The sequence below is a fragment of the Emydura macquarii genome, unplaced genomic scaffold (genome assembly GCF_026122565.2).
Source record: "Emydura macquarii macquarii isolate MOO-44397 ecotype Brisbane River unplaced genomic scaffold, CSIRO-AGI_Emac_v2 contig_3080, whole genome shotgun sequence".
NCBI lineage: Eukaryota > Metazoa > Chordata > Testudines > Chelidae > Emydura > Emydura macquarii.
Genome location: NW_027133217.1, coordinates 2,222 through 239,312, shown reverse-complemented (window position 1 = coordinate 239,312; position 237,091 = coordinate 2,222). Strand labels below are relative to the sequence as shown.

The 237,091-nt window shown below is 45.4% G+C and overlaps 3 protein-coding genes across 4 annotated transcripts; 2 read left to right on the top strand and 1 right to left on the bottom strand.

Annotated features, from left to right (window-relative positions):
• Positions 1–31,693: 31,693 nt before the first annotated feature.
• Positions 31,694–81,829, top strand: LOC137141509 (villin-1-like). The gene is made up of 20 exons (XM_067530396.1): positions 31,694–31,918; positions 43,952–44,033; positions 48,135–48,209; positions 52,491–52,687; positions 55,565–55,673; positions 57,262–57,372; positions 58,792–58,991; positions 59,149–59,227; positions 62,080–62,178; positions 63,301–63,454; positions 65,204–65,304; positions 65,874–66,011; positions 67,228–67,386; positions 69,057–69,236; positions 70,278–70,423; positions 71,186–71,330; positions 72,375–72,563; positions 73,865–73,933; positions 77,757–77,999; positions 79,676–81,829. The coding sequence occupies exons 2-20, from the start codon at positions 43,965–43,967 to the stop codon at positions 79,787–79,789; spliced, it is 2,577 nt and encodes an 858-aa protein (XP_067386497.1). The 5' UTR covers positions 31,694–31,918; positions 43,952–43,964; the 3' UTR covers positions 79,790–81,829.
• Positions 81,830–92,987: 11,158 nt separating this feature from the next.
• On the bottom strand, positions 92,988–177,443 carry PLCD1 (phospholipase C delta 1). 2 transcript variants are annotated; one of them, XM_067530505.1, is made up of 15 exons: positions 177,173–177,443; positions 160,131–160,295; positions 146,117–146,345; positions 137,637–137,766; positions 133,108–133,339; positions 128,061–128,262; positions 126,427–126,571; positions 124,456–124,605; positions 115,836–116,003; positions 114,163–114,310; positions 110,668–110,784; positions 108,129–108,307; positions 107,076–107,208; positions 101,532–101,681; positions 92,988–94,258 (listed from the first exon to the last, which is right to left on the bottom strand). In XM_067530505.1, exons 1-15 carry the CDS (start codon positions 177,204–177,206, stop codon positions 94,167–94,169), a joined length of 2,274 nt encoding a protein of 757 aa, XP_067386606.1. In that variant the 5' UTR covers positions 177,207–177,443; the 3' UTR covers positions 92,988–94,166. The 2 variants fall into 2 exon arrangements, with proteins under 2 accessions (XP_067386606.1, XP_067386605.1); XM_067530504.1 differs by lacking the exon at positions 177,173–177,443 and adding an exon at positions 166,748–166,968.
• A 15,766-nt stretch (positions 177,444–193,209) lies between these two features.
• On the top strand, positions 193,210–236,408 carry LOC137141510 (deleted in lung and esophageal cancer protein 1-like). Its single transcript, XM_067530397.1, has 34 exons — positions 193,210–193,322; positions 195,300–195,440; positions 197,425–197,581; positions 198,182–198,292; positions 199,873–200,069; positions 200,340–200,560; positions 200,814–200,895; positions 201,272–201,359; positions 201,920–202,093; positions 202,384–202,520; positions 202,894–202,986; positions 203,602–203,692; positions 204,708–204,870; positions 206,924–207,116; positions 210,323–210,381; positions 211,916–212,087; positions 212,537–212,630; positions 212,888–213,018; positions 216,097–216,255; positions 218,037–218,176; positions 218,416–218,569; positions 219,472–219,582; positions 223,124–223,254; positions 223,980–224,168; positions 224,745–224,812; positions 226,577–226,728; positions 227,299–227,414; positions 227,966–228,036; positions 229,379–229,599; positions 233,070–233,222; positions 234,268–234,390; positions 235,316–235,410; positions 235,514–235,598; positions 236,200–236,408. The coding sequence occupies exons 1-34, from the start codon at positions 193,242–193,244 to the stop codon at positions 236,401–236,403; spliced, it is 4,557 nt and encodes a 1,518-aa protein (XP_067386498.1). The 5' UTR covers positions 193,210–193,241; the 3' UTR covers positions 236,404–236,408.
• The last annotated feature ends 683 nt before the right edge of the window (positions 236,409–237,091 follow it).

Genomic DNA, 237,091 nt, shown 5'->3' with positions numbered 1-237,091 from the left:
CAAGAGCTTTGGCTCACATGTGCAGAATAAAGGTCCAGATGTTAACATTGTTTTGCTCAGGGTTTTAAATGTTTCTCACACATTTCTTAGGACTGATTCTTAAGTCAGAGATCAGCTCCTCTTCCAATCATTGAGCACAGAACTTAGCAAGATTCAGAATTGGATTAGATATTGATTCAGGTAACAAGAACATCCAAAGTTGTTACAGTAAATATGAAAAGAACAAAGAGTTTTGGAAGGAAGGTAAACTAGAGCTTTGCAGAGAAAGGGAATTCCATTTCATGGAGAAGTTCAGTATTTCATTCTGATTCAGAACAAACGCCAAACATTTTTAAAATTCTCCCCAAAAGTGCATGGAGCACCACCAGGCAGGCAGAGGTCTGTCAAAACCTTGCCTGGGTTCCACTGGAACTTCATCAAAATTGAGCAGTCTCTGCAACACATTATGATTTCAACAAATCTGCAAATTGACCCCCAAATTTTTGTCAGAATTTTTCCAACCAGCACTAATATAAACCCTCCTGCATTCAGGGCTTGCGACAACCTCTAATGGGAATTGAAAAGAAACTTTGGCAGGCAGGTAGTCCTAGAACTACCTACTGTAGAGTTTCTCACACCTTCCTGTGAAGAGTCTGTACCATCCCCTGGTAGTGACTGGATGGAGGACTAGGTAGAATGAGCACTGGTCTGATCTGTGTGGCAGTTCCTATGTTCCAGATCACATACCTTTCCTGCACATCTGCAGCATTTAGTTACATTGGAAAGGTAAGATTTGGGCAGTTCTAAGATAACATGCTGAATTTGCTTTATGGTGATGGCTATGTTTGCTTGGTCACATCCCTCACAGACACAGTGTTCCAGCCTGTGCTGCTTGTATCATCCACTGCTCTAATCTGCGTTGCTCTGTCCTCCACTGTCTTTGCCATCACTCTGATTTTGGTGGTGTACATAAATTTGATCAGGATTTAATTTACACAAATGCTGGACAAAGAGACATGGAATATGTATATAGAGTGCACAGGCTCCAAATAACATGAAGCTGTCCCTACTTGAAGACTGATGGATGATTCACCATTGTGCCAGAAGCATTTCCGCCATCTACGTGTCGAACCACTGTTCTTCTGGATAATTAGGCTTGATTATTTCATCTATCCAAAGAAGATTGTACAACAGCCAAGAATTCCCAGCACTGGAGTAAATGCTTTACACTGGGGAATCCCTGACTGCTCGTTTAAGAGTTATTTATTTCACAAAGGTTTGTTTTATTTGTGAAATCTGTGATTCAAACTCAACTTGTTTAAAGTGCAATTTGCTGTAATTTGTCCATCAATTTATGCCTCAGCACAGGATGTTCATAAAGTGATGGGTGTGTATTGAATGCAGGTAATATACTCTCTTTATCCTGTTCACACTTGATAATCCACAGAGTTTCCACTGTGCTTGTGACAAGTGGAAGCCAAGAATAGGACCGTTCTCTGTTAATGAGCATGAGCACAACTCCTGGTAATACCCACCCCATGACCTCTCTGTCTGCAAAGATCCTTGGGAGCAGAAGTGCAGAACTCCATTGAGGACCAGAATTTCTCATTCTTCTTTATTGTTTTATGTTCATTTTGGTGCACCTTTCTAGTCCTGACTGCTAGCTCAGGTAAATTAGGCAGCTTAAGGCACCAAGGGACACTCTCTCCCTTTTGGCACCTCTACAGCCAAGTTCAACCTCCACCTTTTTGCTGTAAGACTGTTATAGGCCATCAGAGAGCCGAGGGATGAGACCCACAGGAAGCAGAATGTGCTCCAATCTCCATCCAGCGAGTGGGCCGGTAGTCACTGTGGGAAGGTTTGCCACTCGCTCATTGGGTTCTTTGCCCATACCATTGCTAAGCACCGATGGACTGACTGTCGCATCTCCTTTCATCCATCAAGATGTGGGACAGCCAATACGGTGTTACTGAGGGGATTAAAACAATTCCTTCTGCTTCCAAAGCCGCCTGTGGCTTATGGGTGTGGGTGAATGATGACCATGGAGAAAGGGATTGGCTCTTTCCTTGTTAAGATGACACTGGCTTAAAATAGCCATTGTGCAAGCAGATACTGTTCTTGCTTTCCCATACAATTCAGTGCATCTTGCTTCCTGTCTTGCACTATTCTTCCTGTAGCAGTCCAGTGAGTCGACTGTAGATTGTATCAATTACATATTGGTGCACAGTGCAACTTCTCTCTACAGCCTCTAGCACAAATGAGCTTTGATCCTTGATTTGGAGTTACTAGTTGCTACCACAATGTATGTTCTTGTGATGTAGACGTGTCTCGACAATGAGCTAAGGTGTGACCCAGTCAGCACCAAGATCTTCTCCAGAGACGAAAGGCACAAACTCCCAGGATCACCTAGCTCCCAACTCTCCGATCTTGGGAAGATTGACTTGGTAAGACATAAAAACAAATTAGCATGTGTATGTATGTGAGAGTAATCATGTATTTGTGGTGTTGAAAAGGTTTTATCAGCATGAGGTTGGGATGATCATGTTCACAAGAAAGGCAGGTCACCCCAAATGAGTGCTGATGAAACCTTGATGTCACTGCAGTATCACCTATTCTGTATGTGCTTTGTTTGTCACAGGGAAACCGTTTTAGGAATGTTTTAGAGTCTGAATTCTTTTAAAACTATCTTTTGTATCCACCCAAAAAACCAGATGCCCTAGTTAGTCTCTACGACTGTGTCGGGCTCAGAGAGCCACAAGAACATTTAAAAATGACCAAAAATAGCTTTTTCTAGGCTTAAAAATGTCAAGATCTGTAGTCGGATGTTTCAAGTCCATTCATGTCTAGTGGAGAAAATGCTGTGTCTCTTCACAGAAGGGGAGAGAGTGAAATCATTTTTGCTGTGAGTTGAAAGCTTGTTTCTAGCCCAGCAAATCCACAAGATAGCAACTCAATTTGTCTCTGTGCCTCAGTTTTCCCTCCAGCCTTTTGTCTGTCTTAGACTGTAAGTTCTTCAGGAAAGGGGACTCTCTCTCACTGTGTGTCTACATACAGCACCGACCATAATGGGGCCCTGACCTTAGCTGGGACCTCTAGGTGCTACTTTAGATTGTAAGCTTCTTGAGTGCCTAGCTCGCTGGGGTCCTGGACCATGACTGGGCCGCATAGGCACTACAGTAATACAAATAATACAAATAATAGGTGCTAATACGATAGAACCAATTTTTAGATATTGAAAATCTATTATTTGCCTAACCTGGGGCTCAGAGAAGTGTGGGGTTTTTAATGGGAGCTTGAGGAATTAAATTTTACGGGGGAGAAAGGCAGGTTTGTTTGTTTTTTAGTAGGTTTGAAGCTTCCTATGGATGTTAGAGTAAGTCCTGGAAAGATGGATTGGGAGGCGGAGAGTAGGTGAAACGGTCGAAAGTGCGTGATAGTAATTTAGCACATGACTGCAATTTATAAAAAGGCCGTCACTGCCATGGGAGGGTGTGCGTATATACGTCCATGCGTACACACACACACACGAGTTCAGGACAACCACTTTTTTAAAATCATCGGAGACTTAAGCTGCTTATTCATGCAAGGTGGTTGTTAGCCCACTAGATGGTGCAGCTGTTTTCCCTTTATAGGTGAATTGAAGCGCTGTTTTAATATATATATATATATACACACACACAGTGTCACTCCATCTTAAAACCACTCAGGGCACCAGCTAGTGTAAATCAGTCTGCCAGCAGAGGATTTGGCTCAATACCTGAGACCATTCTTCTTTCGCTTACCAGGTAAGTCATTAAATCATGAATTCTGCATTTCCCCCTGCAAAAATTTGACCTCACCAGACAACTATTCCCACCTCTTTACAAATATCAAGTCTTTCAGGAGACATGAAGAATCGTCACACCAGCACTTGGAAATAGGAATCAATATCTGTTTAAAAGATTTTAGTTTTTTAATGTATTTTAAGTCGCATTCTATCATGAGCACTTTTTTCCCTCCGAAAGTTCTGTGCCTAACCTTTCTAAGCAAGGAACATGTAAATCATTTTGGACGTGGCTGAAATATGTTGAAAGAGCTAAGGATAAATGATAAATCTTAGCAAAAGTGCAACGTCAGTCTACAAAATGCACATGTTAGAGATCCCAGTGCCTTTCCTTCAGTTCTCCCCTTTTCTTCAGTTCTTTGCACATCACTGGTGGTTAAACTTTGCACTGTGAGTACTAGCAACATAGGAAAAAACCATGGCCAAAAGCTCACCATCTGCAGGAGCACATTTCAGGCCACATTTACCGGATCGCTTTCCTTTCAGGTGAAAAAATCGCCAGGTCCAATTAGCAAGGTAGAGGCTTTCAGCTGGGACATGAAAGGTGTGACCATGATTCCAGCTCACTCAGTCTACACCTCATCCACCCCAGGTAATCAAAACTGGGCCAAGAAGAAGTTGGGATTGCTAGGCTCTGCTCCCTCTGTCTACCAGGAGAACAACTAGCAGCTCTGCTCCGCATAGGAGCCACTAGATCATTTGTATTACAGCAGTGCCTCAGGGCTAGGTACAAACGCCTAGAGAAATTCCCTGCCCCAGAGGAAAGGTTATTCCCTGGAGAGGAAGCAGAGAAGGAGCTGGTGCATGTGTAAGTGTGGGGACAGCACTGGCAGGTAGCTGTAGCATTGTTGTGCACTCCTGGTGGCTCCGCAGACCCCAGCCGGGAGACTTCTATGCAGGCATCTCCACCCCCTTTCCTGTGTAGCCATCTCAGCTGAACAGCAGAGGCAGCTAGCACCCAGGGCCTGTGCTCCATGCAGCCCAGGGTGAAAGGTCAGTCGCAGTAGCGTGGGGAGAAGAATGGAGGAGAAAAAGGGGGGCAAAGAGGAGGAGCAAATTTTTTTTTTCAAGGGAATTTGCTCATCACTGGGTGGGGACACATTGTGCTCAAGTATTAGGTTACTTTTGTTGGCTTCCTCTCATCTTTCTAAAAAGGGCATACCCTGAAACTGACCTACGCTGACTTCTGGAGCCTGGGGCTTCACGCCCTTCGCTCATAAGACAAATGGCTCTTGGCAACATTTTTCATAGAAGTATATGGAGCGCTGGAGTGGGCGGCAGGAGATCGAGATCCCATTCCCCCACTCTGCTACTGCTCTGGAGTGTGATCCTGGGCAAGTTCCTCCAACCCTCTGCCTTTGTCTGTTCTCTTTGTTCAAGCTGTAAACTACAGGGCACGGACCCTCTCACTGTTTGTAAAGCAGCTGGTACAATCAGAGGGTTAGAAGAGACCGTCAGGGCCATCTAGTCTAACCCCCTGCCAAGATGCAGGATTTATTGTGTCTAAACAATCCAAGACAGATCCAACCAGGCTCCTTCTGAAAACCTCCAGTGAAGGGGCTCCCACAGCCTCTCTAGGCACTGTTCTTACAGTAAGACAGGTTTTTCCTGAGATTTAATCTGGTGCCATCCGTACATTAAAGAGTTTACAGCAGCACAGCTGGAACGATGCAGCTGCACCACTGTAAGATCACGTACATACCCCCTTCAGCCTTTGCTCCTATGGCTTGCGTTCCTTCCCTTTGATCATCTTCGTCACTCACCTCTGGATCCTCTCCAGATTCTCTACATCCTTTCTATGGACACCGTACTCCACCTAAGGCCTAGCCAGTGCTGAGTAGAGCTGTGCTATCACCTCCCCCGCCATGCATGCTTATGCCTCTGTTAATGCAACCTAACATTGCATTTGGGTTTTGGGGGATTTCTTTGCAACAGCGTCGCATTGCTGACTTGTGTTGTGGTTGTGATCCACCACAGCGCCCAGATCCTTCTCAATAGTACTGCTGCCAAGCCAGTTTTCCCCCATTCTGTATTTGTGCATTTGGTTTCTCTTCCTTAATTGTAGCACCTGCCATTTACAACGGGGCCTCGATCTCCATTTGTACCTCTAGATGCTACTCGAATACACACAATTAGTATTTCTTCCTCCCCTCCACCCCCACGTAGTGATCACTAACTCCTGGTCTACGCTACAGAATTCCTTCGGTATATCTGTCGCGCGGGGGTCCGAATAATCCCCAGCCTTGAGTAGCATCGTTACACCGACTGAAGTGCTGGGGTAGACAGCGCTGTCAGTGGCAGAGCTTCTCTCACCGACATAGCTGCTGCCTCTCGCAGAGGTGGAGTTAGGAAGCGAAGCGGAGAGCTCTCGCCCGGCGTCTGAGAGCCACAGCCTAAGTAGCTGCTGTTGCTTTTCTAATCTCTTCCTTCTGAACTAGATTCCTTCAGTTCCCTGAGCTCTGTGCTGCCCTTATTAGGAAGTATCGAGCTGTGACAAGTGTTCTCAGGACACAATCATCGTCCTCTTCCCAGAACACTCTGTCTCTCGCTCTTCCCCTCCCTGCATTCCCTTTACCCGTAAAGGTAAATATTAACAAAAGGAACACTTACAGAGGCTCAACCGGTATAACTTGGGTAGTTTTTGTTTAAAGTCATCTGATCTGGGTGTTCCCAAACAGATGCATCTAGGTAACTGGCGAAGGTGGGGTAGCAAACAAAGTATGCATGGGACTTTACCCTGTATTGACAGTAAATTCACGATTCCATGGCCCTTTGCTATGCTTGCGTGCACAAATCCCTGCTCCGTTTGCTGGCCGATTTTTCTAACCCTTACGAGTCTGTTCATTTTGAATCTTGCTGACTGAGGGAGGTTTGTGCATTCCAGAGTCAGTGGATAGAAATAACGTATTCTGCATACGCTGCCTTGCTGGTTTATAAGGACTCCTGGACTGTAGATGGAAATGAGGGTAACCTGTGTGGGTGGAAGAGAAGGACATGTTTACAGGTGTCTCAAGATATCAAGGCGAGAAAAGTGTGCCTGTCAGTGAATTGCACTACTCCTCTGGAGCAATATCCATGGGAAGACAAATCACTGGTAATCATCTAAGGGGCCATTTTTTCTCTTACTGAGGTCAGAGATTTGATGAGAGAAAGCATGTGGGTCTAAATGAATTTCCTTTTATAGAAACTGCCTTTGCAAAGAGAGAGGGCAATTTATGGAATTTTAATGCTTTGATTCTGTTACAATACGGTATAGCCTCAAATCTCCCCAAGGTTGCAGGGCAGGTGGTGACAACCCCTTCCTGGTCTGAAATGCACCCTGGAATGTGGTGATAGCTTCAATTCTCCAAGCCTTCCCATTGTGAGAAAGAGGATGGTCTTGTGGTTAAGGCATTGAAGTGGGACTTGATCTGGATTCAATTCCTGGCTTCCACAGACTTCCTATATATGACTTTAAAATGTGCCTGCATAGCACCTAGCTCAATGGACATTTGATCTTGGTTGGGGTCTAAATCTGTGTTTCTTAACCTTTTTTATTCCGGGAACCGGCTTGCTGCCTTCATAAATTGTCAGGGAGATCTCAGGGACCAGCATCCGTCCATGGATCGGTCATGGAGAAATACCACTTTAAGTACTGTAGAGGAAATAACATCCAAAGAGGCTCTGGTCCACATACCTATTAGCAATCTCAAAATTTCTCTTGATTATCCAAAACCATGATTCCTTGCAATGTAATATTCCTATGACACACTGATAGTCAAGACCATACTGAATTTACGTTATCCATCTGATGTATATAGACACTACATTAAAAGCAGCTAGCCCCTTAAAACCTGGGATCTGATGCTTTTTTTTTCCTTGGCGCACACGTCATCCACTGTGAAAATGGGAAAACATCCCAAACATCAAGACTTTAGGATATGGATCTAATTATTTACTCTGGAATACTGACATCCAAATGAACTGTTCCAATCACAGATATGACCTTGCTCCTTTAATATGGGGAATGCAATCGGATGAGTTGAGTAAAAATCAATACTTGACAAACCATTCTGTTTAGCTCCTGTATTTTCTATGGAGATTATAGCCTGGCCTGACTCTTTATATCCTTATTTTTGTATTAAATTGTGTCATCTTCTAAAAATACCTCAAGTAATAAGGGATAGGTGCCCAACAGCGGCCTAAAGTAGATCAGCTACACTGTCTGTACGGCTGGCGGCACAGTTGGTGCCGCAGGATCGATTGAGAGGCAGTGGAGACCCACTCAGTCAACCCAGTAGTCGACGCCACTAATCCACCCCCGCCAAGTAAAGTAACGCTGCGTCGACAGGCGGGCATTTCCCGTCGGCACAGCGAGGTGAAGACACCACGGTAAGTAGAAGTTAAGAAGTCCACAGGAGATACACAAGCTGCTCTATGTCGCTTGCGTATCTCCCAGCGACTGCCGCCGAATTTTGCGACACGTGTTGACATAGTCCTGGAGTCGGTAAGAACTAACGTCTTCTCTATCTCCGTGTGGCATTGTTAGACATGTTTTTGTATAGGATTTCTGATTTTCCATAACCTTTTCTGTTAGTGTCGAAGCTAATGCAACAGGCTTTGTTTTTCTGATGTTTAAAACCAGCCATTTGCCATGGCGTGTAACATCCAACTGGAACGCGTATCTGTCTTTTAATGTGCCATGGTGCCATCAGGTCTCAACTCAAGTCAGCTCTGGAAAGAGAATCCAAAGATACTGAGCCAGAATCTCATCTCTCAACCTTTCCTAGTGACGTAAGTGGAGAAAGTCCCAATTCTCTCAGAATAAGTCTCAAAACAGAAGCTGTGAAGTGTTGCTTCCAGCACATCATGAAGCTTATGTAGCAGCAAGAGGTTTCACTGAATAAATGTTTATGAATGGAAGGAGTCACTACTGGAAGTTACATCAGTCAGCCAAATAATGTACTTGGGACAGAAGACTTTGATGCTCACCTTTAATATATCGAGTTACTTTTTAAACTGCCTAAAAATTAAAACACGTGGTTTTGCATGAAGCTTTGGATGATTCTAAAACGACCCTCTGAAATCATGAGCTAGCTGAGCGTGCAAAGCTACGTAGGGAGACCATGGTGTGGATTGATGCCTTTTGATGTCCTAGGGTCTGGTCTTGTAAGATGTTTGTGAGGGGTGTACTGTTTAAATCCATAGCAACAGGTGCCTAGGAAGGGTTCTAGGCAGAAGCTCTGCAATGAAGCAGAGACTGAATAGCTTATGGAATAAATGTGTTCCTTATTCTAATAAAGTTCCTTGTTCAGTGTTGGATGAGAGGTGCGCTCTCTCTCTCTGTGATGATTAATTCACCATTGTTGTGTGATGGTGTCAGAAGTTGATTCATTATGAACAAGCATAAAGAACAGGAAAAGACCATGCCAAAATTCCCCCCCTCCACCAGACACCCACAAAAGGAGCACTTCCCCAGATTCTGAACCGCAGCGAAGCTTACCTCAGGGAGTGGTGAGAGACAGGTCAGCTCGCTACTTTACTCAATGGAGCATGAAATCAAAAATGTTTTGCATTTGAAAGAGGTAAGAAAAAGTTTTATAAAACGTGGTGCCTGAGCGGGAGTCACTTACCACAGGCGTGGGAGTAGAGAAATAATATTATATCCCAGTTTTATACCTGGGGAAACCAAGGCACAGAGGAATTGTCCCAGATCATACAGGAAGCCTGTTGCAGAACTGGGAGCTGAAACTGCATCTCTTGGTTCCCACTCCAGAGCTTCAACCATAACTATCCTTCCTCTAGAAGCCTGCTAATCTCCACTTCTGCCACCACACACTTTACAATCTAAACAAAAACTGGCCGCCTCTCCCATCTCAGAGCTGCAATGCTACTTTGTGTGTAATGAGCACACTGAGTAATATCAAGGTTTTGTTATTTTTACATTACATACTCTACTAGCAGACTCTACAGTCTAAATTAAAACTAAATTACAAAATAAATAAACCAAGTACCTTTTGTGATGAAATGCCCTTGTGTGCTTTAATTGCTTGCTGGTTCACTAATTGTCAGTGTTCAGCTACAGGTAATGGGTCTCTCAGGCATTGGGATGATTTAGCAAGGTGGTGCTGTATGCAAATCCACCTTCAGATGATGGGAAATCCACGAATAATGTAGATGGCTGCAATTTTCCAAAATTGGGGGGGAGGGGGTTGTTAAAATGTTTGGTCAAAATTTCAACAAAACTCAAAATCACTGAATATTTTAATTTTTGTTTGTATTTTTAACCAGCCCTAGTAGATGTAATGCAATAGAAACTGAACAAACTCCAGTGTTCACAGTATGATACTTGGTGTATCCAGAGAATTCTGTTGATAAGATCATAGGACACAATAGTGTTGGCAAGTTTTGGTTTGAGGGATTTAGGAAAATAAACTTGCAGTCTAAGTCTTAGCTGACTTTCTGTGCAGGAAGGGTCAACTAACTTTCCATTTCCCAGTTTTCAGGCAGGTGGGGAGATGGGGAAAAGATGATGCAGAATCAACTTGTGGAACTCATTGCCAGGGGATGTTGTGAAAGCCATAAGTACAACTGGGTTCAAAAAAGAATGAGAAGTTCATGGAGGATAGGTCCATCAATGATATTAGCCAAGATAATCAGGGATACAACCGCCATGCTCTCGGTGTCCATAAGCCAGAAGCTGGGTCTGGACAATGGGATGGATCACTTGATAAGTTGCCCTGTTTTGATCACTATCACTGAAGCCTCTGGCACCAGCCTCCTTCACAAGACAAGATGCTGGGCTAGATGGACCATTGGTCTGACCCAGTATGGCCGTTCTTATGAGATGAAGTAAGAGTCTATAGAGAAGGGGGGGGAAAAAAGCAAGACATGAAGGGTGAGGATTTTCTACTATGCTTGGTATTGTCCTAAATCGGAAGGAAGGATGGCCCTGTGCTTAGGGCACTAGCCCATGGATCAGGAGACTTGGGTTCAAGTCCATGTTCAGCCATAGATTGTGTGTGAGATCTTGGGCAAGTCACTTGGGCCCAGTTAGGTGCCTAACTCCCATTGATTTTAATAGGCGTTAGGTGCCTAAATACCTTTGAGGATCTGGGCTTTAGTCTCTGTGCCTCAGTTCCCCATCTGTAAAATGAGGATAATACTTGCCTAACCTCACAATAAATACACTAAAGATTGTGAGTGCTCAGCTGCTTTAGTCATGGGAGCCATAGAAGTACCTTGGATAGACAGAACTCTGCTGCCAGTGAAGTCCATCAGAATGGAACCCTGGATGTTGAAAAGAATTCATCTCGGCCACTCTCAAAAGAAAGATCTAAAGCCTGACCCTGCGAGTCGTCTCCAACAGAAATCAGTGAGATGAGAACTGATCTGGACTTAGATTTAGGACCAGGTCCACATTGGCTTCATAGGCGCTACATAGATGAAGACCGGCAGAGAATCTGGCCTATGCAATTGTCTCAACATGACATGGTGGTAGTAGCAAAACTCTCTCACCGCAGAAAAACACACCACCAGGTCACCATCAAAAGGGCAGGAGTGTTTACTTCTAGCAAGTTACTACAGCAAATTGCTTCCAGGGTGCCCAAAGCAAACCACCTGCATGCCGTTGTCACGAGGCCTGCCTGGCAACCTGAAAACGCTGTCACTGGACAGTGAACTGCAATGTAACAGTGAGGGATTCTGAAAATGTAACTGGGCATCCAAGCCCACTCCTGTCTTGTTGGGAAATCCCCAACTGGAGATGGTGTGGGGGAGGAGAATTTTTGTTTGGGTCACGCCAGCAGTGTGCTTGGCCTGCTAGACAGCAAAGCAGACCGAGGACCCACCCTGCAGATCTTCCAAATGGAGCTGGTTGAAATCTTTCAAATTTACAGTGGCAAAACGTTGAAATTTGAAAAACGAATGGCCAAGTATTGACAATCTTCTTGAATTTTCTGCACCCCTGATTTCCCCCTCTTCTTTTTCAATTAGCACTGTTTTAGGGCTTCTAGGTTTTGGGGCTTATTCAATTTCATGCTGGGGGGGTGGGATGTTGTTTTTATCAATTTTTGAATTTTATGTAGCCGTCCAAAAATTGGGAGGGGTGAGGGGGGTGTTGAGGCTTTCTCTTTGAATATACTGTAATGAGTAATGTATGTTCTGTGTTGTTATGATGTATATTAGAGCTGTCATACAGCATCAGGCCATGGTCCATCTTGCCCAGTATCCTGTCTCTGACAGTGGCCTGTACCAGAGCTTCAAGGGACCCACCCCTGTCTTTTCCTTCTGATAGTCAGAGGTTTAGGAGCAAGGGGTTGTATCAGTGACCATCTTGCTTAATAGCCATTTATGGACCTATCCTCCCTGAATTTACCTCATTCTTTTAAAACCCAGTTATACTTTTGACCTTCACAACATCCCGTGGCAAGGAGCTCCACAAGGTAATTGCGCATTGTGTGAAAAAGTCCTTCCTCTTTCTTATATTAAACCTGCTGCTTAGTAATTTCATTGGGTGACCCAGGGTTTCTGTATTGTGGGAAAAGGTAAATAACACTTCTCTAATCCTTTTTTCCACAGTAATCATGATTTTATAGATCTCTATCATATCCCTCCTCCCCCTTAACTGTCTCTTTTTTCTAAGCTGAAAAGCCCTAATCTTTTTTGTCTCTCCTCGTATCGAAGCCATTCCATACCCTCACTCATCTTTGTTGCCCTTCTCTGAACCATTTCCAGTTCCATTATATTCTTTTTGAGGTGGGGACACCAGAACAGGACACAGTATTCATGGTGTGCGTGCACAATGGCTTTATATAGTGGCATTATGATATTTTTTTCATCTTTTCTGTCCCTTTCCTGATAGTTCCTAACATACTTTCAGCCTTTTTGATCACTGCTGTGCATTGAGCAGAAGTTTTCAGATAACTATTTATGGTGACTCCTCGATCTTTCTTGGGTGGTGACATCTAATGTAGAATCTATCACTGTACGTGTGTAGTTGGGATTATTGTTTTCCAAAGTGCTGCACTCGGCAGCTGACATTTAACACTGATATTTTGTTGCCCAGTCACCTGATTTTGTGAGATTACTCTAATTCCTCACCGTCTGCTTTGGATTTAATTAATACTTTATATAGTTTGCAAACTGCTCCACTTCACCGTTCACCCCCTATTCTAGATCATTAATGAATATTTTGAACAGCACAGGTCACAGTACAGATCTTTAGGAGCCACGGCTGTCTACCTCTCTCTGTTGTGAAACCTGGTATTTACTCCTACCCTTTGTTTTCTACAGTTACTGATCCATGAGAGAACCTTCACTCTTATCCCATGGCTATTTAATTTCCTTAAGAGCCTTTGGTGAGGGACCTTATCAAACATGTTTGACCTTATCCACATGTTTATTCATTCCCCCAAAGAATTCTGTTAGATTGGGGAGGCATGATTTCCCTTTGCGAAAGCTGTGTTGACTTTTCCCCCAACAAATCGTGTTTATCTATATGTCTGATAATTCTGTTCTTTACTGTTGTTTCTGCCAATTTGCCTGGTACAGAAGTTCGGTTTACCGACCTGTTATTGCCAAGGTGTCCCCTGGAGCCCTCTCTAAAAATCAGGGTTACATTAGCTACCTCCCAGTCATCTGGGATGAGGCTGATTTTAGTAATAGGTTACAGTGTTAGTTCTGCCATTTCATATTTGCGTTCCTTCAGAACTCTTGGGTGAATATCATCTGATCCTGGTGCTTTATTACTGTTTAGTTTGTCAATTTGTTCTAAAACCTCTTCTATTGACACAGTAGTTTGGGACAGTACTTCAGATTTGTCACCCCAAAAGAATAGCTCTGATGTGGGAATCTCCCCCACAGCCTCTGCCATGAAGACAGATGCAAAGAATTCATTTAGCTTCTCTGCAATGGCCTTGTCTTTTTTGAGTGCTCCAAGAACACCTTGTCATCTAGAGGCCCCACTGCCTGTTTTGTAGGCTTCCTGCTTGATGTACTTACATAACTAACAGTATTTTTTTTCTCTTTAGCAAGTTGCCTCTCAAATTCTTTCTTGGCCTCCCTCGCACGTCTACATTTTACTTGCCAGAGTTTGTGCTTCTTCCTATTTTCCTCATTAGGATTTGACTTCCAAATTTTAAAGGACTTTAAACTGTATTTCGTAGGAATTTTCCTCCTGGAGAGGAAGTGTGGATTAATGTACAGGGCTCTGGGCTGGCTTTTGGGAGACCTGGGAGACCTATTCCCAGCTCTGCCATTGTGATCTGCTGCCATGGCCATCTTCCAGTCCTTTCCCTGTAAGCCAGGTCTGAGTGTCTCAGTGGCACTCTCCCTGCTCTGAAGCTGAAAGGGGGGCACTTAATTTGCATGGGCTTTGCATGAGTACAAGTAAGTATTTAGCATAATTCACCTAGGTGCTGAGCATAATGGGAAATGGTTAGCAGGGCTGGTTTTGAGCTACAAACCACTTTTGTGTTAACTGCTGGGGTAATGAAATGTTGTCCTTCAATTGTCTGAACAGATGTCAGCAGAACTGTGCTTAGCCTGGTATGATAGAATACTTCACCCTAAACTAAACAGAGCTCCACAAGGGTGGCAGACTGATGTTTCAGCCTGGAAAGAGGTGGGACGTGGAGCAGTCTTCTATGGATTGTACTGACCCTGGCAAAGGGCTGACCCCCAGGCAGGGAACACCCAGAACGCCTTGGAGCTGCTGCTGCAGACGGGGGGGACTCTGGAGCTCCCCGAACCATGGGCCTCACAGGGTGGTGAGAGCCCCCCACAGCACCAAGCTGCAGGTCCCACGGGTGGGGGGGGGTCCGCACACCCATAGCTCCCAGCACTGGCCCCCAACTCCCTGCCTCTGCAGGCAGGTGTGTGGGGGACACTGCCCCACTGCTCTCCTCCCCCCACCCGCCCCCCAGTCAGCCCCATTTTGTCAGTGATAGTTATTCTTAGTAAAAGTCAGGGAGAGGTCAAGGCTTCCGTTTGCCCATGACCTCTCCCTGACTCTTACTAAAATAACTGTGGCAAAATCTTAACCTTAACAATAGACAAGAGGGAATACCAGAGAGAAGGAGCACAAGGTGATGGTGAAAATTAAGACGAGTGTAATAGGCAGTGGCCAAAAAAAAAAAAATGAAAACGGAGTTATTTTGTCTGAACACTGAAATATTCTTTCAGAAATACTGCTGTGGTGCCAGGGGCAGTTTTAAGTTGGTTGCATCATAGCTCCCTGTTTTCTCTTTAGGATGGTCTTTCTGATTGTACTACACATCCCATGATGCACCATGGTTTCTCCTTGTGGTGAAGGGAGTCAGATGCGTCATGGGAGTGCCTGGCCATGGCACATCACTGAAGATATAATCTAGCCTGGAAGCCTGACCCATAAGGGGAAATTGGGACATGAGGGAACAATTACCATTTCCCTGGGACACCATGGCAGGATATCCAAATGGCAATATTTTGGGGGTTTTGCGGAAATAGTTAAATTTTGGGGCATATGGTTTTTTATGAAAAATCTAAATTTTCATTGGTAGCAGACACTTTTTATGAAAAATTTCCTTTGGTCGAAAAACAATTGGATGGCAAATTTTCAACCTGTCCTAATTTATACATGAAGTAGCCATCCTGGAGTGACAGCTTGTTCCTTGGTCTGCAATGAGTAACAAGTTGTCTGCATGTGCCAGTCTTAGACATAGTATATAGTATGATACTTGCATAGTATCAGCCTCCTATAGCGTCAGCATGCAAAATACCAGTTGGAAGTCTAGTTGATTTGATGGCAATCCGAATTGACATTGCATGAACCCAGATGTACCAGCTTCTCTGCTATATACACACTTACTGCTTACGGCCTGAAATGTGGAAATAAGTCTGTACTCTTTCAAAATCACTGCTTTTCACTTCGTGAATACCTAGAGAGATGGGGTTTTACCCGTGCGCTTGGAACATGAGTCACCTGTCAAACTAGAAATGCAAGTTCTAAAGGCATCTCTTGGGGTTGCAACCAAGAATGTAGATTGGAGTTTGACTCCCGTGTGTGTTCCTTTCCAGGACTGTGTGGAAAGAACTCTTGCCAGTACATGTCAAGGCAGAGAGGAGTAGAGCCCTGTTTACACAGATCCTCCCTGACACCAGTGGGATTTGGAAGCCTTCTCAGGCTGCAGGCCAGTATAATAATCTACCCTGAGAGGAATGGCTGGGTTTACCAGCTCCTGTGCCTAGACCATAGGGGCGTGTTGCAATGTGGATTTGGGGGGCGAGGGTATATTTGAGTTATTGTTTTTGTTGCTTCATTCTAGGGCCACTAAGTGTTTGCCTCTCTAATGAGTTACTCTGCATAGTTTCTCCCTCTGATCCATACAAAGTGCAGCTGTTAAGGTCACTTTCCTTCTCCTCACTCACTCTCTCAGAGCTGCAGGGCACGGAGGGCTGGCAGTATTGTGGGAAGACGTGGCTGATGAAACACGATTGCATTTTTCTCTGAAAGTGCCGAGTTTCATGGTCATCTGTTCTGTTGAGATTCTCCTACTGCCCATCCCTGGTCCCCTGATGGCTTCCAGTCCAGAGCGGTTCCGGGTTGGTGGGCCAGCTGGTAAGAAAGCTGCCTGCTTTCTGCATGCACGTGTGCGGAATGGAGCCAACGTAGCAGGACTTGCGTTCACCTGCGGAACTCAGCATGGCACACGTGGGCCGGAGGGCAGGCCCTGGAAGCAGATGATGATGATGGCCCTTAGAGAATAAGGAGACAGGGCTGGGAAATTTTTCTCTGAACCAAACTAACTCAATAAATAAATATAGTCGGTATCTGAAGAGGCATGTTACAAGCACAATAATATAGCGCAGGGTGGGATCCCAGCACGTAGGGTGGCTGCAGGCATCGTGTTCTGTCTGTACCCGGCATCGTAGTGCTCCCTGGGTGTCACTGTCAGCGGTAGTGCCACTCCTGTGTTTTCAGAGTGTTTAAGTGTTGGTGATTAAGAATTACAGGGCTGGGTACACTGGCCCCGACTGTAGGTGAGACTGACTCACCCTTCCCACATTCCTGCTTTGTACCCTTTTGTCTTCCTCCTGCTGCTTTTCTTCCTGCTAGGGTGTTATTTCAAAACAATCCTGGGCAGGATATAGATAAAGCCTGCGGGGCAATGGCCAGAAAGTGAATGTTTATACTGGAGTGGAGGCTGATAGTATCTTTCTCTCACATGCACTCACACATGCTCTCTCTTTCTCTTTCTAAATTGCACAGAGCCATTCAAAGAAAAAACCCTCCTACAAGAAATATCCGACTGTTTTACCAAGAGAATTTGCTTCCAGTGCCTGGTGTTAACATTGCAAACAGACGGCACTGAATAGCCTTCTAGCTAAAGTGACAACCCCTCCCACCCCTTGCAAGCTATAAAAATGTCAATATTTGCACGGAGGAATAACAAACGATTCCGATAAGGAATTGTGCGTATAAACCTGAAACTGAGTAGAAGATGCCTGGAGAAAACAGTGTGAGTTTTACGTGGGCCAAGGTCCGTTTCACAGCTTCAGAGCCCATTAGAGTCAATAAAAGGGCAAGTCTTTGAGTAAGAGGCACTGCCTGGCGGCTCCAGAACAGAGCCCAGCTTTCACCTCACTTGTCCGAGCATTTCATCTGAGAAGGATGATGGCCTAGTGGTTCGGGCACTGGACTGAGACCTGGGTTCAACTCCTAGATCGACCACAGACTTCCTGGGTGTGCTTGGGCAAGTGACTTCGTCTGGACCGTGCCTCAGCTCCCCTTCTGTAAAATGGGCTAATGCCTCCAGGAGTGCAGAGGGTAGCTTGCCTTGGTGATTTGTGAGCTGCTTAAGTAGCCCGTGGGGCAGTGTGTGTTGCCATGTCTCGCTCCGTGCCTCCTCCATGGAACGAGAGCCTGTGACTGGCCCAGCTACAGAGCCTGGCTCTTCAACCCAACTTCCAGAGACTCGGGCTTCCAGCTCTTGTGTGTCAGCCAAGATGGCCGCCACCACGCGCCGATGCTACAGTGCTGAGGCCATATTCATATCTAGATAGCGAGGTGAGAATGGGCAGAAATGAACAAAATGGCTGTCCTGGGAAAGGAACCAGCTTGACAGTCAGTTCTCCCAGGCAAACTGTCCTAGCCTGAGTTAGCTTCCTCTACCATTGGCTGAAAAGTCAAAGTAGAACTGTACTTTCTGCCATCTTGTAGCCGACACTTTAATTGCAACTGTAAGCTTGGAGATCAGGTCCATCCCAGCGTTGATCAAGATTGTGGCTCATACACTGAGTCCATGAAGTCCTTGTTGCCCTCCAGTCCATTCAAGGCAAAGGATTTTGCAAACTGATTTTTCATTCCTTTTTTTCCTCCCCGCAAAAGAATTTTTAAATCCTTGTGACACTTTCAAGTTCATCATGAAATGTGAAATGCCTTAAATTTCAGGTAACTTTGCATTACATTTGGAAAGATTTTGCCCAGGCTTCGTTGCTGCTTTCTATCAAGAACTGAGCATCGTTTAAAAAAAAAACGTTCTGGAAGACCATCATTAGCGCTAAAGTCAAAATGCAGCGGTTTGTAGCTAAAATCCCTACAGTACTTCAGGGATGCTGCTTGTAAAATTGTTACACTAATTCTCCAGTCACTGAAACATCAACAATCCCATAAAGCAAACGGGGGTTATTAGTGCGTGTTTCCCGTCAGTCATGGAAGCAGATCATCCGAATGTGAAGCTAGAGAAGATCAAGGCCTATTAGGACATCCAAGTCCATGTCCCTATCAACGTTGGGTATTCATGCTGGAAACACTGAACTGGCTCTCCAGTGCACCTGTAGGTGCAGGGCGCCAAACCAGCAGTGCTAAGAGACTTCTAGAGAGTGCAGGGAAATGTGCACGGAGTTTGACAGCAAGCTTACTCTAGGTACCTCCGCTGAACTGAGGAATGTCTGTTCTATTCTCTATAGGTTCTTGTATCACGCCCACCACCTCGTATCTGAGCGCCTTCCAGCAGTACGTGAAGCAGCATGGCTAACAGCTGTTACTTGTGGGTAACAGGGCAAGTGTTGGTGTGACGTATGGGATGTGAAGGGGTCCTGTACCTCTTGGGATCTGGACCTATGAAAAACAGGGCGGGGAAGGATTTTGTGACATGGCAATTTCCCAGCTTTTCTAACTATTGACTTTTCTCTTTCCGGGTTGGCGTGTTCACAGCTACGTTCTGGTGAACGATCGTTCCATGCCAAGTCAGCATCAGGGCTGGGTCTCCTTCTACAAACAAAGCAGCTGTAAATAGCACCGCGGCGCTGCAGCAGGAGGATGTGGGAGCTGCCTTTATGCCACCCACTCGTTGCCCCTGGGGCTGGATGGCTCAGGAGGCTGGTAACGGGGGGACCCTTTCACCTCAGAGGCTGCTGGTTCAAATTCAGCCCCCACGGGCAGCCACGAGAAGTTGCTGCAGTCTGATGGCTCTGGGGGGGCTTGAGTGAAATAAGTCCGATTGCCAGTGGCACTCAGAGCATTTTTACTGGTAGGCTCAGTGAGAGGCTAAGGAATGACTGGGCCATGGAGTTTGAAGCAGCCCCTCACCTCTAGACGCAATCCCTGCGGGACCGGGGTGGGATATTTAATGTACTTACATGGAGGGCTCCCATCATGGGAGTCTCTGAGCACCCCTGCACTCTTAAAATGTGTCTGCATCCTCACAGCCCTGGGAGGCAGGGAAGTGCTGTTTACCCCCCTCTGAGAGAGAGACTGAAAGGTTTGCAGGCCAGTGCAGGAAAGCGTGCGTTGCTGCAGCTGCGCGGGTGAACAGAGGGCCTAGCCTCCGGGGCTTTCACACCAGCATTACTACTGGTTTCAAATCGACACCATTCCACACTAGGGTTTTCAGTCCTGACCTCTGTTCCCATCAGCAAACGAAGCAGAAAATCTCAGCCTGGAGATACCGTCAGGGCAGCACGGCCACTGTCTGCGGGGCTTTGCCAAGCACAGAGCTACAAAATGTCTCAGCCCAAGAGCAAACTCTCCCATTGAAACTGCTGCAAGTTTAGTTAGCTGCCAGTGCGTTTCTGTGTCGCCTGAGAAGGGGCCTGGGTGGGGACACGTCCCCTTGCTTTGAAAAGGCATTGTACGTCCGTCACTCAGCCCACTACTGCAGCTGCCGTGCCTGCCTTCGTGCAGGCTCCCCCATGGGGCACCGGGCCACTGCTCTGAGAATTCAAATATCCTCTGTTATGGCTGCATCCTAATCAGCTCTCCCCAGGAGCTATAGATCCGTGTCTTTCTTGCATTCTGGTTTTATTCTATTGCTCTGTTTGAAGGGTTTCCATAGTGCCATCAGCACAGCTCCTCGGCAACGGATGGGTAATTTAGATCTGCGAGGAAGGCTGGTTAAAACACTAGGTGAGATGACACCGGGGAGACCAAGCGTAAATTCCTGACTCTGACACAGACTTTGACTCCTTGGTCAAGTCGCTTAATCTTTGTGCTTCAGTTTCCCATCTGCAACATGGAGATAATACTTTTTCTCCCACCCTTTGCCTGGCTTGTCTTTTTAAATTGCAAGTTCTTTGGGGCATGGATGGCCTCGCTATGTGTATGTACTGTGCCTAGCACAGTGGAGCCCTGATCTCAGATGATCTTGTGATAGCTGCTGTGGACATGTGGAATATCTTCAGTTCTATTGCATCAACTCTATCACTGTGATCCAGAAAGGAGTTACAGGAGTTTCCTTTAAGAACTAAAATCACTGAGAGTAATTTAATGCAAATCACTATGCAGGTAAACAAGTCTGGACATACCTTACCCCTGCAGGGAATTGCAGAGACTGGTTTCAACTGGTTTGAAGAAAAGTGGCAAACAAAACAAACGTGGGAGGATGTTACTGTCCCTTCATCTGGAAACTGACATGACCCTGTGACCAAGAGGCTGGAAGGGTTTGAAGTACTTTGGCCCAGCCAGGGTCTTCATGTGGTAGGTGTTGACACCAGTTAAGCTTGACATACGTATGTTCTGTTTGTTGTTTTTAAGGTGTGTTTTCTCAGTCATGCTTTTGTTTTGAATAAATAGTACTTTGCTTTGGGAAGGCTGGCGTGTCCCCTGGTTAACCCTGTCATTGCGCCTGAGAGAACAGGACTACGGGTGCTGAACAGAAGTCAGACCTGCCGAGGCAATCACAGTGAACTGCAGCCGAAGGGTATGTCTTCGAATTTGCCACCGTCAGATCGATTTATTCAGATCGAGTGAGCAAAAGTGAAGACCCACTCAATCGATCTGGAAGTCGATTCAATAAAACCCACCCCCAAAAAAAGCACAGCGCTGCGTCGACGGGTACCCATTTCCCATTGGTGCAGTGTAGTGGAGACAGCACGCAGAAGAGAATTTAGGAAGTTGACTTAAGATACACAAGTTACTCCATGTAACTTGTGTAACTCCTCTCAACTGCCGCTGAATTTCCCAGGAAGCCAGAATCTCTGGTCTAGAGGGAGAGAGTTGCCGGACTCCTACCCATGGTGATGGCTAGAGGCCTGAGACCTCAGTAGAGTGCCCTCAAGGAGGCCACGAAGGGGTCAGAGGTGCAGTGACCTCAGGAACTGTGACAGATGTCCAGGCACTACCACGGTAACTATAGTGACTTCAGGGGATATTCTGCTGTTGGCCTTTGCCAGGTTATGTTAGAACAATGACTACATAGTGACTTGTGCTAATCAGTCCCCCATGTCACTGGGCCATTGCTGTATAGAGTCATAGACGATTAGGGTTGGAAGGTACCTCAGGAGGTCATCTAGTCCAAGCCCCTGCTCAAAGCAGGACCAACCCCAACTAAATCATCCCAGCCAGGGCTTTGTCAAGCCGCACCTTAAGGACCGCTAAGGATGGAGATTCCACCACCTCCCTAGGTAACCCATTCCAGTGCTTCACCACCCTCCTAGTGAAAACGTTTTTCTTAATATCCAACCTACCCTTCCGCCCTGCAACTTGAGACCGTCGCTCCTTGTTCTGTCATCTGCCACCACTGAGAACAACCTAGCTCCATCCTCCCTGGAACCCCCTTTCAGGTAGTTAAAGGCTGCTATCTAATCCCCCTCATTCTTCTCTTCTGCAGATTAAACAAAACTAGTTCCCTCAGCCTCTCCTCATAAAGTCTTGTGCTCCAGCCCCCTAATCATTTTTGTTGCCCTCCGCTGGACTCTTTCCAATTTGTCCACATCCGTTCTGTAGTTTTGGGGGGGGGGGGGCCAAAACTGGACACAATACTCCAGATATGGCCTCACCAATGCCGAATAGAGGGGAATAATCACTTCCCTCGATCTCCTGGCAATGCTCCTACTAATGCAGCCCAATATGCTATTAGCCTTCTTGGCAACCAGGGCACACTGCTGACTCATATCCAGCTTCTTATCCACTGTAACCCCCAGGTCCTTTTCTGAAGAACTGCTGCCTAAGCAGTCGGTCCCCAGTCTGTAGCTGTGCATGGGATTCTTCCGTCCTAGGTGCAGGACTCTGCACTTGTCCTTGTTGAACCTCATCAGATTTCTTTTGGCCCAATTCTCCAGTTCATCTGTCACTCTGTATCCCATATCTACTCTCCAGCATATCTACCACTCCCACCAGCTTAGTGTCATCTGCAAGTTTGCTGAGGGTGCAATCTACCCCATCCTCCAGATCATTAATGAAGATGTTTAACAAAACCGGCCCCATCACCGACCCCTGGGGAACTCCGCTTGTTACCGGCTGTCAACTTGACATCAAGCCGTTGATCATTACCCGTTGAGCCAGCCAGCTTTCTATCCACCTTCTAGTCCATTCATACAACCCATACTTCTTTAACTTGCTGATAAGAATACTGTGGGAGACTGTATCAAAAGCTTTGCTAACATCAAGGTATATCACGTCCACTGCTTTCCCCACATCCACAGAGCCAGTCACCTCTTCATAGAAGGCAATCTGGTAGATCAGACATGACAAGGACAGTCATGACTTGATCAAACATGACTGTAAAATGTGTTCTTTCCAGAGTCAGCTGACCTTGTAACGTACCAGGTTATTATCTGATGACAATGTTGGCATGTGCTGGCACTCTGAGCATGTGTAGTTACTGGTTTTCAGGAGGTTTGCATTAGAGATGAGTGCAGCTTGGGGTTTTGCGAAACTCCAAAACATTTTGGGGGGTCTGCAAAAGTCGGTCAAGTTCATGAACGTGTTGTTACTGAACCTCAGACCTGTTTTTAACTCTTCAAGGGTGAAATATTTCTATAGCTACAGGGAAGCATCTGCATCTATTGTGTAGGAGAAAGCTATAAATAACCTTTAAACTGTCTCCCTTTCAGAAAGGAAGGTTGGTCTTGTGGTTAAGGCATTGGATTGGCACCTAAGGGTTTAATTCTTACCTTTGCTACAAATTTCCTATGTTAACTGGGGAAGGTTATTTAATCTCTTTGTGCCATCTATAAAATGGGAAAGATGATACTTCCTTTCTCTGACCTTTTGTCTTACCTGTTTAGACTGTAAACTCTTCAGGGTAGGGACCATCTCTGCCGTGTCGGGGTTTCTCAACAATGCCATATTATTACTAATAACACTAGCTCTGTGTAGTTGTTTACTAACCTGATCTGACTAAATTCTAGTCAGGTAACTACATGCTTCCCAACTCTGCCTTTTCAAGCAAAGTAGCCTTTGCATCCCATCCTGAACTGTTGTGTGTGGTGTTGCAGGGCCCGGTCTACAGACTGTGATGTCTCACCTTAGCAGTGGCTGCATTTCAGTTTCAGCGTGTAACGCACAAACAGTTTGTAAAGGCTGCACCAGGCTTTGGGATCTTTGGACCGAAAGGCCCTGCGTAATAACCAGTCAGTGATCTAGATCCTCAGGTGCTGTAACACGTTGCAGCTCCATTGACGTCAAGAAAGAAAACAGTCACTGTGATCAGAATGTTCCTCGTCGTCACCCAACGCATATAGTCTACTCTGGGCCGTTGTGCCAGCCAGCGTGACCTCGGTCGATGGCGCCAGGCGAAGTTCCTAGATCCGACTCAATCCCGCAACTCCACAAATCTCTGGGGTGGTCTTGCAGGCGGGGCCAGGGAGGGCACCCCTCTGAGCGCCGAGGGAGAGTGGGAGAACACAGGCTGCTGATCTGTTTTTGTCCATCCTCGCAATGTGGTGGACGAGCAGGCAACACTGCTTTAAAAAGTTAACGAGCAACGGAAGGAAGGCCCGATCTCTGCGAGACGACGACGATTCGCACAAAGCCCAACCGCTTTATGCTCAGAGTCTGATGCGGACGCCACGTACTAATGCCTCTTCATCCTCCCAAAATTCTAGACAGCGAGATCTGTTCTCTTCTGCCTCAAAGGTCACGTGGGCAGCGCCGCCCTCCCTTCTCAATCCTGCCAGGCTCTGAGTGCCCTGAACGCCCGCTGGCCTCAGTACCTCACAGGCGCTCCTCACAAGCATCAGGTCCATCAGCCAGCGCAGTGGAGAATTCTAGCTGTCTTATCGCCAACACACCCCTCCTCGTTTTCTACCTGCTTCGGCTTACGGGAGAGCTCCCTTCTGTAGTTAACGGCTGTTAAGAAGCAGAATGCCCAAAGCCCTGATTTCTGTGTGTGGAAAGGGTTCCAATGTCCTACTCCCAATGGAGTGCAGAAAAGACCGGGTGTCTGGCGGTGGCTGGCAGTGGCTTTCATGAAGTGACCAGGGGTAAAAGTCTCTTTGAATTTAGTGGGAGCAGACTCAGGGCTCTCAGGACCACAGTCTCGATTTGGCGATGTAGAAAATCAGGACTGGATTATTTGCAAACCCCCCATGGTTCTCCCTGCCTGCACCTCTGTTTGCTCCCTGTACCTGCGATTCCCGGGCTATAGTGCAAGTGAATAAACAATGATCAAGCGTAGAGCGGCACAGCAGCCTGGATCCACACCCACAGTGTACACGGCACGACCTACCTTCCTGAGGCATGCAGCTTACAAGGATTCGCTGTGTAAAAATAGCACCTGCATTTCTGCTAGTTGGGAAGAAACTCATAAAGGTTATGGCAACCATCATGCTTCAGGGCATAAACTGATGACCAACTGGGTCAGGAAGAAATTTCCCCTTCATGGGATAGTACTGAAAAATTGAGTGCATTACAGAATGAGAGTTATGCATGCTTCTAAAGAGTTCCGCATTGGCCACCATTGGATACAGTTTGTTAGACTAGAGGGTGAGCTCTTGTATGGCAGTTTCTATGGCCCTGTGTAGTTGTAGCCCATCAGTTCCTATGACATTTTAGTCATGAAAGTGTTTGCCCTTTTTTTTTGCCTAAAATCTAATCATGTGGCATGTATCTAGCTAAGGTCACTCCCTGTCTAGCTGTTTGCCTAAGGTTCTTATGTCGCCCAATCACCACAATATCACAGCACCTCCCAGTTTTTAATGTATTTATTCACAGCATCCTTATGAGGTAGGGCAATGTGATTTATCCCCCTTGTACTCATGGGGAACTGAAGCACAGAGAGGTGAAGTGACTTGCCCAGGGAATTCTGTGGTGGCGCTGGAATGTGACCCAGGTCCCAAGCTAGTCCCCTAAGCACAGGGCCATCCTTCCTCCCCTCTCTCCCAAGGTTTAGGTCTGTTTTTTTCCTTATAGGTCTTAAAATGGAAGTTTCCAGAGGAAATACGTTACACCTTCTAGTTTGGGCATTGGAGTAAAACCAGAATTCTTTCCATTTCTCCTTTGTCGCGTTGGTTCGGCACAGTTGCCATCTGTTTACGCTGTGCTATGACTTCCACCTTCTGCCTCTGGTTTAATGTCCCTCATTGTGTTTGGTAAGCATTGTCTACGACAAGCTGGAACTCAAAAAGCACAGGAGGAGGGATCCACGGAAATGCTTCAAAGACACCTTGAAGCGGAATCTCACTTCATGACGCATAAATACTGATAACTTGGAAGACACAGCCAAGGACGGGTCTGAATGGGGAGTAACTCTCCATAAAGGTTGTAAATACTTGGAGGAAGACGCACATGAAAAACAGATTGAAAAAAGGGCCAAGCATCATGCCGTGTCTTCGGTGGGAGCCGGCACATTCCTGCATGACATCTGTTTGCAGTCCTGCTCCTCACAGATCAGCTTATTACAACCACATGAGAACGCACGTGATGTTTTCATCGGACACTGTGGACTATCATCGTACCTCCGTGCATTTGATCTCCCCACAGTGACTCTCCTAGTGGTGCTTTAGGTGTCGGTCCAGTGTCTGGAGCATTCTTTAGCTCTGGAGGAGGTTGCTCAGTGATGATGAGACCTGGGAGTGATGCTAGAACTAAGATGAAATGGGAGTGGGAGAAGGGGTATCTTTGTATTTGGGTTGAGTTTTTTTGGGTTGAGTTTTTTCCATCCTCTGTCGCTTTGCGGGTGGAGGGACTGTTCGCTGCTTCGGCTGAAATTGCTCCAGAAATTCAGGGGGTTTGTCGATCAGGAAAGGAGAAGCAAACTAGGGTGACATGCCAGAGAGGAGAAAAGGAGAGAAAGGTACATTGACGGATGAAAGTAAAGCGGCTGGGGGTTTTGAATTCTAAATAGAAGCTGAAGGAGGTGTCCAGACAGAGGCCAGGCAAAACCTCCAGGAACTGGAGTTGCGGGTCAGTCTGAGCCACATTGAGCAGTTTGCACCGTGGAACCCTCCACAGCCTTTTCCTTCTACTTTCTCTACTGCCAAGGCTGACGGCAGCAGCCCAGGAGTGGGTGTTTGCAAAGAGTTCTCTGCTTCCTCCACAAAACTGTTCTTCCATCTCCTTCCCTCTCTCAGCTTAGCCTCCTGTGCCTGTGCCTGGGGAAAGCAGAGGAGTAACAGTCTGGAAGGCTGTCTGCACTCCTTTTTTGCTCTGACTTTCTCACCAGTGCCAGAGACGCTGGGAGAACTAGTCTAGACTAGCCACCAGTGACTTGCCTGCCCTACTGCTCCCACCACTTCTGCCGCCAGCAACGTTCAGCCGGCAGTAGCAATGATGGGGAGCTCTAAGGAAAAAAAGACCAGTGGTACAGGATGAGCTCAGGATGGGATCCTTCTGCTTTCAGTGGCTGCTTTGCACTGGTGCAGGGCACTTCACTCCCATAGCTGAGCCTTGACCATTGCACAATGCCAGTCCCCGTAGTAAATGGCCATTCTGTGCAATCCACTATCCTTTCTTTCTCCTCCCCGTTGACTGGCCATCAAGGGGAGTCTGATTTCAACAGCAATTGTGTGTGGTGGCCCCAGCTTTGATCTGAGCAGGTTTGCTGTCGCCTGGTTCGTGCAAGTAACTCCCAGTAACGTTTCAAGGTACAGATTCAGGCAGGACCAGTTCCATTTCCTCCACCTCCCAGGGCTCTGGAATGCAGTGTTCTGCATGGGAGACAGAAAGCCAACAAAGACGCTAATGCAGCTGAGCTTAAGAGCGTCTCATAGGGATGCCCCGCTGGCAACCTCCGATTCCTCTCAAGGATCTGAGGTCAGATGAGTCATTTCTGATGCAACAGCCATGTGACGAGTGAGCGCCTAGTGGTTACAGCAGGAGACTGAGTCAGGAATCCTGGGTTCTGTTCCTCTCTCTCTACCCCAACTCACTCTGTAACTTCAAGCAAGTCTCCGAGGGCTGAATTTTGAAAAGTTTGTTTGCCTCAATTTTTGGGGTACCCAACTTTAGACACTGAGGGGCTGATTTTAGAGGCGCTTGAGCACCCACTGCTCCCATTTACTTCAGCAGATCTGCAAATCAAGCCTTCAGTTTCCCAAGCGGGATGCCCCAAAACGAAAGCATTCCAAACCAGAGTCCGTTTCTGACAATTTGGCCTTAACCTTCTGCTTCAGCTTGGGTGGGACCTTTCCTTCCCGCCCCAGGTGCGAGGAGACGCAGATAATATTTGCAAACGAACTTTGAGATCTTTGCATGCAAGATGCCGCATTAAGTAAAGTATTAATGATTATCCACAGCTGGCATCAGCCGTGCACACGATACAGCTGCAAACAGCTGTGCTGCTGAGCAAAGTGAGGTAGCTTCTGTACGATAGTTTGACTGTTATTATTATGAGCTGCTCGAGCCATGAGATAACATCAAGCTAACGAGGAGGCTAGGCGGTGGAGCATTCATCCCATAGGCCTGTGAGCGCTTTATTCCTTTCAAGGCAGTTTCATTTTATGCAGTCATGTTAACCATTAACTGGAACACAATTGCCAGCCAGAGGTAGCTAGTCATCCATTCACACAAAAGAACTCCAATACGGCGCTGGTTCCAAAGGAGGTTTTCATCTGATAGGCTGTTCCATGTCTAAACATTGCCAGAGAGCAAAGTAGCTTTCACTGTATTCAGCGGACCAGTTCCATACTCCAGCGACTCACCTTGAAGGCAGCAGGGCTCATCCGTCAGATTAACGCTCACTCCTTGCCTACCTGGGCTAATTGACATGCACAGAAGTTAGAGGTTCATTCCTTACTTGATTGTCTTGGGTTTGTCTTCATGGGAGTTTTGACTCAGAAAGGACTGAGTATAAACTGACGAAGAATCTCAGGATTTGGCCCTAAAACGCTCCTCCTCCATCGATGCAGCTTTAGATCAGGGGCTGTCCCCTTGATATTGTACATCGGGCTGGTCAAAATTTGTCCATCAAAGGACAAATTGGAGGTCTGAGTGAATTAAAGCGTCTTTCTGTGGAAAACTTTGAATGGCCACCAAAAAAATAAATCCCAAACCTGCAATATCTTGGCCCAGAACTGAGATATTTTGTTTCAGCTATTCCACTGCGATACCTTATGGGAGCTGCCATTCAATTCCCTCATTCTTCTCTGTGGGCCAGTCTCCCCAGTCAGACTATATCTCCCATGATGCACCACAGTCAGAGACTTCTATGAATGCAACTGCCTGCTCTCACGATAAGGGCGACACCGTGATGCATCATGGGAGATGAAGTCCGCCTTGGGCGCCCAGCCTATTGTAGAGAAAGGAAGCACAAGGCGCTCCACCTCCCACCCCCAGAAGGCACCAATTTGATTTCAGAATCAAAATATTTCAGGTTTAGATTGTCCGCCAAAAAGGCAAATTTTTCCACAGAAAATTTAGAAGAAAATAGATTTTTGTTTTTGTCTAACTTGTCCGTAGGGGAAGGACATTATCTGACTCTATGGCTAAAGAGCAGGCTGGCCCAGGCACAGTGGGGAATGGTACTACCATCATTAGTACAAGTGACACAGGGACGGATCACCCATGTAAGATGGGCCTGGTTTTCAAAAGTGCTGAGCACCTGCCGTTACCATTTAGGGTCACTCTGTATCTGGTCCATTAGTCTCATCCAGAACTGAAGGACCATTACAAAGATTGGGAAGCAGTAATATATACAGTATGTATGCTACAAAGCCCTCCCGACCCTCCATAATCTACTGTGGTTAAAGGTAGTACTGGCCTATCCTTTTTATTACACAACTTGAATTTATCTGGATGGATGGAACCAAACTGTATTGTTAAACCATATCACAGCCAGGCTCTAGGCTTCTTCCCAGCTAGGTGGCCAAGAATAAACTATGTTATAACATGGTCAAGGTACTATGCGGCCATGACACAGTCCCTGGAAAGGTTATGTTTCCCTGTGTAGACAGGCTTATGCGCAGACCAATAGGCAGACCTTCTTCAGCTGGTGTATATCGCCACAGATCCAGTGCAGCCAACTGGCCCATCTATCCCTACTGTCCAGCCACTTCTGTTCCTTTAACAGAGCACCCAGAAAGGAGGAATTGTCCCGGACAGATCTGTACTGAAGTAGGTAGTAGTGCGTTTGAGGGTAAACGCAGGTAGTTGGAGTTTACCCACGTCTCGTGGGGAATATGGGGTTTACTCTCTCCTCCTCTCCCATGATGAGCAAATCAAGGTGACGTCTGGTCACTTGGTATGTGAAAGTGAATGCCAAAAATGTAGTTTAATGACACTTCTGGTTTTCACTCTGATGTCCTCTAGTCTAGTCTACACCTAATTCAAAATTAGGGCGCCTCTGTACATTGTTAGTGTCTTCCTGTCACCGCCTGACCTGGAACACCAAAAAAGTTAACTTAGCTATGTTTTTTAATTTATCATTACAGCCCTGGAAGTAGCCCTCTGGGACCCAAGAATCTCAGGTTATCCCATTACAAAAAAAAAAGTGTGTCCTATAGCACTTTAAAGACTAACAAATTTAATTCTGCAGGCATAAGCTTTCGTGGGCTGCAACCCACTTCATCAGATTTTGCTGTATACAGACTAACACGGCTACCCCTCTGGTACTCAGGATATCCCATGACAGCCTTGAAAAGGGAGGTGTAGGAGGGTGGTTCTAAGAAGGATTACCCTCTTCCTAGCTCAACTGCTGATCCTAAAGTTCTCAAGTATTGCATGGTGGATCAAACTCAACCCAGATCACGTGTGAACAACACATGCCTCTCACTGGCCAGTTGCTTCCAGGCGCTCTGTACTTCTGAAGCTGTGCCCCATGTGTGTCTATCAGGGCACTCAAAAACTGGGTCATCTAAAACCAGAGGCCACTTTTGAAGATTAGGGCCTAGCTGCCCAAGGTCACAGATCCCAGAAGTAGACCCCAAATCTACTGCCCTGTGCGCCAATAACACCATGCTTTTCTTCAGTATACCATAGAACGACCTGGTGCTACTTTGAGAAATGAAGATCCACTGCTCCAGTTAAAATAAAACCTGCGTTACTTTATGTGTAAGTCAACAGGAAGGTTATACTGTGGCCAAAAACTAGTGTACTGGTGCCTAAAATGCCATAGGCCTGTTCCACACCTCTGTAGGCCACCACCAGCATCATGTAACCATGTTATTAAAGCACAGCTTGGGGATTGCTACAGTTCTTGTTTTTAGGGGCTGGAGATAGAACCCAAAACCGAATTGGAGCCATCACTGGGTGGAGTGAGATGTAATTGTCAGAAACTCAGGAGCTTGGCATTAATTTGGGGGTCAGGTGTGCAAATTCATGCCTTTTTCTATGACACTATGCCCAATGATCTCTAAAATGTGTCAGTCTTTCAAATGACCTTTAAGACTAAACATCTATGAGCGAGACTCTCAGATGGTATGGATCGGCTCTGTTCTCTTGCTGCTATACCAATGTATACTGTCCGGCCCATAGCTAGGTATGGTAGGTGTGGGTTACTCTAAATAGCTAGGAATACTGCAGTGAACAAATCAGTGAAGGCATAACAGGTAGGACGGATTGAGGGCAGGTTTGTTATGGGTCTCTAAGAGTTGTAGGCCCTCCCTGTCTATCTTGGCTCTCGTATGGATCTCACCACACTTCTGTGAGGTAGGGTTGTCCTATTTCCATTTTACAGGTGAGGAAGTAAGATATAGAGGGGCTAAGTGGATGCTGCTGCCTCCCATCATATTAAATATTGACCTCCAATTTGACTTTGCATGGATAATCACGAGCACAATCCCTGGACATAGGTGTCTCCAATTTAAATTAATCAGTGAGACATTGACCCACCTGTGAGTTGCCAGCCACAGCTTCTGACCACCAGCTCCAGCAATTCTCTGCTCTTGTGTCCTGGGGTGCGGAGAGAAGTTACAGGCTGGCAGGATGTGGCTGGGCAATGGGGAAGTAGAGTGGGATAGGGCCTTGCAAGTTATTTTACAGAGGGCCAGCCTTGTCAGATGGCCTAACGCTCCATTGTGCGACCACGTCAGCTGAACATCACTGCACTCCACTACCTCCGTAAACCAACGAAGGGGTGAAAAGAATCCTTCGCACACTCTTTAAATGCAAACAAAACAGCTCTCTAGTAAAGCAGCTTTTAATCATTAATGCCCAGTGAATATGTAACACGTATATTACAAAATAGCCTTATTCTAGTGTCTGCTCAGCACTGACAGAGAGCTCTGAAAATCTTGGGTGGGAGCACATGGCTTCCTAGGTAGACCCACTCTGTCTCTTTGCAAGTCTCTTTGAAGGGAATGGGTGTGATCTCTTAGTAGGAGTTTCCATAGTAGTTAAATACAGTATTAAATTACCGATTTCTGCAGTTCCCCTGCTGACAGAGGTGGCGGAGCAGCAAACAAAAGTGGCTGAAACTAGCTTGCCGAAGGGGAGTGAACGCTGCTTGTGGATTTAGCTGGGAAGGCAGAGACCGAGGAGATCTTGCACTTCATAGGAAGGTAAGCTGCTTTTTTAATCCTCTTAATTTCATTTCTAAATGTCAAAACTGCTGCGTGAGCACTCTTATGGTGTGCAGAACAAAGCCCAGTAAATTTATCATCAGCTGCATTTAAAACAAAAATGGGGCCAGCTCCTCAGCTGATGTAAATCAGGATAGCTCCAATTAAACAACAGAAGGATCTGCACTGAGTTTTTCATGTAAACACAAACCTTTAGTCTCAGATTTCAGAGAAGCTGGTGAAGCTACATATCAGCAGCTCTGCTCTGAGGAAAAGTAAGATTTTTTGACACAGAATTGCGTTTACTTTCATGCAACAAGTAATTTTCTCTGTTTTGTTTGGCACCGCTCATTTGACTTTCTGCTGCCTGGGAATTGGTTTAAAGTCGAACTTTGTTACACTGGAGGGCAAAAAAAAGTATCTGCATGTCCTGATGAGCAGAACACCAATAATTAATAGAGCTGCTAAATGTCTGAATGCTGAATGTCTTCAAAGCAACCGATGGCTCTGTTGTACGTAATTTGGTTTACACTGGTTGCCTCCCAAGTTTGCCCCATTCATTTGAGAGGCAAATTGCACTAAGGAGAAATGGGCTTGTGATGCAATCTAGCTTCAGGCTTATTGCTGGTATTTTTCTTAAGCACATCTATGAGGGACATAAAATATCTCATGGGAAGGAGAAACCATATGAATTAGCATCTCTGGGAGATTTGCATTCATTAAAGAATATACTGGCGAAAGGTGCAAACCAACCCTACCCAAATCAAAGGAAACTTGCCCCACCGGGAGTTGATCTCTCGAGCGATGGATCTATATGCTCTCTTTATACAAAGCAGCTAGGTGCGGTTCAGACGTTGCAAAGGATGTGCTAGGAGCAGCCTCCTTCCTCGCATTCATTTGGGGTTTTACAAGGCGTTTCCATTTGGTGTCCACTGCAAGGTGGATGCTTCTTGCTTTCAAAGAGCATGAGCGGCAGCAGAGAGCCCAGTCCAGATCAAGAAACCATTGACTGTATTTCCATGACTTGCTGCTGGGCCTGTTTTGACTTGGCACAAACAAGCTGCCTTCCTTCTCCTTCCTTCCCCCTCCCGCCAGCAATGACGTCGGTCTCCTGACATTATTTGCTAAGAAGGACTTTGTGGCAACTGTTGCCAAGGCTTCCCCGATGGGAACGGAGGCCTCGGGCCATGCTTTGAGGCAGCGCCACCGTGTTTGCTTTAAGACAGGCACCTGCGGAGGGAAGGCAGCCGTGCCCCAGCGGGAGGGGAGCGGTGGTAAAAAAAAAAAAAAAAAAGAAAGTTGTGCGGCCATTGCCCACGCTGAATCTGTGCTGTGGAAAGAGGGCGTCCATCTCCCGACCTGCTAGTACCGCACTTTTCACTCCATGAATCCCCACCCACCCACCGGGGAAGTGGCCACCTGAACCTCCCTGTGTGCTACGGCATTAACCACGTTGGGTGACCTGGTTAAAATGCAGCTGTTTCCTGACATGGCTCAGTCTTCTGTGGTTGGGGCCTCGCCAGCGTTGCTGGGATTGTGTCCATATTACAGCCATACTTCTGAAGCGGACAGTCCTAAATTTTACCACGATTCAGGGACATGATTAAGGTCTCGCGTGCTGTGCTTTGACCAAGTCTGGGGAGCATTCAGGTCATAATCTGCCATATTGGGTGCTACGATAAATAGGTTCCCATAAGGGGGTGCTCTTGTGTAATTCTGTAAAGGAACTTCGAGTTTGTCTACATGGGGATACTCAGAGAAATGAATCCAAATTAACTAAAGGTGTAAATTTAAAGTGGATTGGTTAAACTGCATTAAACCACCATGTGGACATTCTTATTCACTATTAAAGTGGCCTTACTAAATTTAGTTTAATTCAGTCCCAAAGTGAAGTAAGATAAACCAAATTAAGCCCACTTTAGTTCTGAGTAAGAGTATTGACGCAGGGATTTAATGCGGTTTAATCAAAACACCTTAAATTCACATCTTGAGTGCATTTGGATTAATTTTTCTGTGTGTTCCTGTGTAGACAAGCCCTTAGAGAACTCCACTTTCAGTAAGTGCTTGATGAGACAGAACAGTATGTGTGGAGGAAAGAACAAAGCTGGAAGGTTGCAGTGTCTTGACTTTTTTTTTTTTTTTTTTTTTGTGCTGCATACACAAACACCGGGGGACGTGTAATTGTCATCTAGATTTGGCCCTACTGTTCCATTACATTTTGCAGCCCTCTAAAATCTTACTTCCCAATATCGGTTAACTTTCCCAGGAGAACCTGCTGTGTTCACCTCCTCACAGACATCATTTCCATCATTTGCATCATTTCTAGCTTCCTGATGGCTTCACTGCCATCTCTCCCCACAAACTCCTCCCTCTCAGGAAGGTAACACTCAGTCCCAGGTTAATGGGAGTTTGCGCATCAAGAGAAGAGCACAGTGTATACCTTCAGTGTTCGCAGTGTTAGGTCATTTATTATGACAACTGGGTTTTCATTAGAGATGAAGCCCAAACTGGAATGTTGATTCCAGCTTTCGGGTAAGTTCAGATCTACATTTGGATCCAAACTTGGTCCCATTTCTAGTAATACAGCACCTCTTATTCCAGTGTTTCACATCCCCTTTCTGACCTAACTATCCACTCAAGTACAACCACCCCCACATACATGCCCTTCCATCACCCTCAATCACGGGAAAAGACATACCTCACACTCACAAGAATACACTCTCTGAAATTCACACACAACCACATCTCCCCATACTCACATGAGCCCACATAACACATCCCAGGAGAGGGGGTTAACAGTATCTAGGAGAAATATACCAGTGATTTTCACGGCGCAGGCACAATGCATAGAACAATGTGATTGCTTCCTTTGCCTAGAAGTAACTATTCAGGCAAAATTCCTTTAAAACAATTTCCCTTCCTGGGATTTTTGTCCTTCTTTATCCTAAAGCCAGTCTCATTCTTCTTCTCCTGGCTCAGCATTTTGTAGTGTAATAGCAGGCTTCTCTGCTGTTCTCTACTCATCTCAAAGAGACTTGATGTGCGGGATGCTAAATTGTACGCTTGAGTTCCATCTGTCCTGCGTTTTTACTGTGGAATGTGGTGTTCAGAGCTCCAGACCTCCCCAACCTCAGAATGCTTGGGCATGTCATGGGAATAAAGCATAGGTTTCTGGCAGTTTGGGATTTAAAACAGCTCTTAGGAAAATAACCAGACAAGATAGAAAACGAGCCTCCCTAGAAGCTGGCTGCTTTTTGGGGAGCGATGTTTTCTAGATATTAGATAGCTATATCTACATCCCAATAGGGAATATGTGATGTAAAGGTTTCATCAACATTTAAATAAGATACATGCATAGATCTATAGCTGTGAGGGTGTGTATCCTATTTTAACCATGTGTGCACGCATGAGAATCCAGTCTTTGCACTGCAGTGGTATCGGAGATAAAACCCAGGTGTTTACCACTACGCGGCAACTGTTGGTGGAGGCTGACTTTTTCATCTTGTATCTTCATTTCCTGTCCTGCCATCTTCTGTTTTGCTGCAGTCTCCAGTGGAACAGCAGCCATGCTCAACCCCAGAGGTGGCTGCATTCCAGTGGGAGGTGAAGTGATACTTTCAGGTGTGTGACTGATTCCATACTCCTCCTCCAGCCAACACTCAGTGGAAGTTTTGGATGCATAAGGAATGCAGGATTTAGCCCCCCTGGCCTTCAAGTTTCTTTGACATTCTTCAGTAGGAAGGATCCTGTCAGATATTCTATTAATTATTGTCTGTTTCAATGAGCTGTGGAGCATCTTTTCTGCTCTGTGTGTTTTTCTTGTTAATGTTTCTTTCGATGGGATTGGCAAAGGGCTGAGAACCATTCCAAGTAGGAGAGGACCAGCCACTTCTTTTCTGTGTCGCTCAGGCGTTGCAGTCCTGCCTCTGCCCAGTCAGGAGCCTTTTTGGCGAAGTCGTGTGTTTGGACAGAAAACTGGTCTGCTTGGCCCTCGAGATATGGGGAGAAATTAAGTACCCCCTGCTGTTAATGGGCTAACCCAGTCGTTTCCTCTAACGCTGTGTTGGACGGAGATTGTTTCAGACCCCGGATCCTTTACTGTGTAGTCCTTTATGGGCTAGACTGACTCATTAGGCTGAGCCCCAAGGGAAGGGGCAATGTATAAACTGCTCCCCGCTGCCAAGGAGAAGGATGTGACTGGAGCTGGTAGGTGCTACTGCCTCAGGGAGGATCCATTCCTTCCCAGCTCCCTTCACTCAGGGTGGAGACTGACTTACTCCACCCCTTGATGAGGGTTAATTTATTCCACTGCCCTTGTGCCCAATCAACTCCACTGGCCAGTACCAGAGAGGCGAGAGCCAGGCTTCCGGCACCCGTTTTCTCGCCCCATTGAAACCGTACTATTCAGTCAGCAAGGTCTGTCGCTGCAACCCAACGCTCAGCGCCTACGACCGCAGCAATTCCGCTGCTGTAACGGGCGAGCGGCCGCGCTCTGTATGGCACCTGCATGGACAGAGCTGGCTCCAGGAGAGAAGAGAAGCAGGTGTAAGGACTGTCCCCACCTGTTGCATGCAGGAGTCCCGGGCTCTGCTTTGAGCTAAAGGATTAAATCCATTGGCTGAGAACTGTAAGGAGCTCATCTCCTCTGTGGATAAGGCACGGAAGGTGCAATATACGCTGCCGGTGGGTTACGGAAGCTCTACAGTCAGTAATAGAATATATGCATTGGTGAGGGGTGTCACACTGGTGCCAGCAACTCTCTGGATGTTCCCACTGCATGGTCAGACAGCATAGGATAAACATGTACCCCCGGCTGCCAGTGAACGCACAGGGTGCTGCTAACATTCTCCTAAGGGAAGATCACCTTGAAGTCTGGCTCTGTGCAGAGATCTGAGAGCTTAGATCCTCCCCACGCTGCATGAGAATGACTGGAAGAAGCGGACGCTTGGTTGGGTTGGTCGGCTGCTGCTTATCTCTCGCTGTTAGTGCTTTAACTTTCGCTTTGTGGGTGTGTGATGACGCCTACATCCAAGGGCATCGTAACCAGACAAAGGGCGACTTTCCCACTGCAGCTCGGGCAACGCAGCTGAGTCCTGGCTGAAACGGCCTCTCCTGGCTGGAGACGGACCCTTGTGTTGAACTGAGTGGAAATTTCAACACACTCATGCCACTCTACCAGGGGAGACACCCGAGCTCATTTCACCTGCGACCTCAACCGGGAGCCAGTTCTTCAGAGATCAAAGGTCAGCCCTATAACGCTGCCTGCCCTGGCCTCTGGAATGTCTGAGCAGCACATTCAGAGCAAAGTTCAAGAGTTGTAATAAGCATTAATCTCTCTGTTTTCCATTAGAAAGCTAACCGTACAGGCCCAGTCCTCTCAGCCCTCTGTGTGAAGTACCCACCACAGAAAGCAAGTGAACAGACGTAAGGATGAGGCTTATCCGCTTTCAGGGGTACAATAACTACCTGAATTGATATTTAGGCACCCAAATAAGCAGGAGGATTTTCAGAGGGACTGAGCAATCCGGCACTGGGGCTCTGGGTGCTCAGTGCCGCTAACAATCAGACCACACATTTAGGTGCTCACTTTCTAGACCCCCCAGCTAAAACCCGGATGCCTAAACTGGGCAGGCACCTTGCGGAGCCCCCAGATTAGAAGCCACTTTGGAAAATCTGGCCAGGAAAGGGTTAGAAAGGGGAACTCCAGAGACCTTTGTGGTGCAAAACGGCATTTATTTTAATGCAGAACCCTAATATCCTAAAGGAAACGAAGTTAAATCTTAGCCAGCCTGCAGTGTATGAACCAAGAGCTTAGCTGTTGCCTATTGATGTTGTCTGGATCATTTCCTTTGGAAGAAGCCTTGTAGAACGTTATGCTCGGGGAACTCGAAATCCTTCTCCCAGCCTCGCTTCTAGTGAGAATTCTAGTGGGAGTGTTTCACCCACGCTCTTTTAACCAGCCACAATGGGCCTGACTTTCAGAGGGGCCCTCGCACACAGCTCCAGGTGAAGTCAATGCGATGGGCAGGGGCTGAAAAATCAGGCCCTCTGTTTCAGCTGTGACACGACGCCTTGTTTTAGAGAGACTGGGCTCTGCTGTCCAGAGCCAAACGTCGCCTAGATTCTGTGTGCTTGAGCTTCTGAAAGAGGCTTGGTGTATTCACGGAAAGCAGGAAGCGCTTGCTCAGGCTCTCTCTCTTCCTCACCCACTGCTCCCTGCTGGCTCAGCCCTCAGTGGCAATAACCTTTGGCCGTTGGGACCAGTAACAATATCTTCAAGTAAATCTCACTCAGAGGCATACAAACTTTTCCTCTAGCAGGTGAGCACCGCGGCTCTGATAAGAAGCTGCTGGGAAGCCTTCTCACCAGAATGGCTTCCGAGGAAAGCAGGAAGTGGAGTTAAACAGGATCCATCCTTGCTGCTTAACCTGCGTGACTCTCCCGGCCTCTAACGTGCCGTGAAGTTCAGCATCCAGATTCAGCCAGGGTATTTAGGCAGAGATGATTCCCCGGCAGTAGAATAGGAAGGAATCTAGAGAAGGAAAATTTTGTTCATGATAAATTGGCAGCTTTATTCATCTCTGTGTTTGCTGCTCCCCTGAGCTGTATCCTCTTACTAAATCAATAATCTCTTCATTAGAAGCCCGGAAAGGGACAGCTACCCTTATCAGAGTTTATCTTCTTCTCTCTCTCTGCGTTTGCACATGACAAAAGGCCTGGAGAGGCCTCACCCCAGTGCAAACGTTAACACAGAGTTTGCACTAGGCAGATTCTAAATGCTTTCTCGCCAATGGCTCTCCATGCAGATCTCCCCCGTGGGTACGCAGAGCCCGAGGAGTTAATGCTAGGCCTGTGTGTCTGGCCTAGAGAAAAAGGTGTCCCTGTTCTGAGCACCGCCAGCCTCATCTGCTGCTTCTGTCTGCTTTGACGTCCGGTGCGCCCATGTCCCCCTGTGGAGATACTGGTCATCAAACTGTCAGGGCCTAGCACTCCCAGAGATGCCCTTTGAGGATGGGTGGCTAGGGAGAGGGGTGGCCATGCGGAGGAACCACCGACCAAGGAGAGCCTGGGCTCTCTGCCTCCTTCCCTGGAGTGCAGGGAGGAGAAAAGGACTCGTTGCTTCTCTCCGTGTCGCCGATGCTCTTGTGACACCTTTGCTCCACCGTGGGCTCTGCTGAGCTGGCTTCAGGACCTGCTGCTGCTTAACGCTATGGTGTCTCCACCCGATGCCACTGATGGCTGGAGCTGGGCAAACCAGTTATGGGACACATGTAGCCCCTTTGCCTGCTCACGGCCAGACGAGCTCAGACTGTTAATAGTTTGTTCATTCTTTGAAGTGACTGAACAGTTCGGACCGACACCTCTGAGAGCTGTGCACTGGTCGCTGGCTATCGCCCAGGACCATGGCTACAAGTGTTCACACTTCAGAACTGATGATTGGTGCAATGGGGTTGGTCGCCTAAGTCGCATGGTGTGGTTCCTGCCTTCTGACAGGAGGGGGCCCAGTCTCCCTCATGTCCAGTGTCCATTTGTAAGATCATTTCTGCCATTTACCTTTTTCCTCAAAGATCCTTATGTACAGAAACGCCCTCAGAGGAGTGTTTTCAGGAAGCCAGTAGAAGGGCTCATAAATACCATCATCCATAGCTTTCACTCAAACAAATACTGCAGTGCGCCCAAAGAAGTCTATTTGCCCAGCATTCATCATCACGTCACAATGTGCTTTGGGAGTGTGTTTCGGTTCAATGTGCTTTGGTGTAAGCATTTGCTTTACCTGTGGGAGAAACTGAGGCACCAAAAAGGTGCCGATTATGTATGCACTCTCTTTTTTCCCACCTCCTGCAGCCACCGTCCTTTCGGTGCATCTGCTTTCTTTCTGAGGGGGGTTAGGCCAAAAAAGTTGCCTCGAGGAAGAATGTTTCTTCAAGTCAGGAGTCGCTGTTAAACATAAAGATGTCAAATAACCCCCAACAGCAGGCAGACTGGTTGGATCTTTGTGCAGAATGTTTCCACTTGGCCTGCAGGCTGCTTTGTCTCCTTCTGGGATATGCAAAAAGCTAGACTAGGCACAAAGAGGGTGGTTTGGAGGGGGAGGGGAGCTGTACTTCTGGACCGCAGTGTGCTCTCAGGCTGGGTCTGGTTCACTAGACATCAGCACAGGTGTGTTCAGCAGACTCTGACTTCAGTGGCAGTGCCCAGGTGCAGAACATGTATGTGTGTGTTTGCAGGACCAGGGGTAAGTGACTAGCTACAATAGACAGGGCGTAAGTAGTTCAATAGCCTAGGTCTAGAATATCGAATACCAATTCATATCTTAGCGATAATCCTGGCTTTCAGACTGGCACAGCCTTTCAGAAAGCACAGCCATTAGTTAATCGGTTCCTAAGGCTTTACAGCTCATTGATAATTAAAGCTCCAAACGAAATGACCAGATTGCTGTTGAAATACAGAAAAGCCAAGCTGGCAGTCAGTTCAGACTGTTCTTTGGGAGTCTGACATGAATCCCGGATACCTTTCTGAGTTTTGCACTCTCCCAACATTCCAGGGACCCGGAGAGTCTGCAAAGATTTGACGCTGACTCTATATTTTTACCAAGTAATATGCGGTTCCAGAGTGAAAATGTGACTATTAGCATTTCCATGTAACTGTTATTTATTAACTGTTCTTGGGCCTCACCCTGACACCTGAGTCAGCTGCTCCTTCCTCCCCGTCCACCCACACACAATGGAGGCATCGCATTTGGCACCCAGACAAAGCGCTGAGTACCGCCCTGGTTCTGGTGTTGTGTAATGGGAGTGTGATCCACTGAGACGTGTGCGTTACAGGTCCTGCTCTGTGCTGAGCGGCAGAGGATACAAGTTTTTACAGCCTGGGGCTGAGGCGCTTTGGCTCTTTAGCTCAAGCTGTTTAGCTCCAGCTCATACTTTCCGTTCTGGAGGTCGCCCATTCTATCCCCCATGCGTTGGCCAACATGGCGGCAACCACAGGAGCAGTAAGGTTTCCACAATCTGTGGCCTCGCCCCCAGAAGTGTTCTGCAATTTTCTATTTAATTTACTTAGTCGCAACTACCAGCAGGAGTTATTGGTGCATGGGGGGCGAGTCCCACTCACTATTGCCAATGGCGGCGGTGAGCCAATGAGGATACAACAGAATTTTTGGCCAAGTGGCCGAAGCTTTCAGTGGGCGGAGCAGGAGGAGGCCTGCTCTCATCTGCTTCTGCCTTTTATGGATGGCCCCTCAGCGCTTGCACCATCCCTGGTGCCTCTTAGAAGAGCAGAGCTTGGCCAAGAAGAGCTGCTATTGGGCGGCGGGTGTCCTGGCGCTGCTTCGGGGGGGAGTAGCTCACCTTCCTCCCAGCCCCGCCCTGGCAGTCTGGAGCTGGCCGTGTGGCCGTTCCCTCTTCTCCACTGCAGTCCATGTCCTCAAACGGGATTGCCTATGTCCTGCCACTGCTCCCGTGACTGTAGCGTTTACAGGACAGGTCTCCGCTCTGTGTGTGCACAGACCACCCACTTGTGGGGACTCTGCGTGCGCATGAGGAAGCTCATACAGTTTCAAGGGAGCTGCACCTGGCTCCCTCCTCCATCATCTACTCTAGGGGTGCCCAGTCAGGTCAGAGCCTCCAGCCGTCATCTGTCTTTGGGCAAGAACCCAGGTCCCACTCCCCTCTGACGGGGGGTTTTAAGACCACACAGCTCCCTACCAAGCCAGTCTGCCTCAGAGCCAACCCCCGGGCATTGCTTTCTCTCCAAGAGCTAGGAACAATGTGTGCCGGCAGTTACAAGTTACCACACAGCTCTTTCTCAGCAAAGTATGTTCAGTCAGATTAAAAAAAAACCTATGAAAAAACATAAAAACAATACAAGGGTTTTGCAGGCTTACTAAACAGATCAGAAATTACCCATCCTCCACGGGGGGAGTCTGGTAGGCCAACTTCCCTTCCACAAGGGCTGCTCCAACTGGTGTTAGATCACTCGTGTAGACAAGTCCCATGAGCAAGGGTTGGATTCATGGTATTTCAAGCCCAGCCACAAGCAGAAATATACTTGAAATCTCATGAAAACAACTGAACTTGTGAGGTTGCCACCTCATCAGGGTTGCCAACCATGGGGCTGTGTCCGCTCTGACCTTCGTAGGAGCAGGAAGGGGGGAATAACAAAGGGGTTCGGTCTGGGAGAGAAGGTTCTTGGTGTGTTAAAGGTAAAGAACCACTATTTTAAACCCCAGAGATCTGGATGATGGTTTTTAGTTAGCAATCTGAGTTTTCCAATGCTTGTTCAAGCTGATTATCTGAGCTAGCTGATGCTTGGACTCTTTTGAGGTAACCCATTTACTAAAGAGAAGGGAATATTGTCTAATGGGAATGGGCAGCAAACTGGGAGTCCAAACACCTGAGTTCTGCTGCCGGGTCAGGGGCCTGTGACGGAAAACATCTGATGCTCTGCCAAATTCAGATTCAACAATAACATTCTGAGATGTGATATATAATTACACGCAGTTTAACAAAAGACCAGGAAACATATGAGGGGCAGGGCTGGCTGGCTGTAGTCAATGCAGACCTTTCATTTGGCAGGAATGTAGGCAGAGAATAAAATGCAATCACAAGAAAGGGTTGGGTATTTTTTTTAAGCTAGTCTAACAGTTGACTCTGTTGTAAGCAAACACAAATTGGGAGCCGGAGAATTACTGTCACAGTGGTTTGGTGTATGAATGAAAAGATAAAGTCAGCAAGCCAGCTTATACCCTGCATTACTCCTCTTCATCCCCAGTAACTTAACTGAGGGGAGAATTTGTCCCAAAGATTGTAAATAGCGTAATGAACTGGCTGGCACGTGTGTTCTACTGCCACCTACTGGATAGACTGAGAATTGGTTGCCTGCATGTCATAGAGCTTACACTGCTAACACGGGTTTTGCTTTGACTCAAGTGGTAGTGGCCTGTGCTCACGGGGCAGGAGGATCTGCATTCTCTGTCTCCAGGTGCCTGGAAGTTCTGAACAGGGATGGCGACGACAATAAAGGTCCCAGGTGTCTGGAATAGTTACACTGTTCTAGCTCAGGTGTTTCTTGAAATAAGGAGAGGGGTTAGCCCCAGTACCCTGGCTAAAGTGCATTCTGCCTGACTTCCCCCTGCAGTGTCCGCTGGGTCTGGTAGCCTGTTCACTTCCTGGCTGTTCTGTAGTGTTGTGAGTGGTTGATTAGCTGTTGTGTCAGACCCCAGAGGTGGCTGCATGTCATTGGTGGATTAAGTGAATCCTCTGTGTGTGCAGTGGGGATGCTCTGGAATGAAAGACGTTTGATAAATGGACATAATCGTACAAGTGCGAGTGAAACACTTGGAGCTATTTTTTCCTAGAGAGAACCATAGCCCCCGACAAAAATGCTATTTCCCCCCCTTTGGAGCTGTGCCTCACAGACCTACTGTCAAAGCTTTGGGCCAGATCCTCAGCTGATGATATCAATTGGTGTAACTCCATTGGCTTTGCTAGAGCCGTGCCGAGTTAGACCCATTGAAGGTCAGGTCAGATAGCTTTTGAAAGTTCCCCTGTCTGTCACCTGGTAATTTCCTGTTTGTTTGTTTGTTACTCACACAAAAGAAGGTTGAGTTAGTGCAGAATTAGCTGGGGAGGATCCCTGCCTTGCACACACAGCATAAACTTTTATCTGCCCTTCCCTACAATACATGCTGTAAGAAGCACAGCCACTTCTAGGCAGGCTCAGCATTCAGCTCCAAACCCCTCGCTGTGCATCTGTGGGTACGAAGCACTGCTTGTGTTGTGCCTGGCATCTTGTTTGACCCTTTTGCCCTGGCGTGTGGCTGTGGGTGGGATTTTATCCTCATTTTGCCCTGGTGGAAATGATGCCACAAGGTGCAAGGCCATGGGGAATCAGAGCCACAGTGTCTCGTTTGAATCACTGAAGCCAGCAAAGGTCTGCAGAGAATTTTGTTCGGACGGGTGAATCCCCTGCCATTTGGCGTGGCGTTTCACCAAATGCGATGGTTATTCTACTCTTGGTTTTTCTCCCCTGCAGTTCAACCAGCGGAATGATGGACCCTGAGACAGGTCTCCCCCCTATCGAGAGAAAGCCGGGGCTGCAGATATGGACCATAGAGGTACGGTGTGAGGAGTGCAATCTTCGCAGACTGTGTGTGTGTGTGTGGGGGGGGGGGTATGTTTTTTACAAGAAAGAGCTGCCATGAAAACTGCTTAGGTGAGAGAGGATGGTCTGGTAGTTAAAGACACAGGAAGACCAGGAATCAGGAGACCCGAATTCTATTCCCAGCTTTATCCCATGCTGTGTGTGACATTCAGCAACTCGCACAACAGCTCTGTGCTTCAGTTTTCCCAGCTCTAAAACAGGGATAATACTGACTTAGGAAGCAGGAATGTTGTGGGACTAAAATTGTTTTACAGTAGCATCCAGAGACTCCACTGCATGAGGTGCTGCACATATACGTAGTAATAAACAGTCCCTGCCTTTTACAGCTTTCAGTGTAAATAGACAAGCCCAAGGGTGGGAGAAAGGAAGCTGTATTCTTCCCACATTACAGCTGAGAAATAGAGGATTTTAAGTGACTTGCCCAAGGTCCTGTAGTGAGTCAGTGGCAGAGTCAGGAACTGAGCTCAGCTCCCCTGCGACCCAGTCTATTGCCTTAGCCACAAGACTATCTTTCTGCTCCAGATTGGTTACCATTTTTCTCAACAGCACGGATACGACTGTAGAAATGCCTGAGCCCTGTCTAAACTAGTGGCTTAGCACTGGTACCACTGGCCTGTTGCCAGCAGCAACTGTAAGACAGGTGCTAATTTTTCTAATATAGGCCCTTCCGTAGTGTGGGGGCGTTCCTTGCCCTTTGCACCCCTTCTTAATTGCTTCATTGTGAGTTACTCTCAGGAAGATGCTGCCCAAAGAGGCGGTCTTTGCCTTCAGTTCTGAGCGTGGCTAGTCCCTGGCCCAGGCTGTTTTCCCCAGGCAGGTTTTCCACAGCTGGCCTTTCGCTGCAGAGCCCAGCCCAAGTCGTAGGGAACAGAGCCCAAGGGCTGAGCAGAGACTCAGTCTCGTGACTCTCACTGGCAGGGACTGTGCAGTGAAACCTGCTCGGTGAAGATGTTGTCATTCTCAGTGATGGAAAGTCACTGCATTTCCCTGTTCGTTGATACGGCATTGAGCCACTTTCCAGGGGAGCTGTAATTAAAAGCAAGTTGGTTCCCCCGGGGAAATGCTGGTATGAGGGGAAACCAGTTGGGCCACCAGAAAAATGTGCAGCTCGAATTCCACGGAACCGCTGTGGCCCTGCAGGCTCATGCTGCACCTCAGCAAAGCCACAGAGCGCTGGGTGTGCGCCCATGCCTGACGGAGGTTGTGTAGGCAGGGTTTGTTAACCCTACGCGCACCGAACGGAGAGTGAAGTACAGTAAGCAGGCAGCAGCGGCGGCGGTCGTCTGTCGGACTGAAGTTTTTCTATTGTGCCCATCCCCATTGCATCTGGGCACCTAGCTGCCTAGCCAAGTGAGCAGCACTGAAATCTTGGCAGGGCTTCTTGAGCGTGTAGTGTCCCGTCCCACACCACCAAAACTAAACGCAGGGCAGGGCTGTCCACCAATTCCAACGTTCCCACGCAAATGCTGGACGCTAGCAACTCTCTTGTCGCCACCTCACCTTGTCACAGGGTCGTGAGATTCAAGAGGGAGCTGGGCACAGGAAATAAGTGCACGCACGGATCTCTCTGTTGCCCTCCCTCCCATCCTCACCCGCAGCACACTCGTAATTCCCATGCTACGTCCTGTGATCATAGTCATTAGAGATGGAAAAGCCTATTAAGTCATCCAGTCCATCACCTCCTCACTGATGCAGGATTGGCCCTACAGTGCATGCACTAGTTATTCGTTCATTTTGCTTTCAAAAGTCCCAAGCAATGGGGTCTCCACCATTTTCCCCTGGAATACATAGAGGATTTCTTTATCAGGCCCTTTCTATTGATATTCACCCCTTCCCCCCCAAATCCTTCTTTTCTGAACTTCATTCCATTACCTCTAGTTAAAATACGCTTGTATTTCCCTGAATATGTCCCCTCCATCCTTCGAATGCTTGTTCATTGCTTTGAGCCCTGTATGGTTCATAGATTCATAGACCTTAAGACCAGAAGCAACCATTATGTTATAACAACTTGTCCACAGGCCATAGAGTTTCACCCAGTTACCACTGCACTGGTCTCAGTGACTTGTGTTTGGCTAAAGTCTATCTTCCAGAAGGGTATCCAGTCTTGATGTGAAGTCTCCAAGAGATGGAGAAACCACGGCTGACCTTGGTAGTTTGTTCTCAGTGTGAATCACCCTCACGTTTGGAAAATGTGTGCCTTCTTTCTAACTTGACTTTGAGTCACCTCTCGGTTGTCGAGCAGGGTGTTCATAAAAGGGCTGATACAGAACAAACCAAACCGGAATGTTTGCCTGGGAAATTACAATAATGTGCCCTTGTGTACACAGTGTCCGGTAATTACCGTGTCCGCGGTCAATGCCTGCCGACACCCATGGCTCACAGAGCTCAGGCTAGCGCAGCCCAGTGCTCTATAAATAGCCAGTGAGTCATAAACCACACAGTATTGGTCTGAATTTCATCCCAGTGAGTTTGCTCAGTTTCATGTTCCTGTTAGAAGTGAACTGGAAAACTCAAGGCAAATCTGAGTGGAGCCCAGAAATCCCTGCTGACTCGCCTCCGTTTGTCTGATGAGGGGACAAAAGACCCGCAGCACGCAGCTTGCTGACCTTTCAAACACTAATTCCCCGTCTCTATGAAGCCCTCAGTCTCTTCAGTGTTAACTAGGGAGGTGCCAGGAATGGTCCACCGTGGGATGCCGCTGCCCAAGAGGTCTAGTGCAGCAGCTGGATACTCTGGCAATGCAGATGCGGCTCAGGCCAGCAGCAGGATTTGAGCTCAAGTCCTTCAGCCATAAAAGTATGAGCCTCTGTCACTTGATTTAAAGGACTAAGGGCCTGAGTCAAAGCCTGTTGAAGCACATGGGATTTGGATCAGGCTTGAAGTCCTTCATCTGGAAGCAGTAGGCGACCTTTACCTCTGTTGATAATCAGTAGGGTGGGAGATGAGACATATACTGACGAGCACCGGATTGCTTTATTATTTATTCATTCCCCAGATGCCTCCCCGTTCTGGGCATTGTACAAACAGATAATGAGACAGCCCTGGCCTTAAAAAACTTATCATTTAAATAGATGTGGGGTACGAAAGATGAGCCGTGAAGGGACATTCCCAACAGCAAGTCAGGGGCACAGTGGGGAGCAGACCCCACATCTCCCAAGTACTAGTTATCACCCTTCCCATTAGGCCACACTGCCCCCGAAGGGAAGCCGTCTACTTCCACAGAGGTCTATTAAATCAGAGAGAGAGAATTCAGCCTGTACTTCTGGGCTTCACCTAAAACTGAGTTAAGTTCACAGTCCAGCTTTATTAATCCTGGAAAAATTTAGGACTGAATGTTTGCAGCGAGGGGACCTAACATATACCCCGTGTCACCCCGTATACACTTAGCAACATTGGCGTAGCTATGGGTGGGCCTGGGTGGTCCATGACCCACCCACATTGAAAGCAGGCCCACCCAATCAGATTTTAAGCAAGTCATCCTGCGTTTTTATTGGCCTCTGTTTCACTGGTGACCAAATCTTGTGCCCACCCATGTCAACCACAGGTCCTGCCAAAAAATCAGTTCTGGCTACGTCCCTGCTTAGCCATTGGTTGGAAACTTCAGCAGTTGACCTCGGATAGCCTAGTGATGGGTGCCAGGTAAAAACTTAGAGGCGAAGATGTGAGCCGTGGAGACCTCTCCCCCTCCGGCTCAGAGCTGAAGTCCTCTTGCCCTGCTCTGTACATTATAGACATGCTGTGAATCCAGTCTCCAGTTCTGCACTGGCCGCCGGCCCTGTTCAGACTGACACAAAATCTTAGAGCCTAATATGTTTTAAAAGGTGTTTTATTTTCATGTGGTTTACCCGGCTTGTGTCTGCAGTACAGCAACTGCTTTGGAAGCCTCAAAGAATTGGGTTTGACCCCCGCTGGGCTTTGTGGGTATCTGTTTTGAGCCAGGCTTATGTCAATATGCAGAGGAGACGGGAATACCACATTTGTTACCACAGCAAAATCACTTCTGTATCTTGTCCAAGCATATTTTTTGATTGTTGCTTTCTCCGATTTCTTGCAGAAAATGAAAATGGTTCCTGTCCCTGAAAAGGCTTACGGGGGCTTTTTTGAAGGAGACTGTTACATCGTTTTATATGTAAGTAAGCTGAGCAAACGTCAGTAGCACAGAACATTTCCAAACCTATCTCCTTAATCTCACTTGAACTGGAGCTCAGATCACTACCTTGCCTGGGTCCAGGGGCATTCTGGTAAAACGTAATTTATTCACCTGCTTTCACCAGCAGCCTGATTTTAATGCCTGAAGTAACTTTGTTGCCTATTCAATATGAAAGAGGCCAGAGAAGCAACAATGGGGGGAAACGCATGAAAAAGACCATCAGCTCTGTTACGCCCGTTGAAATAACGCTCCTACTCTGTGCTCCTGCCGTGCATTACATGCAGGGATCGCTATGGTCGAAAGCCTATATTTTGAAAATTGACTACTGGATTTTGGGTGTGTCAAGGATGCCCAGTGGGCTACCATAAAAAGGACTTGATTTTAGGGGTGTTGGGTGATCAGCCCTTTTTTCCCCTAAGGTGTCTCAAGTTGGACTCCCAGAAATTCAGGTAGCCAAAATCACGAGTGGGTTTTGCAAATGTTGGCCTTAGTAACTTGCCCAGGGTCACACAGGCAGTCCGTAGCAGAGCTGGGAATAGAAGCTGGGTCACATGCGTCCTGTCCTGCGCTGTAACCATAGTGTTGTATAGCGGTAGGAGAATTGGTAGGGGAGCTTGGAAACCTCAGGGGATCACCCAGAACTTGGGCCAGGCTCACTTGAAACTTGACCCCGGCTAGCCCAAAGGCTGAGGAACTTCTGAGCACCTGGCTTGTTGCAGAAATGCCATGCGTTCCTAGGGTGATATTCCAGAATAATGTGCTGTACTGGGGCCTTCTTTATTTCCTCCCAAACTCCTCTTTATTTGCATAGGTCATGGCAGGTTGAGAGGCCTCTTGGGGGTCCACTTTTCCATCCAGTAGCTGTTCTGAGCCATGCTCCCGAGTGACCATTTCACAGGGACAAAAGCTTCTTCGATGGGCTTACCTCACTTCCTAAAGCCAGGGTGGAAATTCTCCCCTTCCTCCATAGCCCCTGCAGCTCAAGTCTTCCACCTGCCGCGCTGGGGAGCTCCGGCAGAGCTGTGTTTTGGAGCAAGCAGGGGTCTGCGCCCTCTGTATGCTCCCCGATATCCTGCCCTGCCTGCCTCATGGAGGGGAAGCAGAATTATATCCTTTGGCTTTACACAGGGCTGGCAGTGGACTCAAATGGGACTTTTCTTCCCACCCATCAGGCTGATGCAGCTGCACATTGACTAAGCCAGGGTTTATTCTGTGGAGGAGTGTTTTTCACTCCAGCATTAGAAGAATCAGCTTGTTCACGCTGGGACATGTTTCACTTTCCAGGCCAGGCACCGCCCGAAGACAGGCTCCCTGCTGCTCAGTGACTCACAGGGTGGCACCCGTGGGATCTTCTTAACAAAAGGGGAGGCCCGCGGTGCCCTGCAGCTAGTCATATTTCTCAGGCAGATGCTTTCTGAAAGGATTGGTGGGGTCTCAGGCACAGCTGTGTGCGCACTGAAATGAATGCACACCGCTCCCGTGGACTTCAGTGGAAATTCTGCAGGAGGGTTGATGGCAGAACTGAGCCCCTAGCTGTTCAGGGCCAGAGAGGAACAATGGGGTCGTGTTTAAGGATTTGTCTATACTGCAATGAGACACCTGGGGCTAGCCAGTGCCAGCTGACTCAGGCTTCTGGGCTGCAGGCTAAGGGGCTGTTTAATTGTACTGTAGACATTTGGGCTTGTTCTGCAAGCCTGAGCTCTGGGACCCTCCCACCTCGCAAGGTGCTGGAGCCCGAACCCAAACATCTACACTACAATTAAAGTCAGTTGGCACGGGCCCGCTGCAGGTTTTTAATTGCTGTGTAGACAGATCCTAGGGCACTAGACTGAGACTCCGGACTTGAGCTGGGCTGGTTTTCCACTCCCACAAAAATTTTCTTGTTCTTCCTGGTGACAAAGCTTTTAGGTGTGAGTGTGAGACCACTCTGCCCCAGAAAGCCCCCACTGACTCAGGCAGAGCAAGGACTTAAACCTCGGTCTCCCACATTGCTGGTGAATGGCTTACCCTCTGAGCTAGTCTGCGGTGGGTGATTGCCCTGGCCCTGGATTTTGACCAGAAGGTGCATCCAGATAAAAGTTTCATGGAAACTGCTACGTCCCCATGAAAAGTTTTGGTTTTGACAAGTCTGCATTCTCCAAAGAAAAAAAGCTATTTCCATGAAAAATTCCCAACCAGTTCTTCTTGGGACATCTGGGCTCAATTTCCGTGTCTGCAACCCTGGGCAGGTCACTTCATCTCTCTGTACCTCAAAGTGTAATCATACTCTTACTTCCCTTTGTCCTGGGTATGTAGGGGTAAACTGTTTGGGTATGATTTGTCTCTACACCAGCGGTTCCCAAACATTTTCCCTGCATGAACCCATTTTCAGATGTGTTGTTTCCCACTACCCCAGACAGCATGGAAGTTGCCGTTTAAAAATGGCGTTCTCCCTGCCATGTGACCTCACACGCACTGTACATGCAAGGTCATGACGCAAGGAGGCTGCCATTTCGCTTTACAAAATGGCGTCCTCTGGACTGCATGACCTCACACACACGGTGCATGTGATGTCATGCTGCATGGAGGGCGCCATTTTGTGGAGCAAAATAGCATCTCCCATGCGATGTGACAGTGCGTGTGAGGTCACGTTGTTGGGGGGGAGGCCATTTTGTAAAATGGGGTCCTCTGAATGTTCGGCATTGCTGTGACCTCATCCGCTGATGAAGCGACCCCACTTGGGGTCACGACCCACAGTTTGGGAACCGCTGTTCTAGGCCAATGAAGCTCTGTTTCTTGTAGGATTGCATGTTAAATGGAGTGATTTCACTGCAAATGAAGCAGCTGTAGCCAAAGAAATCCAGTTCCTCTCTATTTGGGCTTTTAACTGATGCTCACCAATGTGCTCTGAGCACTTTCCACAGAACAAAACAGATAAACATAACTGAGTGTCAAACCCATTTTATAAATGAGTCTCTTATTAGTTTTCCTCCACAGTGGATGATGGAGTTTATCATAACAGGTGATGAAAAATGCCTGGCACCATTCAAAGAACACCTGCTTGTCTTTTCTCTTTGGGCTATTTGTCTTTGTTACACAACAGAAATCACTAAGGGAGGTCTATGGACATCAAACACACATAGGTTTGATCTTGGCTGGAGCTAGACGTGTGTTTGTGAGTCAGCAGGGTTTCACACACCATTTGTATTCTCTCTCTATTTATTGTGTGTGTATAATATATATATATGTATATCTATATTGCACAGGAAAAAACGACATTAGATGAATGTTATTTAGGCTGCAAAATCAATGACTCAAAATTAGGAAATGGCAGATTTACAGGTGCCCATGCAACCATCATTCTGCCGCCTTGTACTCGATGAGTCAGGAAACTGTGGAAAAAACAGTGTGTGAATGTGTAATTTAAGACTGTATCATAATAACACACATGCGTAATAGCATTTTGTCCAGGGACCTGAAAGCACTTAGAAACATTCATTAAATAAACAATATAACACTCTCAAAACATGAGTGAGAGACAGGGAGCTGGCAAGATGCAGCACTCAGGCCCTGATTTAAGATAGGGAAGGAAACGATGGAGGTCTAGTGGTTAGTGTTAGCCTGTGACTTGGGAGACCTGAGTTCAAGGCCTTGTTCTGCGTCAGGCTCCTTGTGTGGGTTGGGCAAGTCACTCAGTCTGTGCCTCAGTGAACTGGGGATAATTGCACTTCCTAGCTGGCAGGAGTGTGGGGAGGACAAATACATTCAAGATTGTGAGGTGCTCGGTTACTACGGTAACGGGGGCATGTATGTACCTCAGACATAAGATGCTAAAAGTTTAGGCATGTGCGTAAGTCCCATTAAATGCTTCCCTGAATCAGGGTCTCCCAGAGTTCTTTAAGGCTCAAATCCTGCTTCCATTGAAATCACTGGCAAAATTCCCAGGAGTTTCCATGGTGCAGGGCTAGGCCTTAGAAGGACAGCTTGACCTCAGGCAGGTTTTCGCATGCCCCATGTTAAGGGCAAATCCTGTTTTCCTTGCTCAGGGGAAAGTTCACTGACTGCATGGGAGTTTTGCTTGAGTAAGGGCTCTGTGATCTGGCTCCCTAGTTTAGAGTTCTCCTAAGAGGTATGATTCACAAGAAGCCAACCATACTTTCAAGCTGTCTTCGTTCCTGGATTGCAGGTCTTAGCAGATGTGTGTGGCTCCACGGTCTGAACCCTCGCAGTGCAACGAATCTCACCCTGACCACCTCTTTTTACCGCTTTTATCTTTCCAAGAACAAGAAGACCTCAAACGGCTTCACGACTGACCTGCACTATTGGATTGGGAAGGACTCATCTCAAGATGAACAGGGGGCTGCAGCCTTCTATGTCACCCAGATGGATGACCTGCTAGGGGGGAGCCCAGTGCAACATCGAGAAGTGGAGGGACATGAGTCCGAGGCCTTCAAAAGCTACTTCAAAAATGGCATTATGTGAGTGATGCAAAACCTGCTGTAAATAAATGGAGACGGTCTAGCGGCCAGGCTGCTCCCAGCAGTCAGGCTAGGTCCCAGGGCTGGTCAAAAAGCTTTTTCAAAAGAGGTTGTCACCATTGTAAAATCTGAAAATTTTTGACTGGTTGGTCAAAATCAGGGGAAATTTTCATAAAATCTTCCTCAAATTTTTCTCCCCAATTTTGTTTGATTTTTGAAATGGGAAACATTTCACCCATCACTGCTAAATCCCTTGAATGTTTACTGTAAATGCAAGAGAAAACTGGATGGGCCAAAACCTCCTCCTAGTCTTCATTAAATCCCAGAAGGCCTGATTCTCATCTTAGGTAACCGGGACGCACATCGTGTGGCGCTTCATAAAACAAACTCAGCACAAGGGACGTGATTCTAATCTCACACTGGCATTAATCAGGAATAACTCCATTTGCGTCCATCTCTGTCTATTTTAGCTCTTATGTGACCTCCATAACCACAGTATCTGAGTGCCTTATAGTCTCTAATGTATTTAGACTACAGGGCCAGCCTTTCTCTCCTTCTACCGTTTGTAATTGCCCATACCTGTGCAAAGCAGGGCTAAAATGCTATGAAATCTGAATTCCCCACTCACATTGGTGATGGCATTTTCCACCCATTTTATTAACCATTATGAAAGTTGTGGACCAAGCTGAAATATGTTACTGGTGTGTTCCCAACTGGGCCAGAACTATTATAAAATCCCAGAGCTCCATCTTTTCTTTCCAGCGCAGGCATGCACATTGCTGAAATTTAATAGAAGGCCTGATACATGCATGAGAAGTGTTAGATTTTGCAAAATGCAGGTGATTCATGAGAAGGTATCATCCATCCCAGTCCTTGCTGGTGCGCCCCACAAGCCAGGAAAACAGCTCAGGAATTGTTTCTGATCTCTGTGTCATCTGGGACGTTTCTGTGTCTTCATCATAAAGTTCAATTGCAAGGAACAAATGACATGTATTGTGACAAAGGTGAGTGGCGAAGGCACCCAGTATCATGAAGCACCTCGCTACCACCTCTCCTTAGCAAGAAACAGCCAACAACAACATAAGAACGGCCATACTGGGTCAGACCAATGGTCCATCTAGCCCAGTATCCTGTCTTCCGACAGTGGCCAATGCCAGGTGCTTCCAAGGGAATGAACAGAACAGGGCGGTTATCAAGTGAACCATCCTCTGTTGTCCAGTCCCAGCATCTGGCAGTCAGAGGCTTAGGGACACCCAGACTATGGGGTTGTGTAAGTCTTGTCTGTGCCTGCTGTTTATCAGCAACCTGAATCCACCCATCTCTGGCAACACAAGCACTTCCCTCCAGGCCCCTCTCTCTCAGTACAGGTAAATGATAGGCACACACCTGACCCCAAGTCCTCCAAGCGTCCCTCTGGAGTGCAGAGCCCCTATTCCATGAAGCACTCATAGAAGTCTCAGATTCGCTGCTTCCAAAGGAATCATACACCCCACCTGCAAGATTCAACACAGCATCACCCCTTTACTTAACACACAGCTCTCTCTCGCTCTCATATAGTGAAAACAGTTTATCACCAAAGAACAGAGATTCGAGTGATAGACAGTAAGAATGTTAGAAACAAATGGTTACATAGAAAAAAAAACAGAACGCTTATCAGAGCCTAAACTTAACTCTCAAGACATTTCCCGTCTCCTACATGGTAACTTTCCCTTGTTCCTTTTCCCAGTGTCTTTAGCCAGTTTGGCAGAGGTGCCTTTTCTCATAAGATTAAATTCACTGATGGCTTTTCTTCACAGATTGGAACAACTGGGGGTTCATCTGCATCCCCAGATATAGTTTCAAAAGTTCATTGTCTTATTCCTAACCAGGATAACCCCAACTGTTTTTGTTTTTCCCTGCAACCTCCGTAATCTATTCATTGAAATTTTGCTCAGACTGTAAATGGATGTGAATCGTACAATATTTAATTCACATGTAAACAGACAGACAGACACAAACATTTCTTGCCTCAAAGAAAACCTACTTTTCACCAGTCTGGTGACCAGTAGCTTATCACAGACTTTAAGAACATAAGTGTCAGTCTATATACATCACTCCATGCACACCTCGCAATGGTTATGAAGTCCAGTATGACACAGGGTTTCATTAGAAACCTTATGTGACATTCTTCTGGTGAACCCAGGGGATCTCTGTAGCCTATACACCCTTGGCATTCAGAGGTCTTTTGGTCACAGAAGGTCCTGCCGTCAAAGCTTGCAATGCATGTGTCCCACAGAACACATACAAATAAATTGGTAGCTTATATCTGAGACCAGCATAGCATCCTGAGTCCCTGAAGAATGTTGTTTCATTTTAATTAAGGGAGGTCAAAATTTTCCCATCAAAACTTTTTTGATGGGAAATTAGATTTTCAACACAATGGTTTCTATTTGCAAAAAGCATCTGGGGAAAATGTTGCTTGTTCATCAAAAAAGTGAGCACCCGGAAACAGAAATATTTCAATTCTGAAATGCCTCTGCAGTACCTTTTGGGAGAGACAGTTCAGTTGGTCATGATCCCATTCTCCTCTATAGGCTGGGTTCCTCATATCGATTCCACCTCCCATGATGCACCACAGCCGTGTGACTCCTATGATACAAGAGGGAAGATCATGGTGCATCATGGGAGATGTAATCTGACAGAGTTCCTGGCCTATAGAGGAGAATGGGAGCACGAGATGCATAAACTACGACTCCCACGAGGCACCATGGCAGCATTTCCAAATCCAAATTTCTGGATATTTTGGATTTTGATTTTATGTCCAAAACTTGACATTTTCCTGGAAAAAAGCTCATTTTCTCACTAGCTCCAACTCTAACCCTCTATTCCCTGTTACAGCTACAAGAAGGGAGGAGTAGCTTCAGGATTCAGGCATGTGGAGACCAATATGTACAACATCAGACGCCTCCTTCATGTCAAGGGGAAGAAGCATGTGTCAGCCACAGAGGTAAGGACAGAAGCTATTTATTCTTATTGGTCAATCAAGGTGAACTTCATACGAGAATTGCTGTCAGTTAATGGTCTGGCATACCATCTGGATTTACAATGGGAGAAAATCTGGCTCAGATTCTGACCTCACTTTGGGTTTATACCCATCTATCTCAATAGGACCAAATCCTCAACTGGTGTAAATCACCCTGATTCCCATAAAGCCAGTAGTACTACATCAGTTTGCACCAGCTGAGCATCTGGTCCATAGATTTCACTGGAGTTACAATGGTGTGAGATCCAGATCAAGGCCTCTGAGCAACGGTTGCGAATACGGAGCCTGATTCTTGTCATCTTTACACCAGTGCAAATCAGGAGTAACTCGGTGTTGAAGACCATGGAGTGACACTGGTATAAGTGAGAGCAGAGTCAAACTAACAATCCTTCCAGATGAAGTCATGGATTCCTTACACAATTAAAACACTATGAACTTGATTTTGTACCAGCCTCGTGATCTGAAGCTGGAGAAAAATGGTGCTGGTTTTTACATGCATTCCTCTAGGGCCTGATGCAGGTTGTTGTAGTAATAGTTACTGCACAAGATGATATTGTGTATGATTAACATATCATACGTTAATATGATTGTATTTTGGGTCACCAAGACGTGCGCACATCTAAACTGAGTCACCGCATCACCACACTGCTGTAACCCTTGCCGTCCCTTCCCTCCCCCACTCCCATCACATCAATGCTAATATTCGGCCCCAAGCCTGCAGAGACTTGCACGCATGTGCTTACCTTTATGCTGTGCCAGGAGCCTCATTGGTTCTAGCAGTGCCAACTCTCACAGTTCACAGGAGAGCTTCTGGGCCTGCTTTGTGCAGGATCAAGACCTTGGCTCGTATCTTTGGTATTGGGTACTGAACCCTTAAACGGATCAGCTTCCCAGCAAGGAGCCTGGGGGAGGAAAGCTACAGATGCCCATGCTCTGTTTGCAGAGGCAGCTGGGACTGCAGCACTGAATATAAAGGATCTCTTTCAAGCGGCTTGAGCCCAACATTATTACTGATCACCACTGTAAGCTCCTTGGGGCAGGAACCATGCTCTTTCTATTTGTCCTGAAACTTTTCCTTGGGGGAGGGGGAAGAAACCCATCTCTTTCCCGATTAACTCTACTCGACAGATTTTTCATCACAGTTTGTGAATCCCTGCCTTACACAGTAAATAACTCAATAACTTACTCTGGGTTTTGGTATCTTGCAGACAGAGAGAAACTGCTGGCTACTAGGCCCAGCCAATCATTTATTCCCATGTAGTTTCCTGCACAGAGGTTATTGCTGTTATCAGAAAAGTAGAAGTTTTAGAAACAGTATAAGGAGAGCCACACACGGACTTTTCCCTGAATTTTAAAAAATGACAGGGGTTCCTATCTGTCCAAACAGGAAAATAAATGATAAGTCCCCAATCGTATTTGTGATAGTTGCTCAATTTGCAGAGAAAAACAAGCATGTGGTTAATATCCGAGTGTTGTTCCTTCCCCAGAAGCTGGTTTTCTATGACAATCATTGTTCCCTGGTAACATGAGCTGTTTCATTATCTCATGACAGGTGGAGCTTTCGTGGGACAGTTTCAATAAGGGGGATGTGTTCCTGTTGGACCTGGGGAAAGTGCTGATCCAGTGGAACGGTCCCGAGTGCAACATTGCTGAGAAATCCAGGGTCAGTATGGAAAATGCCACTGGATTTATTTGGGGGCATTTTTAAAGCCTGAAAATGAAGAGAAATATGAATGATGGTATTTGCAAAATAGCAGCCACCCCAGCACAAAGCTAGCAATACATTGATGAGCAGGTAAAACCCTAGCAGAGGACTATTTTCCCATTAATGGCTCCTACAGGAGAGGAAGAATGGTGTTGTGGTTATGGCATGGGACAGGGATTCAGGAGATGTGGGTTCGGTTCTTGGCTCTGCCACAGCTTCTCCATGTGGCCTTGGGCAAGTCACTTAGCTTCTCTATGCCTGACCCAGGTCTATGTGACATAGTGCTTAAAAAATTAGGAGCTTTATCTAGATCCCAAGGGTGGAGAAACTTTGTTTAAAATAAAAAAGGTAGTGTGGTCTAGTCCAAAGTGACCAGTAGCAGAAGTAGAAATAAGAATACTAAGCTCTTATGTATCAGTTTTCCTCCATAGATCTCAAAGCACTTTACAAAGATATCATTATCCCCATTTTACAGATGAGGAAACTGAAGCACAGAGAAGTGACTTGGCCATGGTCACCCTGCAGGACCATGGTAGTGTCAAGAATAGAACCCTATCCTCCGAGTTCCCAGCCAGTATACTGTCCCACTGGACCACACACTGCTTCTCTGTGGTTGTCATGGGCAATGCCATCAAAAACCAGGAGGGCAATTATGAACCAGATTCTGGGTGTGTAGATTCTGATGCCCACGGATTCTGGTGCCTGAGGTTGTGGATGAACTCATGGGGCACTTCTTTATATGAATGAGAAGGCAGACAGCTTCTTTCTGCCTGTGGTGGCACCTGGAGAATTGGGCATAGAAAAGATAGCAGCATGGTCAGGAGAAGAGGAGCTGAAACTTTCAGCAAAGATGGAGAGCAGGTAGGTTCCCACAGGAGCAATGGTGCACAGGGGCTGACAGGCAGATTTCCAGGCACGAGGAGGGTTTTCAGTGATGGATGGTGTGCAGGTTACAGCCACGGGAATCAAACCAATCAGGTGCTTTACATAACAAAAGGATTTCCTTTGGCGTTAGAGTTCCAAGGCTGCTTTAAAACTTCCTGTCTAAACTGTTTTTCTGTGGAAAACTGGGTTTTCAACCCAAAGGCATTTTTTGTGAAAAAAGTTGTTCTACAGAGAATGTGGTGTTTTTGTTTTAAAATCCAAAAAATTTCAATGTGGAAACCTTGCTGTGATGCTTCATGGGAGTTTGTAGTTTGTAAGCCTCATTGTAAGTCCCCATTCGTATGGTCCAGGTCACTCAGCCAGACTGCATCCACCAAGATAATAAATTGAGATGAAATGTACGGTGAGCACTGAAAGTCAGTCCTGACCGAGCACCCACAGAGGTGAAAGGCGAGTCATTTCATTGGCTAAATCAGGACCTATCTCTTTCAGGGACTTGCTCTGGCTCGTAGCATCAGGGATGATGAGAGAGGCGGCCGTGCCCAGATTGGCATCATTGACAACGAGAAGGACTCGCCGGACCTCATGCAGATCATGAAAGCGGTGCTCGGGGAGAGGCGTGGGGAGCTCCGGGCCGCCATACCCGATGAGAAAGCCGATGAGCTGCAGAAAGCAAACGTCCGGCTCTATCAGTAAGCCTGGGATAAACTGTGTGTGTGTGTGTGTGTGTGTGTCCGTCCGTCCGTCCGTCCGTCCGTCCGTCCGTCCGTCCGTCCCCCAGTCCCAAGAGGAGAGTCCCTTCTCCCCCAGCCCTCTGTGAATCTTTACTCTGCCCATTGCCTCCTCTAGTGTCTATGAAAAGGACGATAACTTGGTGGTGCAGGAGATTGCCACCCGACCCCTTACACAAGATCTCCTCCAGCACGAGGTAAGAGCAAGGGCTTAGGTAGGGAAATAGGGGTGTGATGCTAAGATTGTGAGTTCTGTGTGATCAGGACTGTGACTTTTTGTCACTTGCATGCACGGCAGCTGCACAGCGGAACCTTGATCCTTGCCTGAGAGAGTGCAATGATAATACAAAAAATTAATGATGGCAGAGTATGGCAGCCTTCATGAATTATTTAATGTTTCTTTCTACCTCCCTCCCTCATCCGCCACTGCAGTATGTCTGCACTTCACTGCTTGTTTGGGAGGACTTGGAGACCCAGGTTTTGGAAAGAGCATTAGGCATTTATTGAAATAAATGGGAGTTAGGTACCTAAATACCTTTGAGGATCTGGGCCTTAAACCTTCCGTATCTCAAACTGTCAGGCGCCTTTTAAAAAGGAATGACCTGTGGTCTGAGGGCTCCTCTCAGGGGTCGATGGGCGAAGGTGGACTGAAGCCGCTACGAGAGAAGATGGCCTACCTGCCCTCGCAGCCCCAGGAGATGTTTCTGCAAAGGGACAGTCAAGTGTCTCAAGGCACTGTGAGAACACAGAGAGGGTTAATAGCTCGTGTTTGTATACGTGAGGGAGGATCTGGCTAAAATAGGATAGCGAATTTGTCCCACTAATTTCTTCAGACAGAAACCAGCCCCAAGATGGGAGGGGGGCTACCAAGAGGGAGACCAATATATCTGTCAGCTGCCATTAATCCCTCTCTGGAACCAGGGTTCTTGCCTGCCTGCTTCTGTTTCTAGCAGTAGAAGCACAAGGTGTTCTCGAGGGTAAATCACTGGACGTGTTACCTCTGAATAGAAATGATAAGGTTCAACTTTCTCCTGGGTTGTTTTGCTTTTCCTTTAAAAACAAGAAGCTTAGTTCTCAGTCTCTGTCACTTGGTAAGGTACCAGGCTGCAGGTAGACTGGCAGGGATTTGAGGCAGAGTCACATGGTCTAGCTCTGATCTGGCACAATCTGGTTCTGATGTGGCACTGCTTTTACCCCAGTGCACTCCTCCGGCTTCAGTGAAGTTGTGATGTTTCCCTCTGCAGTCTGGGCTGGTGTTTAGTTGTCACCCCAGTTCCTCACTCCTGGGGCCCAGCTGGCCCTTGCCTGCTGTGTGAACCCCCCACTCCTAGGTCAGCCCACACACAGCCTCTTGCAAGCAAGTAGCCCTTAATTTAGTGAGCGAGGGCTTCTGGCCAGCTACTCATGGGATTATGCAATAGAATGACCCCATCAAACACCCCCAATCTCAGATGCAACCCTAGGAACGGCCGTCTTAAAGAGTTCAGTGCTGCCCACTGGACTCTGCAAGCTAATATGTTCATCAATGTATCAAAGAAATTGATATGCACCAGCTCTATCACTTTAAATGGAGTCTCTACACACACCCAAATCACATGCACTGGTTTAGATAAAACAAACAAATCAAAAGCAAATAAAAGGCAAATCGCATTCTAAACTAAGCTTAACACTTCCAGTAGCCTTACAATCTTCGATGGTTCTCACCACAGGCTGGTTGGTCGGCCTCCAGCCAGGTTCTTCCCTGTGGTCAATGCTTCAGCTGCTTGATGTCATTCACAACTGGGTGGCAAGAGAGAGAGAGAGAGCGAGCAGCCAAAATGTCCCCCCTTTTCAAATGTCTCTTTGCCCCCTTTGGGGGCTTCACACACACACACACCCTTTAGGGTCAGGTGACCAACAGTATCCCTGCATGGTCTTCTCCGTGTCCTGAGCCAATGAACATCCCCTTACCAGATGCTTAGGCTAGTCCATTGTTGCTGGAAGAGCCAGTTTATTTTATGCATGCCTTAGTGAGGCGTGAACCACCTCCCTGCTTTTAGTGTTTGCCTAGATCTGCCTCAGGCCAAGAGGTACTTATTTGAGACTATTACATAGCAGAGCTTCATACCCATGCATATGACATTGCAACAAACATACAACATAACAATAACATCCAGCAGGTCCTGAGCATTCCAAAAACCCCTTACGTGACGTACCTTGCACTGAACAATACACACACAGTTACACTCTAAGGGTGAACACGACTGATACACAATCACACCAGAAGAGTGCACAAGGGGTGCAGTGTGCCACACAAGTCACTCCAGAGCTACACAGGTGGAAGAAAGATCTAAGTCAGGCCTCAGTGTTGTACTCCTCTTGCTCCTAGCAGGCACTCTACAAATCAAGACCATGCTTGTTAATCTAGCACACCAGGCTGATGGTTGGACTTGTAGGGCCTGCATTTCTAGTCTCTCTCTCTTACCCTGTGCTTTGGGGAGCTGACGGATTGGTTGCTGATGTGTGCAAAGGACTCATTGCTGGTTTTGGAACAAGTGTCAGATACTCTAGGACAGAGATCCCCAATCTTTTTACCCCATGCCCCCCTTACTCCTGTCTGTGTCCCCTGCTGAACCCCCAGCTGGGGCTGGGAGTGGGAAAACAGTTGGGGCTGGGGGCTGCAGCAATGTGGCAGGGCTTCCAAGCTGAAATCCCTGGGGCGGCGGGGCATCCCTGACCTCAGCCGTGAGGCTTCCCCGGGGCTCCCACCCCCCAACTTTCCTCCAGACACCCCCAAGTGGGAACACCCCACACTTTGAAGACCTCCACTCTAGAGATCAGCTAGAACTGCGTCTAGTTCAGAAAATGTTGTATCCATTTTCCGGTAATCGTGCAACTACTTATCCTAGCTCTCGCTCTGCTGCTAGCAATCATGCACCTGAACCATGGCTGGAAAATGGGCACAACATTTTTCTAGTCTAGACATGAGTGCAGGTGACACTTTGGATAAGGGGGGAAACCTGGTTTGACCACAATTTTTGATCTGTCTATTTCCTCTGCTTCACTTCAGGACTGTCACATTTTAGATCAAGGTGGTTTTAAAATCTATGTTTGGAGAGGAAAAGACTCCAGCAAGGAGGAAAGAAAAGCAGCATTCAGCCGAGCTCTGGTGAGCCCCATATTTAAAACAATCTGAGTAGCTAAGAACTACCCTGGACGTTGCTGAGAATTACAATGGAGCGTTGATTGATGGGAGCTGACCTGCTTTCTCGCATGCGAACTGAGGACGATATAGTAATGATGGACTTAAACCAACATTGTCATGCTTGGATGAAATAAATAGGAGCTTTGTGGGGATGAGGCCATTTATTTAGATGCCTTAACAGCCTGGTTCAAAGCCCACTGCAGTCATAAAGAGTTTTTCCATTGACTTCAGTGGGTTTTGGATCAGGCCTTAAATGTGAATGTATAGTTGATGTTTTCAAAGTAGCCTAGGGGATTTAGGGCTTTGTTTTCACAGGGGACAGAAAAGGTGTATTCATGTGCTCACTAACGTGAAGTGAAATCCTAGTGAAGACAAGGCAGTTTGTAGTTTTCTCACAAGTTAGTACATGTGGAACTGCAGCACAAAGAGGCTAAGGCCTGGTCAACAGTTACCTTAAAATTCAGCGGCAGTCGACGGGAGTTACACAAGCTATGCAGAGTAGCTTGTGTAACTCCCATTGACTTCTCAAATTCCGTTGCGCGCCGCATCTTCGCTGCGCCGCGCCACTTGAGGGGTGGTTTTAACAAGTCGACTTCCAGATCGATCTGACGGTGGCGAATTTGCCGCCTTCAGTGAAGACGTACTCTAAGTGACTCACCCAGGGTCACACAGGAAATCTGCAATAGGACAAAGAATTGAACTTGAGTCTACCAAGCCCCACGCTAGTACCCGAACCACTGGGGATCATTCTTCCTCTCAACTCCTGGTGGCTCATCTGGAGCTCTCTGTATCTATGAAGCAGGGAGAAAAAGGGGCCATTCCTAAAAAGACATGGGCCCGTGCTGCTCTGGTCAGCCCTGAATAAGGTACATCTCAGAGTTTGCATGTGTCTAGATCTGGATTTTGGGAGCAGTTACAAAATTCAGGTCCAGCTCAGGGTTTTACATTCCAAACCTCTTAAGAGTCTTGGAAGCATTTGGATCAATGGGGTTGGTGCAGGCCCAGATAACCTTCGGTCCATCTCTTACCATGTTTCTGTACAGAGACTGGTATGAGCTAAGTGAAGTCCTTTTGGATTCCCTGTAGGGCTTTATCAAAGCTAAGAATTATCCGGCTACTACCAACGTGGAAGTGGTGAACGACGGCGCGGAGTCGGCAATGTTTAAACAGCTCTTCAAGAGGTGGACAGAAAAGGAGGAAACTCAAGGGCTTGGCAAAGCCTACACAACTAGCAAGATTGGTGAGATCATCAAGAAGGCTGATACATTGGAGGGGGTTCAGAGAAGAGCCACAAGAATAATTAAGAGATTAGACAACATGCCTTATGGCGATAGATTCCCAGAAGTCTATCTAGTTAGCTTAACAAAGAAAAGGTTAAGTGATTACTTTATTGCACTCTATAAGTACCTGCGTGGAAACAAATATTTAATAATGGGCTCTTCAATCTAGCAGAGAAAGGTATAACATGGTCCAGTGGCTGGAAGTTGTCGCAAGACAAATTCAGACTGGAAATAAGGCGAACATTTTTAACGGTGAGAGTAATTAAGCATTGTAACAATTTACAGAGGGTTCTGGTGGATTCTCCATCAGTGACCATTTTTAAATCAAGATTGGATGTTTTTTGAAAGATCTGCTTTAGGAATTATTTCAGGGACGTTCCATGGCCTGTGTTATCCAGGAGGTCAGACCAGATGATCACAATGGCCCCTTCTGGCCTTGGAATATATGAATCCTCAATATAAATAGTGGCTGCTTTTTAACTTGCTTCATTGTCACTGATTTGATGTTCTGTCAGCTTTCCTTATGAAAAATGAGGCCCGAGGAATATCTTTTACACTGATTGTTTCAAACCTTCAGTAGCTTTAAAGCCTTATTGCCCATTCTTCTGTAACTGTGTATCTTCCATCTTCTTTAAAATACAAAGGATTCAGCAATTTAGCAACAATAAAAATTGCTGATACTTTATACTTACATAATTAATTAGCAAAATCGTCAGCGATGTCAAATATAAATTTTGACAATCAAGAAATCAGTTAGGAAACGAATCTCAATAATTCACCCCAAAAAAAGTTTTAATTGTCTTCAGAAATCAGTAACTATTAATATAATAAACAGATTTTGGATAAAAATCTGCTCTCATTTATGCTGGCATAAAATTAGGATTCCACTGAAGTTAAAGGCTTATTCGCGATTTACATCAGTGTAAGTGAGAGCAGAATTTAGCTCACTGGCTTTTGTTGAGATGAATATTACAGTGCATTGTTCCAAAAGGGAAAATGGTGAGGGACAGTAGACCTTGTTGTTGATAGAAACATGAAGTGAATATGTGTAGTTACATAGATATTGCATGTCTTCATCAATGACAGCTGGAAGTGTCTCTCTGTCATCACCTTCAGAAATGTAACCATTTTTCCTTTTGAAAAGAACATTTAAAAGGGGGGAAAATGGTTACAGCTCCTGAAAACAATCATGAATCACTTGTTTGGGAGGTGAATCATACTTTTAATGGAACTCATTGGAGCCAATCAGAGTGTACTTTTTGAATATACAATGTGATTGGGTAATATTGATCCATAATTCTATTATTATTATTATTGAACTCTGAGGGGTAAATAACAGAACACCCAAATTCCATCAACAATAGACATTTTCTTAGAATCATAGAGCCATAGGCTTAGGAGGGCCAGATTTGTTGGTTCTACTTCATAAAATCATAGAAGATTAGGGTTGGAAGGGACCTCAGGAGCTCATCTAGTCCAAATTCCTGCTCAAAGCAGGACCAACCCCAATTAAATCATCCCAGCCAGAGCTTTATCAAGCTGGGCCTTAAAAACCTCTAATACTCATGATATGATGGTTTTCAGATCATTATCATCCAGGATTTTTCTCATGTATGTGACAATTGTGTGTAGCTATGGGACAGTGTACAGTACTTAAACTGTATGCTTGTAAGGTTTGCTTAACACATGTATTCTGCTAATGTGTACAGCCAAGGTGGATCAAGTGAAATTTGATGCCTCTCAGTTACACGTCAGACCAGAGTTAGCTGCGGAACAGAGAATGGCAGATGATGCCTCCGGGAAAGTTGAGGTGAGCAATCACTTTCCAAATCATTTTTCTGTTACGTAGGTTGCAATCATGGACATGTTTCCAAACCATCTGCCATTTAATATGCAGCAGCTGTGCAGATCTGGTGAGGTCACGGCTTAAGGCTGCGTGGCTGCAGCCAGAACGAACTCCCAGAAGGCTGTGACTATTCAGAAGAGTTATTGTAAATCCCCCCCCCCCACTGCCCCCAGTATTCTCTCAGGGAGGAGGGACATCTGACCTTATGGCTTTGATCAGTGAAGCAAAGGAGTCAGCAGGCTCATTCCTCTGTCTCAGGTAAGGTGCTGCATGATGTTAGCAGCCAAGAACACATTGATAGGATAGGTTGAGGAAATCAGTGGACTCTCACAGCCAAAGCGGGAGTCACACCGTGGTAAAGTAGGCATTTTATATAAAACCTACTGACCTGAACGTCAGTGGGGCCCTTGAAGAAGTGGCTGTGGTATATTTACACACACACACACACACACACACACACACACACACACACACACACACACACACTTGCACACGCAACATCCCACTTTTCTGATCTGAGGGTTTCTGTGCAGGTGTGGAGGATTGAGGATCTGCACATGCAACCAGTGGAACCCAAGACTTACGGGCAGTTCTACGGAGGAGATTGTTACCTGGTCCTCTATACGTACCTGAAATCAGGCAGACCTCAGTACATTATCTATATGTGGCAAGTAAGTAAAAGCCAAGCAGGAAAGGGCTGGATATAATTGACAGAAGCCCAGAATTGAAGAAAATATCCCCCCAAAAACGAAAAACACACTAGACCTCCCCAAACACTCACTCTTCTTTGACGAGCCCAGCATCTTTGGTTCTGTCCCGCTCTTTCACAGACCCCCATGCCCCATATCCCAGCTGAGCCAGTGTTGTGACCTTCTGCATCCTTCTACATGGAGCTCTAGTGTGTTTCACTGAAGGGTCTGAAAGTGGCAGCAGTGGCTTCTACTGCAGTTCCTCAGAACGCAAGACCAGCCTCGGCAAACATCCATCCGACAGGAAGCCATGGAACACACTGAGAAAATCAGAGGTTGCTGAAGTGCATGGCAGAGCCTGGAAAGGGATGAGGCAGTCCACTCTTCACATGCATCGCAACCCCATTCCCCACCATGCAGTTAGTCAAGGGGATGTTTTGTTCAGTTCCAGGCCTGAGAGGATTATGGATGTTTTCCTCTGGCTGGTGGGCCAGAGGGTTTCACGTGCATGACCTGCATTTTGTCAAAGCAAAAACAAAGATTGGCAAAAATTACCATTTCCCCCCACACACACACACTTTTCATAAATCTGGCAGAATGGTGGGACCTGATTCTCTGCTGCCTTGCATGTTGTGTAACCATTTGCTTGTGTGCTAAGTGAATGCAGAGAATGTGGCTGGCTGCCACGCTCCACCCCAGAGGTGGCTGCAGACACCCTCACTTTGCCTAGGGGAGCATGACAACACAAGATGCAAGGAAGTGGAGAATCAGGCCCGTGATTTTTCTCCACTGCTATGACCATCAGAGGCAGTGTTGCTGACTCTCGTGATCTGAGAGCAAATCTTGCAATATTTCATGTTGTTCTTTACAGTCCCAGCGCATGGAGTCATGTGAACGTGACTCTCCACTTTCATTTTTTAAAAGAGATTTTCTATCCTTCATGGTTGTGGAGAAGAGCATGAAAACATGACCGCTAAAGGCTCCAGGACCAGAAAAGAAATACAAAAAAATCCCACAGTGATTATTTTTAGAACCCTCATGATTTTAAAGCCAATCTCATGATACACAAAACCCCACGATGTTTGACAGCCTGGAGCTGGTAACGTTTGACTGCTTGGGAAGGTTTGTAACCATGAACCATTGCATGTGCGTAGCATCTCCTGAAATGCAATACCAGGCATCTCTCTCTCCTTCCTAGGGCCGCCATGCCTCTGTGGATGAAATCACTGCCTCTGCTCTCAATGCCATAGAGCTTGACAAACAGTATGGGAACGAGCCGGTGCAGGTTCGCGTGACAATGGGCAAGGAGCCTCAGCACTTCCTTGCCATCTTTAAGGGCAACCTGATTATTTATGAGGTAAGGACGGCTTTGGCTCGAGGGAAATATACTAGTGCTTACACCCTTCAGCTGACGCTGATGTCCTGGGTGGGTTGTCGGTGGGGAGGATCAAACCTGGGATCTCTGGATCTTAATGCACGAGCCGCTGCTGCCTGAGCTAAAAGACACGCCTCTGTTAGCCTCACCAGCAACCACTAACTGGCCAAGCCACCCCTAAGAGATGGACAGACCGCCACAGCGAGAAGGCATAGCTTACACCAGGAGGGAAGAGGAACTGTTTAGGATGGTAGACGGGGGCATCTCTAGGAGGAATAGGAACAGCCTGACAGTTAGGTCTGTTTGAGGCTGTGGCAAAGTCTCCCAAGGGAAGTGCTGAAAACCCCATACTGGTGTCGTATGTACTTATACAGCTGCCATTGCCATAATATCTGAGCCCCGGTCAGTCTTTAATTGATTTAGCCTCAAAACCCCCTGTGAGGAGGCAGGACAGTGCTATTATCGTCATTTTGCAGATGGGCAACTGAGACACAAAAAGGCTAAGTGACATGCCCAAGGTCACACAGGAAGTCTGTGTCAGAGTGGGGAACTGAAGCTGGGTCGTCCACCCTAATCACTGGGCAATCCTTCCTCTCTCCACCTGGCACATTTTGAACTAGGCTGAACAAAGTCATCAGTAAATATCTAATAGGGAACAGTCCTAAACTGAACTAGATTCAGCTATCCGATCTTTTCCATCTCTAGACTCTAATTATTTTGTATAGTGGAATTAAATGCAAGGCATCAAACTGTAAATCACAGCAAATGAGGCGGGGACCTTTGAAAGTGCTCAGCACCAACCTAATGCTTGGCTTAGCTGGGAGCAGAGTTAGGCCAACACTGAGCACTGCTGGATAGCCCAGCCAGGCAGCTTGTCCCTGGTTCCCCAGCAAGTCTGTGGCATGGCTGAGATTAGGGTCCTTAGACTGACCCATCACCATAGAATCAGAGTGCTCAGCTCAGACCTGGCACCCAGGGCCCCCCATGGCGGGAGGGGGCAAGGGTACACTTTACCGGGGCCCAGAGGCCCTGGGGGGTCCAGCGCAGGCTGCAATCCCCATTACCCTCATTATGAGAGGGGGCCCGGGTTAAAGGTTTGTACTGGGCCCAAAAAAATTATCCTTGGGCCCTGCTGGCACCCACCCCTGGCCACTAGCTATGACTTCCCTTTCAAAGCAGAGCTGTGCAGCCATTGCACGGTGAGTTAAAGAATTCAGTCACACGCCCAATAGCACAGGGCCGGGGGAATCTGAGCGGCTTCTCTCTGCAGAAAGCATCTGCATTGACCTACGGCACAGAGCACCGTGCTCTGGGCATTGCCTTCTGCACCGGCTGCTTCATCAGGGAAAGAGCTTCTTCCTGCTCTGCACGGCAGGCTGGAACCCCCCTGCTCAGCGGGCACCATAACTGACCCAATTGCCGGCAAATGCCGGCAGCAGGCGTGTGGCGTGCTGGCTGTCTTCCTGCTGGAAGCTTCGGGGCTGGGCCAAAGGCCACTGAAAGGAATGGAAAGGCTCCTCCAGACTCCAGTGGGCTTTGGATCATTCCCTTGGTCCTTCCGTACTGGCAGCTTGAAGGGCTTAGATGCCCAAGTCTGTCCTCCTGGGCTTCTGCACCCACCCCACCTCGTGATGCGATGTGAATTCTCGTAGGGAGGCACGAGTCGCGCGCAGAATAAGGAGCCCGAGCCCGTGATCCGCCTCTTCCAAGTGAGGGGCACCGATGAGCTCAACACCAAAACCATCGAGGTGCCGGCCCGGGCCTCCTCCCTCAACTCCAACGACGTCTTCCTGCTCAAGACCAGCCAGGTCTGCTACCTGTGGTGTGGCAAGGTGAGCGAGCGGCTGACGGGAGTAGCGCCACGTTGACACCGGGCCCGACTTCCCCCCAGTCTCACTCCTGCTGAGTGGGACTTGCTTACGCCTCTGGTCCCACCAGTTTCAGTAGGTCCACTGGGGCCATAGGGTCACCAGCTTTTCAACAGCTGAAAACTGAACTCCCCTGCCCCGCCTCTTCCCCCAAGGCCCCACCCCCACTCACTCCTCTCCCCCATCCCTCCGTCCACCCCTCCCACCACGTGCGCCCCCCTCCCTGGGGCTCCCCTGACACCTGTAGAGCCGGGCTGTGGGGAGCTGACGCAGAACCTACCTGTCCACTCGGGGCACAGCCGGCGGGGAGGGGCGGTCAGTCCCCAGAGCGAGGGGCTAGGGTGGGGAAATCAAGGCACAGTGGAGGGAGGAGGAGGAGGGGGGCAGGAGGAGCGGACAGGATCCCTTTCTCTCCCTGAGCGGAGGCAGCAGTACCAGGACCTACCTCCTGGAGCCGGAGCTGGATCCGGGGGCCAACCAGTCCCCTCCATCAGGTAGCCGCAGCTAAGCAGAGCAACTTTTCCAGGCTGCAGCTGCTGCTCTTTCCTGCCCCCAGTGGCAGAGGCTGGTTACTGCAGGTAATTGGACTTCTAGTGTCCCGTCAAGAATGCGGACCAAACATGGCCAGGTTCCCATCTTGACTGGAAACCAGACACCTGGCAACTGGGAGAACCAATTCCTAGGGCCCAGATCCTCCTGCTGAAATCAAGGGGCGTCAGGTGCCTACACACCTGTGAGGATCTGGGCCTCGATGACTGCAAACAACATAGTCATAACGATGACTGACTCCTCTGCCCTTTGCAAGGGGGAAGAAAATCTCTCTGCAGAATTAACACCTCCCCTTACCAGCCCACCCACTGGAGCGGGACATAATCCCAAACACCGGGGCAGCTCTAGCTCTCTCCAGCAGAGGGCAGTGATGCACTGACACCTGGGTGACCGGCCATTAGCTCCCAGATGTTTTTTGCCAGTCTGAACCCCTCTGATCTTGTACCGCGAATGCAGGGCTGCAGCGGGGATGAGAGAGAGATGGCAAAGATGGCGGCCAACATAGTCTCCAAACGGGACAAGCAGACCATTCTGGAGGGACAAGAGCCGGCGGAGTTCTGGGTAGCGCTGGGAGGAAAAGCCCCCTATGCCAGTGACAAGAGGTAATGCATTAAGGGCTAATTCCATTGGCTGCAGTGGGTTTGCACAGCTGTAACTGAGCTGAGAGTCAGGCCTTCGCAGCAAGACTGGGTACGGATCTCCGAGCTAGACCCTCTCCCCAGAATGGGCCAACCCGGAATCCCAGATCGGAATATCCCCAAGCTCTGGACATGACCCAACACCCATTGAAATCCATGCAAAGACTCCCATTGGGCCCTGGGTCTGGCCTTTCTTGGGGAAGGGGTTGAAATCCAGGTCTGAACTAGTCTTGGGCCTGGGCTCTCCTGTCAGGGTTAAGAAGAAGGGCTGTGTGAACGCTCCTGTCGGTTTGATTGTTACAAACCTGAAACATGGACCTGGGGCACTGGAAGCTTCGGGAACCTCAACCCATTTCCGGCAAACTTGACCTCCCCACTCCAGCTAAGCTGAGTCTGGGAAAGTTAAGGGGGTCTCGGCAGGAGCCATTTGAAACCTGGCGAGTTAATGTCGCTTCAACTTGAAAGCAGGCAGATCTTGGTGGTTCGGGTGGAATTTTTCTTCAACTTCTGGGGGGACCCATTTGAACCCCAGACTTGGGGGTTCTGAACCACATGATTACACTCCCAAAAACATTCCAGCAAACCCTGCAGACCTGCCAACTTTCATCACAGCTGATGGGTGTTGCCATGTACGAGTCTGACCCCTAGTGGCCACAGCTATCATGCATGTTGGACTCAAAAGTGGGAAAAGATTTCACATCTCCTGGTTCTTCTCCTCCTGCCAAGATTCCAAGAGCCAGTGGTTCGATACCAGCCCCGCCTATTCGAGTGCTCCAACCAGACAGGGCGGTTTATCATGACGGAGGTGGTGGGCTTCTGCCAGGATGACTTGGAAGAAGATGATGTCATGTTATTAGACACTTGGGAAGAGGTCAGTGGAATTCCCCCCCCCCCCACCCTCTTTGAAATGGCAGCTGTGCATTTATGCTGGCTTGACCTATTTTAATGCAGCATTCAGTGTGACATTCAGAATAGCACCTTCCACCCAGGATCTCAAATGCTTTGCCAGTGTTTACTAAGCTTCCCAACACCCCAGCTAGGTAGGCCAGTATAATTAACAAAACCTAGATTTTTTACAACACTTCTCAGCTGTACCTCTCAAAGCGCTTTACAAAGGAGATCAGATGGGAAAACCAAGGCAGAGAGCGGCAAAGTGACTTGCCCAAAATCAGCCAGCAGGCTAGATCAAAGCTGTTTCAGAACCAAATCTGATATAGTGTGTAGGAATCAGGTAGAATCCCTTTAACTAGTTTGGGAGCCCTCTATTGCAGCCCCCCTGTCTTCTATAGGTGCAGACAACAGAACCCTGCTGAAGCCGCAGCATACATGGGTAGCTTGGCCTTGACTGTCTGCACATAGTTAATAAATGCAGCCATTTGGAGTCCTGTGTGGTCTCCTCGTGTTCTTAGAGCGCAAAGACACAAGATGGGAAAACAGGCCACTTCTGACTTTGGAGTCAATTCAGAGTCAAAGTCCCAGGGACCGTTTCAGACCCAGCAATTCTAGTTGGCATCCTGACATGCTGAGCAGGTGATTTTGTGGTTCTGCTTTGGACCCAGCTCTAGAGTGACCAGGGTCATTGTTTGTGACTGATGAATGAGCCCACTGCATATTTTCTAACCCTGAGAGGTACCATCTTGGAACCCACTTTGCTGCTGAGGCCAGCATTGTCTGCTCCTCACTTCTATGGAGCTACACATGCTTCTCAGGACACCTGCCAGGCCATCATTTAAAATATCATTTGGTTCCAGGAAATATTTGACCAATGCAGTGAACTACCAACAAAGTAAGTTCATTGTGCTATGCCTCACACATGTGCCTTGCTCTCATTATCACAATTTATGAATAGGGAGGGAGACATCCAGGTCTCGTGCAGTTCTTACCATTTGCTTGTCTTTTCCTTCTCTCACTGTAGATTTTCCTTTGGATTGGCAAAGACTCCAATGCATATGAAAGAAATGAGGCTATTTCCTCAGCCAAAGACTATTTGAAGACCCATCCAGCTGGAAGAGATTTAGCAACACCAATAATAATGGTGAAGCAAGGCTATGAACCACTCACCTTCACAGGCTGGTTCAGTGCTTGGGATCCGTATAAGTGGAGCGTAAGTTCCTGTGTCTGTACGAAAATATGTATATTTCAGAGAAGTATCAGTGGGTAGAGGTCTACATATTCTTTACTGTGTATAGAGTAAAAACTAGTGAGAACTGTTAGTTGGGGTGTATCACAAATAGAACTGGGTGAAACTTTGGTCAAAACGTTTTTCCTACAAATAAATTGCTTTTCAATTAAACGCACATTTTTTTTAAAAAATATATATCGTTGAAAATGTGTATATTTTAGTCAAAACTCCAAACACTAACACCCTGGTTCCAGTCTTGCCTAGCTCTAGTTAAAGACAAGCAGTTTAGGCCCAACATCTAGGTTGTTCAGGGGTTTGTCTATGGTTGTGTTTTTAAGTTTTCATAAAATCAAATAGGTTTGGTTTTTTAATTCATTGAACACAATCTGGCTGAAACACTGCCCTCCAGTGCTATGAAGCCAGACTCCAGTCACTTGATGGTGCTCCAGTGCAAATGAATGGAGTAGAAATAGCAAGTGAGAGAGATTAGCGTTGAAGAATTATGGCTAAGTGAAATGGGAGAAAATCACAAATAGCTTCAGCTAAACCCAAGCATTCAAAAATCATGAGATTGGCTTAAAAATTATGAGACTGTAAAAAGTAATAACTCTTGGGTTCTTTTTATTTGCCTTCTGATGTTGGAGCCTTTAGGGTTCATGTTTTCAAACTTTTCCCTGCAACCACGCAGGCTTAAAACTTTGGTTTTTAAATGGCAGCTGAGAGTCTCACATAATCCCATGACTCCGGGAACTGAGGCTTTAAGGAAAACACCAGATGTCATGAGAGTTGGCATCCCTGGACTCCGGTTTTTATCAGACAGTCTGGTTTTTGGATGCTCTGTCTGGGTGTTGCCGACTCTTGCAGAAGGGGTCGGGTGATTAAGATCCCAAAACTAGCAGATCCCAGGGGATCCCAAGAGGCAGAGTAACTGTGCCATTGTGTTTGTTCCCAGATCCCTCCCACCCACCCCCTGACAGAGAGGCAGGAGATAAATGGAGCCCATAGCAAATAGTGTAAAGTGCATTCTGCTCCAGAGCCGTGCCTTTCCATACCTATTGATGAACCCAATGATACAGTGTGAGCTCTTAATTCACTGGAAGGCCAGTGCAGATCTCAAAGCTGAAGCAGCAGTACCTGGGCTTCTGTGTCCCAAACCATGGGGTATTGACCTAGATGCCAGTTTGAGGAGCAGGAGAATGTTGTGACTGTAGTTTGAGCATGCTCCCTTAAATAAAAGTGGCCTTTTCGGTGAGTCTGATTCTCATAACTCTCTTTACTTTTAGGATGGCAAGTCCTACGAGGAGATGAAGAACAGCTTAGGAGATGTGTCTGCTATATCAGAGATCACTGTGGTGAGTGGGAAAATAACTCGTAGCTACAATATCCAAATTTTAACTGTGCTACCGTGGCCAAAAGCTTGTTTCTATTACCTGAGTGAAAAAGAATTAGGTTGCTGTTGGTAAACAGGAGATTCATAGAGTCCAAGGCCAGAAGGGACTATTGTGATCCTCTAGCCTGACTTCCTGTGTAACACAGGCCAGAGAACTTCCCCCAAATAATTCCTAGAGTAGGAGATTTTTTAGAAAAACATTCATTTTTTATTTTAAAATTGTCAGTGATGGAGAATCCACCATGACCCTTGGTAAATTATTTCAGTGGTTAATTACTCTTAACATAAAAAATGTGCACCTTCTTTCTAGTCTGGATTTGTCTAGCTACAGCTTCCAGCCATTGGATCGTGTTATAAATTTCTCTACTGGACTGAAGAGCCCATTATTAACTATTTGTTCCCCATTTATATTTATATTTATAGACTATCATCTAGTCACTCCTTAAACGTCTCTTTGTTAAGCTAAATAGGTTGAGTTCTTTGAGTCAGTCACTATAAGGCATGTTTTCTATCCTTTAATCATTCTCATGGTTTTTCTCTGAACCCTCTCCAATTTATCAACATCCTTCTTGAATTGTGGGCACCAGAACTGGACACAGTATTCCAGCAGCTGTCATACCAGTGCCAAATACAGAGATAAAATAACCTCTCTACTCCTACTCAAGTTTCCCCAGTTTATACATCCCAGGATCACATTAGATTTTTTGGCCCGAGAGTCACACTGGGAATTCATGTTCCCTTGATTATCCGTCACGACCCCCGAATCTTTTTCAGAGTCACTAATAGTCCCCCATCTTGTAAGTATGACCTACAGTCTTTGTTTCTAGATGTATACATTTACATTTAGCCATTTTAAAATCATACTGTTTGCTTGCACCCAGTTTACCAAGCGATCTGCGTTGCTCTGAATCAGTGACTTGTCCTCTTTGTTATTTACCACTCCCCCAATTTGTGTGTCATCTGCAAACTTTATTAGTGATGATTTTATGTTTTCTTCCAGGTCATTGCTAAAAATGTTAAATAACGTAGGGCCAAGAACCGATCCCTGCGAGACCTCACTGGAAATACAGCTGCTTAATGACAAGTCCCTATTTACAATTACATTCTGAGATCTATCAGTTAGCCAGCTTTTTAATCCATTTAATGTGTGCCATGTTAATTTGATATAGGTCTAACTTTTAATCAAAATGTCTTGCGGTACCAAGTCAAATGCCTGATAGAAGTCTATTATGTCAACACTATTATCTTTATCAACCGAACTTGTAATCTGATCAAAAAAAGATACCAAGTTAGTTTGACAGGATCTATTTGCCATGAATCCATATTGATTGGCATTAATCTACATTACTCTTCTTTAATTTTTTCTTAATCGAGTCCTGCATCAGCCACTCCATTATCATGACCAAGATTGATGTCAGACTGCATTTTGTGCAGGTCATCTTGTTCATCATTTTCAAGTGTTGGTTCAACATTAGCATTCTTTCAGTCTTCTAGAACTTCCCCAGTACTCCAAGACTTATTGAAAATCAACATTAATGGTCCAGTGGCTTTGGCTCTCCTAAATTCTTGGATGCAAGTTTAATCATACCTGCTGATTTTAAAACGTTCAACTGTAGTAGCTTTTGCCTAGAATCCTCCAGAGATACTAGTGGAATAGAAAATTCCATATGATGGGGCTATATCATCTGTTTGTTTATTGAACACTTCTGCCTTTTTTGAATTATTATTGATAACTGTACCATTTCCATCTTATAATGGACCTGTATCATTGTCAGGATTCTTTGTTCCTAATGTATTTTCAAATCTCCTTCTCGTTGGCCTTAAGTCTGCTGGCCATAGATTTCTCCTAATCTCCCTTTGCTTCCCTTATCCATTTTCTGCAGTTTCTAACATCTGATTTATACTCATTACTATCAACTTTCCCTTTTTTCCATTTGTTATATATGTTTTATTTTTATAGGGATTTTATAATGTTCATGCCCTGGATAGAGCAGGAAATGTGAAACCACAGTATCTAAGTTATTGTATGTTCTCCAAGTATGACCTAAGTGTCATTGTGTAACTCTCAGTGAAATACATATCATGAACCCAGAGCAGCCAGTAAGGCTCTTACTCTAGGGTCATGGGGGTCTGGGAGCAGAGGAGCTGCCTCGATCGAGGGACGGGGGTGACCGAACAAGAATGCGAACACGGCTTCAACTGAAGAAATATTGCTCATTTATTTATTCATTAGTAAAGAACAAAGTGCATAGACATAACTAATAAAAACACAAAACCAGAAAAAGATACAAAGGTCTAATATTTTCCCATGCATGCAATCATTTCTTATAGTACACAATTCTGTTACTTACTACCTCGTGCTTACAGACAGATGGTTGTTTGTAAACTCCTGGTTATCTTAAAGCAAGTGCTACTTTCATACATTACCAAAAGCGCTTCCTTCCCTAAGCCCCTTGGGCCGAGTCGACTCGAAGAAGTGTTAGCCGTCCCTTGGACGCTGCTGGTTCATAGAAGGGCTCAGTCTAGCTACCGAGGATCCCAGCAGGTTGCAGTCCAAAGTGCGACTGACTTTTGGGGTACCCTCAAGCTGATCAGTTTATTTGCTCAACCTGATCAGTTTACTTGTTCAGCTTGCCACATGTCAAAGTGACATGTCATGTTGGCACTTCCCGTTTTCCACCCAGCCGGTTGCGGTCAGCTCATGCGGTCAGCTCATCCATTCTTATTTCCGCCCTCTATTTGTGCTGTGCTAGCTCCTGGACGGCCCTTGTTAGGTCCTTTCGGCCCTTTTCCCAAGCTATATACTTCGCTATTCTATCTTAAAGCACAAACCCATTAACTATTCTTTTATATTCTACGCATATAATGATCTGTACATTCTGTGCTACACACAGCTCCCATGGACTTCAGCTAGAGCTGCACACAGTCATCTGATGGCATGGCTTGACCTTCTGGACAGCCGCTATTTAAGTTACATGTGCAAATAAATCGATGGGGAGGGATCTTTGGTGGAGCAGTTTGCACTGGCAGTGTGCAATCAGTGCTATGCACTGCTATTAATGATGGTGAAGAGATGTCAAATACCAATGACAAATGTATGGATTCCACAGAGATGGTCTTGTTTCGTATTTGTACAGCACCTGGCGCTGGTCTGTGACTGGGACTCCTGGGCGCCACCGCAAAACAAATAATGAAATAAAAATAAGATACTCTATTCAAAATTTTAGCTGGGTTACTTAGCTGTGATTGGTCACATAGGTCACGTGATATTGTTTCCATCCCTTGATTGGATCAGAGTGACTCTTAGAAGAAGATCAGGGAGAAGCTAATGGACAGCCAGTTTTTATCTGCCGCAGGAGATGCAGCAGTCTGGGGAGAGGAAACAGATAAGCATAACTATTGGGAAAAGTTCTGTCCTTTTCCTTGAAGGCTCACACAGACCTTGCCCAAGGCAGCATTAGTAGAAAAGTCAGGCTGCTGTAAGCTGTATTGACTGGGTATTTATAAAGTCTCCAATGGCCGCAGCATCTCGGTTCTACTGCCATGACATAATGTCTGATGATTGATGGGAAGCTACTATATTGAATAATATTATGGGCTACAAGTTCTCTCTGCTCCTGGAGGATCCCGGTCCCCATGTTTGATATATTAACCCAACTGATCACATACTAAGAAAAGACCCACCTGCCCCAGGCAGGAATAAACATCCCAGGAGATCAACCACCCACAGGTCAATTGCACCTGTCCAATCTCGCTTTACTGACAGACTTTCTTACACCTTGCAGGATCTTAACAACGCCAACCTGAACAAGAGACAGGCAGACAGTAAAGCTGCCAGCCCCGCCGGCTCAGGAGTGGTGAAAACTTCACCTGCATATAAACCACACCCCGACAACAGCACCAGCAACCATCACAACAACAACGCGCCTTCGTTAGTGACCAATGGAAATGGAGCCTACTCCAGAGAAGTGCTGATCAACAAGACAGTGGATGAACTTCCAGACGGCGTGGACCCTGCTAAAAAAGAGGTGATGGAATCGTTCAAGCATTGGGTTGATGCAGTTCCAGTTGAACATTGAACTTAATCTAAATCATTGACTAAGTGAGAGCAACTGCTCTCTAGGTTTATTAAGCGTTGCTTCAGGCTAAGGAAGTGCACTGGGTAACTGAGCGGGGATAGACACTAGAAGTAGGGAGTTCATCATGCTAAACACAAGGGTGATTGTTCCGTAGTGCTGATCAAAAACTGCAATTTCTGTCCCATGGGAAATTCTAATATTTCTATATTTGTTTTCATCCCAAATTGGGACAAAAAGGTGAAATAGTGAAAATTTCTTGGAACAAAAGTTTCCAAACCTCATGGATTCAGAAATATTAAACTGTTTCATTTTTTGACACTTTCAGTTGAATTAACAGGTTCCCGTACTTTTATAGTCCAGCCAGGGTACAAGGCCCATAGGGGACGTGGGCACCAGGGACCAAGAACTACAGCTCCCAGGAGGCACGAGGGCACAGAGATTAAGGTTGACCCAGAATGAAATGAAGAGTTTTGTTTTGTGTTGGCAAAATCAAATGTTTCATTTCAATTTTCCACAACAGAAAATTCTGCCAAATTTGATCTCTTCCCTTGGAAAACAGATGGTGATGAAACCCCGTGCTTGAGCAAAGGTTGCACTCAAAATTTTTCTTCTGGCCCTAATGTCTTGCCAGATACCAAAGCCAAAGACAGATAAATGTGCACCGCTCTTGCATGATCCAGGCTCAACAAGGGTTTAATCATCTGTGTTTAATCAGCATGTCTGATAACAATTGACAGTATCCATCTTCAGCTGAACTTTAGCACCACACTGCAAGAACTAACTGCACCTGTTGTACTAATGATTGCACTGGAGCCGTTCAGGAAATGGGTTTTTTCTCTCCTGTGAAAAAACTTCAGTGCAAACAAAAACGTTTGTTTTCTACAGAGTTTTTTTGGATTTCCATTGGAAACCTGAAAAATCAAACATCTTTTAAACCTTTTTAAACCTTTGGAAAATTTCAGCTGGCTGAGCAAAAATGTTTGGTTTTACTGAAAATTTTCACCTGAAAATCTCCCAAAATATTGTCCTGTAGAAATGTCCATTTTGACAAAATAGCCGTTTTCCATTTAAAATGGAAAAATGTTGATGGGGAAAAAACATTGATAGAAACATTTCAGCCATCTGTAGGTCATACCCATACCGATGGACATTCAGCCCTGTGCAGAGGGCCAGCGTGAAGTCTATGCACCAATTAAATCCTATCTGAGCTGCCAGTCAGGACCTAAGTGGTGCATAGTGGTGTTATGGACTGCTGCACAAGGACGAATGGTGCCCACTCTGCACAACAGCTGTTATGGGTGCAGTGTATGTCAAGAATCCGTGATGAAGCCGGAGTGTGTGCACATTTCAAATTGCTAGCTCCGCTTCATGCTTCTGGGCACGTCACAATTCTGCTCTATTCAACTCATCACATGCCTTTGGTCTGTAAACTCAGTGGGGCAAGGAAGTGTGTGGTTGTTACATTTCACTTGTTGTGTAGCGCTGTGTACATCAGTAGCACTGGGGCGGGCACCACAAGAACTATGCACCACTTAAGTGTTAGGATTCTGCAGAAGGGGTAAACGTCATCCTATACAAATGATGCTAGCTGAGAGTGACTGTTTCCCTGCTGTTTTCCTCTGCAGTACTACCTGTCTGATGCAGACTTCCAGGATATCTTTGGGAAATCCAAGGACGAGTTCTACCAGATGCCCAGATGGAAGCAGCAGAATGAAAAGAAACAGCATGGACTGTTTTGAAGCAGAGACTGGTCTGCACCTGATGGCTGTGTAACCAAATCATGATCTCTGTAGCCACAAGAGGGGAATGCAGATCCTTGTCAAAAACCTTTGCAAAAACCAGAACCTACCCACCCAAACCAGGCCAAGCACAACTGCAACTTCTAGTGTCAGATGAGGTTCCTGGAACTGCTCTTCCTTTCCCCCTGCAAACGTTAGGAAAATTAGGAGGTCACCTCCTGAAGATTTGACTCAATGCTTTGATATTTTCTTTCCAGTTTTGTACCCATTATTGCCAGTAACTGCAATGACCTCTCAGTGTAGAGTTAGCGCATTGTACACAGCATGATGGTTACCATGTTTTCAAAGTCGGTGTTTTCATTCTGGAAGATAAATACTGCCTGGTAAGTCGCTCAGTTGTCAGAGGTTTGAGACGAGGTACGACAAAGATGTAGTGGGAACTGGAGTAGCCAGACAAAGTATAGCAGATGAGTGATACTTACAGATGGACGGCTTCCAGCTCCTACTAGCAGCTTTTTTCCAATAAGGATCAAGGATAATAAATGGTTGAGTAAAGTTCATAACTTGACATGGTAAAAATTCATCCGAACCTGGCTTGAAAATCACATTTTTATGTTTATGAAATGACTTCTTTGAAAAGAAAGCAGGGATGTGTAGGACCAGGGGCTGTTTCAATTTCCAGAACTGAGGCAGGCTCTGAGTTTTGCAATCGGAGCTGCGTGCTGAATCCTTGCTTTGTACAGAGCCCCGTTGACACCAGTGAGATTCACATGGATAGAAGGGTCTGCCTGCGTGCATCCGATTGCAGGATCAGAATCTTAGGGGAGCTATTAGGTTTTCATTAGTATAATTAGGAACAGAAAGTGGTCCTTAGACACTTTTGTCTCTGTCTGCACTCTCAGTGGCTGTCACCACATTCTGCATTGGGTGCAAAGAGCACATACCATATCACTTTTGGAATTTGGAATTGGGGCCACAAGGGTAATCGCAATTGAATGGATCCAGCTGTAAAAAAAAAAAAAAAAAAAAAAAAAGTGTAAAAAGGGCAACGTTTTCAGCTTTGTTCCATTCAAACTCTAGCGCTGATTTCACATAAACAACCCAAAGTCATGCTTTAAGGATGTTCTCATGGGCAATGGGCTCATTTCAATAGGCTAAACTCTGCCCACCTGAGAAAGCTACTGGCCCATGGCTCCCAGAGATAAAAAAGACTGGTGGGTTTGTGGGTAGTTGATGAGATCGCTAAAAAAATAATTTTGTAATAATGTATGGCCGGATTGTCAGCACTGGAGCTGGAAAACTTCTGTCTATCCAGGCCAATGCCTTGCAAGCTTCCCCTATAATGCTCTGCCAATATGCCTTAACCCTGATATAAAGCACCACCTCTAGAAGTGAGAGCGGGTACTTCATTTTCCTGCGTGCCCATTCAGGCATTGGCCTGGCTCCTGCATCCTTGCCAAAAATGACTTTTTTTTAAAAATGATGTAACCATTTTTCTTATTATCTGTAGTAATACACACCAGCTGCTCTGCCCCCTTGTCCATTGTAGAACTGGACGAAGGACCCTCAGGCACTGTTCTTGCACACTAGCCAGGTCTATACAGATCAATTAGTGTGCAACATGGTGCAGGTTAGACATCACACCCCTAGAGTGTGCATTGCTGTACAGTGCGGACAAGACTTTAAGCCAACAACTCCTATCGTACAGACACCAGCGTGTCACGTTTTGGTTGCTGCTGAGCGAAGGCTGGATTGGAATTGGTGGTCTAAACGTGATAGGTTCTAAATCGTCTTGTATTTAAGAAGTGGTAACAATAGTCACTCTGATTTCATGCTCAATACCTGAATAGTTATTTACTGTATTGTTGCTGTCCCTAGTTTACTTTAAGGGCCTGGTCCAAAGGTGACTCATGTCAAAGGGAGGGGTGTCTGTGAGGTATAGAGCACAGCCAGCATGGCTACAACAACACTACACATTCAGGTGCTGGACAATTAACGTAACAGCCACACTCGATCAGACCAATGGTCCATCTCTTCCAGTAGCCCGCTTTCCATCAGTGGGTGGTGATAGATGCTTCAGAGGGAATGAACAGAACGGGGCAATTTATCATGTGATCCATCCCATCATCCAGTCCTAGCTTCTGGCAGTCAGAGGCTTAGGGACACCCACAGCATGGGGTTACATCCCTGATCATCTTGGCTAATAGCCATTGATGGCCCTACCCATCATGAACTTATCTCATTCTTTTTTTAACCCAGTTATACTTTTGGCCTTCACAACATCCCCTGGCAATGAGTTCCACAGGCTGATGGTGCATTGTGTGAAGTACTTCCTTTTGTTTGTTTTTAAACCTACTGTCTATTAATTTCATTGGGTGACCCCTGGTTTTTGTGTTACATGAAGGAGTAAATTGCTCTTCCTTATTCATTTGCACAACACCATTCTTGACTGTATAAACCGCTATCAAATCCCCCTTTAGTCTTCTCTTTTCTAAGATGAACAGTCCAAGTCTTTTTAATCTCTTTTCATATGGAAGCTGTTCCATACCCCTAAACATTTCTGTTGCCCTTTCTCTGTACCTTTTCCAATTCTAATATATCTTTTTGGAGATGGGGCAATCAAATCTGCAATGCAGTATTCAAAGTGTGGGATACTATGGATTTATATAGTGGCATTTTGATATTTTCTACCTTATTATCTATCCCATTTGTAATGGTTCCTAACATTCTGCTAGCTTTTTTTACTGCCGCTACACACTGAGCAGATGTTTTCAGAGAACTAGCCACAGAGAGTCCAAGATCTCTTTCTTGAGTGGTAAAAGCTCATTTAGACCTCCTCACTTTGTATGTGTAGCTGGGATTGTTTTCCAGAGGGCATTACTTTGCATTTATCAACATTGAAATTTCATCTGCCATTTTGTTGCCCAGTCACCCAATTTCGTGAGATCCCTTTGTAACTCTTCCCAGTCAATTTTGCACTTAACTATCTTGAGTAGTTTTGTATCATCTGTGAACTTTGCCATCTCCCTACTTACCCTTTTTACAGATCATTTATGAATCTGTTGAACAGCACTGGTCCCAGTACAGGTGCTTGGAGGACTCTGCTGTTCACCTCTCTCCATCATGAAAACTGACCATTTAGTCCTACCGTTTGTTTCCTTCCTTCAACCAGTAACTGATCCATGAAAGGACCTTCCCTCTTATCCCATGACCACTTTTACAAGCCTTTGATGAGGGACCTTGTCAAAGGCTTTCTGAAAGTCCAGGTACACTATATCCACTGGATCACCTTTGTCCACATTTGTTGACCCCTCAGAGAATTCTAATCGATTGGTGAGGCACAATTTCCCTTTACAAAGGCTGTGTTGACTCTTCCCCAATATATCATGTTCATCAAGGTGTCTGATACATCTGTTCTTTACTATAGGTTCAGCCAATTTCCTTGGTACTGAAGTTAGGTGTCCCAACCTATAGCTGCCAGGATTATCGCTGGAGACTTTTTTAGAAATCGGCATTACATTACATTAGCTATTCTCATGTTGTCTGGTACAGAGGCTGATGTAAGCGATAGGTTACACATCCTAGTTAGTTCTGCAATTTCATATCTGAGTTCCTTCAGAACGCTTGGCTGGATACCATCTGGTCCTGGGTGACTTATTACTGTTTAATTTATCAATCTGTTTCAAAACCTCCTCTACTGACATCTCAATCTGGGGCAGTTCCTCAGATTTGTCACCTAAAAAGAATGGCTCAGGTGTGGGAATCTCCCCCCATCCTCTACTGTGAAGACTGCTGCGAAGAATTCATTTAGCTTCTCTGCAATGGCCCTATCCTCTTTGAGTGCTCCTTTAGCGCCTTAGTCATCCATTGGCCCCCCTGAGTGTTGGGCAGGCTTCCTGCTTCTGCTGTTCTCATTCAATGACACTTTACTGGCATGAAAAGTTCCATAAGCATCACCGGGCTGTAAAGGGAAATACAGACTCTGAGGTGGGTCTGAGTCACTCTGGATGTGTGTGTTTAGGGTGTGATTCCCTGGGGCCATTTGTCAGCCGTCTCCCTTCCTCATGCCATGGCAGGTTGCTACAGGGCATGAGGCCAGCTCGCCTTTCTCCCTTAGTAGTTCCTCATCGCTGTTTGAGGAGATTTCTTTGAGGATACCTACCGTGAATCTCAGCAGCTCTGCCTCAACTGGAGGCTCAGCACCACGTGCGTTTTTAAGTGGTGGAATCTAACTTTGCTGATGCAGCTACAGTGGGCAGCACCTCCATCATGTATGTCCAAATTCCTTAGCCAGGACTCCAGTCAAATAGTGGAAGGGAACAGGTGGTCCGGTTCATCACTGACTTCATCTCATTGAATGCTACAGTCAATAAGAAGGGCGGGTAGTCCGCCCCACAGGGGCTCACAACAGGATAGAAAGAAACTTTCGACCCCTTGTCAAACCTGCTGTCTGGTGCCCACATTTTTCACTCACCATTTTCGCACCATCTCAGAGGAGCTGATCACAGCAGCCCAGCAGCTGGTTATGTAAAAATTCCCTTAGCGGGGTCACAGGTGGGGTTCAGACCAGAGGCCTCACGTGTCACGTAAGCCTCTATGGGTTGAGTGAATTCTTTGTCTCCAGGGGTGCCAGGTTTGTATAATTTTGGTGGTGCCCAGAACAGGTCCAAGTCCCACCCCACCCCCACCTGCCTTGTAAGCCCCTGGGGGGGACACTGGCCAGGCCTATGGGGGAGAGGGGTGGGGCCAGCCACTGCGCTGCTTGGGGAGGAGTGGCTCCTGGCCAGGCTGCTGGGAGAAGGAGCAGGGGTGGGAGGGGAGAGTAGCCAGCCGCTGTGAGCGTGTCCAGGGGGTAGGGAGAGGGACAGAATGGCTGGGCCACCCTAGTCGGTGGGGGCTGCTGCGCTCTGCCCCTCCATGGCCAAGCGCCACTGGAGGCTCCGTGGCCAGCCCCCAGCAGCCCAGAGATATTAGTGGAGCCCAGGCCCGTATAACTCGCCACCTCTGCTTACCTCAGCCTTTCGTGTGTTAGCTTTGTGGCATCAGGCACAAGAGAAAAACTTCAAATTTTTGAGTAAGAGGGGATTGGCTGACTCCTGAGATTGTTGGAGAAAGAGTTCGAGAGCTGGCTGAAAACGTCCACCTTGATTGGTCTGAAAAGAGGGTGTTTCAAGGAAGACAAATTTGAAAGAAAATTCGTTGATGAAAAATTTGGGGTTTTCATTGGCAAAACGTAGGTCAGATGCACATGGGTCAGGGATGGGCAAGGTCTATGTGGTCCTGCCTCAGCACAGGGGTGAGCCTAGCTGACCTCCCAAGGGTCCATCCACTTCTACATTTCTATGAGTCTATGAAAACAAAAGTTTTTCAGCACCTGAAAACCAAGAATGTCTTCGTAGTTCAACAAAAGCCTGACCCTTTTAATGGGAACTCCACCCATAAAATAAACACCTTCCCCACTAGCCCTCAGTCACTGGTTCAAATCCCACTCTCAGCAAGAGCAAAAGGTGCTGCTGTCTGCAGGGGGGGGAGGGGCTGACGTGCGTGTATATCACACATTCATCTTCCAGCACTGTTAATGGAGACACCGAGGAGGTTGGTGACCTGCCCAGGGTCAGAAGGAGAGTGGGGTAGAAGAGCAATAGTTTGACACCCACCACTGGTTCAGTCCAATCACAACTGTCCATTTGTATCACACTTATGCAGCCTTATCAGGATGAGAAAAATGGGGCTGTGTAATACCCTGTCTACTTCTAGTGGCTGGCTCCAGCAATGCGCTACTTACTCTCTGCTAATGTATTCTCCTTTACATCAGAGGGGGTAGAGGCTTCCTGCTAATTTCCTGATGGATCTCACCCCTTTACAGTTAGATATGTCCCAGGTTCGTGTTTGGCCATCCAAATCAGCCTCACTGAGAGCTGAGCTCTAAGCAAGCACCTACAAATACAAACAGGCGGCTAGCAAGGCCTTATGAAAACATCTGCGTGTGGTACCCAAATCCCACTGACTTTCAGCACTTAAATACTTTTGTAAGTCTGGTCATCAGTGCCCAGCACCAAAGCTAGTAGGAACTTGATCAAGATCAAAACAATGTACCAAGCAGAGTAGGAGGAAGAGAATAAAACATTCCCCAGAGGAATCTATTAGGGAAGCAAAGTGAGAGCCCATTTAATCAAGCCGCAGATAAGGAGCTACATCAGCTGGGCAAAGAAGAAAGAGCAACACGGATGTGGGGACAGCTACTGATGCATGAATAAGGAACAAAGGCACAAATCACCTGGCTGTATCATCCAATTTTTATTGCATGAACACCAAATATGATCAATCAGTGTATGTCATCCCTGAAAAGTGGCTAGATGGCTACACCCAACCGTATTCATCTCCTATACACATCACATTTGTGTGAGTTGCCCTTCACATCTCCAGAATTAATCAATTACATGTTGCTGCTTGATAGAGTGCAGTGAATCTTGTTTAAAAGCTTTGCACCTGGGCCTTAGGTATAGAGTATGGTTGATTCAGGAGAGATAAACGTGCAACAGGATGTGGGAGATTAGTCTGTTTCACTCCAGGTTACTTTCACTCTTGCTGTTTTAACTCATGGGTTTGAGTGTTGTTGCTGTCACTCCAAAGCTGGTAGGTCATTTTATAAACAATACATCAAAAGTGATATTTTAGCCAGCTGGAAAAATAGTGCTCTTATCTCCTGTGTAGAGAGTGGATTAATCAGCTGTATGTAGTTCAGAACTGCCGAGAAAAATGGTATTTCACGGACACACAGCTAGACTTTTATAACACCTGCCAGCTTCAGAGCCATGTCTACCATAGCCTTCCGCTCTGCTGCTGCTAGCCCAATGATGCTGATCTTACATTCATAGAGCACTTGTCATCACAAAGGATCTAGAGAGCTTCATTCCACGCCCTGCAAATTAGCCAGAGATTACTTCGCTCACTGCCGGCCTGACACACAGCAGCGGTTGAACAATGCACAGCAACGCTATTGAACGGATGTAGGAGAGGGAATGAAGAAGCCTGCAGCTAAGGGAAACAGAAAGAGGCAGAATGAATGGCTCCCACCAAACTGGAATGGAGTCAGGATGCGAATACCTGGCCTAATGCCCTTCCTCTTAAAAAAATCAACAGGTTCTTTAACAACCCTAGGGGAGTAGGATGTTGGCTTAACATCGACCCCGACAGCTCACTCCTCCTCAACCTTCAGATATGTTGTTGCTTCATCCCCTGTTTATCCACAGAACTTGTAAAACACAGGCAGAGTTGGTGCCTGGGTAATTTGTCCAGCTCCTGGAATCAAAGATTACACTGAGTCTCTCGACCAAAGCGCGACTGCAGTGGGTCGCATCCCAACCTTTACCAGACAAAGACTCGAGGTCACAACAGCACAAAGTTTCAGGCTCCCCCTGCAACTAGCCATAAAGGAAAGAATGGGGGCTACGTAGCCCACTGCTCAGTCTGCGTTACACATCCAGCTCTGTGCCTGTATCTACAGACTGGGAATGTTACAGCCCCAGCTACAGAGCCTTGGCTTTTTAACTTAAGTGGCAGCAGCTCATGGTTTAGCTTGGGAGGTCCCCAGTTCAACCAGCAGCTTCCAGGGGGCTGGCATCAGAGGTGCAACCCCCTGACCTTGTATTGCAGTCCCCATCTACTACTGGTGATTGTTAGAAATTATCACACAGGTTGTCCCGGGCGTGGAGACGGAACCCTTTATTGGAACCCTTTATTGCCTGCTCGTTCCACCTCGACGCCGTGAGTGAGCAACGAGGGGGTTACTTTACAATTCTTGTACCCATACCAGTATGTAAATGTATACATTTCCAGCAACTCCCCATAGACCCTTATTTGGTTACATTGACACCTATAAAATGAATATTAACAACTGCATGATGAATATAGTTATACCCGCCCCTGTTCGTTGTTTACAGGATTACCAGACAGAGGGCAGGCACATCACCTTAAAACCTGTACATTTTACACTAACATTCTTTGAAGTAAAGGCATGCCAGGGGGAGAAGGAAGATAATGCTTTCTTCCCACCAAGGCCTTGCTCAGAAATAGCAATAGACTCAGCCCCTGCGCAGATGGCCAGGCAGGGAGGAGAAGAAAAGAGAGAACTGACTAGCTAAAATTCACACCAATTAACGGAAACAAGGTTTGCCCTGGCCTTGACCCCGTTCCCTGTAATTTAGGCCTGACCACTCGTCCAGCTTTAACTCTTTACTCTCCTACAGTTATGATTTCCATATGGCAGAGTGTCTGCATTTCTTTTCTGCATCTTCAGAGGCAAAGGCAGTGGTGGTGGGTGACTGTTACTGGAACAGAGAGGTGCTCCCATGATCCCCAGGCCTAGCTAAAGGCTTGCACCGTGCTGAGGAGGGAGGCACCAGGGCCATGTGCTGCACTCCTGTAAACAGCTGAAAAATTACACCGTCCCCCTCAATCATGGCAGAACAAGTCACAGGCCGACATGTTCCTTCCTCCAGCTAAGCTGACCATTTCCATTGCCTGCATTACCGTGGTGTGAGGCACATTTGCGCCGAGTGAGTTAAAAATATAGCGTCTATTAAGACTTAAGTGCTGAGACTACCTTCTGCCAAAGAGCTGATTATCATCAAGGAGCCACATGGCCCAAAGCACTGGCCATTGGCTCTGTGTCCTTTATCTGTACATCACCAGTTTGAACACAGACCTGATTTGTAGCTTCCTGTTTCTCTTTAATGACATTTCACCCATAACATGAAGCTAACTAATAGGCACGACATCTTACGTGTGGAAGGTATTTCACATGAAACCCTTCTGCCAGACAGAGCCGGCAGCAAGAAAGGGCCGGGTTCTATAACTAGGGGTTTCTGTCAATGATACAACACCAAACCAGCTCGAGCCCCCACCCAGTCACCTGGGAAATCCCACACTATCTCCTGGGTGCCCCCCAAAAGGCAATACTTCCCCTCTCGCAAGCACAGAGTCTGAGTGTAGAAAGTAAACCTTTTAATACAAGGAAGGAACAGCCCTGATTTGGGAAAACAGTGTCAACAGAATTCCTGAACTCAATGAGCAGAACACACCTCACCCCAGAGAACATGGGGCGTGTCCTTCACCTCTCCCTTCTCACTGTCCCCTGCCCATCCTGGTTTGTTCACCTCTTGGTTGAGGGGGCTTGACCAGTTCCATCTCCTGCCATCTGCAGCTCCCAACTGTTGCTGGCTCCTGGCATCTCTGGGTCCTCTCTGATGTTTGTCAGTCAAAGTTTCCCAGTTCCTTTAGTGATTTCAGCTCTTTGTGAATTTCAGCTTATGGGAAAACCTTCTACTGACACAGGAGCAACGTCGCTGCTTTTTAACAAGACTCCAAAAGGAATGATTCGTTCTACCTTTTAACAGTGGGAGGAAATAGTCAATGCATGCCTGAGAATAGCCCTTTGCCAGAACTAGTACAGCCTCAGCAGGAGACCCTCCAACCCCGCCTGCTTGATTTTACAGTCTCTGGCATCCGAACGCCTCCTTAGCTGAGTTCTGTGCAGATGAGAGTGAATCTTTCATCAAAACCGACTAAGCACAGTTCTGCTGCCATTTGTTTACACAGCAAGGAGACAACATCTCGTTACCCCTGCAGTGAACACTCCAGTGACCTGTAACCCAACACCAGCCAAAACTGACCATTTCCCATCCTGCTGCTCAGCACCTCGCTGTGCTTACACAGATTCAGAGCCCGTGCAAATAAAATGCCCCTCCCCCTTCAGCTGCCAGCTGAAAGGGGAGGGTCACTCAGACCTTGCTGACACACAGATCACCCCTTTCTCGTTCAGGTAAACGTTGTCCTGAACCAGTCATGCTATCAGCAGGAATGTGGGGATGACATCAGCACGTCATTGCTGGTCATAGTTACATCAGGGTGTATAGATGGGGATGCCGCTTGCCTCTTTTAAGCCAGACAGTCCCCGTGGGGGATGATGATTTGTCCCACATCCAGTACTGAACCAAACCAGCTGTGGTTTTTGTCCCCGTATCAGACTGGGAACCCCATTTTGAAGAGCTCGCCACTCCCCCCCGCCAGCGTGCGAAGCCATGCCAGCAGGGACTGGGCAGCACGCTCTTCAAAAGGGCGTCCCCCCACGCGGCAGGACCTCCCACGTGCCATCACACCAGCAGCAGCGGGGCCCCCGCGGCTCCCGGAAGTACTGGAACATCCAGCAGGCCGAGAGTGCGTCCGTGACCGCCCTAGCGTAGAGCGACACGCACTAGCGCAGCTCAGGCTAGCAGCTCATGCCCGAGCCCACCTGCCGCCCAGGGTCGGAGCTTGGCTGTCAGCCCAAGCCACTGCCCATGCAGCAACGTGCACACTGCTACCTTTAGCATGGTGCGAGTCTGTCTACCCGAGCCGGGAATCACAGCCCAGCGGCCGTGCAGACCTACTCCTGCCTACCACAGCACTGTTCACGGAGGACTAGATTCACCAGGGGGGATGTAGGCACCAAAAGGGGCTGTCAGGCCTTTAAGTCCAACATTTAGGTCTCCCTTTCATTCACTAAACCACCACTGAGTGCCCCCGAGCCCTGTAGGTGTCTGAAGTCCCCATGGCATCTAAGTGTCTGGCGGTAAAATCCCCGTGGTGCCAGGCGCAAAGCCATCCACATCCAGAGGCCCCCCCCCCAGCAGCTCCGTGCCCAATCCCCAGTGGGATTTGTAAACTAGGCTTCTCCCCCCCCCACACACACACACACATTGCCCTGGGGTGGGGTCCCAGCACACCTACTGGCCTGGGGCCCCCACAAACCAGAGCCGCGGTGGCTATAGCAGGGTATTGCTCTTGCCAGCTGAAGCTATTCCACTTTGTATAAACAATTAACTAGTCAGTGAGTCAAAGCCCTACTTGACAGCCCAGTGGTCAGGGCCCGGAGCTGGGTTCAAGTCCCTGCACAGAGTCAGACAAAGCAGGGATTTGAACTTGGGTCTCCCACATCCTGAGTGCACCCACCAGTGGGCCCTGGGGCACTACCACCGCCTCCTTGGGTTTTCTTGATAACAGGCTAACCTGGTTTAGCAGCAGTAGACACCTCCCTCTGGCCTGGCATTAAGTGCCCAACTCCCTTTGAGGGGTGGGGATTGCCCCCTCCCTCTCCTCAGCATTTCCGATTAACTAGCTTAATTATCATTAGCTTAGGCAGCTGCCCTCTCAGCAGGTTGGCAGCCATGAATCCGGCACCTCACTCTCCTCAGGCATTGTGTAGGGAGCCTGGGTGTCTGACTTAGGGCTGTGAATTCCCCTAGGGAGCAGGGTGCTGAGCGCTGCAATGGCTGGGTCCCCCTTGGGATTCCAGCCCCCCCAGCACACCTAGAAATATTCATTGGGGCCAGCTCCTCACACGGGTAGCCCCACTGAAGTCCATGGGACAGCTTGTTTGAGCAAGAGTTACTGCAACCCAGGGAAGTTGGCAGGGTGGGGGTCCCGCAAATACGGGCCCTGCACAGCAACGCTATGGTGCGCCTCTAAAGCACAGCTCAGCTCATCGCACTTTACGAAGGAGGTTAAAAAAAATAAAATTTCATGATCCCTGTTTTACAGATGAAAAAACTGAGGCCCAGAGAGGCCACAAGGTTTTCCTACAAGTCATCCCAGTGACCCATCACAACCACCCCCAATGCCGGGACATTACTCTCGCCCCCCCATAGGGGCACCATTGCCTCTCCCAGGCCTTGGTTCCCCTCTGACTTTTAAGCAGCTGCTCTGAGCAGCAGGGAAGGCCTGGTTGCCTCTTTAACATAACAGAGGGCCAGCCGAGCTAAATTTGAGTGGCACTGTGACTTTTTCCACCAGATCAAAGTGCCACTCATGCCAGTTTGGCCTGGCTGCCCCTCCGTCATGACAGAGGGTCAACCAGGCTAAATCAGCAGCCCCAAGTTTATGAAGAGGAAGATGGGCAGATTATCTCAAGCAGCCTCTGGGGCTGTCCCCATCCATGCTGGGGAAATAGGAAGCAGCAGCAACAGTCTGCACCAGTGCAGAGTGCAAAGAAAGGAGGGCCTACTCCATGCCCCAGGCTGACTAGTGGTGAGATACCCTTGGCTCCAACCTCAGTCCCACTCTAAGATGGGACCAGCCCACCAACCCCTCACAAGCAGGCAGGGGAAAGCAGAGATGCAGACAATTTTTGTCTCTACATTGATTTTTTTTTTCTGAAACAACACACCTTCTCCCCAGCTGGTAAACACCACCCACCTGGAGTCACTGAATGTCCTAAGAGGTTAAAAACCTCACGGTTAGCTCACCACCAGTTTGTAACAAATTCATGCACTACAGGAAGCCAGCATGGAGGCCCTGCGCTCTCAACTCCAAAAACAACACCATCAGAGCTAAAAGGTAAAGTCCTGCTGTGGAAAGCCTTGTTTTGTTGTGCTAAGATTGATTCCAAAGACCGGAGCAGGCTATTTGTGGCCGTTCTTATATGAGGCACCTGGGAAGCCAGGTGGGCCCGCTTGATTGCAACAAGATTATAAAAGTGACACATGGGCTTATACTCTGGGACATTTTGTTACCCAGCAAGGGACAGCTTAGTGTGCTAGTGGGGTGGGGTACTCCTGAACCAGGAGCACTCTATAGTGGCAGTGCATGCTCTCAGAGAGACCTTGGACTAAGATGCTGTTAGATTTTTTGCAGCAATATACTGAGTTTGTAGCAAACAGGGCTCTGCTGGACTACATCTTATCTGCTTGCACCTTTGTTTCTAGCACTTGTGCTCCTTTAGCTGCCAGTAACTAATTTAAAGTAAGGGTTTGGCTGGGCATTTTTAATGATTATACACAAATCCTAGGTCCCCAAACAATTGAACAGCCTGTGGCTTAGACCACCAGCCAGTGGCAGTACACAGAAGGCAGGCTAACATACCTGCTAGCTTATCCTGCTGCAAAATATATCTTCCACCAGACGCCCTAGTGAAGAGAGGGGTTTTGCAGAATATCCTAAAGGTCACTAAGCTGGGGTATCTGGGGCCAAGAGTGTGGGGGAGTGAGTGGAGTATGACAGAGACACTGACATCTTTCCTTCACCCTACCGCTTTGCGTCTCTTATTGGGTCGTGCATTAGAACAAGGTGAAACTGACTAGGTGTGGACAATGAAACAGACAGGTGTTACGTTTTTGTGGAATGCATTGTCAAAAGAAAAATGAAATCAGATCTTTTTCAGAATTCTTCCATTTTTAATAGTCTGAAGTACAATCAGTAACACAAGTGGGGACAATTTTTGAAAATATATTATTTTATCTCTTCATTATTCCGCTAGCTCTGTAGCTGTATTTTGGAAAAAAACAAAAGACCCCACACACCTTACAACATAAATACTGCATTCATTTTCAGAGAGCTGCTATATACCGTTACTGTGTTATGATGTTCCGTTCCAGTCAGTGAAAATAGAACTAGATAAACATTTAAAATGATTCTTTCTACTGCCTTTTTCTCAGCATCTCCAAAGATGGTTTCCATAAAAACTGAAAATGTTTTTACAAATTGTACTTAAAAAAACACAAACTTCCATACAACTTTCCATACACTTACACTTTCTTCTGTAAAATTAATTCTCTGTGATCTTAAGTGGCTTTCATCCTGTGTTTAAAAAAAAATCCTCGCTTACAGCTTCTTCTGTCCTTCGAAGAATATGACTCAGCACTGTTCATACCGAATGCAAATTGACTTGGAGCTATAGCACATCAGTGGAGCAGTATTTATATATTTTTCATAATATTACAAAATAAAAGTGATCTTTGTAGTGTAGCTCTTTTACTGTAGTAAAGAGGACAGAACTGTGCCTCAGTTTAGGATTTAAAAGAGTGGAGTAGGGACCTGGTCTGAAGTCGACAGGTGTCTATCCACTGACTTCATTGGTCTTTGGATCAGGGGCTATTTGCCTGCTATGTATTGCTTATACAAAATTTGGATGTGCATCTTTACAATGACAGGGATGCAAGGGGTCACATCTGCTCTGCACTGACCAAATACAACACCCTTAACTAAATCTAAAACCCATTTAACAACCCCAAATTGCTCTATAAAAATGGGAGTAAAAATAACAAGAATTACAGTTCATTAAAAATCAAAATATGTTGAATAGTTGCAAAATTATTATTAACAAACATCTCAATAGGAATGTCAGAACATTTTCAGCATAATGAACAGAGGCTGTATACATAATAAAGGGTATTTTTAGCACCATGGGATTCAGGTTGCACTGATCTATACCTCTTCCAAGCCCAGAGAAGGCACTGGGGATTGCATAATGTCGGGATGACAGCAGATTTTGCTCTTTAGGTTCCTTTTTAGTCTGTAGCACTGTCCATTGATTCTTGAAAGATGGGTTCATCTGCTGTTTCTACTTATTGTCCAGAATATTAATGTGCACAAAAAGCATGGCTGATGGATACGGGTCCCCATTCTTGGTCAAAAGATGAATGTGGCGGTAGCCTGGAATGAGAAGAAAAATGGTCACTCACCTTTCGTAACTGTTGTTCTTCGAGATGTGTTGGGCATGTCCATTCCAAGCAGGTGTGCACGTGTCGTCGGAAGGTTTTTTTCCCCCCAGCGGTACCCGTCGGGTTGGTGCAGGTGCCCCCCGGAGAGGTGCCCTCATGGCGTGGTATAGAGGCCTGCCAACCCGCCACCCCTTCAGTTCCTTCAGCTCCGACAAGCGGGCTAGGCCGGTGGGTCTTGGAATGGACATGAGCAACACATCGTGAAGAACAACAGTTACGAAAGGTGAGTAACTGCTTTTTCTTCTTCGAGTGCTTGCTCATGTCCATTCCAAGCAGGTGACATCCAAACTGACCCTAGGAGGCGAGGTTGGAGCGCATGAGACGGCTGAGTGCAGCTAGGCCCTGCCGAAATCCACGTCATCCCTAGCTTGCTGGGTGATGGCATAATGTGAAGTGAACGTAAGGATGGAGGACCATGGTGCAGTCCTACAAATCTCTTGTGTGGGAATTTGCACCAAGAATGCTGCAGAAGTTGCCTGTGTCCTGGTTGAATGCGCTGTTAAGCAGGGGCTGGAATCTTAGCCAAGTCTTAGCAGGTTCTAATACAAGAAGTAATCCATGATGAAATTCGTTGGGATGATACTGGATTGCCTTTCACCCTGTCTACCAGCGCTATGAAAAGCTGGTTCGACTTCCGAAATGGCTTGGTACGCTCCAGGTAGAATGCTAACGCTCGCCGAACGTCAAGCAAACGGAGGGCACGCTCCTTGCTGCTAGCGTGCGACTTCGGGCAGAACACCGGCAAAAATATTTCCTGACTTGTATGGAAGTGGGAGACCAGCTGAGGGAGGAAAGCTGGGTGAGGGCGTTGTTTCACCATGTCCTTGTGGAACACCATATACGGTGGGTCCGATGTCAATGCCTTAACTTCTGAGACCCTCCTTGCTGAGGTGATTGCCACTAGGATGGCTACCTTCCAGGACAAGGACAGAAGGGATCAAGTAGCCAGAGGCTCAAATGGGGGCCCCATTAGCTAATTTAGCACCAAATTCAGATCCCAAGCTAGGATGGGGCAACGAACCGTAGGGTAAAGCCGTTCCAGTCCTTTAAGGAACCGTGACACCATGGGGTCGGCAAAGACCAATCTGCCTCCTTCCCAGGGATGGAATGCAGAGATTGCTGCTAGGTGCACCTTCATCGGTGAAGTAGCCAGCCCTAGGTGTTTCAGGTGCAGCAGGTAGTCCAGGATAAGGGGCAGCGGAGCCCGGTCGGGAGGAGTACCCTTTTGAGACGACCAGATGGAGAATCTTTTCCATTTTGCCAAGTATGCCGCCCTGGTGGATGGCTTCCGATTACCAAGAAGGACCTCCCGCACCTGCCGTGAGCACATGGCCTCCCTAGAGCTCAGCCATGCAGCCTCCACGCCTGAGGTGGAGTGAGCCCAGGGTGGGGAGGCGGAGCTGTCTGCGGTTCTGACTGATGAGATCTGGGACCAAGGGCAGAGGGATCAGGGTGTCTATGGAACTTTGTGAGCCAGTGCTGTCTGGGCCAAGCGGGGGCTAGGAGGCCCTGTCTCTCCTGACTTTCAGGAGGACCTTGTGAATCAGAGGGAATGGCGGGAAGGTGCATGACAGGTCCTGGTCCCACGGGAGAAGGACTGCATCCACTAAGGAACCTCAGGAGAATCAATGGCATTTCCTGTTGGAGCGCGTTGCAAAGAGGTCCACTTGGGGAAAACCCCCCTTTCGGAAAATGTCTCCCGCTATATCCGGGTGGAGAGACCGCTCGTGAGTAGTGAAGGAGCGGCTGAGGTGATCCGCTAGTTCGTTCTGGACTCCAGGCAGACATGACACCTCCAGGTGGATGGAGTGGGCTATGCAGAGGTCCCACAGTCTGATGGCTTCTCGGCACAGGAGAAAGGAGGCTCCCCCCTGCCTGTTTAAATAGAACACTGCTGTGGTGTTGTCCGTCATCACCGACACGACTGTCCCCTGAAGTTGAGGCAGAGAAGCCTGACATGCCAGCCGGACCGCCCGAAGCACCCGGACATTTACATGGAGTGACAGCTCGTCCGTGGACCACAGAACTTGCGTTGTGAGCGAACCGAGGTGTGCCCCCCGAACCCAGAGCCGAGGCATCCACGGCCAGCACCACCGACGGCTGCGAAGCGGCAAATGGGACTCCTCTACAAACCTGCCGCGGGTCTAGCCACCTCCGCAGGGCTTCCAGCACTTGACGTGGAACGGATTCCACCTTCTCCAGTTTGTCCCTGTGGGGATGATACACAAGTGGAAAGATCTGAGTCAGCCTCGCGCGCCTGACCACGAAGGTGCATGAGGCCATGTGGCCTAGAAGGGTGAGACAGCTCTGATCTGTGTTGGTGGGAAAGCTTCTGAAGCCCCTTATCCAATGCTCCCATGGTCTGGAAATGAGCCACTGGGAGCAGCGCCCTGGCCTGGACCAAATCCAAAACTGCCCCAATGAACTCTAGTCTCTGTACCGGCTCCAACGTGGACTTGCTCGTGTTCAGCTGGAGCCCTAAACTGGCGAAGGTTGCTCTTGCCAGTGCGACATGGGCCCGCATTTGCTCTCTGGAAGGCCCCGTGACTAAGCAACGAGAGGCTGAACGGGAGGGCTGTGAACTGGTAATGTGTGTGCCCCACTACGAATTTGAGGAATCTCCCGTGAGGCGGGAATATTGAAATATGAAAGTAGGAGTCTTTTAGGTCGAGGGTGGCATACCCGTCCCCTGGATCCAGAGAGGGAATGATGGAGGCGAGGGAAACCTTGCAGAATTTTAGCTTCTTTATGAACTTGTTGAAGTTCCGCAGGTCCAGGATAGGTCTGAGTCCCTCTTTTGGCTTGGGGATCAGAAAGTATCTGGAGTAAAAATCTTTTCCCCTCATGTCCAGAGGGATCTCCTCCACTGCCCCAGCGTGCAGCAGTTGACGCACGTCTTGCATGAGAAGTTGCTCGTGAGAGGGGGCCCTGAAGCGGGATGGGGAAGGGGAGTGGGAAGATGGGGAAGAAGAAAACTGGAGGGAGTATCCCAGCTCCACTGTGCGTAGGACCCATCTGTCCGAGATTATATGGGCCCAGGCCTGGTAGAAATGGAATTAGCCAGTCCAGGAAAGGAGGATGAGGATCCAGGTACAGAGCCGGAGTGTCGCCCTCGGGCATGGCTTCAAAAGTTCTGTTTCGGCCCCGGGGGTTGTCTGCCTGAGCCCCTGCCCTGGTTATGAGGCTGAGGGGTTTCGCATCTGCCATTTCTACCTCCTTGAGAAATCCTGCCTTGGTTGCAGGGGGTAAAATCTTTGGCTCGGCAGAGGTTTACAATGCTTCCATTGGGTAGAAGGTGTGTGGAGCACCAGGGAGTTAAGAGTTGTCCTCGAGTCCTTGAGACTATGGAGCTTTGAATCCATCTGCTCTGAAAACAGATCCCCTCCTTCAAACGGTAAGTCCTGAATTGTGGGCTGAACTTCCGGCGGGAGGCCTGGCACCTGTAACCGGGAGCTACGCCTCATCCCTAACCCCGACACCATGGTGCGTGTCGCCGAGTCCGCTGCATAGAGCGCAGCCTGCAGCGACGGCCGGGCCACCGCCTTATAGAATCATAGAATCATAGAATATTAGAGTTGGAAGGGACCTCAGGAGGTCATCTAGTCCAACCCCCTGCTCAAAGCAGGACTAACCTCATCAATCATAGCCCCGTATTGGGACTTGGGAGTCAGGTGGGAGAAGGTCCTTAAACTTCAACATCACCTCCCATGAGTTGAAGTTAGACCTGCTGAGGCTTGCCTGCTGGTTGGCGATCCACAGCCGGAGCCCCCTGTGGAGTAAACCTTTCTTCTGAACAGGTCCAGTCTTTTGGGCTCCTTGGACTTGGGCGTTGGGCCCTGCTGCCCTTGCCTTTCTTTCTCATTCACTGCCGAAACCACCAGCGAGCCCTTGGAGGGTACGAAATATTTCCTCTCTGTGCCCCTCGTCGTTGGGGGAATTGAGGCGGGAGTCTGCCGCAAGGTCTTTGTTGTGGCCTGAATTGTCTTAATGAGCAGCAAGGCTACTCTTGAGGGCCCTTCTGGAGTCAGGATATCCACCATCGGGTCCACTGACTCTTTAACCTCCTCCACTTGCTACCCCAAGTCCTGAGCCATCTGTCTCAGAAGCTGCTGATGGGCTCTGTTGCCCATTGGGACATGTGTGGACGACAAGCCCGCCACCACTTCATCTGGGGAAGAGGAGGACGAGGCTCTCGGCCCGATGCCAGACTCCAGTGTCTCCTGGTCTGGATCCTCCCTATCTGGTTCCTCCTCAGCCTCTTCAGGGTGCTCCTTGGTGCCGGCGCCTTCCCTGGCACCATGCTGTTCACTGGCCAACGCCGCAGGCTCCTTCTCCCTGCAATCACGGACCCCAGTCCTGGGAGGGGCTCTGCGCTCTGAGGCATGGGACATCTGTGTCTCCGACACGACCAAGTAAGGGCCTCTCGAGTGCGTTCCCTGGGCCTGACGGTACACCCATGGGGTCCAGAAGGGCCACTGCTGGGGCAGTTGCCATTGAACCGGCCATTGAACCCTGCCCCTTGTCCTCTGCAAGGCAGCACCTCCCTGACCTGCGTCTGCTGCGCTTGGGTGGAGACGACCCCGCATCCAAGTCCGAGGACCATAGATTCCCCCCTGGGCGACCACAGCGGTGCCGTAGCGCTGTGTCATGGCACCAGGGAGCGGTGCGCGGAGGATTGGTGCCTGTGTTCAGAGGACTGGTGCCAAGGCGATGGCGAATGGTGCCGGTACTCAGGTGATCAGTGCTGGGGTGGCGGTAGGCAGTGCTGATCTGCCGGTGAATGGTACCGCGGTGAAACAGCCTGGTGCCGCGGTGAAGCCGAGTAAAGTCTCAGCGACGGTGACCGGCGCCACAGTTCAGGCGACCGGTGCCGGGACGAGGGTGACTGACCCTGATGTGTCAGGGACCGGTGCCGCAGTGAAGGCGACCGGTGCCGCATCATTGCTGGCTTGCCTCTTGATGGCACCACCACGTGCAATGCCGGAGGTCTTTGGTTGGCTCTTGCTGAAGCCGGGGACTGATGGGCCGTCATGGTGATCAAGTCACTTGCTGCCTCAAAGGTGTCTGGCGTGGAGGGGAGGTCCAGCTCCTCCAACTCGCTATCCCTTGCCGGAGAGTCCTTGCGTGCTGGACTCGTGGACTCCTGCAGGAGTGGTGTAGACTGCCCTGGGAGCTCCTTGGGCTGGTGCGACTGGGGGCGCGGTATGGAAGCATCCTTTCCCGCTGTGTGCACCGTAGGAGAATGGCCTCGACCTGTCCTTTGCTCCTTGCGTGGCACCAGTGAATGAGATCAGTGCCACGCTGCTTTGTGTGCCGGCGAGCAGTGCCAGGATTCCCTCAGGGCTGAGCTCTTCTTCGGCACCGGGTCTCGAATCGACGCTGGGGCACTGCGCACCAAAGCGCTAGGAGCCGGGGCCAGGGCCTGTGGTCGTAGAGCCGCCTCCATCAGGATCTGCTTGAGCCTGGTGCTCCTTTCTTTTCTGCTCCTGGGGCGAAACCCAATACAGATCTTGCACCGGTTGATTTCGTGCGACTCCCTTAAGCATCTCAAATAGGAGTCGTGCAGGTCGCCCTTGGGCATAGGTTTATGGCAAGCACAGCAGGGCTTAAAATCTTGGGCTCCCAGCATGCCCCAGGAAGAGAAATACCATGAATGGGGATGAGCTCCCCTAGCTACCTCTAAACCACAACTCTAATCACAACCATTTTTAACTTGATTTAAACTAACAGGAACCACTAATCTAGAAGAATGCTTGCGAACGCAAGGCGAGGAAGGTCCGACAACCGTCACTGGCGGTAAGAAGGAACTGAAGGGGTGGCGGGGTGGCAGGGCCCTATATTCGGTGCCACGAGGGCGCCCCTGAACCGACCCGATGGGTGCCGCTGGGGGAAAAACCTTCCGCTGATCATGCATGCGGCATGCACACCTGCTTGGAATGGACATCAGCAAGCACTCGAAGAAAAATACACAGACACAAGCATTTAGTGTCAAGTGTTGACGGGTTTGCTACTCTGTATGTTTCACATGCAACAACATGGACTGGATGTAAAGACGTGAGAGATCAGCTTATTTTTCATACGCCGCCTAGGGGCATTTCTTTGTATTGCAATGCTAAAGAGTGACTGCCCCATGTCACTTCCATTTCCTACACCTGAATCCTCCCCTTCCCTGACCTTTAAGTAAGGGCAGTATATAACAAGCACAATAATGCACTGTATTATGACACAATTCAGTGATATGTTGTTGTTCCACAGTTATACCTTACACATTTCTACAGCTCCTTCCGTCTGAGGATCTCAAAGCCCTGAACATTAGACGTTCATTGAATACAATAGGTTTAAGTGATCTGCCCAGTGTCAGACAGGCAATGGGAAAGCCAGGACTAGGAACCAGGAATCCTACTACTGCCTCCCTGCCCTAATCACTGCTTCCCTATAGATATTACTCTATAAACAACATAAGCTGATTTTTTTTCAAGATCCCTATTTATCCAACCCTAATTACTCTGGTTATTAAGTTGGTAAGAATACGATGGGCAGAGTTAAAATCTGACCAGGAAACTGGGTCTGATCCCACTATGCTTACAGCAGTTCACCCATGGCCATAAACGTTCAGGCCATTGGTTTCATTTTGTGCCTGCAAAAATTGCATGAATAGAGTCAGCGTGCTCCCCAAGACACTGGCTCGGTACTGACCCCGAGGGAAGCGCACTGCCTCCTTAATTAACACCACTGCTTCCAGTAGCACCTGGCCTTTCCAGGACGGCTAGATGTGAAACTCAAGACAGGCCGATCGCATGCTGAAGTGAAGCTGCCTTATATTAGAATATGCTCAAACCACATCCTGTTTCCTGCTGCAGACATGCGAGTGAAACCACTGGGTGTGTTTTCCCAGCATCTTTCTAACAGTCTATTACTCTGGTTTCCAAACAACAACACCTGTCCACAGTGGTCAATGTAATGGGTTATACTGGGCCTTTAAGGCCGGTGTGGAAGTCTCTGGAGGTCAGGCTACCTCAATACTAACAAATAAAGACCCAGGGAACAACAGATGCAGCTAGTGAACAGGCAAGTGGTTTCAGGGTAACACTTGGTGGTGTGGGAACATCCAGGCTGTTAGCTGGTCTAGGGCACTGCCTGTTTTTAAAGGGCTGAGGCGGTGTGGTTTGCTCTGCCCATGGGCTGCTACAGACAAAGCTCCTTACCTTGCTTTAGACTGGTAAAAGGGATGGTGTACTGTCCAATAAAGTCATTTTTGGTTGATACGTCGAAGTCTTCCACCACAAAACGGACCAGAGCGAGGTCAGGGACATCAATGTCAAATCCAAATTCTTCATCCCACTTTGGGTTAAACCCTGAGCAAGGGAGAAGAAAAATAAAAACAGACGTGCAAAGTTTAAATTACGATGGGATAGCTTGCTAGGAGATAGGCTCAGCCACGGGTTATTAGGCTTGATGCAGGAATCACTGGGTGAAATTCTCTGGCCCGTGTTATGCAGGAGGTCAGATCAGATGGTCACAAATGGTCCGTTCTGGCCTTAAAGTCCATGCATGACATCTCGGTCCCACAGAAACCAATGGGCATTTTGCCACTGACTTCAGTGAAGCCCAGATTTCACCCTAGGAATCTATGCACTTATTGGAACAATGTGAACCACAAAATAATTTGACTGAAACAAAAGTTTTCACTCTACCCTGGCATGTCTAACCATACTTTGGCTCACAGAGTCCCTTCTGCAGCCTTAAGACCCAGTGGCTCTCTCCTGGTTGTGGGGTATTGTCCTTATCCCCTTGGGACTCTACAGAAGCCCCTCCATGGTGAACTGACTCAGAGGCTGTAGATTCCCAACTGGGAATAAACAACATTGACTCCTGTGGACTGTTGATGTCAATTAGGTTACCAAGGTGGGTAAAGATCTGCAGGATGCAGAGCTGCACAGCGTACTCCAAAATCGATCCCAGGAAATCAATAGCTAAATCTTAAGGGGAAAGAGAAACAATCCCTGTTTCATCCAGAATTCCCTGCCTACCTGTATTTTAGTACAGGGCACAGCTATCTGACCAAGCACAAACTGTGGTTCACAGTGCCGCTGTTCAGAAGCAGGATACTTCTCCAGTGATGTAGCGGGTGGTTTAGATGCAAATTGCTGCTGATTTCAGCAAAGCAGCTGTCCCATATGGGGAGAGGTCTATGGTTACCTGGAAGAAGTACAACTGTTGAGGAAAGCAGCACTGAGTACCAGGGAGAATTCAACAGGTCCGGCTCTGCAGTTAGGTCCCAGTGCGACTGTTTTATAGTTTGTGAATCAGGATTTCTTCTCTGCACTTTGTCAGTGGTGACACTGGCTGAGATCTGCTGCCGCTTTTCTTCATTACACCCACTTTAACAAAAAGAGCTACTGAAGTTTCATTCACCAGATAGGTAGAAGACATAGCACAGCGCGAAGGGGTCGCAGTCATCCTCACTCTCCAGTGATAAAACAGACTTGGACTAAAAATCAGCAGCTCTTCACAGAGCCTTGCCATAAATGTAGCCCTGCGGATGGGCTGGTCAATATGTGAACTGAGAGCTGGATCTGGAGTTGAAAACTGACCCAGAGAGCTGGAACAAGCTCCAGTTCTGAAGAGTGGGTCTGTAGCCAAAGGTGGTACCTCTGGGGTTTCTCCTACATCCTCACAGGACTGGAGAACCTAGTTCTGAGGAACACACGAGCCACTCCCTCTTTTGGATTCCTGATCATTCCCAGCATCAAACTCAAATCAGACCTTAGGGCAGGTTCCACAATGTTTGGGTCAGAGGCTGTGAATGTTACCATTTGTTTGAATCCGGCCTCTGCTTCCACCCAGGAAATGCCGGAACAAAGAACACAGGCTGCTCTGGCCATATTTGCAGCCTGAGCAAAAGCAGCCATGGCTGGAAATCTGGTGAGCGATTGTATGAGAGCTCCAGCCCAATCTGCTCAGCTCTAATGTTCTGGGTAAGCTGGAGATGAGATAGTGGCCAATTGCATAGGGCACCAGGTTGAGAGTCAGTCGCTTCCTTCCCAGCTGCGATACTGACTCACTGTCTGACCTGAAATCGCTTAGGCTGCTTTCTGACTTGGGCAACACATCTGTGCTGTGGAATAAGGGGAAGTAAGAACACCCTGGCGTCTGCTATTCAGACTTTGGCTACGCAGCCCCAGGAGCAAGTAGATGGCGAATGGAGTGAGCTTTGGTCCCACCCATAAAGCTCTGATCAGCACAGCTGGGCTGGTGCAGGGGACGTCATAATGTGCTGCTGGTTTGGATCAGCAGCTCATTGCTGTACCCCCAAAGCTCAAGGGGAGCAGAGCACCTCAGCGGTACAGCTGCCTCCTGGCAGGATGCAGCCCTATGTCAGGGCCAAGCCAAAAGGCACAATCCAGCCCTTAACCCCTCTGGGCCTCAGTTTCCACATCTGTAACAAGGTGATACTGACGTCTGTGTAAAGCACTTTGAGATCTCTGGACGAGAAGCGCTAAGCAGTTCTGCGTTTCTGAGAAGCATCCAAACTCTGGGGTGCTAATCTGAAGCAAAGCTCTGATCTCTTTGACATTCATTTATCCTGTCCGTATTGCGGAAGCCGGAACCCAAACACTAGATTTGGGCGCTGACGGGCTTTGGGGATATTCAGGTCTAGGGTTTGGTTCAGCCTCATTTCTCCTGTTGATGAAGATCTTGTCAGCAGAAGATCAGAACCACAAAATCAAAACTGAGCAGCTGACAAGGCAAGAACCAGGCTAATTGGATTTCAGAACATCATGGCATAAATAAGCCACTCCCAAAAAACACACAAGATCAGAACTCAGTGGAACTCCATACAGATTGTTCGGAGGGCAGTGGTTCTGGGTGAAGCCTGCTCTAGCTAAGCCAACAATGGACTCAAACCTGAAGAGCCCTGAGTGTCCACTGAAAAACATAGGAGCTGAGTGCACTGCAAATCATCCTGTCAGCAGCAGAGACACAATGACTTGCTAGGAATACTGTTCACAAGGGGAACATTTGTGGTTAGTCCATTTTCAGTCTGATGCCCATCAGACAAAGACCAATTGGACATTTAAGTTACACAAACACACGTCCTAAGCCCTTCATTCCTGAACGAGGATCAGTGTTGGGCATGAATCAGGATCCAAAATATCATGTTTGGCTTAAAAACCGTGAGCGTTTTTAAACATCATAGAGTCGGGGGTGCTTTTTCTTTGCTTCCTGGGTTGAGACTTTAGGGTACACTCAGATCATCTTTCCAAGCTTCCCGCTGCGACTGCGAGGGCTCAGAAACGTACTCTTTATTAATGAAAGTTGAGAATCTCGTGTAATCACCTAACTCCAGGAGCTGGGACTTTACAGAAAACACTACACGGTCGCAGCAAAACCGTGAGCTGACCTCAGTGTAAAATAGACGTAAATAAATAAGTGACATGCTCTACGAGGAGATTTTCGAAGACACAATTCCCACCTCCTATTGCCTCTCAATGGGAATTGAGAGCCTTGTCCACCCTTGAAAACTCCCCCCTTAAATACTAAGCTGGTGAGTCCTATACGAACACAAAAGGAAGCACTGATTTCACCCAACAGTCCGCACAGAGACGTAATGCATCTCCTTCCCAGATGGGGTGGGGGAGGACCGGCAACAGATGTATGTCTGCTCCAGAAAGCTCAGCCTGGCTCCACAGCTCTTCGATCGAAGAACCACTCCCTGTGATGTTCTGGTTGGGCACCACAATGACAGGGTTAAACGTAAACCTCTTCACAGCTTGTTTATGGAGAGTCGTTTCCTTGAGGTCACAAGGCAGAGCAGCCCTAACAATTAATGTCTAATCTACGGCGCTCCATCCATCTAGATTTTGTGGGAAGCCAAGACAGTCACTGACCGTTCCAGCGCTGATTTGACATTAGCCCCAAGACTGTGCTCTTGTCACTGCGGGATTTTGCTTGTTTATAGCAATAGCTCAACATTGGACCCTCTGGCTCCTACCTGGTAATAGCCTAATACTCAGAAACCCTTCCTCCCAGCTCCCATTGAATCTGTTCCCTGATCTGGGACTTGTTCCTGCATGGTGATAGGCACTCCTGTGGGGTCATAATATCCCACTGCCTTCAGTGGAAGCTCAGTTCCTCAGAGGTATTTAGGTACCAATGGGCGTTAGATGCCTAAATACCTTTTTGGATCTGGGTCTCAGGGCCTTGCAGGACAGAGCCCTTGATGAATGTAACTCGTTTCAGGTTTCCAACTCAAATACTGACCATTACAAATTTGGAATTCCTATGCCATTTTGCAACAGTCACTTAAAAGTCCCTCTTTCTGTACACATTCCTGCCTGATGTCAGTGGGAGCGGTCGGTGCCCAGCAGCTCTGTAGGTCTGGCCCTTGTGATTTTAGATGCATGTGCAGAATCAGGTGAGGAAGTTATTGACATGGTTCTAACTCCAGAAGCATGTGACTGAAAGGAAACAGACGAGAGCTTTTGGAAGGGGGCCATGTTTACTAGCTGAAGTTTAAACCAGAGTGGAAGGAAAGGAGGAAAAGGGAAACAGTGTTAGCGCCGGAGGAAATATGCATGGTGTTTACATGCACTTGGCTTTGATTCTACACAATAATGTAATCTGTGTGTGTGCTGGGAGCGGCATATTCTCCTGTCTCTGCGAGTAATGTGAATGCTGATTTGTCAGCTATTTACTGCCTGGATCAGTCTCGCAAGAGCAGAATCTACATTATTTTTCTCTCTAGGCATTTATAAGGCCCTCATCATGGCAGCACCAGAAAGCCTCACAGTTACTAATGATCTATCCTCACAACAGCCTGAGAGGAGGGAAGTCTGATCATCTCCATTTTGCAGATGGGGAACTGCATGTAGGAGAGAATAAGTGACTTGCCTGAGGTCACAGAGGAAGTCTGTGGCAGAGTAGGAATTGAACCCAGCTCCCCAGAGTCAAAGCCCATAGCCACAAAGCCTTTCAGACTTCCTCCTCAATATCTATGACGTGTGTGAATTTGGCACCAGTGAAAGGTGCCAGTTGGACTTGCTTGGGGAATTAAGTCCTCTATTTAGCCACAGAACAGGTACAAAGTTTCCCCGCCCTGTCTCATCAAAGTGTGTAGGCCCTGAGCTACCAGGAGGGTGGTTCTGTCTACATGGCCCATGCAGTGGGTGACATCATTCCCACCAGACGCGTGTACAGAGGGGCCCCTCTGTGGACAGATCCCAGCAGGCAAGTCAAAGAGCAAGAAAGAAGGGTGACACCGCTAGTGCAGACGCATACAACTGTGACCTCTCACGAATCCTCTCCAGCTTTGAGAGCAAGCCCCACGGCAGCTTCCTTGGCAAAGGGTATGCCCATCCCTCCAGAGGAAATTTCTTTCCTTCTGAAAGGCTTGTGGGGCCTGAGCCCAGTGGAAATGAATCCATGGAGTTATCCCAGATTTGCACCGGTGCTAATGAGCTCAGGATCTGACCCATGGTCCATAAGCAGGAGCTTAGGCATGGCAGCAGGCCCAGATCTGTGTCTGCTGCCCTGTACCATGAGCTATTGTACCTGCCGGTGGGCACATCAGGATGAGTTAGGGGAGGCCAAGATTAGCTGCACTTTGGCGGGTGTCATCACAGGAAAGCCGGTTAGGATGCGAGTTATATTACATTACTTGTGTAGAGTGTGAAACCATGGCAGCATGGCCATGGGATGTCCTGGTGGTGCGTGAAGCGGGGCTGAGATGCAGAAATCCCCCTTACCGTTGTTTTCAATGACTTTGGTTTGTTTCTTGCTGTTGTCTCGCAGGACCCCATGGATCTCGACCGTCACCCTCGGATCGACGATGGAGTTTTTGCTTTTGTTCACCTTGGGCAGTTGCTGGCCGGAGACGATCTGCAGGGGAAGCACAGAGGTCAGCAGCACAAGTTCGGGATGAGACTTGATTTGCAAAACTGTCATCTCTTTTCTCAAGGCAATATCCTTCGGGAACATAGGATCTGCCATACCCAGTCAGACCACGGGGCTCTCAAAACCTGCATCCTGACTCCATCACCTGATGCTTCAGGGGAAGATGTGAAAAGACCACAATGTTCTTGGTCAACTGGGAAGGTAAGGGTCAGGGAGAAGGAATTCCTAATGGACCCTAGCTGGTTGATTTATTCCTTGGAACAATGGGATATTTGCCGAATAAATGCTTGTTACTATAATAATAGTAAAAAATGAAAGATGAGCTTTGATCACCCTTGTTTTACCCTTTTCATACATTTTATACTAACCCAAGAAGGTGAAGTCATGAAAAAAGAGGGCTTTCTGTGAGCTGGGCTCTGCCACCCTAACCCATTATTATTGCTCTCATTTATTATTTGAATTATGGTAGAGTTAGGCGCTGCAGTCATGGCTCAGGATCCCATTGTGCTAGGTGCTGTTCAAACACAGAACAACAAGACAGTCCCTGCCCCAAAGAGCTTATAGCACCATAGGCCTCGATCCTACTAAGATTTACATAAATCCTTAACTTTATGAACATTGAATAATCCCATTGACGGTGCATCAAGTTAAACACATGCACAAGTCTTTGCCAGACTGTGTGAGTAGTCTGATTTAGAAAGTGTTGATTCAGACTGAAGTCAATGGGATTTATGCATGTGATTAACTACTTTGATGAGTACAGCTGGATTTAAGCAGGGGTTTCAATCTTTGTGAATCAGGGCCATGAAAGTACTGCTCAGTGTGGGTAGAGGTGGCTGAATTTAGATCTACAGAAGCACATGGAGTTGGTGTTGCTGTTACAATTTTCCTATTCCAATTCTTACTTTAATCAGGAGTTTCTTCCGCGTCCACCAGGCTCCTTCTGTGATGGATTTTGGATTGAATTTGGATTGCTCATCCCGAAGGAAGTTTGGCTTTAGGACATACCCAGAAAACCCATTGTCCTGGAATCGACCCTGATAAACATCCATTTCTGGGCCTGGCGTCTGGAAATTCAAGGCAACTGGAACAAGAAAGTAAAATTCACCTTTCTATAAGCCAACACACGTGGTTTTATAGTGATTTTTTCACATGATACAGCTACCTTCATGCATACAAAGATTTGTCTTCGTGATCTGCAGCCCAAGAGTGATAACCTTTGCTTCCTACAACACGTTTCACCGGAGGATTTCTTAGATTTTAAAGCCAAAAGGGACCATCCAGACCATCTACTCTGACCTCCAGGATAACACAAGCTAGAGAATTTCACCCAGTGAGTCCTGAACCAAGCCTATAACGTCTGGTTGAACTGGAGTGTATCTTTTAGAAAGACATTCAGTACTGATGTAAAGATGTCAAGTGATGAAGAATCGACCACAATCTAGGCACGTTGTTCCAATGGCTTATTAACCTCACTAGAAACTGCACTTTTCTTCCAGTCTGAATTTATCCAGCTTCAGTTTCCAGCCTTTGGAGTTTTTTATGCCTTTGTCTGCTATATTAAAAAGTCCTCTGTTTTCAGAAATCTCCATATAGGTACTGGGACCCAGATCTTCAAAGGTATTTAGGTACCTGCATAACTTTGAGGATCTGAGCCTGATCAAATCTTAACCTTTTCTTGGCTAGACTAAATGGACTGTGCTTCTTTAGTCTCTCACTATGAGGCGTGTTTTCCAGACCTCAAATCATTCTTGGCTTTTTTCTGAGCCTCCTTTCCTGTGTATCAACATCTTTTTTAAAAGTGCGTTCAGCAGAACTGTTTCCAGTAGTGGTCTCACAAATGCCGCATACAGAGGTAATACCACTTCCCTACTTCTACTCAGTGTTCCTCTGCTGAAGCATCCGAGGAGGATTGTATTAACCCTCCTAGCCACCACACTGTAGTGGGAGTTCATGTTCAGCTGGTTTTCCACTCGGACCACTGAGTCCTAAGTGCCCTACAAAAATTAAAGATACAAATTATCCTCTTATTCACTCCTCTATTTTTTCACAGATAAATAAAACATAAATAAATGCACTACATTGGTTTTAGAGAGAGCTGTGGGTGGTCAGCACCTCTGAAAATCTGCCCACTTACTTGGGTGCCCAAATATGGATCTAGGTGTCTAATTTTCTGCACCCAAGTTTAACAATGCTGGTCTCAGTGAATTCTCCAAGGTCACAGCAGCAGTCAGGAAGAGAACCCAGAATGCCAGACTCTGAAGCTCCTCCTCTAACCATGGGACCATTTTTCTTCCCATGGTGGTGTGGAATGGGCAAAAATACTTTATTTCATGAGTAGCTTCCTGGATCCCTTGTTTTCACAAATACATTTTTGAAACATTTGAAGTTTCAGTGTTCCAGGAATTTAAAAAGATTACGACTTTGTGTTCGATCTGTTATGATTGGACCCAGGAACTTGCCAGGTAAGACACAGAGAGCTAAGTAACCTGATTGCTTATTCAGCTGCTGTTGCTTCTTACTCTGCCACACTTTACTGCTCCACTGCTAGGGATCTTGCTACATATTGATGCCCTCTCAACGTTTTTGATACCAGGAACTGGCTTACTGACTTCCTAAATTGTGTCAGGGTCTGGGAGATCTCAGGGACTGGCGCCGGTCCACAGACCTGTCGTTGAAAAATACTGCTCAAGTGGTCAGGCATGGAACATGCGCAATGACACTGCATACGTTACACTCTGAATGCAAGAAGCAGCTGCAGAAAATGAGGACGTATGGAGCCTTGTAATTACAGCACACCACTTGGAATTAGGAGGTCTAGGTTCATTCCTGCTTACACACGGGTATTCAGCATGAGTTTGGGCAAGTGTCTTATGTTTCTCAGTTCCCCCTTTTATTAAATGGGGATAACAAGAGTTCATGATCCCACAGAGAACAAACAACTCATGACAGATATCAGTAGGGTGACCAGCTAGCAAGTGTGAAAAATTGGGATATCGGGTGAGAGGTAGTAGGTGTCTATATAAGAAAAAGTCCTGAATGTTGGGATTGTCCCTAAGAAATCGGGTCATCTGGTCACCCTTGATGTTAGTCATGGTGTTTAATGTACTGCTAGAAGATGCTCCAATACTACAGTGATAAGCACAGCATAAGAACCTGCATAGCATAGCTTAGCACATTATAGTATAATTAGTATAGTATTTGTGAGCAAACATTCATTAGCGTGTGTGACATGCTCTGTTAACAGTAGTGATGAGCCCCATAGAAAGGTCTGTAAATCATCTTCCCAATCAGTGTGCTAGGTCAGAGGGTTGATCAGTCTCCATTTAGTGCTCAGCATCTCTTCAAGGACTGAGACCACATACAGATAAATCAGATACTAACATTTAAGTCTTGATTGACCTGCGTCTGGTTTGCAACCTGGTAGCTTTAAGTTGCACTTACCGATCTGACAGCCGACGTTCCACAAGTCAACTGGGTTATAGTTGGAAGAATCCGTCCTCCAGCCAGCAGGATAGCTCCGGCTCAAATGCCTGATGTTGTGATGCATAAAACTGGTTCCTAGGGGAAAAGAAACAAACTCCCGTTTGAGTGATTTGTGCTGTTTCTCTCTCTTTTTAATGATATGCAGCTCGTCTACCTGGCCTGTGTTTTAACTTCGCATGTAACACTTCTGTGACATACCATTGTACAATCCAGACTAATGAGTGGCTGTGTCATTCCTGCCCCGTAACCTGGGCTGCCCTTTACACTGCCTGGCTGCTGTAGCCTTCAACCTGGACTACTCACAAACAGCCTGCACCATGTCAATCACTCCCAGCTATGTCTGTGTGTGCTGCGACCAACCAGTCACACCTGGGCTCTTACCAGCCGTGGTTATGCTGCCATATGACCTCTATAGATCCCTGTGTCCTGGATTTTCCCCCAGGAACGTATGTCCTGTACAGCCCAGCCCTCTCCTGGACAGTACAAATATACTGAGTCCATTATTCCTTTAATGGGAATAATATGCACACAACTTGTTACCCTAAATGGAGTTATCCAGGCACTTCAGTTTGAACCCACTGGACTGCAACTGATTGTTGCAAATCAAACCAATGAAGAAGAACATACTGGATTAGATAAAACAATAAAAGAAGTTTATTAACTACAAAGAGAGAGATTTTAAGTGAGTGCAAGTAATGAGGCATAAAGATCAGAAATGGTTACCAGAAAAATAAAGATAAAACGCTTGCTGGTGAGGGGTTCTCAAACTTCTTTTTCTAGGACCTCCTTTGAAAATATTTCACGCTGCGATGATCCGCCAAAAAAGTGACGACCCCTCCCCCATGTCATACCATTCCCCCCCTTCCCCCCCCCCAATGTCATGCCACCCTTACTTCTGCGCTGCTGCGGGGGGGCGGCACTGCCTTCAGAGCACCCAGTCAGCAGCCGCTGCTCTCCGGCCACCCACTTCTGCAGGGTTCTGGCTGTCAGCCAATTTGAGAACCCTAACATACTATATTAGATTAAAAGCAAAGTTTTCTCACCACATGCTTTCACCAGTCTTACTGACCAAACTCTTTAGGTCAGGACCCCTCCCCCAGAGGCCAAGAGCTGCTGTCTTTATCCCTTCAGGTGCACTAAATGCGATGGTAAGATAAAGAGAGAGAGAGAGAGGGTCTCTTAAGGTGTTCATCCCTCCTTTTTATAGTTTCAGTCTCTGTCTTGAAAAACATTTCCAGCTGAGATCCAGGAAACAAAGAGACTGCGTGGAAGGATATTCCCTGCTGGGTTTTTTTCACCTCTTTGAACTGCCTTTGTTGGCCCTCCCTGTTTGATAACTCTATTTACTGCTTAAATGCAAATTAAGGCAAGCACACCTTCCTTCCTTGGTGTAGGACATGACCTGACTTCAGCCTGGGCGGAGCTGTTTGGAACATGTGTTAATAACTTCATACAGGGAAACCTTATAGCGTCTCATCACAATGTTGCCACACAATACTGGCCAGCAAATGATGAGTTCTTAAATGATGCCTCATCAGGCATGCCTTGTACCACCATTGCACTGGTGTACAAGGTGTGAACCCAGGGGTATAGTCTGTCACAACGTCCTGCCCTTCATTAGACACATTGTCACTAAATCACTTCCACTGCTTCTTTGGGTGACATGCATGGTCAAAGAGACCATTCCGTTTGGGTGCCTCCTCATCTACGCTTCATCACTAATATGGTGGTGATCCTGCCAAAGTGCACACTCATTCACTAAAGGGCATGTCTACACTGCAAACTTACGTTGACTTAAGTTAGGTCGACACACACAGCCACCGCAGTGATTACTGCGGTTTTTCATGTCCACACTACCCTCCTTCTGACAGTGGTGTACGTCCTTTCACCGACTTAAGAGGGGCAGCGTGGGGAGGACTAAAAACCCCGGGCTCTCAGTTTGGTGCAGCGCTCCCCACTTCCCAGGAAGCAGGGAACTGAGAGCCCGGGTGGTAGCCCGGGTACCAGCCGCGGGGTGACAGTCCGAGCTCTGAGCCTGGTGCAGGATTCACAGCACAGGGCTCACCAGCCTTTCTTGTCAATTTCACAGCTCTAGCTGGTCTGTGAGCAGTATGGGAGCTGTGAAATTGACAAGAGCAACAGCCATGTAAGTAACACTGTGTCTACAAGGACACTGCATCACCCTAACTACACCAACGTAAGGAGGCCGAGTTATGATGTCAGTGTAGTAGGGACTTACATTGGTGGGAGCAAGGTCGTAGTGTAGACATAATTAGGCTGACATCATATGGCTTACGGCTTATGGCGACCTAACTCTAGTATAGACCAGGCCCAAGTAACCTGAACCCCCCCACACAAACCTGCAGTTAACTTTGCAGACAGTTCCCATCCTGAGGCACCGCTGCTGGTAACCAGAGCAGAGCAAATATTAGAATTCTTCAATGAATTTGCTTAGACTGTGTTGAGATCCCTGTTGTGTTTCTGCCTTGCCACTACTATAGCAGATAAGTTTACTGGCGGGCTTGTTGACTGAAACAGTTAATGTTAAGCAAATAATGCAGAACATTCATGGAAAGCCAGCTGTTCACACAAGAATCTTGAGTCTGACCGTTAAACCCCACCAATCAGGCAACACAAATGATTATGTGACCTATGTGTCCAATCAAAACAGCTTGAACAGCATATGCCATTAAGATACCATTTCTGCTCCTGCACTGTGCTCAAGGGAAATTAATGGAGCAGGACGTTCTATAGTTCAGTACAAGAAGATTATTATAATAAATCTGTGGCCACCCTGAAGCTTCTTGGGTGTTACTGTGTTGCATCCAATGGCCACTATCCTGGATGCTCAGTACTTCGCAGTGACAAAGAGATAGAACCAAGAGACTCCTCCTCTAAAGGAACAGGCCCTTTCTGCTTCACCTAAATGAACTCTGCGATGGGTGCATGCAGTGTAGGGTCTATGAAACCCAGCTGTAAGGCATATCTGAAATAATTCTGTCCAGCAGAGTGCAGTGGTGTACATACACACACACACACACACACACTTGCACATACAAAATTCAGCACATTACAATCTCTATTTGAGATTTTTACTGCCATGCTTAAGACGTGTAAAATGCCTTCATGGAGCCAGTTGTGGATTTACAAAAGATCAAGCGATCCAGGAGGCAGCACTGAAAGCAGCACAAATACTTAATGGTTAGGGTGGGAGGGAGAGAGGGAAGTTGCCATTTATATTTAGAGAGGCAGAGCTAAGTGGTTCTTATACTCTAAGGTGCTACCAATCAGGTAGGAGAGGACTCTCTTTTTGTGGGTGGCTTCCCTTTAAAAGCGAAGCTGCGCACGGACAGACTAGAAAAGGAAGCAAGCACTGAATGTGTGGGTTCATGGAGGCGGGGACTGACAAGGAGGGGCTTTGCAAAGCCTATTGACAAGGCCGGAGGCACGTACCAGACTCTTGCGCCAGTTTCTGAGCTTTGCTCTCACTGAGGGATGACATCTCATAGAAGGCCCGGGTGTTGTCAAAGCCCTGGAAGTGGACGCTCTTGCAGTAAATGACGATGTCCGATAACTCCTTGGCCAGCTTTAATTTGGTGCTCTGGAGACAAGAAAGCAATAGATTTGGCCTTTCTTACACCCACCCACCCCCAGACCCGCACAGCATACACACCCCAGTGATCACTGGGACAGGACACCAGGGCTCACTCCTATCTCCTTTGCAGTGAAGACTCACAGACAGACCCCCCCGGGTTTTAGCACCCAGAACTTTTCCTGCAGCTGAGCTGTACCCAGCTTCCCCTCCTCTCCCAGGACAGTTTGCTTTAAATGCTGACCACATTAACAGGCTGGTTCCTGGTTGCACCTCTGGTCTAGGCAAACCCCACTCCAGTTAGCAAAAGCCTCAGGATGGCTGTGGGATTGGTGGGGCACCCATTTGCATGCTGTTACCCAGCTCACTCTTCCGGTTCGCAGGCTGTGCGTGTGAGCTCTCGCTGGGTTTCATGCCGCAGCTGCTTTGCCGGCCCAGTGTCATTGTTGCACGGTGTCACAGCATGATGGACGGTCCCATTGTGCCAGTGGAAAGCCCTGCACACGGCTCTCTGCAGCACGGGCCCAAACACGTTTTGTTTGCACTCGTGACAACAGCCCTCGACCCCAGCACTCAGACTTTTAAATTGTGTCTCAGAAATGAAATGTCCAATGAAACAACTGCTTGATTCCAGATCAGGCAGGAAATATAAACCTTTGGAAACCAGGGGCAGCATGTACTATGATGGGCCAGATGCAGAGAGCGTGTTCACCAACACTGACTTCAGTGCAGTGACGCTGTTTTACACCCATAGTGAATCTGGCCCATGGTGCACAGGGACATTCACACACACCCAGAGGCTGGGTAAGATCCGTGGTCTAAGCTAAAGAGCCAAATTCTGCACGTAGGTGCTTCAATGAGTTATGTGCAGGCGTCTAAGGGCAGAGCTGTCCAAAGCTATGTTTGAATCTAGGAAAGGACAAAGATTCTCAAAGTTTGGCTCTGCCTAGGCTGAATAGCTCAAACCATGCCCTTGACATAAATCTGCAGAGCACCATTGGAGCGACACTGAGGGGACTGTCTACACTGCCGCGGTGGCGGGCTTTGATGCAGCGGCATCGATTGAGTGGGCCTGCGTAGCCCCAGCTTAGTTGATGGGAGAGCACTCTCCAGTTAACTCACTTAGTGCACCTCCCGGAAAGGCAGAAGGCAGTGTCAAAGGGACATAGCTGACATAGCGCTGTGAAGACGCCGCGCTGCGTAGATGTAAGTACGTCGACGTGAGATACACTAGGTAGTTTATGTAAGTAGCATATCTCATGTTGATCCAGCACAGCAGTGTAGACCAGGCCTAATTCATACCAGCTGAGGACCTGATACCATATTAGAAAGTGGGTTTGTTGGACCTAAACTATGTTCAAAGTCCTGTGTAGAAGGGTCTAGTTTTCATAGTCCTATGAAAGGTGCAATGGAATAAAGTGCTAATATAACATTTCAAGACCTTCTGCAGCCTGGACAGCCAGATCTATCTTATGCCTTTTCCCTCACCACATAATTCCCCCCATTCAGAGATCTGGTCAGAGCATTGACTTACTGTCCTCTTCAGCTCTACCTCCTTCTTCACAGACTCATCTTCCATTTCGGCTGCTTCATCCTCATCGGAGACATCTTCGGCCTCTGAGTTACTATTCCTGTTCACCCCTACGGTGTCCTTCAGCCTGTTCAACTTCTTTCCCTTCACGAGGATCTTCCCCTTTAGTTGCTGCAAAAGGAGTTGCGGCAAAAATGGTGTAAGTCAGAGCAGAATCTGGCCTGATCTGTAATAAATCGAAGATGGATGCTCGGCTGGAGCAGGGCCCATTTGAGCTTCACTGATTGTTATCCAAAGGAATCCAGTTAATGGACGAGGCCATCAGTCCATCAAGGTTGTACCCCGCTTCCTGCAGTGGCCAATTCCTGAGGTTTCAAAGAATGGCAACCACCCTCCCGCCCAGCTACAGAAACCGACGCTAAGAAAACATTCCCGTCTGAATGCCCCAGATAATCAGCACACTCCCTGAAACATGCAGTGTGACCCACGTTAAATTACCAGACATAACTACGAGTCCTATTAAAGGCCATAAAATGATCCAACGCTTTTTAAAATCTAACATGGCCCAGTGGCCACAGAACAAAACTGGGAGTCAGGCCAGCTGGGATCTACTCCTGGCTCTGTTACTGCCTCGCTGTGTGACCTTGGGCAAGTCACTTAACCTCCTTCCACCTCATTTCCTCATCTGCAAAAGGTGGATAAAGAAACTTACCCAGCTTTGTAAACCACCTGAGCGCTATGGTTGAAAAGTGCTATATACCAACAAGTGACAGCATGCATCTGACTGAAGTATTCCACCTGCTCATTATGCATTGGTCAGTATCTTGGACAATGTTCAGGGCCCACATTGAAGATATTCTGTGCACCCACCAAACGCAAGGAGACTTCTGGGTTTTTAGCACCGCTCAGAGACAGACTTTTTATAAGCTAAACACAAAGATTAGGTGCTCGATCCCCGGCTGCTGTAGATCAGCATATTGTAATATGGCAATGCCAATTTGCACCAGCTGAGGAGCTGGCCCAAGACATTCAATTTTTGTCTTACATGGCTTATCACAACCCAAGAGAAGGTCCTGGATGACCTGACCACGGTCTACAAGTGCTGACAGCGGGAAGAGATTTCTGATACTAGAGGCCTCTTTACGATCAGAAGCTGACGCTAGATATATTTAGACTAGAAACAAGGTGCAGACATTTAGCAGTGAGGATAATGAACCACTGGAACTCTTCACTTAGGAATGTGGCAGGGTCTCCATCACTTAAAACCAAGCCTGGACATCTTTTTAAAAGTGATGCTTTGGTTCATAACTTCTCTCTGAAGCCTGGAACCATTGAGTGAAATTCTCTGGCCTGTTTTCTGCTGGAGGGCAGGCTACGTGATCAGAATGGTCCCTTCTGGCCGTACAATGCATGAATTTTAGTAGCACGCTCTGTGGCTTGTTACTTTTCTACTCAAGGGGGTTGGGATTGTCAAAAGCACTTAGCAATGGCCCACCTCTGCCCCCAGTGAGCACAGCAGGAGATGTACCACTGACTTCAGTCTGTGTGTTTAGATCAGTGCTGAGGGTTTGGAAAATCCTACCCATGTTGCACGGCACTTTACTTCTTTTCCCAAGGAAAGAGGGAATCCCAGAATAACCGCTATCCTCACTTTGGTTTTGTATGACATGCATTCCCCCCTTCTTTTGCAAGATTCTCTCTCTCTTATGTACTTATATGCCCCCCCCCCCCATTGCTGAGCACCCACAATCTTTAATGTATTTATTCTCTCAACACCTGTCTGAGGCAGGGCAGTGCTCATCTCCCCATTTTACAGCTGTGGAACTAAGGGGCTAAGTGCCTTGCCCATGGTCACGCAGGAAGATTGTGGTGGAGCGAAGAATTGAACCCGGGTTTCCTAAGGCCTCAGCTAATGCCCTAACCACTGAACAATCCTTCTTCTATATTTCCGTGTACTGTACTGACAGAGGCCACAGCCATGCTGTTCTTAAATGACAGGGCTGTAATAAACCAGGGATCTTTTTAAAGCAATCAAGCGGTTTCCAAAGCACATTATGCTCTCTGTGTGGGTGACGATGAACTGCACCGTGTCTCAGCAGAGAGCAGCCTGACATATCGCTCAGTCAAGCTGCAAAAGATTTCGCTGGCCTCATTGCAAAGTCTGGCTTGAACTGAAATTTGCCACTGGAACCTGAGAAAGGAGCCAAGTTTTTTTTTTTTTTTCCTTAAGACAGCACAAACAATCTGTTTACTTTGGAACAGATTCTCTGGCACTCAAAGACTGCACAAAAGCTGCCAGCAGGAGGGTGCCAATTACCAGGCAACATATGGCAGGAATAGACAGCGCCAGTCCTCATCTGGGGAGATCTCACTTCATGTCCTGCCATTGCAGACGCCTGGGGCATTGGTGCACCCCAGCCCCTCCTATTCTTTGCCTATGGCATAAATTAGCTCAGTCTCCTCAGGGGTGTGATGCTTTGGTCTAATTTTGGTTATCGGAGTGAGTTTGTGGGGGCTCGGTGGTGGTGATGGCCTGTGGGTATACAGGAGGTCAGACCAGAAGATCTGGTGATCCTTTCATCTCTCTGCATTCATTTCAGGAACCAGCTGAAAACTATCCTCTTTTTTTAAAGACACTCCACAGACCTTCCCTCCCTTTACACCTTCCCTGCCCCCTGCAGTACGTTAGCCTCCTCCTCCTCTCTGCCCTTTCATACCATGTAGACCCTGCAAGTGAAATTCATCCCTGCACAGAGGTCTATGCACCACTTACATCTAATTCAAGCCTTCAAACAGGCTGCATCAGGCTGGCACTCTCCACAGGGGTGAACTTCGCCTCACTAGCACAAGACCCTTCTCCCATGCAGTTTCTGGACCAACCTTTCCTGCATTTACTGTATATAAAAGCTATGTGTTGCTATTAGTTAGTCTCTCTCCACCTCATTGGTACTTTACCTCTGTGATGCTGCCTTTTCAATCACAGAACTGGCCAGGATGGGCATTTCAGGCTGACTAGGGAGACCTTTTAGAATATTATTCAGTATCAATATTGCAAAATTACAACAATTCCTACAGGATAGGCCATGTCAGGCACCATTAGAAAGGTTATCATTTGCTAAGTACAATGATATTGTTTATGGGGACATGCAATATTTGTATTGTAAGTTATGAATATGTTTGATGTATCTGTATTTCAATTTGTGCTGTGCTTCTGGGTGACACCCCAGACAGGATGGCAGCAGCAATGAGCCTGTTTAATGGCCCATTAAGGGAACTCAAAGGTACAATGAACCCAGGAAAAGAACCCAAGGGCTACACTTTATGAGTCACCAGGACTTGCCCAGGTGACCCTGGACTCCATCTTGTTCCTGTGAATTTCCACAAGACGCATGGCAACGGGACATAAAAGGCAGTGCTCCATCCCATGTTGTCTTCATTCCTGCTTCCTACCTCTGGATCAACTCATCTGCAACTGAAGCTGTGAAACAAAGGACTGAGACCCAACCGGTACTAGATGTACACCAAAGGGACTGTAACAAGCCTGCAACCTCCACAATTCTGCTAAGAATCTGATATACATGAACTTTACAGTCATTGGTATGTATCTGATTGCTTTGACCAATTTAACACCTCTTATCATATGTTTCTTTCCTTTTATAATAAACCTTTAGTTTTAGTTACTAAAGGATTGGCCAGCAGCATGGTATTTTGGGTAAGATCCAAACTTATATTGACCTGGCAATGTTACTGACCCTTTGCGGTCAGGAGAACATTTTGTTAAAAGGAATGGAGTTTTAAATAACTTATCCCTTTATTGGACCTAGCTGTTGACCGGAAGCCAGAGACTGAAATGCAGTAAAGGGTGCTGCGTATTTTTGTTTCAACTTCTTGATAATCAGTGTGGGGAATCAGAAGCATTGTTTGTAACTGGTTGGGGAGTCTAATTTCAGTGTCACCCACCAGTGCTGGGGGAATCTGCTCTCCTTTTGCAGCCTGCCCTGACCTTGGCATTTTTAGGTGGGCTGCCCTAGGCACGGACAGGTCATATAGTCCTCCTTGCCGCAGGCTCATTTCTGGGCCCAGAAGAAGTTTAAAAACCCAAACTCTCGTTATGCCACTCTTGGTTTCCTGCCAAACTACGCCTGAGGGGAAAGAGAATCAACTCGTTAGTTCAGCTCCGTTGAGCACATCCTTTGTGCTGTGTAGAAGCGTCAGAACTCCTGAAACGCCTCAGTAAGTAATGACAAGACATGACCACACACCCACTTCATTTACCCGTGGGAAGCACAAGGCCAAAAACAAGACAATATATCTTGAGAGGCAGCAGGACTGGTAGTAGATGGGGCCCTCACCCCGTCCCGATTTTTCACACTTGCTGTCTGGTCACCCTAGACACAGAAGAGGAGCCGGGGGAAGAGATAGATGGACCAGAGCTAAATTCACCTTGGAAAGAACAACAGGGAGCAATCTGCACTCCGTTATACCCACAGGGGCAGTTGTGTTAGGGAGAGTCCTCTCCCAGGGGCACCACTAGGATCAGCTTTTAATTCAGCCCAGGGCTCAAAAAAAAAACGTTGCAGGCAGAGGCTTCCTGGGTAAGTTGCTGACTCAACCTGTCTTCCAAATGGCCTGGCTGGCACAAGCTGGATCCAGGTCTCACGAGGTCTGTCTACACTGGAATTGAAAAACCTGCGGCTAGCCCATGCCAGCTGGCTCGGGCTTAAGGGGCTGTTCAATCGTGGTGTAGATGTTCCGGCTTGGGTTGCAGCCCGGGCTTTGGGTCCCTCCCACCTCGCAGGGTCCTAGAGCCCAGGCTCCAGTTCGAGCCCCAATGTCTACACTGCCCCTTAGCCTGAGCCTCACAAGCCCAAGATAGCTGACATGGGCCAGCTGCAGGTTTTTAATTGCTGTGTAGACAGACCCACTGGGGACTGCAGGAGACTTGTGCAATGATGGCTCTGACTCAGGCAGACTTTCTGCCATTGAGGAGTGAATCGAGCCCAAAGAAGGGGAGAAGGGCAGGGGGCAACTCCATGGAGAGTGTGAAGTGATGTGAGGCTCGGGAGGCATGGTCGCCTGTCTTCTAAATGTGAGATGGGGGGGCAGCAGCACGCTGGGCATGCCAGAATATACAGCGATGGAATCTGAGGCAGCCACTGAACAGGGAGGTGCTATAGTCATGGTGAGAGGATATGGGGGGAAAGGCCTGCATGGGGATGTCAGGGTCACAGCAAGAGCCAATCTGGAGAGGTTTCTGAGGGCTCTTTAATAGTCATCCCATCTGATTTGTCCACATAGTCCCCAACCACTGAAACGAGTGCTTTATTTCAACCCCAGTGCTGGGCTGGCTATGGTATTTTCTGCATGTGCTCTAGTTAGAAATCACCCACCCGTGAGTTATTGTTCCGTTCTGATCTAATTATTTCTTCCACTTGGCGCCTGAATGAGCTTTCTCAGAGACGGGGAAAATAAAAAGCCAGGCGCCTTTCAGGATGGCAATGAAGCGACTGGATTTTGTTCCTAGGTAGCGTGCTGTTATCTTCCCAGGAAGCCACATGCAATATGATAAAGGACAAGAGAGACAAACCTAGACAGCCTTATCATGGAAACCTCCAGGGCAAGAGAGTTGCCTAGAGGAGGAAGTTTCCATGGAGGGTGATCTAGTGGGGGTGGGATGATTCATTGTACACCTGTACCATGGATGTGAGAACTGACATACCATGCGGCCAGCAGTGCAAATCAACCATCCACCTGTATAAAGCACCTAGCCCCAATGCTGTTGGCTTGGGAGTGTTTGGGCTCCGTGCTGGCGGAATGAGGAGTGAATGAGGAGCTCCAACCCAGTCTCCAAGCCAGAGCCAGGGTGCAGGGCTGCTGCATGGCCCCCTAAATCTGCAACACTAGCCTCTCCTTTCTCCTCCCAGCCCCCCTGTAGCCTTCCATGCTGGCCTACACAGACTGGTTCCATGGCACATGCACTGGCACCTCTGCCGCCATCTGCCAGTGCACCTCCCTGGGCAACCTCTGTGTGTAGCTCTAGTGGTGCAGGGACTTTTGCTGGCCCTCAGCAGTGAGGTTAATGGCCCCTGATGTGAGTAGTCAATGAGATTACTCACATGCACAAGGACTACTCACATCTGTAAAGGTTTGCAGGATTAGGCCCTATTAAATTAGAGATACACCATGGACAGCGCCGGAATTTATTAGTGTGAATCTAAACTGTGTCAACTTCCCTTTGCTGGCAGTGCCGTGTATTTCTTTAAGTACTAAAACTATCCAGCTAAAGCACTCCATAAACTGCTTCTCTTGCTTTGCATTTTGTTTAAAGCCTTCCACCTGTTTGCCAGGGATGGATCCCAAACTGAGAAACTAAATGGACACCCCCTTTCGAATAAAAAAAATCATTGCCCCGCTCCAGTTTGCCTCTTGCCAGCTTTAGGAGGAAGTGGAAAATCATGGAAGGTTTTTTTTTAATTGCCAATTATAAATTAAAGTATTTTCTATAACAGTCAACAATTTGGGCCTAAGACAAGATGCTATTAGCCATGCATGGCAAGCAGCTGGAGGAATAGTCCAGGAGAAAAAAAGTGAGGAATTATTTTTATACCACTGTTTTTTCCTTTTTTTAAAAAGCTGACTAGACCAGATCAGCTGATGTAAATCAGCATAGCTCCATTGACTTTAATGCAGCAACACTGCTTTACGCATGCTGAGGAGCTGGCCCATTGTCTAGGTGAGTAACCCGAGTGCATATCAGGATGACAGAAGGAAACCAAAATGTGCAAAGTGTCTTTGGTTTTTGTTTGTTTGTTTTATTATTTCCAATTTTATTTTTCAATGGTTTTTTAAAGATTTTTATATATATACATATAATTTTACTGGGCTAGAAAGAGTTAACAGCTCCTGGAAAAGCAATTGGCTGATTTCCGGATTTTGCACTCAGGGCAAACAGGGAGCCAGGAAGTGAGGGGAAAGCCAGTAACACAATCTCTCTCACGGGCCTACCTGTCCAACTCAGTAAAATCTCAGTCAATCCCCCTCCCTGGTGTGTGTCCTTCCCTTGGATGAGCCAGGGCACAGTCGGTGTTTAACTATGGGGTGAAATTCTTTTCCCTACTGTAAAGATCCTAGTGGAGCAGTGGTGCTATTATTAATAATAATGAATCCTAATAATTAATAATAATGAATTATAGCAGTGCCTAGGGATCAACCAAGAACAGGACCCCATTTTGTTAAGCAAGGATACCTAAAAATACAGCAGAATATGAGACACCAAATTCCTAAGGTATTTTGATTGCTTTTCCCCCTCCCCTCTCTCCTGCACTGATCATCAGATTTTCTCCATCCACAAACTCCTCCCAGAACTTTCTTGGCCAATGAAGCTTTGGGAAAAATAATAGTTTAAAATGGCATGCGAAATGCCCTAGTTAATCCAAGGTTATTTTTGTCACTGCAGAGTCTCTTCCACATGCTGCTGTTTTGGAATCAGGGTGAAGTATCACAGAGCGGGCCAGATTCTCAGCTGGGACAGATTGGTGTCACTGACTTCCTGTGGAGCTACACTGATTTACGCCCAGCTGAGCAATCTGGCCACTTTCCTGTTCTAATGCTAGTACTCATTTACAGTAGTAATGAGTTCAGATCTGCGTTGAATTTATTAGCAGCATCAATAGTAGCCAGCCAAAGGCCCACAAGTTTTAACTCACTGAGTTACCTCATCAGTCTGCTGGGTCGCTCCCTCCCTGCATCAGGCTTGGGGGTCCCCCCAAACTCATGGGCTGCACTGATCTGCAAGGGTCTCTAGGCACGTGCCACTGGCAAAGGGCCTTCATGCAGAGATCCCTTGTCTCTGCACTGCCACCCAGCTTGCCCATCCTTGCAAGCCCTTGACAATGCAGCCCCTGTGAGCACTATGCTCTCTGTTACTCTCCCAACCACCACTGCCTTCAGAACCAATCTCAGTTGAGGCGAGTCTGCAACATGACATGGTTTGCAGTAACTTGCACTGATTTTCCCCATGCATTTTGGGATAGAGAAGAGGTAGGGGAAATCAATGAGCATGGCTGACTCAGATACTCTGTCTGCTCCCTGGGAATGAGCCTGAATCCTCATGGAGTAGCTTCTAAGGGTCTAAAAGGCAGGGGGGAAGCAGGCCACCGAGAACTTTCGTCTTCTTTCAGGATAGATCAGTGTTGCTCCTATATCTTATAATCAAGCAGTGGTCAATTCCGCCCATTCAAAAGCATGGAGACAACTTCCCTAGTCACTTCTCTCAAGGAGCTAGTGCTCCTCATATGCACTAAAACTAATTAGGCTAATTAGGCTCTAGCATCCAGAGGACATTAGACCCCGAAAGGTTGTATTAACCAAGTTCTGCGTAAACAAAACAGATCTGTAACACTCGGCTGACTGGAGATGTCCTGTGAGAAAGCAATTGCAAACAGGGTTGAAGACACTGTCTGGCCTCAATAAGTGGACCAGAAATTCCCTGAGTTCCACAGAGCCTGTCTTCAAGTGAAACTCCTCAGTGACTCTCGTTATCACGGTGAGCAATATTACATGAGTCTGGTAAGAACACAGGCTGTGTAACAAGACACAGGAGCACTAAAGTAACTCCACTCACCTCCGGCGAGGGGAAGTCTGATGTACATCCATCAACTGGTGTTACAAGCAGCATGTCCCCTAGGATCGTCTTCATGTGCTGAGCCATCATCTTCTGCTGCTCCAGGCTACAGTGATTCTCCAAGGAAATGATCACCGGATACGGAGAGGTCTGTGGTAGGACAGCAACATACATCATGGTTTAACTTTTGGCAATCTCTTCCCTCTGTCTTACAAAACCAATGTGCTGCTAGAAGTTTTCAAAAGGCACATTTCATTGGAAACCAGTGTGGCATCAGAGCAGTACAGTAGAGTTCAAATACACAGTAAGTTTACAATGGTGAAAAGTTCCAGGGGGTAGCCGTGTTAGTCTGTATACAGCAAAAACAACGAGAGTCCTGTAGCACTTTAAAAACTAACAAATTTCTGCAGACATAAGCTTTCCCTGGTGTCTCAGTCCGGTTCCCTCAAACAATCCCCCAAACTTCTTCCCTGGTGTAACATCCATAAGCCAGTCGGAGAGCACTTCAATCTCCCAGGACACACTGTAGCTGACTTGAAAGTTGCCATACTTCAACAAAAAAACTTCAAAAACAGATTTCAGGGAAAAACTGCAGAGATGGGACTCATATGCAAACTTGACACAATCAGACTGGGTCTGAATAGGGACTTGGAATGGTTATCTCATTACAAGAAGTAATTGTCACTGTTCTCACATTCTCACCATCTAATCAATGGTTGTGAATAGGCCTCATCTACCCTAACTGAACTGACTCTGTTAGCACTTACCCTCCCCACTGTTGTTTCTTACCCTTGGATGTATATATATATACCACCTATCTGTGATTTCTATTTCATGCATCTGATGAAGTGGGTTGCAGCCCACGAAAGCGTATGCCTGCAGAAATCTGTTAGTCTTTAAAGTGCTACAAGACTCTCGTTGTTTTTATTAAGTTTACTACAGCACTATTCTGGCAGCCATCTACTGAAGCCTTCCAGGAAAGGTAATCTAGAGACTAGGGCACTGGACTGGGAGACAGGGGCTCAATTCCCAGCTCTACTGGTCCACAGACCTTGAACAACTCATTTAATTTCCCTGTGCCTCAGTTCCCTTTCTGTAAAATGGGGATAATACTTCCCTACCTCAGAGGGGTGTTCTGAAAATAATGTCCATTAATGCCTGTGAGATGCTCAGATACTCATGTGATGAGGGCTAGATAGATCCTATATCATCAAATCATTTCTGCCTTTCCTGATAACGCATCTAACAGGTTTTAAGTCCTACCCGCTGTGTACCCTCCTGAATATTTCCTTGCAATGCAGGTTTCTGATGTCTGCATCCTAAAATCCTGGGGAAAACCGGATGGTTAAAGACAAGTTAACTGAAGAAGAAGGAATAAGCCTGAGTCACCAGCGAGTCTGGACAGGGTTTGTGTAAAGGATGCCAGTCCAGGGCTGCTACTCAAGGCACCCAGATCTGATGGCTAAACCCTGTGATTTACTCCCAGTAGGAGGGGACAGGGAATATCTTCCATCAGGCACACAAATGCCCACACAAGGATTTCTCTAAAACCTCTGGAAAATAAGACATCAGACATCAGAGTCAAGCTAAACATAACTGAACAGCTGAGTTAATTTGACTGCCTACATTTCCCATTGCCTACATGCATTATTGTTCTAACTGCTGGTGATTGTCTTCATTGCAGTAGGGGTCCGGGTCCTGTCTTGCTAAGAGCTGAGCCCATGTGTAATGAAGAGACACCCCTGCCCCAAAGGGCTCAGCATCTGAAGTTTCAATAACTTCTGCTCGCTGCAGAAGGCAGGGCACAGGTATGGCAGCCCAGATTAAGGGACCGGTGAGAAATGTGAGGATGCAGGTTTCGTGCTGTATGCACAATGGAAAGTGAACATTTCACTGAGGCAGAATGACTGCCTGTTTGTTCTCAGGGAAAAGAAATGAAGTTGCAGAATACCCCCGGTCCATTGTTCTTACTTTGAAAGCATAGTTCTTGATTGCCTTTATGGCATCACTGAAGAGGATCTTGGAGGTGAGTGTGTAGCCATGATAAATGACAGGCTCTGAGTTAGGGCCATCCCAGCAGTCCAGCTCCACACAGCGGCAGCCTTTGGTCAGGGCTCTGGAAACAAAGAATGGAGGCATTTGGGTTTTTCTTTCTCCCCCTCCCTACAAAATAGGGCAATATCGTATATGGGCATTTCAACGTTCGCTGAAGGCTGATGAGCGGCTTTGACAAGCACAGAGTAAGTGAAGAAAGGGGAGCTTGTACGAGGGCAATGGGACCAAGGAGAGGGGAGATCAGGAGAGCTCAGAACAACTGAAAGGAGCGGGGCAAGGGATAAGCAAACTCAGACATCCATAAAAAAATCTGAGGAGAGGGGAGATGGGCAAAGCTCGGAGCAGCTGAAGATAAGGGGGATCTGAAAAGCACAGGGAGGTGGAGGGAAGGGAGACTGAGGAAGCCCAGAGATGGTGAAGAGCAGATCAGAAAAGGCTGATTGGGGTTAAAGAGAGGGACTCAAAGAAGCCAGTTAGAAGCTGCAACTATCAGAGAGGCCCCCAGACCATGTGCATTCTTCATGCAGATCAGAGTTAGGGATGCATGTTCAAAGCTGTGCTCAGTGATGTAGCTGTGTGAACTCCATTGTCATGTAACTAGAGCCATGTGACTAAAATCTTTAGAAAGTTTACCCCACAGAGGATACATCTTGAACGTGCCCCCAGAAAGCCCCTGCCCTGCATTGTTTGGTTCAGTCCTTCCCTGCCTTCATATTTAGGTTCTTGTCTACCTATTCATCACTGTAGGCGTCTGATGATCTTTGCACTTTTCTCTACAGAGGCATCTGTGTAAACAGGCCATTTTTATAGTAATTCCCCATAGGCTTACGGTGACCCATCTCTTCTAAGCACTGTCTCAAGGCTTGTGGGAACCACGGATTTATCCACAATGGAAACAGGATTAAATAATTTCCTGATATTGCAGAATGCATTCCAATAACTAATGCAAGCAACTCACTGAGCTAAGTTCTCGACCCCCCCTCCCATTGCTTTTGACTAGATTGCTGTTACTGCCCAACAAGCCCATCCGGTAGGTAAAGAGCCACGGCAGCAGATCACCTGCTTGGTGTAACCAACTCTCACAAACTGATCATGACTCACGTGATTTGGGGGGCGGTTTCCTTCTGGAATCAGGCTATTGCCTGAGAATTCAGCTTTCACTGAAAAAAAGAGTAGGTTTCTAGCCCTCATGGCTGCAGAGACAAGCTTGAGAACATGGCCATTGAAGTCCCCAGCACCAGAAGACAAATGCAAACAACGCTACATTATTGCACGCTTAGGGCTGGCAGTACTGTCTCCTGGTTCGGCTACAGGGAAGCTTCTTGTTGGCTCACCTGTTTGGAGCTATTTGCTTATGGATCATGAGGGAGTGGGGGGATTCTGCTAACTGATGGAGGCCACTCCAACGTCTGGCCGCTAGCTGGCAGACACAACAATCAGCAATAAGGTTCGGATCAGCTGACGCAAGGGGTGGAACTGAGTTTAGGGTCAAGTCTGTCCATATGTGTTCTGTTTCCCTGTACAATCTGTGTTGAGAGATCCCCTTTTACCTGATATAAGCCTCTGTGCTACTGGGTCCCGTCAGCTGGTCTTCCATTAGATAGGTATTGTGTGAAGATGACACCAAGTAGTGACTGAGGGGCTGAGTCATGTCCTGGTAAACTGTATTGTGAGAGGAGTTGAATATGTTCCCCTCGGCAGACAGCAGATACATCAGGAAACCATCTTTGGTCATCATCTGTTGTTTCTTGGCTGCCAGATAAAAGAAATATAAACCAGCAGTCAAAATATGACACCCCGGCACTGGAAGAATGTGAAAGGCCCTAAAGACATCCTGGGCTGTGAGGCCCCGCACCACCACCCGCTCTTAGCGGGATGAAGTCTTGTCTGTGCCTTGCTGAAGGTCAGCTCCTGGACACCACCAGGTTCTGACTCCATCAGTGCTGCCTTCCAGGCCTCCGCGGTCCCTGAACAGGTTAGCTAGAGGTGCACACCAACCCCTGAGTCGTCAGAACGTTCCCTGTAGTGTCCAGACCCCCCACAGAATGATCAGGCTTGCTGGTCCGAAAGGAGCGGTACCCACAAGTTTGTAAGAGTCAACTCAGGCTCATCACTTTGTTCAACACCCCAGGATTGAGATATATTTACAGTGAAAAAAAGCACAAGTTCATTCTCAAATACAAACATTCCAGTGATAGTGAGTAAAAAAAGTATTGGAAATGGTTACATATAAAGCAAAATCAAAACACACTTTCTAGCGACTGAACTCAACTAACAGGTTACCTTCCTGTCTAAAGAGGCTTCTCTCACCCAAAGTTGTCTCCACTGGTTTCACCCAAGCCTGGCTGAGACCTCTCTTTCATAAAGCAATCTTGCTGTCCCTTTATGTCCTAGCTGAAGGATGACCGGATGGCTTCTTTGTCCCCCAAATACAAGCCTTTGATGTGTGCCTCCAGATGAGGTCCCACCCTTCTCCCCACTCCTAACCCCACTGTTCACCTTTTCCTGCTACTCTTCTTGCTTTGAAGTTTTCACAATCCTTCATTAACATGCAGTTCGGACAGGTGAGGGGAGACCCACTGTGAACCACACATTAAACAGCCAAATAGATAAACATTTTTTGTCTGACAGAAAACCTGTTTTTACCTTTGCTGGTGACTAGTCCCTAGACACAGGACATAATTTTCAGTAGCCACGTGTGTCAACATAACTCTTTACACAACATGCGTACGTGTGTTTCACAAAATATCAGTGACAAGTATGACACTGGCTTTTATTTGAGACCTTATATACCTTCTTTGATGGACTGGAATATATGTACCAGACCCAGGGGATTCCTGCAACCCCTCTGCAGTCCCTTACTACTCGGCATCAAGTAGGGTGACCAGATGTCCCCATTTTATAGGGACAGTCCCGATATTTAGGGCTTTGTCTTATACAGGCGCCTATTACCCCCCACCTCCTGTCCCGATTTTTCACACTTGCTATCTGGTCACCCTAGCATTAAGAGATTTTTTTGGGTCACACCACACTAAATCTGAAAGGATTAATAACTATTCCCACAGATGCCTGCATACAGCACCCGGTGACTGCAATGAGCTGCCTGTGCTAAATTTGGCCTTGAAGATGTTAGTGTTGGTCGGAAGAGGCTGCTAGCCCCATCTGCCTGAGAGTGCATCTAGAGTCAAAAATGAACAACCAGTTTTATATCCCCTTCACATCCCTCAAAGTCCCTCTTATTAAGAAACACTAATAATGTATCGTTTGAGTAAAACAAGATTTGCAAAGAGCAAACGCCAACTAAGTCCAGCTGCACTGGCTTGACCAACAGGTGCTCTGACTTACGTAGGAAACTGAACTGGTCCCCAGGCCAGCCCCAAAACCAGGGAACTGCGCAGCTGCTTTTGTCCCCCCCACCCCCACTCTTGAGTTGCCCCAATGACAACTCAGACAGAGCCCAGGATCAGGCTTTTTTGCTTTCTTAAACATTCAGTCTAAGCTGCCGTGCAGTGGTCACTCATTTCGCCTCTGAGCAGAAATAAAACATGCTCTGTCAAAATGCAGGTCACTTAATAGGCTGCCTACGTATGGATTTAGGGATCTAACCATTTTTCAGCACCCAAGTTTCAGAAGGTTCGCCTTATTCTCTTTGGGCGAGATGGGCTAAGAAATGCAGGCGTGGCGACAGAACCATGCTTTCAGGCACCAGGGGAGGACCAGGGGCAGCTCCCTCCTGACTTTAAGCCCAATGGTTAATGTACTCACCTGGGATTTGGGAGATGCCTAGTTCAAGTCTCCTCTCTTCCTGAACAGGAGTCAGTGAGTGCCCTAGCTGAACTGTGGGATATTCTGAAATGGGGCTCCCTGAGCCTCTCCTGCTGAAGCTGTTCCACTGTGGATAAATAATATAAAACACCACTAGGACAGGGGGACTAGAGCCCAGGTTGCTCACCTCCTAGAGAAGTGTTCTAACCACCATGCTACTGAGTCACAGGTTTGCCCTGCCTCTCTCTTTCTCCCAGTGAATCTTAGCCTGTTTTGTGTAAGCTCATCTGTAGGGGCCTGATCCAGTAGGCAGATTCTGAGCCCACTTACCCGATAGGGCCCCAGACGAGGTAGGTGGAGGAGCACCTATCTTCCCCAGGTTCATCATGCATCTCTCTGGGATCTACGCTTAGAATCCTAGAAGTGTAGGACTGGAAGGGAGCTCGATAAGTCATCTAGTACAGACCCCTGTACTCAAGACAAGACTGTAATAACTAGACCATCCTTGACAGCTGCTTGTCTGACCTGCTCTTAAAAACCTACAATGACAAAGATTTCACAATCTCCCCAGGCCATTTGTTTCAGTGCTTAATCATCCCGACAGTCAGGATGTCTTACCTAATGTCCACGCTAATGTTCACCTTTGCTGCAATTTATGCCTCTTATCCTATCTTCAGAGATGAATGAGAACAATTTTTCACCCTCCTACTTGAAACAACCTTTTGATAGCCGTTTTCAAGTGTATATGTCCCCCCTCAGTCTTCTCTTCTCCAGACTAAACAAATCCTATTTTTTCAATCTTCCCTCGTAGGTTATGTTTTCTGGAACGGTAATTATTATTGTTGCTCTCCTCCAGACTTTGTCCAATTTGTCCACATCTTTCCTGAAATGTGGCTCCTAGAACTTCGATACAGCACTCCAGTTGCAGCCTAATCAACGTGGAAGAATTACTTCACGTGTCTTGCTTACAACACTCCTGCTGATACATCCCAGAATGATGTTTGCTGTTTTTGCAATTATGTTAAACTGCTGCCTCATATGTAGCTTGTGATCTACTATAACCCCCGGGTCCCTTTCCACCGTACTCCTTCCTAGGCAGTCATTTCCCATTTTATACGTGTGCAACTAATTCTTCCTCCCTAAGTAACTACTCTGCATTTGTCCTTATTGAATTTCATCTTATTTACTTCAGACCATTTCTGCAGTTTGTCCAGATCGTTTTCACTTTTAATCCTACTCTACAAAGCACTTGCAAGCCCTCCCAGCTTGGAATCATCTACAAACTTTATAAGCGCACTTTCTATGCCATTATCTAAACCTTTGATGAAAATATTGGCCAAAACTGGACCCAGGACCAATCCCTGAGGGATCCCACTCACTATGCCCTTCCAGCTTGATTGCAAACCACTGATAACTACTCTCTCTAGGAACTGTTTTCCAACGAGTTATGTTGTATTTCCCTACTTTGTTTATGAGAAGGTCATGCAAGACAGTATCAAAAACCTTACTAAAGTCAAGATATACCGCATCTACCGCTTCTCCTCTATCCATAAAGCTTGTTACCCTGTCAAAGAAAGCTATTAGGTTGGTTTGACATGATTTGGTCTTGACAAATCCATGTTGACTGTTATTTATCTTATTATTATCTTCTAGGTGTTTGCAAATTGATTACTTATTTGCTCCATTATCTTTCCAGGTACTTAAGTCCAGTTCCTCCCCTGTTTGTCAGAATCAAATCTGAAACAGCCTCTCCCAGTCACTTTCTCCACCTTCTGTACTATAAAATTGTCTCCAATGCATTCCAAGAACTTGTTGGATAGTCTGTGCCCTGCCGTGTTCTTTTCCCAACAGATGTCTGCATAGTTGAAGTCCCCCATCACCACCAAGTCCTGTGCTTTAGATGATTTTGTTAGTTGTTTTAAAAAAGCCTCAGCCACCTCTTCTTCCTGATGAGGTAGTCTACAGTAGACCCCTACCATGACATCACCCGTGCTTTTTACCCCTTTTATTCTTACCCAGAGACTTTTAACAAATCCGTCTCCGAGTTCCATCTCAACCTCAGTCCATGTGTATACATCTTTGATATACAAGGCAACCCCTCCTCCTGTTTTTTCTGCCTCTCCTGCCTGAGCAAGCTGTACCCTTCTATACCAGTACTCCCGTCATGTGCTATCTGGATGCCTGGGCTGGGGCTGCAATCCACATATTCAGAAGCAGGAGCATAGGCACCTAGGGAACCTTTACTCCAAAAATTTAGGCTGTGAGCAAATTTAGGTGCCTACACGGTTTGGTGGCTACTGAGCAGGGGCTTTGTGAATCCCAGTGGGGCCTGATTCTGGGATTTAGGTGCCTAAAGGGGAAGTTAGGTGCCTAAATGCTATTGTGAATCTAGCGCTTTGTGCCTCAGTTTCCCCATCTGGAAAATGGAAATGACCATACATATCTGCCTTTGCAAAGCGCTTTGAGATCGTCAGACGACAGGTGCTATAGTAACGCTAAATATTATACAAGAATTATTATTAAATAAACCATCTGTCACGTCCCCACAAGGATTACAGTACCCTTTAAAACTCTACATGTCAACCACTTTCCTGCTGGGAAATGTACCAGATCAAAGACTCAAGAAAAAAGACTCTTTCCAGTGTACCCGACACATCCCCATGGAGCTGCTAACATTCTCCTGGAACGTCGGCACATCAGAGATGGCTGCTGCAATACAAGGATACACAAGGCTGCAGAAGGAAACAGCAGCAAAATAGTTCATGGAATTTCTCTACCCAGAGCAAGCATTTTGGACTCTAACTCAAACAGCAGCCAGTGCTGGCAACCCACCTGTTTCATTGGGTTCATATCTCTGAATCAGGGAAAGTGCAGATTCGGGGACAGCATCCTCCTCCTGCTGCTTTTCTCGAAGGAACCTCAGGAGGTTGTCACTGGACATGATCCCTTCTGCACTGGAGTATTTTGAGAAGATCTCGTCTATCTCCTTCCGCTCAGTCAGCATCTTGTAAAATGTCTCTATCTCCTCATCTTCCAAAGTCTCGGTCTTGGATTTGTCACACTTCTGTAAACGTAAAGGGGAGAAGGAGTGAAAACTTTCTTTCTTTATAGCATATTCTGGCCGTAATCTGTACCAGCGCTAAACAATGTAGAACACAAAATAATTGGAAAGTGATTTGCCACCTAACGAGAAGCCTTTGATTGATGGCTCTTATTGACCTACCCAGGGTCATTTTCTATCACGGAAACATCAACAATTATTATTTGTATTACCATAGCATCTAAAAGCACTAGTCATAGACCAGGACCCTATTGTGTGAGGTGCTGTACAAACACAGAGCAAAAAGACAGTCCCTGCCCCAAACAGCTTACAATCTAAGTATAAAACAAGATACAACTGATGGAGACAGACAGACAGAGGAGTACAAGGAAACAATGAGAGAAACCTGTCTTAAGCCACTAACAAAGGGAATGATGCATGGCCAGTTAAAGTCAGTGGGAAGACTCCCATTCACTTTAATGGGTTTGGGATTTGGCCCCTCAGAGACTAGCAAGGACTGGCAGAAAGGCTGCTTGAAGATACTCCATGAAAACTGCTTTTGTGTGGAAAATTTGGGTTTTCAACAAAATGAACTTTTTTATATGAAAAGTTTCTGCTTTCTGTGGAAAGTTTTAATTTTCCCTCAAAAAATCAAAGATCCCCAAACTAACCCATTTTGATTCTGATATCCTACCAGGAGAGCTGTAGTTCAGTTTCCTTTCCTTGTGTCCCCAGTCTCCTCTATTTTGGGCTCCCCAGCTGAATTATGTCTCCCATGATGCATCACAGCCAGAGATTCCCATGAGGCCATCACCTCCCATGAGGGAGGACAGGGGTGCATTATGGGAGATGTAATCCCACCAGGAGCTTAGCTCATTAAGGCGAATGGGAGCATTAGGCACCCAGACTACAACACCCAGGAGGCACTACAGCAGAACTTCTGAACTGAAAAGTTTCTGTTTCTGGCTAAAACGCTTCCGTTTTTTATTGTTCGTCTACAAGTCCAACTTTTCCATGGAAAATGTCCATGAGAATTAATTTGTTTTCATCCACATTTCCAATGGGGAAAAGCCATTTTTCCTACCAGCTCTAGTTAGCAGCCGACTAGATGTGATATAATAATGGTTGCCTCTGCAAGCAGATAATATTGCTGCAGTGCTCCCTATACTGCCGTAAGGTTAATTACACTGGTCGGGATTTTACTGGTGAACACTTTAATTAACTAAAGGTCAAGCAAAACCAACTGTAATAGAAAACACGGGCATACATCAAAGTGGGCACTAAGGACACAGAATCTCTTATTAGGATTGAGGGGGTTTTAATGCAGGTTTCACTGTACATATCTTATCAGTTGATGCCTAGATATTTTGATGACTGGCTCTCTATAAATATCTAAAACAGACAGCCAGTTCTTCAACAGCTGAGGATCTAGCCCATTGAGGTCAATGAAGTCTAGCTGGTTTTTCAGGTAGGACTCTGAAAACCTAGGTCCAGCCCACTCTGCATAGATCTCAAAATTCCAACAGTGCATGGTTTGCCCCAAGCACTTTGGCCAAAAAAAGGTCCCATCCGCAGCCCTGAGTGCTGTAGATCATACTATGTGTCACAGCCAGAACCAGGTGAGTTTTATGTGGCTTCTGGTTTCATTGGAGACACTGAACCCAGGTCTACCTAGAACATATGAGCTGTGGGCAGCCCTCACAAAGCTATGGGCAACCCCCTTGATGGAAAACAGGGCTAAATTAGGAAAACACCCTTATAGTCACCATCTGACTGATCGATCATCCTTCGTTACTGTGCCTGTATGAAGAACAGCTCATTGCTACATGAATCAACACCCCCTTCAGGTGCCCTTTTAAGAACTGTCAAGTGCTTAGTATCTCATTATAGTTTTAACTCACTGAGCCCAATGAGTTAAAGCTCCCCTATACAGGAACTGAAATGCCTCACGTTTCCACTCCCAGAGTTTCCTTCTAATTATTCCATCCAGGGACGGGATCAGGAAGTGGCAGGGGATCGTGCTCTCTACATCTGTCAGAGCCCAGGAGTCTGTGTGGAGGCCTCTCATTTCTGCACTGTCATCCACTTCCTCTATTCCCCTGGAGCCCCCTCAGAGCACAGCCTCTCTGAGAGCCACTAATTATCATTACTGTAATTTGCATTTCAGTAGCACCTACAGGCCCCGGGTCAGGTCCCCACTGTTCCGCGCTGCCCGCACAGACAGTGAAAGATAGTCCCTGCCCCACAGAGCTCACAGTCTGAAAGCTATTTCCTGGGAGCTCCCTGATTACAGCTGCTCCCAGAGGAGACCCCCTCAGAGCAGCAGGCCTGTTCCTCTGTGAGGAAAAGGAGGAAGCACAAGCTACTGCAGACAGGGTTTGCATTTATGCCACTTTTTCTGGAAGTTCTGCAGCAAGAATTTGGTAGGACCACCCTCCCTCCGAATCCATGTGGAGTTCCCACCCAGAGAGGTCTCCACAGAACTAGGGACACAAGAAGCTGGCATGTCTCCCCTGTGTGTAATCCCCAGCGATGGCCTGCAGTCTGAGGCTTGCCAGCCCTCCACTTGCAGAAGCAGAGGGGAGCACAGGAACCATTACTGGGTTTCGACAACAGTGCATGTTTTTACCATGTATTAGAGCTCCAAAGGGAAAAGAACAGCTCTGACACTGCCCACTTCAGTGAAGTAAAGTTACAGATGTGATGACAGCCTAGAAATCAATCCAACGGGCTTCATCTCGTGCAAGCAGGAAGGCTGCGTTTCAGAAACACTAAAACGCCAACCACTAAGGCCTTCCTTGTCACCTGGCGATGGCAGCAAGTCGAAGCTCAGGAAATTAGAAGTATCCCTGAGCTGATTTCATGTGTCTTGGGTTATTAAAGCAACATAATTGCTCCAAGCCAGTGTGCACTATTGCATAACTATCACAGAATCCTAGATTCGTAGCACTGGCAGGGACCTCGAGAGATCTTCTAGTCCAGACCCCTGCAGTCAAGGCAGGACTAAGTATTATCTAGACCGTCCCTGATAGTTTTTTGTCTAACCTGCTCTTAAAAACCACCAGTGATGGAGATTTCACAGCCTCCCTAGGTAATTTGTTCCACTGCTTAATCACCCTGACAGGTAGGAGGCTTTTCCTAATGTCCAACCTAACCCTCCCTTGCTGCAATTTAAGCCCACTGTGTCTTGTCCTATCCTCAGAGGTTAACAAGAACAATTTTTCTCCCTCCTCCAGTCCTCTCTTCTCTAGACTAAACAAATACAGTTTTTTCAATCTTCCCTTATAGGTCATGTTTCCTAGACCTTTAATCATTGTTGTTGCTCTTCTCTGGACTTTCTCCCATTCGTCCACATGTTTCCTGAAATGGGATGCCCAGGACTAGACACAGTACTCCAGTTGAGGCCTAATCAGCGAAGAGAAGAGTGGAAGAATTACTTCTCATGTCTTGCTTACAACACTCCTGCTGATACATCTCAGAATGATGTTTGCTTTTTTTGCAACAGTGTTATACTGTTGACTCCTATTTAGCTTGTGATCTACTATAACACCCAGGTCCCTTTCCGCAGTACTCCTTCCTAGGAAATCACTTCCCATTTTGTATGTGTGCAACTGATCACTCCTTCCTAAGTGGAGCACTTTGCATTTGTCCTTATTCAATTTCATCCTATTTACTTCAGACCATTTCTCCAGTGTCCAGATCATTTTGAATTTTAATCCTATCCTCCAAAGTACATGACTGTATTCCTTTCATTCACACTTTCCCCTGCCTTATAAAACTCTCCTTGATTTTACAGAAGCCACTTGGCATTTTACTGCACTGTCTTAGAGTCCGTGACTATAGCAGAACTTATTCCGGGGGGGACTCAACTTTTTGGCATGTAGTTGTTACACTCTGAAGTCCTGACCCACCAATGCCCAAGGGCACCTGCTCTCTCACTGACATTATCCGTTATCTCGCAATAGCCATATAAGTGTCTGATTCTTTTCTGCAGCCCCCTTGGCTCTTGGACTCAATGATATCTCTGAGACAGAGAAGCTTTAAGGGTGGGTCCCTGACTCAACATAGGTGGAGTTTTCAAACACATTCAAGATTGGCCCCACTCTGCTCCTACCGGAGTCAATGGAAGTCTAACCTTTGATTTACCTGGCAGCAAAGTGAAGCCAACAATGAGCACTTTTGAAGATCCTATGGCCCAGGGCTAAGTCAGGATCTTGAGAGTTTGCCTTCGCTGAGGTCTCCCGCCAGTGGGTGTGAGGGTCAGGGACTGTGACCCCAAGCCAGCCTGTTTGCTGCGACGCCAACTGTAAATTCTCCTTACCTGAAAGATCTGCTTGGCATAGCTGTCATCCATTTGAACGTTCACTTCTTTCAGGAAGTTCTTGAGCTCTTTAAAGCTCATCTTGTTGTCTTTGTTCTTATCGGCTTTCCGCAAGCAGGAGTGAATCCAGCTGCAAGCTGATGTAAGGAAATCACTCCAAATTGATTCCTTCCCCCATATATCATCCCTCCCCCTGGAAAAAAAAACTCACCTAAAGATTCTGGGCCAGGTTCTCGGCTGGTGTAAACCAGCATAATGCCATCGAACCAGTTTATATCAGCTGAGGATCTGGCCCTCTGTTTTTAAAGGGCATGTTAAGGGCTGCCTCAGTGGCAGCAGAGCATTCTGTCACGTCGGAGACCAAGGCTGAGGAAGGTCTTTCACCCATTGGGAGTGGGAAAAACATGATTTGCCCCATGAGTGCTTCTTGCCCCAGCTGACACACAAAACAGAACCACTTTCTCTTTCACAAGAGAATGAGCACTGCATTCAAGGCCATTAACAGGGGATTTATGGGTGACAGTAGGAGGGCAAAAAGCTCCCAGAAGGTAAAACTGATGGTTTCCTGCATGGAGGGGTGGGATTTGATGGAGATCCAGTATATCAACTAGCATTTTGTTGAAGCTGGGGAAGGCACTAAAGAACTCATGTCTGGATGTTGGGCAAGCATTCCCCAGCAGAAGCATTATTAAAGCTATTCACCTTCTACTCTGGTATATATTTGAGGATCTGTTCCTATATTTCATATGATTTTTTTTTTAAGTAGAACTGGTGTAGCTGGTAAAATACATAAGGTATGTATCACTGTATTCTACACTACCCTAGCATTACAGCTTACAATGTTACTACACTGTCTCAACTGATTACAGTAAAATATCTGCAATAACAATGCACAGGAAATTTCCACTGGCATTCCCACGTCTTTTCTTGGAGCTTTGTCAAAATAGGAAGGGCTGTTATTGCAGCAGAGCACCGCATTTTTTCTGTCTGTTTAATCATCATATGAACTGGGTCTTCAGGGAAAGCATTCTGTTTTTAAACTAGGAAAATTATAAAACTAAGATCAGGTCATCAAATCTCTATGGACATAGACTCGCTCATGACAGTAGGGACTAGAACAGAATGCACTGTTTCTAAAATCATTCCAAAAAGACTAAAGAATGTCATTCTGGGAGATGAGGGTGTGATCTAGCATAGGATTAACTGACCGTAAGGGACAATACACAATATTTTAACTCAGCCCACCATATTGTCAGTGAAAAAAAAGAGATGTTTACAGATACATTTAGTGGTCACAGGGGCAATCCATAAAATGTGAATATTTAGTTGCCACATGTGTATTTAAAGGCATGTCTATATGATCAAATATTTCAGACACCTGGGTGTTAATTGGTCCGCCAGCTGTAATTCACAGGCAATTAACTACCCTCACACCCAGAGCCTCGCAGATCCTGGAAGAATTTGATCGTGTTTCCACTGCTGGTGTGAAATGACCTTATGTCGGCAAAATTTATGTCACTCAGATGTGTGAATATTCCACCCCTATGAGTGACATAAATTACATGGGCATAAGTGCTAGTGTGCACAACGCTATGTCATCAGGAGAGCTTCTTCTGCCAACATAGCTCAGGCCACCTGTGGGGGGTGGATTTTTTTATGCTGATGGGAGAGCTCTTTCCCATCAGCATAGGGTGTCTTCACCAGACATGCTGCAACTGTACGTGTAGACATGGCCTGAGCTAAGTATCCTGGTTTTTAGAGGGCTATCTAGCATGATCTTAGTTTGCACCAGCAGCATACACAGGATCAAATACTTTGGGTTCGGAGGGGCAGTGGGGTTCCAGGGATGCTAATTACCTGTGAATTACAGAGAATTGGCCCATTCACACTCCTTGCATTCCTTGGAGTCCAAAATATTTGATTGGGTAGACATGCCCAGAGATTGCGTGCCACAGTATTTATACTTGGAGCAGGAAGTCTGTTTAAACTGTGAGTAAATGTTACCTTTTTCATGGTGTATTGAACTTTGCATCTTCAAAGACTAGGCAAGTATTAAACAATGACCTCACCCAATATCCCTGTGAGACTGGTATAATTATTATAACAAAGAGAGGTTACGCTTTCCCCAAAGGCACTACGAACTGTGTTGGAGTGCTCTTTAATTACTATTAATTAGGGCTGTCAAACGATTCAAAAATTAATTGTGATTAATTGTGAAGTTAAAAAAAAATGCAATTAATTGCAGTTTTAATCGCACTGTTAAACAGGAATAGAATATCATTCATTTAAATGTTTTTGGTGTTTTCTACATTTTCAAATATATTGATTTCAATTACAACACAGCATACAAAGTGTACAGGGATGACTTTACATTATTATTTTGATTACAAATATATGCACAGTAAAAAAGATAAACAAAAGAAACTATTTTTCAATTCACCTCATACAAGTACTATAGTGCAATCTCTTTATCGGGAAAGTACAACTTTGTAATGTAGAATTATGTAATCAAAAATACTATAAAGTGAGAACTGTACACTTCGTATTCTGTGTTGTAATTGAAATCAACATAGTTTACATTTTTAAATTGGTATTCTATTATTGTTTAACAGTGCGATTAAAACGGCAATTAATCGCAATTAATATTTAAATCAAGTTAATTTGTTTTGAGTTAATCACTGGAGTTAACTGCGACCAGTTGGCAGTCCTACTATTAATATTGGATCTGAATGTCACTAGCCTGGTGTATTGGGACCAGCGGTTTGGGGTGCATATTTCTCCACTGGAGTCTCATTGCATAGCTGAGCCTACTCACCTAGGGCAAGAAGAGCAGGCCCTTTCTAATGGCTCCCAAACATTATGGGTCATTAAGGGACAATGCCAGGGCAAGTGGCATTAATGGCACTAGCCCACTCTCCTAGGAAGCACCAGGTTTGAATAGGTTGCTCAGACTGCGGGTACCGCTACTCCACAAGGGCAGAGTTGTAGCACTTCAGCTGCCTACTGTAGCACTGTACTGTAGACACTTGCTCCGTCGACAAGAGGGGTTTTTCTATCACTGTAGTAAAGCTACCCCCAGGGCAATAAGGGAGTGGTATACACAGGGCAGTGTACCTGTGATAGGGTGTTCACCTTACACAGGATTGGAAGGGGTTAATTAAGGTGGCCAGGTGGGCCTAGTAACTCCACAGGCTGCACCTGGAGGGAGAGCCAGCGAGCGGGAAATCGATTGGAAGCAGGTTCAGCTGTGCAGGAACAGGTGGGGCCTATAAAGCCAGGAAGCTGGCAACAGACAGGGGCTCCGGCTGGAAAAGAGCAGTCACTCCCTGGGAAGAGGGTGTTGGAGCTGGTACACCCAGAGAAACGGGGGGGAACCAGGAGCGGTAGGAAGCAGTCCAGGGAAGGCACAGTGAGGGCTGGGAGTGTAAAGCCCAGAACTGCTGGGTTGAGGGTCCCTGGACTGGAACCCAGAGTAGAGAGTGGGCCTGGGTTCCCCTACCAGCCCCGGATATACCCTGAAAGGGGGGCAGGGAGGGCACTGAGTGACCTAGCTGGAGGGCTGGGTCCCAAAGATGATGCTGCGGTTCCTGGGACAAGAGAGGAGCTGCAGACCTGACAGAGAGAGAGATGGTGTGGTGGCGTGCAACCACAGGAAGGGGCGTTGGACTGGAGAGCTAATCCCTAGAGTGACCAGGAGGAGGCGCCAGAAAAACGGTGAACGGTGTGCCCCATCGCCGTACCTGAGTCCCAGCCTGAGAGCAGAAGAATTGCAAGATTCCACTCTGAGAGATCAGAGACCACACACTTGAGGGGGGCACTCAGAGAGACCAGGAGGGGCAGAGGTGCAGCTATCCATGTAACCGCAACAGTCACACAACAGTGTAATGGTAGAGCCACAAACACAACTGCAGATTTCCTGGGCCTCATCCTACCTCTCATGTATCTCCCTTCCCCGTCCCCAAGTTAACTATGTCCTCTCACTTCTCTTGTTAAAATTTATTTACATCAAAAATAAAGTATCATGGATCTGAGAGATCAGATAGAAAGAGTCATTCATGCTAAAGGGATGAATCCTATAGCATTAGAAGTGTCCTGTGTGGCTAATTGTGTATGCCCCTCATTTTGGATCTTTGTCGCACATTGCATCCTATGTTTGGGCCTTAGTAGGTTGAGAGTTGGTTGGTCCAGTGATGGGGGCATTAGCCTGTGACTTGGGAGACCTGGATTTGATTTCCTGCTCTGCCACAAACTTCTGGGTGACCTTGGCCAAATCACTTAATCTTTCTGTGCCTCAACTCCCTATCTGTGAAATGGAGAGAATAGCACTGCCCTACCTCACAGGAATGTCGAGAGGATAAATATGATAAAGAATGAAGTGCTCAGGTGCTACGGTGATAGGAACCATATAAATATTTAGAATGGATGGAAAGTTATGGCTGTCATTCCTGTCTTAACAGCGAGAGACAATATTGTCTCCCTGTTGTTTTAAAAGAATCTGCTGGTTCCTGAGGCTACCATCTTCCATTAGAAACTAAGGAAGAATGACTGAAGAATTCTAATGGTATCTACTGAGTTGTTTCAAACCAGAAACTCAGAGGATGTGATTCCAAAGCAGAAAAAAAAACAAAAAAGCAAAGCTGCTCCATTTCTCGCAGCTTAGATTGAAACTTCCTATGTATTCGATGAACCAAAGTCATCCCAGACAAAACAGCATATAACTTCCATTGAAATCGATAGAAGCTATGCCTGCTTGCTCTAGAATTGAACTGGACTGTTAATCAGGCACTACTGTATATACAGAAGCATCAAAAACATCTGTCAAATGCTTGATTTTTTCCCCCCATGTTCATGTCTTTAAACTAGGGTGGCAAGCACTAGAAAATGTACTGCAGAGAACAATCCTGTCATGGCAGGGGAAAGGCTGGACCAAGGGCCCCAACACTTCTTTACTATCTGTATTCATATAGACGATGCACATTTCTTTTAAAGAAACTTTCACATCAAACCACACTTCCAGGCATACCCACTGAAGAAAGACTACATTTAAATTCCAGGCTTTAATTAAGCATCAGCAAACATAAAATGAGAATCTTGCTGTTCTGTAATTCCAGGTTGGGTTATGCTGATAGCAACTGGTCCAGACTGGAGACCAACAGTGCACCATAATTATTCTTCCAGAAATACTCTTGGCCTGCCCACCCCATTTAACTTGGATTCTGACTAGGAGTTAAAGAGCGAGAGAGAGGGGCGTTTCCACTTTGGAAATTATAGCCTTTGCCCCCAACAAATTTTATTGTTATTTAATTACAATCCTATATACTTTTAGATGGAAATAGTTCAGTGGTTTGCATTGGACATGCTCCAGAGGTGGCTTTTTTGTAGCCACGATACTCACAGAGGTGGTAGCGGAGGGGTGCAATCATTGCAAATTTTAATGAAATTGTCATGAAAACAGCCAGGCAAATAGTATTTCTGGCAGCATCCCACTCCTCCCAGCGGCCTTCTCCAGAATAGAAGGCAATCATTTTCATGAGCCCTAGTGAAGGCCTCCCACCCATGAATACCAAGAAGGCATAGAGGAGCCAGTGTAGCAAGATGGTGGCCACAGAAGTGAAACCGAGCAGTCAGATGGTGGGTTGGCTGCAGGTGGGAGCACGAGGCACAGTGCAAGAAGTGGCTGAACTGAGTTAAGAAGGGAGCTAAATTTGGGTATCAGCCCCAAGCAGTGAGGAAAGTCTCAAGTGAAGTGGAGATGCCAAAAACACTTGGGAAATAATGGCCATGCTTTATCAGAGTTCAGGGCACAAGATGATCACCAGCTGGGAACAGGGTCAGGAAGGAATTCTGGCGATCCAGTATTACCTGATACAGTACAGTAAATTCCCTCTCCCTATGCTATGATGTTGTATAATATCAGACAGTTAAGTGCATCTTGGGGTTTTTATCTGCCTCTGAAACATCTAGCCTTGGTCTCAATTGAAGACAGAAAATCTTGTCTGGTCCACTATGACAACTCCTGTATTTATGTTCCTAATGAAAGCCAAAGGGAGGAAAAGCAGGACATTTGGCAAGTGACCCTAAACCAGCAAAGTCTTGTGAGGGGAACACACAGTATTAGGGGCTGGATGGATTTTGACTTAATAGACCCTTGTCTACTGAGTTAGGTCACAAGAAAATCAATGACCTTAGCAAGACAGGAGTCAGGGAGATCCCTCATTCTCAAGGGCTAATTGGATTAGTGGCAAGCACCGAATCCCCAATCAGCAAATACCTCAGCACTTGAGACAGGCAGATTCAGAGCAATGTCAGAAGAAAGCCAGGCAGGGATGCTGCACTGTGATGAGAAGACCAGAGCATCACTTGCAAGAAAAAGAGTCCCCCAGACTGTGAGCAGTGGGACAGACTAGCTAACATCCAGATACAGAAGCCCTCCAGCTGAAGATGCAGGGTCCGCACCAGAACCTCTGGTACATCCAGAGGCTCTGAAGCAGTAGAAAGACCTAGTGAAGGTCCCCCAACCACAAGTGACAAAAAGGCCCAGAGGAGCTTATGTAGCAAGATGGTGGCGACAGAAGAGAAAGTACTGACCCAGCAGTGAGAGGTGTGTTGGCTCCAGAAGACAGCACAAGGCACAGTGCAAGATGAGTGGCTGAACTGAAGTAAGAAAGGAGCTAAATTTGGGCTTTGTTGACCCAGGCAGCTCCCAAGAGGACGGGCTTCATCATTTACTAAACGGCACAGTGGCAACAATTCTATCGTGTTTGGCCATTGCTGGTCAAGCCAGTAACTTCAACCAGATGTGCCTGTATATATCTGAGGGCAGAATCTGGGCCTAAGTGTTGAAAAAACCTCAGTCTCCTAGTGGTTTTAAGGACCTTCAAACTGGTGATAAAGCGAAAGCTATTTGGTTGCATCTCACTCTCTTGAAGTATCATGCTGTTCAACCACAACCACAGGCTGTTATCAGACAAGGGCATGGGCCCTCATTATCTGCAAGGCACCAGCGTGCACGCGCTGCGCTGCAGCAATAGATGCAAAAACGAGAGAGATGGGTGGCAAACTTCCCTGCTCCTGATGACCGTTTTGCCACTCAAAGAATCCTTAAGCTCCTCCCTTCCAGAGATAATTTTCCAACCAACTCTCACCAGTGGCAGCAAACTACAATGAAACTTTTGTCCGCTACTGCTTTGCCACTAGACAAGAAGTGCTGGGACCTGTTTGTCTCTCCAGAGCTGGTGTTTGTTTCTGAGTGGCAATCGGGGTTTGTGCTTGCTATGCAATAACAATGGAACCAGGACTCCTTTTCATCCACAGGTTAAATGCAGTAAGGGTTCATGGGAGAGTCTTTATCTACCAAAAGCTTCTGTCGTGAGCATCATGGGATGTCTTCAGTGAAAAGACCATTCAGGTTCCACTGAGAAGTCCAATTTCAACAGACTCAACATCCCAAGTTCTACTCGACACACAACCTAGGGGAGAGAGGGATGTGGCTGGGTGACTAGGGATTAATTCAATTTGATAGTCCTGCTGGTAGAACTGAGGGACCTCAGTGGGGGGGGAAACCTGCCCCGACTCCCCCACAGAGTGCGAGAACATAGCATGAATAAGTATGCTGAATAACCTATAAAAGTACAAGGGGCGGTGCAATATCTGTAAAGTCCATTCAGGTTAGTGTGCTTGGCACTCCCATGGGTCAGTGCCTCTCAGGAATCACAGTACTGATCCAGGTAAGTTGCTTTACTTGCAGGGAGACCCACAGAGCATCCAAATGGTCCAAAGAATTAAAAACTACCACAGCTAGCCTCACTTTAATATGTCAGCGAAGCCAATGGATGCTCAGAGATCTACAGCCCAGTGCATGATCTCCTGGCTCCACTAAAGCCAGTGGGAAAACTCCCATTCACTTCAAATGGGCCAGGATTTCATCCAGCAACTCACTTGCTTTCCTTCTCTGTTGCATTCCTTTCCCCCTCCCCTTGTCCGTAGCGTGTCCATATAGCGTTTAAGGTCTCCAGAGGGGATATTCCTCCCACGCTGGCATAAATGAGGAGTAACTCCTCTAAAGACAATGGAACTTCTTTGACGTAAAATTGGTGCAAGAGAGAGGAAAATCTGCTCCTTTGTATTACATTTCTGTGAAACAACATAAACACTAAAGGCCTTTCATTAATTGCCAAGAAATGCCCATCTTGGAGATCATGGTGAATGAAGCAAATCCCTGAAGAATCTGGGAACTAATGACTACTTTATTGTAAGTCCTTAGTGAGGTCATTCTTTGTTGAAGGCGCTCTCACATCAGATTAAATCAGGAGTAACTCCACGGGAGTCCATGGAGTTATACAGCTGTAAAATCAATGTGAGAGGAGACTTACTGCCCTGTTCATAGTGCTGTTTTACACACACAAATACCCCAAGAGACACAGACAAGTGCATCTTTGTATTGGTTGGGTAATTAATCACTGTTTAAATGCAAAGGATACTGCTGGAGTTTCTGCCGCTGGCTCATGGAATTGCTCTTGAGTATGATTTTCCTCAGGCCTGCGATCCAGTGGTTGGCATCATCTTCAGAACTGGCAATGAGGTCCAGGTTTTTCCGCTGGTCTTTGAAGACGATGGAAAAACAGCGATACTCAGGGACATCTTTGGCATACTTTTCCATCCCTTCCGTCTCGTGACCCGGCCTCACGTCCCGAATATCTTCAATGGAGACTGGAAACAAAGGCTCCTGCTATTAATGTGGGGTTAGCCAGTCTTATCTCTGCTCTGAACCGGATATTACCAAGTAACTCTTTATTTTCCTTTTCCTATAACCACTCCCTGCAAGGTCTGAAGGACTTTTTTCCCCACCTCTCTCGCAAACAGAACTATCAAAAGGAGGGAGCAACAGTATCAAGAGAGGAGGAAGCTCTTCTTTGTTCTTAGCTTCTATCATCATTTTAACAAACAAACAGGACTCATGCTGGAAGTAGCCATGTGATATTAGTGACGTCTACTGTGTAGAGCACAGGACTGACTGTCAGGAGACCTGGGATCTAGTCCTGACTCTGCTACTGACTTGATATGTGATCTTGTCATTAAGGCCAAGATTTTCAAAGAAAACTAATTAAAATCACCAATATGGCCTTAATCTCTCTATTCCTTTGATACCCCATCTGTAAAATGGTTTGAGAGCTTCAGCTTTTAGGACAGCTAGATTATTTTGATGTATATAGAATTAGGTGCAGTATATTTAACAAATGTCGAGGAAGTGTTACATCAGTGTATAACAATATCTCAGCTTGCTAATAATATCAACTTCATCTAATCTTATCACAGAAGAATTAATTTAAAAAACAACCTTAATAAAAACAGAGGGGCTAATTTCAATGAGAGCATTCAATGGGATCAGAACACTGGTCCTTTAATGTTAATACTGTCTGTCTTCTGTTAGAAGACCATGAAAAGAGAAAGCACTTTGGGCCCGACTCTCTTCTCACACAGATGTAAATCAAGAGTCACACGAGTCTTAAACTGGTATAAGCGGGAGGAGAATCAGGCCCATTTTCTTGTTTGTTCAAGATAAAGCTTCAAAACAGTCGGCCAAAACTGGCAATTCCAGACCAAACTGTCCTCAGCGACACCCATGCTACTCCAGCCCCAACACCGAGAGCAGATTTGATCTCATTTGCTGGAGGTAAGCAAGACACCCAGTTCAAATATAAACCATGCAATCTGATCTGTGTGGCATCATCTGGGGGAAACTGGCCCCAGCTGTAGAAGCTAAATCCAAGCCAAATAATCAAGGTGGATATTGGAGAAAACCCAAACAAACAGAGAAACAGATGCCTATTCAATATGTGGACAGAAACAAATATTATTAAACAAATCCATGTAACTTGAGGCTTTAAGCACTGACTCACCGCTCAATAGGGAGGGAGAGACCTGCAGAGAACGCTGGGTCAGAGCAAAGGACCTAGTTCATCTGTTTAATTTATGTTAGACTCTTTTGGTTTGGAGAAATAAACCCATTCCTGAAGAAAGGACCTGACATTCTGCTGCTGTTAGGAGACTTATTTGAGCTGGGGAGTTGGCCCACCAGTTTGTATGTGGAGGAAATGCCACGAATTAAACCTGAGGCTTCATATGTGCTAAGCCTGGCCCTACCACTGAGCTGGGCAGCAAGAGAACACAGAACACACTCATGCATCTGTGTCACTGCAGACCTTTTAACTGTTGATTCCTAGGTGGTTTGGACTTTGCAGAGGATGGCTGCTTCCATCCACCTTCCAAAATCACATGGAACTTTCCACTAGAATCCTGCTCAGACTATATCCAATGATGGGCTTGTTCCATTGCTGCTAAGACTGCTGCTTCACTGCTAAGACATCAAAAACAACGAGAGTCCTGTTGCACCTTAAAGTCTAACGAATTTCTGCCGGCATAAGCTTTCGTGGGCTGCAACCCACTTTGTCAGATGCAATTTGGGTTGCAGCCCACGAAAGTTTATGCCCGCAGAAATTTGTTAGTCTTTAAGGTGCTACAGGACTCTCATTGTTTTTGCTGTATGCGACTAACACGGCTACCCCTCTGGAACTGCTAAGACATGTTTCTCTAGCAGCTTAATCTTAAATTCCCTCCTTAATTTCAACCATTGCTTTTCAAAGTAAAAGTAAGGAGAGAACTCAGGTAAATGGAGGCAGATGGTATGAGAAAAAAATTCTTGTGCAACAATTCTTGGCCTGCTTCTGTGGTCATCAGAGGATTGAAATTAAAAAACATGGAGCAGCCCATACGTAGCATTTTGCTCGACTCAAATGATAAATAAAACTTCAGAAGTTTTTAATCCAATAGGAAATCTAGAACTGATTCTCTGGAACCCCTGGTCCAGCACACATGGTCTGGCAAGATGAGTCAGCTGGTGAGGAAAAGGGTAAAGGACTTAAAAACTGTCCCTGAAAAGATTCTATGATACACTGCAAAGCTACTACTGAGACAAGGGGGATTGGGTAGAGAGAACTGCTCTGATTAGAGAAGCTAAGTGGGAGGCTGGGGACAGGATGCTGGTCAGCATATAAACTAGTTAAGCAAGAGATGAGGAGACTGCTTGTGAGTGTGGAGATTTTTAAAAGACAGATATTGGATAACTTGGGGGAATTTTTTTAAAGCTTTCTACAGCACAAAGAATGCATTCATCACTAAAGACAAGAGCTGAAGGCAAAGAACTGGGCGGGTCTATTACCAAACATTATCTCTTTTCTGCGATTGGAAAATCTGGGACCAGGCCTCGTACAAAAACATTATCAGCTGCCACAGAATAGTGAGGCTACTGTACATGAACCGCTAAGGCTGAGCCCCAAACTAAGGAACAACCACTGCGTACAGCAGGGACACACAGATCAGTTAACAGTGAAAAGGAATCAGAAACAGTTTAGAAAGGGTGAGAGACTTTTATAGCAGAAGAACAAAAATGGGACAAATTTAGCAATCAGATAGACCCAATGCAAGTTCATGGAGCTTCATAGGTGTAACTGAGAACAGAACGTAACCTAGAAAGTTTATCACTGCTTTCTGCTTTGCCTGGATGTTAATATCTGATAAGGAGTTGGTTTGCATAGGACCAAATGCCTGAAGCAAAACACAGGGAGACTTGTATAGTTCTGGTCTCAGGACATCAATTCAGATAGTTAATCTGCTTTAAATTTACACCCTATCTTTTTACAGATTAATTTTCATGTGTAGACAAGCCCTGAGTCTCCAAACACCCCTGTGCAGCAGGCTTTATTATCCCTTCTTCTCTGGAGGCTAAACTGAGGAACAGAAAAGTTAAGTGATTCGGTAGGATCACACAGCACATCAGTTTCAGAGTTGGGAATAGAAACCAGGAGTCCTTAATCTTAGTCGCCCCTGCTCTAAGCGTCCAGACAACTTTCCCCTCCCTATTAATTAGCTGACAGTACTGTGTGGTATTCAGTGCCATTGAGTTATGCTCACACACTGTAATTGACTCAATGAGCCGGATCTGTTTACTGCCAGGAAATGTAAATAGGAGGTTTAACCACATGCTAATAGCTATCCATCATATTTGCATACAGTACTGTATATCATGATAGAGATCACTTTCTATCCAGCTGTCTTTCAATTTAAACATAGCAAGATTTGTCTGGCACACTGTCAAGAGCAGATAACAGACACTATCCAACCACAAAGCCACATCTAGGACATCTACAGTGAGAGAACCTCTATTTCACAATACACACAACATGCTGGGCGCAACGAGCACCAACATTATTCTGTTTGTTGAACAGGGTTCTGTTTCTTTCAGGTGCATGCCAGGTGATTAACAATTAAGGGCTAAAAGCTAAAATGATCATGAGTTTTGTAACCAATTCACTCTGGAATTCAACAAATCTCCCTTCAGGGAGAAGGTCTACGGTTGTAAATTGCTGCTCCTCATTGTGGAATCATCTAAAATGTACATAAGTTTTATAAGAATCTGGTGCATAAACTTTAAGCATAGTACAAGATTCCTTCTATAATCTATTCATCTAGATTTTTATGTCATGCTCAGCACCAGGGTATCAGAGACCTGTTTAGACTGCCTCTAGATTCCCTTAGATTTACTTTTAGACTCACACCCACTTACCACTACTGCCCCTTACACATAACCTCTGAATTTGGCCCTAAAACATGACATGAGCGGTCTGTCACAATCCACACAGAACATGTGCTGTGGCAAATAGGGCCAATATTTTGCTAACAGACTGCCCAGCAGGCAAATAGCCCCAGAGATGCAGCAGTCTGGTTTAAAATAAAAAGCTGGGCAGGTCTGCATTGGAAAAAACTTGAGTGACTTTGATAAACACTCATTATCCACAGACCTATCAGTCAGATGGTTTTGTTTTCACAGCAACTTGAGCCCCTTGCATAATACATTTCCATCAGCGAATATTTTCAGAGACAAAGACATGTCCGGCTGTGGAGCCAAAATTCCTGAGAAACTGTACAGCCAATCAGGGGGAGAAGCGGTCATTTCAATAGAGTGGTTGTTGGGTGTGTAGTTTCGTCATGTCACCCCTCTCTTTGCATCTCTCCACTGGCTCCCTCTTCTCGATCACATCAAACATAAGCTACGTCAGCCTCTGATCCATCCCTCAAGCCAGCCTCTATTGCCCATTTGCTAAATTTTCAGTCAAGCACCTTGGTGTTTTTTCCCATGCCGCCTACTGCATGATCCTCCTTCAAAACCCTCCTTTCAGCTCTCCTTTTCCATAACTTCTACTTAAATCTTGACAACAGTTAGGCTGCTGGTGTGCTGAGTCCACTGTGCATCATGCTGACCAAGACTAACTCGTTGTTTCCTCCCCCATCCTTGTACTCCCCATCTGTTTGTCTCTTGTCTTACACTTAGATTGTAAACTCTTTTTGTTCTGTATGTGTGTACAGTGCCTAGCACAGTAGGGTCCTAGTTCATTGTTGGGGCTCCTCGGTGCTACAATAATACAAATAATAAATCAATAAGAATAATAATTATTATTTTTTTACTTCATTGCACTTATCAGCTCCACAGGGATGCTTAAACATTTCATTCATCGACTGGCCTGGCACCAAATCACACCCTTTCCTTTCTTTCTACAGTAAATTTAGCTGGGCTGATGCATGGGAGATTAAAACATTGCATCCACTGGCCTGGTAAAATCAGTAACCCTGACTGTAACCCTTTTAACTTTTCAGAAGCATTTTATAGGAAATTCCTAAACCCATGTAATAACTCAATCTTGAATGGTTTTCTGATAAACACTGTCCATAAATGTGGGCAAAATTCTCTGGCCTTTGGTATGCTAGTTGATTATAATGGTCCCTTCTGACCTTAAAATCTGTCACTTCAAATGGTTAGATCCTCAGCTGGTATAAACTGACTTCTCTGAAGCTATCCTGATTTACACAGCTAAGAATTTGGTCCCTTGTGTGTTACTCCCATTGGAATCAATGGCAACCATAAAGGCTCAGGAACTCTGAAAACTGGGCAACTTATATTTAGGTGCCTAAATATAGGCAGCCACATTTTCACCAAATTTTGGACTAAATCTTTTGCAAACCCCTATGGAAAAGTCCTGTAGAAATTAACAAGAACTAAACAGAAACCAAGGAAAATAATAGGGCTCTCTAGGATTACTCTACATACCTACAGAATTTGTAAAGGAATGAGATCTTTTCTATAGGTTTTGAATCACCTCGTGAGAGTCAGTAGCCAGTCTAAAAGATGGCTCAAACATTCGATAGGAAAGTTATCATTTTCTATTCAATTCTATACGGCTTTTCAGTAAAGGTAAGTAGGGATAATGCTTACCTACTACACAAGAGTGGTGACAGGATTAATGAGTAATACTACTCCATACATGTTGAACACCTTCCAACTGAAGATTGAAAAATACCTTACAGACCTGAATCCTCACAATGCCCATTATTATTCCTATTTTATAGAAAAAGGAACTGAGACATGGAGAGGATAATGCCTTATCTATACTCAAAGAGTTGCACCAGTTAAAGTAAATTGATTTAAATTTGATCTAGTTAAACTGCTGGTAAACTATGGTAGATGCACTTAAAATGTTTTAACCCGTGCTTAAATCAATTTAGCTTCATCAGTAAGTTACTTTTTAAATCTAGTCCATTTCACTGATGTACTAGAGCTGATTGGAAAATGGCTTTTTTTCTGTAAAAAATAAAACTTTTCAGCAAAAACACTGAAAACTAAAATTATTTAGCCCAAAATTTAAAGTTTTCAGACAAAACCCAAACAATTTGATTTGGAAATGCTGCCATGATGGCTCATGGGAGTTATGGACTAGTTTGTGTGCTCCATACCCCGGTTCTCTTTTACGGCCTGGACTCCCTGCCTGGACTACATTTCCCATCTGGCTGAGCCACTGCAGTGTATCATGGGAGTCCCTGGTCATGTTGCATCATGGGAGTTGTAATCCAGCTGGGGAATCCAACCCATAGAGGAGTATGGGAGAATAAGGTACCTGAACTGCAACTCCTATGAGGCACTGTAGTAGCACTTCTTGATCAAAATTTTTCAGCCAAAATTTTTAGTTTTGGGGTGTTCGGTTTTTTGACAAAAAGCCAACATTTTCCACAGAAAGTAGACATTTTCATGAAAAATTTCATTCATTCAGAAAACAATTTCAATGTCAAGTTTTTGACCAGCCCTACAGTGCACTTTGCTAGTATAGACAAGACCTTACTGAATTAGGCTAACCCAAATTAAGCATGGACTACACTGGTTTAAATGAGTCTGCATTAGGGATTTCCACTGGGTTAACTAGATGGATTAAAAATAAATTTTAGTTAAAGCAATGCACATTTTTAGTAGAGCCAAGGGCTACATGATTTGGCCATAGTTTAACTACAGGACAGAATCAGAACTGGCAATAGGACCAATGTGTCCTGAGGCCTTACCTGAGGAACATACTACCTCCTCCATTAAATAACGTGGTGCTTTGTAATGTGCTTTGACAACGGAAAGCATTAGGTATTGTTCTAACTGGCTATTTGCCAGCTTCCCAAAGCAGACCTTTCCTTTGATTTGGCCATCTGTTAGTACTGTCACTTGAATGACCTGTTATCTAAAAAGCGGCCTAATCTCTCTCTCTCCGTTTTCCATTGAAAGCTGGGAGACAATGTGAAATGGTTTTGTTCCCAGACAGAAATCCTTCTCATGACCAGAAGCCTGTGGGGGAAGATAAGTGGCAGCCACAATACAGGATGTACACTGCTGCTGTAGTTGCGTAGCAAGTAACACAACACAGAATACCAGGCCTATAGGCCTGACCTCTCTGGAGTGAATAAAGCACACAGGGGGCTCCTGGCTGATCTGGCAACTTCCAAAGTGTACAAACAAGAAGCCACCATGCTGTGTGTTGTGTGTGGAGGCCTGAAGCCTGCTGGAGTAGAGTGGAGCCCTGGATACACCATACTGGCCCTGCGTCTGTGCTATACCTCTAAGGTGTGAGTGAAGGAGCGCTGCTCTGTCCGTTATATCTAATGCAGGCTGCACATCGAGGGGCCGGACTGTGACTGCACTGTGGTTGGGTGCGCTCGGGGGACAGGGAAGGTACAAAAGCCCTTCCTTCTCATCACATCCTCACCCCCATCCGGGGTTCAAGCACAACGGAGAGCAGGGACTGCTCCCACCTAGTGCCCCCTGGACACAAGCCACCCCAATGGGAGCAGGAATTGTGGCTCTGACCCTCCAAATCGACCAGTGGACCAAACGTGCTGCAAAGGACTACAAAGGTTGCACTATTCTAAGAAATGATGGGCAGCAGGCCCATTCCATCTGTGCACGCTCGGAAGTGCTGAGCCATTATTCCCTACTCCTGCCAGAACCGTGTGGCTTCGGACCGACCCAACTGCAGGACGGTTTATTGCTGCCACAGTCTTGCCCCAGGTGTGGTGGGCTTGAGACAGCCCAGCAAAAGTTGCAATAAGGCTAGGAAGTGTCTGGTGTCAGGGTTCATCAGAGTCACCACAGATCAACGTATGACAGGCCATTCTCAGATAGGGACCACAGCAGATGATTCAGAGCAGGATGTAAAACCTTATAATGCACCTAAACCTGAAACACTAATTCTGGAGGAAACATCTCTGGCTGAAGGGAAGGACGGCTTTGTAAGACTCAGCTCACACCCTGGGCATCTGGCCATCAGGGCAGTAGCCCTGCTTCTGCCACAGGTTTCCTCTAGCACATGGACCATTCAGATTTCTAACAGCCTCACAGCTGACCCAGGGTTTGGAAGGTAGAGGTCATCTCCTGAATCTCCCCACACCCACAGGGTCTTTTTGTGAGTGGAGTGAACTCATTCTCAGAAGGTCAATAGCTGGCCTCAGTGCTGTCCCTCCAGCACAGTCTTTCTTTTAATTCTAAACAACTGCCCACTGCCTTCCACTATGCTGGAATACCGCATCCAGTTCTGGTGCCCACAATTCAAGAAGGACGTTGAAAAATTGGAGAGGGCTCAGAGAAGAGCCAGGAGAATGATTAAAAGATGAGAAAATCTGCCTTAGCACGATAGACTCCTAGAGCTCAGCCAATTTAGCTTAACAAAGACAAGGTTAAGGGGTGACTTGATCAGAGTCTATAACAGTCTACTTGGGGAGCAAATAACAGGCTCTTCAGTCTAGCAGAAGAAGATATAACATGACCCATTCATTGGCTGGAAGCCGAAACTCGACAAATTCAGACTGGACATAAGGTGTAAATTTTTATCGGTAAGAGTAACTGACCATTGGAACAATTTACCAAGGGTCACAGTGGAGTCTCCACCAGAGACCGTTTTTAAATCAAGATTGGATGTTTTTCTATAAGGTATGGTCTAGGAATTATTTTGGGGAGATTCAATGTCCTCTTTTATACAGGTAGTCAGACTAGATGATCACAACCATTCCTTCTGGCCATTCCTTCTGGCCTTCTATGATGCTAGCTACTAACCAAGAGGAGTCTCTGCCAGTTCATTATATGAAGGGGGGCTGGCAGTAACTAGAAATACAGTCCCACCGGGTCAAGGGTTTTTCTCTCCATTCCAGAAATAAGCTCTCTCTCATTTCTGCTGTCCAACATGTACATCTGTTTGCTTTCAAAGCTGTGTGTCATGACTGAGGAGAAAACACAACTCCCTCTCCCTGCTGCGTCAGGGGGAGATGTTTCTGATGCCCGCTGTGGCTCTGCTTCTCACCCTTGTTCAGGGCAGTGCATAGGAAATTACTGGCGCACCTGTCCAATGAGACTTTATAGTGAAGGAGCAGGGGATGGGTCCTGGAGCCACACGGCCTTCAGGCTATCATCCAGCTCTCGTGGCCTAGCAGCACCAGGCTGGGACGGGGCTGGGACAACACCAAGGGAAATCTTGTGTGCTGCAGGAAGTGGTGCTTGCCACTCAGCAAGTGGCACTCCCCCCCCCCCCCCGGGTCAGCACTAAACTGATGCCTCATTATGGTGCTAGGCCAGGGATTCACAGAGGACGGGGAGACATAAAAGCCGAGGTCGTAGCCCTTAAGGACCTGGTCCCGCTACCACAGGCAAAAGCACTATTAAATTCAGGTAGAGCAGTGTCAGGCGCTATGAACGCTTTAACAAGAGCATGAGGACTAGCCCCAGGGATCTTCCCAAATCATGATGTGGGTCCAGGGCCCAGATGCTCAAAGGTACTTAGGTGAGGTGCCTGAATACAACTTTCTAAACTCCTGCTGTACCTTGGACTGGATAGGATATTCCCCTTCACTTCCTGTCCTAGGTGGCTGTGTGCAGTGTTTCAATGTGCTATTAAACATACACTGTGTGTCAAAATATCTGAGTAGCAGCTGACTACATAAGGCTATTGACATTCAGCCTTTTCTTCCCCTGCTTCTTTCTCCTGCTCCCCATCCTCCACTCACATCTCTCTCTCTCATGAGAGCTCTCACTGATCACGTGTCTGTATGAATTACTAGGACTCCGTGGTGTTGACTTTTATGACTGTGGTAACAGAAACGAAGGGAAGGGTGGGACGCTATGTAATCACAGCAGCGTAAAAGCAAAAACAGGTGAACCAGAGCGCCGGGCATTGCAGGCCAGCTTTTCACCGACAATTAGGGTCAGTTTTTCAAAAGCACTCGGCATTCGTCAGCTCCCACTGTGACACTCATGACCAGATTTCCAAGAGAGCCCTGCACCCAATGCGCACTCAATGTACTATGCCCCTTTGAAAGTTTGGCCGTGTAGGCCTCACTGAACCATGCAGAGTCTCAAAAACCAAGGGGCTTCCACACTAGCTTGCTCCACAGGAAGGACAGATTAGATCAAAGAAGAGCTCTGTAGCTAAACAGAGACATCAGCCTCTCAAGCTGTCAAGCCGGCATCTTTCAAGTACCCTTAATTCACAACTATTTTAAATGTACAATGAGAACATGTAAAATATAAAGAACGATTAGGTTCTTGGTCAATAACAAATGTTTGATTTGAAATCCCATATTATTCTGGATTACCAGGAGAAGCAATTATAATCCATTGACGTGTGTTACAGATCTCCCGTTGTGCTTGACCCACAGAGGATGTGAGTCTGTTATAACCCTCCGCTACAGCCTGGCTTTGTAGTTTAAACTTTAGAGACTCACATGTTTCACCCCAGAGCACCCCATTGGTGGCCATCACACAATGGCTTAAAACAATATTATTTTTGAGCGACTATACATCCAGTAGCCACAATAGCAGGAAATCTTTCAAATCAGAAATGTGACGTGTGCTCTGCAGAGAGGTTATTATGCTGAGATTCTTCTGTCTCAGTGTTCTCAGCTATGCTGCAGATAAGATTTGACCAGCTGCCGAAATCTCACTGCTTTCACATTACTGATTCTTTTCTCCTTCTGGAAAATGCTAGTCAGCTCCTATAGAAGTTAATCCTATGATTTTACAGAGGTTCCAAACTAAAATCCAAAATAACAGTCAATTGAAAGCAAAATGTCAAGCACCTGACATAACGTTTGCCTGGTTAGCTTTCTATGTTCCATGATATTTTTTTTTTAATGATGACCCTACCATTCAATGCTTACAAATACAAGATCAGCAAAAGAAGGCAGCTGTAGCATAATGCCTGGTAGAGGAAACCACACCAGCTATGTGTAATCCTCTATATACCCAGGGCCTAAAAACTAAAACCAGTTTATGCTGAGTGATCAGGCAAATATGCACTGATATGCTTATGCAAGCCCAGATGCTCACAGATGATGAATCAAACTCAAAGCATTATTAGCTATAGCCTAGCTAGTGTCACAAGGCAATCATTCAGAACCCACTGGGATGGAATGCAAATGCTAAACACAAAGATGGAACAGCAAAAGAGGCTGGGCTTGCAGTTATGGCATCAGATTGGAATTCAGGAGATCTCAGTCCAGTTCCCAAATCTGCTGCAAACGTCCAGTATGACTTTGGGCAAGACACTTAATCTGTCTGTGCCTCAGCTCTCCTTTGTCTTGTCTATGTAAGCTTCTCGGGGCAAGGACATCTCTTACTAAATGCATGCACAGTGCCGCACAAGGAGACCTGATATCAGTTGGGCCCATTAGATGTTACCTGAACATATAATATTGTGGATAGCTCACTTAATCAATGACATGTGTCCAGCTACTATGGTGATCGTTTAGAACATTAAAGAAACTAAACACAAGTAACTGAATAGATCAAATTCTAACACAGTTCCCTAAAACTCTTAAAAGCCCAGTGCATTCAGGGCCTCTGCAAGCCTGGAGAATACTCACATACAATTTTATAGTTGCCATTTCCTTTTTCCTGTATGAACGGTATGCTATTTTAATTCACACCTTTGTTTGTTTGGTAAGTAGTTGTTATTTGGGCAAGGATGTTGTGATGGTTACTTTCATTCATGCCTACAACCTGTATAGAATGGGACTTAACTGCAGAGAGACAGAGAGTTAGCTAGGGCCTTTATGATGATTATTTCTATTACGGTGATGGCTGGAGGCTTCCAGTGAGTTTGGGTCCCCATTATTCTAGGCACTGTGCAAACACCTATTGAGAGACAGTCCCTACTCTGAAGAGCTTACTGCATAAACAGTCAGGGTAGGAGAAAGGAAATATTATAATTCCCTCCATTACATATGGGAATAGAATCACAGAGACATTACGTGACGCACATAAGAAGTCTATGGCAGAGTCAGGAATTGAAGCCAGATTGCCTGAGTCCTAATCCAGTGCTTTCATAGGACCATCTCCAGGTCCCAGTCCTATCTGAACCCTTACCCAGAAAAGTAGCCCTTACCCAGGGGAGTAATCCCAGACACTCCTCACAGGAGTAAGAACTATTCACCTGAGTTTGAAGGTCTGGGCCCTTCCTTTGGTTAGTTTCAATTGTAACAGGCAAACATTATACAAACAACCTGGGCTATGTGACCTTGCATTCCAGCACGCTATAAAGATGTATCTGGTATTATCTACCTAGCCACTTATAAAACAAAGATAAGTGCAGGCGAATTGTATCAGACAAACCCAGGGCCAGCTGGGAAAGAGAGCAAAAAGAAACACAAATTGCCATGTAACCTTCCTGATGCACTCCCCCAAGCATAGACATATGAGTTTACTGTTATAATGACTGACCTCCTTTCCCCCCAGCCTCTGCAAGGGTTTGCCAGCCTCTCTCGTTACTGCATGTTAGTAGTTCAGGATCACTGTTCTCTCTCTGACATACTTCACTGTGTGCATTCGGAGTGATAAAATCCTGAATGGACTATGACCTGACAAGCTCAGAGACTCTCTCCACTATGGCCTGGTTAGCCACATTTGTGCCCAGGACTGAATTTCTGGAGGCAGGCGGTATAGCACTCACCCTTGGTATTCAGACCCCAGTGCACTTGGCAGATGTTAGAGTGGAGAGCAACTGCTTCATTTAGCCTCATCCTTATAGGGTCAGGATCTGAGAGGGCATTTATTGTCTGGGGGCAGGGGAGTACTAAAATTGTAAGCTCCTGGGGGCAGGGACTGTCTTTTTTTCTGTGTTCGTATAGCACCTGGTATGAAGGGGGCCTTGCCCAGGACTGGGCCTCACAGGTGCTAGGGTAATACAAATAATAAATAATGATGTTGACAGGGTGATGGTCACACGGATGGGTTTTCCCTGAACTCATTCAAGGGCAATTGTTGTGCTGGGATTTTTTATTATTGACAATGATGGGCGGGATTCGTGTTTCTAAATCCACCATGAGAATAAACTGTCCTTGCAAAACCAGAGGAGCAACAATGCACACAGCCACCTGCCTTTTCTCTTTGATTATTGCAGCTCTCCCTTTCGTTCTGCGGCTTGAGTCTGAGTCAGTGCTCACCCAGTATCTCCTCTGCCCCTCGCTCTGCTTTCCCATGGAGATGCTGCAGTTCTCCAGAGCTGCACTAAAAGGGAGCCCCTGCAGTTCTGTGCTGGGTGTTCCTTTGTCTGTGTGTGATTCAGTCCACACCCCGAGGTAGCTCTGCCTCTGCTCAGTGGCTGTAGCCTTTTGCTTGCTTAGCTGGGCTTGGTGTAGGTGGAGGGGCTGCACACAGGTCTCATTCTGAAACAGCTGTTTTACAACACCTTGTCATCCAGTTCTAGGAAAAACGGGGTGGGAGTGATCCTTTGCCCCTGCTTCAGCCCCTATACGCCACTCTGGGAGCATACAGCAACCATCAACAGCCCTAAAGGACTAGGGGAGAATTCCTTCATTGGCCCTTCCCCACATGGGTAAGAGTGTGCTCAGGGCTACTCTAGGGTTGGAATGGCTCCTAGAATAGCCCTGAATCCAGAAGGCATAAAGGTGGCTTAAAGACACCTGGAGACTGAGTCCTGGATCAAACTCACTGACTGTACATGGTGTGTCTACTTCCTGCTTTTATTTTCCTGTCTCCTGGGCCTACACTCCCAACCAATCACTTCTCCAGACACTGTACCACTGACATCACACTGCCCCTAGGATAAGGGGATGGTAACTTACAGAGCTGTGATTCTGGAGACCTCAGCACCTTCTTGGATTCCTGCCATATGGTTTTGCAGTCTTCCTGGAGCTTGTAAAACCTCTCCTTTCTCCAAGAGCCCGACTTCACTTTCAGCAGTTGGCTGCCCTTGAGGAGGAACTTCAGATCCAGGTCATCTTGCAGGCCTGCGTAGAAGAGCACAATAGCATTATTATAATAATTAATGTGTATGTGTAGAGTGCTTTCCATCCAGCAGAATCCCAAGGTCATATACATACACCAACGAAGTGTAGCAAGCTCTGGGGTTGGACACCAGAGGACAATTAGCAAAAGTTAGAGGAAGAGAGGAATTTTGGAAAACACTGAGGCAAACTCCTCCCTTACAAAACAAAAAGCTACAAGATCTTTTTTTTTCCCACACAAAGAGACTGGACCCTTGCTTTTATGGTCTTGTCCAAAAGACCGCCATAATAAACCACATGATACTCAAATTATCTTCTTCATAAGGGCTGTGTTAATGCTGTGTAGCTTTTAAAAAGTCAACAAGAGGAAATATTGAACTCCAGTAGTATTGAAGAGGAAATAGGGTTTTGTGGTTCTGGTACTGAACTGAGTCTCTAGAGATTTAAGTTCAAAATGCTGCTCTGCTACAGACTTCTTGTGTGATCTTAGGCAGCTCACTTAATCTCTCTGGGCCTCAGCTCCTCTGCTATGCAAGAGGTCTGACAGCACTACCATCCCTCATGGGGTGTCGTAAGGATCAATACAATAAAGACTATAACATACTGAGATATTATGATCATGGGAAGCCACATACATATGAAGATAGATAGTGTTTTCTGTTCATTGTTTGTACAGTGCCTAGCACAATAGAACCCTGATCTTGGTTGGGACACCTAGACACCATTGTAAATGAAAGTCATAATAACCTGAGCTTTGGGTTCCAGAGACAATAGGAATTCTCAACCAAATGCTTAAATCACTAAGCTATTTCCTTTGGGGGAAACCTGATGGCAGAGCATTATAATGAACAATATGGAGCACGTGTTGGGAAGAGCATAGAAATGGGAGATGATGACAACAACATCTTAGTTCTCCAGACACAGTATGTGTCAGATTTAAGGCATCATGCACACCTCTGGCCCTATATAAAAAGCCACAGTCCAGAGCGGGTTAACCACCACTTAACTCCTTGGCACTAGTCAAATGCCAAATACTAGTCAAACGCATTTAGTGGAATTTTTGCCAACGTCTTCCTGATTAAGCAGCTGTCATTGACATTCACTACCATCAGGATAATTCAGTTCCTTAGGACATTTCCCCATGTTACATAATGCAGTGTGATGGTCATTCCATCAGTGTGATTCACAGCAGATAAAAGGAATTTGAGCTGGGCTGTGGAATAGCAATGCGATTGTTGTGCAGATTTCCCTTGTGTCGTTAACTTCAGTCCTGCTTTAAACATACAGCTGACGTGAGCTGCTACCATCTGGGAGGGGCTGATAACAGGTCACCTAGGCACCACTTCATGCACAAAAAATCCACCACTGATGAGAACATTGTTTGTCTGCATCTGAGAACCTCCTGTGGCATTTCAACAGCAACACCTGACAGGTCACACAGGAAATCTAACTAGGTTTAGCTATAACTGTAGGAAGTATAACAGCATCATACTTAGAGCTGAAATATGTGTTTAAGCTACAAGCTGATCTGGGGATGGGGTGAGGAGCAGCTTATCAGCGTTGCCAACCTCGAACATTCAAAGTTCATGAGCCAGCCTCCAAAACTGGTGTGGCCAGTTTACCAGAGGCCCCTAGCTGTCTTTTGTTCTGCGTTTGTACAGCATCTAGCACAGTGGGACCCTGGTCCATGACTGGGACTTCTAGGCACCATGATAATACGAATAATATATCATGATAATAAGAACAGCAGGGTCAGAAGCATGCAGAGAACTGCATCGTAGGCTAGAAAAGAGGCAGCAAGATTGCACAGTAGTGGGTTAGACTGAAGGTAACATTTCAGGCTATCAAGCACAGCCCAAGATCTCGGTATAAAACAACTTTGGATTTTGGGATTTCAAGCACCTTCCTAGTGAGCATCTTACAGCACCTTACAAATGGTAGGTAACTAGCCTCACAGCACTCTGTGAAATGGATGAGTGTTATCATCCCTGCTTTACACACACAGAAACTCAGTCCCCAAGACAGTAACATGCAACTTGTACAACGTCACCCAGGGAGTTCAGAGCAACGTGGGAATACAGCCCAGGCACCCTGGGCCTTAACTGCAGGAAGCTTCCTCTCCTTCATCCCACCAAGTCATTGCTCTGGGATCTCCTCCACGGCACAAGACCCGGACATTTCCTCTGCTCACACTGCCATACATGCCCTGCGCAGAGACGGCAGACTCCACACTCTGTTTTCCCTGTAATACATTTCACCAGCACTAGGCTCACTTTGAAGAAGGCAAAAAGTAGGCCTAGATCCTGAGGCTGGCTCAGGACTCAGAGGCAAGAGGTGTTACAGGAGATGTAGAAATGAGCTGGAGATCCTGACAAGGTTATCAAGGTCTCTCTTTCCACGACTTTCCCTTACCTTCGTTCCAATCCTCTCTGTCGGAGAGCACCCCCTAGACCTCTGAGCTTTGTTCTCTGATTTGACGGTGATGAAATTTAATTAAAGTAGAGCACGATCACTTCATCTTCTGGAAAACTGCCACAGGAAAGTCATGGGTAGGGGGAGAACATGAAAGAGTCCCTCAAATTATTACAAAGCAGGGTTCACCCAACTCGTGAAACCAGCAATCCCTGGGAAACCCCAGGCCCACAGTTCAGTGAGATTCATGCAGCTCCGAAGAGAATCTACAGAAGCCCAGCCACTGCCATGTGGAGGTTTTGTGCCTCCACCCCTGCAATGGGTTCCCCTCCATGCTCTCAGCCCTGCTTCCAGGACTGCCTCTGCCGGTATGAAATGGGTGGGTGGGAATTTCACAGAGGGGAGAAGATAATGCAGATTCATGCTTCCATAGCTGTGCTGTGAATTTCCCCCAGGGTTTGTGGGCAGAGATGGAGCTTCGTTCACCCTGACCCCATTCACCAAGCTCCCATTCCTGCTCCCAGCCTACCTCTCCCCAGTCTCAAGTCCTCAATCCATGGAGGGCTCCTGGACCTGGGCAGTAGGATGTACCGTCCTATAGAGAGAGCTGCCCCCCTCACCCAGGGTGAGATCTGAGCATGGAAGAAACTGAGCAGTACACGAATGCATAATGAGTAACTCCCATTTGCTGTGTAATATGTTCCATTACACACATGCACTGTTGTGTTATGCATAACATGTACATCCTGCTCCCACAATACATTAAACATGGGCATCAATGGGAGACGAATGTTAAGTGCTGACAGTGTGCTTGGCGCTGTACGAAACCCAATGGAAGACACGGTCCCTGTCCCAAGGAGCTTGCAATCTAAGGGCCTGATCCAGTAGCCTAGCGAATACTCCTGTTGCTTCCTGCAGGATCATGCAGCACCACACTCAATGTGGGGGCACAAGTCACTACAGACACAAATGGCCTGGATGGCTACAGAGCCTTGTGCAGTTTGCTAGTAGGTGCATTACAGCTCTTCCAACTAACACTGGGAGGCTGGGCAAAAGATGTATGGGCTTTAGGAGGAATTTGAACCAAAGGAAGGCAGTCACCTTGCATGCCATGGGCAAAGGGAGGTTCCAGGAAAAGGGGCTGCATGGGAGAAGGATCAGAGTGAGCAAGGAGGAAGGGGAGCTAAGAGGACATGAGGGCAGGGCCAGTGGAAGGGGAAAAGCCAAGGCTGAGAACTTCTGAAAAGAAAGGGGAGGCTGATAGAGGGATGTGACTAGCTCCTTTCTCCCCACCACGGGCACTGGATGGCTCAGGAGGCTGGTATAGTAAGGAGTATTGCAGAAAGGAAGCTGGGGGTCAGAGCAGACCACAAGTTAATATGAGTCAACTGTGTCACACTTGCAAAAAAGCAAACATCATTCTGGGATGCATTAGCAGGAGTGTTGTAAAGACACACGAAGTAATTCTTCCGCTCTATTCCGCGCTGATTAGGCCTCAACTGGAGTATTGTGTCCAGTTCTGGGTGCCCCATTTCAGGAAAGATGTGGACATATCGAAGAAAGTCCAAAGAGCAACAAAAATGATTAAAGGTCTAGAAAACATGACCTACGAGGGAAGATTGAAAAAATTGGTTGTGTTTAGCCTGAAGAAGAGAAGACTTAGAGGGGACATGTTAACAGTTTTCAAGTACATAAAAGGTTGTTACAGGAGGCAGAAAAATTGTTCTTGTTAACCTTGAGGACCGGACAAGCAAGGAGTTTAAACTGCAGCAAGGCAGGTTTAGGTTGGACATTAGGAAAAACCTTCTAACTATCAAGGTAGTTAAGCACTGGAATAAGTTGCCTAGGGAGGTTGTGGAATCTTCATCATTGGAGGTTTTTAAGAGTAGGTTAGACAAACACCTGTCAGGGTCCATCAGGGCTGGTCTAGAATGATAATACTTAGTCCTGCCTTGAGTGCAGGGAGCTGGCCTAAAAGACCTCTCGAGGTCTCTTCCAGTCCTACACTTTCATGATCCTATGATTCTATAGTGACACAGGCCCTTTGTTCAAATCTGGCTCAGGTCAAAAGCGACCTAAAGTCCAGCATGAGCTACCCTTTTTCCAAAGCTTAGAAGTACATTGGTATAGACGAGCTGACACTGTCTGTGGTATACCTGCTCTGTAGATAACTGTGGGTTTCCCTCTTAAGAGGAAGGATGGTCCAGTGGTTAGGACCCTCTAGTCTCAGAGTTGGGAAACCTATGTTTGAGTCCCTGTTCCACCACAGATGTCCTATGTAACCTTAGGCAAGTCAGCTAGCTGTTCTATGCCTCAGTTCCCCATCTGTAAAATGGGGATAACAGTACCTCCCAATTCCACAGGGATGCTGTGAAGATAAATAGATTGTGAGGTGCTCAGATACTGTGGTCATAGATCCCACATCAGTACCATAGACAGACAGCAGTGTCAGGTGTTTATTTGAACTACTTTCTAGAAACAAATCTTTTCTTAGCAGGCTCCCAATCTCAGATTTTATTTTCCCCTTGATGCCCTGAGGGATTTTCTTGTCTAACAACTGTTTGGAGTTAATGGGATTTGCTTTGAATATCTACTTTCTGCATCAATGAGCCATCCACTGTGTGGCTTCAGACATTTTTGCATGAAAGAAACCAGTCACAATTCACATCAGTTTTATTACCATCTTATTTAAAGAACTTTTGAACATTACCGACTAGGCTAAGGACACTTCTTTCCAGTTATATGATGATAACAGAACTTAAAGTGGGCAAATACTAGGCAGACCTGGCATACAGGGACTTTACCAAGCCCTCCAAACTGGGGTGGATTTCCAGCTTTGGTCCTAAAGCTGCATGGATCAGGTTGCAGGATTGGGGCCTTACTTAGTGGCCTCTGCTTTATACAAAATATATTTTGACCCTAAAGTAATCGGCGTATCTTTCTATGGGTCAAAAAACCCATTTTAGGTGTCCCTAAATATGGTTTCAAAGGGCAGCCGCCTTCCCCCCATTATATACCAACCATATATATTAAAAATAATCATAATCCTGGACTATTTAATGTACAATATTTAGAGTGAAATTTGTTACATTTAATACTAGTAAAACAGCACCCTGAGAACACACAGTACTGCAGAGTAGATGACCTTCCACAAACAAAGTCCCTGAAGAATTACAATGTAAAGATACTAAAAACAACAGCGCTTATAGCCCCAGTACATGCTCTGTCCCAACCTTACAGTAAAAATGTCAGTGATGGCACTGAACTAAAGACCCAGAAGACAGATGCACTCATGAGATGTATACATGGGACTGTAACAACAAGCATTTCCATATCATCTACAGACATGTTTGCAGGATTGATATACTTTGACAATATTTTAAATTTAAACTACTATAACACACCCACACACTCTGTGTTTACAATCTGGTGTAGCTCAGATCTAATGCTGTTAGTTTAAAAAGCAAATAGGTCTTTTGGCTAAAATCCAAAGCAATTCTGTGGCAAAGTCTGAAACTCCTCCTTGAACCTAGGGTAGAGCTGCTGAGAGGAAAGACACCGAAACCAAATTCATCCCTGATGTAAATCTACACAACAATAATCAGTGAGTAAAACAGAGATTAGGAAACTGCTCAGAATTTCCGGTTTCTTTTAATCAGTCTAATTCAGACCCTTTAATGTAACGTTAGGCTCCATACAGTACTGATAGGAGACCGGAAAATCACTGTGTGCTATACACACACACTGTACAGCCATGAACAGTTCAGTAATATTTCAATATAAGGGCAACAAGTGATTTGGAAATGGGCTCTTTGCCCGAAAGATTCAATCTGCTTCAAAGCCTAAAACCAAACCCTTTGACATCTGGAGGCTGGTTAGAAAAAAAGAAACCTCCGGAGTTTAAAAATAGCTTTGGGGTTTACTTTAGGGTGGGGTAGCGACTAGTGCCTCTGCCATCGCAGCAAAGAGAGAGTGCCAAGATTGGCATTAGACTGGCCGCCAGCGAAACAGCACCAAGGAATTGGCTCTGCCCCGTCCCTTACCCAGCCTGATGCCATTCTGCGCTGCCACTCTATTGCTCTGCTCCTGCAAGAAGTTGTCCTGGGATTTGCTGTGTTTGGGCTGCCTCCAGAAGCACTGCATGGTCCAACCTGGGATTCAGGGAGAGGCACTGGGCGCTGGAGAAGACTGGGGAGCAGACAGTCTCCCTAATCCTTCTCTGATCATCCAAATTCCTCCGAAGTGCTTGTTGTTAAACAAAGTCCCAAGCTCCAGGAAGAAGCAGCAGCAGCAGGGGAGGGAGGAGGCAGGCTGTGTGGGTGTGACGATGGGATGGCTTTTCCTCTGCCTTGCTCGCAGGCTGCTGGCGGCACTGGAGGAGAAGTTAGACTGAGCAGCTGCCAGCAGCCGTGGTAGAAGGGCAAAGTCGCCGCGCAATTAAACTGCGTGCGTCACCTCTAAGGGAAATGGTCCCAGATGCCACTCCTGCCTCCTAGCCACGGCTAAGACTTGTCAGCTCAGCGTGATCAGAGAGAGGCGCTTGATGCAAGCAGGATGCTCTCTTGTAGCGACCACAAAATCGACAGCGCTGCTTGTCACAAGGAGCTTGTAGCTAGCAACCCCTGTGAAGAGGGGCTAAGGCATTTCCCTCGGCTTGTGAAAATAGGGCTAAAATAGCCTGTATGTGCGTGTGATCATAGGCATGCGTACGGGGTGTGCCGGGTATGCCCAGGCACACCCTAATGCAGGGGTGTCAAACATCCATCCCACGGGCCGGATTCAGCCCGCGAACCCTTTTTATCCAGCCCGTGTTCCTTTTACAGCGAGATGAAAGAGCGGAGGGCGCGTGATTTCTCGGCAGACGGACACAGCGAGCTGCCGCCGAAAAAGAAGGAGCTGCGAGATTTCGCGGCAAAGACTAGGACGCGGCGAGAATTCCGCCGACGGGTAATTCAGATGTGGCCAGTCGGTGGAATTGAGTTTGATAAAGATGAAAATGAAAATTCCCTGGGGGCACACCCTAATGAAAGGTGCTGCGCACGCTTTTGCGTGTGATGTGTTACATTTTGCATCGCTTCAGAGAAGGCTGGTCTTGTGGTGAAAGCACTGGTGAAGGGAATCTGGGTTCAGTCCCCAGTTCTGCCAAAGACTTGCTTGTGTGACCAGGGGGGCAAGTCACTTTGTGGCTCCATTCCCCATCTGCAAAACAGGGATAATAATATTTCCCTTCTCCCGCCCTTTGTCTGTCTTGTCTACTTGGTGGGAGCCCTCTGGGTTAGGCACTCCCGCTTGCCTCGTGTTTGTACAGTGCCTAGCTGCTGCACAATGAGGCCCACCCTGATCTCAGCTGGGGCCTCTAAGGCCTACTGAAATATAAATCACAAGACAAGCTCCCAAAGAGCAAGGCATCTTTCTTTTCTAAATCGTGGAATCCTGGCTGCCACTTTAGAGGTGAGGGCTGAGCTACACTAGCCTTGTTTCCCTAAAGTTCCCTTCGGTTACTACTCCCTGTGCAGCTCCCTGCGCAGTAGCAAGGAGAGGAGCAGTGTTGCCTAGTGAATAGAGCACTGACTGGGACTCAGGAGAGCTGGATTCTGTCACAGTTGTGCTGGGCAAATTACTTCACGTCTCTGACTCTTCGCTTCCCCAAGGGTAAAGTGTGGGCAATGATACTGACCTCCTTTGTAATGGACTTTGAGATCTAGTGGTGATATGAGTACGCTACTATTGATTTCTAACCCTGGTTTTGGTCTTGTCACAATAAGTCTAAGCCAATCATTGGTTTTAAGACCAAAACTCCAGGTGGCAGAGAAAAAAGTTCCTCTAGTACGCGGGGGAGAAGGGCACTTTATGTAGTGACACTGCACTCCGTCCATTCTCACTACGCCTTTCACGGGAACCGTACAGCAAAACTCACCGGTCAGCATAAAGAATCTGGTTCCTTTGATCAAACCCAAGGACATGATTTTAATCAGTTGCCATTGCCCTCTGCAGAGTTTAAGTAGTAAAACACCTTGGGGATCAGTGAGAGTACCGGACAGATCTTGGAACTGCAATAAACTAACAAGATTTTGTCAAGTGTGGCTAATGGGATTGCAAACCACAGACAAATAAATAGAGGACAGGGGAAATGCATTCTCTGGCTAGGAAGTTACTGACTGTTTTAGCCAGCGTTACAGAGGGAAATTTCCCACTTATAAACAAATCACTGGTCTTCTGACTCTTCACAGATGTGTAAGGGCCTGACCCTGCAGTCTGTTCTCTGACAAGCTGCCATGGGGACTTATGGTCTCCAGGGCGCAATCCTGCCTTGGCCAGGAGATGGACTGGATGATCTAACAGGTCTGAGATGGACTGCCAGATGGGACTCTGAACAACGCTTGTAAATCTCACTGCATGGGACTGGATACCAACCTAACAAACCAACCAACTAACCAACAGAAAAACAAACCAACCAACCACCACAGCATGGACTCCCTTGGCAAAGCTGGCAGTTTGCTTCCTGTAGCATGACTTTGTGACCTGGTAGCAGTGAGTTTCACGCCCCTGGGGCTCCACCTTGGAGCACATGGAACATCTCCAAAGCCCCAAAGTAAACTCTACCATACACAACGCGGTGTTGGAGAGCTACCGAAGCTGGGTGAATGTCCGTACTGCTCCGGAAGGTTTGTCCAGTTCAGTGAAGGGGGATAGCTTTTTACTCAGAACAATCTTGGAGATTAGGTAGAGAATGGGAGTCTCCCACTACTTGGTTTGGTTTTAAAACAAAGGTGAAGGCTTTGGGCCGGAAAGCCTTGCTTTGGGAAACAACAGACCTTTATTTCATTGGAATTCTGGGGTTACATAAAGGTGACATATTTTATAAACGATGCATGCATCTTCCTAATGGTGAGGGGATGACAGTATGTGTTACATGTGATTACCTAATGATAATACGTGTTCCATGATATCATGTTACGTTCCAGAGCTGGCTGCATTTCAGTGCAGAACAGAATGAGTCCTGTGTAAAAGTTACAGATCAGGTTTTTCTACCCTTACTCACACCGGGTAGTACCTTGCTCGGATCCCAGTCCTCAAAACGCTTCCTCAAACATGGGACTTTACCCATATGAGCCATCTCACTGAAATCATATGGGATTACTCATGAGCCCAGTTATCTGTGTACATATGTGTTGGGAGAATCAGGGCCCTAGTGAGCAGTTCCACTGATTTTAATAGGGTTACTCATGGAGTAAGGCACTACTCATTGTGAGTAAGGATGGCAGCTCTTTGGGGCAGGAACTGTCTTTCTATTCTTCATTCTAGCGCAATGAGGTCCTGATCCTGATGGGGGTTGCTACTAGAATACAAATAACAATAGAAGCATTAATTGATTTGCCCTGATTAGTGTCTGAGTTGGGATTAGCACTCAGGAACGCTTAGCTCCCAGGCCTGTGCTCACAACACCAGTATGCAATGCCTCTTGGTGACGTAAGATGCCATCACTCATTATTATGTAAGAAATGTAAGATCCTGTACCATGAATAATCATGGCTACCTTGCTGTATAGCACACGCCAGTTATGTAACTCCTGCTGATATCAATGGGAGTTTTCCCCAGAGGTCAACGGTCACCCATTGTCCTACACCTGTATATGTAGGAAAAATACATCTCTTTGACATGGCACTTTTCTTTTGAGAAACACTGTAACCCCATCTCCACTTTGTGGGCGTGCGCAGTTAATGTCAGAATCACTTACAAAATGGCAATAGTGTCAGACTCTGACAATGTTTCCCAAACTGGGATTTGATGGGTTTTCTGTCATTATAGTAGGTGAAATATGAATAATGTTATTCTGCAGAGTTAGAAGTCTAGCACAAATAGTATATTGGCTGCACTGTCTCTTGGAAAATGGGCCTGACACCTCCATCATTAGATACCAACTGCTCCTTGGAGAAATTTACCAAACAATAGTGAAAAGACACGGTGATATGTTTCCTCTTGTACTTTCCCAACCCTGATATGATCTCCGAAGAACCTGAATTGCAAGAATGTGAATGTCTAAAGGTGAAGTGGGTATAGCTTCCAACTTTCCTTCTCTCAGGAGGGGCTGGAGGACAGTGTCCATTGAATGAGGCACACAGGAACTGCATTTAGACAACCAGAACATCACACAAGGGAAACTACAAAATGCTTTTCACACCAAAATAAAAAGAAAGGCCCAAGTTGCAAAGTTTAAATCCAGATCCACATTCAAAATTGGCTCCAGGGTTCTAATTAAATCCTATGAGTATGTCTATGGCAAATTAGGATGTCATTGTAATGCAGGTAGGCATTCCTGTGCGAGTTTTAATCTAGCTAGCATGAATAACAATAGCAGTGAAGACACAGCAGCACAGACCAGGGGGCGGGCCAGCAACCCAGGCACATGCCCAGGATCCCTAGTAGGCATGTTATGGGGTGGATAGCTCACGCTGAAGTCCATGGCACCACATCCTGATTACCACCGTTGCCCCTGCCAGCTAGATGAAAGCTTGTGTAATTATGCCTACCTGCACTGAAATCACGCCTTCATCACACCTCACCGTTCACTAAACTCACTGTAACTCGCTGTTACATCTATTCTTGCAGAGACCTAAACCAGGTATTGCAAAACCAGGAGGAGAAAGCAGGGAGACAGATCCACACACCTGTCCTCCCTCCGCCTCCCCTGCAAAAAATCCCTCCAGGCAACACTCGTTAAACAACAGCTTCGGATACCCTTCCTCCTAGCCCCCTTCTTTGTGAATAACTCTACCAAAACTGATGGGACCACTCGCAGAATAAAATACCTTTCAGCTGCACTAAGGCCCCTTTGGGCTACCCAAACAGTGTAAAGGAGTCTAGAGTAACTGAGAATCAGGCCTGACGCAAGTGAGGGGATGAGAATCTGGCCCTAAGACATCACTGTGGTAACCAATGTCTGCAGAGAAGCATTTGTCAAAGGGAATGAGAACCGTGGAAAAAGGGAAGTTCTCAGCTTTCAGAGGACTCCTTTCCCTTGACTGTGGTTCTTTTCAAGGTTTATCTCCAGCTACATCTACAGTGAAAACACTACAGCTGTGCAGCTGGAGCACTTCAGTGTAGACAGTGATGGGAGGGGTTCTCCCATCACTGTAGTTAATCTGCCTCCCCAAGAGACAGAAGTTAGGTTGACAGAAGAATTCTTCCGTCAATCTCATGCTGTCTACACCAGGGTGTTGTCAGCTTAACTATGTCTCTCAGGGATGTGGACTTTTCACACTCCTAAGAGACATAGCTATGCCAATGTGAGTTTTCAGTGTCCACCAGCCCTTAGTATGTGTCAGGCAGGGTCACTGCAATACTGCAGCTATTCAGACTCTTCCGGGAGACATCAGTTTGCCACCCTTGGGCCCAGATTCTGTTCTCCGTTACTCTAGTGTACATCTGGAGTAACTGTATTGAAGTCAATGGAGTTATACCAGTGTAAAACTGGTGTAAGGGTAAAATATGTATACAATATGCCTGTTACCGCATTTCAGACACTCTTAGCCATTGGCAGAGGGGCATAAATAATTCCAGGGTAGTCTCCATATTATGGGGTTTAATTTCACCTCTAAAACTGGCCACTTATCTCTACACACTATAATCTGCAGTAGAGCTTTCAAACTGTGCTAAGGAAGGAATCTAAGGCAGACAGAAGATGACATTTCTTTAGGATAGTTTTCATTTTTCTTAGTGAATTTGCTGCTGATGGAAAGTGCAGAATTGCTCTCCTTGGCCCTACACTCCATCTTCTAGCTAAGTATTTATGTTACTTACACATCTCCATAAGTTTCAAAGAACCCATAACAGAGGAACAAAGAAATTCCTTATCAACCATGCCCTTGTCCAGTCACTCCAGTGTGCGCCATGCTCCCAAGGAAAATAGTGATTTCCAGCCTTATGATTCTGCTGCTTCACAGTTGTTTGCTTTTAGTTGTGCATCCTCTAGTACACACAATATGTAACAAGTTCCACCTTGTGGTGACCCTGGGAATAAGCTAATTCACAAAGCAGGCAATGTGAGTTCTGGCTTCATTTTTTCATTGCCGGTTGCTTAGATACACTTTCTCTGCCTGCTTCACTCCTCCCTTCACAGCAGTGAATGTGCCTGAGGTATCCTTTTACTGGTGTTAGTGCTGATAGATTTTGTCTTCTGAGGACGTCCAAGTCTATCTGATGAGCCTCAGATGTTCACAGTACGTGACAGGGTATTAGCAGATTCTCTGACGTCCCGTTAAACCTCTGCCTGGCTGTTTCAGGGATCTCTCAGAATCTATGCCCACACTGCCACTTTCAGACAGGGAGTGCATGCAGTAAGTAATTTCTCAGCCATTTGAAAACTGCATTTCAGAACAATGTTTGAATACTGCTAGGGGACTGGGTTTCGAATCCTGATCTCATTTAACATGGTTGAGTGCGTCTGAATTCGTGGTTGGCACTAAACCGGCTTGGAGAGCTGTTTCATGTAGCAATATTTCACTTCTGTTGATGAAACCACATTACTGAAACTTCTTTTAAATTTGGACTATAAGCTCTTGGGGGCAGGGACTCTTTTTGTTCTGTGTTTGTACAGCACCTAGCACAATGGGGTCCTGGTCTGTGTAATAATTCTCTCCAAACCAGATTAGGTTATTGCTAGCATGGACAGGGCTCTGGTTCTGAGCTTCAGAGTGAAACTGGAAAGCAGATAGAATTTGCCTGCTTTGGGGGGTTTCCTACCAGTTCGAAAGGTAGCCCTTGTTTGCAGTAAGGTTCAGAAGCCTTTCAGTGAATCTGGGGCCTGAGGTGTTATGTAAGGTGTTAACTGGGAATTGTGTGAAACTGCACTGCCATGTGAGATAGGCTTATCTACAAGCATCACATGCTTATCTGGGGCTTTCCTGCAATGACACCTGGTTACATCTCTTTCCTCACTGTGCTAGGTGGAATTATTCTTTGCTCCCATCATTTGCAATGATGCCTACCGGCAAGGCTAGACTTAAGGAGAACTTATATTCTCCTGGGAGAACTTATATTTTGGTACCCTGGCCACTGCTGCCTCTCCAGACTCCCTCATCCCCATCAACCCCAGGCCCTGCTGCCTCCCTGGACTCCCTCATCCCCATCAACCCCAGGCCCTGCTGCCTCTCTGGACACCCTCATCCCCATCAACCCCAGGCCCTGCTGCCTCCCTGGACTCCCTCATCCCCATCAGCCCCTCCCCCCTTCCATTGCCCCAAGCTCCCTTCTGCAGCCTCATGCCCAGGCCCTCCCCGCTCCTTGCCTCTTGACCATGGTGCCCCCCTGACCAGGACACCCTGGGCGATCACCCACATCGCTCATCCATAAGGTCAGCCCTGCCAGCCAGTGCTGTGCATTCAAGGTCAACAACTGAACCTCCTCATCCTGGCCTTCATTGCCCTGCACGATCTCAGCTCTATCTCTGCTCTCACTTCCTCCTTCAGCCCCATTCCTTGCGTGACTTCCTACCTTTTCACCTCCCCTCATTGCCTTCTCCCACCCTCAGCTTTAGCTCTGCCCCTTTGCATGGAGCAGCCTTGCCAAGTGTGTTCCTTCTTCCTCTTCGGGTTCCTCATTAAGGTCCATTCCCCCCACAAATCCACCCTACAGCTCTGTCTCCAGACCCTGGCATGCCTGCACTGTTGATGTTATGTTTGTCTGTGCATGGGCCTGATCTTGACCCTGGGGTCCATGTGCATTTCAGCACCCAGCTCAATGAGGTCCCAATCCCAACGGGGGACTTTGGGTGCTACCATCAGATAACTATTCACTACTGATAATGCTAGTCAGGCCAACCCCTCAGGTAAGTGGGAGGTTAGTTATGTGTGGGTTAGTAATCCTCTCCAGTTTAATGGAGGGTCTCAGGAGAGTCCTGGTCCCAGCCTTTCCCTACCAGAAACTAAGTGCTCTGCAAAGAGGAACACAAACCTTTCGGGAGAGGAAGGGGGGGGCTGCAGACTAACCAGCAGGGCCCCCTCTGCTCAACAATGTTAGACTCCAAACCGAGTTTGTCCAGTGCCCCTAGGTAGGAAAGATAGGGAACTGTGACATGGGGCTTCAAGGGTGGGAGTTTAAATCAGGGAGAGGACAATCCTCAGGGCTCTGATGGGGATATGAGAAACAAGAAAGTGGAGCATTCAGTAAGGATTTTATGAATGCTTTACTGATGATTCTCACTCCAGTATTTCTGCTGCAGCAGAATGCAGTAGCATTCCTTGAATGGGACTGGGGCCCTTCACAGACAATGTAGGTAATGTTTTAATTGATGAACTAGGTACTAAATGATAACTAGCAGTTATAAAATATAGGGCAGCGCAGGGAAAACACTGTCATAGAGACACCAGAGAGAGGCAGAGGAGAAACAATGCACTGCAGAATCTGGCAGATTTATTGCCTGATAAATGGAGATGGCATTTCACAGAACAAGTAAAAAGATAAAATCTCAGCCCTGCGGCAGCTACCATTGAACCAAACAAATCCAGACATGAGGCACAGAAAGGTTAAGTGATTGGAGCTGGACCGGTGTTACTGGCAAGTCTTACTTGACCAGTCATGTGCAGCTCTCCACCCAAGACTTAGATCTCCCCCAGAAAACCAGCCTATGCAAATTCACTGAGCACATTCACTAGCTGTTAATACATGTATTTGACTTTGTGGGCTTTTTAGTCTGGAAGATCCCTTGAATGTCTTTAGAGTCATAGAGTTTAAAGCCAGAAAGGACCCCAAGATCATCCAATCTTACCTCCTTTATATCACAGGTCACCAACACCACCCAGCACCTTCTAGTTATCCTTTATTACCAAAATTAGACCAAAGTATTACAGCCCATGGGAGACTAAACTATTGTATGCCACAGGCAGAAAACTGATTAAGTAAAATATATCTAGATAATCTTATAAGAACCACTGGATTCGTTAAGCTCAGAATTATTCTGTGCTTGCTGTTACTTTCGATGTCCTTCCCTTTGTTATTTTAACTTTGTAATATACATTAATTATTAATATTATATCTCCACTGGACACAGATTTAGAAATAGCAGAAGCCTCAATGTCTCACTATGTTTTTATAATTCACCAGGATGTCTGTGCAATTTAGACACTTTGACTTACATGACAGGTCAATATTTCCCAGCAGTTAAGTATTAGGAGCCTGGTCCTGCACACAGGTAAACATGTCAGTAACTCTACTCACCTGTGCATGTGAAGGTACTGCTGTGCTTGTGTGTGCGCGCATGAAAGGGCCCCAATCTTAAAAAGTCCGAATTTTAAAAAAAGTTCTAAGATTATCCAATATTTACTTCTTTTTTGCTTCAGACAAGCAGTGAAGAATACAAACAGCCCCTGAAATCTTGTCTAACAACTAGCCAGTTCCTAAGACTGAATAGTATCCACTTACAAATGACCTAGAAGTCAGAATAGGAATTATTCTAATAGTTCCAGATGCCTTTCTTGCCTTTCTTTTCCCTGATGGGCTGAATAATAATTCCCCTGCAAAAGACTAACATTAACCCCAGTTTCACCCCACTGATGGATTTCTAACATCTGGCAAACCTGATAGGAAAGCTTTTCTGAGCCTGGGGTATCTCCCCCCATTCTATTGTTGATAATGGCTGGTTATATCTAATGCCACAGATATGCATAGTACTTATTCATTTATCTATCTATTTATATATTTCAGTCTATATTGCCTCTATAACAAGAGATCACTTGCCCAGGTGCTCTTGAGAAAAAATAGGCACTTGAACACACTCCTTCAATTACTATTAGATCACAATATCCCATTACAGTACATAAACCAGAGGTGCATAGCTGTTTCTGCTAATTAAAGAGAATAAAATAAGATAAGGTGGTAACATAACATAGTAAAGTTGGGGAAGGAAATAAGGGAGATTTGATTAACTCCTCTTCCCGTTATCAAGTGTCCCAGTCCTGTAGATACATGGATTCAGACCGCACAAATCTCTCTCACTGGCACAGAGGAGGAGGTTTCTTCATTTTAGATACATTTTTAAAGTAGCTTTTATAGTGTCTGGGAGTCAGCTCCTCAGATGATGTAAACTGTCATAGCCCCAGTGATGACTTTAAAGGGGCTAGGACAGTTTACATCAGCTGAGGATCTGTTCTGTCCCATTGTCTCTCAGTCTCATCATGAAGACCTGTTTCAAAAGGAGAGTTCAAAAGCATAACTTTTGGGGAATCTTCCATTCATATTATCACAGCTCCAAAGCCTTGAATCACCTTCCTACACCCACAGTGAAAAAGAAGCATCAGTTATTGTTTCCTTGATGTCACATTTGACCAGTGACACATCACTGTAACATTACTCACTGCAATGGCTCTGTATAAAGTGTTACACACACACACATACACACCCCTTCTGGATGAGTTAGAAGAAGCACTGCAAATCTATAGATACAATATTTATAGTCCCCACTATTGACTTACTGTTGCAAGGAAAGAAACTGCCATTGTATTCCATTGTGGGGGAAAGTGCAGATGTGAAGCAGAGCTCTTGGAACAGATGTGCCCAGATGTTGGGGGTGGCTTGCTGTGGGAGCCTGAGGTGCCAGGCTCTCTCTGTTTTCTGCTCCAGTAAGTTCCAGTGACGAGTCTGTTAGCCAGGCTTGTTGGTTTCACTGTGCCCTCACCTTGCATGGGTGTATTCCTCTGCACTGACAACTCATTTATTTCTCTGTTGCAGCAGAGAGCTACTACATCCACAACATGGAGAATAATTATGAGACAAGCCAAGAGCCCAAGTGCTTGCTCTGCACACAGCACAGATCCCTCCCAGCTCTTATGTCCCTCCCTGCCGTTGAAATCTAGGCCTCCACCTATTGGCTCATCCCAGCCCTGTTTCTGTTGCAACTGAGATTGGCACAAACACCCTTTCATTCGCTGTCTGCTCTTTTCAAAGACATTTACGGTTCACAGAAGAAAGTGGATGCCATAAAATTATCCCAGAGGGTTACAGACTGCAATCCAGGGGAAGACACTTACAGAAGTCAAGGCGTGGGCAGTAAGATGAAAGGGCTTGTCAGGAGAAATTACATTCTGCAGAGGAAGTAAATGCATATGGAATAAATTTACCAACGGCAGAAATAGAATCTGCAAACCACAAGCACACTCAGAAGAGAAACAGAGGGGAGAACTTACCAGCTATCAATTCTAGACACAGAGCTGAAAAGTAAAAGGACCCTGCATTGCCCCAAAATTTTGCTCCGTTAAGTTGATTTTCTACAGAGGTCTTTCCCTGCTCTTGAATTATGTTTTGTTCTATAACAGAAAGGCACTGCTTGCATAAGAGTGGGAGTTGAGCACTCAGTTTGTGGAGGAAACTTTCTGTAAAAGCAAATTGTTTCTTAATCAGAGGCATTTGGATATAAAACTAGAAGAGATACAATGCAGGAGCCTCGGCTGGTATGAATAGGCATAGATTTATAGCTGTCAGTGGAGCTTTGCCATTTTGCCACAGCTGAAGATCTGGGACAAAACAGTTGAAAACAAGTGATATTAGCTCCCCACCCATTTTTTTTTTTTTCCTATGGGAAAAGAGGATCAAAGTAAAACACTGGCAAAGCCCAGGCAAAAAATAAAACACAAAAAGAGAAATTTTTCAAAAGAAAATGAGTATTTTCAATTCTGTTTACTACTTTTTGGTCAAGAAAATGAAAAATTTGAAGGTGTAAATAACTTTGACTAAAAGGGTTTAATAAAGAACATCGGATACAGGTAAAGAGTAACAAAAAAACTACGTTTTATTTTTATAACAGGTTTGCAAAGCTGGGCACAACTCCAGAACAAAAATCTATTCTGTAAGGAGCGCGCCCCCCCTTTCTTTGTTTAACAGTTTATATTCCCTATCCCGGCCGAGAAAATCCCTCCCTTCGTTCCCCATTGGCTGGGTAATAAAAGGTTTACAACTTTCACGACCGCCTATTACATACATTTTCTTCCACATACAACATATATAGATCCATGTTCATGCTAATAAGCGAATTTTCTATGCAAGGTGTGTGCTAATATTCTATTACCTTATTACGCATGCGCCTTCTAACTTTACCTCTTGCTCTCTTCTTATGGTTTTCTTCAAGCTGACATTCTTTCACTTATCAGATAAGAAAACTTTCCCTCCCTTTTACCCTCTCTGGTGAAATTCCTAAAGCCAGAATTTATGACTAGATAAGTGCTTCTTCCTTCAGCAGAGGGTGAGAGAAAAACTCCCCTTTCTTTATCAGAGGGCGAAAGAAAGAAAAACTCCCCTTCCTTATCAGAGGGCGAAAGAAAGACAGACTCCCTTTCTTTAGCAGAGGGTTTACCCATTGTTTTCCTAAACTAATTTCCTAATATTGGAACCATGAATTTCTTTTCTATTACTACAACTATTTTATTTCTTTTAGACTCTTAACTCTTTCAAAGGAAATTGAAAATTTTCATTTTGGTCAAAAAGTCATTTTTGTCAACAAAAAAAAAAAACCTTTTAGATGAAAAATATTCAACCAGCTATATGAATCATTATTATTATTATCATTTGTATTTGTATTGCAGTAGCAGCTCGGAGTCCATTGTGCTAGGTGCTGCACAAACACAGAACACAAAGAAAATCCTGCCGCAAAGAATTTACAGTCTAAATCTTAACTGAGCTGTAGGCATTTAGCTCTTTCCCGGCCTTTCTACAAACCAGTCCCTCCATCTCCTGGCTGTTGTTACTATTATTATTTATTATCAATTGTACGCCCATCATTTGCCAGACATTTTCCAAACACTCAGGAAAGACAGTCTCTGCTCTGAGGACCTCACAGTTTCAGGACAGACCTGGAGACATTGGCTGGGGAATGGGAATAGGTAATTTATATATGTCAGCTAGATTCATCATAGGTAGCATGACAGACATGGGTCTTTACGTGGACAGGGTAGGAACTTTACAGATGTGCTCAGGGAAGTTCTATCACACGTAGTGGGCCGTGTGGAAGAAGGCACAGAGGTGATTGCACAAAAAGCTGAAAAATGGGCAAACAAGCTTGGGAATATCAGTGGAGCAGAAGGAAGGAGCAACACAATCTTGACAAGGGGGGATAAGTGAGGAGGGGCAGAGTTTTTTCAAAGTGGTGACAAAAAATGTGTTTGTTGTTATTTTGCTGTTCTCAGGTGTCACTATCTCTGACCAGAGCTGAAAAAAGTATTCCAGAAATTGTCGCACGACAGTAGTACAGAGAATTACTATGTTTGGGGGAGGGCTATGGCTTCCCCGTATCCAGCCCCCATGCACCTGGCCCTCTCAAGCTCAGAATGCATGTACATGAAGGAAACTGTTTGAGTTTCTGTGCTGTCAACCCTGGAGATGAACGGAGGGTGCACAACACTTTAAAGAGAACCAGGAACCAGTACAACCAGAAGTGGAAAGGAGAAGATTAAACTGTGTACATGAATCAGCCAATTCACTGATCCTCAGCCTTATGGATATGTTTTGTCTCCTTGGTGAATACAAATGTAACACTGTGACGTTAGCAGGAGTTATACATGCAAACCCAGGGCAAAATAGGCCAACAAGCAAATAACTCAGTTAAGGCCCAAGTTCTGACCTCAGATAAGGGAAAGCAATGGGAGTTGTAGCCGTATATCTGGAGGATAGGCCTATGGTGTCCAAACTCTTGCAACCACTCAGAAGCTGGGACAATATACTTACACAACTGAGCCTTACAGCTGATTGCAAGTATATGGGATGCTGCATGCCTCTAAGCTGGCCCTTATTTCTAGAGACAACACTCCTTTTAGTCCCACCATTCCTTACATTCCATGCACGTATGGGGTGCCCCTCCCTTGTTTATTGAAAATAATTTACGTCAGGAAACTGAAGAGATAGAAGGAGTCATTTACAGTAAAGGAAGGAATCCCACAGCAAGTTAAGATTCTTCCATGAATGAAGTCTGTCAGACCCTCATTTTGGATCTTTGTCACCCATTGCATCCCACATTTGGGCTTTGGCTGGTGAAGAGGTGCAAATTTAAGAAACACAATGAAACATTGAGAATACCGTTCTTCATCTGGCTGAACCTGTATTAGAACAGGATGGGAACCAGTTTAATATCACCGACATGTCAGCACAATGGCGGAAAGCTCCAAGAGAGTGTGTTTGTTTTTGATAATTCATTACAATTCATAGTTAACACAGGCGGAGAAATGCTTCCCACTGAGTCCTGAGTGCTATCAGGTCTTTACTCATCTTTAAAGCTTCATTGTCACTTCTAGCCCCATTCTGAAAACAGTTCTAGTTAGTTATTGTGTCTATCTTTTCTAGTCTCTAAAGATAGTAGGTGCTCAAATACCCAACTCCTATAACATGACTGTGATATAAATACCTAGCGAGTTAGGTAGGTAAAAAACTTCATCCATTAATGTAGCATGTGCCACTGGCAACATTCATAGAAACCAGCACCAGTGTAGTTTCTTGAATGAGAACACGCAGCACTAGTTTATGGAGATGGGCCACCATCTGAGAGATCATGTATATCCACCTCTAAGAAGAGTGAATGGATCACAGGGCTGGTAATTGGATAAAGATTCTTTGACCCCTGGATAGACTGTTCAAATACAGAACAAGTTAATAGCAACCAAAAGTCATTCATTCCCACCAGATGGTCACTCAAAGGCTTGTTGCATGTGAAATGAATTTGTGGTCTCAGTCCAATTCCTAAGGAGCAACATGGACCTGATTTTCAGAGCCGCTGAGCATCTCTCCTTCCGACTATCTTCCGCTGGAGTTGTGGACAGTTACTACACTTCTGGAAGTTAGGTCTCAAAGAGACTCATAGAAGATAGAAATGGAAAAGACATGCTGGGCTGGTGATCGGGTCTATCACATACCCAAGCAGAATTGCTCTGGGCTGACTTACTGGGAACTGGGGAAGAGTACTGCGGAAGAACAGGCTTTTCTCTCCAGGGATCTCTCTTGGGCTAACTGGAGGATTGCTGTGTGGACCTGGAAGGGAATTTCACCAGCCCAAAAGAAGGGGCACTAAGCCATAATGGAGGGATAGGGAGGATATGGGAAGAATCCTCGGGAGGTGTCCTTTCTACTGCAACCAGGCAAAAACAAAAAGCGAGTGTAGCTGGGCCCCTCCATCAACATGGGCCCGGCCCTGCCCTGCTCTCCCTTGCCCAGCCAGTTTTGTGGCACCAGACTTGCAACTTGCATGATGGCAGAGCAGGTGCCAGAGATTTGAATGGCTCCTGAATGCTGCAGTTTACACAGAGTGGATTGTTCTGGGTACCAGATATGGAATGGTAGGTGAAGCCGTTCTAGGCACGGGATCTGATAATAAGATGAAATCCTGAATGCCACAAATACTTCAATACATCACTTTGGGGAGCTACCTTTGATCACTCTGGTGTCCAGCGCTTACTCCACATGCGCACGATATTTCATGATGAGCGACGGCCTTAAAGCTGAGTGCAGCTAAGCCTCTCACCGCAGTGTTTTATGCACATTTTAGGACACTCTATTTAATAAATCCCAGTGAGCTGGCATTATTTGGCTGTGAAGTGACTTTCCTTCCCTCCATTTATTGCCATGGCATTTAATCCCAGAATCATCCTTCTGGGCCAAAGAGGAACATATGGAATTCTCCAGGGTCTATCAGCTGTGCTCCTCCAACTGCATCCCCACCCCCACTCAAGGCTGTGTGCTCTGCCTTCATGGCACTGCCAGCCTCTGCCCATTCTGGAGTTGGCGACTGAATTCTGTAATATGCCTGTCCCACACTGACCCATCTCCAGAGTTTGATGTAAGATCTGCCCCTTGCCTCCAGCCCTTTGCCAATAATAAGGGCTGTGCTGGAGATGAGGAAGAAGAAAGAAATATAGGAACAATAAAATGACAACACCAACTGAGTAATGGCACCTGAAACAAGGGGAGGAAAGCCTTTGCAGGCAGTTCTTCTATGATTCTTCATCTAGCACAAGATCATGCAATCTTTACTCACAAGAATAAAGGCTGCAGGCTCAGGACTCTAAATACGACAAGGATGGCCCCTCTAGAAATGCCCTAGATAGCACATCCCATATAAAGGAAAAATACTTACTACTTAGTTATAGACCCATTTATCCCATACAAGGGAACCAATCATTTACACTCTCCATATCTTCTGACCATCACCAACACATTTAGGCCTGTTCTCTGTGTGTCACATTACTATTGTGTTTTACAACTCTGTGGAATGAATTTGGAAGTAGCACACACAAAAGGAGGACGGATGGATTAAGTACCTCACTGAGTTTCGTAGGGATTATCATAAATGATTCACTTAGTCATTCGTTCTGAGCTATGCAATCATCCCTTAGTAAATAATGCCCATGTACTGCACTGTCCTTCTACCCTTATTTGCGTTATATTAAAGTCAGCTTAAATAGAAGCCAGCCCAGTCACAGAAGACACATAGTAATAGGATACGTATCCATCCTCTGCCAGTGCTGGATGGTCCTTTCCAGTACTCCAGTTCAGTTTTAAATGGTTCAGGCAATAGACCTTCCATTCCCGTTCATGAGAGTTTTCCCCACGGTCTAACAGATCTCACTGACACACTGAATACGCACTGTATACTGAGGCATAAATGTAACAGTATATGCAGTAAGGCGTATACAGCCAGTGTGCCCAGACAATACACACCAGCATGATAGCTACACCAGCCTTAGAAATGGTGCTGCATGCTTTCCTCTCTCTGCCTGGCTAGCCCTGCTGACCAAAGAGGAGAAAGGGGAAGTGGTCATGGCTCCAGCGTCACACCACCTCTTCCCGGCCCCTTCACCTAGGCAGGGGCCATACGGTTGCTAGGGTGGAGCAGAGCCTGCACTCCTCAGCCCCACACTGGGCACGGGGTCACCAGAAGGTGAAGAGTTTCCTTGTGTAGCTGTCAGCCAAAATCTGACCCACTGTCTAACCGGGTAGGAGTTAACAGCTGCTGTGGAAACCATTGCCTTGATTTTTCTGATGTTCATGCCCTTAAAAACTCAGCTGCACCATCACCCAGACCTGGTTCTGAACCCTGTGCAAAAACGATTTCCACACAAACCCTAGATTGTGTTCACTCCATGCTGAGTGCTAAGGGGCTGTCCTCCCCAGAGAAAATGTTTGGAGGTGGAGGGGGGGTATTAGACTTCAACATTCATAATACATTCCTTAACATACACTGGTCTTGAAGCACAGTGCTCCCCTTGATTCTTACAAAGAGGCTATCTTTTCACATCCAGAGCTTCTGGCTTTTGCTGGGGACAGTCCCATTCCCCCAGCTATCTCCAGAACCAAGGCGGTGTAAAGATGGCACACAGCTACTCTTGCCCTACATAGTCTCTGGCGCAGTTCAGCCACAGCCCATCGTTAGGGCCAACGACTCCATGACAGAAACAAAGAGAAAATAATGACTCGCTCAATAATAACCTCCATCTGGAGTGAAGCACAAAATGGCAGCAGGATGGGAATTCCCCTACATTTGAAGGTGCAATACATAGGAAACCGAATGACATCATCTCCTTTTGGTTACATAGCTCAGACACCACAGTGAGTGGGCCAGATTCTGATCTCATTTACAATAGCATCAATCCAGTGTAACACCATGGATTTCTGTGGCGATATTCCAGATTTTAACCAGTGTAACTCAGATCAGAATCTGGCCTGCTGTGTTTAAGCATTGCTATTTCAGAGCATGAATGGGCCTCAGATTTATCACAGCCATTATGTAATCAGCCACAGAGGTTACTGGGAGCTCTAATAACAGACTGCCCAGTTTAAGATGCTCAGAAAGGAATTTGCAAAAACATCGAGGTTTTTAAAAAATCCAGTTTGAACTTTAACTTCCCAGTTAGTGTAGAAACGGACTCGTTTTTCCCAGTGTGATTAGGAGGGAAGATCGGGGTATTTGCAGTGCCTGATTAATGTTAGGTTTACAGTTGGCTTCCCAAGCCAATTCTACTGCACCCACAAAGAGTGTGAGGACAGTGCTACGCATTTTTACTAAGGGCCGTGTCCTAAACCAAGTACACACCTTGATTAGCCTGACTTGTGGGGTGGAAGGAGACCAGAACAGTCTCTGTGGGGATGGAGGGGGGAATCTGTGTAAAAGTGCCCCTGCCCCGCTTCCCATGCTCACTGTAATGCTAAGTTCTTCATCCGAATAGGGAATGTGTGGAGAGTAAAGGACAGCTATACCCACCCCCAGCACATTCCATGCAGACACAGATTAACTCAGGGACAAACCACCCTCTGGAAATGCAGGTGCTTATGGAATTTAAAGGCAAGGAGGGGTTGTGTGCTTTTATTTAGAGGGGAACGCTAAACTACAGTGAAACTGAAGCAGAGTTTTATGTGCTGATCTTCTGATGAAGGCCTGATGAATGTGTTTGTTAACAACACTTAAAGGCAGAAGTTCTTTCTCATCTCAGAGGAATGTGACATTTCCAGATTAGGTATTTCCCAAGGAGAAGATGCCTCCTGGCTGCCTCCGCCCCTCATGCTTGCCCACACACCCTCACCAGCATATAGCAAATGCTCCCTATTGCCTCTTCCAAAGTTTGTAGTGACTGCTTTCTTCTCTGTGCATGAAGGGCTCAGGGGTTATGCTACAATGAGGATGCAAGGAACGCAGGATGTATTCAGTGGTTCTATTTCCAAGGTTTAGCCTGTGCCATTTTTCACATGAATATTAGAGGAAATAATAGTGAAGCCAAAGTAAAAGAAAAGGTTATGTCAAGGTCACTTCATATGCAGAACATGGGCTTTTGTTTGCCAACCATCCCTGCCTGTATGTTGAATCTCTTTCGCCCACTCTGTGTCTGTCATGTCTTTTTAGGGTTGCCAGGTGTCCGGTTGTCGATCCGAAAGTCCAGTCGAAAAGGAAACCTGTGCTGACCGGACACTGTAAGTCTGGTTACTTGCAGTCATTGGCCACCGCCACTGGGGCGATCAGAAAGAGCAGAAGCTGCTGCTGAGCCTGATTGCTGCAGTCCCTCGCTCTGGGGATTGATCCCCCCGTGCCCCATTGTGTTCTGATTTCCCCACCCCAGCCCCTCACTCCCAGGATTGACCCGCACCCTGCTGTGCCCCGATTGGGCAGGCAGACGGGCTCCACATCAGCTCTTCCCGGCCCAACTCTGCAGGCTGCAAGTGGGTCCCCCGGGAGGGAGGAGGGAGTGTCAGAGGGAGGGGGGAGGAGTGGGAAAGGGTGGGTCTTCAGGGGAAGAGGCAGGGCAGGGCAGGTCTGTTCGGTTTTCAGCAGTTAGAAAGTTGGCAATCCTAGCAGGGTCTGTCGGTCATTTATTTATGTGTGTTTGTGTGGTCCCAGCACAGTAGCAGTCCCATCTCAGCAGGGCTCTCTAGAAGCTATTGTAATATAAATACGATAATAAACAGAAAACATAAAAATGTCAATACTGTCTCTCCTTTTAGGAGCTGCTGAGGGCGCAGAACTTACAAATCTTATTACCCACTGACTTGGGTGTCTGAATGTGGACTGAGAACCTAATTTGAGGCACACAAATATGAAAAGCTTGGCCTTATTTTTCACAGTCTGGTCGTATCTCCTTAGATGGACACATCAGAGAACAAATAAGACGCATTTGCTGCCTACAAGACCTTAGAATCTAAGGATTGATTCTGCCACTGGATCTACACAGCCAGACACCTTCACATAGATGAAGCCCAGCTGACATCAATGTGGCCTCTGCCAGAGCACAGGGGTCTGTCTATCTGGAGCCAGTTGCAGTACTGGGCCCTAAGAAAGGAACATGCTTGCAAGTCAATGGGAGCTTCCAGCGCTCAACCCAGCCATAAATGTGAAGTTAAGCCACTGACTCCAGCAGAGTTACGCCACATTGATGTAATGAAGTTTGATTTCACACTGATGTAATGTAATTCTGTAATGAAGAGCAAATTCTGACCATAGCAGTATAAAGCTGGTATTGTAGATATAGAGCCAAATTTACTGCTGGTATAACCAAATGCAACCATTGACACACAGCTGCCTCAGCTGCATTGTTCTAGAGTAAATGCTGTAAGTTTGGGGAGCTTATGCTGCATTCTTCATACATAACAAAGAAGCTGAATCTTTGCTTTAAGTGCAAAATGGATCTAAACAACAGAGACACAAGCAGCGCCTCCATAATTATGCACTTACATTTTCAGTAATCATGGCAGGATCAAGTAGAGCCACATTCCTCTGTCTAGTGTTGCTTCTATGGATTTGCGGAAGTGAAACTTAGCATGCAGGTTAAAGGGTATAGAAAGGATCCTGAAGATTGACCATTGAGGAAGTGATTTCATTAGTTTTATAATGAGTTTCTATCTTTTGGCACATCCTCATCACATCTGCAGCTTCAATACTGTCAAAGCTTAGTGGTGGAATGATTCATTTCCTTCTCTCTCCTGTTTGCAGGATTCTCAAGTAATAAAAGCCTTTAGATACAGATACACACTTCCCACACGTTTATGGAGGGGGAGTGGATATAAGCAATTGGGGCAAAATGTGTCTATGGAAACAATACTCAGAAATTAAAACAAGAAACCATGGGAGTGCTATTAATATAAATCAACTACAATGCCAGCTGAGTGAGTGTGGTCTATTGGTTAGAAGAGGAAGTCAAAATTCCTGCATTGTATTTCCTGGCTGTACCAGTACTTTTTTGAGACTTTGGACAATTCCTCACACTTTTCTGGAATTCATCTGTACAGCACATCTGTTCTTGACTACTTTATCCCATCTAGTCTACAAAGAACAAAATTGAGATGTTAAGAACAAAACTAATCAAGGAACTAAAGGATGTGAAAAGAAGCAATTTTTTAATTATCTGTATACCAACTCCAGGAGCCCAAGTAACAAACAAAAGGACTTGAAATTGCTCATTTATGAGCATTGATCTAGTTGGCATTACTGAAACCTGGTGAGAGAATTCTCATGACTGGAATGTTAAAATCAATGGTTATAACTTATTTAGGAAGGATTAAGCCAGCAAAAGGGATGGAGGAGTAGCACTCTATATCAAAAATGGCATTACGTGTTTCCAAGTGACTGATATCTTGGAAGAAAATAATCTTGAATGCTTATGGATCAATGTCCTAACAGATAAAGCACAAGATGGTGTACTCAGTGGTGTCTGCTACAGACCATCAAATCACACTAGGGAACAGGATGACTGCCTCTTTAAACGCCTATCTATTATGTGTAGGAAAAAAAGCTGCATGATCATGGCAGACTTCAATTTGAGTAACATATGCTGGAGGTCTTATGCTGCCATTGCTAAAACATCTTGGAATTTCTAAATATCATAGATGACAATTTCCTATCTCAAAAAGTGTTGCATCCAACATGGGAAAATTCTATGTTAGACCTCATCTTGACAGATAAAGAGGAACTGATCGCAGAACTAAAAATTCACTTATGTCGCTTATGTACGATTGATCATGACTTGATCGTTCTTATAATGTGCAAAGAGAATACATTCCAGACCAGTGATTTATATACTTGGTGCTTTACAAGGACCAATTTCACAAAGCTGAAAACAACAATGAGCCAAATCAGCTTGTAGGAAGAATTTAATCAGAAAAAATGCAAATCAAAATTAGGAATTTGTTTAAGAACACCTTACTAGATGCCCTGTGATGTGGTGCTCACCCCACACAGGACTCAGTGGAGTTAAGGTGGCCGGGTAGGCCAATTAAATCCACAGGCTGCATCTGGAGCAGGAGCCAGAGAGCAGGAGACTGATTTGGAACAGGCTTACCTAGGCAGTAACCTGGGTGGATCCCCAAGCGCTGGTTCGGCGCATGGAGCTCTCTACCCTTTGAACCCCCTGGCACATACTCCAGGAGGTGAGGGCAGCCTTGCCCACCCACTGCTTGAGACTACCTCAAGCGGGTCCTGAGGGAGGGTGCTCCCCGCCTACCCCTCATCCTGAGTCCTCCGGACCTCTTCATCGGACCCCTGCCCCGCGAGCCCCGCCGACCACCTCCTCCGCACACCCTGAGCCAGTTGCGGGATCTGCAGCCCGGCGCACTTCTGAACTGCGCAATGGGTACACCTTTACACGCTCGTGCTCCACACTCTTCATTTCCTCGCCCTCGCGTCCCACCCTGACACCAAGTGGCGGGACTTCTTACCACCTGTCAAGGGCGAGAGGCCCCGGTGGATCAGCCTTTATTCCACCTTGGTTCCACAGCCCACCAGGGATATCGACTGGCAGCTTCTTCACGGAGCTGTGAGCACAGGTGTGTACCTGGCACGGTTCACCCCCCCCCCATCCCGAAACCTGTCCCTTCTGCAGTGTGAGGGAGACCCTGGTGCATGTCTACCTGGAGTGTGCCAGGTTGCAGCCACTATTCCAGCTCCTTCAGAACCTCCTCCTGAGGTTCTGGCTGCACTTCTCTACGCACCTCCTCATCTACGCATACCCCATCCACAGCCCCACAAAGTTGTGGGACTTCCTCGTCAACCTCCTCCTCACTTTGGCCAAGGTGGCCATCTACAACACCAGGCTGAGGAGGTGCTCTGCAACTGTGGGGCCTCCTTCCATTCCTCCGTCTGATCACGTCTCCAGGCAGAGTTCCTCTGGGTCACGTCTGCTGACTCCTTGGCTATCTTCGAGGAGCAGTGGGTGCTGTCCGGGGTTCTCTGTTTGGTGTCCCCTTCATGTTCCCTCCGTTTAGCCCTTTGACCTCCTGGCAGCATAAGACTTCCAGCATATATTACTCAAATTGAAGTCCACTGATATTGTGGAAGAAAATAATCTTGAATGCTTATGGGTAACAAGAATCTCCTGAGTCTGGTATGTGCATCCTGGATCACCAAAGAACATCATGTGAGAGCTGAAATAGAAGCTGGTATCATAGTAGTCATCAATATCATTGTGAAATGTTTGTAAAGATACTAGCTGAGGAGTTGTGTGTGTATAGATACCGAAAATTTGTTCTTAAAGTCTGTGTCTAGGGACTGGTCTGCAGCAAAGGTGAAAAACAGGTTTTCTGTCAGACAAGAGATGTTTATCTATCTGTTCACATGTAAATTGAGTATTGTCTTGTTCATAGTGGGTCCCCTATCAGTCTAAACCGAATGCGAATGAAGGATTGTGAGAACTTCAAAGAAGGAAAGTAATAGGATCTCCTCCTTCCCCCGCTGTTTGTCTGCCTATCTGGTGTGGATCAAAGGTTTGATCCGCTATATTTGGAGGGCAAAGAAGACATCAGGGCATTCTTCACTGAGGAAATAAAAGGACAGCAAGTTTGTTTCACAAAAAAGGGGTCTCAACCAGACTTGGTTGAAAATGCTGGAGAGAACTTTGGGTGAGATAAGTTTCCTTAGACAGGAGGCTAACCTGTTAAGTTTAATCTCTAGAAAGTGTGTTATGATTTCATTTTATATGTACATGTTTGTTTCCAATAGTCTTACTCGCTATCATTGGAATCTGTTTGATAATAAACTTTTATTCTGGTTTTCATTATAGATGTATTTCAGCACTGTGGTGTTAAGCAAAGTGGTGATCCTGAGTTGAATCTTACACGCTGGTGTGTGCCACTCCATTGGGAACAGTAGGCCTAGTAATTGTGAGAGTGGTCAGTGGATAAGGGGCTGGACACTACAGGGAACACTCAGAGGACTCAGGGTTTGGTGTGTGCCTGTTCCTAGCCTGAACAGAGAGAGCAAGGCCTGTGGAACCTGGAAGGAGTTCTAGGGTTACCAGATGCTGTTTGTTTCTGGGAGCTGACCCATAGCAGGCCTCGATCAGATTGCTTCATGCTAAGGGCAGGTAGTGGGGAGGTACCTCACAACCTGGGGGAGTGTCACAAGAGGCACTTCAGCCCTGTAATGAATTTTGAGCCCTGCCTGGGAGAACTCACTGTGATTAGCTACCTTTCCCACTGGGGGGAAGGGTGGGGTCTGGTACTGCCCCTAGAGGGATGGGAGGCCACAGAGGGTGGTGCAGAACAAATCCACCTGTAGGGGGATCCTCTGCCACAGCCCCTCTGCTTCAGTTTCCCTCTAGCCAACAAGGGACTCAATATGTTATGGCTAGAAATACTAAAAATGTCTTGGGATGAGTCATTTATTGAAATTAGGAGAACTGGTGACCCAGTAGAGGTTGTTATGCTGACCCACTAGGAGTCATGGGCTGTGTTTTGTTAGTGTTAGCTATAAAAGATTAGGTAAAAGTAAATACCTCCGAGCAATCTGAGGGAGTTTTTCTTCGGACAAGGAGCTGACACCTAAACACCACATCAGCTGGATGGAAGGAGGTCCCCTGAAAGCCTGGCTGGTAATCACTCAAAACCATCTCAGACTGTGGGTAACTATATCTGGGATCTCCTAAACCTATTGTGTATGTCTGAGTGTGCTTATTCGCTAATAAATAGTAGTTTTAGATAAAAGCATGCTTGCTTAAATTAATCAATTATAAGATAAAAATGCTGTGTTCCCAGTGGTTTATTCCTGACACCACCTGGAAAGAAACAATTACGTTACCCCTGCTTTGGGTTCTGGAAAACCCTGAGTAACACTGCCAATGCTAGAACTTTGGACTCGGGGGGCCTTGGAAAGGCTAAAGGGAAGTACCTTGTACTGATAGTGATCTTGTCCTAAAACAAATTGGAGGAACAACCCTGTGTAATTGATGTATGGCAACATGAAAGTATGCATCTTGCAGGTCATAGAATGATAGAATATTAGAGTTGGAAGGGACCTCAGGAGGTCATCTAGTCCAACCCCCTGATCAAAGCAGGACTAACCTGAGCTAAATTATCCCAGCCAGCGCTTTGTCAAGCCGCAGCTTAAAAACCTCCAAAGATGGAGATTCCATCACCTCCCTCGGTAACCCATTCCAGTGCTTCACCACCCTCCTAATGAAAAACTTTTTCCTGACATCCAACCTCCCCCACTGCAACTTGAGACCATTGCTCCTTGTTCTGTCATCTACTACCATTGAGAACAGCCTAGCTCCATCCTCCCTGGAACCCCCTTTCAGGTAGTTAAAGGCTGCTATCAAATCCCCCCCTCATTCTTCTCTTCTGCAGACTAAACTACCCTAGTTCCCTCAGCCTGTCTTCATAAGTCTTGTGCTCCAGATCCCTAATCATTTTTATTGCCCTCCACTGGACTCTCTCCAATTTCCCACATCCTTTTTGTAGTGGGGGGCCCAAAACTGGACACAATACTCCAAATGCAGCCTCACCAATGCCGAATAGAGGGGAATAATCACTTCCAGTTCCCTCATTCCAGTGCTGGGATTATTGTTGCTAGAGTAACCATCCTGTGTTTTGACGAATTTGTTTAGGTTTCTCAAATCGAGAATGGGCCTCCAACCACCCTGTCTTTTTCTGGGTTAAGAAATAATAGGAATAAAAGCCCTTCCCTCTGTGCTGTACCCTTACTAGCCCTACCATACCCAATTACAGAAGATGGTCTACTTCCTGTCTAAGACAATACTCATGAAAGGGATCAGTGAAGAGGAGGGGGAGGGGCAGCGTGGGTGGGTATGGGGAATGAAGGTGAACTGGATGGAATAACCGGTGATGATAATTTCCAGCACCCATTTGTTTGAATTAATAATTTTCCATGCTGGATAGAATGATGTTCAATGATCTGTAAAGGGAGGTTGATAGAAAATGGTTTCCACAACTGGAGTTGCAGGAGGTCTTTTGGGCCCTCACCAAAATGCTCCAATTTGATGTTTCAATCCAGGCTGTTGAGCCATAGGAGGTTGAGAGGGGAGTGCCCTACATCTTGTGGGTCTTTGCCTCCATCTCTGGGTATCGTACTGCCTCTGCAGCTGTGGGTAAGGCGCTGGTCTTGAGCATTGCGATGGATAATATCTGCCTTATTTTTAATTTTATGCAAGTGTGTAGATGCCTAAAGACAAAAGAGTCTCTCTAGAGTCTTTCAATGTGTGGAAGGACTCATCGGTTTTACCTGCAAATAATTTTGGACCTTCAAAGGGGAGATCTTCTACAGCGGATTGCACCTCCTGTGGGAATCCAGACCAATGGAGCCAAGGGGCCCGTCTCATCGCTATGGCGCTTGTGATGGATCTTGCCACTATATCTGCTGAGTCTAAGGATGCCTCCAGAGCTGTTCTTGCCAGGCGCTGGCCTTCAGAGATGGGTGGCCTTGTGAGGAAAGCAAGCTCGGGTCACGAGCCAAGGGGACGGTGCGTGTGAGGGGGGGTTTCAGGGATGAAGGGAGGGGAATACCAGGGACAAACGGCCCCTCTCCAGAAAGGGGGTGGGGGGCGATAAACACTGGGTCCCTGTCTGTTACCCCCCCTGCCCCCAGTGATGGCCGCTCTGCTGTGGGGCACCCTTGGCCCCCGCCCGAGTCGCTGCCGGCTGGGAGGAGGCGCCGTCGCTAGGGCAGGGAGGAGGCCGCTTCCTTAGCAACGGGCTCGGGCCGAGCTCCGGTCCTCGGGACGAGCGGCGGGGCCGGGCTGCGCTGGCTCAGTCCGCGGGTGGACGCCCCTAGCCCCGCGCGGGGCCCAGGCGGGGATGGCGGCGGGCGGGGCCCCCCGGAGGCCTGAGGGTGAGCCCGCCACGTCCCGACACAGACCCGCCTCCGAGCGCGCTCAGGTAAGGGCCCCGCACCGGGCGCGGCCCGCTCCGTCCCCTGCCTTCGGAGAGCGACCGCCTACCTGCCGCGCCCCCCGCAGGGCCCTGCCCCCCCGGGAGCAACCCCCCCCTCCGCCCCCAGACACCCCCGCTCCCAGACACTTCCCGCCCGCAGGGCCCTTCCCCTTCTGAGAGCGACCCCCCCCCAAACACGGACACCCCCCCCGCCTCCAGACACCGACACCCCCAAACACGGACACCCCCCCGCCTCCAGACACCGACACCCCCAAACACGGACACCCCCCGCCCCAGACACCCCCAAACACGGACACCCCCCATCCCCAGACACCCCCAAACACCGACACCCCCTGTCCCCAGACACCCCTCCGCCCCCAGACACACCCGCCCCCAGAGACCGACATCCCCAGAGAGCAACCCCCCCCCGCATGGCCCTTCCCCCCCAGAGTGACCCCCCTCCACCATCAGACACCCCCCCTCAGACACCAACCCCCCAGACAGTGATCCCTCAGACACCAACCCCCCTCTGCCCTCAGACACCAACCCCCCTCTGCCCTCAGACACCGGCATCCCCCAGAGGCTGACACCCCCCGCAGGGCCCTTCCCCCCCCAGACACCAACACACACCCCCTCCGCCCTCAGACACCAACCCCCCCCTGAGGCCAACAGCCCCCCCCCCCGAGCCCTCTCCCCCCCTCCCCGAGACAGACCCCCCCCCCTTCAGGGCCCTTCCCGCTCAGACACGACACCTTCCCCCCTTCCCCCCACCTTCAGACACTGACAGCCCCACTCTGCTTTCAGAGACCACCACCACGCCACAGGGCCCTTCCCCCTCAGGGAGCAACACCCCCCAGGCTCCCACCTCCACCCTCAGAAACAGACACCCCAGTCCCCCTCAGAGACTGAAACTCTCCAGATACCTCAGAGACCCCGTCCCCAGAGACCAACACTCCCTAGATGCCCCTCCCCCCTCAGAAACCCCACTCCTGCAGGCTCCCTCCACAGAGACACCTCCTCTCCTCCCCATGCCACCTCCACCCTTACAGACCTCCTCCATCTATGAGCCAATGCCTGGAAGTTGAAGCTAGACAAATTCAGACTGGAAACAAGGTGTCGATTTTTAACAGTGAGGGTCATAATCATTGAAACAACTTACCAAGGGTCATGGTGGATTCTCCATCATGAACCATTTTAAAATCAAGATTGGATGTTTTTCTAAAATATCAGCTCTTGGGATTTTTCGGGGAAGTTCTATGGCTTGTGTTATGCAGGAAGTGGGACCAGATGGTCACAATGGGTCCCTTCTGGCCTAGGGATCTATGAATCACAAAGAGACAGAGAGAGACGCACACCGCAGCAGCCCATTCACTGTGCCTGGACACCCCAGCCCATTCAGCACTCCCCTAGGGAGCTCCTTTACCCACCTGGAAAGGACCCCCCCTACAGGCAGATCTCCTATCCAAAAAGATACTCCTGTTCACACACTCCCTCTCAGACATGGTCCTCTTGGACCATCCTGTGAACCCTTCTTTTGTGTCCTCATAATATCCAGTGCAGACAGAACCTTCTTTCCACCATCATCCGACACTCCCTCTATCTCCTAAATCCCCTCCCTTGCAGACCCCAATTTCTCCTCCAGACAGTCGTTCCCAGACAGAACCTTCCAGCCCTAGACGGTCTGCACCCAACCACCCACCCAGCCATTCTCTGGAGGAGCTAAATGGAATTCACTTTTGCTGGCTATATCTTTTTATAACCCAGACTCTTAAGGAGTAAATAGATACAAAGAGCTTCTATATCCAGAACATTATGTATATAGTCCCCTTTCTTACCAAAGCACTGGTAATCTGAAGCTGCTGCTGTGAAACGAAACTGATTTAATCATTGTTGCATGTATGGTTAATATCCATGTCCCTCACCCTCAAGCCTGTCTCTATTTCTAAAGACTAACAATTTCTCACCCTATTTTTTCCCCTTTAGGACATTTCCCATTTGTTGACTAGCGTCTTTAAGAGCATGTATACTGCAGATGTTATAGGGATGGACACTGGAACAAATCTGATCAAGTCCCGTGGAGGAGACAACCTCTATCATGAGAAGTTTGTGGATGAGCTGCAAAAGGTAAAGCAAATAAACAGAAAACAGATTAGAAGCAGTTTTCAGAGCTGTTCTGAGATTTAGCAAAATATTTGTTCAATGTTAATTTAGACTTCCAGGATTTTTTTTCAAAATTGTTTCCTAGAATTGCAGACATTTTCATGATCAGTTTGAATGTTAGTGGCAAACAACCTTCTTGAGTCCAAATTTTCTGGTAGAGCATCTCAATTTGTATTAGCCGCCTGATGCTCCTAACTGTACCTGGCATTCTCTGTTGTTCTGGGAGATTTTTTATATGTAAAGTAAAAAACCAATGGTCTTTAAAGTTCCTACCTGCTGGGATCTACATTCTCCCTGCAGTTTCAGTTGGATGTGATAGACTTATTACCATCATTCAGTAAATTGTGTAGTGTTGCTATGTGCTCTTAAGGAGCTGCTGAATGGAGTGAAGTGATCCTTACACAACCATTTACTACCTCACTGGTGGGTTGTGACACATAATTCATTAATGTTTGCAAAGCACTCTTGAGACAAAAATGATGAAAAGAGCTATAGTAATGCAAAGTATTTTTTATTAATCATATTACTTTGGTAGGTGCTGCACAAGGGTAGGAGGATAGATCACTGTTAAAATGGACAGATATTCTGATTTTGGCAACAAATCTTAATTTTGTAGGCACCATCTATCTCTTTGTACTATTCACAGAACGCAAAACAGACAAGCAGGTTCTATATTTTTCTCCTTAATTGAGTTGCTTCAGAATGTACCAGTGAATGCAGTCTGCTTTTTCTTGACAATATCTGAGTAGTATGTTTGAATGATCTCTCCTCAAATATTGACATCTTGTCTTTTTAAAATAAGATGGGTCCCAAAAGAAGTAGCTAGCAGTAAGATAAACTAGGTTATAAGAAAGTTATTTAGATTTTATTTTAAAGTGCATGGAGCTCTATCCACCTGAGGAACTGGTACAATATGTGCTGTATATTCAGTGCAAATCAGAACTTCAAAAAATCCACTTGCCAGCTCTCTATTGGAGAATAGGAAACGTACAAGTTAGAGGTGGGGGAAACTGAGCCATCAATTCATGCAGATTTTAAGCTTTCAGGTTTTGTAGGGCTGAAAACAACTTTTTAAAAGCCTTCATCTGAACAGATGTGGAATCTTTCTGAGTCTGCAGACAGGTAACCTTAGAACCTCTTGCTGGAGCAGCAGTGTAGTGAAATCAACAAGAGTGGTCATTTTCACAACTCATATTCAGAACTAGTAGAAAAAAATGTGATTTTTTTTTTCTGTCAACAAATGCTATTTTGTTGAAAGTCAAATTTTTCTAAGGTCCAGAAAGGAATTGCGAGGCAGGGAAGAGAGACAGAGAGAGACAAGAATAGTCAATAGCTTGCGGTGTAGGATACTCACTGGGGATGTGGAAGATTTGAATCATAGAGTTGGAAGGGACCTCAGGAGGTCATCTAGTCCAACCCCCTGCTCAAAGCAAGACTAACCTCAGCTAAATAACCCCAGCGAGGGTTTTGTCAAGCCGCAGCTTAAAAACCTCTAAGTCCTTGCTCTGAATCAGTGAATTAAAAAGCTTTCTAGTAACTGGGGGAGAGGGAACATTTTAAATTTAATCATATACCTGCTAGCCAGATACAGTAGCTGGAACACAAGTAAGGTCCAAGCATAGCACCTTCTCTCTCTGCAGTAGCAGGTCCTGAGGGCCAGGCTTCTCCGCAGGATGCTGCCCCTGGAATTCATTGATAAAGAGGCTTCTTTCCTCATATCTGCCTCTAGTTATAAAGTTTAGTTCTTTGACTGATAGGCATCTGGTAAATGTTTCAAGCCCCAGCACAAGTTAAATGTTAGAAAACAATGCATTCTATTCCTGTAAATTAATAAGCCTTCAGAAAGAAACAGAAAACATTTATTTTTCTATTGTGTACTGAAATTATTAATAATTTGTGACAGCTAAAACTATATTTATTTATTTCCATTCACCAATTTACATGCCAGATTCATACTGAATATAACCACCGACTGACCGAAGTCGACATGGTAGAAAAGCACATCATTCAGGCACGAGCTCGAGCAACAGCAGAAGAAGAAAGGGCTCTGAACATGTTGAAGGTAGATGTTGGGGAGGACTTCCACAACGTTGGATTACCACCAGGTCAGGTTTCTGGGAATGTTATCTTTCCCAGTACACATTTATGGGATCTGGGGCCAAATTCAGTGCTCTTTTAAGTCAACGGAAAGACTCCTATTGACTTCAGTAGCTTTTGATCATGCCCTTTATGAATGCTTGGGTTTAATAAAACTTATACTAAAAGCGCTTCTTTGAGAAACTGTTTGTAAGCAGAAAATCAAAAAGAAAAAAATTAACCTTACATGATAAGAATCTAATTGGGCAGGTCACTTTCAAGGCCTGAAACCTGTCATGAATGGTTCTATACCTTAACTTTGTTGCAAGCACATGTAAACAGCTGTACAAAAATAATGAATAGAAATGTCTTCACAATTCCTCTGTGAAGCTGATAAGTGTTACTACAGGCAGGGAAATTGACACGCACAGAGATTAAGTGAGCCATGAGTCAGAACTGAATTTAGAACTCTGGAGTTGCTTGATTCCAGTTCTGTGCTCAGTTTACGGACCATGTTTTTCTCCAAAATACTTCATTGTAGTTATGTGAAGAAGAGACAACAGAAATGTGAGCTGACCATTGTTAGTGTAAAACACCAATCTTATGTTTGTTTGTTTTTAATATTGTAGTGAAGTCCTCCTTCAGATGGTGTGTGGATAATGACCTTCTCAAAAAACATAATTTAATCTGTCCTGACGATTATATCACTGATAGAATACCCATTACCAGAGCACCTCAAGGTAACTTTTAAAGCAGAGAATAATATGGATTTCTGGTAACACACTCTAGGACATGAAGAATTAAACATGGATGGCCTGTGCATAATGTTCTGTACTGCTGCCTAATGAGCAGAAACATGAAGGGCATTTCCATATGAGCACTTAGTTGGTGGCAAGCTGCACTGTAAATCTACTGCGTTGTAGCCTACTATGCACTGAGTGTCCCCATAGATCCTGCCACTGTGCACTAAACGTTTTGTAGTGCACTTTGATGTACTCTGCTTTGAAATGGGAAGAGATTAAAAAGCATTATGGAACTTTTAGTGTACAGCAACAGGGTCCACATAGACATTTAGTGCACTGCAGGCTAGTGTGAGGTAGATTTGCACCCAGCTTGCTGCTAACTAAGTATTCATATAGACAAGCCCTAATATTCAAAGCACTAAAATTAACTTAAAGGGACATGGTCAGTAAAAACTAATATATTACAAAAATGCTTTCTGTGCAACTAATAAATTATTAAAACTGAAATTTGTTTTAAATATCAAATTTACTTTTCATTACCAATACTGTTTGTTTATTTTTTTCACCTCACTCACTTTAGATAGTGAATCTATACTGACAATTTTCTGCACTAGCGAATGCAGCAGTATATATGTGATAAATAGAGCAGAGAAATAGTTAAATTATTCTTATTAATCTCTATGCCTTTGTTTTAGAGGTGATCAAAAACCTTTCAACACAATGTTTTTCCGTCAAAAATGCTGATTTGATTAAATTGAAATGTGTTACGGGAACGTATTCATTTTGTCTAAAATTTTTATGGGAAAGTATCAAAACTTTTTGATAATGTACAAATATTTTGTTTTTTTCCTTATCAAAACTTTTTTCCAATACGGTGAAATGTTCCACTTCAATGTTATCATTTTGACATATATTTATATTTATATTGTATTATAATAGTCAAAACAAAACTTTTCAATAAGTTCAAAATGAAATATTTCAGAACATTTCATTTTGCAATAAAATCCGTGGTTTCTACTTTTTGTCCAAATTAGGGATGATATGAAATTTCAAATATTGGAATTTCTTCAGTGTGGAATTCCACTTTTTGATCAGCTCTACTCTGTTTATCCCTTTGTAAAGTAGAGATAACTTATCTAGTCAAAAGGGCATTATAAAGCTTAATTAACTGTTTTTAAAGCACTTTGAGATTCTAAAATCAAAGGTGATAAAGAAGTTGAACGTCGTGTTGTTGTAGCTGTGTTGGTCCCAGGATATTAGAGAGAGAAGGTAGTTGAGGTAATATCTTTTATTGAAAGCATCATTATTAATTATTATTATGATGTTATTTTGATCATTATAAAGTTTCTGTCCTAAAGATTGTCAGTATGGTTTATGATTGAAACAGATCAACCCACTTGTACAAAATAAACTGTAAATATGGATGAAATACTACAGCACTTAAATATGTAGTTTGTTTCTAACTCCAAGACTAGTCTTGTATTATTAATAACGTTTCTCTCCTTATTGTAAGTTTTTATAATTAATATTTTGTCCTTATTGCTCAGAAAATGTCAATACTTGTCTTTGAACTGCAGGAAAATCAGAGCCTGACTATATCAAGGAGACGTTTAGTTTTAAACAGCTCATTTCTACAAGTCCAAGGGATCAGAAAGAGACAGAAATCCCACACTTGAGGAAAACATTAGATAGTCTGCCAGATGTATCTTTATCCACTTTAACGCTGTCTTCAACTTCTGAGCCTAGACATCAGACTAAGAAACCATCAAGTAAGGTATATTTCAGAGATTCTTTTTAGCCTGTCAGTTTAGGACTTATCGCTATTCCTGTAGAAAGAGGCGAGTCCTAGCACATTGCTGTTTTGGTGTAAGTAGTTGTTTTCCATGTTGGAGAAGAGAAGAATACAGTAGTTTGCTGAGTGTAAAATTCTTTACTGCTACATAAAGTCTAAGTAATCAGGAATAGCTATTTTGTATAACCCCTCCCCCAAAAACTGCAGTATTTGACACTGAATTTTGCATCACATTCTTTGTTTGTTTCAAAGAAATCTAGCTCCTTGCACAAATCAGTCTGGAAAGATAATATGTACAAAGCAGATAGAGAACAAGACCGCGCTTACCTTGCCAGACTTGAGAACCGACACAATTACCTGAGGAATCCCCGCTTCTTTCCACCAAATACTCTTAATGGAGGCAAATCTCTTATTTTTCCTCAGAAGAAGGTAGAACGGATGATAGCAGAAAGAAAAGTGCCATTTGATGAAAGGTACATACTTTGACTCTTGACTCAAATCCTGGTCCTGCAGAGAGGTTAGCTTTGGAGGTACTCTGGATTTACACCAGTTTAACAAGAACAGTATTTTCTCCTGTGTATCTTGGTTATAATCTTTCAGAAATAATATGTTACAAGGTTTTTATGATGATGTTGTTCTTGCTAATAGTTGCAATCAGGACATTCTTAGGCATAGGTAAATTACTGACTGCATGTTTCTCAAAGTCTCTTTCATTATTTATTTCAGTGATCCTCAGTCTGTTCCTGTGTTTCTAGCTACCCCGCCCACTGTTTTGTTTTCTGAGTATGAAGTTGGTCAGGTTTATGAGGTAAGACCTTTTTCATCTACAAAGAATTAATTCTACTTCTGAGAAACTTGACGTCTCTCCATGACCAGCATAGTTCCCCCACCCCTTGCAGACTTCCACATAGTTAACAAAACTCTCATGAACTTCATTTTCCTCACTTTCAATCACAACCAGAACTTCCCCCAACAAATACAAAATGGAACCTTCAACCTCAGGTTGCTTTTGGGTGACATGCCCTTTACATCAAATGGTGACAAAAATGTTCAGTTTTCTGATCTACAAAATACCTACCTCTTAGGCATGTTGTGAGAATTAATTCACTGCTGTTTGCAGAGTACGATGAAGATAAACAGTGGTACATAAGTGTTATTTGGTTTTGTTTTGTTTTTTAATGAAGATGACTATAGAGCTGCAGAACATGACTTCAGTGTGTCGCCATATAAGAGTTATCCCTCCCTCTACTTCAGCCTTCGCCATAGGGCTGGGTAAGTTGCTGGACTAGCTCTGAAGTTGCAAAATTGTATAAGAACTTATTGGTCTACTTAAAAATAGTACATTGATTTTGAGTGTCTTCCCTGTACAATGGGATCCAGGTGGGTAGAATCTTAATTTCATACAGAGTATCATATCACGTCTAAGAGGTTGGAGGTTGTCTCACCTCTCCAGGACAGTCTACATGAAATTCCCAAACAGAAGTCTGAGACTGTAATGGTCTAATTAAAAATGAAATGTTGTGAGATCAGATTGAAACAAAAGAAATGGTGTCTAATCTGAGACTGCAAAAACTCATGTAGGGCCTAATTCAGTGCCCATTGAAATCACTGTAAAGAGTCCCTTACTGCCCATTGACATCAGAGGGAGCCACCAATGTATAAGGACTGCAGGGTCAGGCTCTTTTATGGTCACTCCACTTATGGCAAATTGTCTAAAACAGTATATATTAAGAGCTCATTGTGAGCAACTTTCAAAGGGCAGAATATGGACATAAATTCATAGAACGACTTTTGTATTTGAAATTTTGAATCACCTGCATTTTCTTTCCTAGGAAAATTTCCAGGAGAGGGAGGAATTGTTGCTCCTGGGATGACCTGCCAGTACACAATCCAATTTATTCCTGAATATTTAGCAGATTATGAAGATTATATACTAGTGGAGACGCAAGCACCATATCCTCTTCTAATCCCTATAGAAGCTAAAAGACCACCTCCTGTATTAACATGTGGGTAGAGAATATCATATGCTATAAGGACTCTGTAGTTTCTGTTAAACTTTAGGTTCCTGATTTTGAAAGGGTCTTGACTGTCTCTAATATGGGGGAGTTATAGCAAGTTACAGCTCAAATGGCTACGCCTTTAAAATAAGGATTTAAAGTGTTTAGCATCTTTTAGAGTCTTAATAATTCATATTCAGTAAAATTAATGTTTAAAGAGTAATTGATTAAATAACCATTTTTCCTGCAGTAAGCCTTCATTACATGTGTATTTTCCTTTGCTGCATTGTTTGTTGCAGTGCCTCGCATCATTGATTGTGGCTCCTGCCTTGTGGGAGGAGTAAAAATGACAGAATTCGTGTGCAGAAATGAAGGGTCCAGTAATGGAAAGTTTTGTATAATGCCAAAGAAATTATGGCCACCTCCTAATTTCAGGGTAAGTGACTGGAAGGAATCATTGGACACAGTAAAGGTATCTCAAAGAATAAAGAACTTGTGGACCAGCAACAATCTGCAGGGTTGGCTTGAGGTTATACAGGCTGCTCTAAACTTCAGAAAAGGCCCCTTGTATCTTCCACTTGATTGTGACAATAGCACCCTTCCTGCCCTTTGTTCCCCCCAGGTAACCCAGAAAACCACAAGGGTTTTTTCCAATTAAGCAATGGTATTTACCTTTGAGATTTATTTAAAAAGAAGAAGAATTATATGAAAAGAAAAAAGTTTAGGCTGTTACAGGATGTCACCTATTCTAAACAACTGACTACAAAAACCCAACATGATCAATTTTATTTTATTTTTTTCTCTTCAAGGCTGTTGCAACAATTGGTTTTGTGGAGCAAGGTCCATTCGGGATCCGACCTGCTGTTTTTGAGCTAGGTCCAGGTCAAGCGACATTATTAGAGGTTAGTAATTAGTGTTTAATGTTTTGTTCCTTGGGAAGGAAGGGCACTCTCGCCTCCTCTTTCCTTTTGGAGCATAAATTCCTTTGTTGCATGCCTGCAGACACTTATGCTCCACTTTTGAATGACAATTGTGCTCTTTTCTAAGAGGGACACTCCTGTTAGTGTAGATCTTGCTGATGCTACCACTTTCCTTGCTGTGCTTTCCCGTGTTCTCAGATCCAGATTAGACATCGATCTTCTGCAGAGTGCTGATCGGTTGAACGGGCATAGAACCATCTCACAGGGATGGATGAATAACAGTGATAGTGATCTCTACATGATATACACACTTTCAATTCACAGACATCTCTCGCAGTATATTTATCCCTTGATTCTGTCCTCATTTATATTGGTGCGACACCATTGAATTCAGTGGACCTACTCTTGATTTACCTCAAAGTAACTGAGAGCAGAATCTGACCATTGGAGACTTTTTATGAAATATGTAAAGTTTTATAATTGATTAATTAATCACTAGAGTGTTCCTGTAATAAACATCTCTGTATAGAAGTCTAAGAATTGCGTGAAATTAGTTATGGGCACTACTATTATATTGTGTGTAAACGTCTCTTTTAGGTAATGTTTTCCCCATCTTCTCCTGAAAACTTGAAGCAAATATACACCATTGTTTGTGATAATTGCCAGATCAATGACATCACAGTTACAGGTTTGTTTCTAATGTGTTTTGTGATATTGTATAAAGCTGAAAGCACAGGCTGATTTAATCATGTTTAAATCAATGGATAATCAGTGTTTGCAAAGCATCTTGAACCTCTAAGTATTTTATTATTATTACACTATCCTACTATATGAAGTATTTGGAATCCCGACTGCATCAAGGCCATACCTCTTAACTTGATAAGGTCAAATGTGTGATGCTGGCCTTTAAACTATGTGAGAAAGGCCTAAAATAAGGGGAAATAGCTAGGGATAAAACTTAAAATAACGTGATTCATTCCATTAGACTTACACCATTTGGCATGGACTCAAGAATCAAGATTTAGAATCATAGAATAGAATTTATGATACAGTGACAAACTGTAACATTCCAGCTTTTGTGGGACAGAAGTGCATTTGGGTTTGAAACATGTATTGTGACATTCCAAGCCTTAAGCTATGTGTTAAGTTTGCTTAACTAACTGAATCTTTTGATTTTTATCCTAAATGCTTTTCTTACAAAGGGCTTATGAATACTTTAGAAATTATACATAATTTCCAGGCTGCATAATTATCATATTACTAGTTTTGTATTGAAAAGTTTGCAGCAGTGCAAAAGATTTTACTATTAGCAGTAGTTGTTAATATACAACTCTTTTTTTAGTTGGTTATTTCCTGTGATAAAGATTGGGAATCAAATTCTCAGCTGGTTTAAACTGAACTCTCATAGCTCAATTGACTTCAGTAGAACACCAAATCATACCAGTTTACACCAGCTGATGAGCTGGCCCTGAAACCCCAAAATGTTTTAAATTCATAAGGAAAATATCTGTATATATTGGTGTAGTTTGGCAGTGAAATGAAGTCAGGAAGGTAGTCTTGGCATGTTGGAGCTCTGAAAGCTGAGGAAAACCCAGATTTATCAGCAGTGTCCATTGCTATAGGTATGGTCGTGAATAAGCAAGGGGTGTGAATAAAATTAACTGCCATATAGTGAACAGTGATTCATATTTATTTTCTTGCAGGAACTGGACAGCTGGTAGCTTTGGAGCTTTTATCTGTCACTGGTGGAGAAAGCCACCCTGTCCCTGGTGAACCTACAGACATAGCAGCACAGCACCTCATATGTTTTGACCCCCAAAATCCACATGCCACAACAGAGAAGCAGCTTCTTATAAGAAATTCTACGTACGTAGCTGCTAGTAATATTATAATAGAATGTTAGGACTGTACAGTGTTGTTTTATGACCTAATATGTGTTACACTGTTCTGTTAGATTGTGGCAACAAGAAGCTGCCAGGTTGGGGAAATCTTATGCAGTTAATCAGAAGTATGGATAAATGTTATTCTTGTTTGCAATAACAGCGATGGGCACAATATACATATATCAGACTGCTAAAGACAGCCACAGATCACACTACTGACTGAATGGCTGATCTTCTGCCATATTTTATACATTGTCATCTCTTTGTACTATATCCCCACAGCCCCGAAGATTTGTGAATGAAAGAGTTGGGGACAAAACAATCTTAGTGGGAACACCTACATCCTAACAGATTAAATTATATACTCTGTTTGGGATAAGGACCACATCTTAAAGTGCATTTATATTGTGCCTAGCACAATGGGACCCCAATCCTGATTGGTGCCACTGGGCATTGCTGTAATGAAATAATAATAAATGGAATATTTCTGGTAAATGAAGTTAGGGTTTGTAGATAACCAAGGCATCAGTGGGCCAGATACTGATCTCAGTTACACTAATATAAATCCTTACTGACTGTATTGTCTTTACTGAAATGCAGAATCTGATATGGAAACTGTACTTGGACAAAAGGAAAAGTGACAGAGAATTGCGTTTGGATTTATAAACAACGGGCCAGATCCTCAACTAGTGTAAATTGGCAGAGCTCCATTGCTATACTGATTCCCGCCTGCTGAGGTTCCAGCCTCATATTTTCTGAACATTTTAATTGTACTGACACAGTCACTGCACTTTTATTGTAAGCATTTGTATGAAACAAACCTGTACTGTATGAAACAAACTCACGTACAGCGTAGTAGTAAATAGGTAACTGTAAAGAATAGTTTTATAGTTTCTGTCATACCAGGCAATGTAAAAATTGCCCTTGTTCTTTTAGTTTCACCTCATTTACACTCAGAAATTAAAATATCAACTTCCTGCCATACCTATTGTGGTTTTAGATGTCACAGTGAAATGGATTTTAAAGCCTTTTAATAAATTACAAAAAATTGCTGATGAAACAACTCAATTAAGCAAATATTCTTATTGATTGCATTCCAGTTAAGCGGCTCTGAATGGCTAACAATGCATAGTCATTTATTTATATGTCGAGGGCCTAAGCCTGACCTCATATTACGACTAAATACAGAAACATATCTATATAATAGCTAGCGGTATAGTCCAAACTCACTGAAGTCAGTGGGAATATTTTCATTGGGTTTTGGATGAGATTTCAGAAAGAGAAAAGTTTAATGTCAGCAAAAGCTACTGCTGTCACCTAAATGTTGCATTACATTATAAGAAAGGTACAATCAGAAATGTACGGGTGGAAGGGATCTCAAGATACCATTTAGTCCATCCTCTTGCACTGAAGAAGGATTAAGTATACTTAGACCATCTCTGACATGTGTTTGTCTAACTTGTTCTTAAAAGCCTCCACAGCCTCTCTTATTAACCTATTCTAGTATTTAACTATCCTTTATAGTTAGAAATATTTTTCCTAATATCTAACCTAAATCTCCCTTGCAGCAAATCATTACTTCTTGTCTTACCTTCACTGGACATGGAGAACTGTTGATCACACTTAACTTTATAACAGCCCTTAACATATCTGAAGACTGTTATCAGGTCCCCCCTCAGTCTTCTTTTCTCAACTCAATATTGCCAGTTTTTTAACCTTTCCTCATAGGACAAGTTTTCTAAACCTTTTATAATTTTTGTTGCTTAGCTCTGGACTCTCTCCAGTTTAGCCACATCCTGTGCTAACAGTTCTTCCATACTTTTATAGTTTATCATGGCTTCCACTGTTACAACCTTCCTATACAATCCTGTCAGTTTTGTGACTAACAAAAACTAATAGATCACTTTTTTCATGATCTTTAAGAAAAAGGATATTGTGGACTGTGGTACAATTTTATACTATGATCTTACAGAAAAAAAATATCTATCTATACATTTGGTATTATAGTCGTTTTCAGTTTATTAATCTCTTTCTAGCCATGTGGAACTTCCTTTTCACTGGCAGATAATGAAGCCTAATCTGCAACCATTAATGCCTGAAGAAACTGGGGATTTTGCGAAGGTCAAGTACCACCTAGATGTAGAGTCAGCTTTCTCGCTAAATCCTAACCTGGGAGTTCTGCAGCCCCACACTGATCACGAGTTTATTCTTACTTATGCTCCACAGGAGGTACTGGTCAAGATTTCTTGTTTTCTATAAACTCCAACTGTGTATTTTTATGCAAGTCATAAAACTCTTGCTGTAGAGATTTTTTAATTAAATTTAATCAACTGATGCGATGCTGCAAAATCTACAGTGTTATTAAATTATGTTTTGGTTGGAATATATTGAGCCTGATTCTGATCTCAGTTTTATACTGATTCAACTCTATTTAAGTTAATCGGAGATACTCCTGATTTACAGTGGCATGAGAGCAGAATTGGCTTAATTTGGCTTGTATTTAAAAAAACTTGATCCAAACAGATTAGGTTCAGAGTTGGGGTACTCCAATACAGTGGAGATTCTGAACATATAGATGCCTAGACAGGACTGGAAAAGGAATTCATTGTTGTTTTAAAAAGATCTTAATACGATTAATAGAAAACTTAGTAATGTTTCTTTAATGAAACGATAAAATGACTCTGTGACCATGGTCCCTAGGGGTGGCACACTGAGATTGCTCAGGCAGAACAAACTGCAAAGAATAGGGCAGATGATCCCCAAAACTGGTATTTATTCTAATAATTAGATTCACCAAGCCAGCAATAAAACCACTTCTACAATACCTTATTGGTTACCCAGAAGCCAAAACACAGCTTCCTTAAAGCAATCCAGCCTTGGGCTGCTGTGACTCATATTTCAGACAGAGTGTTCATTAATAATATTATTAATACCAATATGACAAAATTGTAATGAATCTTATAAAATATGCTAGGTAAGATATCAATGGAAAAGTTATTTGCTAAATATGATAAGCTTATCTATATGTATGTATCATCTTTGTGCTGTAAGTTATGAATATGTGATATGTCTGTATCTAAAACTTGTGCTGTGCTACTGGGTGACACCCCTAACAGATTAGCATCAGCCCTATCCAGCCTGCTTGAGGTCCATCAAAGGCAATCAGCTATACAATGCACCTAGGGAGAGAAGCCAGGGGCTATGCCTATGAGTCATCAAGACATCTAGGGACATGCCTGTGGACAGGGGACTCCAAGTGCTTTTCTATGCCCATGTGCTGTGTTTGGGACAAGCCACATGGCAAAGAATATAAAAGGGAGCTGCACTATCCCCATCTTGTCTTCATGACTGTTTCTTACCTCTGTATCAACTTCTCTATAATTGAAGCTTTGAAACAAAGGACTGACAGACCCATCCAGGTATTGGATGTACTCCAAAGGAACAGTACAAGCCTGCAAACTCCCCAATACTGCTAAGAATCTGATATATATGGACTTCGAAGTCATTTGTATATATCAGATTGCTTTAATAATTTAACATCTCTCTTCTTGTTAGTTTATTTTCTTTTATAATAAACCTTTAGCTTTAGATACTAAAGGATTGACTGGCAGGGTGGTATTTTTGGGTAAGATCCAAACTAACATGGATCTGGTAACATGGCTGACCCTATGGGGATCAGAAGAACATTTTGGTAAAGTGAATGGAGTTTTTAAATAACTTATCTCTTTACCGGACCTAGTTGCTGATTGGGAGCCAGAGACTGAAATGCAATAAAGGGGATTGTGTGATTTCTTTTTTGGGCTTCTTGATAACCAATGTGGGTAATCAGGAGCAGTTTTTGTGACTGGTTGGTGAATCTAAATTCAGTGTTAGCCACCAGTTTTGGGAGAATCTGTTCTTCATTTTGCAGCCACCCCTGACTTTGGCATGTTCAGGTGGGCTGCCCTAGGCACACACAGGTCACAGTTCCCACCCAGACAGCCAAGTCAAATATGAGAATTACTGAAAGTCTTGTTCATCATATATAAAGTTCTAGCAATCCCAAGAGATCAGACTCATTAATTACCCACCAGTTCAATGAATATTTCAGATCTTATCCAAATACATGGTTACAGCCAATTCTTAACTAAACTAAGATTTATTAAAAAAGAAAAGAGAAAGAGTAATGATTAAGAGATCATTATGCATACAGACATGAATAAATTTCTTAGGTCAGTTTCATAGTAGAGATAGTGAGCTGCTGAGTTACAAAAAGTTCTTTCAGAATCAGTTCCATAAATTATAAACCAATAAGCAATCCATATATATAGTTTGTTCAAATTCTTCCATAAGAATTAGCAGGGTAATCCAGACTGGAGCTGGTGACTTCAGTCTTGTGACTCAGCTTCCCTGACCAGCTTCCTTTATAGTCCTCTGCCACACTAGATAGCCTCTTGACAGTAGGTAACAAAGCAGGGAGTCCCCTTGGGTGAAGAATGTATATGGTTGTTTTGAAGTTAAATCGCTATTTCCTAGGCACACACCAGTGATTAGCTGCATTGATTAGCATAAGGTAACTACCTACCTCATCCCACTCAAGTTACAAACTTTAAAGAGAAATAAAGACAATGATACTATTACATCCAGGTTTCATCTACATGTTAATATTCCCTTTTGATCTCTGAATTGATAAAACATAGTAACAGATAGGAACCAAAGTTTAGCATCTATCAAGATATAGGTAAACACAGACAAATATAATTAGTATTTACTTCTAATTCTTTAACAATACAGACTTGCATTTTAAAGCTTTAGTCTGTCTAACATGACTGTTAACTATTTGTAAGGAATGGCCCTTATTGCTATTTTAGTACTTTTTAATATGTCTTTAAAGGTTGAATTTAGGTCCTTTAGTCTGCTAATGCTTAACCCTTTTTGGCTCAGTGTCACAGACTCATATTGATATATTCAGCTTACTAGTATGTATAAATAAAGTGAGCTCTTTGCAACACATTACAGGATTAAGGTCCAACTGTATGTCTTCCTTCACACACTATTAGCATTAAGGAGGAGCCATCTTCAAGTTTAGTACCGCAACAGATACAACAGTGCTTCTTTTTCAGACCCTGTTTGGGGTTTGATGACCTATGAATTTTGATAGTGGTGGGGTGGATAGAAGAGTACTTCAGTTAAGGCATTAGAGTAATTTTATTCTTGATTTAGGGAAATCTTGCAGATATTTTTCTACAGTGTGTAATAAACATGGGCAAATTAAGAGAGACTCTGAATTAATGAGCATTTTTCTTGCAACCATGCAATATAGTTCTAATCCTTTACCTTTTAATTATAGATTATTTTGCATCCATTTTCTCCCATTTTAAATGTTATTCTTGATTATTTTGGGGGGGGTGGATACTTCATCATAATTGATTTATGTTGTGTCCTCTTTCATATAGCTGAAAGATTATCATAGTGTGATTCAAATTGTACTGAGGGACGTCCCAGAGCCACCTAGGTAAGCTGAGAAGCAGTAGTGACATGCAACAGATATATAATAGTTTAACTAAATTATTAGCATTAAGTTTATTGTTGGTTGTTTATTTCTGTAGTAATTGTAATGCTTGTGATGGGTGCTGGATTGACAGTTCTAAATAATTAATCCACAGAACAGATAGCAGCACAGACAGCATCATTGCAAGCTTCCCCACATGCTTTAGTATGTCTCAGAGGGCAAGAGGTTAATTCAGTCTCCACGCCCATTCATCCCATGGCCTTTCTGCTGAGACTACCAGCAAGTTTGCCATTATTGTCAATTGTCATAGTGGTCTTTGTGACATGGATATCTGCTCACTAGAAATTGAACTGGGATGACTAAACTCGTTTCATATAGACCAGTGAACACAGTCACCAGATATTTACAGTTTTCAAGTACCACGAACCAGGATTGAATTCAAACCTACAGCCAAGAGGCTTTATCTGCCATTGCCATCCCCGTATTTATTCAGTCTCCTTAGTTTATTGATTAATCACTTTAGGATTGTATATTACATTGGTTCTCGCTGATTTATTAAATAGTAAGCCACGTTTGAACTTTCTAGCTTCACCCTTTTCGGACTTATCTATTTGCAAAGTTGCCCATCAGAATATATGGGGAAGAATGATTGATTATATTTTACACATTTGCATAATTCAAAAAAAGCTCAGCCCAAAAATATTCATCCCAAGGGTTGAGGCCTATCATGGAAAATTTCCTTTCGAACAGTTTGAGAAGTTTATGAGCAATTGCAAAAGAGGCCTGTTATAGAAAATGGTAGTAGTAAAGTTTAGCTGTGGTGCACACAGAGCTCACACATCAATAACACTTTGTATTTGAACTGTGCTTTTCATCTGTGGAGCTCAAAGTGCTTTAGAAATATTTAATTCTGGCAACATCTCTGTAAGGAAGGTAATGTTATCATGATTTAGCTGAGGCACAAAAGGTTAGGGCCCACAATTCCACAAGTAGCGTGTAATTTTGGATGCTTTAATTTTTGAGTGTCCAGTTTAGATACCGAGTTCAGAGATGGTGAGTACCTTCAACTCCAGCCGAAGTCAATGGGAGCTGGGAGTGCTCAGTACCTCTGAAGGTCACAGCCTAGGGGTCAAATTCTGCTCTTAGTTACACTGATGTATATCTAGAGTAAATCCATTGGCTTCCAGATATACACCAGTGTAACCAAAAAGAGAATCTGATACTTGGTGTTTAAAACACCCAGAAATGGAGACACTCTCAATTTAAAAATTTCAATCTAAGCATTTTCCCATTATTGCAAGAAAATGTGGTAGCAGACCAGGCAACAGGACCCAGCAGTGTCTTGACTCCCAGTGTCCTATTCTAACCACTAAATACTCTGGCCTGATTCTCTTCTGATTCCAGTTTTACTTCCTGGCTTCAATAGAGTTACATCTTATTCACACCAGGGTAAGTTAGAGGCAGATCAGACCCACTAGATCAGATAATATATACATGCAAAATCTGCTTGGTAAGTCTAATTGATTTTCTCACACAGCTCAGAAAAAGAGGCGATGCTTGGAAATTCAGAATCCAAAACAGATGATGTGATTGCACTGGAAATAGAAGTTAAAGGATCAACAGAACCGTTTCAACTCCTTTTGGAACCATATGTCATTATCATCCCTGGAGAAAACTTTATTGGCGTAAATGTAAAAAAAACATTTAAGGTTTGTTTGCTTCTAACTTTATGTTGTTGTTTGGTGCACGTAACTAGGTACAATAGATGTTACTGGAGGACATACATTGCTATATTCTAACATTAGCTTTGGATATCCATGCTTTTCTGGATTTAACTTTAACCATCAGTGTTGCTTTAAACAGTTGATTTTTGTTTTTGTTTGTTTTCAATTCATTTCAGGGAAGATACTCATTTACTATGGTGATAGAGGCCACCCAAGTAATTAGATTGACCCATAAAACCCTAGAATTGATGTTAGCATGTTTATGGCAGATAAGTTTTGACATGAGTTCACTTTTGAAGATAAAAATGAAACAATGTAAACACTGAAATACCTTGTTTCTAAGGCAGCATTATTGACAACATATTGGAATTTTGCAGACTATTATGAAAGCTTAGAGTGCATTATTTAGTTAATTGATTTTTCAATTGTTTTAGATGTGGAATAACAGCAAATCATCCATTAAATATACATGGGGAAAAATCAGTGTATGTGATATAGTTGAAGTTGAACCTCATACTGGAGTTTTAGGTAAAGTTTCTGCGCTTTGTAAATAAATAGTAGTAAAAATATTTTAATTGTTAAGTGTTACATTAAGAAAGAAGCAGTGAAGCATGATGTTGTCAGCATATGTTTGTGAAATAAGGGCCTGATCCAAAACAGCTGGAAGTCAATGGGAGTGTTCCCATTGACTTCTGAAGGCTTTGGGGTTTTAGCCTTGTGTGTGTTTGTTTTTAAAAGGGGGGAGAAGGGGAAAAAAGATGATGATGAAAAAACTTCTTTTCTAGAAGCCAATGAATTCTGTGAATTTGAATTGAACTTTACTGGAGGCAAACCTGGATATGCCAGCCATAACCTGCAGTGTAAAATTGAACACTCTGCAGAGCCAGTTATACTTCATGTGGAGGCTGCTTTTAAGGTGAGAACAAATATAAAATTTCAGGAGAACTGGCTGGCTAAGGGGGCTGGTAATGATATATATAGCCTTCCACCTTTTGGATGGCATTGAAATCCAACCCAGATCACTGGTGTCTGACATCTGTTACTATCTTGAGTGGCCATGTGAAATGAATTGGTGGTCTCAGTCCAATACCTAGAGGAAATCCCTTGTTTCATCACTAGTTAGCACTCTTTCTGTCATAGGTGTACATAAACTAGAGGGCTGCACATTTCATTGCTTCTAAAAGCTGAGCTCATTGCACACATCAGGGCTTCTTACATTCCTCCATTCCCCTCCACAAGGTCCCTGTGTGCTTCCCTTACTTCTTTCTCTATTTCAGGGACTCCTTGCAACCCACCACCACCACCTACCCCATGCCAGGGGTTCTGTTTGCACCCCATCCTTTCCCCTCCATTCCGGTGTCTCCCATTTTCCCTCCCCCTTACGAGATGCTCTCTATGCCCCTTCACTCCCCCTCTGCCACATTCCAGGGGATGTGTGTCCTCCATTCCTTCCTCCCCCTATATCACTGCCCACCTTTTCTCCCCTCCTGATGCCAGGGGGCTCTTCTACTCCCTGTTTCACCTTCCCCCCATGCCTTCCATACCAGAGTCCTCCAAGCCATGGGTTCTGTGTACCCACCCTATTGTCCCCATGCCAAGGGCTCTGTATCCTTCCCCTCCTGCCAAGGTCCCTGCATTCTTCTCCCCTCCCCATGCTGGTGGCTATATATCTCCCCCCATTCTTATTTCTTTCCTTTCTGTCTGGAAGATAAATCATTCAACATTTTACACCATATTGGGAAGATAAGCAGAATTGAAACGGGGGTATTGTTATGCTGGAAGGTGTTAATGGCTGCCATCAACCAGTTCTTCCATCTGTCTTTGAGACAGTCACAGAAGTGGTTAAAGCTGCTGGTCCACTAACCAGATGCCAGGAGCTAAGTGTGTCTCCCTTTTCCCTCTTCCAGTTTTCACCAGAGTCTATAGCTATCTACCCATGGCTGCCTAAAACATTTCTGAAAATTTTGAATTTGATTAGATGTTGTTGGGTTTTATACACACAAACGCACGCCATCAAGTTGAGTGTAAGCCACATTTATATGGCACTGTCTATGCAAGCAGCTCAACTCTTTTTCAACCTTATTATGAGGGAACAGACAGGACCCATAGTTGACACCCATTATCAATAATTAGTAATTTTTCTATGTTTTAGGCAGTGTGCTGAGATTGTCCTAGAGTTAAAGTATAAAGCTAGATTTTTAAGGGGACAAGGCTTTTAAAGAGCCTGCCTCCTTTTTGTGCATATAGTTTGTACTCCCACAAATAAAATATGAGAACAAATCTGAGTAATCCCGTTTATGCGCACAATTAGGTAGGTAGCTCACATTTGTGTTGTTAGTGCAGTTTATACATGCAGTTCATTTTTGCAGGTGCAACTTTTGTCGTTGCAATTTGCTGCTACAGACAGAGAGGCTGGGCCTTCTTGAAGTCTGCCCCACAGGATGGGGAAGTTACAGATTAAGGCAGTATGGGCAGACTTCCCCTGCTGCTCCCTGTGCTATATATGTTCTTTACAGAAAGGGCCTAATCCAAAGCCCACTGAAGTTAATGGAAAGTCTCCCATTGACTTCAGTGGGCTTTAGCTCAGGCCCGAAAAGAGGATTTCAGTCTTTAGGGTTATCATAAGCCTTTTCAGGAATACTAAATTCACATAGAAGTACTGACATGAATGTGACACTGTGGGGATTCACCCAGACCAGTACCGGGTTCTTTCACCACCTGTCCTTTAACCCTGAGTGCTTCTATACTGTGCAGTTTTGACTCAGTGCTCTGATACCAGCAACATGTTCACAGCACAATGGCCTCACCCTGATTTCCACCAGCCTAGTTACTCCTTGCAGGATAACACCAACAGCTCTTCCAGTCCCGACTCTCCCCCAAACAGTCTCCCCTGCAATGTCCAGTCCCTCTCATTGGATACTGACAGAAGTTATTAAGTTCGCTGCCTCCAAAGAGGCAGAACACACATCATCCCGTTAGTTTAGCTGAGGACTTCACCCTTCAGTTTAATACACAGCACTGAGATGGTTTTGTAATAAAACAAAATTCTTTGACAAAAACCAGATATTTAAATGATAATAAGTAAGAATAGAAGACACAGATATGGTTACAAGTAAAACAAAAAACATAACACACTTTCTAGTGACTAAAACATAACTTCAGCAAGTTACAATCTTTGTCTAAGCAGGTTTCTCACCAGTAGGCATTTCCAGCTACTCTTGGTTTTCAGGCCAAGAGGATCCACTTCTCATGAACTCAAAGGGTACTGCCTCCCCTTTGTCCGCCGGGTGATGGCTGCCAAACTGGCTCTCTTTCTGCTTATATTTGCCTGAATCTATTGTCACTCTTTAAAGAGCCAGAACAGTTGCATCGTGATCATTAAGCTGTCTTCCTGCCTCCCCCCCACCCAACGCATTTAGCTTGATGTGGTTTGTTTATCTTATATGTAGATGTACTTTTCATTGTCCTCTGAGGTATTACCTGGCTCAATTTACACTGGAGACACAGGAAAACAGGCTAAACACATTTCTTTGTCTAGGACATGCTTTATGCACTGTTTGCAAATCACCTTTTAACAACAATATTTCCAGCAAACATTCATAATTTTTTATATACCACCCATACATTCATCATTCAGTAACATTAATGACCAGCATGTTACCGGTTTGCATAGGATACCTTACATGACACCTTTCAGATACAGATTATGACAAGAGTGTGTTGGGGGAATGTGTGTGTCAGGCTTGAGGTGAGTTATGTTACTTGGCATTGAGGGACTCCCTGGGTCACAATGAAATCTCAGTATAGTGAGACATTAATCAGCAGACGGATATTTTCTTGTTGATTTTATGATTTCTTCTATATTAGATACTGAAACTTGCTTTCTACTGTGTTTTAAGTAAATGTAAACACAAATCTTAGCTAATGTATGCTTTTTAATCAGGCAGTTTTGGTGTTGATATCCATTTTAAATGTATATTTCTTGGTGTCCTAGGGTCCAGCTCTCTCTATCAATGTTCCATCACTCCACTTAGGTTTGATTAAATTGGGAGAAAATGTGTTAAGTACCTTTGAGATTCAAAACCTAAGTCAATTGCCAGCATTGTGGAGAATGCAAGAAAGTCAAGCTTGCCTAGCTGAAAGGAATGAAGATGTGAGTTATTCCAAGAGTTTTTTTTAATAAGACTGGTGTTGATCTAACTGACCCTGCCCAGAGCCAGCTACATTTCGTTATTTGTGTCTCAGTTGCAGGGGCACTAAGATTCATCCTCCAAATCAGAAAAGTAATTTTCACTTTTCTACTGAGGATGAACAACCTGATTTTGCTCATCCGGAAAGTATAGCATAAGTTTTATTAAATGCAATAATGTTTTGCCATTTTTCTTTGTTTCTATTTATAATGTGCTTAGCACAAATTCCCTGCTGGCCTAATTCTAGGATATTCTGAGCATGTCCTTAGGGAAAGTGAATGACCTCAACTCCCACTGATGTTAACAAGGATCTCAGCACCTTGCAGGACTGGGCCTTATGGTTATTAAACAATACATTTGAAAAAGTGCAAATTTGTCACAAAAACAACTATAAAACTTCATACCCAACAACATACCAAGAATATGGTTTATGATCACCGAGAATGTTGTGTCAAATATATGCCATCCACATTCTTGACTCCATCGTTTGTCTAGGAAATCTGTCATCTTAGATGGTACCTATGGGCCAAGAACTAGCTTAGACATGGTTTTAAATGGTGGTGGTCACACTAATGTTCTTGTGTACATGTCCCCAGTGCCAGATTTATCTGCCCAGCACCCCAGAATATTTTTAGTACTGTTAAGCTTGGTACATTCATAGCTGTTATTAAGTAGGAGGTATATCTATGCCATCCTCATTGAAAACCAGATTTGGTCCCTTGTTCTTTCAAGGGAAAGACCTGCTGGACATAGTGATTCATGCTGTTGTCATGCTCTACCTTGGGTACATATTAAATCTTTAGAGGCTGATGCTGGAAATTTTTTAAGATAGCACATTACACTGGTGCTTTGTAATCTAAATTGGCTGCCCATGAGTTTCTGGATTATGATTAAGGTTGTCTTTGACCTATAAAGTCCTGGAATTTACCTACTTGGAAGATCATGTCTCTCTTCATGCTATACAGCTGTAGTTAAGATCAGCAGAAGCAAAATGGAGATCCTTTGATTTAAAAGAGAAGGGGCTGCTGGCAGGATGTTTCCCATAAGGCCTGTTGGCTTTTGAACACACTCCCCACTTTGGTCTGTAATAACCAGAATATGTTGACCTTCAGAGCATGCTATAAATCTCTGATTTGAGGACAGGGAGACCAGTGGCTGAGGGTTAAAGCTGAGGAGCATAGGGTATTCTTTAATATGTTGCTATACAGGATAGCTGATTACTGCTAGCATATGGTGGGATTTGTGGCTGGATTTGTCATGCTTTGTGTTTTAAAAGAAGGTCAAGGGCATCTAGACTCTGGCATCAGTGCTTTTTATTTTTAAATGAAGAACCATTCTAGGTATATGTCTCTATAACATAAAAAGGCACAATTCTGCCCTTGGAGTTGTTCATGTAATTCCTATTGTAGTCAGCAGGAGTTGGACATGATTTTGGGGGGCCAAAATTTGGTCTAAATACATTTTATAAGCCCAGCTTTCTTGGACTGAATGGGTCGGTCTAGCAGAACTAAAAGAGAGACCTTATATATTTAATAAAAAGTTACTTCTTATCTCTAACAGAGGAAGATCCACAATGTTATGTGCTGTATTCTCATTATCCTGACTGATATCTATATTGAATAACTCAGGATCTTTATCTGCATGATATGCAAAGAGCTTACCAAACGGAGAGCTTGGGTTCAGCATTTTACACTACCTAGCAAGCTTCCTAATGACATTCACATTTGTTTCCTCTATCATCTAGGCATCCCCATTCACAATTCAGCCGTCTGATGGAGAATTACCTCCTTTGGGAAAATGCAGTGTGTCAGTTCTGTTCAAGGCCTTGCTATGTCAACGTCTCCAGACTGTATTAGAGCTAGCTGTCAAAAATGGAGAAGGAAGGTGAGGAAAAAATGGAAGTTTTCCTCTACACCATGTTTTAGTTTTGATATTTGTCTCCTGAAACACCACAGACAATGACCCACACCTGCAGCACTCAGAACAGGGTTTAAAATACATCAACAAGCTACTCCATAACAAATATTGCTAAACTAACAATACCATCATGCTTCCCAGAATTTCTTGTGTAGTTAGTGAATTTACACACAGTAAAACTGGGCCATCTGTGTATCCATTTCCAGTCATCTTCCTGTTTTCGTTGAAGTTCAGACCCCCCAAGCATGCCTGATGTCTAGTCACCTAGTGTTCAACGAAATTTATATGGGAGTTCCAGCACGAGCAACCATCAGACTCTTTAACCAGACACTGCTGTCAGCAAAATACTTTTGGGAAGAGGTAAGTGACTTTCTAGTGTGGCAGTTAGTGGTGACACAAGATAGCAACTACAGACCCCAGCCCCTATCACACTACAAATAAGAAGATAGCTTCTGTGATGTAGCCTATGTATAGTGACCCCCTAACTTGGTTATCAGCAGGAATTAAACCTGGGACCTCTTGCTTTAAGGCACAGTCCTCTCCCCTTCAGCTGCACGAGTAACTCTATTAAGTGGGAGCAAGAGATGGATCTTATTCTCTATGCTGACCAGCCCCTAGAGAAGGGACAGGATACACTTAGCCAGTGTGTTACACAAAGTGTCATGCTTTATCAGGAATTCTATTGATTTATTGGAGTTAACTTATGATTCTGTGATTATATTCCAGAGGGGTAGCCGTGTTAGTCTATATACAGCAAAAACAACAAGAGTCCAGTAGCACCTAAAGACTAACAAATTTCTCTGGGCATAAGCTTTCGTGGGCTGCAACATCTGATGAAGTGGGTTGCAGCCCACAAAAGCTTATGCCCGCAGACATGTGTTAGTCTTTAAGGTGCTACAGGACTCTCGTTGTTTTTGTGATTATATTAAGAGGTAACTGAGAAATCCCTCGTTTGGGGCCTTTATGCCACATTTGGGCTTTGGAGGCAGACCTGTGTGGAGAAAGTGTGCATAATATAATAATAATTACTATTAAGAAAAAAGTAATGGACAAAAGCTTCTAAGTAATTATTGACAGTAGTGGAATTAAGGGGTGTGTTAAGTGTGCCTGGACTCTATATACCACATCTATCATTATCCTGAAATGTATAGATTCTATGCTTCATCTTTATAATAATTTCCAATCTGAAGATGAATTTTGAATGGAGTAGGTTTCATCAGGTACAGTTAACTGACTGTTCAAATGTTCGTCCTATCTGACAGCTTATCGGAAGTCAGGCAGCTTTTTGCTCTGCTACTGTCTCCCCACCAAGTGGCACTTTGGGCCCACATGAAGAAAAAGAATTGCTTATAGAGCTAATAGCTAATATTATGGTAAGTTTAAAAACTGGTCTTATTTTAGTAGTACAGAGAACAGTGGGCTTCTTATGGCAAAAGCAACATTTGCAAGTACAGTACAATGCAGTTTTACATAGAATCTGTCTCAAACTGCCTTTCAGATATACTTTATAGACTAACATGATTGAAGGCAGCAGATAATATGATCTAATGATATGCACTTTACATCAACTTTGTAGTGTGTTTGCTTGCTGCTTTTGTTTTATTTTTTTCTACTATAGCCTTTTCGTTATACTTAATGCTGCTTTTGTAATGTACAAAACTATTTTGGACTTTTATTCTTAAAGCACATATGAAATTGATTAAATCTTACTTTATAGTCCTGAAAACATCTTCCATACATTACTTCCCACCATTCTTCTCTCTCATTTTAAGGCCTGGCTACACCTAAAACTTAGGTCAACCTAGCTACATTGCTCAGGGGGTGTGAAAAATTCACACCCCTGGAAGACATAGTTGTCATCCTAAACCCTGATATAGACACCACTAAGTTGACAGAAAAATTCTTCCGTCAATCTATCTACCACCTCTCAAGGGGATGGATTATCTACAACAGAAAAACCCCTTTTGTCATTGTAGCAAGTGTCTATACCAGTGTTTCTCAACCTTTTAAGTAGCAAGTACCCCCTAACTTCTGAAAATTTTAATAAGTACCCAACACTCAATTTTACACTCTGAGAAATACAATATTTTCCCCCTTTACTACTGGACGACTGTATTTCTCATAAAGCAGGAGAGTTCTGAGTTCCGCACTGCTGTGTGGCTGTGGCAGATCGCAAAACTCCTGCTGTTTCTCCCCTCCTTCCTCCTCCCCTTCCTTCATATAGGAGCAAAGGTCAACACCAGCCAATCATTGTGTCCTGATGGCAGGGTCACGTGGTGTTCTCCTCACACAGGTGGGAACTTGAGGTATGAGCAGGCTCTAGCGGCCCACCAGAGTGGATAGCAGTGCCCCACGGCCATCCACGGCCATCCCTAGGGGGTGCGGGCCTGGGGCAAATCACACTGTGTGGGCCCCTGTAGAACGTTCATCCTATCCGGGAGGGTCGCTGCAGCCCTTCCTCGGGTCCAGACTCCGGAGGAAGGCCACAGCGCCTTCCTAAATGGGGAACAGTTAGCTCTTGTGCCCGGGTCTTAGCCCTGGCCCTCGGGCAGGGCGGGCAGTCCCGTGGTCTTTAGCCTTCCACCCTCCGGTGGGGTGAGGCAAGCAAGCAGTGCAATGGCCCCGGGCCCCAGGCAGGGCGGGCTAGCCAGCAAGCAAGCAGTGCAATGGCCCCGGGCCCCAGGCAGGGTGGGCAGACAGTGGATCCACTATCTATAGCGGTAGGGAGGAGTAGGCTCTCCTGGGGTGTCTAGGGAAGGGGGCAGGGGGAAGCAGGGCCACCCGTTTCCACTGCATCCCAGCCCAGGGCCCTAGCAGTGGCAAAGGCGTTTGCCACTGAGTCGGCAAGGCTCCCGCCGCAACACGCCAACGGGGTCCTTGCCCCAGACTCAGCCACTGTCTATGGCTGTCCCTGGGCCACTTCCTCCCCGTATTCCCAGGTACCTGTCTCATCAGGGTCCTCAGGGTCGCTGGGGTACTCGGTCCATGGTAGGCCCACTGGTCCCTCCTCATCCACTGGTGACAGGGCGGGGAGCTCCTCAGCAAGGGGCTGCTCCTCCAGGTCACAGAGCTCCTGGGAGGCTTCGGCATCAGGCAGCTCTTCCAGGTCCTGTCCAGCTTCTGGGGGCTCGGCTTCAGGCAGCTCCTCCATCTCCCATCCGGGTTGCTCAGGGAGCTCAGCCCAGTCACTGGGATCTGGGAGCCTGGTCCAGCCAGGGCCCAGACGCCCTACCCAGGCTCTGGGCCCTGAGATAGGATCAGTGGATGGTTGAGGTCTCCACTCTGGGAGGCAAGCATCCCTGGTATCCGCTCCATTCTGGCCTAGGCCTCAGCCAGTAGGGCAGCACATTTACCTCCAACAGCAGTCTCCTCCCAACTGACCTCTGGGGCCTGTCTTTTATACTGCCCCTTCCTATAGGGACTCCGCCCTGCTGTCACTGATTGGCTGGCCAGGCAGTCCTATCACTACCTGATCTTTTGGTTGCCGGGCAGACTGGCCTGCTGGCCCTATCACAGCTCGGTCTTTCTGTTGCAGGGCAGACTTGTCTGCTGGGACTGTTTCGGTCCAGCTGGGTCGCTGCGGCCCTTCCTCAGGTCCAGACTCCGGGGGAGGCCACTGCGCCTTCCTACAGCCCCCCTCAAGATTTTTATACTGGTAAAATCTGGGGCTCTCATAGATAATTTCACTGCTCAGCTAGAGCAGTGAAATTGACAAGTAAGCCTGTGTGAAGAGCCAGGCTCCAGGACTGGGCAAGCCGCTGGGCTCTCCACCTGGCTTTCTGGGCACCGGGCTTTGAGCCAGGGAGGGGAGCTGCGACCTGGGCAAGCTGCAGGTGGCTGCCACCTGGCTGCCAGCACAGGAGGTGGGCGACTGCCACCTGCTCCAAGCTGGGGCGGAGGAGGCTTCCACGCAGGGTGGGACCCGGGGATGTGGGCAGGCGGCAGGCAGCTACTGCCCATCTTCAAGCCAGTACGCGGGAGGGTCTCTGGGCTCAGAGCTGGGGGACGAGTGGCAACCAACCAGCTGCAAGCCCAGCTCGCAGGACACACGGGGCTGCCACCAGGCTCCTACCTAGGAGCTGGGACTGGGTGGGACACAGGCAGCTGCCACCTGGCTTCCCAAAAAGCCAGAGACTGCCGCCCAGCGTCCCAGGACTGGGGTGGCTGCCGTCTACCTCCCCCAGCTGGGAGCTGTGTCCAGGAGGGAAACGGGAGGCTGCTGCCCGCCTCCCCCAGAAGCCAACGGCTGCTGCCGCCTGCCTCCCAGCTGGGAGCTGTGTCCAGGAGGGAAACAGGAGGCTGCTGCCCGCCTCCCCCATAAGTCAGCGGCTGCCGCCCGCCTCCCTTAACTGGGTTTTTTGCTGCATACCTCCTGCCTATGTCTCGCGTACCCCTAGGTTGAGAAACTATGGTCTATACTATAGCACTACACCAGCGCAGCTGCAGCACTGTAGCACTATGCCACTGTAGTAGCTGTAGTGCAGACATACCCTAATTGTTCCTCACCTGGAGAAAATTAAAAGAGGGAGGTGAGAATTAATGTGTCCAGACAGTGAGATCCATTACCACATGCAGTCCACCACTGAAAAGACAGACTTCTACCAGAAAATGTGGCAAAAGTCAATAATGGTGCATTTTTAGGTTTACATTATTTAACGTTGATGCAAAACATACAGTAACATCAACAAGTGTTTAATTTGGTACCTACTACCTAGCAAGTCTGATGCAGCGTTTTGGCAGGAAATCCATGTAACGCAACCTGTAAGACTTCTCAGTTTTCCCCTGTGATTCTGGGTTTTTTTTTTTCAATCCAGTAAGATTTGTACCTGTTTTAGTAAAACATTTCTTGATGATAATATTTCTTCTGTATCTTTGACTCCATTTACATAGAAGATGTGACTTTTCTCCTCTTAGGGTGAGCTGAACGATCTTACCCTCTCCTGTAGCATAGAAGACATGATGGAACCTCTTTTTCTGGGAATTTCTGGCCAAGTAAAGGGACTGCATGTCACATACTCAAGACCTTGTGACAGTGAAGTTACCAGGTAAATGAAGGTGTTATAAAATAATCACCCAAACTTGTTTGTTTTTATCATTTAATACACTGTACTAGTCCATCCATAGTGGAAGTTTTTCTGATCTAATATCTGTGCTTTCTCTGCTCAGAGTGAGTGAATTAGCCCTCTTGCTGCCAGCCAAGGGATGTGAGTCCCTACACCCATGATGCCTTCACAAGCCACAGTAATTGTCTGCAATGTTTAATATGTGTAAATTTAACTCTCAGATATGGATAGTAAAGTGTTGCATTCTATACCATACAATTCAAGATCAAATATCCTGGGCTATTTAGAAGTTTTCCTGCCACACTGCCAAATCTGATAGGAGATATGACAAATGCAACTCCCCTTGACGATTTCAAAGCCTATGTCTGCCTGGTATTTTTAATTTTATCCTTGTAATACCTAGCATGAATACTCTGTTTCAGAGTGTACTTCAAGCCCTTGTTTCTTTTTTTTCAGATGAGCAAGAAATAGCTTTAATTTGGCAGATCAGCATAAAAACTACACCTGAAATAAATTCCTATATTAATATAATGGAGGCAAATCAATATTAGCAAATGCAGGTGGTATAAATCTGAGGCTAGTTGGTCCATTTAACAAGGGACATCAAAACTGCCTTATGCTGGAAATCTCAATTCTGCCTAAACTGTTTTTGTGCTAGGAAGAAACAGCAATGCTAGCTTAATATCTGATGTTGTTTTTATTTATAGTGATGAGAGGCAAATGCTACAGAGTCCTCAAGATCTTCTGTTGGACTTTGGATCTGAAGTTGCATTGAAGAGCATAGTAACACGGCAGCTAATACTTACCAATCATACTGGAATCGATGCACCATTCACACTAGAAGCTGAATATTTCACTAGCTGTCCAGTTACCTCAGAGGAACAAGGAAACAGTCTGTAAGATGTGCCTTTCTTGCTAATGAATCAGATACCAGGCCTGATTCTCCGCTCATACTGCTGTGTAAATCTGGAATAATTCCATTGGAGTGGAGGCATACTGGTGTAAGGGGACAATCCTCTATTAGCATGCTGCAGCACTGGTTCGGTATGAAACCACCAGTACCACTTCCTGCAATACTGGGTGTTTCTTAAGCACCTGCTTTGACTTTGCTTTGCTTAAGAAAAATGATGAATCAGGCTGAGGTACTATGGTTGCAAGCCATCAACTTTTGCAGGAACACAAAGGGCCAGATTCAGATTTGGTGTAAATAGCATTGGACTATTGACATCAGTGGAGCTATGCTTATTTACACCAGCTGGGATCTGGCTCACAGAATCCTGAACTTGGGTCTTGGCACTTAAATGGCTTCACATTTAAAGAAACTGTTTTAAAAATTCAATTAACCGGTGATTCTAGGAAGTCTGTCTTTGAGCTACATTTGCCAACAATCTAGGAGTTTGGTAGAACGAGCTTGTAAAGTTAGCAAAGACTTGTGCAGCTCAAAGGCTTATCGAGTCTTTTCCTTTTTCAAGTTCCACAGCCTGCCTGGTGAAAAGGACAGCACAAAACAGAAGACATGCAGCCAAGAGAGCACAATCAGGTATGAAAAAAGCTATTTTTGTTGGCCAGGAAGATATGGCCTCACAACTGGCACATTCAGCAGCACCATCCATGAGAAGAGGGCTGAATGGAAATGGAAATCGCTCTGTATTAGAGTTTGGGCCTCCAGGACAGGACTGAAACATACTGGTTGATTCTGTGGGGCTTGCCCACAGCATTCAGTGTCTATTCTGTGGAGAGAGGAGTTCAGCCCCAGGGCTGTCAATCTAGTCCTTTTTACAAGCTCTAAAATAAATTTTTTTTAAAAAGGCTAAATTCTGAGCTGATTTCCATCCCCTGCAACCTCGCTGATATCAGTAGGGTTGGATGGACTGACCGGGCAGGATTTGGTCCTTTGTTGTTTACTATTTATATTGCAGTAGCTCCTAGAGATCCTAATCAGGAAGGATCAGGGCTGTGTTTTACCAATACAAAGGATCAGACTCCAATACCCTTATTCATCTAGAAGAGCATCTTATTTTACAAGTAACCATTGAGTAAGGGGTATTAGAATCTAGCCCACAGCAAATAAAACATAATTTAAAAGATGCAACAATGTTGAACATTAGCTCTCAAATTGTATCTTTGGATGCATTTCAAAGTGGTCCATGGAGCTGCTTCTGTCTCAATAATGAGGCATCTCTCAGTTTTCAAGAAGTGATGCCACCTGCCATGTATTATTCAGTCAGGACTGTCTTGGGGCTTCTGGGCCATTTTTTGGATCAAGTAAACAAATAAACCCTTCTCTACATCTGGAGTGCCTGTTAAAGGTCTTTGTCGGGTATTTCTTAGATGTTCAGAAATCCAGACACCACCAGAACTAGAGGGCTAGCAACCATCTAGAAAGAAAGAAACAGCACAGATCACAAAGTTAACCAGACAGTCACTCCAATCCCATTGGAGTCAGTTTATTTTCATCTTCCCAATATTGCTTTTTCATGTAACCAAGTGTTACATTTGTCACAGAAAAAGCATAGAGTTAGGAGATTGGCAGGGGAGGTTGTTCTTGAAAGGATCTCTGTCTTAACATGTGATCCATAATATAAAAACAGATTGAGAACCACTGACTAGGAAGCTGGAGTGAAAATGATTTGACTCTAGAGCAGGGGTACCCAAACTGTGGTACACATATCCCTGGAGGTACATGAGACATCTCGGGGGGGAATGTGGGAGAAATTGTGTAATGGTGGATTTTATTTATTGCATTTTCATAATAGGCTACTCAGACAAAGTTTTGAAACTCTGTGGGAATTTGTTATATAAAATAGGGTAGTTAATTTACTTCAAGATATACCAATAGGAATACAGATGCACAGAGACGCTCACATACAGAGCCCTCACCTTCCATCACCGAACAGTGCAAGTTTAGTTGCTCAGCAGCTATCCATTCTAACTGATGGGGGATTGGGGGGTTTTCAGTTGTATACCTTGCACTTTAACTATATCTGTATGTAACAGTGAAATATGGACAGCTGGCTAAAGACAGGTAGTGTTAAGAAAAACACAAAGTATCCATGATGAGACGGGTAGGGGTACATGGGCAGCTGATAGATCTGGAAGTGGGTGCGCAATAAGAAAAATTTGGGAACCTCTGCTCTAGAGGTTGGATTCTCAACTTGTATAAATAGGCATAGCTCCACTGAAGCCAGTGGAGCTACCCTGATTAATACCAACTGATGATCTGAACCTGTATTTTGTTTGAAAGACAAACCTTATTCCATTTCCTAGAAATCTTATAAAATGCTCTTTTGCTCTGTTCTTTCAGCATTTGCGCTGGCATTATTGTCTCATGGGAGAGGAGTGGTTTTTCATGCGCAACCTTCCACAGGAACTCTGAAAGCCTTCCAGCAGCTAATTATAGAAATAACAGCCTATAACAATATGTGGGGAGAGTACCATGATGATCTCATCTGTAGGGTAGGTGATGCTTTTTGTTCTAATCACCAAATTTGCATGGTAGGGTTGGGGCCAATTGTCTTTCCCTGAATTTCTTTTTGCTAAAACACATTCTTCTGTTTGTTAGGATCTCAATAAAGATTCAGAGTAGCTATTTCCTAGACTGTTTTTTCTAACAAGGTTTAGTTGACAATTGTCTCGCCTGTTAAAATGTATGGATCTGGTTTTGGCCACAGGTTGAGGCCTTGTTTTTTACAAGGCTGTAACATAGTTCCACAACTTAGTTTTGTTCCATCTACAAAATCCAGTTGTAACAGTCACTAATGTGCTCCTCTAATCCAATATGTTGTGCTGTTATGCCTTATGGAAGGGCTCTTACAAAGGCATCAAGCTGAATGACTAATAGATTAGTTACAGAACTTTCCCGCTGACAAGAGTCCTAATTAAATCACTGCTTCACTGATTTCCTTTAAAAGGGAGAGTAAAAAAATTTGAAAATCCATTTTACTTAATGGCTACGATATTATTTAGTAACCCACATTCTAAGGTAGCATTTAATTCTAATTGCCAAAATGCATTATTTTTTCTTAGGTGGGAGACTTACAGTGTACATTAATTCCTATGCAAATGACTGTAAAAGGTTGCCCAATCTTCTTGCAGATGACAGGACCTCAAACTGAAGATCAAACAAAGATACCAATAATCAGGTATAGCCCCCCAAATACCGTTTGTAAGGACATCAGAAGTTTTAAATGCTATTAAACTATACCTATTATGTCCACTTTTGGCCATTTGCTATTGTTCAGTAAGAAGGCAGGCAACGTTCAATGGTATATTTGTCAAAATACTATATGTGCTTTATTTTGTTTAGACAAACAAACACACTAAGGCCTTATCTGGTGTAGATACGTTTAGTATATTATGTTATGTTTGTTTTTCCTAGCATGACTGTAAAATGCTGTTTCCAAATACAAAATCTCTCAATCCTTCATCAACCATGCTACCAACTATTCTTCCAGACTATGTTTTCTTAGGGTTTAATACTGACTGATTTCAATCATTCCAGTCTCAATTGATTCAGGGCCAGCATGGACAGAGATCACAGTCCTGCCACTCCTTTCTCACTGTACACTGCTCACTGAGGAGCCAACAATTAACACTTTATAATGATCTGTTTTCACTTTTAAATGAGTCATTAACAAAGAAAAGTTCTCAGGGGTTGCACATCCTAACATAAAAAGTTATTCCTCCTTCCCAGGTTTGGTGCTCATGTCTCTGGTGGGGATACTGTCTCCCGATGCATCAGGCTCAACAACCCCACTCCCTGTGGTAAGGCTGGTTTCATGTTCTAAAAGATATACTAGCACTGCAGTCCCTACAGTAGTGAAAGCACAGCAATTAACGCACCTTCAGCTTTTTAAATCAGGATGGTTGTTTTGAGGGCTAATTTAATGTTTAGCTAATACAAAGCAACGGCCAGTGCTGTCGGGTCTCTAGCTGTACGAAAATGTTCATCATTGTGGTGTTACCTTCGTAATAGTCTGATGTGCATAGTAGCAGAGGGGGCAGGTTTCAGTCAGACACCACTGAGGGGACATAATTAGCACAATCTATTATTTAGTGTGAAATGGGAAAACATCCTATCCCAGTGGCACCATGTGTGTGTGTTTTCTGAACTCCTAGAGCTAACCCATGTCAATAAAATGCCAACATGCTGTTATTACTGGAAAGAAAAAATTCCATTCTAAATTTAGCACTATCTGGCTCTCCTAAATTGCACTTGCATCCAATCTTTGTCTTCCTCTTCAGAATGTAACCTCTTCAGGGCAGGTGCCATATCTTTGTGTCTTGAACATCATCAACCACACACAAAACTGATTAGGGATATGGAACAGCTTCCATGTGAGGACAGATTAAAAAGAGTGGGCCTGTTCATCTTGGAAAAGAAAAGACTAAAGGAGGATATGATAGAGGTCTATAAAACTGTGAATTGTGTGGAGAAAGTGAATAAGGAAGTGTTATTTACCCCATCAATCACCTGAGCAGCAAGTTTAAAACAAACTAAGGAATGACTTCACACAGTGCACAATCACGCTGTGGAACTCATTGCTAGAGGAAGTTGTGGAAGCCAAAACTATAACTGGATTTAAAAAAGAATGAGAAGTTCATGGAGAACAGGTCCATCTATAGCTATTAGCCAAAATGGTCTGGGATGCAACTCTGCTCTGTTTGTCCCTAACACTGATGGCCAGAAGGTGGAATTGGACAGCAAGGGATGGATCACTCAATAATTGCCCTGTTCTGTATATCCCTTCTGTTAGAAGACAGGATACTGTGCTATGCCCCTTCTTATGTGTTTACTTAACAAATAAAACATTCATCATAGCTAATGATGTAAGCTGGGATCCTTGGATCTGGCCAAATTGTGTCTAGTGCAAGGCCAACGACAGGCAAAGATAGGTTTAAGTCACCTTTATGCTCTTCTGCTCTTCAAAAAATTACCTGACTAGTCCCCAGAGTACAAAAGAGCAGCTTGAGGGCTTCTATCTGCCCTTGGCATCAAGGGATCCAGGTGTCATTATCTACTCAGTGCACTTTTTCTCAAGGGCCAAAAAAGCTGTATATCTTTGGCATGACTAAGATTAATAGTTTTTTCTCCTTTTTCATTCAGACATTCGCATGGACTGGGAAACCTACAATCAAGAAAAAGATGAAGAAAAGCTGGTGGATCTCTTGGTGTTTTATGGAGAACATTTTCCTATTAAGGACATAGATGGGAATGAGGTTGAATCAAGTGTTGTTAGCACGTCAGAGACTGAAACTGTGTTAAACTGGGATAAAATCCCTAGCAGCCCAGACACCATTTCTCCAGGTTCTCTTGTGACAGACTATGTAAGATCATGACAATCTGGCTTTTTAAAACCACATTATCACTGCCAATATACAGTAATGGGTTCTTGGGGGGAAAGGATACCGTTGAAGTGACATAACATAACATAACATGGTGTACTCACCCTGCACATTTAAGCTCTTGAGCCCTGTCTCTATTAGAGATGTTAAACTAGTTTCTCTTGCAAGCTGGTTTGTGTGTTGCCATCACAATTTTTGTTCATGCACTATGCTGTTTGAAGCCATTGTTAACAGCCATTTAAGACAAGCTTTGGGGTAGCTTCAAGCAGGTTCGTTGATGCCTGTCACAATCAAACATGCCAGACAGCTTTAAGCCCAACACAGATGGTTAGTTCCCAGTTTCTACAAGCCCTGGCAGAGTGTAGCCCTCAGCCTTTAAGGCTTAGCAATCATGAGTAGAGCTGTCTCAAAAAATTTTGATGATACATTTTTAAAATTTTAGAGAACAAAAGTTCCAGAGTTTGACCAGCTTTACTCCTGAAGGACTTACAGGGCCAGCTCTGTCCCAATTATCCTGACAGTAGGCAGCATCTAACCTACAGAGTCCAAGTTAGACTAATACACTGGAGGAACCTATCCCAGTAATGAGATTTATGGATGCCCAGACTATGCTGCTTCTATTGTTGTTACTATATGTTATTATAATGTTTGTTGTAAAGAGACTCTTCATTGGAAATTTACCATCATAAAGAGAATTGGTGGTGGGTTTTCAGCACACATTTCACCAAGAAAGTAACAGCTTTAGAGAAAATCTGATTGACATATGCTGGAGGTCACATGCTGCCAGTACTAAAACATCCTTGCAATTTCTAAACATAATAGGTGACAATTTCCTACCTCAAAAAGCGTTCCAGCCAATTGAGGGGAATTCTATATTAGACTTTATCCTAAGAGATAAAGAGAAACTGATCACAGAATTAAAAATTAGTGGTAGTTTAGGTTCAGGTGATCATGACAATCACATTTATAATGTGCAATCAGAATAAAGTCCAGACCAGTTACATATACACTTGGTGCTTTAATAAGGCCGACTGCACAAAGCTGAAAACAATTATGAGCCAAATCAGATGGGAGGAAGAATTTAATCAGAAAAATGTGAATGATAATTTAAAAACACCTAACTAAATGCCCAAAAAGCCACAATCCCACAACTGAGAAAGAAAGAAAGTTGTGCTGGTTTTTAAAAAAACATGGTTTAGTGAGGAATTGAAAGCAGCTATAAAAAATAAAAAGGAATATAACAAATGGAAGAAAGGGGAAATTGCTCATAATGAAAATAATCATAAATCAGAAGTTGGGAATTGTAGAAAATTGATAAGGAAAGCAAAGGGATGCAAGGCAAACTCTGTGGCCAGCAGAGTTAAGGACAATAAGGAGTTCTTAAAACTATAAGAGGAACAAAAAAATCCTGACAACGGTATTGTTTTATTACTAGATGGAAATAGTAGAATTATCAATAATAATGCAGAAGTGTTAAATATTTCTGTTCTGTATTTGGGGGAAAAACATGATTATAGTATCTCATAGTGATACATGTTCCATTTCACTAGTATCACTGAAGAATGTGACACAGAAGCTACTAAAATCAGTCATTTTTAAATGGTTTTACTTGCAACCAAAAGTTTAAAAAGATCTATCTGAGGAACTCACTGGCTTGTTAATATTGATTTTCAATAAGTCTTTGGCCCCGCCGCTGGGGAAGTTCCAGAAGACTGGAAGGAGCTAATGTGTCAATTTTTAAAAAGGGAAAATGGGATGAGCTGGGTCTTTACAGGTTTCAGCCTGACATTGATCTCGGGAAGATAAAGGAGGACAATGTAATTAATGCCAATCAACATGGGTTTAAAGATACTGTCAAAATAATGTATCTTTTTTTGATGAGATTACCAGTTTGGTTGATAAAGGTAATAGTGTTGGCATAATATACGTAGATTTCTGAAAGGCATTTGACTTGGTATCGCACGATATTTTGATTAAAATACTAGGACAATATAAAATTGATATGGCACATATTAAATGGATTAAAAAATTGGCTAATTGATAAGTCTCAAAATGTAATTGTAACCAGGGAATTGTCAATGTGTAGACTTGTTTCCAGTGGGCTTCCACAAGGATCAGTTCTTGACTCTACATTATTTAATATTTTAATCAATAACTTGGAAGAAAACATAAAATCATCACTGATAAAGTTTGCAGATGACAAAAATTGGAGTGGTAAAATATTGAAGAGGACAGGTCATTGATTCAGAGCAATCTAGATCACTTGGCAAACTAGGCATATACAAACTGCATTTTAATACAGCTAACTGTAAATGTATACATGTAGGAACAAAGACTATAGGTCATACTTACAGGATGGGGGACTCTATCCTGGGAGGCAGTGACTCTGATAAAGATGTGGGGGTCATGGTGGATAATCAGTTGAACATGAGCTCCCCATGTGACACTAAGGCCAAAAGATGAATGCAATCCTCGGATCCATAAACAGAGGACTCTTGAATAAGAGAGAGATTATTTTACTTATGTATTTGGCACTGGTGCAGTTACTTCTGGAATATTGTGTCCAGTTCTGGTGCCAATTCAAAAAGGATGTTGCTAAATTGGTGAGGGTTCAGAGAAGAGCCACAAGAATGTTTAAAGGATTATACAATGTGCCTTCCGGTGATTGAGCTCCTTGTGTCTATCAATTTATCTTAATAAAGAGGTTAAGGGATGATCTGATTACAGCCTATAAGTACCTATGTGGAGGAAAAATATTAGAGAAGGGGCTCTTCAATCTAATTAGAGAAGGGGCTCTTCAATCTAGGAGAGAAAGATAACACGATCCTATGGCTGGAAGATGAAACTAGACAAAATCAGACTGGAAATGAGTAAATTTTTAATGGTGAGAGTAATTAACCATTGGAACAGTTTACAAAGGATCATGGTGGATCCTGCATCACTGACAATTTTGAAATCAAGATTGGATGTTTTTCTAAAAGATCTGCTCTAGGAATTATTTTTGGGTAAGTGCTATGCCCTGTGTGATACAGGAGGCCATAGTAGATGATCATAATAGTCCTTTCTAGCCTTAGAATCTAAAAATTGGTGTCAAACCAACACTATTTTTTTGTCATTTTAGGAGGTAAAATTGTTTTGAAAACCACCTAGGAAGCCACAGGCCTGGAATGCTGCTTTGCATGATGAGCAAGACACTCCTAAGGCTCAATCTTGCTGTGGGCTGAATAGCATTAGGGTACCCTGACCTCCCACTGACTTCAGTGGGAGGTCAGGGCATTCAGCGCCCCTGGGAATCTCAATCTTTAATGGAAGAAACCAGGGTTTATGCTGGAAAGTGAGACAAAATGGGATTAGCTATTTTTGCTCTCTTCCTTTGTTCTGGCAATGACTGTTCTACCCTGCCAGAGTCCTGTGCTGCATGTGTAACATTTTTTACCCTTTCATACCTGTAGGATTCCGATGTAGACAACAAGGAAGAGGCAGGATGGAGTGATTTTGAAGTCGGGAGATCAGTAAATAATCAAAAGAAAATCATCTCTGTACTTATACAAGCTCATGAAGGGGTTCCCTCTGACTACCCGTACTATATAACTCCTAGACAAATCGTAAGCTGTGACTCTGCGTCCTTATAATTTGCAAATAGCCAACTATATGGGACTGGGGTGAAGGGGCAGCAAGAGAGGGCTTTTCACTGGTACAGACAACAAGAGTGAGAGCAGTGGGAAAACAAGATCTTAAAGAAGGCCTGGAGAGGCATTATTCACCTGCAGACCTTAGGAAGCCAGCAGGATAACAATGGCCTGCAGAGTTCCCAAGGTACAAGAAGTTCAGGTGCCAAGCTCTGGAAGCAGGTCCTTCATCCAGTGAAGAACAGGCAAGCATAACTGGCTGAGTTTGAATGCAGACCTTTCAGCCTCTGGCTGTCTCCACAGGTTACTCATCCTGTACAAATACATTGTGTAACCCATACTGCTTCAAAATAATTGATGCAAAATCAATTAGGGACCACAATATCTGGAATAAAAGGTTTACAAATTTGACAGGAAAAATATGACAAACAGTGCATTGGAAACAAAGTTACGAGACTAAGTGTCCATAACTCAAGAATATGAACATTAATGAACTTTAAAAAAAAAAAAAAAAAAAATAGCCCATATTTTAAATCTTGGAATAATCTAACAGTGCATCAGTTTTCAAATGTAAGGAACTTCTTTGCCAAAGAGATCAAGTACAAGGTTAGACTTAATAAAAGAAAATTTTAAAGGGGAAGGGGGTGATTTGTAAATTATTAGAACTCAAGTTTAATTAGAAACTTAACTGTAAATCCTTAGAAAATTAATTTAGTTTCTTAAAACTGATTTAGTTATTTTGGTGCACGTCTGTGTGTGGACCCTTTTATTTCAGAATAAAAGTGGCTAAAGTTGAGTGTATGCACATAGATTTTCATGGAAATCCTTATATTGGTTTTAATTCATATTTTGTCATTTCTATGCAAGTCTGGGCATCGAGCAGTCCAAAAAGATTTTTAATCTATGCTTTAATTGCAAAGCTCAATGCAGCCTTTGCTGTAGAGCTGTTAAGATGTTTCCATGATGCAAAACTGCTCATTTGCTTTAGCTAAATGATGTCTATATAATACTTTCATTTCAGATTGTTCCTGCAGGTGGCAGTGCCTCCATCCATATTTCCTTCACCCCACTCATTTTACCCGAACTCATTAACAAAACTGAATGTGAGGGGTATGCGTTGGGTTTCATGAGTCTAGACAGCAAGGTAAATATACTATCACTGCTAAGTATTTAGCAAAGTAGTATTGTCACTTCAGTTTGCTTCTTTCTGCTCTGAATGCTATTCAGTAACAGTGAAACTGTTATATTATTTACTCCTTACAACGTGGGAGGCAGGTGGTGAATTGGGATTTCTGCTACTGATTGGCTATTAACTATGCACACAGCTAATTGATACTAAAATACCTGTTATTTTTGTTATCCAGTACTCCCTCCCCTCAACTCTGATAGCTTATTTGTTTCATCCACCTGTTAAATCATCTTTTAGACTGTAAGCACTTTGGGGCAAGAATTGTCATATGTTATTATGTTTGTACAGTACCTAGCACAATGGACCTGGTCCAGGCCTCTAGGCTGTATCACAACATAAATGTTTAATATTTAATAAGGGAAGTGGGAATCAGGACTTAGACTCCTGAGTTCTATTTCCAGCTCTGCCTCTCACTCACTGTGTGAATTTCGACATGTCACTTATCTTATATGAGATTCTTCCCTGGTGAAATGGGAAATATAACTTACCAGCTGCTGCAAAGCTTAAATAATGAACTTTGAGATAATAATAAAGCACTTTGAGATCCTCAGCTGTGAAGTACAAAGTGTTATTAACTAGAATAAAATATTTAGCAATGAAATTTTATATAATTTTAGGAAACAATAGATGCCTCCATATTAAGAAGCTTTCACCTAATCTAGTACGAATTTTTGTTTGCATTCAAAATGCAAATATAGTTCAGTTTCTGCTATTTGCAGCAGAATTTTATAGAGGTAGCATAACGTACTATGAATAGGACAAACATTGCCAGAGTTCATCTGTGGCTGACAGCTTTGAGAAACACCCTCTCAGATTAAAGTTAATGCTTTGCCCTTGACACTCTAGTTTGATTCTCATGTATTCTTCCTTTTCCTGTCAGCTTGCACAAGGGATATCTGGCAAGGTAACTCGTTCATATGGCCGTGGAGTTGCACCTTTGAGAATAAACTTGCAAGCTTTTGTAAAGCCTGCTCTGTAAGTACAACAGCTCTCACAGTTCACAAATGTACAGTAAACAATTGAATGAAATCAGAGACAAAGGAAAGGGTTCTAACAGCCCGTGATTCCCTACATTCAGGTTAACTATAGAAATGGATCATGATGGCGGAATGGTGTTTTATTCCATGGCAAGTGATCTCATACCAGATCAACCCCTTTCTGGAGTGAGTATCTTTTACACATTGCTGCATTACAGTTTATTTAATCTACTGCTCAGTAGATAACAATAATAAGATAATTCATGGCAACACTCACATTGCCTGTAAAATGTTTTTACCGACCATGTCATGTTGATTCAGTGTTAAATGTTTACAGACAACAAGATACCTTTTTTTTTTTTTTGGTAGAATAGGCCAGAGAAGACTAGAGATAAACCAAGAGAGGAGATGTTAATTCAGGAAGATGAGCTATTCTGTGCTTGGGTTAATTTACTATGGAGATCATTTAAGTGTCCAAACAATTGTTCATTTTCAAGAGATTATAAAAGTCTGGAATCAGAATGAAGGTGATTTAGCTCCCAACATGGTCTGTGAATCTTGGTGATTCACAGAGTCCTACCAAATATTTTTCAACTTTTATTATATTATTTTTGCGTTATGTTTTCATGTTTGTTTTATGTTTAATCAAAAGATTAAAACAGAGAAAAATTGGTTGGGGGAAGGATCCTCCAAATCCCAGATGCTATAAATGGCTCGAGAATGAAGAAAGCTTGCAAAGCTCTGGAAGGATTTCAGACTGAAAGTAGTTTAACACATTCTCCTTCAGGTTTTGACAGAATCAGTCATGTCTCTCAACCTGAAACTCACCAATTCCACAGAGGCTCCACTGCACTTCAGGATCCTTCTATCTATGCCCTTCACTGTGTCCAGTATCGACCCCAACAAGAGCCTGAAAACATCCCACAGCGACAAGGAGGGGCAAGGGAAGCAACTTCTACTGCATCCACAGCAAAACATGCTAGTAGGTTAAAAAAAACCCGGTCATACAGACAGCTTAGAGCTTGTCTACCCATTGCATTAGTCCACACTAGAGAGTGCACTAATTCTAGTGCATGCTAACTGGCCAACATGGACCTTTGCTGGCATGCATTGCAAGTTCCTTAGTGTATGTTAATGTCGTATTGTTCTCTCTTCGAGTGATTGCTCATATGCATTCCAATGTAGGTGTGTGCGCGCCCCGTGCACAGATTCCCGGAACCTTTTTCCCTTAGCCTGCCCGCAGAGCCAGCTCAGGCGCCCCCTGGAGTGCCGCGCTCATGTCGCGGTATAAAGGGCACTGCTGGCCACGCGGGTCCCCAGTTCCTTCTTTCCGCCTCTGACGGTTGCTGGAACTTCTGCCCTTGCTATTGCAAGCAGCAGTCCTTAGCCTTCATCTAGTCTAGCTTCTAGCTTCAGTATTGTTATTTAGATTTAGTTGATTCGTCGACACTTCATTTGAACTGTTGATTGCCCTTCGGGGCTTGTATCGGAGAGCCATGCTGGGCTCGGCTGGTTTCAAGAGCTGTTCCATCTGCTCCAAGCAATTTGCGGTGAGTGACCCTAATGACCGCTGCCTCGGAGAGCAGCACCGCAAAGAAAAGTGCAAGATTTGCAAGTCCTTCAAGCCCCGCATCCAAAAAGAAAGGGAAGCCAGGCTGAAGGTCTTGCTCATGGAGTCG

Excerpts from the sequence above, each read along its gene's own strand:
- PLCD1 (XM_067530504.1), bottom strand. The coding sequence starts at position 166,847 with ATGCAGTGCTTCTGGAGGCAGCCCAAACACAGCAAATCCCAGGACAAC. Across the intron at positions 146,346-160,130 it reads GTCTCCAGAATCACAGCTCT|TCTCCATTGAAGATATTCGG; the intron begins GTAAGTTACCAT and ends CTTTGTTTCCAG. Across the intron at positions 124,606-126,426 it reads TCAAGAACTATGCTTTCAAA|ACCTCTCCGTATCCGGTGAT; the intron begins GTAAGAACAATG and ends GTCCTACCACAG.
- LOC137141509 (XM_067530396.1), top strand. The coding sequence starts at position 43,965 with ATGATGGACCCTGAGACAGGTCTCCCCCCTATCGAGAGAAAGCCGGGG. Across the intron at positions 59,228-62,079 it reads AAGATCTCCTCCAGCACGAG|GACTGTCACATTTTAGATCA; the intron begins GTAAGAGCAAGG and ends GCTTCACTTCAG. Across the intron at positions 71,331-72,374 it reads TATTAGACACTTGGGAAGAG|ATTTTCCTTTGGATTGGCAA; the intron begins GTCAGTGGAATT and ends CTCTCACTGTAG.
- LOC137141510 (XM_067530397.1), top strand. The coding sequence starts at position 193,242 with ATGGCGGCGGGCGGGGCCCCCCGGAGGCCTGAGGGTGAGCCCGCCACG. Across the intron at positions 202,521-202,893 it reads GGCCACCTCCTAATTTCAGG|GCTGTTGCAACAATTGGTTT; the intron begins GTAAGTGACTGG and ends TTTCTCTTCAAG. Across the intron at positions 216,256-218,036 it reads TAGCTGAAAGGAATGAAGAT|GCATCCCCATTCACAATTCA; the intron begins GTGAGTTATTCC and ends TCTATCATCTAG.